The sequence below is a fragment of the Phoenix dactylifera genome, chromosome 8, assembly GCF_009389715.1.
Source record: "Phoenix dactylifera cultivar Barhee BC4 chromosome 8, palm_55x_up_171113_PBpolish2nd_filt_p, whole genome shotgun sequence".
Lineage (NCBI taxonomy): Eukaryota > Viridiplantae > Streptophyta > Magnoliopsida > Arecales > Arecaceae > Phoenix > Phoenix dactylifera.
Genome location: NC_052399.1, coordinates 1310853 through 1570335, shown reverse-complemented (window position 1 = coordinate 1570335; position 259483 = coordinate 1310853). Strand labels below are relative to the sequence as shown.

The 259483-nt window shown below is 42.6% G+C and overlaps 16 protein-coding genes across 61 annotated transcripts; 11 read left to right on the top strand and 5 right to left on the bottom strand.

Annotated features, from left to right (window-relative positions):
- The first annotated feature begins 2999 nt into the window (after positions 1-2999).
- Positions 3000-8230, top strand: LOC103722891 (probable BOI-related E3 ubiquitin-protein ligase 2). 6 transcript variants are annotated; one of them, XM_026799894.2, is made up of 4 exons: positions 3000-3149; positions 3283-3380; positions 3473-3774; positions 7428-8230. In XM_026799894.2, exons 1-4 carry the CDS (start codon positions 3091-3093, stop codon positions 7953-7955), a joined length of 987 nt encoding a protein of 328 aa, XP_026655695.1. In that variant the 5' UTR covers positions 3000-3090; the 3' UTR covers positions 7956-8230. The 6 variants fall into 6 exon arrangements, with proteins under 6 accessions (XP_026655695.1, XP_008811838.1, XP_008811836.1 ...); XM_008813616.4 differs by having other exon boundaries at positions 3001-3149; positions 3283-3368; XM_008813614.4 differs by having other exon boundaries at positions 3004-3149; positions 3277-3368.
- Positions 8231-14872: 6642 nt separating this feature from the next.
- Positions 14873-17892, bottom strand: LOC103722892 (uncharacterized TPR repeat-containing protein At1g05150-like). Its single transcript, XM_008813617.4, has one exon. It carries the CDS (start codon positions 17590-17592, stop codon positions 15148-15150), a length of 2445 nt encoding a protein of 814 aa, XP_008811839.1. The 5' UTR covers positions 17593-17892; the 3' UTR covers positions 14873-15147.
- A 15721-nt stretch (positions 17893-33613) lies between these two features.
- Positions 33614-34738, top strand: LOC103722897 (transcription factor HEC2-like). Its single transcript, XM_008813622.3, has one exon. It carries the CDS (start codon positions 33798-33800, stop codon positions 34494-34496), a length of 699 nt encoding a protein of 232 aa, XP_008811844.1. The 5' UTR covers positions 33614-33797; the 3' UTR covers positions 34497-34738.
- Positions 34739-47779: 13041 nt separating this feature from the next.
- On the top strand, positions 47780-50818 carry LOC103722893 (pentatricopeptide repeat-containing protein At4g33990). The gene has a single exon (XM_008813618.4). It carries the CDS (start codon positions 47884-47886, stop codon positions 50203-50205), a length of 2322 nt encoding a protein of 773 aa, XP_008811840.2. The 5' UTR covers positions 47780-47883; the 3' UTR covers positions 50206-50818.
- A 13065-nt stretch (positions 50819-63883) lies between these two features.
- On the bottom strand, positions 63884-65325 carry LOC103718303. The gene has a single exon (XM_008807057.4). It carries the CDS (start codon positions 65277-65279, stop codon positions 64071-64073), a length of 1209 nt encoding a protein of 402 aa, XP_008805279.2. The 5' UTR covers positions 65280-65325; the 3' UTR covers positions 63884-64070.
- Positions 65326-85202: 19877 nt separating this feature from the next.
- LOC103718301 (CLK4-associating serine/arginine rich protein) lies at positions 85203-108494 on the bottom strand. 6 transcript variants are annotated; one of them, XM_008807053.4, is made up of 13 exons: positions 108145-108494; positions 106335-106373; positions 106113-106261; positions 105849-105924; positions 91209-91503; positions 91006-91112; positions 90823-90870; positions 90517-90723; positions 90075-90176; positions 89560-89699; positions 89215-89353; positions 85563-85679; positions 85203-85460 (listed from the first exon to the last, which is right to left on the bottom strand). In XM_008807053.4, the coding sequence occupies exons 1-13, from the start codon at positions 108339-108341 to the stop codon at positions 85436-85438; spliced, it is 1641 nt and encodes a 546-aa protein (XP_008805275.1). In that variant the 5' UTR covers positions 108342-108494; the 3' UTR covers positions 85203-85435. The 6 variants fall into 6 exon arrangements, 5 of the variants coding, with proteins under 5 accessions (XP_008805275.1, XP_008805276.1, XP_008805277.1 ...); XM_008807054.4 differs by having other exon boundaries at positions 85563-85676; XM_008807055.4 differs by having other exon boundaries at positions 89560-89693.
- An 8783-nt stretch (positions 108495-117277) lies between these two features.
- On the top strand, positions 117278-118906 carry LOC103718311. The gene is made up of 2 exons (XM_008807064.3): positions 117278-117765; positions 118639-118906. The coding sequence occupies exons 1-2, from the start codon at positions 117378-117380 to the stop codon at positions 118716-118718; spliced, it is 468 nt and encodes a 155-aa protein (XP_008805286.2). The 5' UTR covers positions 117278-117377; the 3' UTR covers positions 118719-118906.
- A 4455-nt stretch (positions 118907-123361) lies between these two features.
- LOC103718300 (cold-regulated protein 27-like) lies at positions 123362-131490 on the top strand. Its single transcript, XM_008807052.4, has 5 exons — positions 123362-123571; positions 125692-125883; positions 125983-126277; positions 130561-130676; positions 130791-131490. Exons 1-5 carry the CDS (start codon positions 123506-123508, stop codon positions 130962-130964), a joined length of 843 nt encoding a protein of 280 aa, XP_008805274.2. The 5' UTR covers positions 123362-123505; the 3' UTR covers positions 130965-131490.
- A 2415-nt stretch (positions 131491-133905) lies between these two features.
- Positions 133906-144208, top strand: LOC103718299 (glycoprotein 3-alpha-L-fucosyltransferase A-like). Of its 2 annotated transcripts, none has more exons than XM_008807050.4 (7): positions 133906-134267; positions 137560-137720; positions 138862-139103; positions 140373-140477; positions 141945-142101; positions 143243-143470; positions 143661-144208. In XM_008807050.4, exons 1-7 carry the CDS (start codon positions 133965-133967, stop codon positions 143914-143916), a joined length of 1452 nt encoding a protein of 483 aa, XP_008805272.2. In that variant the 5' UTR covers positions 133906-133964; the 3' UTR covers positions 143917-144208. The 2 variants fall into 2 exon arrangements, with proteins under 2 accessions (XP_008805272.2, XP_008805273.2); XM_008807051.4 differs by having other exon boundaries at positions 133909-134267; positions 137560-137724.
- A 3296-nt stretch (positions 144209-147504) lies between these two features.
- On the top strand, positions 147505-160870 carry LOC103718298 (caltractin-like). Of its 4 annotated transcripts, XR_003387742.2 has the most exons (10): positions 147505-147654; positions 150955-151078; positions 151168-151204; positions 151316-151343; positions 154379-154531; positions 154695-154797; positions 154935-155021; positions 155094-159021; positions 159174-159244; positions 160545-160870. XR_003387742.2 is itself a non-coding variant. In XM_026808943.2 (8 exons), the coding sequence occupies exons 1-8, from the start codon at positions 147652-147654 to the stop codon at positions 160607-160609; spliced, it is 600 nt and encodes a 199-aa protein (XP_026664744.2). In that variant the 5' UTR covers positions 147505-147651; the 3' UTR covers positions 160610-160870. The 4 variants fall into 4 exon arrangements, 2 of the variants coding, with proteins under 2 accessions (XP_026664744.2, XP_008805271.2); XR_003387741.2 differs by having other exon boundaries at positions 155094-159244; XM_026808943.2 differs by lacking the exons at positions 155094-159021; positions 159174-159244.
- Positions 160871-161987: 1117 nt separating this feature from the next.
- Positions 161988-166127, top strand: LOC103718310 (pentatricopeptide repeat-containing protein At5g39350-like). Its single transcript, XM_008807063.4, has one exon. The coding sequence runs from the start codon at positions 162459-162461 to the stop codon at positions 165459-165461; it is 3003 nt and encodes a 1000-aa protein (XP_008805285.2). The 5' UTR covers positions 161988-162458; the 3' UTR covers positions 165462-166127.
- A 19495-nt stretch (positions 166128-185622) lies between these two features.
- On the bottom strand, positions 185623-202570 carry LOC103718296. 7 transcript variants are annotated; one of them, XM_039128603.1, is made up of 8 exons: positions 198521-202559; positions 197312-198391; positions 196957-197207; positions 196741-196885; positions 188763-188949; positions 188341-188673; positions 187547-188238; positions 185623-186776 (listed from the first exon to the last, which is right to left on the bottom strand). In XM_039128603.1, exons 1-8 carry the CDS (start codon positions 202346-202348, stop codon positions 186084-186086), a joined length of 7209 nt encoding a protein of 2402 aa, XP_038984531.1. In that variant the 5' UTR covers positions 202349-202559; the 3' UTR covers positions 185623-186083. The 7 variants fall into 7 exon arrangements, 6 of the variants coding, with proteins under 6 accessions (XP_038984531.1, XP_008805268.2, XP_008805266.2 ...); XM_008807046.4 differs by having other exon boundaries at positions 188341-188559; positions 197312-202560; XM_008807044.4 differs by having other exon boundaries at positions 196972-197207; positions 197312-202560.
- A 12464-nt stretch (positions 202571-215034) lies between these two features.
- LOC120111451 lies at positions 215035-215856 on the top strand. Its single transcript, XM_039128497.1, has one exon. The coding sequence runs from the start codon at positions 215035-215037 to the stop codon at positions 215854-215856; it is 822 nt and encodes a 273-aa protein (XP_038984425.1).
- Positions 215857-228705: 12849 nt separating this feature from the next.
- LOC103701812 (protein WEAK CHLOROPLAST MOVEMENT UNDER BLUE LIGHT 1) lies at positions 228706-241422 on the top strand. Of its 13 annotated transcripts, none has more exons than XM_039128595.1 (6): positions 228706-228920; positions 229546-229631; positions 230492-230581; positions 237135-237206; positions 237762-238757; positions 239312-241422. In XM_039128595.1, exons 5-6 carry the CDS (start codon positions 237795-237797, stop codon positions 241166-241168), a joined length of 2820 nt encoding a protein of 939 aa, XP_038984523.1. In that variant the 5' UTR covers positions 228706-228920; positions 229546-229631; positions 230492-230581; positions 237135-237206; positions 237762-237794; the 3' UTR covers positions 241169-241422. The 13 variants fall into 13 exon arrangements, with proteins under 13 accessions (XP_038984523.1, XP_038984521.1, XP_038984520.1 ...); XM_039128592.1 differs by having other exon boundaries at positions 228707-228920; positions 229543-229631; positions 237138-237206; XM_039128591.1 differs by having other exon boundaries at positions 228707-228920; positions 229543-229631.
- A 2170-nt stretch (positions 241423-243592) lies between these two features.
- On the top strand, positions 243593-253568 carry LOC103718295. 14 transcript variants are annotated; one of them, XR_005512645.1, is made up of 7 exons: positions 243595-243764; positions 243834-244039; positions 247906-248142; positions 248256-248406; positions 250130-250230; positions 252060-252099; positions 252184-253560. XR_005512645.1 is itself a non-coding variant. In XM_039128587.1 (7 exons), the coding sequence occupies exons 2-7, from the start codon at positions 243975-243977 to the stop codon at positions 252305-252307; spliced, it is 519 nt and encodes a 172-aa protein (XP_038984515.1). In that variant the 5' UTR covers positions 243601-243764; positions 243874-243974; the 3' UTR covers positions 252308-253560. The 14 variants fall into 14 exon arrangements, 5 of the variants coding, with proteins under 5 accessions (XP_038984513.1, XP_038984515.1, XP_038984517.1 ...); XR_005512646.1 differs by having other exon boundaries at positions 243596-243764; positions 248320-248406; XR_005512640.1 differs by lacking the exon at positions 243834-244039 and having other exon boundaries at positions 243600-243764; positions 247906-248007; positions 248320-248406; positions 252184-252494; positions 252998-253568.
- Positions 253569-254779: 1211 nt separating this feature from the next.
- Positions 254780-257199, bottom strand: LOC103718308 (protein DETOXIFICATION 49-like). Its single transcript, XM_039129657.1, has 2 exons — positions 256905-257199; positions 254780-256688 (listed from the first exon to the last, which is right to left on the bottom strand). Exons 1-2 carry the CDS (start codon positions 257031-257033, stop codon positions 255207-255209), a joined length of 1611 nt encoding a protein of 536 aa, XP_038985585.1. The 5' UTR covers positions 257034-257199; the 3' UTR covers positions 254780-255206.
- Between the last annotated feature and the right edge of the window lie 2284 nt (positions 257200-259483).

Genomic DNA, 259483 nt, shown 5'->3' with positions numbered 1-259483 from the left:
GGGCTCGGAGAGCTTGTTAAGGGCCTTCAACCGAGGGTGTCCCCACCTCGGATTAAACCTCCACGGCGCCTCAGACGCCAGAAAGAAAAATTTCCCCTTCCACTCGTGTATAGAGGAAGGGGCCCCGCGGAAGAGCGACATACCGCCTCGGAAGGCAAAGTATAGCCACTCCGCGTCCGCCGGGTTCTTCTTCAACAGAAAACACCGGCGGAAAATACTCACTGAAATCGGGACCCCATGCCCAAGGCACAGAGACAGAAACCCGATGATGGTTCTCCACGAGTTCGGAGCGAGCTGTGCTGGGACAAGTTGGTACTCGACTAGCAAGTCGTTCACAAACCTGTGGACAGGGAACCGCAGGCCGGCCCAGAGGGTCTTGCGGTGAATCACGATCCGACCTGGGGGCGGCCGCGTCACCCTGTCTTCCGGCCCCGCAGTTTCGAGACGAAACCCGGGCTGGAAGAAAAACCGGGAGCGGATTAACTCCAACTCCTCCCCTGACAGGCTGGACCCTACCTCCTCCGGACCAAGACCCATTTTACAGGAGCGAAGTGAAATCGAAAGCAGAGAATGAAAACTGGGGAAGGAAAAGGAAGGGGAACCCTAGCAGTTGCAGGGTAGGAACCTACTAGACATCGCCGGAAATCGCTCCGGGCACCGACGGCGAGGTTCGGTTGAGGAAGGAAGCGAGGGAGAAAGACAACAAAAATAAGAAGCAGCCAAGTAAAACCTTTAGGGCAAACTCGAGGGGACCCCCTTGACGGTCCAGATCGGCAGGGTCGGTTCCCATCCCCCGACCGGATTGCGCCACGTGTCGACCTCGGAGACCGAGGCACCGTATTCACTCCGGATCAATAAATCGGGTACGAAATCGAAGCCCTGTCCCATCGGATCTCGGGGCCTCATTATGGGTCCACAGAATCGAATCGCCTTGAAGAACGAACGGACGGCACCTCCGCTCCCCTCATTTAATAAGGCCCTGGGGCACGTGGAGCCCCGACGTAGCCTTCACCTCGCCGGATCCATGATCCAGTAATACGAGATCGGAAGCGTCCGATCCTAGGTCATGCCGCGTGTCCGTTTTGAACCCCGTAACGGCACACTCATTCATGAGCGGAGAGTCTCGATTACGGGATCGAGGCGTCGCCTCGTCGAGCCCAAGGACCCTCATCATGGGTCCGCCGCACGAAGCGATCTTGGCGATCCAAGAGACGCCACCCCCGTTACACCCGCTCCGAGAAACGTAAGGATACGGGCTCCACCATAAGTTCGCTGAATAAAGCAACCTCGAAACGCCCAAGGGCGCGGGTCTCGCCATAAACACTCCGAGAAACACAAGGGCGCGGACGAGATTCGCCCCCTAACTCTAACGACAGACTTTACTTCCCACGTCCGAGCCCGCAAGCCGCTCGAACTCGGAAGTCGGGGGGTAGTGTTGGGGGAATAAGATTTTTCCCCCAAGTGACACGAATGCCCCCAAGAAGCCGCACAATCGCCGACCCTGAACAGCCGAAGTCGGCGTCCGACCTCGGAACGCCCGACCTCAAGACATTCGACCTAGGAAAATCTTGATGCTCAAGATCTACCCTTGTCAGCCACCTACTACGGCCGTACTCCTCCGAGGTCCAACTGAGGACCATACCCTGCCACTGCTTCAGCATTTATTGCGCATAGCCGCTGTAACCCTCCGGTTCAATCTACAATTAATGTGGATCTCCGGCTTACTCCACCATTAATGCGGATCTCCAGCTTACTCGACAATTAATGCGGATCTCCGGCTTACTCCACAATTAATGCGCATGGCTCCTGACATCTACGGATCCTCGGCTCTCCACGGCAAGTTAGCCCAGCAGAGTCTAGTCAACCATGATAAGTCCCCGATTTCGGCCATACCTCCGACACCGATGCAATAATTCGCCTGGCAGCGCCCCAATTCAGGTCGTACGACGACCTCACCGCCGACATCGATGTAATAATTCGCCTGACCATGCGCCGACCTGGACAACATGCCAAGCCGTACTACGGCCTCGCCCCGTTACATCACAGGTACACCGACCCCCGTCTATAAAAGGGAACCTTGGCTTCTCAGGCGGGGGGGGGGGGGGGAATGACACGCTCTACAAGCACTTTATCTCCTCTTCAACACTATTTGCCCCCTCCCTGACTTGAGCGTCGGAGGGCCGGCGCCGGAAGACCCGGCCACCGGCTTGTTTGCAGGCACACCAAACGGAGGACACCGCTCGCCGACGGATCGCCGCCCCGCCGTGAGGACCCCCAGCTCCCTCTCTCCGGCCACCCCAAGCGGAGGACGCCGCCCGCCGACTGGTCGCCGCCCCGCCGTGGTGACCCGCTGCTCCCTCTCACTCGACCGAAGATTGCCCCCGGGTCCAATTTCCAGCAACAATGGGAAAAACGCGGTCCATCCATATCCCAAAAAGAACTCAGGACTAATTTCTTTAGAAAAAATGAGTTTGTTAAATTATATATATTCTTTCATGTGAATATAAGTATGGAAGAAACAAGAATAATGAAAATAAGTAAAAAAATAACACCCTTAAACGGCACAAAGCAACATTAGCTTGTACTACATAAAATGTTTCTTCAAATAGCTGGAACATTTTGAAAGGAAAGTTGTATTAGATTTTTTTGCTGACGAAAAGTTGTAATATCTTAATAGTAATTTTTTTAAATATTTGGACTATTCTTATTTAGTTTGTTTATAGGAAATTTTTTGAGAAACGTTTTTCCAAGAAAAGTGCGACAATAATCTATTTTTTTTTTGAGTAATGCGAACAATGTCATTGCTTTTATTAAAGTAAGTAAAAAGTTTTTTTAAAAGAAAAACAGTGACAGGAAGGCTAAAAAAAAAAAGAATGCATCATTTCAAGCTGAATATGTGGAAAGTTGGGCTTTATATGGTTGTTCTTCTGAAGGCTCCTTCTAAAAATGTGGGCCCCACCTATGCAGCCTTTTTCTCACCCATCACGACAAAATTAGTGCATAAACATCGCCGACAGCTCCCTTTCCGACCCTGCTGGTATTCCGACCCTCCCCACTCTCTATTTTCGCCTCTTTCCGTGTTCTTTTGCCATGGCTTTCTTTCCCCACCACCACCTCCAGCAGCCGCCGCCGCCGCCTAATACCTACAGGTATTAATCCAATTCCCCCATTTCCAAGACCCCAGCTTTTCTCCCATCTCGCTTTCTCCCCTCTTCTATCTCTCTCTGCTTCCATGCCCTCTCTTTCTCAAGTAATCTAACCCATCCGTGAAAAAAGAAGCAGGAATTTTGCGCCGGCCGATGGCCAGACCACCGCTCCGATCGCCTTCTTCAGCCCCACGAGTTTCCCCGACCAGGCCCAGCCTTCTTGTAATCTCTCCCGTAATCCCACCATTTCCCCCAATTTCTAGGGTTTATGTTCGTCCGTGCCTTCCTACTGACCTAATTCTTTCTTGAAAATCTTATCTTGGTAGTCGTTCATGTCATGGGACTCGCCCCGGGCTCCGTTCCCGCGGCCGATGGGGGATCGAATGGGTGGGAGCCGAGGAGTAAGAAGCTCAAGGAGCAGGACTTCCTGGAGAACTCGCAGATCTCGTCCATCGATTTCCTGCAGACGGGGTCGGTCTCGACCGGCTTGGGGTTGTCGTTGGATGATCGGAGGGTGGCGGCATCCTCTGGGGATTCGCCGCTGCCCCTTCTTCCTATGATTGACGAGGACATCGATCGAGAGGTTCAGAGGATGGACGCCGAGATGGACCGCTTCATCAAGATTGAGGTAGTGTGCTTCTAGAGTTCCCTGATATGGATATTTCCAGTTCATTCTGCTCACTTTCCATACTTATGAAGTTAAACTCAAACCGAAGGGATATTGGGCTGTGTTATGATGGTTTCCTCTCGTAAGTTAAGACTTATTTTTTGTTTGTGCTGGTTTGACGGAAAGTTTGCCTTTTTTTTCGTTTTTCTGAGGCCTAAGACGGGAAAAGTTTGCTTCTTTGTGAGAGAATCGGGAAAAACTTGATCGGATCGCCTGTATCCAGTTAATATTGAAGAAAACATATAATTGTATGATCTGTCCGCTTTGTGTTGTTGTTTCTCTGCTTACGGTGAATAAATACAAAACAGTACAGATGGTCTCGTAGGAGTGGTGACCCAAAGAAACAAGAGTGATATCTCAAGCAATAAATTAATGGGCCAAGTGGTATAGTTTGAAGAAATAAATAGCTTGAAATGGGACGAGCACCAATTGGTACATCGGAGTGCATGATGATTAAGAAAGAATATAGTTCTCTTGGTCTATTATGAAAAAAACGTTTACAAGATTTCTATCGTCCCCAGACAAGGGAATATATAGATGGATGATTACATGAAATAATTCCATGAGTTGAATATTTGGACTCATGCATCAGATTGATTCTTAGTTAACAACAAGATACAAAATATCATCTCATGCACGAGATATCAACATCATGTGTGTGGAATCTTGAAAAGGGCATACTATGGTTCATGGTTATTAAGGGTCAAGCTTTTTAGGCAAGTGAGTTTGCAAGTAGTTTGGTCCAAGGTTACACCACCACTATGATACTTGTAATTTGGTAAGGGTGTCACTTTTGTCTTAGTATCGTATCTTTCTAATTCTTTGGGCCATGTTTGGTTGTTAGGAATGGGAGTCAAGAATCATTTTCCTGTTCTTGGGAAATCTATCAGTAGGAAGTAGGAACCATTGGGAATGGCTAATCTAGTTCCTTTGTTTGGATAAGTATGAATAATGTTTAGAAAATAAAGCAAACCTAGTCGCATAGAACATAGATTATTATTAATTAATATTAATATTAATATAATAATGTCCATCCAATTTGCAGTGGTAGCTGGTACCACTGGACTGTGGGTTAGCCTTCCTAATTTGCTATATCTGATTTCCAGCCCTACTTGCTTTCAAATCGAAGGAGAAGAGAATAAGGGAAGAAAGAGAGGAAGAAAAGAGGAAGAAGAGGAGAAAAAGAAGGCATGGTTCCTTCAATTTGCCAACCTATGGTGACCTTAGATCTATTTCCCTCCTCCCTTAATCCACGATATCCCATAGCTGGCACTCATCAGTGTCCAGTGGACATATTCATATGAAACAGAAGGGTTATAGTCATGAGAGCATCATTGTCATGGGCATCAGGGACCTGGCTGCATTTTTAGATTAAATGGCAGGCAGTGCTAGCGGAGTATCACAAAACTAGGAGATGGCTCTACAACAAATGTGGAACAAATCAATAAGATGGAGTGTGGGCATAAATATGTGGGCTTAGCGCAAATTGTATTTTTCCCAGAGGTCATTTTATTTTTAAATTTTTCCTTAACCCATTGTAGGAGTTGAATTGAAACTATTTGACCAGTTTGAGCGGTCAAATTGTCTGAATCAACAATTTAGAATGGGTTTTTTTTGGATGACACTTGTTCTTCACTTTTCACTAGCACTTAAATTTTATTTATATGCATTTTTAAGTGTCAAAATCTTAAATAATTCTTATCCATAATTGGAAGTATGAATAAGTCAATTAGTGGGCAAATTAACTGCTCACTGGCCTTCTTGATCACCTGCATATAGATTAATTTTAAAGTCATGTAATCTTACATATCTTTGCCACATGGTTGTAATCTATGAAATTTGTCATTGCGTAATCCATTTGATGAATCATTTCTTTACTGTGTCATATGTGTTCTATGTGTTCACATTCCCCTTTACTTGCTGAGTTCAATGTTTCTCTAGTCTCTTGCACCATTTAAGAACCACGTCCTCACTTTTATTTTTACCAAACAACTATAACATCTTCAGACACTTGGAGGGAGTGAGAGCTACACCATCTAAGGGCCTGTTTGGAAATACACATCGGGATAGCTTGGGATTGCAGCATGGAAGGCACAGAGGGAGGGAGTGGGAGAGTGGGAGAGTTCAGGGGTCATGGGCCCCAATCCCCCCCCTGGGATTAATGAAAAGTCCTTGAGAGATGCTCAGCCGCCCTCCTCCTCCTACTTCCTCCCAACCTTCACCTGCAATCCAGTACCAGCCTATACCAGTGGATCTATCCAAATAGGCCCTACATGTAATTCCGCATGCAATTCTCCAATTCCAAAGATCTTATGGTATATCTTCCGTGATTTTTCCTTCCCCTTCGAGGAAATTTGAGTACTGTTGAAATCACCTTCTAATTTTGCATATAGTCTTCCATTTGAGTGTCACAGTATATATATTGCACTCCTACCATTGACTGCTTTATCTGCAGGCAGCCGAGCAGGTGCATGGGAGGGCAGGTGCAGAGAGGTTCATGGGTGTGTGGGTGTTTTAGGGGGGAGGGGGTAGGTGTTTACTGGTGGGGTGTAATCAGAAACAATGAGCAGGATATTAATTTTATTTGAAAATAACCCATTGACTAGTAGGGTAGGAGCATTGATGTTGAGAAGATTGGAGCTGATTGAATCTACAAAAAAGCAATTTCAGAATAGCAATATAAAAGGGAGGGACAGTGCACGATGCTCCCATCATTGCAGGGGCAGGGAGGGTTAGATGTATGTCCCTCATATGCAAAGGGGGCTATTCCCGTGTTTTGAACTCATGACCCTGAGTTATAATGAAGCAACCTTACTATTACGCCAAGGATAATAGCAGTAATAGCTGAAAATCTGCAAAATTTATATTTTTACTGACAATCAACAAGGGGAACAAGACTGCGCCCTGTAGGGTGACCAAATCCACAATCATCAACTCTCAGTTGTTGAGTGACCACCAGCATAGAAGAGAGGGATGGAGAAGCAAGAAACTAAAATCTCACTTCTATATCCAAGGGATGACCTTATTGCGATGTAAGCATGTTGTTTCCTTACATAAAGTAATTGCCTAAAGAAAAAACCAGTTGAGAGGAGCAATTATCTGCATTGAGTAAAATCTGCTTTCTGCATTAATGAACTATGGGCCTTTTCTTGTGCAGTGGTACACTGGCATTATTCTCATCCATTTTGATATGCTAAATTCATTTGTTAATCTTGTGTGACTAGGATCTAAATGAAAAGAGCTCATTGTTTTTGTTGTTCTTGTTTCTGCTTAAAATTGACACAGGATTTTCTATAACTTAACCCTTCTTTGAAAGGGCATTGAGTGAATTATTTTCCTTCTCTTGTATACCCGCATTATTCACATTCAGCTTCTTATGCTGAACTGATTTGTACTCTTGTTTGACCAGGATTTCGTGAAAAGGCCTTTTTCTTTATTGTTCTTATTTCTGCTCATGTTGGAGATAAAATTTTATATAATTTCAAAACCATTTTTTTGCTGCTGTGTATAAGTATTCACCACAACTCACACTTTGTCTTGCTTTTGGAAGTTTTTCTGCTGAGGTAGGTCTTAAACAGAAGAAAGCAGTACTTATTTTCTTATATGGAACATAGGTTGAGCGCCTTAGGCAATCAATACTGGAGAAGGTGCAGACAAAGCAATTTCAGACATTGGCTTCCGTCGAGGACAGCATCCTGAGAAAAATGCGAGAAAAAGAAGCGGAGGTCGAGGAGATCAATAAGAGGAACACGGAGCTTGAGGAGCAGATGAAACAGTTAGCCATGGAAGTTGGTACGTGGCAGCTTCGTGTCAAGTACAATGAAAATATGATCACTCACCTCAAGTATAGTCTCGATCAGGTGTATGCCCAGAGCAGGGATAACAAAGAAGGGTGTGGTGATAGTGAGGTAGACGACACGGCCTCTTACTGCAATGGAGGAGTCATCAATTTACAGCTAATGTGCAAGGAGAACAAGGAAATGAAGGATTCAATGGCTTGTAAGATATGCAAACACAATGAGGCATGTATGCTTTTGTTGCCCTGCCGACATCTTTGCCTCTGCAAAGAGTGTGAGAGCAAGCTGAGTTTCTGCCCGCTGTGTCAGTCCTCAAAGTTTATCGGCATGGAGATCTATATGTAATGAAATATTGTTGTATTGAAAATCCAGTTCATCCAGCAGGTTTGTCCTCAATTATTATTGACTGGCTGCTGTGAATATCTCTCGGACTTAAATTATAGGACGTCCAGTGAATATGTCATACATTTACCATTACTTGGACTTCTGAGTCATTCTGTAATGTGCTTTATATGTGCCCTTGTAATTGAACTCTCTCCTAAAATTTGTTGTTTCATTTGACTTTCTCAATGTTTTTCAAACAATTCGGATGTTCTGAACGGTCAATTGACGCGTACTCAGTGTTTGCTTTGTCTCCATGTTCGCTTGATTGTCTGTGGTGCTAATAAATGTTCTTTATCACTATAGTGTGCATCCGTCGCATTTACCCAAATTGTTGGCAATGGTAAAAGTTATGGGTATCGAATATCTAAATGACAGCTTGTGTTCTTTTCTCAACCATATTGCAAGTGCTGAAGCTGAAGTTGATGGCATGATATGTTCATATGACTTGGGGATGTGATTTCCATTTCACCCATGCACTTGGTGCTTAACATACTATTTTTCCATCTGTGAAGGGATCATGAACTCATGGAAACGTTCTTCACACTCAGAGTTGAGTGGATGGTTGCTTGATTGAGTTTTTTTTTCCGGTAATTCGTCATCATGCTAGGAGATGTTTTGGCTCAGATACGGTGAATCATCTCGTCACCATTTTCTCTCCGTGCAATTATTGGTTATTCACATGCTCACTTAAAAACTTAGAACAGGGTGGCAACAGGTTGCTTTAAGGTCACGGGTGATTCCGCCGGCAGAAGGGGCTCTTGTCTTGCATGCGGGGTGTGCCCTAGGTACGAGTTCTCCGCCGGCTGGTACGATTACGTTTTGGGCTGTTATAAACTTGGAGCCTTCGGGTTCCTTGATGAATTTTTATATGTTATTTAATTGCCCATGGAATGCGTAGATTAGGGAGGAGGAAAGGTATTCATTTATTTATTATATAAAAAACAAAGTTATGATTTCCTCCCCCATTACTTTCTGATGCCCACAATATTGTATTGCTGCAACCATGTTAGTGCCATATTAACATGAGAAATTGACGGTAATATCTAAAGGATGATAGCCTCGATGTCAACAACATTAAGGACCTCAACTATGTGTTGCTGTCCAAATTGTTGTGGATAGAGTATGGTGCAGGCTCGTAACATCTAACTATTATCATCGTAGCAGCAGCGCTTTTCTGGAGTGGAGTTCTGATGGTGGAATGACTCAGTTTTGCCGAGCATTAGATATGATGTAGGCTGGGGCCAATCGGTATACTACTAGACCGATATTTGAAGAGGTAAGTTTCAGCAGGTGTTCGTTCAAGGTAGTGGTAGACAAGAAGGCTAGAGTTGGAGGATTCTGTTCTCAGGATGCTCAGATTTCAGCTTGGGATGGTATGGTTCATGGCTCGTGTAATCGTGTTCTTTCACCCAGCATCTAGCTTGGCAGAGACTAAAAAGAGCCTCTCTACAAGAAGTTCGATTGATTGAGATACCGGATCGAGCTTGGTGGAGATGGTCTTTGAGTGGTATCTTCTCCACTCAAAAAACATTTATCGCCCCCTCCACCTTTTGCATCCTCGCTTTCCCCTCCGTTGGTTTGAAGCGCTGCCAGATCTACCAGCTCACCTGAACATGAACAGAAAGAAAAGATTTAGTCCATTAAAGTAAATATTTTAAACGACATTTAATTAAAAAATAAAAAATGAAGAACCCATACATCTGATGGTTTGTGTGGATATGCTGGAGTAATGTATCAGAGCGATGGCAGATACCCTGTAATCAGATAATGCGAATTTATTCTGCTACTCAGTGATTCTGGTTCTTTGATTTGTTCGCAGGAAAGTTTACAAAAATATTTTATCATAGATGTTTATTATAAATAATAAATTTCAAGTGTAATTATTATAAAATAATATCTAGCAACTAGTTATTATAAACATAGTCATCGACAGCTAAGTCATCAATAAAAGTAATTATCAATCTTCATGTGGTATTTTATTAATTTGTAAACGAACAAAAACACAAAAGAAATTACGATGCCAAACAAGCGTTAACATACAACCGTGCACAAAATTCCACTCTAATTTAAAATTCCTATGCTCCAAAGTAAACTATTTTTTTCTGCAGATAATCCCAATAACATAAATTTGGTGCACAAGACCCCCACCATTGCAGAGTTTTGGAGAAAAGAAGGAAAGTTACAGATGCCTTAAACTGCATATGGAGAAGCCATTCGTGTTTCGAATCTGACCTGCATGTCACAATGAAGCTAACTTACCATTACACCAAGATTCATGCTCTCCCAACACCATAACAACACATGAACAGAAAAAGAAAAAAAAAACTGCGGCCAGACTCCAGAGGCAAATGAAGCATCAATACTAATTCTGAGAACCGCCTACTCTGGTGGACACCATCGAATTAATAACATCTAGTATCTTCATTTGCCATGGCCAACAGGTAGGAGAACCCTTTTAAGATAACTTGTCTGTCAAATAATATGTGCTTTGAGGTTCCTACCAGGCTCTTGGGAAGAAAACAATGCCATTTACAATCATCTATCCAGCAAGTAATGGCAGTCTATTATGCATGAGCAAAATGGTAAATTAAATATTTCTAAAACTCATAACTAAGATGCTATCAATGCAAGTAGATATAGTGAAAATTCAATCTTTAAGCCAATTAAGAAATGTAGGGCTTGAGAAAAGCTAAAAGAATATGGTGCAAAAATCAAGGTCCTTGAACCAGTCTATGTTAGGCTTCAAATATAAAAGATCACTGGCATGAGCTTCCAACATATGGGTCATCTGTATTTTCTCATGGCAGAGACCATCTGCAATACCTATATGTCTCCAAGGACATCCAGATGACAATTCTAAAAAATTTTTTGACTGTTACAAACTTTCAGATTTTCAGATGCCTCTGAGCTCCTTCAGTACGGAAGAAACCAATTGATCAATATGCTCACTGCATATAAAAGAATTGCTGGTTATATTATTTATGAAACTAAGCATCAAAAAATATTTATGGCCTAGACACCATGTAAATCATCCTACCATCAATAATCTAACTATAACATTGGTAGCATAGAAGAAGACATTCTTGCATGAAACAAAATAAAATGAATTGATTATTCTTAGAGGTGCATAACATCTAAAGGAGGTATTATTATAGCAGTTTTTCCAAGGTGCCTCTGCAGTATATAATCAAATTCTCATAGGACCTCTTTTGAGACCACCATGAAGCCTTATAGCCTACTCCAAGCATTAAACTTCCAATAACGTGAGCGCTTGAGTTATCTAGGTTTTAATATATCATGACATGGCTCCAACCATTGTAATTTGAAACAAAATATTTCAGGCGCAGAAGACCAGTAAAGTTAGTACTGAGTCACTAACATTAAGTTAATATAAAACACCACTACATCTGCCTCATCTTAAATCCATCTAGATAATGATGAATACTCCTCTTGTCAGAACCAATATTCTTTTCTGCAGATGTAAGAGGGGGGTCGGAAGTAAACAAAATTATCATTCCAAAAGTAAGAGGAGATTGGAGACTTGTAGTAAACAGGCTTCATGTACAACAAACAAATGATGCTCGAGAACCAAATAAAAATACTATGTTTCTTAAGGCTTGAATATAATTGAGAAGTATGATCGCACTTCCTATACTGTTATCATAACAGAATATCTGAAACGTTCAGGCAGTTATGCCAGAATTTCAGTAACAAGAGAGAGTGAGATACTGAAATTTATACCACTTCCTAACCACCAAAATCACCATGTTACTGTTCTCTTGCTATCCACCGCTGCAATGTCAATTTTCTCTGGTCCTCCAGTTAGAAGTTTGAAATACCGAACAAAGAACAGAAAGATATGTCATCGTCAACACTAAGTAACCAACACAATAACGATTTCACCATGGATCTTTGATCAACAAAAAAACATACATACAAAACAAACCACAGTAACAAAAAAGTTATCCAATTTTTCCGAAGTCCTATCCATGAATTCTGGCATTTGGTCCAACAAAGAGCTACATCCACTTTCAGAAAAACACTGCACAAAGTTGTAATGACACTTCCATCACAGAAGACATAATGATCTAACATATTGTGTAAAATTGCAATCAAGCAGGAGAAACTTGATGATCAACCACCAGAAACAGTCCTAGAGAGGAGGAAAAACAAAAACTTGTGCAACTCTGGATATGTTGGTTTATCTGTTTTATCTTCACTATGAAAGCACACAGGCACCAAGATAATGAGTCTACCACACATCAAACAGATTCACAACTTCAGTGCATTGAAATAAATTTACTAAGATAGCGAGATGTTTCATGACAGAACACAGAACTACATATATATACTAATCCACAGATACAAATAGATTTATACATATGCAATACACAATAGATGTATATATCTTTAGCGCTTTGGAAAAACATATGAAGATAATAGAACTGCAGTTTAAGATTGAACTGTCAGGCAACATCAGCTTCCAACCAAGTGTTTTATATCCCTATCTCTGTTGAAGATTGTCAGTTTATCTGACATGATAGATGCTGATTGTATTCCTGCATACATGCCTGATCATGAAAAATCTTGTATTGCTATCGTAGTTACAATATAAACACATTAAACAGATTCACATTTTCCTGCTTATGTGGATAATTTTATTAAAAAATCTCAAGATTTTTAATGTATGATGCACAATAATATGTCAATAAAGTTACTTGTTTTACGATTTAAGCCTTCAGCCTCATGAAATGAATATTCTACAGATGATCATGTTTATGAAGCATGGAGTCTTACGGCTTATATCTGCCTTATTAGCAAAGTTACTTGCATTAAGATTTAGAAGTTTTGCATCATGAATTGAATATTCTATGTACAGTCATATTTGTGGAGATACTGTCATTAGTCTTATGGCCTATATCTAACTAAACAATAATGCAAAAACAGTTACATGTTACGATGCCCATATATTAGTAAGTGGCCAAATCTACCCTATATAATATGATGGTGACAAGCACCAAAATGGCAGCAAAAAAGGAGAGAGACAAGGGCTTGTATAAATTTTTGTGCTAATTTAATAATCAGAAAGTATTCAGTATCTAACTGTCTGATCTTGCGAGAAATTTAGCTATGATGCTAACTAATATGTAGACATGTAGTTGTATAAGGAACTTTCAAACTGAGCTCAATTGTTTATTGATTTGATCATGACATTGTTATGCCATAACTGTTATTAAATTTGTTTCATAGGATTATCAACACATCAGTAAGCCCAAATGACAGGTACTAAAAAAAAAGAAAAATAGAAAAAGTAGTCAGACAAAGCACTTTACATGTACACATTTTCATGCAACTAAATATTTGACCGCCGCATACATTCTCCAGTATATTGCCAAATATGTAAATATAGTTTCATGTCAAACACCTATTATTGCATATATCCATCCAAAAGACACAAAGTTCATGCAAGGAACTAGTTATAATAAAGGTAGAAACAAGGATGGTGAATACCAGTGCATATTGACTGTACCATGCAATAGCATTAACGTAACGATATTGACATGGTACGCACCTTGCTTTTATTGTTGTGCCACCAATAGGCTTATCAAGTGATGGTACAAGAATGTACTGGTAAGGTACCAATACCACTGCTGCTTATGATGCCAGTATCATATGCACCAAGTGCAGGTTTCTTGGGCAATATAGATTAGCATTGTTAGCAACACATGATACACGTGTCAAATTTAGAAGAATATGACATGGCAACCCTTGATAAACCAGACATGGTGGGATATTTGTACATAATTTTTCATGTGTTTGTAAGTAAATAATGTATATGACTATCTAAAAAGAACATAGTTTTATTTGAAATGAGGTTGGCGCACCAGATCTTGAAAATCATATTGGTTGCACTGCATGCCAATGCAGAAAAAATTCTTCGCAAGAACTATATTCAAATTTATTTAGCGAAGCTCCCAATTTATATCAATAATTATATTTTGACATGATGTCACCGTGTTAAATGCATGTAAATGATGCCATATGTGCCAGAAAATAAACAAGCTTACAAATGCTACTATTGGTATTGGGCATACTGCTTACCCTCTCGAGTGATCTTTACAATCATGTAAATTTCTTACATCCTACTTACTAGCTATTAACATTTTACTCAATCTAATTGCTTTCCCAAAGTAATTTATTGTTAAACTAAATTTCAAATAAACTTATTTAGCATCATTAGTAATAAAAGCCCCACACCTTCCCCTGCTATGCCAAAAAAAGGCATATAAGAAGCTTGATCACATATTAATATCATACATAAGCATTTAAATTCAAGCTGGTCTTACCATCTCCTTTCACCACTGTTGTTTTCTTCTTTGAATCTTGTTTTAATTGCTCTAGCAGCAGAGTTCCATAATTCAATAAAAAAAATATTAAAATTCTCAAAATCTAATGAAGTATTCCCTTCCATTGATCTCTCATATTCAAACATCATTTAAATTTCTTTGCTGCAATCAAATCCAGAAAACAGTAACTGATATCAAGTGTCAATATTTCCAATAATACTCAACACAGAAACTAACAAAGTGAAACCATCCATACTTCATAACAGTGTATATGTAGACAACGTGCAACCAGTTTGACTACATTAGCATAGCTAAAAAAACCATCGGAAAAAAAAGTATGAAATTGACACTTTGTGTTGGAAGCCCAAAGGCTTGGTATGCCACTAATAGTTGTTGGCAAAACATGTCCAACACACCAAGAGACCCAAAGTTTAATGCCTACATGCAACACCACCATCAAGGCATCCACAACCGATATTAGTTTAAGCATACAAAAACCAACCCGTGTGCACTAATCCAAAATTTATATCATATACAGCTACAACTATAGAAATATTTATAACCAAACATCATTAGAATTACAGAGTAACAGCAGTCACCTTGCATATATCCATCATTGTCAAGCACTAATTAACAAAGAATTAATACAACTGTCCCCTAGACAAGGAAAGAGAAAAACTAACCTACCTGAACAAACATTTAGTTTACAAAATATGGGTTGCTAATCAGACATACTCCCAGCTTACCACAAACATGTTTGCACAAGATCTGATCTGACAACTACATGATACAGATTCTTTATCTCATCAAAGATCACCTTGCGAGCTCTTAGAATGTAAATTAAAGCACATGCACTTATCTTTCATAGCTTCAGACTCGCTTCCATACTCTTTGAACCTGTACTCCTCCTGCTTGCAATCCGATGGCACCTTCCCTTCACTGTAACAACGATTGCACAAGCTGAAACGATACTTTGTCTCCTTGAACCTAGACCCTATAATTGGGTACCTACATATCGAGCAGGTGTGCCGGCCATGACGAATTCGGTCGCCAGCTTCAAGCTTCACCAAGGTGCCTAAAATTCCAAAACCCCAATCTGGATCATTAAACATCTCGAGAAACTCTGCATATGAAACCATAGACGGATCCGACTCTCCATGCAATTCGAACATGTCACTGACACCATGTGAAGGGATATAAACCGCACGCAGCAGCTTAATATATGTGATCACATCGCTTCTCCTAATCTGTGTCCCTCCATCACTGTTAGACCGCCATAGAAGCGCATCAAAGACAGCCCGCTTGCGCTTCTCGAGCAGCCCTGAGCAAATGGGAGCAAGAACAGCAAAGAACAGCCCCAGATCAACGCGGCCCGATCCAGTGGGATCCAAGACAGAAAGAACCTTCTCATTGATTGCTTTGACAGCCCCCTGAAATGTCTCGGGCTTGAGAAACCGAAGCAACCTTCGGAGAATTGCTTCCAGGGCAGCCTTGCGGATGGATTTCTCTGCAACTCCACTACCAGAGTAGGATATCGGAACATCAGTCTCATTCATTTCCTTCTCCAAGAGGTCCACATCACAGCGGCTCAACCTCGTGACCCTCTGGAATGCCCTTATGTCCAGGGCATTGGCCAAATCCTGCCTCAAAGTGGTCTTCCTTCCCACCCTCTTGAACTTGGATGGCTCCACGATGAGGAAAGCCACCTCTCCCTCGGCACCATTCCCTTTCGGCGGCTTCTTCTTCTGGAGCGTCTTTAGATGGGCAATGGCGTCGTAGACCTCCACTCTCTGGGTCATCTTGAAGGCCTCCTTGAGGGCCTTCCTGGCCTCCTCCGTCTCCCCAGCGCCCAACAAAGCCACAGCCTTGTTCAGCTGCGCCCGCCAATTGTTCGGCCGGACGGCCAAAACCCTGGTGTACATCTCCGACGCCCTTGCGAACCGGCCGGCGTCCATGAACAAGCCCCCGAGGTTATACAGAGCATCGACGTGGCCGGGCTTCAAATCTATCGCCTTCTGGAACTCCTGGATGGCCCTCTCGTCCTCCCCCATGGCATGGAGGGCCGAGCCGAGATCGCAGTGGGCGTCAGCATAGTCCGGCCGCAGGAAGACGGCCTCCTCCAAGGCCTTCTCGGCGGCGCGGTACTCGCCGACGCCGAAGAGGGCGCTGCCGAGGAGCTTGAGGGCGCGGAAGTGCGTGGAGCAGAGGATGGCGGCCTCGCGGTAGTGCTCGCAGGCGCCGAGGATCATGCCCTCGCCCTCCATGGCGATGCCGAGGTTGACGTGGATCTGGGGGAGGATGTCGGCGGACTGGGCGCCGCCGGCCTCGGCGGCCTCGAGGGCGAGGAGGAACTCCTCCTTGGCCTCGGCGTGGCGACCGAGGGCGTAGAGGGTATTGCCCGCACGGAAGTGAGCGCGGACGTCAGTGGGGCGGAGCTCGCAGGCGCGGCGGAAGCTGCGGAGGGCGTCGCGGAAGAGGTGGTGCTCGTAGAGGGCGCGGCCGAGGGCCATGTGGTTGTCGAAGGCCTCGTCGCGAGAGCGGGCCCCGTCGGCGCGGCCGCGGAGGGCGGCGACCTCCTTGACGAAGACGAGGTAGTCGCGGCCGGTCTCGTCCCAGATGACTACTCGCCGTTCGGAGTCCGGGCCCATCTCGCGCGACCACCCGGCCTCCGAGAAGGAGTCGAAGTTGTTGTTGTTGCCGCTACTGTTGTCGCCCGCGGTGGAAGCGGACTTCTGGAGGTGCTTGGAGCGAAGGCGCTTGACGAGGATCTCGAGGTCGTCTAGGAGAGTCCAGGAGGAATCGTAGACGATCCCATGGTTGGGGGAAGTGGCCCAAGGGGGCGCAGCGGCGCGGGGGACGGCAGCCTTGGGGACGGAGAGGAGGGGATCGTCGACGATGGAGGAGGATGCAGCAGTGGCGGCGACGGAGGTGGAGGCGGCGGCCTCGGTCTCGCCGGGGAGGTGGAGGTCAAGGGCGTCGAAGTCGCGATCGACGTCGCCGGCGCCGTCATCGTAGGTGCGGAGGAGGCCATCGAGGGTAAGGCCGCGGTCGGTGTGGATGAACTCGGCGTAAGTGCGGAAGACCTCGTCGAGGATGGCGCCGATCTGCTCGTCGCTGAATTTGACGCGGGGATTGACGGCGACCACCAGCGCCGTCATCTCCTCCCGGTTCAGACCCCCATCGCCGTTCCCGTCGAACCGCTCGAAGATCCGCCGGACCTTCTCGGCCCGCGTGCCCCGAGACGACGCCATCTCTCGCGTCTCTTCTCCCTTCTTTTCCTCTTCTTTCTCTTCAGTTTTATCACATGGGGAGCAGGAGCAGAGAAGGAGGTATAAAGGAACCGGCCTTAATTAAACCAACCATCACCCCTCTCTCCCTCATTCTCCTCTTCTTCTTCCTTTTTCCTCCTCTCTTTCCCTATTTATCTCTTATTTTATCTGAGTACAGACTTTCTTAAATATTTCTTTTCATCGGAACCGGAGAACGGAGGAGGGAAGCCGGGGGAGGAAGGACGGTTGGGAGGCGAAGATGTGATGGGAATGATGGAGATCGCAATTATCAACCGGTGCTATCGGGACGTCGAACCTAACGAGAAAGCGTTTCAGAGCCACAGAGTTGTGGGGTCCATGGTGACGCAGCGCGGTGGGTTTTTTTCTGGGTACGATGTTGCGAAAAATCAAGGGGAAAAAAGGAAAAGGGTAGAGAGAGAGAGAGAGAGAGAGAGAGGGGTAAAAAGAGAAGATTCGGGACGCGAGAGAGGCCAACTGTCGCTGCAGCGCCAACGAGGATGATGTTAGCTGCCGGGATGTATTTATTTTTTTCAAAAAAGAAAAAAAGGCAAGGAAAAGGGTTGGGGGGGGGGAGGGAGTCATCGGCTCTATTATCGGCTATCGCCAGGCTGGGGCGGCACGCGCGAGGCATGAAGGCAGAGCCATCCATCCGAACGTACCGCATAAAACTCTTGTGCGGAATATTTATCTGCCGTCGATTTCCAGCACTGTCGCAACGCGTCAGAGATTTTGGTATCCCGCATAGAGATTCAATAGGGACTTTGAAGGATTGGGATAAGGTAGAAACCTGGTCGGGCCGGCCAGCTATGCTTCCGTCCTTCGCGTGCAGGTCGTTTTGTTTCAGACGGAAGCAATATTTTTGGATTTTTTTTTTCCTATTTTTGGATCGAGGGTTTGACTCTCACAGATGTAGATGAGGAGGTAAACATTTTTGAGTTTTTGACTGGATCGGCCTGCAGTCATAAATATTTTTTTTTCCAGTTTTCTTGCTTTCTTTTTTGTTTGGCACATTAGAAGTCTAATGGGGATGGATTATATCTCCGCCATCTAAGCACGAACTATAAAAAATGTCATAAAAAAGTATTGGGAGAACTCTTTTTTTCAAAAAATATTAGATCTATTCTAACTTAGCCATTGGAGGGTCTTTGCCGAAATTTCCGGCCAAAACTTTGTGTAGGTATCCTGGAGCGTAGGAGATGATCCTCTTTCTCCGTCCAGTACTGCGTCTTCTCGGCTTCCTCCGGCATGGTCACCCTCAAGCCAGATTTCAACTCCAACAAAGTCCGCACGTGCCGGGTCCTAAGGCCAGGTTGGAGATTGCTGGTCTAGGCTGCGAGGAGAAGATGGTAACTTATTATTCAAGAATTTCATCCTATTCTAGCCACGTAGAATACTGGCAGGAGTGTCCTCAAGCCACATGAAGCATAGAGTGGAAAAATCAAGGTTCCGTTTGATCCAAGGAAAAAACTTCGAGACTTGCCGGTCACCTGAGTGTGACCCTCTGTGCCGTACCAATCCGTCGATTGACGCTGTAAAGGGCGAGGAAGCAAGTGGCGCTCGAAAGCAATACTTTTTGATCCATTCCTACGCGGCAGTCAGCTCAGCTATGGAGGGCAAGGCAACATAGAGATGCCATGCACCATCGTCCATCGTATTGCCAATTTGTGGAGTAGGGACTGTTGCCGCCCGATTCTGTGCTGAGGTGGGCTGCCACGAGCTGAGCTGCGTATTGAGATCGGTGAGTGCCGGGGAGAATAGGAGATAGCTGAGGCCAACCAGCAAAAAGTCCAGGGCAACAGTGTGGAGAGGAGAAAATCTATGGAGAGGAGTCTCTCTGCGAGCTTACATGAGGATCCTTGGGTTAACCCTAGAATAGAATATGCGTCTGTTATTTGATTTGGCGCTATGTATCTTAGCTGTGTGGTAACGATCGGCTGCACATTAATAATGTCGTAATCGTCTCGTGCAAACAGCATGCGGCAGTAATCATGCTGATCATGCGCTAACCGCTACTTTGGTTTAACTGTTAGTCTTTATCACTTCGAGCAAAGTGACACATTGGCCTGTGCCAAAATCATTCACCTTAGTTATGACCGAAGTTCAAGAGGTTGGTTTAGAGCTAGGTCAAAATGTCCAATATTTTCTGCATTGGAGACCATTTTAAGTTGAGTGGCAAGGAGAAAACCAGTGGTTGGACGATGTAAAACCGGACCCTCAGTGAATTGGGCCTTGTCCATTTGACCAACCCAATTGGAAAAGATTTGGCTAAGAAAAAATAAAAAAATAAATCGCACGTGCCAAGCACATGCAGAGAAGGAAGAAGACTCCTAATCCTTCCAATCTCATCGGATGGAACCAACCTAAGGGCAGATTGCAGCCTTCTCCGGCTCTATATAGGGCTCCTTCTCGTTGCCCTGATTTCCAAAATTTTTCTCCTCGAACACCGACCACTTTCGATGCCATTGCTGCTGCAAATCAACATCGGGAAGCGAGGTAAGCATCGAGAACCTTAATTGGCTTTTCTCTTCTTTTTCCATAGTCTTTGAAAGCCCTGATTTTGGCCGGTGATCGTTAGATTTTCTGTCAAAAATAGGTGCTCTATTTTCCCTTATTTTTTTTTGGATTTTCTCGATTTCATTCCTTCTTTTCGGCTAGTAACGCCGCCAGATCTCATATCCAAGGTCTTCCCCCAGTTCCTCATGATGCCTTGCAGCGGCGGCTGGGGCTCCGACTACTGAGAAGCCTCAGTTACACGATGTAAAGGGTAGAGACCACTATTTTTGGATAGGTTTCCGTTGTCGGCCGCCGGCCACTGACCATTAGTTGGCCAACTGTGGTTCCCCGGGCCTTCTGTCTTCCACTAGCAGCTACCTCTCCGCTTCACTAGTTAGAGAGGGAGCTCTGTTTACTCCTCTCTCTCTCATTCTCTCTCTTTTTCCCACTATTTCTCTCTTATTCTCCCTCATGTTTCTCTCTCTACAAAGTTTCTCTCTATCTGAACTTTCTCTCTCTAGGGTTGATTGGAACTGTAAGTATCACGCTCACTGATTTTTGGATCAACTTTGGTGAAGGGTTCTGAACTAAGATTGTCGAGCGGTGTGCCAGCTCCCACTCTGGCCCTCATCAAACACTATAAAATTTAATCATCCCTGATCTCTGTTGAACCATTTGTATCCTAGTTTGAGCCTGATTCGATGAAATATTGGACCACCGAAAAATACCGGGCACTCCTGCTTGGTCAATCCTATAAGAGTGCTAAAATTTTGAGTTTTTATTTTTAATAATTATAATAAAATTTTAATGAAAAATATAATTTCTGGATATTAAGCTCTAAAAAGGATTTTGGATTAATTGGATCTATCAATTGGATTGCATTCGCAAGATAAATAATGTGAACCTTTTTCTAGATTTATCAGAAATTTTAAATATTTTCTTAATTAAATTATTTTCGAATTATAAGCTTTATGCGCAGTATTTTATTATTATATGTGTCTTTTTTAAAAAAAAATTGTACAATTCTTAATTGAACGTATTGGATTGATTTAAATATCATATGATATTATGTATCTTATGGTTTCGAATACTGAATATGCTTTTAAAAAAAGAGTTTTGCTTTGAAACGGGTTTGGACTCGCAGTCAGACTATGTATTAATATCCCACCAGTGTAGGTTATGCGTTGGTATATCGACACCCTGGCAGTAGGGGTTATATGTTGGTATATCTATACCCTTCTAGTAGGAGTTATACGTTGGCATATCGACATCCTGCTCGTGAGAGTTATACGTTTGTATATCGATATCTTGCTAGTGGGAGTTATATGTTGGCATATCGACACCTTACCAGTGGGGATTATACGTTGGCACTTTGATTATTACTATTTTGATCCAGCCACAGTGTATAAATATGATCATAGTTCATGACTGCCTGGATGATCTTCATGCTTTGAAAGAAATTGATTTATAAACAAGATTTGAAATTTAAAATGACCGGATAGTGTATCGACTTTGTTTTAAATCGATATATTTTGCATTCTTAATTTCAGCATATTATTTTATTATTATTTTATGTTTAATTTATCTGGCTAAAGTGTATATTATTTACTAGGTTATTTAGATCATTATATGATTTTTTACTATTTTTATAAATTCGAAAAACTAGCTTGACTCGGAGATTTATCGTGAGAGAGTGACCCGAGACAAGATTTTGACATCGTTACTTAAACTAGATTTTTAGAGTTAATATAAGATTTTAAAATATTATTTAATTTTATAAATACTTAATTTTGTATTAGTTATTTAGAATAAAGTTTGAACGCTATCATTTAAATTTATTATGTTGTTTGTATATGATATCATGTTGAGATGTCTTACATGCTTATAGAGAAAGTTTTCTATGAGTATGCGGTGGTTGCAACGATTTCTGAATCGTGATATTAGGTCGGGGGCGCGATACGGAACCTCCAAAGGGTGGCGATGAATTTGGTTGAAAAGTCAGTCTGGTGAGCTCCCATCCAGTGTAGCATGCAATTGTCTCCGTTTTCTTCTGTTGAAACTGACAAGGTTTGGAGGTTGCTTGGTGAGACAAATGGTTGGCGAACCATGGCCAATGGAGGAGTATGCCCACCTAAGCATTATCTTGAGATGCAATCAATGGATTAAAGTACTAAGTAATCCCAATTATAATGTCAAGACACGATCTTGACATGACATGACAATTAAGTTTAGGACGGATGCAATTATCATGATGTGAGGACCGTGATGAATATTCTTGGGATATTATTTCAGTGTCAAGATTATGGTGGGATTCAGTGAATGGCTGAATGCTATGTGTGTGAACTGACATAATCTCTCTTCTCCTCTACAATTTATCCAATTTAGGTAGCATCTTCCAGTCTCCTATCCAGCCTGCCATTCAGTCCGAGAACTCGCTCAGCTTCTTCATCCAGTTGCTAAACTCCAGGCAGAGACCCACTTCGGATTCTACCCGAGACGAGACGAGACGAGAACCGCATGAACCCGGTGGGCCCGGACATTCATCGTCGAGAGAACCAAGCTACCACGAAAAGCTCCGACCAAAACTGGACCGTGCTGTCACTTTAACAACCAAAGAGAATTCCAGGATCAGCCATTCCCTTTTGTGGCCTCTCTGCTGATGTGAGTTATCTTTTCTTTTTCTTTTTTTTCTTTTTTTTCTTTTTTTTTGATACAAACGCTGCTTACACTAATTTTGCGTCGAAAAAGTAGAGTTCTCAATGCTGAAGAAATATCTGACTCCCGAGTCCAGAGGATATCCCACTAGTGTACTAGCCAGATATAATAGACCAAGTACGCAAAGGCAATACCCCGCCTAACAGTGCTCGACGACCGCACGGCTGCCCTCATGTGTCGTAGCAGGTCTCCAGCTGACTCAACTGACCTCGATTGTGGAATCAAGGCTCTTCTTCATATCTGTGTGGCTCGTGGGTAAACAAGCAGAACATGACTGACAGGCTCCACTGCATCAGGGCAATACACACACACCAAGAGGACCCTAACCCCCTCCTAGCCAATAAGCTCCTGGTTGGCAGACAATCCCGGGCCACTTTTTAAATAAACAAAGTCAATTGAGGGTGGACCCGCATCCTCCAAATCCATCCTGCGTCTATTCGTCTAATGGTCTCTCCTCTTACCACCTCCTGTAGATCTGTAGAGTGCACACTGGCCCTCCCTGTGGTCGCCTAAACCAGTCTATCCGTCAAGTCACCAAGAGGAATCAGAATGGCCAGGATCTGCTCCGCCAGCTACCCCCTGAACGCCTCCCTGATCTGCACCTCATCTCACTTGCCCTCACCAGGAATAAATAGGTCACATACTCTGGATTTGGCCAGCCATGTCGCATCAACCAACATCGGCAACCAAGTGAGGGGTTGCTCTATCAACCATCGATCCTCCAGAATGTTAATAGACTGCCCATTTCTGATAGCCCACCTGGTCGCCTCAAGCACGACTAGGGCTGATGTGACCTTCACCCATTAATGGGTCTCTTAATCCTTGCTCTCGAAGCTCGTCCCTATAAGTTCTATTTGTGCTATATTTCCATCAACTATACCAAAAAAAAAAAAAAATTACCTTGCGAGTCGAAAGCTTATTGGCTCAAACTAAATCGCAGTATATCTATGTATAATTGTGCTAGTCATATCTCATAAATTGTAGGGGAAAAAAAAAGACCATAATGTTTCTTCTAAATTTTTGCATATTTTGTTTTCTGATTTCTACGCATGTATTTACACTAGCTCGATATAATAAATTCGATTAACTAAAAAAAAACTATGATGGATTATGAGTCAATACATATTAATAATTTATCATAAATTGGTTTTTAATAAACTGATAGCTTTCTTAGGAAAAAAATTGCTTTAGGGCAACCGCGCGTGTCGCGCCAAACCTCATGCATCATATCAATATTCCCAAGCCATGAACATGCTAGGGTGAACTTTTCATGCGACTTAGCGGCTACCAAACGTTACTTGGCACGTAAATTTCCTATGATGCATTCATCTTCTTGCTCGAGCTCATGCCATGCTTGATATAGCCATTTCTGAGTCAATCGAAAGCCAGTGCATCACGCAAATCATATGCACCATAATATCATATCAATCCTATCACGCCATGCACAGGGCAGGAGGAACTTTTCATGCGACTTAGCAACCACTGCCTGCCATTACTTGGCATGCAAATTTCATGTAATATATTCTTCTTGAAAATTTTATCACTAAAAGTTAAAACTTATTGAAATTCTTAAATTCTGAAGCTGTATGGGAGTTGCAGTACAAGTGTTGGAAAAATGAAGTCATAGAGTGAACTGCTTCTTTGGTGATCCAATAAGTATTATGAAGATCGATTCTGTTATTATCTTTGTAGTGTTTAACCCCAACTTTCTACTAGTCTAAACAGATTTAGCTGGCGCTTTTTTCTTTGAACGAGCTGTTTTAATTAAAAAGATAGAGCTATTCCAACTTCAGAATATCCCATATTTGAAATTTTGTTCTATAATATGATCCTGATAAAGGATCTTTGCATTCAGATATATATGATTTGAACATTCGATCTTAACTTGGCGAGTTTGGTCGTCTCAGAGTTGTCTTGGCATTAGCCCGGTGCCCGGGCTAAATTTAGTCTCCAAAATTACTTCTATCATTGGATGCTTGATAGAGTTAGGCATAATCAGCCAAAACATCTCAAGCCAAGATGGTTTCATTCTATTATGCCCAACGAATCTGGGTATTTCAACTGGGCAAACTTAGCTAATTTTTATCTCTGAATGTTGGCCCACTATGGCATAGTTGGATCATGGGCCGGGCTTGAGCACAAAAATTGCTAAATTTGAAATAGACCCGGCCCGAATCCCGACTAATAACTAATACATTTTAGGCCTGAGGCCGGCCCATAATTGACTCTAATTGTGACATGAAGCCAAAATAAAAAGTACTTGGTTCAGAGCTTTACAACAAAATTATATTCTGGTCTTAGACTCCAAGGAAAACCTAAATTCACTCATTTCAGATCCTAAAGGTCCTTTAATAAGTTCATGAAAAATAAACAATTTATGGAATCCAAAATGCAGTACAAGGCCATATGCACCAATGGCATGCCCTAAACATGGAAAAAAAGCCCAAAAGAATGTTGTTGCACATGAATTAGAAATCACCTTGATCATATTTGATCTTCGATCCAAGTATCAGAATTGTCTTGCTAGATACCATGTAACACACACAACCTTTGCTTGGAAGTTGGAAATTGCTTTATATCCTACCTCACCCTCCCTTGATTCGGGTGATTAGTGCTCTGGATTCTCAACCTTTTTGTTGCACCCAACCAGCTTAAAAGTGAGCGTCAGAGCTGGCTTATACATTGACCACGGCAATTTCCAGCACCATTGCTTACCTACATTCAATGGATGATTTATTGTCACATCGGTAGGCAAGTAATTTCTCAAGCTATTGCTGGTAGGTTCAGCTGGAAAATAATGCAACTCAAATCAAATGATTTAGGCTAAATTACCAGGAACCGATATCTGGCTCGATTACAATAACTCTAATCCAATCCAATCCGACTAATATTCTGGTCAATCCATCTCAAACTGTATAGAGTCCATAACCCAACCTAAACATGACTCGGATCAATTTAGATTAGGAGGGATCATGTTGGTTCCGGTCAAGCTCGATTAGATCAGGTTGAGCTTCATCGGCTTGTCTTTAGAAGGATAGAAGCTGGAAAATAGTTGCTCAGACAGCAGGTAAGAAATAGGCCAAGTTTTAGCTGGTTGGGCTTAATCAACCCTTATCTTGAACAACCTAAATATTGTAGATGGACTTTCCAATCACTAACCCACATCAACACTTCGGATTGAACCGGCCCAAGGCATTTACCTGACTGTTGTTTAATTCCATATCTGCAAGCATGCAGATCGCCTGAACTAATTCAGAACTAACATTAGTATGAGATTGTGAGAGTTGAAACTTTGTTTAATTCAAATCAAAGAGAACATGCACCCAAACATTTAGATTTTTCCAGGAAGTTTGATCGGAAATTATGTCCATGACTACACCGGAATGTTGTTCATCACTCCATCAACTTGCATGAACATGGGGCTGTACATTAGGATTTAATAGAAAGGAGAATTTGAGTAAACGAAAGCCAATATTTAGACGAAGTTAGGTGGCATTAGCTCCTCTTTTCTGCAATCAAAATGTTATTTATCATGTATACATTTTTTTTTTTCGGCATTTATGATCTATGCGATCGATACAAGGAAGTATATTTGGTGGGCTATGATTGGGAATAATATGCCTTTCTAGTTACCTTTTTTCAAAAATATCATAGGCAATTTATTTTTTTTCTCATATGTATCGATCAGAGGCAATATAATATAGACTACCAAAGGATCTTTCAATTTCAAACATGGATAGTCTTTTTTTAGCTGCCTCTATCAACATGCAAGCTTAATTAAATCTAAGAATAAAACGTAGGGATTATAGGAAAAGGAACAATTTTTTATACCAGCCAGGTTGATGATTGATATGCCTTTTGGAATTGCTTTGGTAGGTTCATATATTTTGAAATATCAATTAGCAACAAAGGTCCAATCTTCTCAATTGAAGGTACTCTCTCTAGCACTCCAAAATTTGTTAATAAGCTTTTCCTTCATTTTCTTTTTCTTCTATGTAATTAATACCATGCAGGCTTGTCCCCGATTCGGGAGTGCACAGGTGAAGGCGATGAAGCCCTCCGGCATTACCTATATGCACCTAACTTTCATGTTTTTCTAGTATAAATTTTTGAAGTATAGTCTACAAACATTTTTCCGACAATCCGGCGCTCTTTTGTGCAAGCACAAATCCTCTGTGGTGTATGAGCTGCACCATAGAGTATTGTACAACTATGGATAGCTGCTATCAGGAGATGAACGGCTATTAAATTAATAAGGCAGTCGATAAGCGCATACTATGTATATCATACATAACACACATTGTTTGATAACCGTACATCTTTTGATGGCGGTCATCCAAGGATGCACAACACTCTGTGATGTGCAGGCCACACTGTAAAAGATCAATTCTTGTTGCTTCAGTATATGTGTGTGTTTCCACAGTTTTTGAGCAGTATTTTTTTTCTTTTTTGTACACAGTTTATGTGTTTGAGCTAGGCTTTCAGATTCAGCATGATATGTTTTATTTGTGCACATAGTAGAATTTGCTATTACTTCTTCTATATTTAACACCACTCTCTTGAATAAGAGGAGGTTATGCATTTGAATTTGGGTAGTTTTTGCAAGGTGATATTGATATACAGTAAAGATGGAAAAACAAATTTGCATATCTGGTGTTACATGGTGTTTCCGAGTGCTGACACTAGTATGCTTGGCCACAAGGCAAACTAGCAAATAATGTCTCGAACTTGATAAATAATAATTAAGAACCATTCAAGATAAATAATAAATATTTAAATATAATTTAGTGAAACTCGATGAGAAGTGATGGGGTTATTGGGAAGAAAGGAGGGATTAGTTTAAATACGTGTTTATTAGGAAGGACATTTAGGATGTAAAGAGGGTTTTATATGACTCGAGTTTTTAATTAATTTAGGCCAGATCAGATTCAGGTCCAGTTCACATGCATTGTTTGTTAACTCAAATTAGACTTAGATGATACATGGAAGGGATGGGACCGACTGAATGAAAATATAAAACCTAAACTCAACGCAATTTCCTAATAAGTCTGAATTTTGACCTCATCCTAACCCGTAGGTTCTCTCAAATACGAATCTGGCTGGATCTAATCAGATAAGACCTAATCAAATCACAGATGGACCAACCTATGTGCATCCATATGTAAAATATCTTGCATTTATATATTATCAATAATTTTATATTTTCAGTCATTTTGTAAGAATGTAGTATAATACGATAATTGATGTTATAATTATAATATATAATATAGTATAGAAAAAGCTAATATATTAGAAATATCTTAATATGTGATATTATATTTATTTAATAATAAATAAATCTCAATCTCTAATATCAATCTTCCTCTTTCTATCCCACACCGTCTCATCCTAATTAGTGTTTAAAAATGTTTGAATGCATCTCTGTAAAGATATATGCACGACTTTGTTTTTTATGTAAAATGAATTTATTATATCAATATAGAATAAATACATCTATAAACATCAGAAAATAAAATATATGAAACTTAGAAGGGATATCTATCCCAGTCAGCCACAATGTAGATCCCATGTAATTAGCAACAAGATATGCACAACTTGAACACGAAAGCAAGAGGCCAAAATGACAAAAAGAAGTTGTTATATTATATTTGCATATGGTGTAAAAATATTTGTTACACAAGTGTAAAGATTAAAACCAACATTTTTATTATTGTTAGGAATGACTATTAATGAAGTTTAAACCATGCTACAAATTTCATAAAACCAATACCAAATTATTTTATTATAAAGCAAAATTCGACAGAGGAGTAACAACTTATAGGAAAAACGAAGCAACCAGAAAAAAAGCAAACGGTGTGCTGGATGACACGAGCAGCACAATGGATTGAAGCGAGCATCACAAAAAAACCATGGCCTTTCGTATCACTGTCCCCTCAAGAAAAATGAAAGATAACAGGCTTTTGGTAACTCAATTTCAAGTAAAAATTGAGCTTGCATGTCATTATATATACTCATAATAACGATACATGATTCTGTATATCATGATGATTACAAAAATATTACATTCAAATCTCAAATAAGAAATAATAGAAAAAGTTTTGGAGAATCATTTCTAAGTTTATAAAGATCTGAAGAACCATTTTGATTCTCTATAATCATAGAAGATTTTGTCGACTTCTTATCAAGTTGATGGAGATCCGAAGGATCAAACTGCTTTGGAGAATCAGTTTGATCTTCTGTATCAATATTCCAAATCAGGGTGATCTTCTGTATAATGTTTTTATCATCCTCATGCCATTGGGTAGTATGAAAACGATACCTTGCAACCCAAAAATCAAAGATCATATTAAATTCAAAGAGATGATATAAATGAGAAGGGGGGGGGGGAGAGAGAGGGAGGTGCTGGGGGACTGACTTTATCTCTGACTACTCCAAGTCCCGATAAGGGGAGGGAAAGAAAAGGCCAGAGTATTTTTCTTCTGCTACTTGCTTCCAAGGGTTAGGGTTCTTTTATGGCTTTCTTTTATTTCCTTCAGAGGTGCTAATATTATATGGGGTGGAGGAGGAGAGGATAAGGTGTGAAAGTGATGGCGAGGGGTAAGGAAATGAATAAAGAATGGGTAAGGGTGAAGCTGGAATCCATGGATCCATCCAATCCACGGTTCTTGGTAGCAGAGAACATGTCGCTTTATGGACACCATTTTCCCATTTGATCAAGTCATGGGCAGGAGAAGAGACTCTTCAAGAGGGGAAAGAGACGTCTCTCCAAAGCCTGGGAGGATTAAGGGTTTCTCTTTTGGACTGCAGCGGGGAGAGAAGGGTGGCAACAGCACCAGCCTCCTACCTAACCTGCAACTATTACACATGCATTGGAGGCTGCACCAAGCTTACTACCCCACTCCTTGCTCTTTGTAATTTAGTACTACGTTATCACTTTATTATTTTTATTACTCCAGAAAGAGAAACACTTTATTACTCGCATGGAATGCGCTTGCATGGATGAAAGCATAAAGGGGTGATGGACAAACACTTGCATGGAAAAGATTATGATCAGAAAGTTTGTTTTTTGCTTTGCTAGGACCGTGTGATATTTGATTTTTCTCTGTCTTCTCCTTTAAACAAGTGAAATATTCTACTCATTTCTTGGTCTTAGAATTGAACTGATTCTTTTAATTTCCATGGTGAGTCTAATCCATCAAAATGTTAGATAATGTCCTTCCTTGGCTCTGCCTTGATTATTTCTGGCTATAGGAAAAATAATGCATCAGTAATTTGTGATAATTCATTTTACATGGTTGCATTGTGAATTTGGTTAAAGGAGTGGATGGGCAATATACAGCAGCAAAATTACAATAATAACCAGATACAGGTTGCTTCCGTTAAGTTGTGAAACTTAAGCTACAAGAAGAAATTCTCTATGATAAGCGACACGGCAATGGCCCCATGGTGGCACCCTCTTCGTCTCTGATCCCATGCATGTGTGAAACTAGGAGGTGTTCCCCAAGGTGTTTGGCATGAATTTCCGTGTGAAAGATTGATGGTGCTCCTTCGGTTATTCTAAAATAAAACAAAAGGAAAATTCTCTATGAGTTTCATTGATCCCCTAGATTATTCTTCTTTTTTATTCAGACTCAGCATTCCCAACGAAAAGAAAAAAAAAAGAAAAAAATCTTCTCATTTATCCAGACTCTGTATACCCCCAACACAAAAAAAAAAAAAGACACACACACACACACACACACACACACAGAGAGAGAGAGAGAGAGAGAGAGAGAGAGAGAGAGAGAGAGAGAGAGAGAGAGGAAAACAATCCTTAGCCACAAATCTTCATGAGTCAAGTTTCGTGGTTAACAAATCTAAACATGAATAGGATCTCTTTCTTCCATTCTTGTCTCTTACATCTCCAAAATATATTTGATACTTGCTTAAAGTGTATGCATTACGTAGCATATGGCCTATATTCAATGATTTATTTGCAAGGAATTAATAATACTTGTTTGGCAATAATAGTTCTACATCTGATAGATTAAGAACTCTTGTTGTACTTATTTACTCTTTGTCCTATTTAATCAGATTTTTACAAAGAATCTTAACATGATAGCGGAGTCAACCGATCCTTCTTTATTATAGTTTAATTTGTGCCTCGGGCTCTCTACACGCATGTCTGGGTGTATGTATCAGAGGCAGATAGAGAACAGTCTATTCTAGCTTGATCCTTGGTCCTCACCGGTAACAATATCAACAAGATGCAGAAACAGGAATGAGACATTACTTTGTAAGTTAGTTCTTAGCAATGATCTTTTACTTTAACTCCCCTCCCATTACTTGGTTTTATGGCATACCTCTGAATTTCATAGAATTATAAAGCATGAAAAAAAATAGATACATAAATGGTGAATCAAATATGGCAAAGATTACCCCCCACCCACCCACCCACCAAAAAAAAAAAAAAAAACAGCAAAGACGAGACAAATTTTATGCCCAAAATCAACTCCTATCTTGTTCAAGTTTCTAGTGTTAAAACTATAGCATACGGCATCTAATGTTAAAATAGCCATTGCCATTACTCTCTTTATAGCATTGCTTCAACTCGAAATCAAAATTAATCCAAATAATCAGTGTACCACATAATCTATAGCTCCAGGATGAGTTAACCACTACTAGAACATATCAAAAGTTGAATGCCAAACCTATTCTTCACTATCGCAAGATCCAATGCATATTCAAAAGTTCAACAATGTTGGACCACTAATCCATCTGAGATTTTGGCAGTTGGTCCATGGCACCAGATCAAACTTTTGCTCCACAGACATATATAAAATATTCACTAGTGTTGGAGTTTTAAACATATAAAACTCTTCAGAAGAGAATTGTTGATTTCTAAAAAGACATGGCATTTCTAAAGCATTATCTATCTTCAGAAATCATTGTGTCTCCTTGATTATCAGATAGAATCTATAAATAGGCTCTAGATCTGGCATCCGGGAGCAATCAAACACATCTTGATCCCTCTCTCTCATTCACTAGTACTCTGTTTCCTCTTGAGAGTTTCTTTCATGGATAAAGATTTTCTGCTCTTAAAATTTTTCTACTTTTTATCATTGTCTTTACTAGACATATGAAGAAGTCGGCCGGGTCAAGCCTCTCCAGCGATTGTGCTTGTTAGAGGAGAATCGGTACCTTAGGGACAAGAGCGCCGTAGACTCGCATGTAGGAGGCGAATCAAATTCTTAGGACAATGTTGAACACACATCTCAATCCAAACAAAGTCTTTTCAATCTTCTGAATTTATTATTTTATATCCCAAATAGCAATTTTTAGGGGCATCATTAATTTGATTTCCAATGACTAGTTCATGTTTTCTTCCAGAGAGGAGACACCATAATTTAGTTTTGTAATAGGCTTTGGTGGCCGATGAAGTGGTGCAAGTGTCGCATGAGGAGCTCACATTGCATCTTCTGCTACCGTTCCTTCTTGAGAAATTTTGACAGCAGCCAGCTTTTATTTGAATAAAAACGAACTAGGAAGAATTACTTTGAAAAATAAAAGAAGATCGGAAACAAGAGGTGCAGAATGACCCCGAGACCCTTCGCTCCGGCCATTTAATTAACCCCCAACTCCCTCTTTTCGCCTGGGTTGTATTTATTAGCTGAAGGTAGGAAAAATATAAATTATTTGAGATCTTTTTCCTTTATCCAACTAATGATTGTTTCAACTAATTTCGGTAAAGAAATTAGCTAAAAATATTTCTCTATTCACAGTTTATTCACAATTATTTTACAATTTACTCAAAAATTTTAATTCATAAAATTATGAACCACAAATTATGATGCTATATGTGGTTATTGGCCGGTTGTTTTTGGTATTGTTTGTTGTCTTTACCTGCTTCTTGTCATTTTCTATTATTAAATTTTTAAATCTTATCTCCAGCCTAAAACTATATCTCTCATTTAATCTGGAGTAAACTACTCCATCTTGTCTAGGATAGTAATTTATTCTGCAATATAAAGGGACAGGAGAAAATTAATCCATATGAGTGCTTGAGCATATATATATATATATATATATATATATATATATATATATAGTTGATTGAGAAGTGCATGATGAGATCCGACGCTCTTATGTATCCAACCTTTCCAACTCATGGTGGGAGAAAGAGTGCAACATGCGAGAGGTGTTGGATCCTGTGCTGCAACTCCTCATCCACCGTCCCTCATATGATGTGATTTCAATATATGGTGATGTAAAACCATTGACATGGTAGCTTTCGTTGCTTGTTTGCATGCTGAAGTGATGAGACCCAAGAACTTATAACAAGTTCTCTACTTCGCTTTAGATATCCCTGGACTAGTTTGAAAGTTGAAAACTTAAAGGCTGTGGCCATTCCCCTGCTTCCTACCGACGCTGTAAAATTTTAGGGTAGGGATCAAGTTATTTTTATGAGCAGGAGGAGGAAAACGAAGGACGTCGAATTAACGAAACCCAAAGCCCACCAACTAAGGAGTAAATATATTAACAGATAAATAAATAAGATTAAGAAACAAATCTTTCTAAAACTAGAAAGGGGAAATCTTATATCATTCTATATGTTTTACAAAATGATTCTATATATATTATTTTAAAATTAGTTTTCAGACATGAATTGTTATATAAGGCTCCCTGCTGGACTGGTGCTGGGCTGGCGAGATAGGTAGATAGATAGAAAGATAAGAAAGATATCCTCCATCTTTTGCAGTCTTGTGTTATTCTTCTCTTTTTCTTTTTCCTTTTCCCTTTTCTTTAGGTCCCCCCCTATCCCCTCTGCAAGCCTCAAAGTCCACCATCCAACCCCCCCTCTTCCCATCACTTCCCTCATCCCTCTGCCATCAGTCCCTCAGCTTTCTAAGTTTTCTCTCTCTCACTCTCTCTCATTCCATCAATTTTTCTATCTCTTTCAAAAGTTACAGGAGGAACCAATGGATGTGGACTTCACAATTTCTCCTCCAGAGGCCCAGATGGACCTGATGGCCATGATGATGGGGATGGAGAAGCTGACCGAATCCTCGAAACCTCCACAGCCGTCGGCCGAGTTTGGCGATGGTCCCCCGCCAGCTTTCCACAATGCGCCTAACGACACCACTCCGCCCTCGTCAGTACTCGTCGGCGTGCCGTCTTCTGTGCCCTTCAGTGTAACCACCCCCCGTGACCCCGTGATCACTGATCCCGTGCTCCGCGACCCCTCCCAGGGCGACAGGCGAGCGTCGGTGGAGGCGATGAGGGAGATGATATTCCGCATCGCGGCGATGCAGCCCATCCACATCGACCCTGAGTCTGTGAAGCCGCCCAAGCGGCGGAACGTCAGGATATCGAAGGACCCGCAGAGCGTGGCGGCGAGGCGCCGGCGGGAGAGGATCAGCGAGAGGATCAGAATACTGCAGCGGCTCGTGCCCGGGGGAACCAAGATGGACACCGCATCGATGCTGGATGAGGCCATCCACTACATGAAGTTCCTCAAGGCTCAGGTGCAGTCGCTGGAGCGGGCAGCAGCCACGAGCCGCCCCGCTGGTGTTGGGACTAGCCTGGGGCTCTCCCCAGTCCTCGCAGGCTTCTCCAGTGGGAGCTACCCTTGCTTCGACAAGAGGTACGAGAAACCAGATCAGGGGTTCTTATGTTGATCCTCTTGAAATGAAATGGACTAATAAATTGATATTTCTGTTAATGATCCCATGTGGAGCATGGATGTCTCAGGGAAGTTCTGCTGAAAAGAGTTATGTCGTTTGAACCAAGAATTTCTCTCTCTCTCTCTCTCCCTCTCTGCCTCCTCCTGTCCTTCTTGTTCAACCTAATTCCTGTTGCTTACGCATTTGTAATTCTCCCTTATAATAACAGTAACAAGAGACGCTCTAGTTCATTATGACTGTGATGATTAAGTTTTTTTTTTTTTGTTGTTGTTGTTGGTGCATGAGTGCAAACCCGCTGCAGATCTTGCTAGTTACAGACAATTCTTAAAATAAGTTGACATGTTTCTTCTGATCATAAAATATAGGTTGATAACATGTGCATGTCATATTCTGCTAGCAATAATTACTGTACTTTCCTCTCTTTCTCTGTATCATTGCTAATATTTTATGTTATCCTACTCCTGACTGATTGATCTGTTGGATTCTTAACCTTCTGGTCTGTTCATTTCATTTACACCATCTCTCCCGATCGATAACATTCTCTTCCGCGGATTAGAAATCTTAGCGTGGGGAAACGGGTAGCGGAACCGATCTTGGCCTCGTCCTCTATGGCTCCATTCCCTTCTCACCTACAAAAAAAAAAAATGGCACCGTGTGAGTCTCCCACACCAACAACAACCTCTCCTCCAATTCCAAGGTCACTGTAAAGCTCATCATTGACTGCGCACAAAGGATCCCGTGTGCAAGACGCACAGGGGACGTATTCGCAGTTTGTTCCCACGTCATAGGATAGGTGCATGGGGAATTCCACGTGAAAGACTGACGGAAACGACTCTGCGAACATGAGGGTGAAGGTGACGTCTGCGGTGGTCGCGGACGCCACGTGAAGACAATCCAAGGGGGGCAATGCATTGGATTCTTGCAGGGCCAAATGATGGCACCGGCCGGGGATGTCATGAAGACACTGTGACCGATGCTTTAACGGATTGCGGCCGGGCGCGAACCTTTGCTTGTTTATTATACTATTATCATTATAGGCTAGTGCTGGACAGGGTGGGATGCACTTCAAAAGGAAATAAGACTGGCTGAGATCATCAAAATATCGATTCATGATTTGATTTGATTCTTTATCTGGTAAACTTTGTGCTAAAACTTTTAAGTGCTGCTATTCTATCGTATCTCTTGCTTCCTTCGTTTAAGCAAAAACTAGAATATATATATTTTTTATTTATAATTCTTTATATTGAGCAGTTCAGTCAAAGGAGGGCTATATATCTTGAAAAGGAGGGCTATATATATGTTTAAGGCACTGCTAAGTCCCAAATCATTGATTTCCCAATTTTAGAAATTTTTCAGTCAAACTAGCTGACATATTTTTCAGTCAAACTGGCTGAGATTTGGAATGCAAATCTCTCCTACGGCTTAGAAGCATCTCATCCTAGCTATATATGGAGCCTGTCATGCATGATGAAGAGATGGAGTCAGTGGATCCATCACATCAATCTTCTAACTTTGCTAAATACACTTCCACATTTAGAATGCATAACTTATCTTGTAGAGAGAGAGAGAGAGAGAGATGTCTGATGTATTACTTCCCTACCTTTGTCTCAAATAACATTTTATATAATATGAAAAAAGTATATGATCCATTTCTTTCCTTTCAAATTGCATGTATGGTGACAACTACTTATAGATCTGACAGAAAAGCTACAAACATGCCTTGGATATTTCAGTATGGTTGATACTAGTTTGGTCTCTTACATGGAGTCAAATTTGGGATCAACAAATAAGTGGATCAATCCTCTCTTCCACCCATGTTTCACCTTCCAAGGAAATAATCTCTATTAATTTCAAAAAAGAATAATCACTAGTAAACTAAGACTTGCCCCAGTGTCATACACATACACCTATGTTAAAACTTTAAATCAGAAGTTGTAGATTAGATTTTTTGGTGTTATATCCCAAAAAATTAAATCGATGCAACTATAATATTGGTGCCTCCCATTCCCAGAGGAAAAAAAAGAAAAAAAGAAAGATCACTAGCAAACTAAGTACTCATTTGGTATTTGTTTTGCTTTTTGAAGAAGAAAAATATATAAATTATATGATAACTTGAAACCATTTTATTATTTAAAATTCTAAGTAAAATCTTTAGATTTTTTTATTATTCCTTTCTTTTTTTGGTAAGCAGAGATTTATTTCTTTTAAAAAAAGTGAAAGCAAGAACTAACCATATATAAGTTTGCACAAATGTTGTCTTCAACATCAATCTTCGTATTAGTATTTCACTAATTTGTATAGAAACAAGAACATAGAAACGACAATAATTATAGTCTCTAAATTCCTATCAACTATTTAGTAGTCGACATGCAGGCTGCTATAAAAAATAAAACTAAATAAGAAGGCTTTTCTTAGACCTTAAAGTATAAAAATATTCTTTTTTGCCTTTATTATAAGAAAAAAAAGAACCATCCTCAATTCCTAAAATGATCAAGTTACTTTGTCATGTGAGTAGTACATAGATGAGAGTCATTGTATAATATAACCATTGCAATAATGTTTTATACTTCTTTTCTATGAACAATGTTATGTACTATTTTCATTGTTAAAATCTTTTACCACTCATTTTTAACATTGTATAAATATTTTTATAAAAATTTAATTATATTTCATGCAATTGACTCTTTATAACTGCTACTGCTATTTTATTTCAGAATTTTTTACATGTATACCCTCCAAAATATGCAGAATTGTATAAATACCTTTATAAAATTGCTATTTGTATGCATACCCTCATAAAATACTTATTTTTTTTGTATGCCCTTTATATATATATCTGTACCATCTAACACCGTTAAAAAATAAATAATTTACAACTGAAATGACTGAAATATATTTATAGGTAGATACACAAAAAAAACTTTAAAAGGATATGTATGCAAATAACAACTTTACAAGGGTGTTCATGCAATCATGCATATTTAGGAGGGTATGCACTTAAAAAATCTAAAAAAATAATCAAAATTTAATAAAAATAATTCAGTTGTCCTTAATAGAAAAAGGTAACAAAAAAAATTAATATTATCATATCATATAATCTTATGTTAATATTAACTCTTATAGAATGAACAATACTACTTTTACGAAATTCTCGCATCAAAAACAAATAATAACTCAATATTTACAAATTACTAATTACTAATCTAAGCATTTATAATTAATTTAAATTTGATAACGCTTTAATCTTTTAAAATAGTGAAGAATATATAGATATCGTAGATTCAATAACGATAATTATATCAAAATCAAATGGAGAATAATATTGCCAAAATGATCACCTAATATTCCAATTTGACCGAATCATGATGTTAAAAAAAAAATTGATAATGTAGGTCAATTTTTTTGGCTTAACGATCCAACTAAATTATAAAAATCTTAGCAAGTTCCGACTGAGTTTTGATTTTTTTTAATAGATTTTTTGAATATATACCTTTCTAAATATGATAAACTGCATGAATATCCTCATAAAGTTACTATTTGTATGTATACCCTTCTAACTTTTTTTTTAGTCATTTTAGTTTTATGCCGTTATTTTCGGGTACATATGAAAAAAAAGACATGCAAATAATAATTTTACGAAGGCAGTCATGTAAGTTCATATATTTAAGAGGATAAATATACAAAAAAAAACTATTTATTTAAATATTTGATATTATCTTTTATAGTGAGAAATATATAATTAACTTGAAAGATAAAGAGAAAGATGAAACCTTTTTGAAAAAAAAAATCTTTAAAGTAATAACTCTGTCAAACAACTGGGAGGCGTGCAATAATGGGTTGTACCCCTGTTTTCAATACATAAAGAGCTGTCAGCAGCAAACACAAAAGCTACATCTCTGGACTGCGTTCATTTTCTCGTGATGTCGCTAAAGTTTTTTCCCCAACCCCCCCCCCCCAAAAAAAAAAAGAAAGAAAGGAAAAAAAAAAAGATATTGCATAGACTACTAATTTACTCTCTTTTTTTTTTGCTTTGGCTACTAATTTACTTCAAGCAATGGCTCCGGAACCAGAATGTAATATTGTACTTACGCTTACTACAATTTACAACGGTCGACTAAACCACGCCTTTCTCAACAACTTTAAAAAAGTGACGACGTTGTACCAAGACCAGAAAATAAAAGGCAACGGTGTTGTTGAGATCTTGTGCTTCTTTTGTTTCAAACCCTTTATTGTGCAAGAGCTAGCTACCTTTATTTGGACTTGAACAGTGATGACATGTCTGAATACATTATTCAGACTCCCTGTATAAATAATCCCGTGGAGTCCCGTGGCGAGCTACACATAGACTCGGTTTATCTCCTAGAAAGAGTGGGTCACGTTTCTAGTGTATAAATCGCTAATATAGGATTTTTGGGTACCTCCCTTATATCGTAAACTTATAGTTGTAAAAAGCTTTTGTTTTTATACTTGTTTATTGATGTAATGAAGCCATTAAGTTGAGCTTGTGACGCTAGAAATGCCTTTTATTAATTACGCTGCAACAACTGGGAAGTCATAATTTTCATGCAAATTCAAAGAAAAATAGGGATGGCAATGCAAAAAATCCTTTTGAATATGCATCTTCATATATGTTCTTAGAACAAGTAAATTTGGCTAATTTGTTTCTACCACCCCCCATGAAAAGGGATATGACTTACATGTGGCTAGAAATGAGCTGATCCAAGTTGCGTTTTGGAATGCTCAAGCATAAATTGAACAGATAATCATGTTCAAACAAATCAAATTTAAATACAAATGTTTAACTATAATGTTTTACTAGACAAGCTTAAATGGGCTCGTTTCTAAGTGGAAATTAAACCTCTTACTTTCACGAGCTTACAGTGTTCAAACTTAGCTAATTGATGCTTTAGTTTTGTTGCTTGGCTAAATAGGGGTTCAAATAAGTTTCTTATCAAACAAAGCTTTTGGCAATAGAGCTTTTGGAAATAGAACTGTTAGAAGTAGAGCTTTTATAAAAAACTATTTGCTGTTTGGCAACTATATTCTTAAATTGTTGTGGCACTTTAACATGTGTTTGGTAAACAAACTGAGAAAGTATTTTGATATGAAAAAATAACCATAAAGAACATTGCATTGCATTATACAACAAACTATAATAAAATATAATATGTATTAATACATAAATATATAATATATATAGTACAATATTACTGTAATGTAATATAATATTGTTATAATATGATACTATAACATTGTATACTATAGCATAATAATTTAATATAATATTAAATTATTTAACATAACATATCAATATATTATGATATAATGTAATATAATATTATATTTATAGTATAAAATATTATAATTATTAGTATAAATTAATTTTTCAGGATTATAAAGGAATATTTTGTATAATTGTTATATTTTATCACGGATATTTTGGTCAAAAAAATAGTTTCCTGATGGGGCCTAAAAGTACTTTTTCGGAAAGCTCCAAAATAGAGTTTCTCCCAAGAAGCTGTTTTTAGCTTTTTGAGAAAACTAAAACAATTTTTTGAAATTTTTACCAAATATCTTTTTTTATCGAAAAGTACTTTTGAAGGATTAGAACGTACATCACTAAATAAACAGCGAGCAGAGAGTGTCCCAGTTGGAAGATCTTACTGCATGCTCAAAAGCTTTGAGGTGAACCGTTCACTCGCATAGCCAAAATTCAGGCTCCCGTAAAAGCTGCCATAGGTTTGCACAGGGCCATACCCTCCAAAGGCTGCGGCAGCATCCATGCCACTTTCACTAGAACCAGCGTCATAAAGTGGTGTTGCTGAGTCGATAAAATCTCGGGATTTAAAGAATGTAATTATAGGTAACATTATGAATATCTCTGACATGGCAGATATTTCAGACAATCAGACCTAATTTAAACCGGCCCCCGCCCAGACCATCTCTAGACTTTGACACCTCCTAAGGCCCTGCACCAAATGTCAGCTCTCTACGTTTCTAGACTTCGTTATACATCAAAGACCAAACAAAATCTGCCAGTTCTAAATCATTTTCTCATTCACCTGAGGAACCTCCTTAATTTTGATCCTTTAAAGTTCACAAGTTCTTCATTAGCTTCCCTTAAAACTCATGAATCTATACCATTGTTTATCTAGCTTTAAGAGTTTTTAATAAATGTTAGCAAAATGTGACGACCATGCAATACAATGGAAGTATGTCTACAGCCAACCAATCTCAATTTTGATTCAAAACCTCCTCGTTAACCCACTCACTTCAAATGGATTGAACTGCAGTATATTTTTCCTGAATACTATTTGGTTATCTAAAATCAATAGCTATACTTAAGCATGTCTAAAGTGGATAACATGCATAGAGGTTTTAATAGTTTTATGCTCTACTTCATAATAGGAATAGGAACACCAATTAGTCAAGAAGATACTAAGAGATGAAACTTGGGTAGCATATTTCAGATCATCACATTCAGTAGCATTCTAGGTTCTAAAATATCTTCTGAAGGTATTATGCTCAATTTGTGAGTATGACTACTGGGTTATTAGTTACTAACACAGCACAAACAAGAAACATATTGAGATTTCCGACCAAATTCGGGTATATTACTATTTCGAAGTAAATCTGCTTAAAACAGTTTAATGAGCAAATTCAACGATACCTATTAGATCTGAATTTGTATCTTGTAAACCCAGCAATTGACTCTTTGAGGTCTATGGGCATTTCATTGGATGACATTGACAATGTTGAAGGCCATCATAGATGGTGATCATGCCCAAAATATTCAGAGCTAGTAGTTGGACTCACATCAGTAAGACGATCTTTATGTTATGGTTGATTTGTTCAAGATTCACTCTAAAGAAATTATTCCTACTGCCTTATATTAGCTGTCAAGACCTACAGAAATAGGCACACTCATCTAATTAAAGGTAAAACTGCAGCTAATTACTTAGAAAGATATACACGGAAGAATGAAGAGGTTAATCATGAGATTATTTTGAGTATGGAGTAGCTTGGACTAGTAATAAGTTTTCTTTTAAAATCTGTTATTAAAAGCCCATAGGAAGGAACATATGATTTAAAATTTATTTTCCTAGAAACACGTCGAATTTGGAGACCTTAACCTGTTAAATAGAGGCTGCTAAGTACTCATGAACTGTCTTAAACCCATACATCTTTTGTTGAGAAGCTTCAGAAGTAGGGTCATCTTCCTTGTTTCCAAACTTAAACAAGAGGCTTCTCACGTTTAGACAAAACCAGGAAGAAAAATTGTGACTAATTAGGTTAGCCTTTTAATCTGAATTGTTAAAATCATAAGATTGATTTGCAATTGATTGTGCCAAACTTAGTTGGCCTTACTAAATTTTATCTTGATTGATTTGTGATAGATTATGCCAAACTTAGTCGGCCTTACCAAACTTTGTCAGTCTCCTAGTAATATATAAAAGCTGCTCCAGTATATTGTAATAGATAGGCAAAAATATAATTATTATTTTTTATTCTTCTTTTTCAACATGAATAATAGAGCTACGGCTATCCTGCCGTGCACCAACTCTCTTTGGCATCTTTTCCAGCCAACTGTTTCCTCTTTTTCTATACCTTGCCTCAATATTTCGTGTTCTACAATCCTTAGTCTTCATTAACAAATTAACCTTTCAAAATTAGACAAATTGATCGAGAACAAATGTGAAAACAGAATAAATTTCTGTCATGAAACATGAACCTCAAATTATTTCACAGACTACCTTTCATCAATAAATGTGTTACCCTTCTCCTACGGACATCTTTATTGAGCAAAAATCTCAAAAACTATCAGTTTGTTCTTACTATTTTGAATAGAGCCAGTTTCTGTTGCTAGGGACACTTGAATATATGTCTTTCACCAGACCGATTGACTAGATTTGCCTGTCTATTATTTACATTTTCTATGATATATTTAATTTTTGCAATGGTGTTTTGCTGTTCTAGTTGGCTACTCAAGTCCCCTCATTAGAAATGATAGGCTTTATTTCTAGACTTTTTGCATATACCTCAAGCAAAAAAATGGGTAAATAATTTAACTACACAAGAACAAATCATGGGACAACTTATAACATGCTTTGGGTATTCAAAGTCATAGAGCATTTAAAAAAAAAAAATCATCACCATCCATTACCCTATCTCATACCTCATGTCCAAGAATTTCATGAGTTCTACAATATGCATGATCTGCAACACCATCCTCAGCAAAAGTAACACAACCAAAGCCCTTATGTCCAGTTCTTTTAGGATCCTAGTCAAAAGTGAGGCAAGCACAATCAACATCATGCATCTAGAATAAATTCAGCAGGCCTACTGAAAGCAAGCAATTCTACCTTTGGGACATAAACATCTAATTAAGATATGGCCAAATCTGCTGAAGTACTGCCACAGATAAGATCCAAAATACTCTCCTACACAATAAGCAGCAGAAGCAAATTAATTTTGTACTAATATTTTTAACTTGTACCAAGCATAAATACAGTCAAAACTGCAATGTGACATATGCTTACTTCCATAAGCTGAACCAGTGAAGTCATGTAGTGCAGGAGCACCTAGAGCAGCACAGTGAGTAGCTGCAGTAATATGAGCATTGCATATATGCACCACAGCCACCCTGTGCTACGCTGCTCGGGTATCTCATATCTTCATTCTAAATCCATAAGATCGTCAAATTAGTTGTGAGACTTACAGGCACAAAATATAAAAGTATGTGATACCTGTGTGACTGATCAACAGCAAAGAGAGATGAACAGTCCCAAACATCCCTTGTGCAGAGTTGTTCCTTGGCAACTGAAAGAATTGAATAAGATCTAATAAGATAAGAAGTATAGGCACAGAGAGTTACCCTTGGAGTTGCTTGGTGAACAACTATAGTAGAACCACCAAGTTCATGAGATTCTGCCGTTATGGCATCAACTGTTCAAATGAGAACGAAATATCAAATCAGTTTCAAAGCAAACTGAACGCACAATAGGATAGGTAACTGATGAAAAAAATGGATAACTCAGATGAGCCAGTGAGGATCATCATGAAAAATTCTGCAAATTGATGACATAAAAATAAGTGCGATGCAATTCATCTGATGATGCTGATGTTAGTTATGTTTGTGCATAGATGACCAATACTAATCCATAGTGTCCTGTATAATAGGGTCACCAGGTCACTGTAGCAGTGCAGCTTAGTGATAAGTGCATATGAGAGAGAGAGAGAGAGAGAGAGAGAGAGAGAGAGAGTGTGTGTGTGCTGATCCAATTAGTTGCTCAATAAGTTACCAGATTATCATCAAATTGTTTTCTTCCTGAATCTATTATACAAATTTATTAATGTCAGGGATTAGATAATTTTTATAACAAGCATAAAAGCATATATTCTACAGGTTCTTCCCTCGAAAATTTAAATCATAAACAAAAAACAAATTGAATATATATGTAAGAGAGAGAGAGGAAAAAGATTCTATCAACAAAATCATATCAAATGCTATGGATTGAGACTTAGGCCCTGTTTGGGGGAGCTATTAGTAGTAGAGCTTTTGGAAGTAGAGCTGTTAGAAGTAGAGCTGTTTGAAGCAGAGCGTTTATAAAAAGTTGTTTGTTGTTTGGTAACTACATTTCTAAAGTGCTGTAGCACTTTAACATGTGTTTGGTAAACAAACTGAGAAAGTACTTTTGTGTGACAAAATGACCATAAAAGACATTACCAGTATTATATAACAGAGTATAATAAAATATAATATGTATTAATACATAAAGATATGATATAGTATAATATTAATGTAATGTAATATAATATTATTATAATATAGTACTATAACATTATGTATTATAGAATAATAATTTAATATAATATTAAATTATTTAAATAACATATCAATGTATTATGATATAATATAATATTATATTATATTTATAGTATAATACAATAATAAATATATAAAATATTATAATTATTAGTGTAAATTAATTTTTCATCCTTCTAATGACCATTTATCTCTCTAATAAATAGAGAGAAAGGAAGAAGAAGATTGAGAGGGAAAGGGAGAAAGGAAGAGGCGGGATAAGAGTTTTAGGAGAAAAAAGTATGATTTAAATGGGGGTATTTTGGTCCAAAAAACAGCTTTCCGACAAAGCTGAAAACAGCATTTTCGGAAAGCTCCAAATTGGAGCTTATCCCCAAAAGCTGTTTTTAGCTTCCCGCAAAAGCTGAAACAGCTTTTCGAAAATTTTACCAAACATCATTTTTTATCTAAAAGTACTTTTGGAGGGCCAGAAAGTGCTTTTTGGCCCTCCAAAAACTCCCCCAAACAGAGCCTTAGCCTAATTTAGACCATTCATGTCGACCCTTTCCATAATGACTTACTGAAATGCAATCTATTAAGAAATCAAACCGAAAGAGCAGATGACTTAGTACAGTCTATTAAGCCAATAGACTTCAAGCACACCACAGTGATCAAGAAAGCAGAATTACAAAACAACTAAAAACAAAAGGAGCTGTCATCAATACGAACTCTAATGATGCCCTCCTTTCTGTAGATATATTTTTCCAGTGGCCAAAAAACTTTTGATGAAGGATGTATTCTATTATTCCTTCCTAGGAAAACCCTAATAATCAATAATGCGGATCCGTGGGAAGCCAGTACTGTGCCCACGCTATTCCCGGGAAGGCCCCCTTGGGTTATGATGCAAATGCCTATCTACAAAACATAAGTATTTACCAGTATCTTGTTTATGATAACTTTGCCTATGGTCAGTCATCTGTAAAACTTTTTTCACATTCCAGTTTGCCAGCAATGAAAGTTCAAATCAGATGGGTAAAACAAGTTGCAATGCTTATAACAAACCAAGGCCTTGCAAGTCGGGGACAAAAGAAAGTGACCACTATTTTTTTTTTTTGGTGGTAAAAAATGACCACTATTTCAAGCCTAATAGTATACACTCCAAATGACTCAAATGACCAAATACACCTACCAAAGTCCTTACCAACCATAACCATCAAGCCTTATCCCTACTATTTGGGGTTAATTCTCTCAAAATCCTCACTACAAACAAAAATACCAAGGCATCATTACAGTACGTAGTCTCTGCGACTGACAAACTTCCAATGAAATTGTATAGATTGTACAACTGATTTTGGAACCCTTTCAGTACAATCATTGAACTGACAATCCAACTGATATACTCAAACAAAATCAAACTTTGAATTCAGTTACCACCCAAGACTAGACACATATTGAGAGATGTTTGGCCCATCACATATATTTGTAAAAGGCAAAGACACCAAGCCTAAACATTTAGATGCATTCTTAGACTCCAAATTTTACCCACTGAAAACTAGCCACAACATGATACCCTCATTTATCGACCAGACTTGCCAAGCAATACCACACACCAAATGCCCTCAAATTCTCTACTCATGAAAAAAAATAAAACTTTTTTGGATTACATCACCCAACTAGCGTGAAATTTCCGACTAATCACCCCATCATCCACAAAAATCTTTTCTATGAGGTTACTTGATACCTATTTTTGTGGGGTGCCAATTGCAGACACATTCAAAGGGAACCGTCGAGGTCCACAAACTTGATCCTAGTACTGTACTGGTAAGTTACCAATTCGATACAGTACGATTAATATGGTATAGTAGACACCTCGTGGTGATACAACTCGTATACCATCTAAAACCAGGTAGTACATGTCAATACAGTACAGTGCTCATCCCAGTATGGGCAGTTCCACTAAGCTTCGATAGGTATGGATTGGCATAGACCGATATAACTCATATATCAAACCAAACCTCAATACTGTACTGATACCTTATTGATATAGTACGGTGCAGTTGGTATAGGTCAGTATAAGTTCAACAATAGAAGAGTTGCCTCATGCAACACTAATCTCCCAACAACTATCTACCAACCAAAAGATAAATAATGGTCCTCTCAAGGAAATTAAAAAAGAAATATTTTTTAAAAAAAAACATCATTCTACCTATTCAACCACAAGCTAATTCCCCACTCTTAAATATTCCCTGCTCTTAAATAAATCAATGTATCCATCCCACATCCGAGGTTCCATTCTAATAAGATGTGCATATGATTTTTTTTGGGCCAGGACATGCATATGCTTGAAATCTTAGACGAATTCTGCTGGCAGGAGCTAGTGATGGAGCAAATCTTCACCTAAAACTATTTTTGATTGCCTAGTGTTCTCTGCCACTAATAATCCTTATTAGTTATTATTAGATAACTTAGAACCACCACTTCGGATCTCCAAACAACTAGTACAAGCTAAACAAATCACTTGGACATAATAGCATGCACCGGCGCCTCATCTAAGAAACTAAATGAAATCAATTTAAGCTTATTGCAACCTCAGTTCAAGTTTGATTGAAATTCAATTCAAATTTGACCAAAGCACAAGTCAGCCTTGACGTAATGTTCAAGTCATTCAAAAAATCTAATTCCAAATAGCTTGTTCTCAAAAAAGCAATCTAAGTTTCTAAATAACCCATTACCATGACCTTAATATCAAAATATAAACTCAGAAAACAATTACTAAAAATATGATCACTCCATAAACATGATCTATTGACCAAGTAATGGAAAGAATGATTGCATATTAAGTTAAACATATCGTAATATCACAATCTAATTATATAAAATAAAGTCCAACCCTTATTGGGACATGCTTGATTGAACCAGATTTGTTTTTGGTTCTTCTTGAATAATCTATAAACCAGTTACAAGCTCAGGCTGAGCTCAAGCTATTCATAGCAATTGCCAGGTACAAGTCTGCTTTAATATTGGTGCATATGTATATGCTTAGATATATTTATAAAAGATTATAAAAATGCTGTAGGATTAGTTAAAAAAGCTGCCACGTATGCAGGCGAAAGAATGAGAGATCTTCTTTCGCGATATAGACAGTTGGATCATGTTCTCTTTCTTTCACCACCTGCACAGATCTTGAAGCGGATGTTATGAGATCTAATGGCCGTTAAAGAGTTGGTGCATGAGCTGTTTGCTATCCAGATAGTTCATGTGTACCAAAAGACGAATAAAGCAGCAGACTGGGTCGCTTCATATGTGGCACGGCATATTGGGAATGTCATTTGGACGAGTTTAGTAGGTGTTCTTTATCTACTGCATTGTTTATTTTATTTTATTTTTTTCTGTTTTGGCAGGATTTACTCAAAATCGAGATATTTAAAATAAAATTCCGTTTTGACCCCCAAAAAGAATAAAATAAAATTGGTGCTCGCTTCAATCCCGTTGGCGCCACGGGCCTCCGCTCTCCGTTCCCGCGCCGAAAGCCTCCACCATGCGAATGCGAAGCTTGGCGACCTCCTCCCGGAGCGCATGGATTTCAACCGCCTCTTTCTCACCTGCCCCTCCCTTCGCCTTGCCCGCCCCCTGCACTCCCTCTTCATCGTCGCCGGCCGCACCGGAGACAGCCTCCTCTCCACCAAGCTCCTCAACCTCTACTCCCGCCTCGGCGACCTCCCTTCCTCCATCCTCGTCTTCGAGCATTCGCCCGCGAAGAACGTTGTCTCATGGAACTCCATGATCTCCTGCTACGTCCGCCACGGCCTCTTCTCCCAGGCGGTCGGCTGCTTCCGCCGCCTCCTGGCCACCCCCGGCATCCGCCCCGATGCGTTTACCTTCCCCGTCACCTTGAAGGCTTGCCAGGATCTGGATGTAGCGAAAAATATGCATTCGTTGGTTTTCAAAATGGGCTTCGTTTGGAACGTTTTCGTGTCTGCCTCGCTGATTCATGTGTACTCGCGATTCGGGTCGCTGGGCAATGCGGAGAAGGCGTTCGGAGAAATGCCTTATAGAGATCTCGGTTCATGGAACGCGATGGTTTCCGGGTTTTGTCTGAATGGGAAGGCGGTGGAGGCACTCAGGGTGTTTGAGGAGATGATCAGGGAAGAAGTGGGTATGGATAAGGTCACTATTTCGAGCATTCTTCCAGTCTGTGCACAGTTGGAGAATCTTTTGATGGGAATGTCGATACACGTTCATGTGATTAAACGTGGGTTGAATTCTGATATATTTGTGGCAAACGCTCTGATTGATATGTATGCCAAATTGGATTGTTTGGATGAAGCAAGGCGAGTCTTTGATGGAATGGAAGAGAAAGATTTGATCACCTGGAATTCTATTATAGCTGGTTACGAGCAAGCTGGTAACCCGAGCATGGCTCTCAAGTTGTTTGATATGATGAAAGAATGTGGTATTGAGCCAGACATATTGACTCTTGTTAGCCTGGCTTCTGTGGTCGCTCAACTTGGTGACAATCGAAGGGGCCGGTCGGTGCATTGTTATGTCATGAGAAGGGGATGGGATGGGGATGACATTGTTGTTGGCAATGCCATGGTTGATATGTATGCAAAATTGACTAATATCAAGCCTGCTCAGGAAGTCTTCAATAGGATGCCTGCTAAAGATGTCATTTCTTGGAATACTTTGATTGCAGGTTATTCTCAGAATGGACTTGCCAATGAGGCTATTGAGACTTATGAGTATATGGAGAAGTATGAGGGTGTGGCACCCAGTCAAGGAACACTAGTTAGTGTGTTACCTGCATGCTCACATGTTGGAGCTTTGCAGCAAGGGATGAGAATCCATGGGCGATCCATCCATATTGGGTTGGAGGTGGATGTATTTGTGGCTACTTGTCTTGTAGACATGTATGCCAAGTGTGGGAGGTTGCAGGATGCGATGCTTTTATTTGAGCGCGTCCCCAAAAGGAGCACCGGTCCTTGGAATGCTATTATAGCTGGTCATGGAGTTCATGGTCATGGCGACAAGGCACTCGGGCTCTTTTCAGATATGCAACAAGAGGGGGTTAAACCAGACCAAGTCACCTTTGTTTCATTGTTATCTGCATGTAGCCATGCCGGATTAGTTGATCAAGGCCGGCAATGTTTTCAAATAATGCAGACTACTTATGGTATCAAACCTGCTACAAAGCATTATGCATGCATGGTAGATTTGCTTGGTCGAGCTGGCCAACTGGATGCTGCATACAAATTTATTAAAAGTATGTCACTTAGGCCTGATTCTGGTGTGTGGGGCGCTTTTCTTGGTGCTTGTAGGATTCATGGAAATGTTGAAATGGGTGCATTGGTTTCAAACTACCTATTTGAAGTTGATCCAGAGAATGTTGGGTACTACGTTTTGTTGTCGAATATGTATGCCAAGGTTGGGAAATGGGATGGAGTTGATGAAGTGAGAGCTTTGGTTAGGCGTAGACATTTACAGAAAACTCCTGGATGGAGCTCAATCGAAGTGAATAAGAAGGTGCATGTATTTTTTACAGGGAACCAAACTCATCCGCTATATGAAAAGATCCACAAAGAGATAGGAATTTTGTCAGCCAAAATGAAGAGCCTCGGTTATGTTCCTGACTACAGCTTTGTGCTTCAAGATGTGGAGGAGGATGAAAAAGAACATATTTTAACAAGTCATAGCGAAAGGCTGGCTATAGCATTTGGTATCATAAGCACATTGCCTAGAACTCCCATTCAAATCTATAAAAACTTGCGTGTTTGTGGTGATTGCCATAACGCCACTAAGTTCATTTCAAGGATTACCGAGAGAGAGATCATCGTGAGAGATTCTAATCGCTTCCATCATTTCAAAGATGGGAGTTGTTCTTGTGGAGATTACTGGTGACCCCTATATTATTCCTTTTGTATATGATTTCCATATGAGGTAAGATGTTAACAGCTTACCTCCATGAGTACTTGAAGCAAAGAAGTTGCACAATCTGTTACATGAATTAGTATTGTTTCAGCTTCCACCAAGGCATCAAAATCTCCCATCTGGTGGATTTTCTGTTTGCTTTCAGGCCTTTGACTTGGCCAGGAAAAAATAAAATCATGGAGAAGATGCCAACCAAGCAAGGTGAAGTTGAGGGTGAGGCAATAATGACAGCGACTAAAAGCACATTTGATGAAGTTTTCATCGACTCTCTAAATTCTTTATGGTCTGATTGGAGCATTGAGTGTTCCTTGATTATGAAATTCTAATGTAATTCTTTCTAGATGGTATTTATGTTGATTGTAATATCTTGATTTTTATAGTGTTACCAAATGCAAAATTCTTGCTGCATTCCATTCCCACATAATATTTTGTTCTGATCAGATGTTACATTAGTCAAACACTACAAGTGGGATTACTTTTGTCAGTTAAATTTTTTGTGACTCCAAATTCAACTCCTCAAAGATTCTGTGCCGGTAAACTGCAGAAGTTTTGCTGGCTCTTTTTTTCATAATTCAGTTCTCTTTTTTTTCCCTTTATTTTTGTTGCCAACCCATTAGAACTCCCACTCTTGCAACTTGCGAGACATGGAAGAGTGGAGGCAGGTCAATGGCATGGGAAAGTTTGGATAGAGCTACTCGGTTTTGTAAGTCTGGTTTATTTGCATGCCATGATGTGACTGTTCTACTGCACCATCTCAGACTTGAAACGTACTTCTTTGAACTTTGTGTTCCTGGAATGAGCATTAATTGTGTGGAAGCTTGAAGCTTTTATGGAGCTAGTCTTCTTGATCCTGCTGAGTTCGATTCTTTTAATGAGGAGAATCCACAGTAAAAATATGTCATTTACTGGGACAGAGCTTGCTTGTGAGAATATGGCATCTCTGTAGTGGCAGTAAGACATATCCTCACCAGGGAATCTTTTAAACCTCTATTTTTCATTCTATAATATGTCGAAAGTGTGGAATTTGGCAGAGCATCTAATGGTCTTGCTGCTATATGTTCTTTTTCTTTTTTCCAAGCACCATAGCTTAGGTCCTCTGCTCTTTCTAGGAATGCTTTTTTTTCACAAAAAAGAGGTAAAACGGAACCTGTCATTGAAGAAATTTTGTTTTGGAACACGAAAATACTTGACCTTAAGTAATGTCTGTCTCTCCTTGACCACATTAGCATTTTTTCCCCTATGCTGTCCTGTTTAGGAACTTTAAAATAATCAATAGTGCATTGATTCCAATGTTTCCAGGGCATAAAATATCTCTGCTTGATAAACTGCATTTCTTGCTTGACATACAATATCTAGCCTTGTTATCAAGTTCATGCATCATACTCTTCCTATACTGCACCTAAATATTCATGCAGTCTCTCAGAAATAACCCATGATATATGATTGAACTTTATAAAACAAATGAATAATTATTGCATGCGCTTGGTGATCGCTAGAATTTATTTTATTATGATTGAATTTAGACCGTTACAATGATCCTTCAAGAATCCTTACACTCGTATCTTTCTGTACAAAAAAAACTCTTTTCTTGCAAAACCAAGATTAAATAGGCATTTTAAACAAAACCCACAAATCTAAAAGCAATCATGCAAAAATAACCAAATAGATATATGAAATTGATCTATTATTATAAAAAGACAATAAAATGAATTTTGATTTTTTTAAAAAAAAATTTTACATTCTCACTGTTATTCCACTTTGCCATTCTAAGTTTCTGGTCAGTTTCTTGAAATTTCTGATAGGAAACGAGAACAACTCTGACAAGGTCCATTCCTTGAATTATGTATGCATGGAGGCACGGTCCCAGTAGTGAACAATATGGCACCCAGCAACAGCCCAAGCGAAGGTGTTATCCTATTCAACGACAATTTTGACATGAGGGCCCAAGTTCTCCCCTTCCGGCCTTCCCACAGCCACAATGTGCCAAACTCAAAGACAACTCTCGCGGAATTTTATCAAACAGCGTCTCATGAATAACTTGGATTTGGAAAGCATGTTAGTTGTTGGTAGAGGAGGAAGGGTGGCATGGGCTTGGTTTGAGTTATTATTGCTGCAGCCAAATCAAGCAAGAGTCCAACTTCATAAATCCATGTATTGTGGGTCCATGATCCGGAGATTTCCTTAGAGTCATTGGAAGGCTCGTATTTGAGGCAAATTACTTTAACATCGCTTTGTTTTTTTACTTTATCCTTTGGTTTTGACAGAGCGAGGGATGGGGGAGGGAGATGCACAATGTTGCCGCCAAAATCTAGGCTAAATTGCTGAGGTCAGGCAAAAGCCGAGATGAAGCAGTGAAATCGGCTTCGAGCTAACGAGTTTGGCCGGAGAAACTCTCTTGGTGATGTGTTCAACCTAAAAGAAAGTTCACTTGCCGAGATTCCACAAGAGATCCTTTGATGCGTAAGTCGGTTGGATTCTGATGAAATAGAAAGAAATTTGAGAGTCATAGAGTGTGGGAGATTATGAGAGCTTAGAAAAGACGTTACCTAAAGATCTCTTTATAACCCCTTGTTTAAAAAAAGGTTGGCATCCATTATCGGAAAAAGTGGAAGTAGGCCTTAATTGCTCGGTAACGGTGCCCCTCAATTGAAGGGATTATCATCATATTTTTAATGATGTTTAATTACCTTAATTATACTTCAATTGGATATTTGTGGCTTATTTTTGTTGGCGGCCATTATACTCTGATTGGCTTGATGGTTCAAGTAGGCACCTCGGTATCAATAATTCGATTGATTGGCTGGTAAGACTAAACTGTAGCTTGAATTATGCTTAAGTCAAATTGACAGATATACACCGCCATATCATACAACAATTAAAAAAATTCTAGCAACAAAGTTTTTACAAGAAAACATGGCCTCTTTTTTTTTTTTTTTTTTTGCTTGTTTGATTATTATTATTATTATTATTTATTTAAATATATTTTTAGTCCTTACATGCTGTCCTTTTCTTTAAAAAAGAATTGTCTCCAGGTCTAAAAAAATATTGTAGACCTAGACTTGTGCCCAATCATATGGCATTTGACTTTTCAGATAAGGCGAGAATTGAGAAAGCGTTTTGGATCATTGCGATACCATAAATTTGTCTCATGCGCATTCAGAGGTTAGTTTAATGTTTTGGGAGAAGCAAACCCTGCTCTATCTAGATTATTCAATATATGGAGAGGACAAAACTGAACCCTTTAAACACTGCTTTATACGTAGTATGATGATAATTTTGCCAGCTGCAGTAATTTCATACTAAGTATTCAGGCTTTTACCACAATCCCAGTTCAATAAGCTATCAGTCATCAGAGTATCAAATCAAGCGATCAATTTGAGATGCATGACAGCCCATGCTTAGCATGTTGCCACGTGGAGAAGCGGATGATTTGGCGAGCCACGGGGCTGCACGTGCGGGGGCAGCGATGATCTGTTCTTGTTTAATGTTTATGTCTTGTCGTAATTATTTTTCTGTTCGTAAGGTGGCAAGTGACCGTTGGTTGGACGTATCGAGTTGTCGTTGGCGCGCGCGTGGGGGAACGTGGCACGGACTGCCACGGCCTCGGATTTATCCTCTCGTCGCCCCTCCGGCGGGCCTAGTTCTACGGACTGATGATAGGCGATGGGATGGGAGAAAAGGTGAGGCTTTTGGCCACTTGGCATGGTGAGCATTTGATGCTTAGCCAGAGTGGGCGAAATACATTGGATTCCTCCGGTTTCCATGGAGGATTCCAACTTGAGATCTACGAGCTGCATCCATTAATGACTTTGGGGTTACTTATCCTTGTGCTGCAACAAAAGGGAATCTAAGTATTGCATTAGGAAATTAGGATAGGAAGTAATTTCGCAAACCCATGAACATAACCGATGTATCTATTGATAATTTGCTAGACTTGCTGTTTAATAAAATCTTGTCATCTCATTCTGTCTTTTGTTTCTATCATCATCAGAATAGCAACATTGCTAGTAGATTTAATTATGTTCAAGTGCGCACCATTTTCTTTCGTTCTTTTGCTAGTTAGCCGGGAACATTGCTTTAAAACCAAAATTATCAGATAGTATCTAATCATTTATCCAGCTCTAGAACAAAGGAGAGTGTAAGGACATACCATTATCGATTGTGTAATAGGCAAAACATGGTTAAGATGTTACTAGATTCAAGCAACCTGAATCACAAATTCTTCAGCTATGATGGTACTTGTTGGGGGAAAAACTCCAAGTCATACATCCATGGAGGCGCTCGGCCAAAGAGCGCCGACCGGAAAGCTGCTCGGCCAAGGAGTGCCGACCAGAGAGCTGCTCGGTCAGAGAGTGCCGACCAGAGAGAGCGCCAAGAAGAGGCGCCCAGCCAAAATAATCAAAGTAGGGATGCTTGGCCAAGGGATGCCGACCAGGGGGCAAAAAGCGCCGAATAGAGGCGCTCTGCTAGAAGGTGCTCGCCTAAAGAGCGCCGACCAGGAGTACTCAAAGCGGCCCCGCCACAGGGCGCCCCATTGGGCGACCAGCTCGGCTCGGCACCCCTGCCGAGCCGATGCCTTAATGCTTAACCTCCGCCTAAAGTCCAAGTGACTTGACAACTCTTACAGCTTGTAACCTGCCGTTATCTCCAAGTCATCAAGGCATAAGATCTTCGCAGGCATTCGCCACGACCTGCCATTAATGCACGAGACTCCCTCAAGTCTCCGATGCACTCAAGTCATTTAATGAACACGGCCCAAGACGATCTCCGGATCACTGAACCATCAGAGCGTATGGCTCTACCTGACCGCCGGTTCATTCGGTAATAAATGCACTTACCATCCACGGACCCCAGGCCCACCACAGCCGGCGGTTCAACAACTCCAACAGGTCCGATCGACCGTGACAACTCCCTGGTTCCGGTCTGATCCGGTCCCGTTCTCCACTACGCCATTAATGGGCTAAATCGTGCCCAATTATCACAGAACAGGACAAACCTCCTGTCACCTCCCAGGTAACCAAATCCTTTTATAAAAGGAAGCCTGGGGGGGAAGAGGAGACAGGTCTCTCCGAACGAACTCCGAGAAACTCCTAACAAAAACTCCCCGGACTGGACCCTCCGGGAGGGGGTGGGAGGAAGCACAGACACAATTGATGACATCATCCCTTTCATCTTTTTGATCTTATCCAGATATCCTCTGTGTCTTCTCCACATACTCTCCTCCCCGCTCTCTCCACATACTTGCCCCCTCTGACTTAGGCATCGGAGGGCCGGCGCCGGGGAGCCCGGCCACCGGCTTTTTTGCAGGACAGGGCAGGACTGGACGCACCACTCCCCTCCTCGGACGCTCCCACGCCCCACGGTGGAGGACGCAGCCGGCCGGCGCACCGCCGTCCGCCCCCTGTAGCAGCGGAGCTCCTCCTTCTCCGGCTTCGCGGCGGCCCCCGGGTCCAATTTCCAGCAACAGTTGGCGCTAGAGGAAGGGCCCGAGTTCGCTGCCATGAAGCTAAGAAGCAAAGGGGCTTCCAATGCCTCTCAACGACCTCCACCTAGTCCGGAGCGTTCCGTCCGGAACTCATCACCTCCGACCGAGTCAGTTCATCAAGTTCGGCCGGAGCAGTTCGATGCCCTGGTACAACAAGTGCAGGCCCTGGCTACCGCTGTCCAAAGCCTGCAACCCAGGGGCATCCCAACGACACCGCCTCCTCCAGCTCCGGTTCAGCCGGAGCCTCCTACAAGTGGACTTCCCCTTCAAGGTCAGGACTCCCAAGTCCAGGCCTCCCCCTGGAGAGAGCGCCCAGCCAGAGGCCACGGAGGTTGGCCACAGCCTTCAGAAGCTGAGTCGGTTCCAGGGCAACCTGCGCTCGAACGAACCGCTACAGCGATTCTCCAGAACGATGAACTCGACCGGAAGGTCGAGAGGCTGGAACGTCAAATCCAGGCACTCCACGGGAGGAAGTCAGGACGTAACGGCGACTTCGAGTTCAATACGAAGTCGCCCTTCTCCCAGAAAATCGAAGATGAACCGGTCCCGTCACGGTTCAAGATGCCCCAGGTAGAGCCCTACAACGGCAAGGCCGATCCCCTGGACCACCTGGAAAGCTACCGGGTCTTAATGGCCCTACAAGGAGCCTCGGAGGCCATCATCCCACTGGAAATTGGGCTTCCCTCTCCAAGAGTCGAGCATCATGATGCCGGCTCCAACCCTTCGCAGCTCAAAAGCAACCTCGACTTGATCGAGGAAACAAGGGAGGCCGCCCGAGTTCGTATGGCGAGGTACCAGCAAAAGACAGCTCAGTACTACAACGCCAGGGTCAAAATCAAATCTTTCAGACCAGGAGATCTTGTCCTCAGAAGAGCTGAAGCCTCCCGACCAACTGAGCAAGAGAAGCTGGCCCCAAACTGAGAAGGACCATACCGAGTCACGCGCATCCGCCGACCCGGGACTTATCAGCTAGAGTCCCTAGACGGGACTCTTATTCCGCGGAGCTGGAGCTCTGAAAATCTCCGCGTGTACCATCAGTAGAACCCTAAGGGGTTCCCCATTATTCAACTATTGAATTTCATTTTATGAATTCCATTCTATAATAAACTTATGGTCCGCATACTCATTTTGAGCTCACCGATTTTCCTGATTATCTCATGGTGTCAGGATTATTTCTCCTACCCTGACCACGGTCAGGATGCCCTGCCGCAACGGGAGGCCCCGGCTATAGGGATGCCCGAGACGCCGGGATATGAGTTAGCGGTCCTCTCTAACCGGACGAGCTCGGCTCGTGCTCCATCGGCTATGAGTTAGCGGTCCTCTCTGACCGGACGAGCTCGGCTCGTGCTCCTACCCTGAGACGTCAGGATGCCCCAATATATTGGGATGCCCTGCCGCAACGGGATGCCCCGATCCGTCGGGATGGCCCGAGACGTCGGGATATGAGTTAGCGGTCCTCTCTGACCGGACGAGCTCGGCTCGTGCTCCATCGGCTATGAGTTAGCGGTCCTCTCTGACCGGACGAGCTCGGCTCGTGCTCCATCGGCTATGAGTTAGCGGTCCTCTCTGACCGGACGAGCTCGGCTCGTGCTCCATCGGCTATGAGTTAGCGGTCCTCTCTGACCGGACGAGCTCGGCTCGTGCTCCTACCCTGACCACGGTCAGGATGCCCCGAGACGTCGGGATGCCCCAATCCGTCGGGATGCCCCGGCTATAGGGACGCCCGAGACGTCGGGATATGAGTTAGCGGTCCTCTCTGACCTGACGAGCTCGGCTCGTGCTCCATCGGCTATGAGTTAACGGTCCTCTCTGACCGGACGAGCTCGGCTCGTGCTCCATCGGCTATGAGTTAGCGGTCCTCTCTGACCGGACGAGCTCGGCTCGTGCTCCATCGGCTATGAGTTAGCGGTCCTCTCTGACCGGACGAGCTCGGCTCGTGCTCCTACCCTGACTACAGTCAGGATGCCCCGAGACGTCGGGATGCCCCGGCTATAGGGATGCTCGAGACATCGAGATGAGTTAGCGGTCCTCTCTGACCGGACGAGCTCGGCTCGTGCTCCATCGGCTATGAGTTAGCGGTCCTCTCTGACCGGACGAGCTCGGCTCGTGCTCCATCGGCTTCAGCCAACGAGTTCGGCCCGCTCTTCATCACCGGATCTCTGCCGGCGTCCCTAAAGAACGGAATCCGAGCAGAGAAGTGTCTTCAGTCGCCTCGGCGCAAGGACACGGTACAAGAAAAGCGTCTTCAGTCGCCTCGGCGCAAGGACGCACACGGTACAAGGTACCCATTTATGTAATGCTTTTACATTATTCTATCTATTTTCGGATTTTTCTCTGCCGACGTCCCCAAAGAACGGAGTCCGAGCAGAGTAGTGTCTTCAGTCGCCTCGGCGCAAGGACATGGTACAAGAGAAGTGTCTTCAGTCACCTCGGCGCAAGGACGCACACGGTACAAGGTACCCATTTATGTAATGCTTTTACATTATTCTATCTATTTTTGGATTTTTCTCTGCCGGCGTCCCCAAAGAGGAGAGTCCGAGCAGAGAAGTGTCTTCAGTCGCCTCGGCGCAAGGACACATGGTACAAGAGAAGCGTCTTCAGTCGCCTCGGCGCAAGGACGCACACGGTACAAGGTACCCATTTATGTAATGCTTTTACATTATTTTATCTATTTTCGGATTTTTCTCTGCCGACGTCCCCAAAGAACGGAGTCCGAGCAGAGAAGTGTCTTCATTCGCCTCGGCGCGAGGACACATGTTAAAGGTACCCATTTATGTTTCTACATTAATGTTTACGTTACCTATTCTGTTCTCGGATTTTCTCTGCCGATGTCCTCAAGGAACGGACACCGAGCAGAGGAGCGTCTTCGATCGCCTCGGCGAAGGAGTGCTCGTGACACTAGCACATTATCATACAAAGTCCGGCGAATCCCCGTCACAAGCTGACGGGCATTCGACTTGTTCGTTAGAAACGAACGTGGTCCGCCCCGGCAACGCGAGGATTGAAAATAGATAACTTCGCTGGAGTTCGAGTACTGGTGACCGCCTTAGGGCTCGGTCAAGTCCTGGACTAGGCACCGAAAAGCTCTCCGAGCCCGAATCCTTGGTATAAGCTCAAGCGTTGCTATACCATTGGTTGAAGGACCGAGCAATGGGGCTCGGCAAGCCAAACTTAAACTCAAACCCTGTGGCGGGAAAAGCTGAGGCCCTAGAGCCTATATCTTCGGAACCTAAAACGGATCCGAGCAGAAGAACTTTGGACTACGACAGGCGAGTTTCCAAAAAGAAATGTATATTCATTTCAAAAAGGCCCGTAGGCTAAGTACAAAATTCGGGTTTGGCCCTTACAAGTATGGGAGGCCATCCCGACTTTACAAGAAATAACCAAAATTACATCGAAGGCTCGAGCTCGACCACCTCGGCCTCGGCAGTACCGGGACTGATTGGCTCAGCACCCGGGACCTCTTCGGTGGCCTCGGCAGCAATGGGGGTAGCCTCGGAGGCGACCTCGGCAACTTCGGGGACGGCTTCGGCCGCCTCGGCCAGACCTCTCTGGTCGACTTCCGGAGTTTCTGCCTTCGCCTCCGCCCCCGGCCTTTCGACCCCTGCTCCCGGCTTGAGCAGGTTTACATCGAAGTCCGGGAGAAGCCGCTGCAACTGGTTGCGGAAATCCCGGAAGCCTTGGATCAGCCCGTTCACGCCCTCCTCTGCCATGAGTTCGCAAAACTCCTCCGACTTGCGGAAGAGCTTCACTGCGTTTTGGGCGTTCTCCCGGGCCTCTATCTCCCGGGCCTCGTGGTACGCGGCTTTCCGCTCGAGGCCCCTCAGCTCCTGCTCGAGCTCCGAATGTCGGAGGCGGGCGTCCCCCACCTCCTGCTCGCGGGAGGCCAACGCCTGCTCGGCTTTGGCCAATCGATCCTCTGCGGCGCGCAGCTCGGACCTCGCCAATGCGTGCGCGCCCTTCTCTTCATCGAGCTCAGCGGTCAGAGCTCGAATCTTTTCATCAGATGCTCCGACTTTCCCTTGGAGCACCTGCTGTTCGGCCTCAGAGGCCTGGTATTTCTCCTCGGAGGCCAGGTACTTCGCCTCGGCGGCCATGTACCTCTTCTGGGCCTCCTCGTAGCTGCGCTGGCACCTCCGGACTTTCTCCCGGTACTCTTGAACCAGGTGCATCAGCATCTCCGTCTCGTGCAAGTGCTGTAAAAAAGAGACGTAAGGCACCACGAGTAAAAAATCTCTACAAATCACGTAAGAGGAAAATTTTACTCACCCGGACGGTATTGCAGCGGGTAAAGTCCATGAAAGTGTTGTAGCTCATGGACTGCATCATGGCCCGGTCAGCCGGGAGCAGCGCGAGCCGAAATACCTCGCGCGCCACTTGTGGGTTTTCGAGGGCTGAGTCACCCTCGAACACTGACCAGGTGGGTGCATAGGGCACCCGTTCCTCCGAGCCTGATAGGCCCGGAAGGCCAGCATCGACTGGCCTAGGCAGAGCCGACCTCGGGGCTCCCTGACTACTCCCCGCCGCGGAACTAGGGGGCTGGGGTCGGATGAGCGGCCGATCTGACCGCCGCACAACTATAGCGGGGCGTGCAAGCACGGGACCCGCTGAACTCCTCCCCTGGTCGGCAACTGGAGCGTCCTGCCGACCAGGGACCTGCGCCAAGGGCGTCGGGCATAGGGGCGCCATCGGGGCTCTGGAGCCCGAGCCCCCGGAGCCCGCGCCCTCTCTCCGATCAGCCTCAGGGCGCGCGGGCTGAGAAGGACCCGCCTCGGAGTCAGCGGGGCGAGAAGGCCCCGCCTCGGGATGCGCAGGGCGAGAAGGCCCCGCCTCGTGATGCGCGGGGCGAGAAGGACCCGCCTCGGCCACCGCCGCCGCCGAGGGAGTCGAGGTTGCCGAGACCTTCTGCTTCTTTCTCGACTCGGCGGGTTCTCCTGAGAGCTCGGCCGCTCTCTTCTGGAAGCGAGCATAAAGAACTTCGCTCTTCGTCACCATCTTTGCGATGTCTGCAAAGACGAACAAAATTAGAACATTAGAACAATTAAGGAAATAAAAGGTTGCTGTAATTATCCTTACTCTGAGGACGTGCCGAGCTCAGGCCCACGTTCACCAGAGCGTCCTCGCTAATGAGGCCGTTCAGCAAAATCCCGTCCCCAAGGCTGCGGATGGTGTCGAGGATCTCCTGCTCACGCGGAGAAAGCTGGGGGAGCCTGTTGATGGACTTAAGCTGGGCCGGCCTCCACCTGGGGTCAAACCCCCAGGACCGTTCAGAACCCAGGAAGAAGAATTTCTCCTTCCAACCATGAATGGATGAGGGGGCACCATGGAAGAGTGGCCGACCCGCCCGAAGGGCAATGTAGAGCCACTCCCCGTCCCCCGGATTCGACTTAAAAATAAAAAGTCGCCGAAAGACGTTGACAGAGGTAGGAATCCCCTGCAGTAAACACAGTGACAGGAAGCCCATCACTGTCCTCCAAGCGTTCGGAGTAAGTTGCGCCGGAACCAACTGGCATACCGCCAGCAACTCATTCACGAAGCTGTGAAGAGGAAACCGGAGGCCGGCCCAGAGTGACTCTGAGTGCACTCCGATCCGGCCCACCGGAGGATCGGTTATCCGATCCCTTCGCCTGGCGGGTTCCAAACGGAACCCGTGAAGAGGGAAAAATCACTCTTCGGTCATCTCGACCTCCAGGACACTCATGGTGGACACTACTTCACTAGGCAAAGAACCCATTGCAAGAGAGAGAAGTCAAAAAGAAGGGGGACCTAGGGAAGATGCCGGAGAAAAGGGACTTCGGTCTGAGGAAGACTGGAAGAATAGGAAGCTGGAAGCAGAAAGCAATAGAAAGAGGACAGGGGGCCGGGGGAGAGTTTATATAGACCTCCCCAACGGCCCGGATCAGCGAAGAAAATGCTGCGTCCCGGTTAGATGATAACACGTGTCGGTCTAAAAGACAGAACGACGCATTTAATTAGGGCTAACGCTTTGAACATTGAAGCGCCCCATCGGATCGTGCGGAAAGGCGTCCGCAATCGAAGATCGTGCGGCCCCATCATGAGCCCACGACGCAAGGACGCTTCGCAAAAAGTGTCCCAATAATGAGGCTTTTCGGGAAGGAAGAGACGCCGCCTATTAAAGGCACCTCGAAGCTTCCGATAATTCAAAACGCGCAGTAAATCGAAATTTTCGGAATTCGTAATGACCCAACTAAAGCTACTTCCCGCGCTCCAGCTGGTAGCCAACTGGAACTCGGAAGTCGGGGGATAGTGTTGGGGGAAAAACCCCAAGTCATACATCCACGGAGGCGCTCGGCCAAAGAGCGCCGACCGGAAAGCTGCTCGGCCAAGGAGTGCCGACCAGAGAGCTGCTCGGTCAGAGAGTGCCGACCAGAGAGAGCGCCAAGAAGAGGCGCCCAGCCAAAATAATCAAAGTAGGGATGCTCGGCCAAGGGATGCCGACCAGGGGGCAAAAAGCGCCGAATAGAGGCGCTCTGCTAGAAGGTGCTCGCCTAAAGAGCGCCGACCAGGAGTACTCAAAGCGGCCCCGCCACAGGGCGCCCCATTGGGCGACCAGCTCGGCTCGGCACCCCTGTCGAGCCGATGCCTTAATGCTTAACCTCCGCCTAAAGTCCAAGTGACTTGACAACTCTTACAGCTTGTAACCTGCCGTTATCTCCAAGCCATCAAGGCATAAGATCTTCGTAGGCATTCGCCACGACCTGCCATTAATGCACGAGACTCCCTCAAGTCTCCGATGCACTCAAGTCATTTAATGAACACGGCCCAAGACGATCTCCGGATCACTGAACCATCAGAGCGTATGGCTCTACCTGACCGCCGGTTCATTCGGTAATAAATGCACTTACCATCCACGGACCCCAGGCCCACCACGGCCGGCGGTTCAACAACTCCAACAGGTCCGATCGACCGTGACAACTCCCTGGTTCCGGTCTGATCCGGTCTCGTTCTCCACTACGCCATTAATGGGCTAAATCGTGCCCAATTATCACAGAACAGGACAAACCTCCTGTCACCTCCCAGGTAACCAAATCCTTTTATAAAAGGAAGCCTGGGGGGGAAGAGGAGACAGGTCTCTCCGGACGAACTCCGAGAAACCCCTAACAAAAACTCCCCGGACTGGACCCTCCGGGAGGGGGTGGGAGGAAGCACAGACACAATTGATGACATCATCCCTTTCATCTTCTTGATCTTATCCAGATATCCTCTGTGTCTTCTCCACATACTCTCCTCCCCGCTCTCTCCACATACTTGCCCCCTCTGACTTAGGCATCGGAGGGCCGGCGCCGGGGAGCCCGGCCACCGGCTTTTTTGTAGGACAGGGCAGGACTGGACGCACCACTCCCCTCCTCGGACGCTCCCACGCCCCACGGTGGAGGACGCAGCCGGCCGGCGCACCGCCGTCCGCCCCCTGTAGCAGCGGAGCTCCTCCTTCTCCGGCTTCGCGGCGGCCCCGGGTCCAATTTCCAGCAACAGTACTATTTTGTTCCATCAATTGACATGTACTTTTGCGTAGGTCTGAAGGCTGACGCGATCGCTGCTTTTAAAATCGTTACATAAATAGGGAAGATAGATCCGTCCACGTTTTTGTTTCTCGTGTCGATAAGACACCTCCCCACCATCATCCACAAGATGGACATGAGACGAAAATATAAAGCTGCATGATGCATGCATCCATGATCCACTTCAACTAAATTTAACCAAAAATAAATATATAAATGTCAAAGAGAACCTTTATGCGCAAAAATCTTATATAAAATTATTCGTTGTTAGCTTCTAAATCTGATTGTATTATTGGATTATAAACTTCCAATAAAGCTGTTTCTCCTGAAAAAACCCAATAAAGTTAACTTCATTTCTCCTTTCCACGTCCCTCGTTGTATATTTGCAGACATTTTTTCGTAAAAGCTCCCTGCTGGATCGAACAAGCAGCCAGGGGAACAGAGGAATCCATATCAAAAGGAAAACATTGACAGTGGCTTCACGATTTCACCACAAAAGAAGCGTGGAAGCCGCTGTCGCGAAACCCTCTCTTTTCAAACCATCGCCCTCGCGGGTGCTTCCAAACCCATCCCCGCACCCATCCAAGCCCCCGTCTCGCATCCATTTCAAACCAAACCAAACCAGAACAGAACAGAACAGAAGAAAACAAACGTAAAAAGCTTTGCCTTGTACCCACATTAAAGTGAGCATACTCATACTCTTTTTCTAGCCTCCTTTTCTGTATTTATATTTATATTTATACGCTTCTAAGTACGACTACAACCAAGGATTTCATTTTCGAAATAAGAGAGAGAAAGGAGAAAAAGAAATGGATCCGGAAACCGCCGTGCTAGGATCGGGAAACCGCCTCGGCGAGCTTGCCGAACTTGACGGCGATCTCGGGCGGGAGCTTTAAACGCGGGCGCTGCCGCCGTCTATCCGGGCGGAAGTCGAGGCCGAGCGCGTCGGTGATCTCCTCCGAGGTCCACCCGGCCAGGCGGAGCGAGTCGGAGCAGCGGTCCGCCTTGAGGAGGAGGGCGTCGAGAGCCGCCTGGCTGTCGAGGACGACAGGGGTGGCGCCGTCGAGGAAGCCGGACGCCGTCACCTCGACCATCTCCGCCGCCTCTGACTCACCCCATCCGCCGTTGATCAGGACCGATTTGATCATGTCCAGGTACGTACCGACCCAGGCCGGAAGCCTCCTCGCGGGGGCCCGGATCTCCAAGAAACGCTCCGGATCGGAGGTGGAGGAGGCGGAGGAGCTCCGGCGGCGGCGGTCGGAGGCGGCGGCGTCGCTCCAGAACTCGATCCAGCGGGGGGCCTTGCCGGCGATGGAGTCGAGGCTGCGGCGGGAGGCGGAGGGGGGAAGGTGAAGGGGAGGGGGCTTTTCAGCGGCTACGGAGGCGGAGCGCTGGCGGCGGAGGAAGAGATCGGGAGCGGGGCAAGGGGAGTGGAAGGCGGACTCTCGGCGGAAGAAGTCGGCAAGGTCGAAGCCGCAGCAGGAGATGCGGGCCTCGTCGACGAGGAAGACGGGGTTGCCGGCGAGATCTGGGTGGCAGGGGATGTAGCAGCGGCCGAAGAGGGGGACGAGGAGGGGGGCACGGCGTAGGGCTGAGCGGGCGAGGCGCAGGGCGCGCTCGGGGTCGGCAGGGCGGGGGCCCCAGGACCGGGGCCAGAAGGCGTGGCGAGCGATCTGGGTGGAGATGGCGGCTACGGGGAGATCGAGGGTGGCGCGGAGTCGACGGCGGGAGCGCCAGTCCGGGAAGCCAGGGCCAGCGGGAAGGCCGAGCGAGAGAACAGCGCGGAGGTCTGGGGGGAAGGCGAAGCCGAACTCAGCCTCGGCGCGGGCGAACTCAGCGTCGGAGAGTCCAGGGTGGACGGGGACGCCGGAGGAGCGGAGGTGGGAGATGAGGGCCTCGGCGAGGGGGGAAAAGGAGAGGAGGCCGTTGCGGGCGGAGGAGGAGGGGGCGGAGGCTGTAGCGGCGCGGGTGCAGAGGCGGCGGAGGCCGGCGGTGTGGGCCGGGTTCAGTCCCGCAATCCGCCAGTCCACGTCGACCATGGCGGCGGCAGGAAACCGGGAGGAGAGAGACGGTCTCGATTAATCGCAGGGGAGAGCGGGTCGGGGACTGTGCTTCCACATACATATATAGTAGGCCGAGAGGGGGAAGCACGTAGAAGATTGTGGGGCCCAATTGTGATCTTCGTTATCAGTTTTTTTTTGACAGTAATACCCTTAAACTTTGGATGAATGGTACTGAGATGGTGGTGGTATTCCGTTCGTTTATTAGAAGATGTAGGGGTACGTTTGGATTGTTGACCCTTCTTTTTGAGAGCGTTACCGTTGCAACGGTGCGTGAAGTGGGTCCCACGTCATTGGACGGTGGAGTGGAGAGGGGTGAGAAGACTGAACTCGGCACGGGATGAATCGCCGCATTATTTTTAATGGGAAAGTAAGTTACAACTTTAATGGTTCCAAACCAATATTTAATAATGTTTAAATCGCCTCTCTTTTTTTTGGGTCGTCATGCTACACCATCACTGGCCGTCTACGGATTTCGTCGCCATCACCTTCACTTTTTCCGCCGGGCACCATTTTTGCTTGCCACCATCTCACTATGACCGCTTTCCTACTCCATGATCTTGAATCACCCATCACAATAGACGTCCCTTGAATACTGTTGCTGGAAATTGGACCCGGGGGCAGTCTTCGGTCGAGGAGAGGGACGATGAGTTCTCATGGCGGGGCGGCGGTCCGTCGGCGAGCGGCGTCCTCCGTCTGGGGCGGTCGGAGAGAAGGGGCGGCAGGTCCTCGTGGCGAAGCGGCGATCCGTCAGTTGGCGGCGTCCTCCGTCCGGGTGCCTGCACACGAACCGGTGGCCGGGTTTTCCGGCGCCGGCCCTCCGACGCTCAAGTCAGGGAGGGGGCAAATAGTGTAGAAAGGGAGATAAATAATGTCTGTAGAGTGTATCAATCTTCCAACCCCCTCCTGAGAGGCCAAGGCTCCCTTTTATAGGCGGGGGTCGGTTTACCTGCGATGTAACAGGGCGAGGCCGTAGTACGACTCGGCATGTTGTTCAGGTCGGCGCATGGTCAGGCGAATCATTGCTCTGATGTCGGCGGTGAGGGCGTCGTATAACCCGAACTAGCACGCTGTCAGACGAATTATTGCATTGGTGTCGGAGGTATGGCCGAGATCGGAGACTTATCATAGTTGACTAGACTCTGCTGGGCTGATTTGCCGTGGAGAGCTGAGAGTCCGTAGATGACAGGAGCTATGCGCATTTATGGTGGAGTAAGCCGGAGATCCGCATTTATTGTGGAGTAAGCTGGAGATCCGCATTTATTGTGGAGTAAGCCGGAGATCCGCATTTATTGTGGAGTAAGCCGGAGATCCGCATTTATTGTGGAGTAAGCCGGAGGGTTACAGCGACCATGCGCAATAAATGCCAGAGTGGCGTCAAGGTATGGTCCTCGGCCAGACCTCTGAGGCGCACGGCCGTAGTAGGTGGCTGACAAGAGTAGACCTCGAACATCGGGGTTTTTCTTAGGTCGGAGGTCTCGAGGTCGGGCGTTCCGAAGTCGGACGCCGACTCCGGCCGTCCGGGGTCGGAAGTTGTACGGCTTCTTAGGGGCATTTATGTCATTTGGGAAAAAATCTTATTCCCCCCAACACTACCCTCCGACTTCCGAGTTCGAGCGACTTGTGGGCTCGGACGTGGGAAGTAAAGTCTGTCACTGAGGTTGGGGGGCGAGTCTCGTCCGCCCCCTTGCGCTTCTCGGAGCTTTCATGGTGAAACCTGCGCCCTTTGGCGTCTCGAGGCTGCTTTATTCAGTGAGCTTATGATGAAGCTCGTATCATTACGCTTCTTGAAGCGGAGGTGGCGTCTCTTGAATCGCCAGGATCGCCTTACGGCGGATTAATGATGGGGGTCCTCGAGCTCGTCGAGGCGGTGCCTCAATCCCGTAATCGAGGCTTCTCGCTCATTAATGAGTGTGCCGTTACGGGGTTTAAAACGGACACGCGGCGTGACCCAAGGTCGGACGCTTCCGATTTCGTGTTACTGGATCACAATTCCGGAGAGGTGGAGGCCACATCGAGGCTCCACGTGTCCCAGATCTTATTAAATGAGGGGAGCGGGGCGGCGTCCGTTCGTTCCTCAAGACGATTTGATTTTGCAGACCCATGATGAGGCCCCGAGATCCGACGGGACAACGCTTCGATTTCGTACCCGATTTATTAATCCGGAGTGAATACTGCGCCTCGGCTTCCGAGGTCGACACGTGGCGTAACCCGATCGGGGGATGGGAACCGACCCCATCGATCTGGGCCGTCAGGGGGTCTATATAAACCCCTCGAGGTTGCCCTAAAGGTCTTGTTTGGCTGCTTCTTATTTTCGTTGCCTTTCTCCCTTGCTTCCTTTCTCAACCGAACCTTGCCGTCGGTGCCCGGAGCGATTTCCGGCGATGTCCAGTAGGTTTTCACCCTGTTTTCACTAGGGTTTCCTCTTTTCTTCTCCTCCCCAGCTTCCATTTTCCGCTTTTTTTAACTTTTATTTCGTTCTTCTGTGGGAATGGGTTTGGGTCCTGAGGAAGTAGGATCGAGCCTGTCGGGGGAGGAGTTGGAGCTGATCCGCTCCCGGTTCTTCTTCCAGCCCGGGTTTCGTCTTGAAACTGCGGGGCCGGAGGACAGGGTGACGCAGCCGCCCCCAGGTCGGATCGCGGTCTACCGCGAGACACTTTGGGCTGGCCTGCATTTTCCCGCCCACGAGTTCGTGAGCCAGCTGCTGGCCGAGTACCAGCTCGTCCCGGCGCAGTTGGCTCCGAACTCGTGGAGGACCATAATCGGGTTCTTCTCCCTGTGCCTCGGGCACGGGATCCCGATCTCGGTAGGCCTCTTCCGCCGGTGTTTTCTGTTAAAGAAGAACCCGGCGGATGCAGGGTGGCTATACTTCGCCTTTCGGGGCGGTATGTCACTCTTCCAGGGTGCCCCTTCCTCGATTCATGAGTGGAAGGGGAAGTTTTTCTTCCTGGCGTCCGAGGCGCCTTGGGGGTTCGACCCGAGGTGGGGGAACCCTCGGTTGAAGACCCTCAATAAGCTCTCCGAGCCCTCGAGGAGGGAGCTGAGGACCCTGGACTCCGTGCGAGCCCTCGGGAGGGGCAACGACCTGACCGAGCTCCTGCGGGAGGATGCCCTGGCGAGCGTAGGGCTGAGCTCGGCGCGCCCCGAGGGTAAGGGTGGTTACATTATTTTATTTTTTCTTCGTTCTTTGCTTTTACTGTCACTGGTCTGACACTTAACGAAATTTGATTTCAGATATTCTCCGCCTGCCGATCAGCAACACATCACTTTTCTCTCGCCTGAGGAGGCGAGAGGCCGAGGCCGGGGGAGCTAGGCCCCAGCCCCGGAAGAGGGCGAGGTCGGACGGCGCCTCCAGTTCAGCCGGCACGAGTGGCCCCGAGGCGGGGGCCCCTGCAGCCGACCCGAGGCGGGAGCGGGTCGTTAGTGATGCGGGCCCGTCGGCCCCTCCTTGCCCTGCCCCCCTTGCCCAGCGGGGGGAGTCGTCCATGGCCCCGCAGCAGCCAGAACCCGGGCTTGCTCGAGGCTCCGAAGCGAGCGGCTCCGGGACCTCGGGCCCGGTCGTGCCGAGCTCTTCCCGGGCTTTCCGAGAAGAGTCGGTCGAGCCGGACTCCCCTATTCCCGAGGGGAGCTCGGCCTTTCAGGATGCCGAGGTCGCGCGCTCCATGTTGCGGCGTGCGGTACTTCCAGCGGACCGGGCCGTGTTCCGGAATGTTTCGCTGGAGGAGGTCGTTGGCAGCGCTTACTGCAACACCGCCCGGGTAAGCTTCCTTCTTAATTTCCTTGAGTTACTAGCGTACTTGTGTGCTTTTCAACTCACAATACCCTCGTTTCTTTCTTTTCAGCATATTCTCGAGCTCGACACCTTGGCGTTCATCGCCCACGGGTGTCGGGAACAAGTCCGACAGCTCGGCCGACAGCTGGAGCCGGCCAAGAAAAGAGTCGCCGAGCTGGAGGCGGCGTTGGCCGCGGCCGAGGCTCGGTGGGCGGCCACCGAGGCTGAGCGCCTCGCTATGGCGGAGGGGCTCAGGGAGGAGAAGGCCGCCCACGCCCTAACCAGGTCGGCCTTGCGCGGCACGGAGGCGCGCTTAGGGGAGGTCCAGGCCGAGGTCGCGGCCCTCAGGTATGAGGACGGGGTCTCCCGCCTCCGAATCGAGCAACTTGAGGCCCGGGAGAGGAGGGCACTCGAGCGAGCCGAACATGCCGTGGAGCTCTTCAAGGAGTCGCAAGAGTTCCGTGACATGTTGGAGGAGGAGACAGTGGACAGGTTCCTCCAAGGTTTCGAGAACTTCCGGGCTCAGATGCGCCGGTATTGCCCTCAGTACGACCTCTCGACGGTCCGTCCAAGGGAGGACCTGGGCCTGGGGTCCGACGTGGAAGCCCTCCCCGCCATTTTGACATCCGAGGCGGGGATATATGAAGAAGACCCCGCCGAGCCTTCGACGGGGGCGGCCGAGGCGGTTGGCACCATAGAGGCGGCTCCGGCGGCCGAGACGGACGCCGTCCCGGAGGCGGTACCCGAGGCCCCTACCTCCGACCCCGAGCCTGTGCCGGCTGAAAATCTCGAGATCATCAATGTGCCGGACGACCCCCCGGACGTTGCTCCCGCCGCTTAGGACTTAGCGTATTTTTCCTTTCTTTTTCATTGTATCCGAGGTCGGCTCTAAATGGTCGACCTCCAATTTTGTAATCGGCCTTCGGCCTTCTGTTAATGAAAAACACTTTCATCATTATGTGTTTGCCTTTCTTTTTTGTTGCGAACGAGGCTAGAGCCTTAGCTAACTGCCTCGACGACCTCTAACTTCACATCTTAGTTTTCGGTTTGCTTAACGAAGTTGTCCCCTTTTCCCGGGCTATGTCTTACCCTTCTCGGGTTCCAGTCATTTCGACCAAAAGGAGCTCCGAGTCTTAGGTTTTTTAGAAAATTCCTCTAAGTCCCATAGCTCGGATCTAAGAATCGTGGAAGTCATCACGTTTAGCCTTTAGGAAAATCCCAAGGCATCGAGGTCGGGCCTTAGCCCTTCAAGTAAGACCGGACTAGGTCTATGCCTGCTGCTATTCGGAGATTTTAGTCGGGTTTCCGAACTTAACTCCGAACCCCTCGTAGGGAGCGCGGGCTAATAAGTAAGTTATCGTCGGAGGTTTTCGTAGTTATCGTTCTCGGACTCTGCCGAGATCTCGGTGAGCAAGGCTGGGATTTCCAAAAATTGCCTTGGTATCCATGTTTGGCTGATACACTCGTGGTCGGGACCACTTTCTCAGCTAGATGTCGGAGTTTACGTAGAAGAGCCGAGTTGGGCCCTAATTTATGAAGCCTTCGTACAGATTGCGGAGACTTGACGAATGGAGCCTGCATAATGTAGTTAGGGGGTCGATCTTAAGCCGACCCATTGGAGAGGCCCGACTTTGGGGCGAGATAAGACTCCAACGTTGGGATTCCGCTCAGCAATATGTAGATAAAATTTAACAAGGAGGGCGTCTAGCTGGATGTACCTCTTGCATTCTCCGAGTCACGCTTCGCATGGTGGAGTAGGTTGCCTCCTTTCCTCGTTGACCTCCGGAGTCATTTTGACTTAAAGGGGGGCTCGGGTTTCTCACGGACCCAACAGCGCCCACCGAGGTTGAGAGGATTTGGCGAGGCTTTATTGAATTGTAGCTCTCTGCGAGGTCGAGGGAGTTTCAGACCCCATGGTAGGACCTCGGGCGCCTCAACCTTGGTCGAGGGATCTTGCGTCAGGTCGGCGAGTCCGTGGACGCTTTGCTGACCTGTGGTGCCTCCCGTGGTCGAGGGAGTTTGGGACTCTACGGTCGACCCTCGGGGCATCCCGACCTTAGTCGAGGGATCGTTCGTCAGGTCGGCGGGTCTGGGCACGCTCTACCGACCTGCGACGCTTCCCGAGGTCGAGGGAGTCTGGTTCTCTACGGTCGACCCTCGGGGCATCCCGACCTTAGTCGGGGAATAGCTCGCTTCGGGGATCGGAGATCGTCGACCGCTCCCGGGGGTCCACTTCGTGGCGCCCCGGGTGGAGCCACCCTTTCCACCCCTTACGGCTTCTTCCCGAGGTCGAGGGAGTCTGGTTCTCTACGGTCGACCCTCGGGGCATCCCGACCTTAGTCGAGGGATCGTTCGTCAAGTCGGCGGGTCTGGGCACGCTCTACCGACCTGCGACGCTTCCCGAGGTCGAGGGAGTCTGGTTCTCTACGGTCGACCCTCGGGGCATCCCGACCTTAGTCGGGGAATAGCTCGCTTCGGGGATCGGGGATCGTCGACCGCTCCCGGGGGTCCACTTCGTGGCGCCCCGGGTGGAGCCACCCTTTCCACCCCTTACGGCTCCTTCCCGAGGTCGAGGGAGTCTGGTTCTCTACGGTCGACCCTCGGGGCATCCCGACCTTAGTCGAGGTAGGAGAACGAGCCGAGCTCGTCTGGTCAGAGAGGACCGTGCTCATAGGGGGAAGTTGATGGAGAACGAGCCGAGCTCGTCTGGTCAGAGAGGACCGTGCTCATAGATGAAAGTTGATGGAGAACGAGCCGAGCTCGTCTGGTCAGAGAGGACCGTGCTCATAGATGGAAGTTGATGGAGAACGAGCCGAGCTCGTCTGGTCAGAGAGGACCGTACTCATATCTTGACGTCTCGAGCATCCCTAAAGCCGGGGCATCCCGACGAACCGGGGCATTCTGACCTTAGTCGAGGGAATTTCGCGCCAAGTCGATATTTCGTCGTCCTGCGATTCTTCCCGAGGTCGAGGGAGTTTGGGACTCTACGGTCGAGCCTCGAGGCATCCCGATTTTGGCCGGGGAATCTGAGGATCACAGACGACCCAATATTAGAAGAGAATTACAGCCATCAAGATAAGAGAATTGTTTGCGAAAAGGAAGCTGAGTCCATTGTCCTAATTGTCTTGAACCCCTAGGGGTTTTACTGGTAGTACATTCGTAGATTCTCGGAGTTCCAGCTTCGCGGGATCAGGGTCCCCTCTAGGGACTTTAATTTATACGCCCCTGGTCGTTGTACCCGGGCGATCTGATACGGCCCCTCCCAATTTGGGGCGAGCTTTCCTTGCTCAGTCGGTTGAGAAGCCTCGGCTCTCCTGAGGACGAGGTCCCCCACTTTGAAGAGCTTGGGCTTGACTCTAGAGTTGTAGTATTGGGCCGTTCGCTGTTGGTATCTCGCCATGCGGACCCGGGCAACCTCTCTTGTCTCTTCGACGAGGTCCAAGTTGCTCCTGAGCTGGGAAGAATTGGTGTCGGGGTCGTAATGCTCCACCCTTGGAGAAGGCAGGCCGATCTCTAACGGGATGACGGCCTCAGTGCCGTATGCTAGGTTGAAGGGGGTCTCTCCCGTGGGCAGTCGGAACGTGGTCCGGTACGCCCAAAGGACATTGTACAAGTCCTCGACCCACTGTCCTTTGGACCGATCAAGCCTAGCCTTGAGCCCCTGCAAAATAGTGCGGTTAGTTACCTCAGTTTTCCCGTTTGTCTGGGGGTGAGCGACTGAGGTGAAACGGTGATCAATGCCGAGCTCAGAGCAAAATTCCCTGAAACGAACATTGTCAAATTGTCGACCATTGTCAGATATAAGGATACGGGGTAGTCCGAATCTGCAGATTATGGACTTCCACACGAAGTCTCGCATCTTTTGCTCGGTGATCCGGGCGACGGGTTCGGCCTCGACCCATTTGGTGAAGTAGTCGATGGAGACGACCAGAAACTTTCTCTGTCCGGTGGCCAGGGGAAAGGGCCCCAGGATGTCGATCCCCCATTGGGCAAACGGCCAGGGGGCGATGATGGAGGTCAGCAGAGCTGAAGGTCGGCGCTGGACATTGGCGTTTCGCTGGCACCGATCGCACTTCTGGACGAAATCCGTTGCATCCTTCTGGAGTGTGGGCCAATAATATCCTTGTCGCAGGACCTTATGGGCTAATGCCCGACCCCCAGGTGATTTCCGCAGATCCCTTCATGGACCTCTCGGAGGGCATAGTCCGCCTCGGAGGGGCGGAGGCATCTGAGAAGGGGAGAAGTAAATGATCGCCGGTAGAGTCTATTCTCGTATAAGACATACCGGGGGGCCTGGCGCTTGATTCGGCGAGCTTCCGTCTCGTCGTGAGGTAGGGTTCCGTCCTGAAGGTAGCAGACGAGCCCATCGATCCAGCTTGGCTCGGAGTCGATGCACATGGTGGGCTCGGGTTCCTCCGTGCTGGGGATCCGAAGATACTCGAGCGCTGTTCCCTTGGGAAGCTCGCTTATGCGGGAGGTTGCCAATTTGGATAGTTGGTCTGCCCTGAGGTTTTCCGCTCTGGGGATGTATTGAATATTGAAAGAATTCAGGGCAGATATGAGTTCCCGCACCTTTTGGAGATACTTTTGCATGGATGGCTCTTTAGCTCCAAAATCTCCTTGGACCTGGTTCACCACCAGCTGGGAGTCACTGAAGGCCGTCAGGTCTTCCACTCTTAGTTCTTTCGCCAGCTTGAGCCCGGCGATGAGAGCCTCATACTCGGCCTCATTGTTCGAGGCCGGGAATTCGAGGCGCAAAGCTTGCTCGGCCACCACTCCGTCTGGACTGGTGAGGATAAGTCCGGCCCCGCTACCCCCCGAGGTCGAAGACCCGTCCGAGTGCAGGACCCATGGCTGCCTCGGGGCCTCCTCTACGGATTCGGGTGGCCCTCGGGGTTGTCCGGAAGGGTGCACTCCACGATGAAGTCGGCGAGTATCTGAGCTTTGATAGCCGGCCTGGGCCGATATTCGAGGTCGAATTCCCCGAGCTCGACCGCCCATTTGGCGATCCTCCCCGCACGATCCGACCTTTGCAATATCTGCTTCATAGGCTGGTCGGTCAATACAGCTATCGTGTGGGCTTGGAAGTAAGGCCTGAGTCTCCGAGCCGAGATGATGAGAGCGAAGATGGTCTTCTCAAGTTTAGAATACCGGGTCTCAGCATCCCTGAGAACCCGACTGGTGTAATAGACCGGCTTTTGGAGCTTGTCCTCTTTCCGGACGAGAACTGAGCTCACTGCAGCTGGGGAGACGGCCAAGTATAAGTAAAGAATCTCGCCTTTCTAGGGCTTGGTGAGCAGCGGGGGAGAGGCCAGAAGGCTCCGAAGCTCCTCAAAGGCCTGCTGGCATTCTTCCGTCCACCGGAAGTCTTTCGGCCGTTTGAGGCTCTCGAAGAAGGGGAGGCATCGCTCGGCTGACCGAGAGACGAACCTTCCCAGGGCGGCAACCCGCCCCGCGAGCCGTTGCACCTCCTTAACAGTCTTTGGAGGCGACATCTCTTGCAGTGCCCGGATTTTCTCCGGGTTGGCTTCAATTCCGCGCTGGGTCACTATGAAACCCAGGAACTTGCCCGAGGTGACCCCGAACGCGCACTTCGCCGGGTTGAGTTTCATTTGATATCTTCTGAGCTTGGCGAATGTCTCGTTGAGATCGGCTATGTGGTGTTCCGCCGCTCGGCTCTTTACCAACATGTCATCCACATAGACCTCCATGTTCCGGCCGATCTGGTCTTTAAAAATTTGGCTGACCAGTCTCTGATAGGTGGCCCCAGCGTTCTTCAGGCCAAAGGGCATCACCTTGTAGCAGTAGGTGCCCTTGTCGGTGATGAAGGCCGTCTTCTCCTCGTCTTCTGGCGCCATTCGGATTTGATTGTACCCTGAAAAGGCGTCCATAAAAGTTAGCAGCTGGTGTCCTGAAGTGGAGTCGACGAGCTGGTCGATGCTCGGGAGGGGGAAGCTGTCTTTCGGGCAGGCCTTGTTCAGGTCGGTATAGTCCACGCACATACGCCACTTCCCGTTGGCCTTCTTTACGAGGACTACGTTGGCGAGCCAGTCCGGGTAGGAGACCTCCCGGATGAAGCCGGCCCCGAGGAGTTTGTCCACCTCCTCAGCCGCAGCTCGTTGTCGTTCCGGGGCGGAGCCTCTTTTCTTCTGCTTTACAGGCCTGCTGGTCGGTCTCACCTGGAGTCGGTGGACCATGACCTCAGGGTCAATTCCTGGCACGTCCGCGGGCGACCAGGCGAAGACGTCAGCGTTGTCCCGCAGGAAGCTGACGAGGCAATCCCTCTCGCGGGCGCCGAGGCCGGAGCCGACCTGCATAGTTAGCTCGGAAAAATTTTCTTGTAGTGGGATTTGAATAAGGAGCTCACCGGGCTCTACTTGCTTCTTCCAGAGGGTGTCCCTCGCATCGAGGGTTTCTATGGGCAGCGAAGGGCCCATCGGGTGGTCCGGCGCCTCGGCTGGTTGCTTTACTGTGTGGGCCGCCATGTAGCATTGCTTGGCGACCAGCTGGTCTCCGCGGACCTCGCATACTCCTTGGTCGGTGGGGAACCGCATGAGCAAATGGCGAGTTGAAACCACGGCTCGAAGGGCATTTAGCCCTGGGCGCCCAAGGATGGCGTTGTAGACCGAGGGCAGACGGACCACCAGGAGGTCCATCCTCACTGTGCTCTCCCGGGGGGCGAGGCCGACTGTGACAAGGAAGCTAGCCTCACCTTCAACCGGGACTGCATCTCCGGTAAACCCAACCAACGGGGCATTGACTCTCCGGAGATGCCCTTCTGTCAATCCCATTTTTTGGTAGGCATGATAATACAAAATGTTGGCTGAGCTTCCATTGTCAACTAGGACACGCTTTACATCAAACCTATTTACAATCATAGAGATGACCACAGCGTCATCATGGGGGGTTTCGACCCCTTCTAAGTCCTCATCCGAGAACGAGATGACTTCACCAGTACGTGGGCGCTTCGGGGGTGCTCCCAGGGCGGCCGTTCCTGCCGAGGCCCGCCCGATCATGTTGATGGTGCCGGCGATGGGCCTGTTGTCGCCCGGATTTTCGGTTGGTGCGACATTCTCCGCTGGCCTCCTTTCCTCAGGTCGGTTCCTCACGAACCGGTTGAGTACTCCCCGTCGGATGAGCGCTTCTATCTCATCCCGGAGTTGGTAGCAGTCCTCCGTGTCGTGCCCACGATCTCGGTGGAAGCGGCAATACTTCCTGGGATTCCGGGGGAATCCCGTGTCTCGCATAGGAGGCGGGGGTCGGAAGAAGTCCCGACCCTCGATTTCCATCAGGATTTCGGCCCGGGGAGCGTTGACGGGTGTGTAGTTCTCGTACTTTCCCGGGTACGTCCGGGGCCGTGGTGGGGACCTCGGCCGAGGAGGGGTCCTTTGCTGAGATCGCCTCTGCTGTCGGGGCGGACTTCTCAGTCTGGGGAGGTTCTTCTCTCGGCGGGGGGATCGGCTCCTTTGTCGGCCGCGCTCCTCGCGGCGTTTCTTCTGCTTCTTGGAGGCGGGCTCAATTGCCCCCCGCCTGGATGCAACTGCCTCCTCGGCCTTGGCATACTTCCGGGCTCGGGCCAACATTTCAGTGAAGTCGGCCGGGAGCTCTTCTCGATGGAGAAGAGGAATCGGTAGGAGCGAACCCCAGTCTTCAGAGCCGACATAGCCATCGACTGGTCTAGCTCGCGAACCTCCCATGTGGCGGCGGTGAAGCGGTCCAGGTACTCCTTGAGGGGCTCCCCCTCTTTCTGTTTGATGTCGAGGAGGGAGTCTGACGTCCGTCGCTGGCGCCGGCTGGCAGCGAAGTTGGTGGCGAACTGCCTGCCGAGCTGCTCAAAAGAGGACACCGTATTCGGCTTCAGTCCAGAAAACCAAAGCCGAGCGGTCCCTCGGAGGGTCGCTGGGAAGGTCTTGCAGAGCATGGCCTCCGAGGACCCTTGTAAGGCCATGAGGGCCCGATAGCTCTCCAGGTGGTCGAGAGGTTCGGTCGTCCCGTTGTAGGGTTCCACCTGAGGCATTTTGAACCTCGCGGGAACCGGCCCATCCTCGATCTGGCGGGAGAAGGGGGACTTGGTGGTGAACTCAAAGTCTCCCTCTTGTCTTGCCTTCTTGCTGTGGAGCGCCGCAATCTGACGCTCCAGATGCTCAACTTTCCGGTCGAGCTCCCCCACCCGTGGGATTGTCGCTGTGGTTTGTGCCGGCTCACGGTGATCTGGGGCTGACTCTGCCTCAGAAAGTTGGGGTCTCCGATCGAAACCTTCTCCCGGTAATTCCCTCCGGGGAGAAGCTCGTTCTCCGTTGTTGGCTCTAGAAGAGCCATGCAAGTTTTGGCTTGGGAAAACCGGGCCGTTGGGGAGATACTCCGGCGAGGCCTGAGCCCGTGGGGGGAGCGTAGGTAAGGCTTCCTCGCGCCGCAAACTCTGAACGGCGGCGGCCAGGGCCTGGACTTGCTGTACCAAGGCGTCGAACTGTTCCGGCTGGACCAGAGGAACTGGGTCAGCCGGAGTTGGAGAATTCTGGACAGAGTGTCCAGGGCTTTGCGGGGGACGCCGGGAGATGTTAGAGGCTCCCTTACTTCTCAACTTCATGACTGCTACTCGGGCCCTTCCTCTAGCGCCAACTGTTGCTGGAAATTGGACCCGGGGGCAGTCTTCGGTCGAGGAGAGGGAGCGGCGATGAGTTCTCACGGCGGGGCGGCGGTCCGTCGGCGAGCGGCGTCCTCCGTCTGGGGCGGTCGGAGAGAAGGGGCGGCAGGTCCTCGTGGCGAAGCGGCGATCCGTCAGTTGGCGGCGTCCTCCATCCGGGTGCCTGCACACGAACCGGTGGCCGGGTTTTCCAGCGCCGGCCCTCCGACGCTCAAGTCAGGGAGGGGGCAAATAGTGTAGAAAGAGAGATAAATAATGTCTGTAGAGTGTATCAATCTTCCAACCCCCTCCTGAGAGGCCAAGGCTCCCTTTTATAGGCGGGGGTCGGTTTACCTGCGATGTAACAGGGCGAGGCCGTAGTACGGCTCGGCATGTTGTTCAGGTCGGCGCATGGTCAGGTGAATCATTGCTCTGATGTCGGCGGTGAGGGCGTCGTATAACCCGAACTAGCACGCTGTCAGACGAATTATTGCATTGGTGTCGGAGGTATGGCCGAGATCGGAGACTTATCATAGTTGACTAGACTCTGCTGGGCTGATTTGCCGTGGAGAGCTGAGAGTCCGTAGATGACAGGAGCCATGCGCATTTATGGTGGAGTAAGCCGGAGATCCGCATTTATTGTGGAGTAAGCCGGAGATCCGCATTTATTGTGGAGTAAGCCGGAGATCCGCATTTATTGTGGAGTAAGCCGGAGGGTTACAGCGACCATGCGCAATAAATGCCAGAGTGGCGTCAGGGTATGGTCCTCGGCCAGACCTCTGAGGCGCACGGCCGTAGTAGGTGGCTGACAAGAGTAGACCTCGAACATCGGAGTTTTTCTTAGGTCGGAGGTCTCGAGGTCGGGCGTTCCGAAGTCGGACGCCGACTCCGGCCGTCCGGGGTCGGAAGTTGTACGGCTTCTTAGGGGCATTTATGTCATTTGGGAAAAAATCTTATTCCCCCCAACAAATATAATCAGATTTCATTATAGAACAGATATAAATAGATATAGGGAACATCAACTACACAAATATAAGGGCAGTGCCATGCTGGAAAAAAAAAATATTGTCCATATAAGGTGTCCTCTGAAGGATTGATAGCTTGATGCAATTGTCTGTTGAGGATAGAGGTTTATGCAATCCTTATTGGCATAAGTGTTAAAATATCTTAAAAAAAGAAAAAAGTAATTTTTATTTATTTGTTCCAACATAATTTATACATTTTATGAATTATATATATTCGTGTGTACAGACTCTATACAAGAAAAATAATATAAAATGATATAGAATCATACTAATAAAAAAAATAATACTCGATGATAATAAAGTTGTTATGCGTTCCTAAAAATCACTCTAATAAAATTATTTTAATAAAAAAATACTGACCGATATATAATTATATTAATAAAATATTCATCCATACAGATTATTATTTAATTTCTAATATTATGATTAAGTAGGATTTTACATTGGCATCCGTCCTATCCTGTAAAACGTTTTTTGAACACTCAGTACTTGATGGGACAAGAAAAAGACACGACAACATAATAGTCGCTCCTAACGGCCTACTGAATTGTCTATTTTTGTTGGTACTGTTGCCGCGAAAACTCGAGCCAAAAAAGGTCGGTCGAGCTCGATGACCGGCTTGTGGTCGGCTGTGCCCGGATGGCTATGCTTAGATGGAGAAGTTTGCTTGATACCAGTTATCCGATCTTGAAAACAAGAAAAAGGAAACATCAAAGATTGCCGCAGTTTGTCCAACGGAGATCCTTCAATATTTAAGTTGGACAAAAAAATTTAAAAAAAAAATAGCAAAAAATTAAAAAGTTAAGAGTGACAGAATGCCGATAAGAATAAGCATACCTGAATATTCTCTAAATATTATTTATATATGATGAGGGTTGGTGTCCGTTATCGAGAAAGACAGATATGTTTAATTAGCTGCTTGACAACAGTCCGCACGTTACATGCATTGCAGATCTTAATCGTGCGTATCCTACATGATGATCGAGCTATAACGGTCACCTCTTGGAGGGGTTTTATGGCGCCTTTAGTAGAGGTCACATAGCAAGCTCCCATTGGTTGGCTTGGTTGGTTAGGAATGGTCAGAACTGGGGCGCATCGGATACAAAAATAACATTTCCATTGTGTGATGTTGTATAGATATTGATGGGAGGCAAAATGGATCGTCCTGCTCTGGCGTGGAACCACCCAATTCCTGTCGAACAGACTCCCGAGTCGAACAACCCCCGAGCAAGTAATGACGCCTCGGCCCAAGCCGAAGCGCCCTGCAAAGTCGATCGAGAGCCGAAGAGGCCCGTCAACCACAAGTACCTACAATGACGCTCCTCGAGCCAGGCTCAAGGCGCCCTGCAGAGTCGATCGAGAGCTGAAGAGGCCCCGTCGACCGCAAGTACCTACAATGAGGCCTCTCGATCCGAGCTCGGGGCGCCCTGTAAAGTCGATTGAGAACGGAAGAGGTCCCGTTGATTGCAGGTACCTACAATGACGCCTCTTGAGCCTGACTCGAGGCGCTCTGCAGAGTCGATCGAGAGCCGAAGAGGCTCCATTGACCGCAGGTACCTAGGCGCCCTACAAAGTCGACCAAGAGCCCAAGAGGCTCCCGCGACCATAGGTATCTATAATGACGTCAGCCATCTCGACCAGAGACTAAGCCGACCTCAGACCTCGCCAAAGGACGAGCTGACCTCTTCAGGAGAAGGCCGAGCCGACCTTAACGCTTACTGAGCTGACCTCATCAAGCGTATGCTGTGGCCTCGGAGCCTCCCCGACCTTGCCCGCGGCCGCACCCACGTGCATGCCCATACTCGTGCAGGTGGCCATACATCATAACCTCACCGCACCATGCCTTGCTTGCTGACCACGCTATGACGTGTCTACCAGGGGCCATGCTTACTGCCCCAGCCATACTTTGCCACACCTGTTAACGTCATGCTATCCATAAGGACTGTCCAAATCGTGTGCCTCAAGCAAACCTTGGCTACATATCACCTGGCCAAAGCCATCTCCTTCCATGATGAGAACGGGCCATACCTCCGCCACCTAAGCACATTTACAGAAACTATAAATAGCCCACATCAGGTAACGCTTGGAGACTTTTTGGACTCACTCAAGATCCACTTTAACTTAAGCATCGGAGAGCCCTCACCAAAATCCCCGGTGAGGCTTTGTGCAGGATCCCCGGAGCACAGGAGGCGCCATCCCTTCTCCATCCCGACCAGTGGCTCCCCAACTCTTCCGGCATGGTCACCTTCAAGCCAAATTTCAACCACAACAGATATATTGCATGATCCCATGAAATAATAAAATTACGAAACAAATGGAACTCTAAAGCTTAGTAATTGTCCTAGGCTAGGAAATTGACTTACAATTCAAAATTATTGTTGTTGATACGTCCATTTTACTGGTAGATTGAATTTATAAACACCTTGGATCCATGAGGCTCCGGATGGTTTGTCCAATTTCACACGCATAACACTTGCCAAAATCTAGTAGCTGGCCTATAAGCTATACTATCTCATTCTAATGCTTGTATAATCCCAGGTTCCGCTTCGAAGCCTTCCCCCAGGACATGGTGTTTCAGCAAAATCACCGGACTTCCTGCTACGAGGGCAAGCAAAAACTAGGCATCTCCGAGATGTCAGTTTCGCTGGGATAAGAGCAAGGCTGAGCTAGGTGGTTTGAACTTTGAAATTCACGCTAGGAGTAACTTTGGCATTAATCTCAAGAACTATGGATCGCGGTCACACCCGTGCATCAGTGCATGGGTTGGAGGGACCACTGAAGTCCTGCCTGCGGCATTTGGTGACCCAGATGGGATCATCAAGATGATTTTAGATCACTGATGATCTTTTTCTTAAGATAATCTGATTCTTAATCATCTGTGATCACTACGTTTGATATGCTATATTCCATCAATTAAGAATTCTCAAGTATCCATAATTAACATGTTTGGTATTTCATAAGAATTCAAAATAACTGGCCATATAATACCAAAACTACTCGTGATATATTCCAAAATATATTTATTAATCATATAAATTATATAATAGTAATATATTGCACAAAATTATATGTCTTAGTTCTATAAATTAATAACGTTATAAAAATATATTAATTGTTACTACAGAATTAATATTTTTATTTAATATAGTTAAATATTAAACATATTAACGGTATATTGATATACCAATTTCTTCCGCTAGATTGAAGGGTATTTTTCTCCTCAAATTTCAGCTCAAGATTATTGCCTTGGGGTAATTTTGGTTTTCCAAATCTCGAGGACGGGCATTCCATCACTAGGTTGTGCGGTGATTTGAGAAGTGGAGGTAATTTTGGATCATTGCGACATAAGATCGCTGTTGTGCAACCAAATATGGTGATGTCATGATCTACGCCCACATCATTCTTGATCTTGGGATAATCATCCTACACCAAATGCCCCCAATATGTACATACTACACCTTTATAAATAGCTCATGCATCAATAAAGCCGGATGGTCAAGCCTCCCGTTTTCATTAAAAAAAAAGGAGAAGAAGAAGTTGCATCTAGGTCTGGGCAAATTACCAGTAGAAATCAACCGTTAAAATAAATTCAATAGATACGTTTGGTCAAAATAGAAAACTTTTGGTCTGAAACTCTACTAAGCTTCTCTAACCTAAGATTAAAATGTGCAATTGGCACAAAAGAAACATCATTATGCTTGAAGCAAAAAATGATGGTGGGTAAAATTCCTAAACCAACAAATAGATAATATTTATCAAAACATGAAAGAAACTTGTGCATGAACCAAGACAAATGGGGATAAATCCAATTGTCAAGTGATTTTGTAGCCATTTCTCTAATATTTTTGTAGGCATTTTACGAAAATTACATCAGCATTAACCCCTTCTTGTAATCACATTTCACAAACATTTTACTGCATTCGATAAAACAAATCAAAATTCATTCCTAAATAATTGTTTTCCATAGTTTGCTGTTAAGTATTAAAAAAAAAAAAGAGGAAGAAAATTTGCAACTAACTACATTGAAGAGTAAAATATTTTTTCATGTTTTAAATTTATCAACAATGATACTAGTAGTTTTGAAGGCAGGAGGTGGAGTCTATTCTTGAATTTAGTTTACAGGATTGGATGCTTCAAATAGCAAATTCAGCATCTTGCATGTAACATCTTCGTCCTGATGTAAGCTTTGTTTTATTATAAAATTAGAGCATGATGAGTTACACCATGCAGACATATAGATAGGTATGAAGAGAGAAGCAGCTTTCATCCTGAGCTTTAATCATCTGAATATGAGAGTTGGAGCCTTGGAGGGTGTAACAGCACTCATTGCAAATTCATTGCACGAGAGTAACGATATCACGCTGACAATATAAAAGTAGCGCCAGGGCTATAGGCCTATTTGCTGAAATTAAGGAAGCACATACGCCATGGGCTAGTAATTAAGATTGGATTCTTCATAGCATAAAAGCCTTGATCAAGCTAAAAGTTGAGTGCTAGACCCTCTATCATTACTTAACTCTCCTACTAAGTGCGCTTATGCGTTAAGCCAAGAACATTGGCGAGCTCCTCAACCCATGGTCCCAACAACATGTAATCTAAAAGCCCCCAAAGGGGAGGTCTCCACCTCCCCATAGTTGCCTATACTTTATACTAGCTAGATTAATCACCTAGTACAAGTTGGAGGGGCTATAAAGCATTAAAGCCTAGAAAAGGTTGGATAGAGACATCATTATTACTTGATCATTATAGATTTACCAAGGCACTAAAGTATGGATATGAATGGATTAGTGAGGAAAGCAAGTGTGTTGATGTTGAAACTTGAATGGAAGCTTAGGTAAGTGGGGGCTATAAAGATGGAGCATTGAAGCGAACCACCAAAGAGTGTGAGATAAAAGAGAGTCAAAAGAGGACGCCAGGTTGCTTTCTCGGTGGTTGATTAATTGCAGAGTGGCTTGTGCCCGTGCGCAGGCGAGCTTTTAGGGAAGGAATAAATGAAGGGTAGCTGTGCCTTATGGTGGAAAACCTTTTTCTGATTGAGGATGTCTCAGGCTCTGAACTGCGGCATGATTCATAGTTCACCTTCCACCAAAGAGTGGCAGGCCAACCATCCATTTGGTCCCACCAGTAGGATGGTGCCATTGTTTCAAAAAATTTAATGGTTCCAAGGGGTTAATCCTCCCATCCACCAAAATATGCTCATTTTTTTTCTGCATCCCCCGCTCGCATTGCAGTATCAGATGATATATCACCTCGGTATAAAACTCCGTTGTATTGAGCCTTTAGATACGATAATCCATCATTTTATTAGACGCTTTTAAACGCAAAGAACTTCCAGAGAAGATAAAACACTCTGTTTGGTTCCCTCCGTTACTTTTTACGCTTTCTCTGAGTTTGATTTCTTTTTAGCCTCCTCATATTCGAAAGCAAGCTTGCTAAAGCTGGGAGATAGCAGCCACCTCTACGGGTGATTGATATCATGATGAAATAAGATTTCAGTTCATCACAGTTGAACGGCAAAAGGCCTACGACAAAAGAACTGTGATATTCTCAAATACGGAGTGCGAGAAATATTAAACATATTTTCGGGTACTGACTTTAATCTGTATCAAAAGTTACTTGTAGTAAAAGAATACACATAGATGCATGCATGCATCAGCTCTACACCAGACAAATATCCAGGGGAATATCGGTTTATATTCTATAAGAAAGCAAGGATCTCAGTCATTACACATACATCATTCGATGCCATGGCCGTGACGAAAACCCCTCATCAAACTAGGGAAAAAGAATCAACCAGCCCTGGCTTATCAAAGGTTAGGTGGTTTTGATTAGGTCGCTAAAACGTCAGCTCCAAAGGAGGTGTGATGGCGGATGTCAGGATGATTAGTTGGGCCTCATACCACATTGTCATGACTGTAATCACACCCATAAACATCCACCATCTATAGTGTTTATTTGTATAGCCTGAAAAAAAAAAAATTAAGTGTTTACTGAATATGAGAATTTCATAAATGTAGCAATACATCTAGCAAAGAGAATGGTTGCTTCAACCATTCCTTTTGTGAGTCCACCCAAGGAACAGTATACTTAGAAAATTGGGCCTGGCAGTTTCCAGATTCATCCATGCAATTTCAGGCACATACATTCATGCAGGTTTGGATCAAGACTTTCACTTGTACAACATCAAGCATTGAAATGAAGCCGGTAGCACGAAGCATCTCTTACCGCTGCAGCACCTACTGCAACAACAACATCTCCACTTACGTACCACAGGAATTGGCATTTTTTAAGATATTTTCCAGGATACCAGGAGATTAGATTTCCTTCACAAGCTTTTTATGATTTGAGAACTTATATTAGGACATATGCCCCATTTCCTGAACGGAAAAGGTTCATCTGGTAAAGCATCTATCATTTGCTGTGTTTATCTGCATTCTACTGGAAAGATTTTGACGATGGCATAAAAAAAGGTCCTAAAAATATAGGTGTTTAGAGAGAGAGAGTTCCCTCAAATGGAGTTACCAAGAAAGATGCAGAGTTTCATGCAGAGAACCTCTTGCTGACATGTTCTTTACACAAAACATGATCAATACTAACACCGAAGAACAAGGGCAGTGAATGTTAATCAGGCAGAATTGAATTCACATACAGCCCAGAATCCTATAAAGATAGCTTACAAAACTATCAGAATCCACTTTAGCTTAATCACAATGCTTCAGTGTCTGGACCGACTTCGTAACCTGCGACAGCAGAATCTCCTCAAGAACCCAAGTTCATAAAAATCTGACATGGGTATAACACAATCAACTCGAGATATCAGAGTACCTGAGAGATGTGATTACCTTGGGGAACGTGATCGGGAGAAAGAACGGGAACGCGATCTGGAGTAGTATCGACGAGGGCTCCTGCTCCTGCTCCTGCTCCTGCTCCTGCTGCAGCTTCTACCATGTTGTCGTCTTCTGTCAACAAACACATGAATTATGTCATCACCAGCCTATAACAGGAAACTTCGATATAGAGAAACTCAAAAAACATATTGGGCATCTTAGAGCCGGCGCTAGAAAAATGAAATGCAGAATCAAAATAGCTCCAAACTTACAGAAAAATTAGCTTAAAATATTATGGAGTTCAATTCAATATCACTGATGTTCCTATTCAAACTGCTGGCAATGGGCCACAAGGATCAGATGCAGTCAGTAACCTAACATATATTGATACGAGACTGCTTTTGGACTTTGTCGGTGGAACCTGATTTTGATATATTTGGAATGCCTTTCAACCTATGATAGAAGAAATTTGTTCTCTTCATCTGGTTTGTAGATTGAAAAGTCTCACTGATGCATCAGGATTCAAGATGGAAATTTAGAGGCAGAAAGGTTGGTGAATGGTGAATGCTGTCAGGGGACAGAATTTGTCTTTGGAAGGCTTATTTTTGAGCTTTGCATCTGGATACTTAAATGGGTAAGGATGATCTCATGCACGCACATGCACGCAGATCAGACAACCCCCGCACATAATGGAAAGATACAGCTCAATTACTTCATTATCAAGGCTGCCAAGTTAACGGATATGATCAGTCTCCCCCACCACCTAAACACATCATGCACAACATGGATAAAGCCACCTTGCAATCAGAATTGGTTGATTATCTAGTAAAATGAACTGACCTAATTGTTTATCCAAGTAATAACACCAAAATTGAAGCAACTCCCAATTATTTCTACATGAAGATCACTTAAATTAGCACAAGAGGAGTGAAGGTTATTGAAGAATTATGTAAAAGAATGTGATAAGGAGCTTATCACAAGTAGCAGCTATCAAACTAATTAAATATTGAAAACTAATCTCCACACACAACTCACCATCGAACAGTTCATGATTTTTCCCATACTATAACCGACTAGAAATCCAGTTATACTTGGTTTAATGGAGTTCTACTTTGGAATGAGATGCCGTACATCAAATAAAAACACCTCATTGACGAACTTCATAATAAAGAGAATGAAGAACCTATTTTAAAATCTTGCACATGTGACAGAAGCTCAGACCACTGATCAATGAAAACCTACTTCCTATTGCAACCTATAGGAAAGTATACTGAAAGCATTCAGGTTGAACAAGAAGTTTGAGCAAAACCTGACCTAACATATTTGTCCCATGCCATGCTTATAGATCTCCCAGAAGAGCTATGCTATTATAATTAAATCACGTATAATTTTGCCATTTGACCGTCATGGCTTTGACAGCTAACACTGATCAGTTGATATCAGGACATTCGACGACAAATTCCGAAATCATTCTGCTCTTTCATGCATCGACTGCTAAAGTAACAAATTCCCACAGATCAATTAAAACTGGACATGCATGTCTGCCTTGGCTTCTAAAACATTGCAGCTCTAGTGCTTGTCTGCCATTGATCTGAAAGTCAATGTAGAAAAATTGGCGCGAGCCCCCTTAGGTATATAATTGCTCCCCCCATAATCCATAAAAGAAGTTACCAAGGCTAAAGGCTGAGAATTCCAATACACACATAATGTCTAGCATGGTATAAGATAATGCATAACGGGCTCATAATAGTGTTCCTCAGTTAAGCCGATTAACTGGTGGCCAAGTATTTGCCCTAATATTTGCAATTGCTCTAGTATAGCAGGCTTCTCTAAGAAACTAGACTGACTTGATCTCTGCTTACTGTGGAGTGACTGTCAGCACAAAAATAAACAAAAAAAGAAAAAAAAACTCATAGTATTGACAAAAGAACACCACCAAATTTCATAACATTCTTCATGTTGAGGTTCAAGTATGAAACACCTTACATCCAACAATATGTAGCCACTCGTGGTAACTGAGCTATGAAATGGCAATTTAACCATATCATATAGTACATTGCAGCATTTTCCAAGCCTGCTGTATACATGGAAATAATAGGTTTGCCAATCAAGGACAATCACCTCATGCCATATATTGCTGATCGATGTGGATTTCTTTTCAAAATCACCATAAAGAAAAACTACAGCAATATTTATTTAATGAATAATCAGCTCAAGGATGACATCAGAAACCATGATAACACTATCACCACAAAGGTCTAGGGAACCTTGAAAAGGAATCAACACAATGAAACGTAGTACAATGTGCAACTTAATGTACAAATGTGCAGCTTAACATATGACTGGTGTGCTAACATTACTAAGAAATTTCTCAACATGCAAGAAAGGTTTCAAAGCCACAAAATATTTTTGACCAAAACACAACCAACTCTTGCAATCCAGGCACATAAGAACCTCATTGTTCGCTAACAGTTGGATAACGGTGCTTGTGTAGGCTAACTGAGATTTCAGTCCTGGTGGACCAACTGCTTAAGTTTGACTATATGCTGCAAACTCCTCAATAACATATTCAAGTTGGATGGATAGCTGATATATTAGGCAGCTTAACGGACACGTTATCCAGAAAGCTTTTCAAATAATCAATAACACTATTAATAAACTTAAATCTTGGTATGTTACATTAGAAAGAATTATTACATTCAGACCAACCAAACCCAAAACATAGTTTATAAAAAAGATTTTTGTGGAAATGCAACAAAAACTAGGCCGCAAGCAAAGAGTCATCATTACCTAGTAACCTTGTGAAATATTTACACAAATGTACAGGAAGATAAAGGGAGAGCCTGGCATAACAGTAAGGTTGCTCCACTATGACCTAAAGCTCATTGATTTGAAACATGGAAATAGTTTCTCCGCACACAGGGTAAGGCTGTGTAACATCTAACCACCCTAGATGCCGCAATAGCGGGAGCCTCATGGACCACCTTTACATAATAAGATGAATATTGTTCCTTTAAGAATTTGCATGGATATCACCTACAAGTCATATTCTGACAAAACTAACATTATTGAATACTAAGTCAAGAAGGTGTTAATCCATGCAATGAGCACAAAGCATGCTAAGGTGCATAAGTGATAAAAGTATAGAACCATTAAGAACAGCTTGGATTTCAATTGGGATGGAAACTTGATGTTGCACCAATGGTGGGCAAAATGATAGATAACTGATTAAGATGACAGGTTTATGTATAGCTTGAACTCGTTTTAAAAATATTGAAAAAGATGAGACCTGCAACAAATTCAGATGGCAGTCAAGAGATGGGACTCGAAGAATATTCATTTTAACCAATTAAATTTAACTATATTGGCTGAGATAAAAATTTGTTATCATTGATAAGAGCATGTCAAAAATAAGCTTAAAAGCAAAAAAGGATACCTTTAAGCTGCTACCAAACAGGTAATATTATGGTCACATGGTTAAGAACCCACTTTATTAGTAGAAATAATTTTTGCAACATACTGACAGAAAGTAACACTAACCCTCTATGATATCTAATGATCTTTAGTTGACTGCTAGATTCATCAGTCTCACAATGAAATTTCCATATAACAAGCTCACTGAAAAGTAGAACAGAAAGAAGTAATCCAGTTTTACTGGGAAATGTACCTTGGTGGAGAACAGCTCCGGCTTCTGCTACGGCTACGATACCTGTAGCGACTTATTCTACTTGTTTCTGCAAGCTTTTCCTGCCTCTGGCGTTCCTGCTCCCGCTTCTTCGCCATCTCGGCAGCAGTATCTTTTCGAACTGCAGGGCATAATCATCAATAGCCACATGCCAGAATCAATTGCACAGCTAAGACTGTCGAGGATTTTATAATTAATCATAACCCATAAAATATGTTTTCATTTTAACAGAGCATGACTTTATAAATACATATAGCCCACAACATATGCTTGCATTGTTAACAGAATCATTTGTTGCTGCTGGCTCAGACAAGTCAGAAACCTTACTTTGTTTATTCAGTTGTTTACTCATTATCCTTTTCAGACGTTCCTGTGGAGTTTCTTTCTTTTCACCTAGTTGGGTTTTTAAAGGACCCCCAGTAGCAGTCTTGCTTAGTTTCGCTATTGCTGATGATGATGTGCTGGCACTCAAAAATCAGAACTTGCAAAGTCAGAAATTCAGAGAGCACTCATGCTATCAATATAAATCCTAACTTAACAAAATGGTAAAACATCTTACTATTAGAATAATGATCCTGTATATATTAAAAACCATTAGAAATATAACTTGTAGCTCAAATCCAACCAGTCGTTGCTCCCATCTGACCCAAAGCTGGGCCAAGTGCCCTAGTTGAATGGGGGGCCCAAAATTGAGACATCAGTCTAGGATGCAAGGATTCTACAAGGACGTATTTAAGGTTTCATCGGTAGTTCAGGTAAAGGCAGACTTCAACTTACACCCACCATAATCTGCACCCACCACAACAACACAGCTAGAAAGGTACAGGTAGTTGATGATCTACCTGACTGATGGTTTCGACATTCTGGTACTCTTTTCCCGTTCGAGGGATAGAGCAGATGCAGGATCAACATGAAGTGCCTCAAGAATTTGACTACCAGATGACCTGCAAACATGCAAGAAACATTAGAGATACCCACGGTAACATTTTGAAACCTTCTAACGAGGCTTGGGAAGTGGTTGAATAGATATATTTTACAAAAGAACTGCAATTGTGCGTTGAAGAAGGCAAATAGATGATCCCAAAGAGCTCATACAGCTCCCAATCTAACCTAGCCAACCCTATCCTAATCCCCCTCCCCCAGACCATGCTGTCAAACCTGGGCTTCACCTACCCCCAGACCCCATATATTCAGCTTTAGGAAACCAGAAAGAGCACCAGAATAAGCTGCAGCAGAGAAAACATTGCCCTATCTTTGCAAGAATTAAAGGTCGAGTGCCCCGACCGGTTCAGTAGATCAGCTTGCAATGGAGATGATGGTGGGGAGATTCCTTCCACTTTTTGGTCATCCATGTCAGTTGAACCTCCAAATTCTGTAATATACTCAATTTTGGGCGGCTTTGGCTTGCTCCGATGTCCATTATCAGCATGAGAACTGCGATCATGTCGTCTTGAATGTGAAGGTGAATATGATTGTGACCTGGATCTGGACCTGTCAAAAAGAAAAGGTATAGCTGAAAATAAAATGTAGCACTCGAAAAGTATACCTCAAAAATGATAAACAATAGCATCTTAAATAATTGTTGCATACATTCTGGAGCGAGGATAAGCTTCATATGTGGGACTTCGCCGTGGCTCCCTGAATCATGGATGTTCCCATCGGCATAATTAGCAATGACATTGCACAACAATCAATACACGAAACATAGCTATTGAAAAATATGACCTTAGCATTCAATTACCAGGAAAATTTAAAATTCTGTCTGCCTTTTACCTGTAGGGATCATGATGGGGTGCTCTTCCAATTGAACGTGCTGCTTCCCTCTCTCTTTCCCTTTCCATCTGAGAAGCTTTCCTTCTTTCCTTGCGACTCAATTTTCTCTGCCAATTTTAGAAATGTAAGTCCCACAACAGTGGTGGTAAGCACATCTGCAACCAACCAACTCAAAAGATCTTTACATCTGCTAGCAAACTTACAATTGCCGGATCCCCTTTAATTACTTCTTTCTGTCGTTTCTCTTCCTCCTTGGCTTTTTTATCCATGTAAACTAGCCAGTTATATCTCTTGACACCAAATTCTTTTGCAATCTTTTCCATTCCTTCGTCATTACTATCATCACTACTGAAGTCTTTCTCATCATCATCATCTTCATCATCTTCATCCTCATCATCGCTGTCCAGATGATGGGATTCTTCATTACCATCGCCTTTGTAGGAGAACCCCACCTGCGAGTATGAACCTTTGCTCGCTGGAGCTTGTAATGAATGTGGTCTGTGTGGAATAAATTAAATTATTATAACATACAAAAAAAGAGTTGCGGCAATGTGCATAGCACAGCAAATTAACTAGATACAAAGAACACACTCATATTTTTAGAATACATGAAATTACATCTTTTGAAGATAATGATAAAAGCTATACTCCCTACCAATTTGTTTGAATGCTAATAAGAAAGGCAGTAGTCTCAAAAAAAAAAAGGTATACACCGAACATGTATGGTACTCCAACTGAAGTGTGTTGCCATATGCGCCGCAAAGATGAAGATTTAGGCACAAAATTAAATTGGATTGCATGTTGCTACCCCTACAAATCGTGTTGATACATTCAAATTTACGTGATCATATAGGAAAGAGACCACATGGTACCGGCAGTAAATCAGTTGCAGGAACCAATGTATCAGAAATCATGACTCTTATGCAAAGTAGCGCACATCCTTTGGGACACATCCTATGAGTTGTGTGTGCACCTATTATAAAAGAAAGCCATTCTCACCTACACCATGAATGCTTAAGTGTAACTTAAGGAATCTTTAGTCCACTGCAATCAGTGGAGGTAAGTACAAGAAACATATCTAAACCATTGCCAAAATGAATTATGTTCCGAGTGTAGCCATTCGAACATTGCTGGTTACAGCAAGTTGTAAGGTATAAAGAGGCATACCGCAAGACAGTGGAAAAATACTACACATTAAATACTTATTTTAGTTAGAGAATTCTGCTTGAATTAGCAACATGACCAACAAGCTCAAGAATATTATCCATAGGTTTTATTAGGGGTGCAATCGAGCTGAGTCAAGTCGAGTAGAGGCTCGAGCTCAACTTGATTCAAAATATTTAGGCTCAAAACTCAATTCAAGATCGATCGAGCCTCAATATCCAAGCTCAAACTTGATTCGACAAAAAAAAAAGGGCAACACTCGAGATCGACTCAACTCGAAAATCAACTGAGCCATACTCGAGCTCAAATTCGAGCCTTGGTCATAATTTAAAAATATAGTTAAAACAAAATGTAACATTACATTATATTTTTAAAATATTAAACTAATAATATATTATAAATAAAAAACAATACTGTTGCTGGTGGTCCAAACCGTGAACGATTGGCACTGCGGTGTGAACGGGGTTCCGTCTGAGTTGTCTTGGTTGGTGTTGGCTGCGCTCCACCTTCCGCCAAGAAACCTGCAAACAAGCCTTGCACCACCACCAGGGTGGTGATGGCCCTCCGACGGTCAAGTCAGAGGAGATTGGAGGAGGAGGAGAGGTGATAATCGCAAGTAAGAGAGTGCTCTGGGAGATATTGCTCACCTCCCCCCTTTCTCCCCCCAGCCGCATATATACCTGGCTGGGGGGTCTCTCAGGGGGGTTCGTTATCGTGGGGCACGATGGTGTGGCCACTGACATGGCCGTCACAGGGCGTCGTGGAGCAGCACCGGGTACGGCCACGTCAGGGCATAGTGGGGCTCCGCTTTGTACGGCTGATGCAGGAGATCGTGGAGCAGCATCAGATACAGCCGTTGCAGGGAGTAGTGGAGCAGGAGGCCGCGGCGTGCCTCTGGGGAATAGCCTGTCGTTATCAAGAGATCTCCGACTCGGGGTCGGAGCGCTGGATCAAGGGGCAGCCGACTCGGGGTCGGGCTGCGGAGCCGAGGATATCCGACTCGGGGTCGGATTGCTGGATCAAAGGGCAGCCGACTCGGGGTCGGGCTGCGGAGCCGAGGATATCCGACTCGGGGTCGGATTGCTGGATCAAAGGGCAGCCATAGTCTTCCTGGGCGCGCGTGCCGGTCACGTGGGGCATGGCGGCTTATTTCCCCCGTAACAGTAGCCCCCCACTTCCGAGCCTGGAACCAGAAGGGGAACAGGTGAAGGGAGTGATGTTTCGGGATTGCCGCCGTTCCTCGGAGAGGCGCGCGCGCTTCGAGCTCCCCGCCCTTTTTATGGCGTATGGCGGTTATTGCTGACCCGGCAGTCTGAGGATTTCGGCGGACATCCTTCCTTAATGGTGTCGATTCGCCTTTGGGGCGCGAGCGACCCTTCGGCAGCCAGGCGTCCTCTGGCGTCATTGAGGCGTCACTTGCCTTTCCGCCTATTTAATCGGGGGCCTTTCCCCGTCCGTCTTCTTCTTTACAGATATTTTCAAGTTTCCCCTTTGCGCCGCTGTTGCTGCCGTCGGACTGTTCGCTCGTTTCTCCTTTGGCGCTCTCGGAGCCGCTCTTACCTCTTTTCCGGTGAGTTTTCCCCATTCTTCAGCTTAGGGCTCTCCATACTTTCCCCTCTTATACTAGTGTACTCCAGTCGCTCCGGTCTTTCCCCCCTTCCTGTCCCCGTCCTGACCGTAGGTTTATTGGCCATTAGGAATGGGCGAAGTGAGGGCAGACCAAATTAAGTTGGAGCTGGTCGCCACAGACTTAGACAGACTCGTGGCTCGGTACCACCTTCCCGAGGCCTGCAACGCCACGCTCCCGGGGCCTGAGGAGAGGATGTCCCATCCTCCTCCAGGGAAGATCGCCATCAATGAGGGCATTCTCCAGGCCGGGTTCCGCTTTCCCTCTTCGGACTTGGTCATGCAGGTGCTACGGGGTTTAAGAGTGGCACCGACGCAACTGGTGCCGAACTCGTGGCGGGCCCTGACGGTCTTCCAGGTTCTCTGCCGTATGCACGAGATCCCCGCCACCCTGAATGTTTTTTGGGAGTTCTACAGCCTGAGCGGCCACCCCCAGGACAAAGGGTGGTGGTGCTTCGCAGCGCGGCGAGGATGCGGCCTTGTCAAGGAGGCTCCTACCTCCATTCACAAATGGAAGGAGCGCTTCTTTTTTGTTGATGCAGATCCCTCTTGGGAAATCAGGGCGACCTGGGAGACCCCGATGAAGTCTCCGATCGGCCTATCGAGACTGTCAAGGGAGGAGTCCGATGGCTTGGCCGCCTTGAAGGGGTTGGTTGCCGAGGGCCAGCTCCCCCCGGTGGCCCGCCTTATTTCCGAGGATACTTTGGTGAATGTCGGTCTGAGCTCGGTCCCCACCGACCGTGAGTCCGCCACCGATTCTTTCTTGACTTTTTTCCTTCTTTCGTCCCGTTCTTTCCTTTGGTTTCTCCATCTCCGACTATCCCGTCCTTTTTGCAGAGATCGACGACGTCATGCGGTCGGTGAAGACAAAGGCTGTTGGTAGGGCGTCCCTGCTGGAAGCAGCCCAGAGGAGGAAACGAGCTCTTCCGAGCGGGGCCCCACCGGCGAAGAAGTCCCGTAAGGAGGTGCCTCCGACGCCGACCGACGAGTCCGGGCCCACCGATCAGGGAGACGTCGTGGGCACGGACCGGCAGCTGACGCTGTATCAGCCCTCCGGTGGTAAGATTGCCGCTACTCCGGAGGTATCATCCGAGCCTGCCCGAGACGGACGGGTCAGACGTGATCGGTCCCCGACCCGGCCTTCGACTCGGTCGGCTCCTGATGACTCGAGGAGGGACGCGCCGAGGCCCCGACCGAGCGGGACCCTATCAATTCCTGGGGTGACCCCCGCCCCGAGCGCGATCGGCCGGACTCTTCCCCAGGCGATGGATAGGGGTAAGGCTGCAGAACCACCGTCCGGCTCTGGGGAGAAATCGGGGTCTGCCTTCACTACCGATGGCGCCCGAAATCTCATCGAAACAGTGCTGCTGGAGAAGGACCGTCGGCGGGTCCGGGAGTTGGAGGTCTCTGACGTTGGGGCTGCCAGCTGTGTCTGTCTTATGTCGGTGAGTGTTCTTCTGGCCGCTTTTCACCATTTATTGGCTCTGTTGTTCTCCGCCTGACTCCCTTATTTTTCCTATTTCTTAGCTCGCCCAGTACATGATCCGTCTGGAGGAGTGCTACAAGGAACAGGCGGGGCTTCTGGCGAAGGCCGAGGACCGGCTGAAAGCAGTGAAAAAGGGAGGCCAGGCTGTGGCAGGCAGGACAACCGGGGACTTCGAGGCGAGGCTCCGGGAGGCCGAAGAGCGGGCACTCGGCTTTGCTGCCCTCGAGAGGCAGCTGTTGGAGGCTCAGGAGCTTGCCTCGGGTCTCGAGGGCGAGGTCAAGAAGGCGGATGAGCGGGCCGAGAAGCAGTCCCGGAAGGCTGCCGACTACCGGGAGAGGTGGGAGAAGGCCCAGCGGTCAGCCGACAACGCCCGCGACCGAATTCGGTCTCTTGAAGCTAAGCTGGGCGAATTGGAGTCGGCCTTGGAGAAGTCCCGTGCGAGCGATCAGGAGCTTCATTCGCGCCTGACGGAGGCTGAGGCTGCTCGCATTGCTGCCGAAGCGAAGCACAAGGAGGCTCGGGCTGAGCTGCTGAGGGTCTCCACCGAGGCGGAAGGCCGGATTGTGGCGAAGGTCTTGGAGGCGAAAGCCCAGATTATGGAGCGGGCAGAGGCGGCACTGGCCGAGAGGAGTGCGGAAATCGGGCGTCAGGCGGTAGAGGCTTATCGCCAGTCCGCCGAGTTCGCTCATGATATGTCGGAGGCAGTACAGACCTATCGTCAGTCCGACGAGTTTGTCCGTGACGCGTCGGACGCGGGGGCCGAAGCCTTTATCTTAGGCTTCGAGGAGGGCCTGGCAAGGGTGTCGGCTAAGTACCCCGAAGTTGACCTGAGCGAGATTTCCCTTCTCGACTCCTCTCCGGTGCCATTGCCTGCTGGTTCTCCTGCTGCTTCCCTACCTCCTGCGGACGAGCCCGACGTTCCCGACCCGGGAGTTCCTCCAAGCTGACCTCTTGTACCTTTCGTTGTCTTCTCTTTTTTTTGTATACCGGGGTTTTGCCAAATTGTATGGGCCTCGGCCTTGAAACAATGAAAATTAATGCAAGTTGAATGTTTCTTCATCTCGCCTTCGTCCTTCTTTTTCTTTTAACTCTCGGTAGCGTCTTGCTGACTCCTGGCTCCCGAAATTCTTCCGGCGCTAGGCCAGGCATCCGAGGGTTAGGCCTCAGGAAACTCTTCCGGCGCTAAGCCAGGCATCCGAGGGTTGGGCCTCGGGAAATTCTTCCGGCGCTAAGCCAGGCATCCGAGGGTTAGGCCTCGAGAAATTCTTCCGGCGCTAAGCCAGGCATCCGAGGGTTAGGCCTCAGGAAACTCTTCCGACGCTAAGCCAGGCATCCGAGGGTTAGGCCTCGGGAAATTCTTCCGGCGCTAAGCCAGGCATCCGAGGGTTAGGCCTCGGGAAATTCTTCCGGCGCTAAGCCAGGCATCCGAGGGTTAGGCCTCAGGAAACTCTTCCGGCGCTAAGCCAGGCATCCGAGGGTTAGGCCTCAGGAAATTCTTCCGGCGCTAAGCCAGGCATCCGAGGGTTAGGCCTCAGGAAACTCTTCCGGCGCTAAGCCAGGCATCCGAGGGTTAGGCCTCAGGAAATTCTTCCGGCGCTAAGCCAGGCATCCGAGGGTTAGGCCTCAGGAAATCCTTCCGGCGCCAAGCCAGGCATCCGAGGGTTAGGCCTCAGGAAATTCCACTCGTTGGTCGACCAAGGCTGACGCATGCCGAGGCAACTGGTCGGGGCTTCAGGCTAGTCTGCTCCCGGGATGGTCATCGGGTTAGCCTGGCATCCGAGGGCCGAGCCTCGGGACCTTCCACTCGTTGGTCGGCCAAGGCTGGCGCAAGCCGAGGCGACCGGTCGGGGCTTCAGGCTAGTCTGCTCCCGGGATGATCGTCGGGTTAGCCTGGCATCCGAGGGTTGTCAAGCCTCAGGAAATTCCGCTCGTTGGTCGGCCAAGGCTGGCGCAAGCCGAGGCGACCGGTCGGGGCTTCAGGCTAGTCTGCTCCCGGGATGATCGTCGGGTTAGCCTGGCATCCGAGGGTTGTCAATCCTCAGGAAATTCCGCTCGTTGGTCGGCCAAGGCTGGCGCAAGCCGAGGCGACCGGTCGGGGCTTCAGGCTAGTCTGCTCCCGGGATGATCGTCGGGTTAGCCTGGCATCCGAGGGTTGTCAATCCTCAGAAAATTCCGCTCGTTGGTCGGCCAAGGCTGGCGCAAGCCGAGGCGACCGGTCGGGGCTTCAGGCTAGTCTGCTCCCGGGATGATCATCGGGTTAGCCTGGCATCCGAGGGCCGAGCCTCGGGGCATTCCGCTCGTTGGTCGGCCAAGGCTGGCGCAAGCCGAGGCGACCGGTCGGGGCTTCAGGCTAGTCTGCTCCCGGGATGATCGTCGGGTTAGCCTGGCATCCGAGGGTTGTCAATCCTCAGGAAATTCCGCTCGTTGGTCGGCCAAGGCTGGCGCAAGCCGAGGCGACCGGTCGGGGCTTCAGGCTAGTCTGCTCCCGGGATGATCATCGGGTTAGCCTGGCATCCGAGGGCCGAGCCTCGGGGCATTCCGCTCGTTGGTCGGCCAAGGCTGGCGCAAGCCGAGGCGACCGGTCGGGGCTTCAGGCTAGTCTGCTCCCGGGATGATCATCGGGTTAGCCTGGCATCCGAGGGCCGAGCCTCGGGGCATTCCACTCGTTGGTCGGCCAAGGCTGGCGCAAGCCGAGGCGACCGGTCGGAGCTTCCGGCTAGTCTGCTCCCGGGATGATCATCGGGCTAGCCAGGCATCCGAGGGCCGAGCCTCGGGGCATTCCACTCGTTGGTCGGCCAAGGCTGGCGCAAGCCGAGGCGACCGGTCGGGGCTTCCGGCTAGTCTGCTCCCGGGATGATCATCGGGCTAGCCAGGCATCCGAGGGCCGTGCCTCGGGAAATTCCGCTCGCTGGTCGTGCGCTTGTCGCTCACTGCCCGACGGGGTTTCTCCGTGGCCAGCCGCGATCATGTTTCTCCTTTTCTCTAAGCGTTGCCTGGGGGAACACGAGAAGGGCATTAAACGCTAATTAATGCGTTACCTGGGAAATCGGATCACCAGCTGCTGCTTGCGAGGAGTGTTAGTTGAGCGGCCGCGATACGCGGGTTCTTCGAGGAGGATACGGCCTGGGCGCGAGCGGAGATATGTGGACCTAGGGGTACATGACACCCGGATTGTCCTGCACAAAGAATGCGGTTTAAGGAGAATGACGCTTAGGAAATCGCGGGGAGATACGCCTCGGGAGTCGGAACGGCTCCGGTTTCAATGCGCCTGCATTTATTGGAGCCACCCGCATCGGAACGACCAGGGGGCCGCAGTTTCGGCTATAAATACAGGTGCAGGTACGATGGAGTTTGCCAAGCCGGAGCTGTTCAGGTTGCCATGGATCGCGGACCTCCTCCTTGGCATATGACTGAGAGACTCCTGTTGAAGGAAAGGGGAGACGCTCCCCTTGCGACTTCAGCCAACTAGCCGTTTCATCTGGGATCAACGAGGGTCTTCCCGGCGGAGCTCCGCTCTAGGCGTTTCATCCGGGATCAGATCTCCCCTCCTTGAAGTTCAGCCTCCCGATTGAGCTCTGCACCAGACGCTCAGTCCGGGACCGCGCCTCCATATGCTCTTCCCCCTCGTATTCCTTCTCTTTCCTACCACTGGGGAGGATGGGAATATCCTTTGGAGGCGGCGTTCCCCTGGGGGCAGCGGGAGCTTCTTCTGCGGCGGCTCCTCGTCTTTTTGGTGAGGTGCTGGATGGCGCCTCCGGTTAGAAGCACCCACTTCCGGTGGGATTGCAGCTGCTTTGGGTTGAGGGTTTGGGATCCTCGGTCCTCAGCTCCACAGATTCTCCACCTCTTCTTTGCTTTCTTTACTCCCTAATTCCCCTCTGGGAATTCCTTGTAATCACACGAGCACGCCATTGTAACCAGAAATTATTGAAATGAAAAGTGTTGCACCTTTTCAAATTGTCTTTCTGGCCTTGTTGTTCTATTGGTAATACATCCGCAGGTTAGCGGAATTCCAGCCCCTTGGAATTTCTCGGCCGTCTAGGGCTTCCAACTGGTAGGAGCCAGGTCGGTTTACCCAACGAACTTTATACGGGCCTTCCCAATTCGGCGCTAGCTTCCCACCTTCCGTAGGTTGAGATGCCTTAGCTCGCCTCAGCACCAGATCTCCAATTCTGAAAAGCTTCGGTCGGACTTTGGAGTTGTAATATCGGGCCACCCTCCGCTGATACATTGCCATCCGAACCTGCGCCATTTCCCTTGCTTCTTCCAAGAGATCCAGGTTCCCTCGGAGTTGCTCCGAGTTGGCCTCGGGTCGGTGTGCGGCTACCCGAGGTGAGGGAAGTCCGAGCTCTACGGGGACAACGGCTTCCGTGCCATAGGTTAGGCTGAAAGGCGTCTCCCCGGTAGGAGTCCGATGCGTGGTCCGATACGCCCAAAGGACATTCTCGAGTTCCTCGACCCAAGCTTGCCCCGTCCGTCCGATCCGCGCTTTGATACCTTGGAGGATTGTCCGATTTGTGACCTCGGCCTCGCCGTTGGTTTGGGGATGCGACACGGACGTGAACCGATGTTCGATCCCGAACTCCTCGCAGAAGTCTCGGAAATGCTTGTTATCAAACTGTCGACCGTTATCCGAGATGAGGACCCGAGGTACCCCAAATCGGACGATGATGTTCTTCTTTACGAACTTCCGGACTTGCGCCTCCGTGATGGTGGCCAGTGGCTCTGCCTCCACCCACTTGGTGAAGTAGTCGATGGCGACAATCAAAAATTTCCGCTGGGCCGAAGCGATGGGGAATGGTCCGAGGATATCCATTCCCCACTGTGCAAAGGGCCAGGGGGCGGTGATTGGCGCCAAGGGAACAGAGGGGACTCTCTGGATGTTGGCGTGGCGCTGGCAGGCGTCGCATTTCCGTACGTGATCCTTTGAGTCTTCCAATAAGGTCGGCCAATAGTAGCCTTGCCTCATGATCTTATGTGCCAGGGACCTAGCCCCCAGGTGCGATCCGCAGATGCCTTCGTGGACTTCGCTGAGGGCGTAAGCCGCTTCCGAAGGGCGGAGGCACCTTAAGAGGGGGGCGGTGAACGAGGTCCGATACAGCCTCCCTTCGTAGAGTACGTAGTGGGCGGACTTCATAACAAGTCGCCGAGCTTGATCTTCATCTTCGGGGAGGATCCCTTCGGCGAGGTAAGCTACAAGCGGGTCCATCCAAGATGGTTCCGGATCAATTGCCATTACCGCTTCAGCCTCGCCGATGCTCGGGGCATCTAGGGTCTTCAGGTATATCGCCCTTGACAAGTTGTGTGCCTCAGCGCCCACCAAGCGGGACAACCTGTCGGCCCTAGCATTTTCGCTCCTTGGGACCTGCTGAATGTCAATACTGCCGAGGTCGGGAATGAGTGCTTGCACCTTCCGGACGTAGCTCTGCATGGTCGGGCTCCGTGCCTCGAACTCCCCTCGAACCTGCCCGACCACCAGCTGGGAGTCGGTGAAGACCTTCAGACGCCGGATGCCGAGCTCCTTGGCGAGTTTGAGTCCCGTGACTAGGGCCTCGTACTCCGCCTCATTGTTGGTCACTGGAAATCCGAACCTCAAGGCATACTCGGCTATCACTCCATCGGGATTGGTAAGGACCAGCCCAGCCCCTCCACCTTCAGGGTTCGACGACCCGTCAATGTGGAGCGTCCAGATCGGGAGATCGAGGCTGGGTGTTTCCGGCGGCCTAGGTTCCGTCTCCTGCACAGTGCACTCAGCGAGAAAGTCCGCGAGCACCTGGGCCTTGATGGCGGGCCGGGGCTGGTAGCGGATGTCGAACTCACCAAGTTCTACTGCCCACTTCACCAGCCGTCCCGCATTCTCAGGATTGCTGAGGATCTGCCGCAATGGTTGATCGGTCAAAAGGGTGACAGAATGAGCCTGGAAATAGGGGCGAAGCCTCCTGGTCGCAGTCAGCAGCGCGAAGGCGATCTTTTCAGCCTTCGTGTACCGCGTCTCGGCATCCCGGAGGACTCGGCTGGTGTAGTACACGGGCTTCTGAAGTTTTGCCTCTTCCCGAACCAGTACTGCGCTGACTGCGGTTGGGGAGACCGCCAAGTAAAGGTAGAGCATCTCCCCCTCTTGCGGCTTGGACAGCAGGGGAGGAGACGCCATGTACTCCTTGAGCTGGTCGAACGCCACTTGACATTCAGCCGTCCAGAGGAAGTCTTTCGGGCGCTTCAACACCTTGAAGAACGGTTGGCAGCGTTCGGCCGATTTTGCCACAAATCGTCCGAGCGCGGCGACCCTCCCAGCGAGCTCCTGAACCTCCTTCACTTTGGTCGGAGGGGACATATCTTGGATGGCCTTGATTTTGTCCGGGTTGGCCTCGATCCCCCGCTGGTTGACAATGAAGCCGAGGAACCTCCCGGCCGAAGCACCAAAGGCGCACTTCGCTGGGTTTAGCTTCATACGAAACTTCCGCAAGGTGGCGAAGGTCTCCTCCAGATCCGCAATGTGCTGATCCGCATGGCGGCTCTTTACCAGCATATCGTCCACGTACACCTCCATGTTCCGGCCGATCTGCTCCTTGAAGATTTTATTGACGAGGCGCAGGTAAGTAGCGCCAGCGTTCTTCAGACCGAAGGGCATTACCTTGTAACAGTACAGCCCCCTGTCTGTTATGAAGGCCGTTTTCTCCTCGTCCTGTGGAGCCATCATTATTTGGTTGTAGCCGGAGAAGGCGTCCATGAAAGACAGCAGCTGATATCCGGAAGTCGCGTCGACCAGTTGGTCTATTCGCGGGAGCGGAAAGCTATCCTTGGGGCACGCCTTGTTCAGGTCGGTGTAGTCGACGCACATCCTCCACTTCCCGCTCGCCTTCCGGACAAGTACGACGTTTGCCAGCCACTCGGGGTAGCTCACTTCCCTTATGAAACCTGCCTCCAAGAGTTTGTCTACCTCCTGGTCGACCACCCGGATCCGATCCGGGGCACAGTGTCTCTTCTTTTGCTTTACTGGTCGATGGGTCGGGTCGACGTTGAGGGCGTGAGAAATGACCTCCGGGTCGATCCCAGATACATCGGCCGCCGACCAGGCAAACACATCAGCATTGGCTCGGAGGAATTCCACTAACCGGAGCCGAGCTTCCAAGTCGAGGTTGGCACCGACCCGGACCGTGCGGTCCGGGCGGCCTTCTTCGAGGGGAACTTCGATTACGCCCTCGGCCGGCTCCCCGTGCCGCAAGGCCACTTCGTCTCTGGCGTCAAGGGACTCGACGCTTAGGGCCTCCATGGGCTTCTTCCCTTTGAGAGTTGCTAGGAAACACTGCCGTGCGGTTGGTTGGTCACCTCGGACCTCTCCAATCCCGGCCGCCGTGGGGAACCGCATGAGCAAATGGTAGGTAGAAACCACCGCGCGAAGGGCGTTCAGTCCGGGTCGTCCGAGGATAGCGTTGTAGGCCGAGGGGACACGGACGACCAAGAACCCGAGTCGCACCGTGGCTTCTGCGGGTGCAACGCCCGCAGTCACAGGCAGCTCAATGACACCTTCGGCCGAGATAGCGTCTCCAGTGAATCCTATGAGGGGGGTGGATGTTTTGTGCAACAATTGTCGGGACAAGCTCATCTTTTGGAAGGCCTCGTAATACAAAATATCAGCTGAGCTTCCACTATCCACAAGAACACGCCTTACATCATAGTTCGCCATAGTGAGAGAGATCACCATGGCGTCATCGTGGGGAGTCTGAACCCCCTTTACATCTTCATCGCAAAAAGTGATTACATTTCCGACCCGCTGCCTCTTCGCGACGGCCACTCCTGATGCTTCCGCCGAGCCCCCTGCGTTCCTCACGGGCCGAGAGCAGCCCCCAGTGATGGTGTGGATCACTCCCGCAACGGGTCGATTCTGCTCCCGAGGCTCCTGAGGGGCCGGGTCGACCGGACGCGGGCCTGCCGGGGGACGTCGGTCGTTTACATATCGACCGAGACGCCCTCGGCGAATGAGAGCCTCGATCTCGTCCCGAAGCTGGAAGCAGTCTTCGGTATCGTGGCCGTGGTCTCGGTGGTACTCACAGTACGCCCGAGAAGGCCTCCTCCCAGGGATCTTCTTCATCTGCCTCGGGACCGGGAGGTCCTCCCGCCCCTTGACCTCCATGAGGATCTGGGCCCGGGGGGCCAGGAGTGGGGTGTACCGGTTGAAGCGTCGGTGCGGAGAACGAGGGCGTGTGGCGCCGTGGTTCCTTGCTGGTGACGGGCTTCTGCGCCGGCGTTGAGGCGTCGGGCTCCTCCTCTGGGGTGCCTCTTTTCGCCTTTTCTTCCCGGGCTTTAGAGGGGCCTCGGCGGCCTCCTTGTTCCGGTGGGATGCTGCCTCCTCGGCGTCTGCATACTGGTTTGCCCGAGATAACAGCTCCGGGAAGCTCCGCGGCAGGCGTTTGTCCAGGGAGAAGGTGAGTCTGCCCTTCCGGAAGCCACGCTTCAGGGCTGAGAGAGCCACTTCCTGGCTCAGGTTCCGGACCTCCAGTGTAGCCTTGTTGAAGCGGGTGAGATAATCCCGCAGGCTTTCTCCCTCGTTTTGCCGGACATCAAAGAGGGAGTCGGAGACCAGTCGCCACCTGCTACTAACGGCGAAATGGCTGATGAAGAAGCGGGTGAACTGGTCGAAGGACTGGATGGAGTTAGCCTCCAGGCCGGCGAACCATGCCCTTGCCGGGCCACGGAGGGTCGCCGGGAAGGCCTTGCAGAGGAGCGGATCCGATGCTCCATGGAGGAGCATAAGAGTCCTGAAACTCTCCACGTGGTCCCGCGGGTCCGCCGCCCCGTCGTAGGGTTCGATCGCCGGCATTTTGAACCCCGGCGGGTTCGGGGTCCGCAGGATCCTCGAGGCAAGCGCCGGCTGGGAGGAGATCTCCAAGTCAGCGAAGGGATCTTTGGAGTGGCCCTTCAGGACCTGGAGTTGTCTGTGGAGATCGTCCACCCGCCGGTCCAGAGAGCGCGACCGGTGGGTGGGGGACAAGGAGCGGCGCGAGGGGGACCGACTGGAGTGCGGGCCCCTCGAGGACTGGGGTGTCTGAGAACGCGCCCGGGTCCGCCTCTCGTACCCCGCACAGCTCCGATGAGAAGGTCCTGGCAGAATGGACCGTACTCGAGAATCCTCCTCGCGCCGGCGCTCCTCTCCATGGGAGAGGAAGGAGCGCGGGTTGTGAGGAAGAGGCGAGTGCTCGGGGGGCAGCGGCTCCTGAGCCCGTTGCGGCACCCGAGAGATCACACCCTGCAGATTCTGCACTGCCTCCGCGAGGGTGCGAACCTGCTGGGCTAGCTGGTTGAACTGAGCAGCTTCGACCGTCTGAATGGGAGAAGGGGCGGTGGAGTGCTGCTGAGAGTGCGTTGGGGACGCAGCAGCCTCTCGGCCGGAGGCGCGAGAGGCTCCGCGACCGGAAGCATTGGAAGCTCCACGACCACCTCGCCGTGCCATTACGATCGTTCTAAGATTCGGTGCCCTCCTTCTAGCGCCAACTGTTGCTGGTGGTCCAAACCGTGAACGATTGGCACTGCGGTGTGAACGGGGTTCCGTCTGAGTTGTCTTGGTTGGTGTTGGCTGCGCTCCACCTTCCGCCAAGAAACCTGCAAACAAGCCTTGCACCACCACCAGGGTGGTGATGGCCCTCCGACGGTCAAGTCAGAGGAGATTGGAGGAGGAGGAGAGGTGATAATCGCAAGTAAGAGAGTGCTCTGGGAGATATTGCTCACCTCCCCCCTTTCTCCCCCCAGCCGCATATATACCTGGCTGGGGGGTCTCTCAGGGGGGTTCGTTATCGTGGGGCACGATGGTGTGGCCACTGACATGGCCGTCACAGGGCGTCGTGGAGCAGCACCGGGTACGGCCACGTCAGGGCATAGTGGGGCTCCGCTTTGTACGGCTGATGCAGGAGATCGTGGAGCAGCATCAGATACAGCCGTTGCAGGGAGTAGTGGAGCAGGAGGCCGCGGCGTGCCTCTGGGGAATAGCCTGTCGTTATCAAGAGATCTCCGACTCGGGGTCGGAGCGCTGGATCAAGGGGCAGCCGACTCGGGGTCGAGCTGCGGAGCCGAGGATATCCGACTCGGGGTCGGATTGCTGGATCAAAGGGCAGCCGACTCGGGGTCGGGCTGCGGAGCCGAGGATATCCGACTCGGGGTCGGATTGCTGGATCAAAGGGCAGCCATAGTCTTCCTGGGCGCGCGTGCCGGTCACGTGGGGCATGGCGGCTTATTTCCCCCGTAACAAATACTATTAAAAAAATATATACTCGACTAGGCTCACGAGACTTTGAGTTGAGTATTTTGCTACTCGAGCCCAACTCGGCAAACTATTCAAGCTACTCGAGCCCGGTAACAGAGTTGAGTTGAATCGAGCTTGGACCTGAGTTGAGCTCGAGCAGCTCGCAAGCAGCTCGCCTCATTTGCACCCCTAGGTTTTATGCACATAGAACCCCAACTTTGAAAAATATTTAATTTTTGAATTGGGAATTCAAGAATTCTCACTCATAAGAGACAGAAGATATAAAAGTGCTCTATCATATCAAAATCTTCAAGAAAAAGAAGTCATCCATACCTCTCCAAAGCAAAGGGAACAGCAGTCTTTGCCTCCAATTCTTGGTGAACATGTTGCAAACCCTCCTCATCAGTAACTGTGGATAGATATTATTTTGCACATAAACAGAGTTCAGATAATTTAGTATTGTTGTCATTAGACAAAAAAGTCAGTATTGACAATGAGAAAATTTAAACATCACCCACAGAAATTGGAATTAGATGGGAAAATTGAAATTCTTAAAGCACTAATATGGAATTTTTAAAAAAATCAAGAACTACCGACATCCTCTACGCCGATGCTTAATTAAATCCCGATAACGCTCAAAATTAACAAACTCTTCTAACTCTTCTTCTTCCTCAGTCTTCTCTTGAACTCGAAAAGGCCTAGAACTAGAGTCTCGAATGAAATCAAGCAAAGCACGACCATCAAATCTGTCCACCAATGTAGCGAATTAGGTCAGAGCTGTCATGATCTATGAAAAGGTTAAAAGGTTAAAAGATATACCTGTCAATCAAAATATCCTGTTTTCCATTCCATGGTATCCTGCAATAGAAACAAAAATACACTTTTAACACAATTCATTCATGTGAAAAATAATGGCAATCAGACATCATGAGAGAATGAGGTACTGCTCATGTTAAAGCTACTTGTTTTACAACTTCTAAGCCAAGGGTAAATTACTCAAACTCATTATATTTCAGTTAATATTTGATAATGTAACAACAATTCTTCCCCCATTTATTACATAAAACTACCCAAGCAATCCTTTCTAGGTTTTCTAAATTCTAACAAAATTAAGATATCTAAGAAACTTTCCTATAATGAATGTTTTGGGCAGTCATCTAAGCAAAGAAAGCACCATATTAATCAATTCAATGTCTTCATTTAGTCAGATTTCATATTCTTTTTTTCTCCTTGCCATTCTTCTTTCTCTGAATTTTATTATTCTTATTCTTCTGCTACTGCCTCTGAATGACCACCACCCTTTCCTCTATTACGTCCCTTTACATTTATCTTTTTTTCTGCAGCCGCCACCTCCTCTTGACTACTATGGTGGCAGCAGTGCTGCTGCTGCCGCCTTCTTCTTTCTGTTATGCTGCATTCTTCTTATTCTTATTCTTATAGAGCAGCATAGAAATGCATATTTCATGACTTGGAGATTTAACTCCTTAAGCATCTGCTTAGGTATTGACCTGGGCCATACAGGGTCCAACCAACTGGTCCTCTTTGGTGTTTTCACTCCCTCATAGGTGAGCGTCTTATACATGTGTTCGCAAGCTGGATGCTATCAATTAAGAAAATGATAAGTTAGAAATCACTTGGGATAGAGACACTTGGCAAAACAGGATTTGTTTTTTTTCTCGGTATGAGAACGCAAAAGGTATAAACAAAATGCCAAAATTGGCATTCAGAGCTTAGATTGAATTCAAGAAGTGAATGAATTTTTCTTTCTCTAAAGTTACAGAAAAATTGTGGTGAATGATAAAATTCTATATTTTCACAAGAACCTTGAAAGGATTTGATAAATGGATCCTGATCAATAAATGCCTCTCAAATCAACCTTGATGTGGTATGTCATGAATCAAAGCTTGATGGCAAGCAAAACCCTATTGCTAAATATGTTGTTGAGGCATGGTGGAATACCAGCGTCGCCAATGAGACTAAAATGATGTGTTGATTTATAAATCAACAAATTCTTTATCTCAGTGAGCCATGCAGAAATAATTAACAGCTCTGCACAGGTTCCTGCCTGTATTATCAAAACTTAATCACACATTAAGATTGAATGATCATCATCTCTTGAAAGTGGTCTTCAATTTTATTTTTCTTTGTTGTCTGGAATAGGATAGCAATGTTATTTGCTTTTCTGTTTCAGATTACTGAGAAAAGCAAAACAAATTTAAGCATAAGTATTTTTTCTCTTTCTTTGCCCATTAATTCAACATGAAATAACTTAACAGAGTGGTACAATGTAGAAAGTCAATTCATAGTAGTAGCAAAAGATTTCCAAATTCAAACACAATCGAACCTATGCCCATGAACACCTTTTTCAAATTTCTGTTTTTGGCTTAAGAGTAATATCAATCGATTGTATACGATAAAATCATTTGTACATCGCCTAGATGAAACTTTTCATTAACGGATAGGATATGAAATCAAAAGAAGAAGAAAAAAATCACCATGAGACCAAGAGCTTCAAACCTTCAGATATACACCCAGGCATCAAACAAAAAATCAAACACCCCATAACGAAACAACGGGGAAAAACACTTCAGAATTTTTTTCTAGGGGAGGGGGGAGAGGGAGGACGTACAGGCCCTGCTGGTCCTGGGCGGCCTGGTAGAGGCCATCGTCGCGGTAGACGCGGCATCGAGATCCGACGATCTGGAGCGACTGCTGGGGGTCGCCCCGCCGCTTGGCGAGGAAGAGCGCGCGCCGCTGCGCCCGCTTCCGGGCCGCGTCCATCAGGTCGTGGACCTTCCTCTCCGACCTCCGCGCCTCGTGCCACATCTTTCTTCACTCCTTTCTCAATTCGGAGGTCGCGGGAGAGATTCCAAAACCCTAACCCTAGAAGTTTTGATGGAGGTCGAAGAGAGAGGCTATCGAATTACAGCCCGCGACCTCGTGAAGCTGATCGAAGAAATTAATCAACTCCACAGAATCTCCCGGAAATGTCTATTTTCCAATCCCTTACTGGGCTGGGCTTTTTTCTTTTTTAAGTCAAGACTTCGGCTAGTTGACCGGACAATTAGACCTAACCCAGCCCAAGCAAGGCATTCTTTTCTTTTCTTTTTTCCTCTTACTTTTTTATTCTCTTTTCTTTTTCTATCATATTATTTATTGTATTATAAAAAATAAATTTGTAGTACTATGCTCAAAAGTAAAGATGATCATGAACTGGATTTGAAATCTAGTGGATTGTCTTGGCGTCCCACCACAACACCATAGAGAGAAGATTCCAGCTTATCTTCCAGAGAAAATTCTGAACTTGAGAACGTTAATGCAACTTCTAAATCCATTGATCAATGCAGGGACTGGAATTATTTGCAACAGTGACACCTTTTAATCACCGTTTTCTAGTCCAGGGAAAGTGAAATAAGGGGCACCATTTTGTGAGCTCTAGATTAAGTGGATGTATGTTTTTTTTTTTGGTGAAAATGTGGATGTATGTTCAAAATCAACCATAATGTATTGTTGTCTCGCCTAAAGGATAGGTACTCCAAATTTGTCTAGTCCATGAGACATAAGGCATTATTTTTGGCAGTGAGAATTTCAAAACATGGTAATCAATTCTAGCTTACCTTCTAGAGAATAATCTGAACATGGGGATGTTCATGCAATTTGCAATAGTGTCATCTTGTAACCACCATGCATTATACTTCATTAACTTCTTATCAATATATATTTTGTGAAATGCTTGAAGATACGAATTAGAAAAGAAAAAAAATGGCGACAAGCTTTTTTTCTTTTAAAATAATATGGTGGTTATTCCCACTAGGAGAGTTGGAAATTAAACAATTGAGCAGACAGCCATCAGCGTACAAGTAATTGCCTAGCTATATTAATATAGAAGACTAGTATAGGCGCATGCCCATTGCCTGTATAATATTTAAGTTAGAAAGTTGTAAAATATATTATTTTATGTACCTAAAATGTGTGGTCATAAGCTTGATACTCAGAAACAATTTGCTTTTAAACACTTGCAATTCATAAAAGAAAAGAAATATTCACTAAAAATGGAAAGAATTTAAATAATAAAGAATAGAAATGTATGCAAGATTATTGAAAAATTCACAAAATAAAATCAAACTTAGGAGATACAATAATAACAAATAATAGCAAGCTAACCCAACCAAGAAGGTAACATAGTATCACTAATCCATCATTCATCAAAGTTAATTGAATTAGTCATGGTTAGTTTGAGAATAGTTGAATAACTCCTAAATGGTTTCTTTGTAGTTTATAATTTCAAGAATCATTCGGCCAAGTAGAAACATAAGAATGATCATTAATTTTAATATTTTTAAAAAAATATACATTAGAATAAAATTATATGCAAAAGAAATATTCCTCCTAAGACGTGTGCAATATTTTAAGAAGTCTTTCTCTATCATCAAAATACTAGGGGGAAATAGAACAAGCAATTGCATGATGCTTCAGTTGCTTCAGTTGCTTTGTTGTTGTTCTTTATATTAGATTATATAAATTAATATTTGTATATTTGTTCAAATTTTGTTTGATTTCAACTAATAATATCTCAAATTTATTTTTTCTTTCTATTCCCTATTATTTAATAATTGAAATGCCTATATTAATTGAAATCAAATATTTTATTTTAGTGTCACAAACATATGCCAGTGTTATATTCTTGTTTATATTGCTTTCTATTATGATCATAATGTTTTCTATATTAATAACTAGCAAAAATGATTACAAATATATCCCAAAGAAATTGACACCATATCCAATGTGGCACTGCTTTTGGATGGTCATTAATTGTCCATTATTCTCAATAGTAAGCAATAAAGTTATATTCTTGAGACACAATGATCTCACAAATTTGCAAGAAAAAATGAAGTAAATTTAAAATATTGTGTATGTTGCCCCATCGATCCAGAGTAAATATGCTAATCTTATTTAACTTGTGCACTAAAATTTTATTAAAATAACAAAATAAAAGAAATAGGAAAAAAAAAGGATGTATTCAATAATGACATATGAATGTGATGTATTTTGCCATATGAATCTGCTGTATTTTTTTCTCTCTATGTTGGATAGGGCTGGAAGTGGGCCGGGCCGGGTCGGGCCAAACCCCTACCCAAGCCCGGCCCTAATTTTTTTTCCGGGCTTCGGGCCGGGCCGGGGCCCGAAAAATTTTTAAGGAACAAGGCCCGAGCCCGGCCTGAGCCCGGCCCGAGCCCGGCCCGAGCCCATTTGGGCCGGCCCAGTTGGGCCCTAACCTGGGCTGGCCCGTTTGAGTAACATAGGGAAGCCAGGACCTCAAACAACGCATGAGACTATCAACCTAGAAGATAAGGCTCTTTACCAAACTCCAACAAATTGAATGGACCTATTGCCAGTTGCTGTGTCTTAAATTCTTGTCCACCAACCTGCAATAAATTCGGAAACCTGACACACTAGGTGGCTAAAAGTAATTGCATCTTGTGCTTAACAGCTATGAATAATCTCACTTCGCACATGAATTTGAAGCATCAGAGCACAGGGATGATGCCACCAACAGAATCTTGGTACTTTTGATACAGTTCTGTAAATTTGAAATATACAATACAACAAAGGTGTCCCCTTCATTCCAAAAGCTAAATACACTTGATTCGTATTATCAATCCAGAAACTGCAAAACTTATCAGGGAATGGGGTGAAATAAAAAAAAACATATTTCGATTACCCAAGGAGATGAATCTGCGAGAACTATATACAAGTCAAGCTTCGGAGTTTCTGGTTTTTTGCGCACTCCTCCTGCAATGTATTAGAATAAAAAAAACTTAAGATGTGAACCATCTGCCAGCAGGGACATGGAATGCTGACAGGGAAGCAACCAGCAAACGAAAGAACTGGTGTTAGAGTATTCACTCCTGGTAACATCCCAAGTAAAAAATGAAGACAATCTGCAAACATTTTTTAGAGTGGTTTTAAACGAAATGCAAACGCGTTCGGGCTGAGTATGGGCCGCGTTCGGGCTGAGTATGGGCGCGGGCTTGGGTCGGGCCCGGGCCGGGCCAATGAGATACCCGAGCCCGGCCCGAAATAGAAATGGGCTTAATTATTCAGCCCGAGCCCGGCCCGAAATGCATTGGCCCTAGCCCATAGCCCGGCCCGCGGGCGGCCCGACCCGATGGGCTTCGGGCCGGCCCGAGCACACTTCCAGCCCTAATGTTGGATTACTTACTACGATACCATGACAATGGCCTAAATCTATTGTGGAGATAAAATAATATTTTATTCAATTTTCTAGTTTTCTCCAATATTTTGAATATCACATCCTTCGATATATACAACATATTTCACCTATGCACATACCCGCACATACATACTATATGAATTGAAATTATATGAAGTGAAAATTTTAAAGCTATGTACTTGGAGTCATTTTCTATCATTGATTTTAATGATAGTTTTATATTTGTTCACCCTATAAAAAATAATGAATCTACACCTCAATGTAATTATATATATGGTTCTTGGCCTCGTGCAAATAGCTTGTATAGTTTTCTAATTTCATGCATCAAATGTGTACAATTTGAGTCCAATAGACATAACATGTGTGGCTTATGCATAAGATTTTTTATGGAGAGATAGCCATATTGAAGAGGCAACTACTCATATAAACTATAGTAATCCCAAGTAAATAGGACATTTTTTTTTTCATATCCAACTATGCATGTTTATATCAAACTCACAAAGCCATGCTCACCTTCACGCATAGCAAAGCTCGTCCATTAAATTTATGAATCATGAGTTATAAATGTGGCTGATATTATAGAGAGGAAAGCATCATGACATTTTTTTCTTTCTTTTAGTTTTGATTATTTTATTAAAATTCAACTGAAAAATGATTGACGGAAAAATGGTTGTAGCATAAAATTAGAGTACATATCACACACCAAGATGCATGGGATATATCGCATAACACTACCTAAAGCTCGTGCCATATCATGCAATCATGCATCTCATATTTTATTATGTAATATTTGTCTATTATCACAATATAGTTCATTAAGCACCAAAAATAATTGGGGAAATTAATCACCGGTACATTTATTGACCGGTCTTTAACGTTTAATCCCTGTTGACTGGTTGTTTAACGATCAGTCCAGCCATATTTCAATACTTTATTATGAGACGAAAACGCCCCCTAAGAATATTAAAATGCCCCTGCCCCTTTTGATCTCCCATTCCCAAAAGAAGAAGAAGAAACAGGGACAGCCGCCACCGACCACGGCCCGTCCCCGCCCGAGCTCCCTCCCGCGGTCGCCACCGGCGCCGTCTCGCTCCCTACCGAGCCCCATCCCGCGGCCCCGCCACCTCCCGTGCCCCTTCCCTTCCTAATCTCCCGTTCTCAGAAGAAAAAGAAGAAGAAGAAGGCCCGGCCGCCGCCGACCACAGCTCGCCTCTGCCCGAGCTCCCTCCTGCGGCCGTCGCCGGCCCCTGCTCGCCCCCTCTCGCGGCCTCTTCCCTCCCGAGCCCCCTCCCATGGCCCGCCCCCGTCCGAGCTCCCTCCCACGGCCCCCGCCCGAGCTCCCTCCCGCGGCCGCCGTCGGCCCCGGCTCGCCGTCGACGGCGGCCCCGCCCCCTCCAACGGCCGCCACGGCCCGGCCCCCTCCGGCGCCGCCAGCTCGCAGGAGGAGAAGAAAGAAGAAAGAAGAAGAAGGGAAGAAGAGAAGAAAAAGAAAAGAAAAAAAGGAAAAGGAAAGAAAAAGAAGGAAAAAAAAGAAAAAAAATAAATAATTAAATAAATGCATAAATAAATAAATCAATAAATATAAATGAACAAATAAAATAAATAAAATAAATAAATAAATAAATAAATAATATATTCTATAATAAAATAAAATAATTATAAATAAATAAATAAAGCCGCCACGGCCGGGCCCTCTCCTGCGGCCCCCTTCTGCGGCCGCCATGGCCGGGCCCTCTCCCCCGGCCTCCGGTGGCGCCGGCCTGCGGGAGGAGAAGAAAGAAGAAGAAAGGAAGAAGAGAAAAAAAAAGAAAAAGAAGGGAAAAAAGGAAAGAGAAAGAAGAGAGGGAAAGAAAAAGAAAAAAGGAAAGAAAAAGAAGAAAAGGAAAGAAGAAGAAAAAAAGGAAAGAAAAAGAAGAAAAGGAAAAAAAGAAAAAAAGAAAAGAAAAAGGAAGAAAAGGAAAGAAAAAGAAGAAAAGGAAAGAAAGGAAAGAAAAAGAAGAAAAAGAAAAGAAAAAGAAGAAAAGGAAAAAAAGAAAAAAAGAAAAGAAAAAAAGAAGAAGAAAAAGGAAAGAAAAAGAAGAGAAGGAAAGAAAAAGAAAAAGAAAAAAGAAAAAAAGAAAAAAGGAAAGAAAAGAAAAGAAAAAAATAGAAGAAAAGGAAAGAAAAAGAAGATTCATGTATGTGCAGAGAATACTTAATTGTGTACAGAGAACATTTAACTGTGTGCATCACACAGTTAAGTGTTCTCTGTACACAATTAAGTCTTCTCTGCACACACTTAACTGTGTGATGCGTAGAACACTTAACTGTGTGCAGAGAAAATTTAAATGTGTGCATATAAGACTTAATTGTGTATAGAGAATATTTAACTTAACTGTGTGATGTATAGAATACTTAACTGTGTTGAGAGAAGATTTAAGTGTGCACAGAAGACTTAATTGTGTGTAGAGAAGGAAAGAAAAAGAAAAATAAAAGAAAAAAAGAAGGAAAGAAAAGAAAAAAAGAAGAAAAAGGAAAGAAAAAGAGGAAAAAGGAAAGAAAAAGAAAAAAAGAAAAGAAAAAGAAGAAAAGGAAAAAAGAAAAAAAGAAAAGAAAAGAAAAAAAATTGTCGATTAACTGTGTGCAAAAAGCAGAAAACTGTGTGCAAAAAGCACAAAACTGTATTCGGGGGTAAATTTAGTGTGTGCCAACGTTAATTAAGTATGTTTCCAGGTTACATGCTCTAGGCTTACAACAATAAGTGTGTGCAAATGACACATATCTGTGTGCAGTAAACAATAAATTGTGTGTACAGAGCAGAATGCTGAACTTAACTGTGTGCACATGGCACATATCTGTGTGCAGTAATCGATAAACTGTGTGCAAAAAGCAGAAAACTGTGTGCAAAAAGCATAACACTGTGTTCGGAAAATTGTGTGCATGGAGCAGAATGCTTAACTTAACTGTGTGCACATGGCACATATCTGTGTGCAGTAGTCGATTAACTGTGTGCAAAAAGCAGAAAACTGTGTGCAAAAAGCACAAAACTGTGTTCGAGGGTAAATTTAGTGTGTGCCAACGTTAATTAAGTATGTTTCCAGGTTAATTGAGTTTGTACCATGCTCTAGGCTTACAACAATAAGTGTGTGCAAATGACACATATCTGTGTGCAGTAAACAATAAATTGTGTGCACAGAGCAGAATGCTGAACTTAACTGTGTGCACATGGCACATATCTGTGTGCAGTAATCGATAAACTGTGTGCAAAAAGCATAAAACTGTGTTCGGGTAATTGTGTGCACAGAGCAGAATGCTTAACTTAACTGTGTGCACATGGCACATATCTGTGTGCAGTAGTCGATTAACTGTGTGCAAAAAGCAGAAAACTGTGTGCAAAAAGCACAAAACTGTGTTCGGGGGTAAATTTAGTGTGTGCCAACGTTAATTAAGTATGTTTCCAGGTTAATTGAGTTTGTGCCATGCTCTAGGCTTACAACAATAAGTGTGTGCAAATGACACATATCTGTGTGCAGTAAACAATAAATTGTGTGCACAGAGCAGAATGCTTAACTTAACTGTGTGCACATGGCACATATCTCTGTGCAGTAATCGATAAACTGTGTGCAAAAAGCAGAAAACTGTGCAAAAAGCATAAAACTGTGTTCGGGTAATTGTGCGCACAGAGCAGAATGCTTAACTTAACTGTGTGCACATGGCACATATCTGTGTGCAGTAGTCGATTAACTGTGTGCAAAAAGCAGAAAACTGTGTGCAAAAAGCACAAAACTGTGTTCGGGGGTAAATTTAGTGTGTGCCAACGTTAATTAAGTATGTTCGGGGGTAAATTTAGTGTGTGCCAACGTTAATTAAGTATGTTTCCAGGTTAACTGAGTTTGTGCCATGCTCTAGGCTTACAACAATAAGTGTGTGCAAATGACACATATCTGTGTGCAGTAAACAATAAATTGTGTGCACAGAGCAGAATGCTGAACTTAACTGAGTTTTCTGCTTTTTGTAGAAATAATCCTTTTCTTCTTTTTCTTTTCTTTTTCTTCTTTCTTTCCTTTTTCTTCTTTTTCTTTCATTTTCTTCCTTTTTCTTTTCTTTTTTTTCTTTTCTTTCTTTTTCTTCTTTTTCTTTCTTTTTTTTCTTCTTCTTTCCTTTTCTTCTTTTTCTTTCCTTTTTTTCTTTTTCTTTCCCTCTCTTCTTTTTCTTTCCTTTTCTTCTGTTTTTTTTTCTTTTCTTTTCTTTTCTTTTCTTCTTTTCTTTTTTCTTTTCCTTTCCTTTTCTTCTTTTTTCTTTTTCTTTCCTTTTCTTCCTTTTTCTTTATTTATTTATTTATTTATAATTATTTTATTTTATTAGAATATATTATTTATTTATTTATTTTATTTATTTGTTTATTTATATTTATTGATTTATTTATTTATGCATTTATTTAATTATTTATTTTTTTTTCTTTCTTTTTCTTTCCTTTTCTTTTTTTTTTCTTTTTCTTCTCTTCTTCCCTTCTTCTTCTTTCTTCTTTCTTCTCCTCCTGCGAGCCGGCGGCGCCGGAGGGGGCCGGGCCGTGGCGGCCGTTGGAGGGGGCGGGGCCGCCGTCGACGGCGAGCCGGGGCCGACGGCGGCCGCGGGAGGGAGCTCGGGCGGGGGCCGTGGGAGGGGGCGAGGCCGCAGGAGGGGGCTAGGGAGGGGGCGAGCAGGGGCCGGCCGCGGCCGCAGGAGAGAGCTCGGGCGGAGGCGCGCCATGGTCGGCGGCGGCCGGGCCTTCTTCTTCTTCTTTTTCTGCTGAGATCGAAAGATTAGGAGGGGAAGGGGCACGGGAGGTGGCGGAGCCGCGGGATGGGGCTCGGTAGGAAGCGAGACGGCGCCGGTGGCAGCCACGGGAGGGAGCTCGGGCGGGGATGGGCCGTGGTAGGTGGCGGCTGCCCCTGTTTCTTCTTCTTCTGGGAATGGGAGATCAAAAGGGATAGGGGCATTTTCGGTATTTTTTGAAAAAACAAAAGGGGCTGAAGGACCGGGAATTAAACTTAATAGAGATAATGGACGAAAAATTTTAAGACCGGTCAACGGGGACTTTTTGTTATAGCGTGGTCTAAAAGAGGGTGGGTGATTAATTTCCCCAAAATAATTTGCAAAGTCCAAGCATATGTTCTATGTGTCGACACTGAATATGGTCATATTTCTGGAAATTAGAGAGCGAGTTGTTAACATTTCACCCGAATTATAAGAGAAACATGTTAATGATCAAGGCCTTGGTCTCATAAATCTAGATTTTTCCATTAATCTATAAAACCTACTAATGTATCCTTAATTAGGTGGAAGAGAGAAAGGGAGGGAGTGCAAACAGGTGGACAACTATAAATATCCAATAACTATTATTTAGTTAATTTCTAAAAAAAGAAAAAGAGAGGAGACAGGATATCATAGCTAAGACCAACCAAGATCTACGCGAAACTGCCAACCTAGCCCCTTTTTTCTTTTCCCTCCATCTATTGCCCTTTAAAAACACTCCCCCGACCTCCCTTATCCCTCTCCCTCCCTGTCCCTTCTTCCATCCCTCAAGAAAGAAAGAAATAGGATCCAAGCCCCGTGCCCACCTCTCAGGCTCCCGCCTCCCACGAGGCCAAGAAGGAGGGGGATCCCCCATGGCTGACCCCGAATCCAGGTTCCCGTTCGTCGAGAAGAGATGCCGGTCACGAGACTCGGCGCGTGACGAGGCCTGGCGTCGCAGGAAGAGCCTCCGGCATGGCCGCTTGAGGGGAGCTCCGGTTGGCCGGAGCGTCATGGACGAGGACCTTGACGAGCTTCGCGGGTGCATCGATCTCGGATTCGGGTTTGCCTTCGACTCCGGCGATGATGGCACCACCACCGTCGCCAGGCTCGCTCGGACCTTCCCCGCCCTCGATCTCTATCATGCGGTTCACAAGCAGTATCATGTTTCAGTTGTCGGATCCGGATCCGGATCCGGGCCAGGATCTGACTCCTCGATTGACGGGTCCCCGCCTGATTCCCCTGCCTCCATAATCTCCCCGGGTATGCGTATCCGACAACCGAAAATACTTAAGAAAATAATGATTTTTATCATTAGGAATGCTATTATTCTAGGAGAGAGATTTCTTTTAAATTGTTTGTTCTAGACTGATTTAATGATTCTGGTTTAACCAAAACAAAAAAAAGCTACAAAATAATAACAAATGTTAAAGTTCAAAGTATCTTCTAGGGATGATCAAAATATGGATTTTGTTAATATATTTTGTTAGAATTTATACATGTATTTTGTATGCGAGAGGATTGTGGAATGCTGGTATACCAATTGCCACATGAGATTGCAACCATCTAATTGAGATACGAGTACAGTGTTCATTCATTTTTAGAACAGGATAGGAGAGCAGCATCTTTTAGGCCTTTGGGACTCTTGAATATGTATGTCTCTTGTAAAATTTTACTAGAAAATTCTGCAAAGCCCAACTCCATGACCAAAACTTTTCCATCAACAACTAGTATCTCATGTGGCAGAGAGTCTTGCTGTGAATATTACACTATCTTGTGAGCTGCACTGATACTTTCATGCCATATGGCATGCTATCTGTTTGGAGAAAAATTCTGATACCAAAGTTGGGCATTGTAGCATTATTTTTCTGGTATTGCCAACTAATTCCTAATGAATTATGATGCATACGTATGCTCTCTTTATTTAGATATCCCAGTTCTTTATTTACATAATTTTGATTTCAGATGTGGTGAATTCTTTCGGAGGATATCACCTCATTTTCGATGTGCCACAATGAATCAAGCATTTGCTATAAACTGTAATTTTATCGACATCAAGTGATCCTTATGCATACATAGTATGTCGAGCATGTCAAGATTATAATCTGATGTGGCATTTTTTTGGGGGGTTTGAAGGTGCAAGCCCGGAACGAGTGAAGAAAAGGTTGAGGCAATGGGCCCGAGTTGTTGCATGCTCAGTGCGTCAACATTGCTGAACTTTGGCTGGCAAAATAAAATGAAAGGAATAGAAGAGAACAAAGACCTTCCTCCTCTGTATACTAGCTCAACAAACATGACAAATTTGTTTTTCTTGGTTGTAATGTGTTTTTCCTCCATATGTGTGACAAAGCAAGCAATGATAAATGCACATACATGATGCTTCAAGTTGGTGTATATCACATAGCTACTTGTTAGGTACAAATTATTATTTTTTTTCTAGGAGTTATTAACCTAGGGGAATTTTGCTAGTCCTTTTTTTTTCCAGGACTCTGTCTTTGTTACTTGATTATGAGAAACAAAAGCATCATCTGTGTGTCTTCCAGCTGATGCATCTGTCGATTCCTAGTGTGGTGTCATATTTTCATGTAGGGTTGCAAAGAAAGCCTTACAACATAACATTAATAAAGATTCATATGGCTTTAAGGATAAAAACCCTCTTGTGATGTATCCTCCATGCTTAAGTAAAACTTGCTACTCCAAATCCGATCATTTAAACAGTTTTTTTTTTAAAAAAAAGAACTATACATGGTCCGTTTATTCGAAATAATATGCTCGATACATCTAACTTGTTCAATAATCAGGTAGAGTTTGGTTGGTCTATAATGATTTGATTACTCGATCTGACATGAGTTTTAGTTCAGTAACAAAAAAAAAGCATTTAGATTAAGTCTTAAACAAGTTTACAAGTTAAATAGGTCTTGCATGTCGGGTTTGTGGATTACCACATCTGTTTTTTTTTTTTTTGGTAATTGATTACCCCATCTGTTTATTACTGTTTAAGAAATTATGTATCCTAAATTTGGGAACCTATGTATTGCATATTCTTTTAAATGAAACTCGTAGATTTAATATGATGCAATTACAAATTTTGCACCAATGAATTCAAATTTATAGTGAAAATATAATATTTTATAATTACACATGCTTTTTAAAATATAAAAATAATCTAGTTAGAAGGTTCAAGTGATAGATTGAAGAGTTTTGTGGACATGTGACAACGGATTATGGTGGCAATTGTCTAGTATTTTCTCCAAGTTAACAAGGTGCATAATAGGCTAAAAGCTTGATCTCATATGTGAACTTTGAAATAAAAGTCAAAAATTCATGCCAACTAGTGGAAATCTTTAGGAAGTTGGCTTTTACAAATTATAATGTCAACGGGTGCACCTGCCCTTTTTCAAATGACAACTAATGTAACAAATGTGATAAGAATTGAGATTTATGTTGATTGAGGTAATAATATTGTTATTTATAAAAGGTGAACAAATTTCTGTATCAATACTTTCTTTAGAGGAGGTATATTCTTTTCTTTTAATGTTCTTGCAATTCTTATTAAAAAAACAAAAAAACAAAAGCTCTAGCAACCACACTTCATAAAAAGTTAAAATTAGCAAATGGATACCCAATGTTTGGAACCAAAGTTTAGATAACTATTTTGGGGGGATCACATAGATTTATAGGACTTGCATCAGTTTTGCTTGTGTTTGAAACGGTTATCCCTTTTCATGGATCACTCTCGGATACCTATGATGTTCTTAATCAAACTCCTAGAGTTTATCCTACTGCTTCTTTAAAAACCTGGCAATCCAACAAAGCATCACTTGATTTTGATCAAATTGGCAGAATTCCTGGTTGGGCTGGTTATCAGATCACTTAAGTACATGTAAGTGATTCAATCAAGAACTCGAACAATTCAACTCAATAGCCAGACCGAGTTTTTGAATAATTGTGTGATCTAACTCAATCAAATTTTCAGAATTATCCTTATTTTTTAAAATTTTCAAGGTTTCAACTTAAATTTATATAATTATTATTTAATTTTTTATATTTATATTTTTGTATTACTTTATGTAATTTGATATCATATTTTACATTTTTATTCCATACATAAAATTCATATATATTTGTATTTTAGACTAACTTGCAATTTAACTTGCCCGAGTTGTCAAGTTACTTGGATCATCAAAAATCCAAGCGAACTGAGATTTCTTATTTTTAAAGACTGATTTCTTCCCCTTTCCCTTATCTAAGGATGGTGCTAAAATACGCTATACTATGCATGGAAGGGAAACCAAAATTAGCAGTAAAGAGAAAAATATGCATGGAAGGGAAACCAAAATTAGCAGTAAAGAGAAAAAAATACTATCACAAGTTAGATAAAAAGATTGAAAAAAAAGGGGCCTTCAACAATTTACAAAATTGAAGTACCTTGTTTCTACTGGTTATACCCACGCCAAAATAGCGTGAGCAACTGTTATACCGAAAAAAGAAAAAAAAAAAAAGAAGAAGAATAAGCAGCACCTTGTTGAGTGTATGGATTAAATCCATTCCTAGCTGAAACTCTGATCTTTAGTCAAATAATAATAATCTTGGCAGGTTCGACTCGGAATATCTCTAACATCACGTTTTTTTTTTCTTTATATTTTGGCTACATAAGTTATGTGTTAAAAGTTAACGCTCAAAGCATGGTCTATTACGGTGGTAAGTCAAAATTGAGATAGCTTGGAGTAAAAACTAGGACTGAAAGCTAAAAAGCCATGGAACCAAAAGACCCGGGGCCCTGGACATCTACCATGTTAATAAAGTGTTAAAATTATGGTCAAAAAGATAACGCTCGATGATGTGTTTAGAGATAATAACGCCTTTTTTTTTCTCAAGCTCCGTTACTAATTTGTTAAAAGATAACACTCAAGGACAAGGTAAATAATTAAATTATGGTCGTAAATCAAAATTCAGACTGGTTAGCGTAAAAGCTGAGCCTCAGCCTCAAAACCGAAAAAAAATCGCGGAACCGGAAGTCAGCGGAGCCTGACAGTTGCCACGTCATCATTACAGTAGCTGAGATCTTTTGGCACCTCAAAAATATCTGCCGCAAGATCTTTAGGGGAGGTATATTCTTTCCTTCTAATGTCTTATCAAAAAAAAAAAAACAAAACAAAACAAAAGCTCTAGCAACCCCACTTCATAAAAAGCTAAAATTAGCAAGTGGATACCCAATGTTTGGAACCAAAGTCTAGATAACTGTTTTTTGAGGGATCACATAGATTTATAGGACTCGCATCAGTTTTGCTTGTTTTGAAATGGTTATCCCTTTTCCTGGATCATTCTCGGATACCTAACTATGATGTTCTTGATCAAACTTCTAGAGTTTATTATTCTGCTTCTTTAAAAATCTAGCAGTCCAACAGAGCATCACTTGATTTTGATTAAATTGGCAGAATTTCTGGTTGGGTTGCTTATTAGATCACTTAAGTATATGTAAGTGATCAATCAAGAACTCAAACAATCCGACTCAATGACTAGGCCAAATTTTTGAATAATTGGGTTATCTAGCTCAATCAAATTTTTAGAATTATTCTTATTTTTCTAATTTTTCAGATTTTTCAGCATTTCAACTTAAATTTATATAATTATTATTTAATACTTTATATTTATATTTTTTTCTTACTTTATGTTAATTTGAAATCATATTTTATATTTTTATTTTATGCATATGATTCATATATATTTGTATTTTGTACTAACTTAAAATATAACCTGCCCGAGTTGTCAATTCACGTGGATCATTAAAAATCCAAGTGAACCGAGTTTTCGTATTTTTAAATACTGATTTCTTCTCCTTTTTCCTAGATGATGGTGCTAAAATATACTATATTATACATAGAAAGAAAACAAAAATTAGCAGTAAAGAGAAAAAAAAATACTAACACAAGTTTGATAAAAAGAGAAAAAACTTTCTAAATTGAAGCACCTTGTTGAGTGTATGGATTAAATCCATTCCTAGCTGTAACCCTGATTTTTATTCTTATATATATATATATATTGGCTACATAAGTTATGTGTTAAAAGATAACGCCCAAGCATGGTATATTATGGTGGTAAGTCAAAATTGAGACAGATTAGAGTAAGATCCGGAGGTTTGGACATCTGGCATGTCAATAAAGTGTTAAAATTATGGTAAAAAAAATAACGCTTGATAATGTGTTTAGAGATAATAACACTTTTTTCAGGCTACGTTACTACTTTGTTAAAAGATAACATTCAACCATCAAGATAGTAGCACGGTTGAAACGGGGCTAAAATTCCACCGGAGTGGCTCAGATTCGAAACGCGCAGACGTCGATTAGATACGGGGACCAGATGCTCCTGCTTAGTTTGTCCAGTGGAGTCGTCATCGTCATCTGGTCTGTTGGTACTTAGGTAGTGCTGATGTGACGTACTCACACGTGAAAAAAGCTCCCATGTTGGTGAGACTCCTCCGTAGGTAGAAAGGGCAAAGTAAAACTTGTTTGTCCGTATCGAACATTTTCCAGCAGGAAATATGCCTCCTCACCTCCTCTTTCTTTCTTTTTTTTTTTTTTTTTAGCCAAAAAAAATACTCAAGGATAAGGTAAATAATTAAATTATGGTCGTACATCCAAATTCAGACTGGTTAGCGTAAAAGCTAAGCCTCAAAACCGGAAAAAAATCGCGGAACCGGAAGTCCGCGGAGCCTGACAGCTGCCACGTCATCATTACAGTAGCCAAGATCTTTCGGCACCTCAAAAATATCTGCCGCAAGATATTATGTCTGCCGCCAGGTGTCACGCTTGGGTCGTCGTCGCCACGTGTAAAAGCGGTGCCACGCCGGATAAAGGTCTCGGCTCCAAGACCTCTTGCCCTTCATTCGTGATCTGAGGCGATTCGGAGCGCTAGAAATCGAGGAGTTTTGGGTTCGTTTCTTTCTCTTGCTCTTGTGGGTTTTCCCAAGGTTGAGGCGTAGATTGGTAGGTTGCGAGGAGATATGGATGATAACCGGTCTAATCGGCCGATTAAGGCCGAGGTTTCCGGGATCGAGAGCCCGAGGAAGGTAATTGATGCGGTCTTCCTTTCTCTCCTTTTTTGATTTCGTGAGGATGTGTACTTGCTTTAGATAATTGTTTTGATTTTGATTTGGTTTGTTCTGAGGATTTTGAAGAGGAAAATTTGGTTGACAGTGGTTTCTTTTGTAACCTACCGTGTAATTAACTTCTTTATATTTTAATGAATCATGGGGGAAGTGTCTCATTTCCTCCATATCTTATCATAAAAAAAAAGATAATGGTTTCTTTTGTTGTTTTGTAATTGGTTGCTTCATTATGGGAAAGATTTGTTCCTCTAGTATTAATTGATGGATTATTCGAAAGGCAGTGCCGCAGTGAGCGGCGGAGGGGGTTGGTTTTAGGGTCTTGCTATGGATTGAAGTATTTTTAGAATAAAATTGAGCTTAATTCATTAGTATGAGTTAGAAGATTGCGCCTTGTTTTTGGTTTCATCATGGTAAGCCTTGTAAAACAACAAGAATCATTTTTAACTGGTACCCTTCCATGACCCTGAGAAACTTGTTAAGGCTGTTTGAGAATAGTTTCCTCATAGATTAGATATTTATGATCCTAATTGGATCTCATGATGCAGGTAAATCTCACAATCAGATTCTATTCGCTTTCAGACCTGACTTTTTTTTTCTTCATATCTCAAGTTTTGGAAGTTTATCTGAGATAACTTTGAAAATCTGCAGGAAGTTGCGTGAGATCAAGTCTGCAATCTGTAGGGGCAATTCTTTTGTCCATTCCTAAAGGCAAGATCAGGAGAAAGTGTAGCAAGAAGAAGAAAAATGAAAAGGACTGTATTCAATATAATAGATAGAAAAATACAAGCAGGTTAATTCTACATGGGATAGAAGTTTCTTGGGGCTTTCTTTTAATAAAAATTAGAAAAAAAAAAGATTCTCAATATCAGCTGAACTAGAGTTAAAAGTTAGAATAGTAAGATTCAGCTGCTTAAACTGGTCCACAGATGGGGCCGAACAATTACCGATACTGGCACACCACTTTCCCCCCCTATTCTCTAGGACTAAGTATTTTGTTTGTTGACTTAGATATTTTGCTTGTGGTGTCTTTCTCCTGGTCATGAGGCTCTGCTGTACTTCTCATCTCCTATACCGAAACTAGATGTTAGTTTTCCTCGTCCTTTGTCTGTGAAAAGGGAGGAAAGATTTAATTTCTTTCTGGAAGCATATTTTATTCCATCTATCATCGTGACTTTTTCTTCCTATTGTTATTGCTATTGTTTGGAATTTCTCTTTGCCCTTGTTGATTAGAGAACTTCTTCGGTGAACCGCACTATTTTGATAGGTTATACACCTTTATGTCGCCGAAGTTCTGTATTGCTTTTTCCATTTGCAGATAATGCACTTTCCATGGAGAGAAATCACTCGCTAATATTGGCTTATATTTTTTTTGTGGAGGCTTTTATTTTCCATTTATCATATTGGACTTTTTGTTCTCTTCTTTTTTTTCCTTTTTCTTGTTTTGAAATTAGTTTTTGCTTTTGTCCATTAAATATTTACTCTTTCTATTGTCTGCTGATATCATGAAACTCTATATTATCACTTTCATGAGCACTTCTTTCTTCACGCACCATAACATAAATAAGAAAAGAAACTTGCTTGGTTGGAAGAATAATTTAGAGCATATGCTTTAAATGGCGATGGATAAGCTTTAATGCCTAAGTCTACCATTTGACATAGATTTCAGAATTATATGGAGTTCATTTGCTTACTTGTATTCACTCCATCTTATGAAACCATTGTATTCATTTTGCTCCGCTAGATTTTTTTGTTACTCCTAAGAAACTTTGTTTTGATTGCAGAGCAACTTTTTTAAGTAACAAAAACATAATATGATATGAAGTGAAGATTATAAAGACTTTATAGATTTCTAAACTTGTTTTCCTTTTCTATTTACCTTAGATTGTACATGTCATCGTCTCCATATACAGTGAGGAAGAATTTATTTATTTTTTTTTTTGATTTTATTTGACAGTCAATGTTACATATATTTTTACTAGAATTTCTAAGAATATTCAAAATAGGTTTATTTAGAGTAGCTACCTTGTTACGATCATTTTTAATAATGCACTTCACAAGCTTTCTTTTGTTACGGGCCTCAGGTGGTAGATTCTTGGCCAACTGGTTGGACAGATGAGAAGCACAATCTTTATCTTAGTTCTATAGAAGCGTCATTTGTTAGTCAGTTATACAGCAGCAAGTACAATTCAAAGGATTTGCTTGGATCTTTGTCAAGGACACAAATACGCAGAAATTCATCTGGGTCAAATGCCAGTAGCTTGACATCTGGTCAGGTATTGATGAGTACTTTTTCCTCCTGTTTCTATTATCTGGTAGCAATTCCTAAGACCTCTAATTTTTTTTTTCCTTGATCTAAACATATAAATTTGCAGTATAAGGTCCTGCAGGGAGGCTGTTGGGAGAATCTAAAATTTGAGAGAGCTAAAAGATGCAAAGACATTGAGAATGAACCTCGCTCTTTGTCTTCAAATCCATGGATTCGGCATTTCAGATCACCTTCCACTGGCAAAGGGACGCGTCTTACATCAAACCAGGTGAATGACAGGGTCTTAGCCACACAAGAAATTGAAGTAGCAACTCAGAGCCATGGAAGAGAAGCAATAAACACAAAGCAGCTTCTATCCTGCCCTCACATATGTCTTCAAGATTCCGTGGGAAGCACTACAGGTGCCCCTTTTAACTTTTTTCTGTGGCTGATCTCTTTCTTCCTTCTACAGTCATACACAAATATCTTTGATGTTCAATTTTAGCCTTAATTTCTTCAAAATTTTCTCCTATTCTTTTCTAGACAGATTTATTTTATCTTTGTTATTTTGTAATATCTTTTAATGTATTTGTTGTGCAATATCAAACATTACTGAATGTACCAAACTTTAATGACACCAATAAAATAATAACTATTAAATTCTCAAAAAGTGCCTTTGATTATAAAAGAAGAGAGAAACTGCATATAATCATAAGCTTGTTTGTTTTCTTAAAGAATAAAGCATCATAATCAAGAGCAATTGTATTTCCAAACAATGTTATTTGTCCTTCAATCTCTTGTAAATTTTCCTTACAAGTATAACCGTTAATAACCATAAGTAGCAAATCTAATTCCTGTTGTATTTGCTACTCTCCTTTGCCATATATCCCATCAAAGCTCAGTCTCTAGTGAGTTCAAGCATGAGAAAATACTTACCTGCCATTTCTGTCTACTTTTCTTCTCTATAAATTGCTGCTCCTCTCCTACATTGTATGCCTTTTTTCTCAAGCTTGGTTAGATGTCATGAAAGCCTGCAGGTCCCATATATCTGTGTACTATACTATTCCTGCTTCTAGGATGATAGCATTTCTTATGGTGAGGGCAGGTATTTTCCTTGCCGGGAACATTTGCAGCTCTTCATGTAAGGCTGCATACTAGTTCTCAGAGGGCAGGGTCTACCAGAGTTTGTTTCCTGGTAGTGGAGGGTATTCTAAAGTAAGGATGGTGGTGGTGGCAACCATAATTGAGGCAAGACTTTGCCGCCTCCTGCCCTCATATTCCCCTTTATAATGGGTTCTCCTTTTGCTTGCCTGTTTACCTCTCTGTTTGACTTTGCCCACCTCTTTCACTTCTGCTATTGTGGATATGGTTCTTTGAAGATAGGAGGTTTTTTGATATTTCCTCAGTCTTGGTATAAGTTTTGGGCCTCCCAACGATATGGCAGCCAATTCTGGGTTGCTGTTCAACCAGATATTTCTTCAGTCTTGTTATAAGTGGTTGGTGTAGTAACTAGGCATATAGATAGTCTGTTTAAGTGTTTGTTTTGATTTAATGGAAGAAAATTCTGGATGTGGATTAAAGCAAGTATAGGATCAGCTAATGAACAGGAGTTGATTGCGGCAATTAAAAGGAAAAAAAAAAAGGATTGAGGCTGAGGATTTGAATTTCTTTGGACGAGAAGCAAGGATGAGGGGTGTAGGAGAACATTGAAATTAGACGAATGAGTAATAGTATGCAGTGGCTCTTCAAGTTCATCTTGGTATAGTTCGAACCTTTGTTCGAAGAGAGTAGGTAGGCCATGTCAGAGAAGGGGAAGATACAATATAAGTTTATTCTGATGTGTGAGTGTGAATTGGAGTATTATATGCTGGTCTCTTCAAAAAGAAGTATCATGTGCTGGTGGCATGCTGTCCTGGCAACCTTTATTCTGATGCTGTAAGCAATTAAGTAGATCTTCAGATCTGCCAACTTGTCATATGAGTTTCATGCAAGCTCTTCTCATGCTTAGATTTGCCTTAGCTGCGAATCTGGCACCAAATTCTCAATGGTTGCTTTCAGGTCAACAACTGGTTGTATAATCTGTTATCGATTTAGGGTCTTTTAAGTTGATTCATGCTTTTTATCCAACCACATATTTGATGAGAAAAGGCTCGGGTGATAATGTCTGAAGCAAGCAATGATTTTGATAGGGCAGTTATCCTGCTCATGACAAATAATGATGAATATCCACAAATAGTAGCTCAAGTGCAAGGGCAACAAGTTGGGCATGCAAAATGAGGAAATATGGCATTAGGTAGACAGAACAATTTTGCATCAGCACCTAGTTGAAGCCTCCTTGTGCAATGGTCTTGGATGTTCACTTTTACGAATGTATGGATTTTAAGTACACCAAGCACTGAGAAATATTATTTTGGTTTATGTAGAAGCTTGTGTGATGCAGCATAAAGGCTATCAAGTAGTTTAAAGAACCAAGGAATTTGGATAGATTTCAGGTCATATTTTTTTTAATTTTCTATCAAGAAAACAATCATCTTGTTCCTTTCATAATTTGTGTATAAGAAGCACATAATGAGGTTCTCATCGCAGAAATTATTAGGTTGGGAGATTTATGAGATGTACTATTTTCCAATCTAGTTCTCTTTACCTTTTTCCAAGAATGGCAGAGGCACCACCAATCATTTCAAAGAAAAGATGGAATAATTCCCCAGGCCAAACTCTTAGGGAAACACCTTTCAGACTTGGGCTATTGCCCAAGTTGCTTATGCTTCTTTCAGCAAAACTTGGATTTGCCTTTTGATCTTCTTGATCTGCTTTATTTTTCAGCGATGGATCTTTTGGTCATTTTCCCCATCTCTTCATCCCATATGACTGAATTCCAAGTATTTCTCTTCATTTGGACCTCGTCCCTTTCTCTATTCTTGGCATTGGTATTAACGTTCTTATCAGTTCTTGGTCACTTGTCCTCAACTGCTGCTATGCTTAAGCATCTTCTAACATATTTCAAGTTATCCAACTTGTTTTGTTATTACCCATAAATTGTCAATGCCAACCATAATGTTGTCTTATTTGATTTTCCATGAGTCAGCCACATATATCTGTGGTAGAACAGAGAAGCTTCACATTGTCAGAGTCTTCTTCATCTACCTTATCGAATCATATGAGACATTCTACCATGTATTTATCCATTTTCTGCTAAAATATTCAAGATAACAAGTTTAATACAAAGTGAATATCCTCCGGTCATTAGTTCTAAATTTCTAATAAAACATCATTCTACATATGTCCTCCTTCAAAAAGAAAAGGTCAGGTATTGCTGCAAGGGTTAAGGTATAAGCCTCGAAGAAATTTAATCTCTAATAGAATTACTTAGAAATCTACCAAAAGTGATATTTGAAATGCTGTCATTAGCTAGTTTTGACTGCAAATATGCTCGGATATAAAATCATGTAAAATTAAATATAAGAAATTTATTTCCTTATGATTGTTTTGAAGATTGTCATAGTTTGATTTGTATGTGTCCCATTAGATCACCAAAATGTCATAGTTTGATTTGTATGCCTCCCATTAGATCATAATATAAGGCTAATGTGTGCATTTTACTTGAGCTTGTTCACATGATCCATATGCCTCTCTTACATGGTCTCACTGGTGAGCCTCAAGGCAAACCATATGAGCCTTGATATGATGCTAAAGAGAACATGAGCCTCTAGGCAGTGGTTACTTTAGTTTCATCTCAAATAATCATTTTAGACAGTGGTTACTTTAATTGCATTTTTTACATATTCTATTTTAATCCTCCCCCTTCTCCTTTTCTTCTTCTTCCTCCTCTTGCTCCCCCTCCTCTTCTTCTTCGTCTTCTTTTTTTTGAGAGAGAATTTGATCATACTGTTCTTGGATCCATATTTCCTAGCAAAGTTCCAAATTCATGTTTGATCATCTGCCATGCTCATTACTCAGTATTAGATGATCAATAAGAGTTCCACCTGAATATCAGCTGCTGGAATAAATATGGGAATTTTAAAAAAAAATCAGCTAGACTATTAGGTTTTGGGTCATGTCTCCATGTAGGAATGGTCTTAAGCACTTTTTGTAGTGATATTTGTAAGGACAAGGATAATGAAATTTTACTTAAAAAAGAAATTCATCCCATAGATATCAACTCATCCCAATAGATCAAACAAGGGTTCACCGTTTCGGTACTGGACTTTGTACTGGTGCCACACTAGCACGGTGCTGGTATGGTATGGTACGGGATCCTTTTGGCGTACCGAGAGTCGGTATGCCATCCGTACCAGATATTGTACTAGTACGCCTCCCGTACCGAATACTGGTATGGTACGGTACGCTCTGTACCACCCAATTCGGGCTAGTACGGTGAACCATCGATCAAATTCTTATATTTGCAACCTTATTAAGTTGATGTTTGAAATGCCTAGATGATGCTCTAAACAACTGTATTAACTCCAGATCTGTGTCCTCCTGCCATTCTATTGTCTGCATCATCATACCTCTAAAAGATAAATGCCTCCAATAATTTATCAAATTTAACCAGATGATCTGCTACATGAGTGTTGCTTCCAACTTAGATAATGCAATATCTACTTACCATGTAAAATAAAAAAAATGGTGAGGTAACAATGCTCCAATTCATTTTTATTTTACTTGACACATGTTCAGAAAGGGTAAAATTTGTGAATTTCTACAGAGGTATCAGATCAGAACTTTGTTGATGATGAGTTTGAACAAATGAAGCAATCAAGTAGAACATACAGGAAAAAAAGACCAAGGACAGCAGTTGCAGATCGGCTGGTTAATGATCAAGTAATTGGTCAATTTTGTCAGTTTTATTTCTTGTCATAGATCATGAAAGTCGATGTAAAATGATTTCTCTTAGCGGAAGTTCTCACATGTATCTGCTCCTTGGATACTTTTCAGGTCGTTCCATCTCGGAAATCATATGCAACACCAAGTTCTGGTGAGAATCATGTGTGTCTGAATGAAGGAAATGCAGAATGTAGCAGTAAAACATCAGAGATAACAAGTAGTTTTCTCCCTGTGGAGCCTGAGCCTCCAATTAAAGACCAGGATTTGAAGTGTCAGCTAATGTGAAGCGGAAGCCATGATACACGAGCAGTGCAGATAATTGAACAGGTTAAGCACTGCATCAAAATCTAAAGATAGTCTCTTTGAGGAGATGAAGATGTCAAATCAGGCACCAAGAATAGTTATAAGTTCTGCAGAAATTATAACTGTAGATTTTACGTTGCTGTCATCCAACCGTTCTAAGTTCTCGAAAAAAAAAGAAAAACAGAAAAAAATGTTGATGCTGCTACGTAGGCTCGAATAATATATACATAGTTTGTTAAGGAATAATAGCTAATGCTGGCAGTACGCCCAACCCTTTCTGTTTCTTTTTTAGATGTCCATAGGATGTGTGGATATGTGGATAAGATCGGAGATCTTGAGCAATGGAATCATGATGGTTTGTAGCTTTACTGTATGTTGTTTGCTGGTGAAATATTCCTCAGTATTATATTACAGCCTGCAGCTGATGCTTGTCATGAATAGTTATTTGCAAAATATGTAGACGACTAGATGTTCTTTTATAATTGAAATGAAAATTTAGTTCAGACCATTTGAATGATTTGATTCTTGGATGTCTATGCTTCTTACATTTATTTGTGCTGAATTTAAAATCACGGTGCATTCTGTTTCTGTTTATCTTTACTACAATATCTCTGATCGGGAAGAAGATTTTATGCTTTATCATGGTATCTTTGATATAATGACTAAGAGAAGCCAAATGCATGTTAAGAATGTCCAGCTGTGTCATGAGATGTTCCAGGAATTCAGCTATGATGGGACTGCAGAACTTCTGGGGTGCTCCAAAATCTTGTTCTTGGTCTCTGAATAATCTCCTGTGCTATAATAATTAGGAGCACTGGACTTTGTTCTTCTTCTGGCATGTTAACTTTATTCATGACTCAAGGTATATTTTGGAGGGGAAATGCTGGAAGGTCTGGCTTTACGTTGAGAAGTTTATAGTTACAATTGAGTTCAGATTAACTGGATGCTTGAATTCAATTTCAGCTAGATTCAGGAGGTAGCTAATGACAGGAGGAATAAGAAGAAATTTAGAGACAAGTTCTGGATTACATGCGCAGTTGAATTATTAAGCTTGAATGCAATTAAAATTAGTTATACCAGTTCGAATCGTGGACACAAGGAAGAGAGGAAAGTTGGTGATTTTGGAGGTCACAGTTCTGAAAAATTTTAGAACTTTGAGGTCTAGCTAACAAAGATTGCCGTTTTATACGAATTTTGGCATCTAAAATATTGGGACTCTGGGATCAGTGGCCTCCTCCTGGGCTACTCGCAATCAAAAAACCATGAAAACATAATGAAATAGCAGTATCCCTGAAAGACATAATGAAGAATCATGTCATCATCAACACTTATGATCTTGTTCCCCAGCCTCTGTGCTATTTATCTCCCGTATTGACAGGCATCAGGAGAACATGATTGAATGTTACTTCCCAATAAATGCACAAGCTGCTGGTAAACTCTCTTTAGTTGTCCACTAGACTTTGCACTGGATACTTATTTGCAAAGTAAGACTCATAATAATTTATCCTCCGAGGTATCCGGCAATTTATTCACTGCTTAAGATATTAATTTACCTACTAAAATATTACTTGTTTCTATCCAAGATCCCATCATAACAAGTGCATTTTTGTTCAAGATTTTGTACATACGAGCCTTTAGGTACATATTTCCTTGGTAATTCTTTCCTATCCTCGGCATGTATCGAACTCTATCGCAAAATGCTATCACCATCATGTAGCTCCAAGGCTACAATTGTTAATTTTGTTTTTCCAATATCTTTTTCAACGTAAAACAATTTAGATATGTTAACTCAATAACTTGATTGTTTGTACTTTTCTCTTTTTTTTTTATTTCTTATTTCTCATTCATTATCTTATCCATCTAGACTAGAGTTCTGGCCTTCGAGCAAACTATGACATTTCTTGAAGAACTGGGGCCTTAATATAAAGGGGTCGAACTAAGGGCCAACACCCTATTGAATCGAATCTCGATCCATTGCCTAACATGGCTAGGGTCGTACTCTCTGAACCAAGATTTTGTGATAATGAGCTTTACCAAGAACCAATAACTGTCTGCATAAATTTTTGGTTGTGTTTGCAAAATAAAATGAAGAGTTTTTTTTGCATGGATACCCTTCTAAATATCGGATTTTGTATGAATATCTTTCCAAAATTGATATTTGCATGTATACCCTCGTAAAACTCTATTATTGTACGAATGCCCGTAATATAACGGTTGTTCTAACGGTATTAAAAAAATCATATTTATATTAATTTAAAAATAAAATAAAATTTTATAATTACGCTATTGTTCTTGTTTTCTTCTTTTGCTATCGGAATCGCGATCTATTTGCATGTCTACCTATTAAGGGTATTTTAGTCATGTTAATTTGAAACCGTTAATTTTTTAACGTCGTTAAATAGCATAAATACATATGCAAAAACAAAAATAAAAAAGGGTAGAATAGCAAAACAAGTGTTTTACGAGGATATACATGTAAATATCAATTTTGGAAGGATATCCATGCAAAATCTGATATTTAGGAGGATATTCATGTAAAAAAACTCTAAAATAAAATATACATACCCATATCTAAAATTTCTGTTATTACATGTAATTTATCACCATATCTTCCTCTCCTCGCATGCAAATTGTGAAATACTACAGTAGTTTGCTAATATTTTGCTGGCTGATTTTTGTGGTGCAACTAATAACGGGTTTTAGTAACTTAGCCCTCTCTTGTACCAGAGGAAAAAAAATTGCAAAATGCTGTCAGATATTTTCCCAACCCATCAGGCTATATATGATATATCCAGACCCAACTCTATAAGCTTAGATCCAAAACCCACTCTAAAAGTCGGGTCGGATTTTATCGGATCTCCGAGTTACCAAACCCGCAAGCTGTCAAGCCCCACGAGACCTAACAGAACGTGGGCGGTGAGAGGTGGGTCTTCTTCCCCTCTCTCTCTCCGTGGCGAAACGAACGAGGGAGCGAGATCATCGATGCGAGAGCCATCTTGGGCCCAGCAGCAGCGGAGGAGATGGACGGGCCTCCTGCCCCTGTTCGTGGGCCTCGTCGTGGTCGCCGAGCTCGCCTTCCTCGGCCGCCTCGACATGGCCAAGAACGCCGCCGTGGTCCGCCACTGGACCTCTTCCTTCCACTTCCCCTCCGACTCCGAACCCGTCGACGACGGCGGGGATGACGACGGCCGTCGATGCGAGGATTGGCTGGAGCAGGAGGACGCCGTCGTTTACTCTCGGGATTTCCGAACCAACCCCATCGTGGTCGCCGGCGCCGAGAAAAAGGTCGCTCCTTTCCCTTCAAATCTTTCTCCTCTATGTTTGATTCAAAGTATATGGTTTGGTTATTGATATGTCCTGAGACAGCATAGCTTTTTGAGAATCTCGTGGTTATTGATGATTATAGTTCCGTTTGGAGCACCATGCTATTAAGATTTTTGAAGCCTTTTCAATCAAGCATTTCTATGGTGCCATGATCGGACAATATGACGATTGGACTTTTGGGAATGAGGCTATGTTTGGGATCAACATAAAATGGTTATGGGTGTATGCGAGTTTGCAGTTGCAAAAGAAGGTCTCCGTTTTTTTGTTGGCTAACTAACATGTTACTTGTGCATGTTGATTTTTCATTTAATGATAACTAATTTTATATTTTTAGCTCGACAAATCTGCGAGTGATCTTGTGAATGAAAGCAATTTCTCATTCTTTTTCTTGTTTCTAACAACATGATGCTTATTATTTTCCACAGAGATAGTTTCATTTGCAAGGGTACTGATTTGCGAAGTCTTATATATGCTGTTGTGATATTGACCAGCAACAATTTTTGCCTATTTATATAGGCATTACATGATACATGCTGATGCATCATGCTGGTTCCTTTGTAAATAATACTTCATCTGATATGTTTCATGGATTGGAAATTACTAAGCTAGTTGATATTTTGTAATACTTTAAATCAAAATATGCGAATCATGATCAATGATGTGAACTTTTCATGTAAATGACCCAGGATGCATTTTGATACTCAAGCATAACTAAGTTGTGTTACATGGACCCATCAATTGGACCCCTGATGCCTACTTTTGACCTGAAATGAGTATGGGTATTGGGAAATGACATGAGTAATACTAGGATACTCTACTTAATTCTCTGTATCCAAAGTATATTAGGTATTAGAAAATCTTCAGGTGTTGAGATAATGTAGACTTAGGCATGGAAGGTCATTTTTTTAGTGACCAAAGGACAAACATGTGGAGCCTATGGGAATTTCTGGAACCAATTCTATGTGCTTTGTCTGAATTTTTCCCTATCTTCCATGTCAACCGACTTTTTTTTGTTTCGAATGTGATTTCAGTAGTCACTTCTAATTGAATATAGCATATATATATAAGTCTCTCTACAATGCTGGATACTTTATTTGGTGTCTTTCCACTGAACTTGTTACAAACGTCAGAGACCATACTCACATCTTCAATCCAAGAACTTATCCATTAAGGGGTTTTAAGAAAGCAGATGCTTATTTAAGTGAAAGCCTGCAATTCAACAAGGAAATCTCTTTCAGGCAGGATGTAATTTCTTATAAATGTCATCCTTCCCTAATATTACCATTATCTTCTTGTAATAGGATTTACAAACTAGAAAAAGGTCTCTATGTTTGGCGTAAAGGATCAAATATTTAGAATTTTATTATTCTCAGTGCATTAGAACATATATGTTGCTATTTGTTTTCATTTGAGCTACCTTACTATCAAGGAAATGAAATGAGTGTGCCGGTTTTCATTTGTGCAATACCAATAAAAGAGTACTCTCCTTAGAAATAATAGAACATTTGCAACTAGAACTCCAGCTAGGGGGGAGAGCATTGATGCACATAAGTGGAGTTGAAAATTGATGTTTCCTTTTTCCGTCTGCTAGCTTTGGCGAAAGTTCCAGGGTCTTGGACACGACAGTATCAAACATGTTTCTTGGTTTATTTGAATTTCTGTTCTGCTAATGTCAGAGTGCCTAACCAGTTTTCTCTTGAATTTCCATGCTTCATAATCTGCCAATGTAAGCTCAAGGAGTTTGCAAGGGAAGTGCCTTTGAATCCTTGAATCCAACCATGCACTTGAGAGCAGAGCTAGATGAATCCTTTAGCCATTTACTACCTGTCCTAACTACATTTTGCAACTAAGATTACACCTAGATTAAATATGGTCATAGTGAGTCATCTGGCCTTTCTTCACTATATTTCCTTTCAAGTTGACCTCCAGTAGATGGACTTGAAAGTATGAATATTGAAAGAAAAAGATTGAGATTGGTTAAATGATGGTGCTCCATTTTTTGATAGAAACTCTTGAATCTTATCAAAGTTTCTTCAACTAAGAAATAATCCTAAAAGTCTTAATTTTGTCAAGCTTACCATACACCACTAGCTTAGCTGTAATCAGTCCTTATAAAAATAAAAACTTAAAAGAGAAAAAATATGGACATGCCATTCATGCAAGCTGTATGGCCAATCTTTTGATGATTATAATTTTTTTTTGTGATTTCTTTCTTTTATTTGATCCAATAAGCTTTGATCCTTCTTTCATGAATATTATTTTCAAGATTTCAACCCAGTATGCCTTTTGCTTTACTGTTGACTGTTGACCTTCTAATGACTGGTCTTCCAAAGGTGGATAGACTTTTGTGGCTTTTTCATTTATGACAATCATCCATTTACTAGCATCTAGTGAATGTTGCAATTTATTTTTATATTTTATTACTACAGTTTTATTTCTTTAAGCTCCATAGACCAGGTCTGCGAGTTTCTAGAATGATTGGATTGAGTATTTAGGTGACATTTTACTATATTTAAACTATAGATATCATGGTACGCCGTACCAGCCCGAATCAGGCGGTACAAGGCATACCGTACTGGTTCGGTACCGGTCTCCGGTATGGATGGCATACCAAGTGCCGACATTGTGCTAGTGTGGCACCGGTATAGGGTTCGGTACCGAGACGGTGAACCTTGATAGACATTATACAAGTTATTTTGAAGCTATTGATTTCTGCTTTTGTCAAATTTTTTTTTGTTTATCAATGTAGTGGGAGCTGGATACGGAAGAACATAATCAATCTGTTCTTTGGCTGCAAACAATTACCTTTTGTTGAATTTTTGGTACTGATTTTTGCTGTTAAGTACAATTTTTCTGCTACTGGTTTGTAGTGTATAATAGTTCACTTTATTTCGCCAGAACCACTAAATGCAAATACAGACTTCTTTCATTTGTTAGGGATGTTATTTGGTGACTGATGATGATCAAATTTTCCTTTATAGTGGGAGACTAGTACATAGAAAACTGTGCTTTGACACTTTATTTCCACTTTTTAAGCATATGCACCTTTTATTGTAAGCAGTAAATTGGTAATAAAAACTCATCTACAACTCTTTGATCATTTTGTGCTTTTATGAAAGCCTTGTCATTCTTAGACATAATGTCCAAGTTTACCAAAAAAGATAAAAAAAGAAAAAAATCAAACTCCTCAATTACTTTCTGCATGTCTGCATTCACTTTTCTTGTAATAAATTTCGTTATTTCTTTTTTCCAGGATTGGGCTTCATGCTCTGTTGGCTGTAAATTTGGATCTGGAGCAAACAAAGAACCTGATGCTACATTTAAACGTCCTCGACATCCAGCGACAGCAAGTGTTCTCCGCTCAATGGAATCGTCACATTACTATAGAGAAAACAATATCAATGTGGCAAGACGGTGGGTAAGCACTTATCGGAGTCAAATATCCTTTTGTGCTCTAGGTGGAAAAATATATAGATAAACTCATTTATTCACCATTCTTCCCAATAAGGTCATATTAAGTTTAAATTCTGCTTTATAAAGTTTGTGTTCATTTATCTGAGCCGTATAAACTTGGTGCTTGCCATCTCAACATTGCTTGTGTTGCTGGTCCTTTCGTTATGAGACTTACTACAATTGCTGCAGGAATGCCTTTTGGATAAGAGGCACGAGGTTTTACTATGGCAACTACAATTTTCTTCAGTTCTTCCATTATTGATTAATTTGATTTGCTTCTGATGGTTGGGTGCTTGGGATAACTATACAGAAGGTTGAGAATGTTTCAACTCAATATGTGCCTACCTGCTCATTTTGATGATCTCTAACATCTGATCAATCATCCATGTTTGAGGTTTTATTTATCTGGGAAGCTATCATCATTTAATTTGTATACTTTCTGTCGGAGCCATCAAAGCAAGAAGCCCAACAAATTTATGCTTTCCATTATTCCAAATGTCGGTCTGGTGTAAAACCTTCATCTTTCGTTCCTTAAAGTATATATACCTAAAATCATGGCATGCAAATTGAGAAGAGAGAGAGATCCGAAGTATTTAACGGAATAAAATGTCAAGCACCTCATTTTGGTTGGTGGTCGTTTGCTGAGTTTCATGGTACAGATAGCTTTCATCTTTATACCTACACCATATTATGTCGGTGTTAGAGGCTGTTCAAATTGTCACATCCTAGTCTTAGTTTTCCTAATAAAGATATGAATAATGAGGTTTGTCTCCTAGACCTGAACTTTTAGTCAGGAGATTGTTCAAACCCATCTTCTTGATCAGAACTACATTCTGCTATCCTGATAGTTTCTCAAGTTTTTTAACCAACACTGAGGTCCTATAAAAATAGGTTCAAATGCACTTGATTTGCTAGAGACTGCAGATGTTTTTCCCTTTTTTTGGTTTAAATGTTTGCAGTTGCATATGTGCTTTTGTCTCTATTGAATATAGACTTAATTTTTGTTTTCAGAGATGATTGAAAGTGGGTCTGTAGTCATCTTTGAATTGCTTTTAGATTTGGAATGTTTGATCAGAAACTGATTTTCTATCTTGTTTGATAGGAGAGGGTACAACATTATAATGACTACTAGTCTTTCATCAGATGTACCTGTTGGTTATTTCTCATGGGCGGAATATGACATCATGGCACCCATGCACCTGAAGACTGAAGATGCCCTTGCAGCTGCCTTCATTTCAAATTGTGGGGCAAGGAATTTCCGTCTACAGGCCCTTGAAAGGCTTGAAAAACTGGATATCAAGATAGATTCTTATGGTAGTTGTCATCGAAATCGGGATGGAGAAGGTGTGTGCTGTATGCTTTTTCACTCTTGCAGTGCTTCTTGTGTATCTGTGTCAAAAATTAATGTTATAATATGCAAGTTTTTGGCATGTATTCTTTTCCCCTTTTTTCCCCTTTTTGTTGGGTGGTGGGGGGTTTGCTTGCAGTTACAGAATCCTGGCACTATCGAACTGAAGTATCTGAAATGGTGAAAACAATAATTAATTACTTTGATTTAGTTTTTGATCAGCATTAGACAGGAAGCTGAGGGTTCTCAGATATTCCCTGCCCTCCTGGAACATATTTGTTAAGAGACTTGTACATCTGGAAGTGATTATCTCTAGTAAGAATTTTTCTGGTCTGTAACAAGTACATCGTTCAAATTTATCTCACTTTCCATGGGGGCTTAAAGGGGTTTGCTTCATTCTGGCAATTTAGTGGGTCATTACATCTGGCAATTGTAATATTTGCCTTTGTTCTTCTCTTGCTTGTGTTTTCTGTATGTCTTCTAGAAATCTTAACATTGGTTTATGGTTCATGCCATTCTATTCCATATTTGGAATGAAGGAATATTGGAATACATCACTTGTAGGATTGTCATGGTCAAACATTGTCAAACACAAGATTTCTTTTTTGGTGATTAGTATCTTCATAAAAAGCCTTTAGGTGATGCTAATAGCCAAAGATGTCCAATCAGTGATTTTATTTTTTCTGGTTATGTTGTAACTCCACCTCGAATGAGTCAGAAGTTCTTTTTATGGAAATAATTTGTTGAGGCAGTAAGTGAATTGAAAAAGAAAAAAAAATGATCATTCATTGGGATGGAATGCACAGTTGGTAGCCTCTCAGATCTTCATGAGATAGGGACATGACTTTCTGGAAATAAGTTAAAACATCAAGCGATGCTGTGTAGTGCTAATGAAATGCCATATTCCTTATCAAAAGAGGGGTTTGGAACAGTGGAATCCTTTTAGGTATATCAGTAACTTGGTACCTGGACCATTTTGCCCACTCTTCAGTAGATAAATGCTCTGTCATGATCTTTTTTTTATAAAAAAAAGTAGCTAACTAATCATCGCTTCACCCATCAAGCAGAAATATAATCGAGATGGAGGGAAGAAATTTAATGTACCGATGGTTAATTATCATGAAACTCAAGCATGCATACATTTATATATTATACAAGAATCATCCATTTGCAAGCACTTCATATTTTTTTAATTGAAGTTTTATATTATTTAAACAGTTAAATTTCTTTCTAACAAGGACTTTTATTTGGTGTGTGTGCAATAGTGGATAAAATAAAAGCTTTGAAGCACTACAAGTTCAGCTTGGCTTTTGAGAATTCAAATGAAGAGGATTATGTTACAGAAAAATTCTTTCAATCCCTTGTTGCAGGTATGCTCCTTACGTTGCATTACCAATGTATATCTTTGTGACTTCTGGAAATTTAGACTTCTGAGTTTTGAACTATTACAGCTCCTTCTTAACAAGTACTAGTTTTTTTTTCCCTTTCCATTTTGTCAAGTTGTCATCCTTGATTTTTTGAAAAGCACTTCATTTTTTTCTTCAGTGTGTTGTGAACTGTGTTAGCTGAACACTATTTCCCTCTTTGCCCCTTCCCTGTTCAGTTTTATTATGTATCATTAATATGTTTTTTCGTGTTTTTCCTATTTTTTATTTATTTATTTTTGTTTCATTTTCTTAGATTTTATTAACCTCTTGTTAAAAGGGATAACTTCCAGGAAAAGAGAGATTGACCTTGAACAATTTACGTTGGACTTCCTTGGATCCTTAATAGCTAAAAAAACCATTTCCTACTGCATGATAAACAAGAGAAAGAACAAGTGTAAATTTCTTTTCTCTTTGGATGAAAGATGACTATGGTAAAAGGAATAAAGAGAGGCATGGCACCCATGCTCTCAAACACAAATGAAGCATTCGACTAGTTTTTCAGCAAAGACTTGTGCCACTCTACTGATATGACTGGATTGTTTGGAAAAACTAGTTTCAATTATATGCATAGATTTTGCTTTTGTAGTGTTTTAACCAAGGTACATTGTACCGGCCCGAACCGGATGGTATGAGGCGTATCATAGCGTACCAATTCGTTACCGGTATCCGGTATTGGTGGCGTATCGACACTAGGTATATTAAAAAAAATTCCATACTGCACCGTACCGATACTGTGCTAATATGGCACCGGTACGGGGTTTGGTACCAAGATGACGAACTTTGGTTTTAATCAAACTTGGCTATCAAAAACAACTAAACAAATAGGAAAAGGTAGCATGCATCAAAATACTGTGTAAGACTACTTTGTAGAGGCAAACATTTCTGGTAAGTTTATCATTTCCTGGCCCATCATAGAAACATGTATAAGAAGATGAACACAATCTCTTGGCTTACAGCTCCATGAAGCTTAGGCTATAGTTTGATCTAAAAATAAACATGTTTGTTTAAACTTATTTTCTGATCCTACTAAAATTCCTTAATGAAAGAAACCGACTGCAGGTGTAATCATAAGCCTGAACTCAAGTAATATGGATGGGACCCTAATAACCAAAGGAAATTTTCTAGTACCCAGCAAGTTTATTTTTTCCCACCTGCAGTCATTTGTAAAAGAAACACTTTCAAGTTTTAAAAATTTCGGTTGCTTGATACCAATATCAAGAAAACAATGTCTTTTCAGTATATGCCTTATTCTTCTGATTTACAATTTCTTTTTAGTGTATGCCTTATTCTTCTGATATACAAATTTTATTTTCATTTAGTTCAAATTAAAACATTAGCATGGCTTCTTCTTGTAAATCAAATGCTGGTTTTACTCAGTTTTTTTTCTTCCAATATTAATATTTTTTGCAGGAGCTGTCCCTGTTGTAGTTGGTGCTCCTAATATCCAAGATTTTGCACCTTCTTCTGGCTCAGTTTTGCATATCAAAAAACTTGATGATGTTGCCTCAGTTGCTAAGACGATCAAATACCTTGCATCACACCCTGATGCTTACAATAAGTCAGTAAGGTAATATTTCTTATAACTTGCAAATTGTTGCTATAGCATTTTAGTCTATATATTTTTTGACATATTAGTGGATATCTTGTTACATGGATAAAAGTTACCAGTAGTAAAGTAATTTTACATTTTCCTTTGTCTTCTTTTGTCTTCTTGTCAATTACTGGTTGTATTATTTGGAATTGAAACTAGAGTGTTCTTGGAGTGATTATTTGCAAGATCTAGTATCTCATTGCTCATAATTTTTGGCTCTATTTGAAATGTACTAGTATATATTTCTTCTAGTATTAAAACAATGCCGAGGTAAAATTGAGGGAAATAGGAAAGAGATGGAAATTTTGGTGAAAGTATTAGAAGATCAGCAATACAACATGTGAAATACCTTGAGTAAAATGTCATAATATATTGATTTTTTTTTTGAATATGTACATTGGATTATTAAGTAGTTTATGAGTAATTCATCTAAAATATGTAAAAAGGAACAATGATATATGTTGAGTTGGTTTACTAATGTGCCATGGAGGGATCTCAAAAATAATCTCCAAAATCTTTAGCGCAAATTGTTTTCAATTGTCGTTTTGATCCTTGATAACATGCCTGTGCTATGTTTATCTTAACTAGTAACGTTTATTGTTTTGTCATTTTGGAGTAGATTGCCAAACCCAACTTTTCTCTAATATTGTTGGTTGCTAAACCAAAATATCAGGCTACCACTTCATGTAATAATAGTGTATGCTGTTAGAATTTCGATTTGCATTTCCTATTGCAGACGTTCACTTAAGGCTGTTTGTACGACTTCATGGTATTTTGAAATCCACCCGAGCAAGTGAGGCACCATTCAGAAATCATTGTCATGTTTATTGTAATTAGATATTCCAAAGTTGAAGCATGGTCTTTACTTGACTTTCTAGCAAGTGGGTGTTGCACTTTTGCTGGGGAATAGGCATGATCTACTATCTTCTTTCTTTCTTTCATATCTTCCCTCTACTTGCAAGTTATTTTTACCAGCCTGAATACGTGAACTTTACAAGAATAACATGTATACTTGGAAATATTTAACTTGTAGAGAAATTTTGAGGTCTCTTGTACTTAAATTTACTTTCTCTGTAACTTAAAATAGGTACCTAACTGATTTTTACTTGTTCTTCAGTTGGAAGTATGATGGTCCATCTGATTCTTTCAAGGCACTCATGGATATGGCAGCAGTTCATTCATCTTGCCGTCTTTGCATTCATCTTGCAACAAAGATCCGAGAAAAAGAAGAAATGACCACCAAGTTTCAGACACGCCCTTGTAAATGCATCAGCAGTAAAGGAACTGTGTACCATGTGTATGTGAGAGAGAGAGGACGATTCGAGATGGAATCACTTTACCTCAGGTACTTTTATCGTCCTTGAACTCATAGCCTCTTACATTTATTAATCATAGTTTCCATCTTTATTAGCTTCACTGGCTTTACTCAGAGAATCATGCCTACAGTGTTTACCACTGTCAGTCTGATGTCATTTTTGCAACCTTGTAGCAATTTCTTCAATTACTTTGTGTCTTCATTTTGATGATTATTGTAGGTCTGGAAGTTTGACCTTAAAAGCATTGGAATCAGCAGTCCTCACCAAGTTCAAGTCACTAAACCATTCGCCTATTTGGAAGAATGAAAGACCAGAAGTCATTAGAGGAGATGATAACCTTAAAATATATAAGATATACCCAGTTGGTCTCGCACAAAGACAAGCATTATACAGCTTTAATTTTGACAGTGATGCTGATCTTAGGAAACACGTCGAGAGCCATCCCTGTGCTAAATTTGAAGTCATTTTTGTGTAACCACATGCCAAGTTGTTAATTATCTGGTAAAGAACCACGGGGTGTTCATCCGAGTTCAATGGGCTGGTCTTGTACCATAGCTTCAGCTTTGTAGCTTGTATTTACTCAAAAAATGTGACTCATAGGGGGTGTATGATGCATAAAAGGAAAAAAAAATTATAAAAAGAGGTCGACTTTTTCCACATTTGATGTTGGAAAAATCATTGAAGTTTCTTTTTTTTTTCTTTTTTAACATTTTCATATTTGCTAATATGGAGGCAAAGGAAAAGATGGTCTCAAAATCATTAATTCATTTTATGCCAAATGCAGTGCAATCTACTCAGTTTCACTTTCCATGCAGTCTATTTTGTCAAATATCAGCAGCAACAGAACCCCTTCTAGATCAGCGAGTGGGGAGGGCATCTAGATCTCAATTGTTACCACCTGCGCTTCTGCTATGCCCCCTGGTTTGCTTGAGTATTTGCAGGAAAATACCAAAATAACTGCTGGCAAATCATTTAGTATTGTTACTATTTGTTATTAGTAATCAGTTTGCTTGATGTAACTTTCTAAGTTCTTGGATTGTTTCTAAAAGGTTATGCCAATTTGTATATCAAGGTGTCAGTGATTCGTTTGTCACGACAGACTGCCACAAGATCAAGGAACCAGCTTGTTGAGGTGGTACAGTCTTATCATTTGATGCTGAAAGATCTAAGTTCGTATGCAAGTTCAATGGACTTTGCCTGAAGTTTTTTCCCCCTTTTTCTTTTTGGAATGGATAGTTATTGCATCGTGGAGGCTACATTTCATTGTCTAAAATTCTAGTAATTTAGGACTTATTTGATTCACTGAAAGATATTTCTTTTATTAGAATATTTTTCTTAGGAAGCTGATATATCTGGGTACATGATGCCTAAAAAAATGGTGTTTGCATTTTATATTGACCAAGAAAAAATTGCTCATTACAAAGTAGGTTATATTTAGTTGAGCATGTATTTTTCTAAAAAAGTTATGTAAAATATTTATTATGCTTTTAATAAAAAAAAATCTTGCCTCATTTTACTTAAAAGCGCTTTTAAGAGTACATTTTGAAAAAATAAATTATTTCAATTTTTAGCTATTGGGAATTGGATTGTTTCATGTCCCATATGAATTTTTTTTTCCAGTGAAATGTAGGAATCATATTTTTATAGGAGTCTTTTTTCTATTTTTCTCCTAACCATATTTTCCTCCTTTCCTTCTTGCAAACCAAACGAGTCTTTAATTAACCATAGTAGGTAGGAAATCAAAGTGCACATAATGGGACCTCAATAAGGTTGGTGGATGAGCTTGCAAAAAAGGTCATCCGACTGTAAGCCTCAGGGGCCATGAGCATGAGAGGCCTTTGGGGCCCTTCACTGAGTACGCGTTTGTTGGTTCCTCAACGATTTGTGCCTATACCAGAATGAAGAAGATGCAATGTTGGGTCTGCCTTTCACATGGTTTTAGACAAATATTGATGGTATCCATCTAAATGTCTTGACTAAATCCTAATCTTAAAATCCTAAAACCTATATTAGTATGGCAATGTACACAACATAGAACTTCCGATTCCCAAGAACTCTTCCTCTCTGTTCCCAAAATGCTCCTCCTTGAGAATGCCCTTATTAGTATTTTAAAAAGTTAAATTTTCTCAAACTACTTTTTTTGTTGTTGGTATATCGGCAACTCACACTAATCTCGTGTGAGCGTAGCAAGCGCTGTCAAGAGAAACTAGACTGCTTAATGGTGAAGGAATATCTGACTCCCTAGTCTAGAGGATCTCTTCGGAGTGCCGAGCAGCGTAGAAGGTGACCCAGTTAACCGCCTACTTTCACTTTCAAAATGCACTAGACATGGATATCAGAAGCCGCACCATGGTCAGCACTGTCATTAAAAGATTCCATTTGTAAAGTATACATAATTAACATATCTCCTATATATTTTGGTGGAAAGAAGAACTGGATCGCATGCTTTACATTAACTCCATAAAAAAGAGCTAATAGTTCAAAATCATAAAAGATTATCTAAAGTTGAGATCAAAACCATTAAACATGATCTATAGTATAAAAATACCTAGAAATTAAAGTCTATATATTTTGATTATTTCTAACCTAATCATTGAATAGGTGTCAAAAGAGATAGTTCAGTCCTGACACCTTATATCATGATTTAATGATGGTCATTACCACTAATTGTTCTTCGTCCCTTGTAACATTTCTAAAGCATATATTAAAATATACCTATTGAAAGTAAAAATTATCAAAAATTCAAAATATCTATCATGAATCAACAAAACATTGAAAAGATAATTTAGCCAAAATAGCATCAGACTGTAGAGGCTTTTATGGTTTTTAAATAAGGGTGCTACATAACCACAATAGGATTTCCCCCCACTTGAAGAACCACAATGGAGTTATTAAGACCATGATCCAATGTTCAATAGCGCAATTACCGGCCTCCTTTTATGCTTGTTGATATCTTTTTATTATGACAATCAAGTCAGTTACTTCCCCAGTCTTTCTTGCAAATAGATTTATGAAACTAACAATCATTTTTAGCTATCAAGTAATGCTACACACAACTTTGCTAAAAAGAAAGAACCTCCCGCAACTAGCATATAACGTGGTAGGAGTGTAAGAAAATATAAAATATATAAATATATCTACCTTATCCTATAAATTTAAGTTTTTTGGATAAGCGGTGATTTTAACATGGTATTAGAGCAGATTTCACATATTCTATTAGCTTAAGCTTTTGGGACAAGTGGGGTTATTAAAAATTTCACATATTGCGCTCATCCATTAAAAAAAAATCCGGCTGGCCCACAAGTGAGGGAGAGTGTAAGAAAATATAAAATATGTAAATAAATCTACCTCATCTTATAAACTTAAGTTTTTGGGACAAGTATAGATTTTAACATGGTATTAGAGCAGAGGTCTTGAGTTTGAATCCTGTCTCCACACTCTTTAACTTAATTATTAAAAATTTTGCATATCCTATTAGCTTAAGCTTGAGGATGGGTACATAAAAGATTTGGGCAATGCAGAGTACCAATATAACAACATTTCATAACCACGTCTAAAACTGAACAATTAAAAAGTCAAATATTGATCATTATTCTCTCTCTCTCTCTCTGTCTCTCTTTTATACACATTATCATTCACATCCCTAACTTATATTACCCGTACCATACTTCTATAACATAACCAGGGGCCTTCAAATATGTTGCAAGGGTTGTTTAGGATGTTGAGGTCCGTAATTCGAAGCAAAATTTTTGATTTTTTTGTTTTTAGTTATTAAAAAAGAAATAAGAAGAAGAAGAGAAGGAGGAGGAGCAGAGAGATTTTTTTTTTTTTTTTTTTTTGAGCTTTTCTAATACCATCAATACTCAAAAAAGCATCTTTTTTGCCCGTGCGTGTCTCCGTGCGCTGTGTGATGATGTTATAAAATTGGGGTGTCTTTTAAAAAAATTAGTAAGTTCCGGTCCAATCCAGTCTAGTCAATGTCCAGGGGTTGACCGGGTACACGATGTGAATACGGGCACAAGCTTTCCTGACCCGACCCGCTTTCCTTTCCCGCATTGGTTGGCAAGTCGGAGAGGAAAAAGCCGGCAGCTTTCAAAACTGCCCAATTTCGATAAAGCCTGAGAAGAAGCACCGACTCTCGGGGCGTGCGCGCGAACCTCAATCGACGACGATTCCCTAGAGGAAGCCTCCACAAATCCAGCCCAATTCAATGGTATCTTCCGATAATTTCTCCACCAATTCAATTGTTGTTTCCTTTCGTTTCTCCTTGCCTTGATTTCTTTGATTCGTTCTTTCTTTTAAAACTCGCCTTTTCTTCATGTTTTATTTTTCCTTTCTTTTTACACGGCAATTGTTATTGGGAACTGGACCGATCTCCAAATCTATAGTATTATCTACTAGATGGAAGTGTATAATTTTTGGATTAGGGTTTGCGTTAGTTGAATAGGAATTTGACTTTGTTCAAAAGGTGTGATTTTGTTTAGCCAATTCTTTTTCTTTCTATCCATTAACTATGCTCTACAAATTTTCATGATCTGTCCGGGCTAGGGTTTATAAATACCATTAGTGCTAATTCTTCGGGTAGTGCTGATTAACGTGCTAATTGGGTTCTGGGTCTAAGAAGATTTGCATGATCTTCGTACCGATTGGAACAAATTGATTAAACTTCCTATTTATGGGTGCAGATCTTTTCATTTGTTGCAATTTATGCACTTGATATTGACATTTCTAACAAATTTTAGCAAACAAATACAGAGAAGCAGGAGAAACATTAATAAACCATGGAAACAAAGGTGAAAATTCACGTTGTCTACTAAACAGACGAGCCAATCGAATTGAACCTGTAGAATTTAGATGATTATAGTGAAAATAAATGCTTCCTAACTGTCAATTATTATGACAAAAGATCATAAACCCAATATTTTTTCGCTGCAAATAGATAATTTCTTTGCCTATGTCTAACAATTACAAGTTCAGTAAATTCCTTTGATGGCAAATGTTTGTGTTGTCTATGTTTCTATTCTATGCTTCATGACAAATAATGCAAGTGAGGCGTACATATCTTGTTATAATGCTTTATCTACAGCAACAGTTGAAGAAGCTTGGGTTATAGATAAACCAAGTGCTTGCTGGGTGCTTGTTTAGATTTCACTATATTATAACTTTCCATGCATGGGGAGGTTCAGTTAAATTTCTTAATATTGGTTAGCGTTATCCAGCAAGGTGGATGGTCTCTTCGATCATTGAGTTTTGTGGACCTATCCCAGTGAAGGAAGTTTGAGTAGTGATTGCTTTTTTTTTACAATAGTATATGCATCACAGAATAGTTCAACTTTTTTTTCCAATTAATGTGTCATCTACTGAGCTTTGTGATTTTTTTTCTGAAGCATAACTCATGAATTTACCATGGTAGCCCCCAATAACGATTTGATGGATTATTTCAACCATGTTAAAAGTCTATTGCAGTCATTCATTCGGTATTTTTGTGCCAGAATAGGATAGGGCATGAATAACAATCTAAATGTGCTCTTTATCAAAAACTGATTAACAATTTTTCTATTCATTGATTCAGGTCAATTAAAAAATCTTTTTGGAGAAGACTTGTTCTTGTGAAGTATCAATGTTTGCGGCATACCCTTTGAGTAGTAATTTTGAAACTTATATTAACTAGATCTTCTTCATGTGTAATGCACATGAGAGGAAGCTTATCTATTAAATTATCTATAAATGGGTAGTTGAAGAATCCATAATTTTCCCCTTTTATCAATTTTCTTTACCTTTTACCATGAGGGCAAGATGTTTGAAGAATTTCTAGTATCTTCTTTCCCCATTTTTTCCTTGTAATCTTGTGAGATTTCATGTGATGGTACAATTGAACATCAAAGTGGATGCATTGTGAAGAATGAGCCTGGATTAAACTTCGAAGATCAACACAGATATTGAAGTCAAATTGAATTGAATAACCCTTTGTTTTGTGAAAGAAGTTCTCTCCAAGAATTTTTATTAATATATAAAAAAACGAGGATGAACCTTGGCGCAATGGTAAGGTTGCTCAATTGTGACGTGGGTGTCACGAGCTCGAAACACGGGTTTGAAACATAAAAACATTCTTTCCGCATGCTGGGGTAAGGTTGCATGCATCTGACCTTCCCTAAACCTCACAGTAGCAGGAGCCTAGTGCGGTGGGTCGCTCTTTTATGCCAAAATCCCACCATTCATACAGTGTATCAGAAGCATATTTAGGACATGACCTCAAACTTAGGCATTAAATTTACAATACAATCATAGTAGAAATATGACCCAATAATAAGGAAACATGCTGGAATTGTTTAGTTACAAAGATAGAACGTTGCCAAAATTTGATATTGTCTTCAATGAAAAAAAAAATATGGCAAAAACCTCTAAATCCGTGAATCCACCTAGCTCTTCTGTAGTCTTCGCCCGTGAATCCACTAGCTCTTTCAAAGCTTAGCATAGTTCATCGGGTTATAGTACATGTTGGCTGCATTTAGTGCTGCATTACAAGTAAAGCATCTAATAGAAACAATTAAAAGTGCCCCTTTTTTATTTTTCAAAGTGTTAAGTGAAGCCGGCTGGGGTAGTTTGTTGCCGACTTCACTTAACGCTTTGAAAAATAAAAAAGGGGCCTGCGGCTGCTGTTTTATTCGAGAAAAGGGAGCCGAAGGGCTCCCTCTGCCTCCCTTCGCCTATATATCTCTCCCGCTCCCTCCCTTTCTCTTTCTCTCTTTCCTTCTCCCTCCCCCTCCACCGGTTTCTTGAACCAAGAGGCGGAATTGTGCCGGTCTGTCCCCGATATGGCTTGGTACTGGGCAATTCGGGGCGGTACAACATACCATAGTTATTCTGTTATCTAAAAACTTCAGTTCTTAAGTTTTCTAAAGTGCCCAAAGACATATTTCAAGATTTTTGAAGTGGCAACACTTTTGGGCACTCAGACATAATGCGGCATATCAAGACACTCCTTGGCATCTTAAAATTGGAGTGCCCTAATTACATCAGTTGCACGCTATAAGTGTCGCCACTTGACACAATTTTTTGGAAGGTTCCAATAAAAGACAACTTAATATAGTTCTATAATTGTTAACAATTTTAGATGCTAAACAACATTAACTTATTGTTTCAGACATTCCTATTGAAGGGTCATCTATTTTTCTTCCTTTTGTTAGTGTGATCTGGTGTGAAATGCAGATTTATTGATAAGAAGTACCAGTAACTTAGACTCATATTCAGCATATTTAGAAATATTGGTAAAATATATTTTTTTGAATATTCATATCATATGGAGGGTGGGTGGTTTTGGAGTTTGAAGTGTCATGCACTTTAGAACACTGGGAAGATTGGCTCCCATGCCAACTTCTAGGTAACAATTGTACTTAGATTAAAATATTTGATTCATATAATGCTTCTGAAGCTTTGTTATTAGAACATCCACTGATGCTCTTTACCTTGTCTTATTTGAGTAAATGTAAATTTATGATTGTTTGTTATGTAGGCAAGTTTTCAGCCTAGGTTAGGGTCTAGAAGAGAAACCCCAAGAGGACGTCATCATGGTTTAAGTCAACAAAAGAGGCAAGAGATAAAAGAAGCATTTGAACTCTTTGATACAGATGGTTCTGGTATGGACCTTTGTTTAAATTATTGTTAATTTGTTTTTCTTCATTTTTCTCTCTTCCACTGTGGTATAACCTACTAATCTTGTTTACAGGGACTATTGATGCCAAAGAGCTGAATGTTGCCATGAGGTAATAATTCCTTATTCTATTCAGTAGGCCTCATTCTTTTGAACTAATATGCATCCTATCTCATTGTAGAGGGTGATGCAACAATACTCATATGTAATATTTTATTTGCAGGGCCTTGGGTTTTGAAATGACAGAAGAGGTGACAAGTCTTCTCTCTTTCTCCCCATTTCAAGTCATTAAATCTCTTTTCCTTTTTGCCTTTTAAATTATACTTAAAGTTCGAAGTCATTTTACAAAGTTATATAAGTTTATTTGTCTATTTATATAGCAATTCATGGTGGAGAATCTCAGTTAAATACAAAGGAAAGCTGTAAATTGGTGTGAGGGAAGAGTGATTTGTAGGCCAATACAACATATTCATGGCAAACACCATGGGATAAACTAATTTTTGTGGAAAACTTTACAGATGATGTAAGAGTCAGGGAAGAGGAAGCAATTTTCTAGATTTTCTTGAAGTTCCATTATTTGGCCATTTATTTTTCCACTAGCCTCCATTCTGTATCTTGCATAGGAACTGCCTTTCTACAAACCTGTATTTCATTTTCAAATGGATGTGTGTAGTGGGAATGTCAAGCCTTTCCATGATCCATTTGATCATGCTCTTCGGATCACCTCCAACGATAAGTTGTTTGGTAGTTCTTTGCTTGAAGCAGAGATGACCCTAGTCTGCAGTCCATGCAAGGTTATTAGATTGGAAAGATAGCCACCTTGTCTTAAAATTCTTGAGAAGTCAACCAATCTGCATGTTGCATAGTTCACAATATCTAAGCAGAAACCTATGAAATGCAGTATATGATCAATCATCATCTCCTTAATCTGGGCATGTCTTCCCACTTGATGCACCCTTAGTATTCAGGAGAAATGCATAGGAAACAGAATAAATGATATAAATTCTTTATAAACCTAGGTTAGCATTCCATGAGGAAAGACTGATACTTTGCCTCCAGTACATCGAAACATCAGAGAAGGAAATAAAAGCACTAAAAGAGTAAAAGCCATCAAGTTGAGGTGGAAAAAAGCCAGATCCAGAGGACCTACATACTACGAGCATTGCACAAAATTAGCAAATACAACTAACAAGTGTCCTCAGCTACTATCTTACCGCAATAGGAAAAAAATATCTTTATACTTGTGCTATTACTAGTATTTCGGAAGATGACCTTGAGAATTATAACTAAAGTTTCTCTGCACGAGAAATAATACTACCAGCATATAAGCTTCCTATAATATTTGCAATATATATATAACATCTAGATTGTGAACATGATAGCCAAGGGTTCCTAGAACTTCATAGCATTCAATATGGACTAAGGATTTTGATGTATTTATAACTAAAGTTTCTCTTCACAGGAAATAATACTACCAGCATATAAGCTTCTTATAATATTTGCAATATTTATATAACATCTAGATTGTGAACATGATAGCCAAGGGTTCCTAGAACTTCATAGCATTCAATATGGACTAAGGACTTTGATGTATGATATCTTTATACAAAAAAAAAGTCTTGTGATATATTACTTGTTCCTTTGGTAAGTGGAATATGGTTATCCACTACTTAGTCTTGATGTGTGTTTAGTATTTTCAGTATGTTACTGACATGTCCTCTATACATCATGCATTTCTATTCTGTAGTACATAGATGAGGCCATTTGCAAGAGGATGTGGACTGCAATATTCTTGATCATTATGATGAGTTGCCATATTGAAGCCATCACTAAGTTGTTAAGCAACATTGGAATAATAGATATAGTTAGAAACTTATGAACTTCTACATGTTGCAAACTCTGGAATATCCAGGAAGATTCATAGGTAACAGTGGATCGTATGTTGGATCTTCCATCAATTGCATCTTGATAGATCATTTTGTTGCTGCTTTTTCCTGATTTACCTATATTAGTTGAAGCCAAAAAAAAAAAAAGCCATTGGTATCATCTTGTTAGACTGGATTCTGGATAAAATTTACTTTGAATTCCTAATTCGAATATTCAAATAGAATCTTACTGCTTGGTGCACTTAAATCATAAAATGTATAAATTTGCTTATAGATGCCTGGCTGGGCTTTAAAGGCTTATCCTTGTCAAAAGAAGAAAATGAACTGAAATTAAGTTAAATGAGCTTAAATCATGCTAAGTTCTACTATATAATCAGTTGAAGGGGCTCACTAGTCACTATATAACTCTTTTGATGTTTTATCGGTATTATGTATAAGATTCTAGACACATTTTAGATCATGCTTAATACACTTTTGTAAGTGGCAAAAGATAATCTTCGTTTTCTCGCACAGTTTTGTACAATCCAAATTATACAAACCCATGCTTCTCCTTATCAAGCATTTGAAAGTACAACCATGCTTCGAGTTAGTATTTGAAAAGTGTTTGCTTTATTATTGGTCAAATGGTTAAGCTTGGTTAAGCTGCAACTGCTCCAAAAATTCTTGGATGTTCTTAACCATTTTTGTCAACTATTGCTGTCCCAATATAACACTCCTGGTAATAACAGACTGAACGTTTTGGGCACCCTTGATTCATGTGTGGTTTGATACGTTGATTGTATTTCAGTTATTAGCATAACATGAAAAATGAGAATCATCAAATCTGCAGGAATTTCTTCTGGCTAAATAAGAACTAGTTTTCAAATTACTTATCGAGAATTTTAAAACAAGTTTTTCCGACATGTTTGTGTATATATGTACTTAACACAAAAGAATACCTAAAAAGTTTGAAATAGAAAAATAATGTATATGAATAAATCAATTCGTCAAGACCTGTAAGGTGTTGATTGCATAATTTTTTTTCTTGTTTGATTATTCCTTTTAAATCATAGAACAGTGCTATAATTTCTTTTAGGACAGTGGCAGCCCCAAAATGTATAGTGGGCCATACAAATTAATAATCGAAGTCATCCATCATGATTATATGTAATATTTTTTGTTTTGATTTTTTTTTTAAAAAGGTAGCATGTCCTTGTTGAACTTACTTCGTGCATGAATCAACTGGTGCTTATTGCTATATATTTTCCTTTCAATTTTTTTTGACAGAATAGCGATTGAGTGCCATCAATCATTCCAAAATGAATGATGTACAAAGTTCCTGTATCACTGAACTTTGATTTGGTTTTGCATTATGGAAATCTGACTTGAAGCTAAAACACAGCACCCTTTTGTTATTGCAGCAAGTGAATCAGATGATTGCTGAAGTAGACAAAGATGGCAGTGGTGCGATTGATTTTGATGAATTTGTATACATGATGACAGCCAAGATGGGAGAAAGGGATTTCAGGGAAGAACTAATGAAAGCTTTTCGCATTATTGACCAAGATAACAATGTAAAATTCTATTTCACGTTCTCACTTTTATCTATATATCAATATCTATGCCCCTCTCTCTTCCATCTATCTATCTATCTATCTATCTTTCTATTATAACTTCGATGGTGCTTTATATGTGACTTTTACAAGGTTGTCATAACTCTTTTGGGGCTTATTCCAGGGAAAGATATCTGATGTTGATATCCATCATGTTGCTAGAGAGTTGGGGGAAAACTTTACTCTTCAAGAGATCAGAGAGATGATAGCAGAAGCAGACCAAAATCGTGAGAACTTTTTCCTTTTGAATCTTCAGTGGAACCCTTGGATAGTCTCTAGGGTTAATAATGTGCTTTCATGCATCTTATTTTGTGAATCATGCTAAACCTACTTAATTTGATCGAGTAATTTCTCTCTTATGCAGGCAACAAACATATTCACCTAAAATGTTTTTCTGAAACTTTTAGGAAGCACAACCAAGATATAGTGTCAGTAATTTGTAGAAATACTGGTAATACTTGCAACACTTATTTAGCAATAATTAGAAGAATCTTGCCTTTCTTAACTAATTAGAAATCAGCAGCTCACCTATTATGGCTTCGGTAGAGCTTCAACAACAATGAGGATGGAATTCGAGCTGGAGAGGAGAAAAATATTTCTACTTTTAGTTTCTATTTCTGTCTGTGTAATTAAGAGGAACTGCAATAGTTATTTCGGAACATTTATATCCCACACTGGTTGACTTTAGAATGAGGACTCTTCATAATGCGTATACAGTATCTATATGGACTCCTGGTAGAAAGAACATGGCTCAATGTGTACAATAAAATTGTGAAAAATGGAGAAAATCAAAACCCTTTCCTTATCAAAGTGTCAAGGAAAAATATTGGAAATGATCTAGCTTTTTGTAAAATAAGCATTACACCTTAAATGTGTTCCCCTTTATATTGCAGAATACACAAGGAGGTTATGTACATAAATCATTGCCTTATCAAATTCGCATTTTTTGTATTTTGGAAACCATACAGTAGATATGCTTGAATATGGTTTTACCTTAGGGTAAGTCAGAATTTGAAGCTGTGTTTTATCTTCGTCCTCTTTTTTATTGGCATATTCCTTCATGAAACCATTCACTAATAGTAATTAAATATAAATGTTAAATTATTATGTCCTACATTGCTTATTAATTTGGCAAGAAAATAAACTACAATATATGAATAATTTTTAAGTTTTGAATTAGAAAAAAGGACAGGTAAGTTTTTTTTCGAATTCGGTGGTGTATTAGTGTACGGGGCATAACATACAGATTCCTTTAGTGTAAGGATTATGTAATTGTTAGATAGGTTTGGGAACTTCAGAGAAAGATAAGGTGCATCAAGCTCAATACACATCCTTGGTGCCATTAGCTGAGGAGCCGATTGACACGTGCCGACAAGGATTGACAGTCCTGGCAGTGGGCAGTCGTGACAGCGACTGGCTGTTGCGACAACTCTGCATTCGGCGCGCAGTCAGTACCATATGCCTCCATGCGGACTAGTTGCTACGTCACGGCCGTACAACCGATCGTTGCCTGGCCATTATTATATGCCACGTCAGCTTAGGTAAATGACAAAATAGGCTCCCATAGATAAAGGGACAGCTCGAGGGACCTTAGGTACGCATGATATTTTCATCCACTCATAGAGGCCACCCTTTGCTGAAGCTTTTTTCTTTTCATATTGTTGCCTCTCTATCCTAACTTAGGCATCGGAGGATTCTCCACTGGAAAATCTCCGGCAAGCAAACTTTTTGTAGGCCATCCCCTAGGGAGATCAATCTCCCACTCCTTCCTTGTCCACCTCGGTTCTTACTGACCTCAAGACCATCCAAGCCGTGCTTCGATCTTAGTCTGGGACTCAACGGCAACATAGGCGGTTATAGCTTTTTACTGCCACGCCTATATAAAGAGGGCCGAAGGACCCCAAAAGAGGGGCTCTCGTAGCCAGGAGCTCCCATTAGCTTGGGGCTCTCATAGCTCAAAGCTTTTATGGTAAAAGGCTCTCAACCCCTTGTCCATCATCCTACCCTCTTTCTTTTGGCAGGTTAGTAGGTCTATGAGCTGCCAGAGGCCGGGGTGAAGCCCAAAGCCAAGGTGAAACTCAAGGCCGAGGTGAAACCCAAGGCGAAGGTGAAGGTCGAGGCCGAGGTGAAGGATGAGGCCGAGGTGAGAAGGCCGACCAGAGGAGGCCGACTAGAAGAAGACAATGCTCTACGCTAATCTTTTCCTTCGTATTTTTTTATTCTCTATTGCTATTCCAAAGCCCTCTCTGACTTAGGCATTGGAGGGTCTGGCCGGAGCCAATTCGGCGAGCCTCTCTTTTCTTCCTTTGTGTACAGATCGACATCTCTTTGCGGATAGATTGGCACCCTCCAAACCTTCATAGTCGGATCGAATTTTGCGGCAACAGATTAGCGCCAGAAGGAGGGCTCCTAGCCTCCAGCTACATCAACATCAATTGACGGGAGGAACAACCAGCATGAGGTCGCGAGGAGCCCATGGCATGTTGCATGCCTTGCAACGCCATGCTCCAGCCTCGGCTGATCTCTGCAAAGCACCTCGACGGCACCCGATCTCACGGACTTGGAACTTCGACTATCTTCGCATCTACTATCAGTAAGGTTCATTGTATTCCGGCTATCTTTAATTAAAAAAAATCTTCTTGTCATGTCTTTGCCTTCAGATCGGACAATTATGATAAGCGGACTCGACTTGAGACATCCTGAAAATGCCTGGGCCCCAATAAGGGAGACACCCTGAGGATGTCTGGGGCCTCCTTAAACCGAGCCCACTTGGATTTTGACCAGTAGGCAACTCTAGAGATGCCTCCGAGAGCATACTCTGAAGATAAACGGAGGCGACGACCTATTGAAGATCGAGCCCACTCGAATTTCTTCTGATAGGCAACCCCAGAGATGCCTTCGAGAGCATACTCTAGAGATGAACGAGGCGCCGACCTCCTGAAGACCGAGCCCACTCGGATTTTTTCTGGTAGGCAACCCCAGATATGCCTCTGGAGAGCATACTCTGGAGATGAACGAAGGCGCAGGCCTTCTGAAGACTGAGCCCACTTGGATATTCTCTGGTAGGTAATCTCAAAGATACCTCCGAGAGCATACTTCAGAGATGAACGGAGGCGCCAACCTCCTGAAGAGCAAGCCCACTTGGACATCTTCTGGTAAGCAACCCCCGAGATGCCTTCAGGAGCATACTCCGGAGACGAACGGAGGCGCCGACCTTCTGAGAACCGAGCCCACTCGAAACTTTCTCCGAATCTCAATTCATGGATGCCTCTAGGACCATGGTCCAAAGATGAAAGGAGACCCCCGAGCTGATCTGGGATCTCCTCACTCAAAACTCCTTAAGGGCCAAACTCTGGAAAGATCAATCGAGGAGCCCGAGGCGAGCTAAAGCTCCATAAGGAGAAGAGCGCGGCATGATGACCGAAAAGTGGTCGAACACAAGTAAAGACCGAAGTCGGGTACTTTGGAAATTTCTTTACTTTTATTATCTTTCAGTATATATATTGAGCTCGACAGTGCCCAAACGAAAGAAACTACACAAAAGGTCAAAGCTTGGAGTGACGACCTGAACTCGAGCAAAAATAAATAAGGATGAAAACTAATGTCAGGTACTTCAAATTTTTTTTTTATTATTTTCATTGTTTTTCTGCATATATATTGACCTTGACAAAAATCAAGCAAAAAGAGCTACAACAAAAGGTCAAAGCTTGGGGCAACGATCTGAACTCAAGCAAAAGTAAACAAGAAGGATGAAAACCGAAGTCAGGTACTTCGAAATTTTTTTTATTTTTATTGTCTTGCTGCATATATATTGACCTTGGCAGAAACCGAGCAGAAAGAGCTCTAACAAAATGTCAAAGCTTGGGGCGACGACTTGGACTCAAACAAAAAACAAACAAGGGCAAAAGTTGAAGCCAGAGACCAGGCAAAACAAAAAGTACATTGAGCTCGGTTTACCCGAGCGAAAAGAAAAAGGACTTCATCCTTCACCACCTTCGTCACCGACGCATTTAAGGCTCCCTGACAAAAGCTCCATCCTCGATCGAGATGACGACATGACTTTCGCCGTCCGAACTGGAATGCAGTTCGGTCTCAGAAGTGGGAGGCAAGTGATGGAGAAAATATTGGACGCCTCGACCTCGAATCGGACTGACCTCGGTATAAATTGAGGTGAACTTTGGCCCCAGCCGAGGAGTTATTAGCCGAGGAGCCGATTGACACATGCCGACAAGGACTGATAGTCCCAATAATGGGCCGTCGTGACAGTGACTGGCCATTGCGACAGCTTTGCATTCGGTGCGCGGTCAGTACCATATACCACCCACGTTGATTGGCTCCTATACCGTGGCCGTACTGCCGGCTGTTGGCTGGCCATCATTATACGCCACGTCAGCCCAAGTAAACGACAAAATGGGCTCCTCTATATCAAGAGGCAGCCTGGGAGACCTCAGGTACGCATGACATTTTCATCCACTCACAGAGGCTACCCTCTGATGAAGCTTTTTTTCTTTTATACTGTTGCCTCTCTATCCTAACTTAGGCATCAGAGGATCCCCCACTGAAGCCAATCTAGCAAGCCTTTCTTTTCTTCCTTTGTGTATAGATCGGCATCTCTTTGCGGATCAACTCACACCCTCCAAACCTCCATAGTCTGACCAGATTCTGCGACAAAAGGTCTGATGTATAATTTTCCCAAGCTTGGTCCATGTAATATATATGTATGTATTTATGTACGTATGGATCTATATGTGTTTTACCTTTTTGCTGATATAGAAAGCAGCTTCTCTCTTAGAGGTATCCATGCAGACTGAAGTTATATTTTCTTGCATCTGCATCTCAGGCTCCCTTCTTTTTCTTGCATTTTTGAATAGTTGCCTTAACCAAAAAAGCTAACATTTGGTCCCAGACCACTACAACAATACAAGGGAAAACACAAAAGTCTTATCTCAAACTTTCACTATACAAAACCTATGAGCATAAGCATTCAGGTGCTGCCCAAATTGAAACTATTGAAGGTAGACTGCATGACAAAACTAATTGACTGAAAATACTTCAGATCTTCATCTCATTTTTTAAGGAATTAAATTCATCAACATAGAATGAGCACATGCATTGACCCACTTCCTATGTTAGCATCCATGAAGGCCTCCATCAAGTTCAAATAATTCCAATGTAAAGACGATTGTTAATCTTGTATCTCTAAGTATTTGTTTTATCTTAGTTCATACACCATCTTTACCGCAAGAGAAACTTTTTCTACTTTTATGTCATTACTCAAACTAAAGAAATTAAAAGAAAAGAAAATCTGGTGTGTGCCTCATCGTCTCATCTTCAAAATACAAGGTGTTGTAGAAAGAGAAACTTGTGTCTATGTGATACTTCCCCGCGATCCAAATTAGATTTTTTATAGCCTTTTTACCTGTTAAAACTTTTCCTTATTGCCTGCAAAGCAGAAACAGTTTGTCCTCTCTACCTTTATTGCAATTAGCTAAATTTGAGTGTTTCAACTTATTCTTTCTCTTTTCTAATTATCATTCCAAAATTCTCTTCAAGTTTCTTGCACCTCTCTGTAAATGCCTCCACTCTGTTGCCTTCTTAAGAATCACAAATGGTTGTAAGCTCTTTGGAGAAGGTCTCCATTCTACAGTTATATTCAGAGTTTCATCTTGATGTCTGTACCATTGTACTGAGTTTAAATGTTTTGGGCATAAGATGCATTTCCTGTAGCTAATGTAATTATATTTTACTCTTCTACGTTGCCATGGGGTGGTCCCTGTGGACTGTTATATCTTCCTCTACTAGTTTGAAGAATTTGCTAAGTAAGTTTTCCTTTGACTCCATTGCGATATGTTGCTTATCCCTAACAAATGCCCCTCTGCAAGTAACACATAGAATTTCACTCGTGTACAGTTGCTTGACTATTTTATCTACTTAGGTTATAGGAAATAACTGAGATATTCATCCGTTATTGCAGGCGATGGAGAAGTTGATCTTGATGAGTTTATCAGGATGATGAGAAGGACAGGTTACGGTCATTAAATGTTCGATGTTATCTTGCTGCAAAAGGCTGTGAATTCTGTTATGATGCAAGTGACTAAAAGAGCTTCGAATTCTAGATTGTGATGTAAATTAAATTAACCTGCGTGCCAAACGATACTGTAGTTTTATGCACTGTATCTTGCTTTATTTTATTTCTATCGTTTCTAATGTATGGTTGTGCTGTTTGATAGTTGTAATACTCATTAAGAATGGCTATTTTCTTGATGTTGAATCGATAATGCGACCACCAGATTATTTTCACCTATGACCAATGATTCGCTGATCAAAGAACCAATTACATCAAATTTGTACCTGTCCAGGGCTTGAGCTGTTGTATTCTCTGCAGAATTGCTTTTCTTCGATGGTAAATACAGTCCAGGAATTAGCATTCCTTGTGGACACATGGAGGAGAATTCCCCCACACAGTGGTGACATCTTCATGGATTTAAATAATGTTGGCCGTGTGAGACTTGCAAGTTGCAACGTGAACTTTTTCGTTGGTACATTTCCTTCATGCTGGATACAAAATCTTCTCCTCCCTCCGGATGGTGCATGGAAGAAATAAATCTCACAGTACAGTGGTGTATTTATACCTTTTTTTTTTTTTTCTGTTTACGTTTTATTTTTATTTTTACATCCCCACCGATCGGTAGTGCATTTATCAGTTCTCTATGTCACACTCAATGAAGTGGATCCAAGTAATCTACGTGCTCGCTTATTGAATGGTCTAATTTCAACATGAAAAATAGTTATCTTGGTTTTCTATATTGGCCGGTATTCTGATGGTCCGGTTCTCATATTTCGCTCCGCTCATCATTATTGAGGAGATGGTGATCAAATTCAATATTTCATATTGTACCCAAAAAAGAAAAGAAACAATATCTCATAGGGAGGCCAAGATATTAATAATGCCCTTGCTACTAGCTTATTGTTATTAAAATCAAAGCATAAATTGATAGTCTCAATTTTATTATATCAGCTACTCTTTCGATGTATTAGTTTTTCTTCTAGGAAATAAATAAATCTCATTTATTCAGTAAACTATATGATGGTGTCATAAAGATACCAAGCTGGATGAGCAACATGCAGATCTTCTTGTGGTATTTGGTAGAACAACTTTAAACACTCAAACAAATTTCTCAATACATGATTGGCTCAATAATCATTGGAAGAGCTAGGTATTTTAAAAATGTTCCAAATAATTGGCGAACATCATAAAACAATTCTTATCTCTCTCTGTCTCTTTATTAATCCACTTCATATTTATTCTTGAACCGAATTCAATCCGTAATTTGATATGTAGTTGGAAAGAAGGTTATATATTTGCCTAAGCCATCCAGAGAGATTCAAATATTGAAGTTCTCCAACATTTTTTTTTTAAAGCACAAAAAGCTCTTCAACCTCTTTTATCAACCTATGAAAAGCCATATCCAACAAAAAAGCCATATCCAACATGACTCCCACCAAAATGACGACATATCTAATAATAGAGCAGCAAGATCTTGACCAAAGTCTTAGATTTAAAATATAAAAACAGTAGAGTTTTAGGAATTAATCTAGCTTGGTAATGGTAAAAGGACTTTTCTGGTGAAGGTAAAAGATAAAAAGAAAATATTTCATAGTTCCAAGGTAACTGACAGACATGTAGAATATTGCACTTAAAATCTCGAATATTGCCACGTGTAACGCATGGATTACCTATACGAGGCAGAGGATTGTTCAGCTACTAGGAGCAAATCCAAATCCAAATCCAATTGAGAGGCTTCCCTCCATAGATACTTTGAACCGCCCATGGAAGCAAAACCTTGCGCAGCCCAGCCATGGGCTTCTCCTCTTCCTCCCTAGAGAAATGGCCGCTTATCGTAGCCTCTTCAGATCTCTCCTCCCTTCTCTCCTCCATTCCAAACCTAACTATTCTCTCCTCTCTCCCAAATCATTCTTCTCCACGCTCCCACAAAACCCAGCCTTAAACCCCGCACCCCACCACCCCACCACCCAAACCCACACCAAATTTCTTCGCCTCTTGCGCCGCTGCGACTCGATAGAATTCCTCAGTAAACTTCACGCACTTCTCGTCATTAGTGGGTTTATAGAAGACTACCTTTTTGTTGGTGAAATCATCGATAAATACCTCGTCTTCAATAGTCCCAAATTCGCGATCTCTCTTTTCGATACCACACGCAAGCCAAACTTATCCCTGCAAAATCACACAATTAGATGCTTTTCAAATCATGGATTCTACGCCGAACTGTTGTGTTTGTACGCTCGGTTGCAGAATTCATGCTACCGCTGCTCCGATAATTATACATTTCCCTTTGTGATCAAGGCCTGCGCCACTGTTTCCAGTCTTCGATCAGGGAAGGAGGTTCACTGCGTGGTTCTTAGAACTGGATATGGCGGCAATTTAGTGGTGAAGACCGCTCTTCTTGATTTGTATGCTAAGATGGGGCATATGGAATTGTCGAAAAGGGTTTTTGATGATATGTCTGAGAGAGATGTGGTTTCTTGGAACGCTTTGATTTCAGGATATTGTTCGAATGGGTCTGGCCAAGATGCTTTTGAGGCTCTCCGGCTGATGCAGGCGAACGGTTTCATGCCTAATTCAAGCACCTTTGTTAGTGTCATCCCCGCGTGCACAAGTTTAGGAGCGTTGATGTGGGGAAAGTTGCTGCACGGCTTTGCACTGAAATGCGGGGCTTTCGGTGATGAGGCTCTCGTGCCTACTCTAATCTCGATGTATGCTGGATTTGATGATCTATATGCTGCTAGAATGCTGTTTGAAACGTCATCTATCAAGGATTTAGTTGTTTGGAATGCTATGGTTTCAGCATATGGACAGAATGGGAAATGGGATGAAGCCTTTCAAGTTTTTCAGCTCATGCACCGCACGGATGCAAGCCCTAATCTAGTCACGCTGGTGTCTGTTCTTCCCTCTTGCAGTAATCTCTTTAGCATTCATCATGGTGAGTCTATTCATGCTGTTGGAATCAAACTCGGACTTGCAGATCAGATCTCTGTTGTGGCTGCTCTTGTGTCGATGTACTCTAGGCTTGGAGATTTAGATTCAGCTAGATATATTTTTAATGCAGCACCTGAGAACAGCCTTCTCCTGTGGAATTCTATGATCTCTGGCTATCTTCAGAATGGGGAATGGAGCATGGCTCTCGATACATTTCGTGATATGCAACTTAGAGGTATTGCTCCAGATGCAATTTCTGTGGTTAGTGTCATTTCTGGATGCACTTTAGCTAGAGAATTGCACTCTGGTAGGTCTGCCCATGCATACAGTATTAGAAATGGATTTGGCTTGAACACAAATGTGACAAATGCACTCTTGGCTCTGTACGCTGATTGTGGTCAGTTCTCTGTTAATCTCAAGTTGTTCGACAAGATGCAAGTGCGAAATGTGGTTTCTTGGAATACTTTAATATCTGGGTGGGCTAAGCTCAGAAATATAGAAGCTTCAATATCCTCCTTTTGCAAGATGCGCCAAGAAGGTGTACAATTCGATGTGGTTACGTTAATCAGCATTCTTACTTGCCTTTATCTGGTTGAAGACCTTGCACGCGGAAAGTCCATCCATGTTTTGGTGATCAAAACTGGGTGTGATGAAGATATAACTCTTACAAATGCTCTTATAAGTATGTATACAAGCTGTGGTGATATTGATGCTGGTCACCAACTTTTCAACAGGTTGTCCTTCAAAAGCATCGTCTCTTGGAATGCTTTGATGACAGGATATCGTAAGCAAAGCTTATTCTGGGAGGTCATGGTCCTTTTTGATGAAATGAAGATAAATGGTCAGAAGCCAAATTCTGTTACCTTGCTCAATATATTACCCTCTTGCGAGAGCAAGTTACAGGGCAAGTCTCTGCATGCATATGCCCTTAGAAATTTTTCTGTGTTGGAGCCAGCTCTTCTTACATCAACAATGTGCATGTATGCTCGATTTGATAATGTAAACTATTGTAAGATACTATTTGAGATGGTAGACAAAGGAAATGTGGTTGCATGGAATGCTCTGATGTCTGTCTACATTCAAAGCAAACACGTAGAAGAAGCAGTAAATTCTTTCCAGGAAATGCTTCGAACAGAAATAGAGCCTGACTCCGTGACAATGCTAACATTGATCTCAGCTTGCGCGCAGTTAGAAAGTCTCGATTTAGCACAATGTGTGATGGGTCTCACTATTCACAAGGGCTTTGAGAAGAACACATCTGTGAGCAACTCTCTTATAGACATGTTTGGCAGGTGTGGGAGCATATCAACAGCAAGAGAGCTGTTTGATGGATTGAAAGAAAAGGATCCGATCACTTGGAGTGTGATGATAAATGGATATGGAATGCATGGGGATGGTGCAGCCGCCCTTGGTCTCTTCTCAGAGATGAAAGAAGCTGGGGTGGAGCCAGATGATATAACTTTTATTAGTATTTTGTCAGCTTGCAGTCATGCTGGTTTAGTCGAGCAAGGCCGGATGTTGTTCAAATCGATGTCGGAGGAGCATGGTGTAGCACCGAGGATGGAGCATTATGGCTGCATGGTGGATCTTTTTGGCCGCACAGGACACTTGGTTGAGGCATATGATCTTGTTAAAAATCTGCCTTTTAAGCCTTCTGCTAGCTTGCTGGAGTCTATGCTGGGAGCCTGTCGATGTCATGGCAATGCTGAAATTGGAGAAGCTATTGGGAAGTTGCTCATTGAGTTCAGCCCCCATAGTCCAAGTTCATATGTTATGCTGTCCAACATCTATGCAGCAGCTGGAAGATGGGCTGATTATGGTAGATTAAGGTGGGAAATGGAAATGAGGGGATTGAGAAAAGATCCTGGAATTAGCCTAATTGAGGTAAAATAGCAGCCTAATTATTCTCCCTACTTCAAATGATCAAGCTACTCTTGTCTCTCCATACCTCCTTTTTTTTTTTTTTTTTTTTTTTTTTTTTTTTTTTTTTTTTTTTTTTTTTTTTTTTTTTTTTTTTTTGTTGTACATTGACTGCTCACACTAATCTCACGTGAGCACTGCCATTTGAGTCGAGAAAAAGGATACGACAAGAGGTGGAGGAACAGATATAAAACGGGTTCAGAGGATCTCTTCGGAATGGTGAGCAACAAAGGAGGTGATCCAATTGGCAGTTCTATTCGCTTCCCGGTATACATGCACCATGTGAAAGTCACTACACTCCCTCACCACACTCTCCGTCCTTCATGGTAGCAAATGTAAGCCGGAAAGAAATATTAGTTATTTATTGATTCTTTGACACCTTAGAGATTTGGAATTTCAATAAGAAATCTGTTAGTTAAAGATTATGTTGTACCATGCTCTTGCTGCATTCTTTATGAGTCCTGTGTAAATTCTTATTAAATGGAAGTTTTTGTTAAGCTTTAACTACAATTTGTGAACTTTTCTGCTAGTGAAATATTTGTTTACTTTAAAAGCTAAACATTAATCCTGTGCATGTGAAGTTTTTACTCAGTCGGAGATTCTATTATTAAAATGGGAAAATGTATATTTCTCCCCTTTTTGTTTTGTGAGGTGGATGATTCATACAATCCTGTGGAGACATAATCCTTGGCATCAGAATACAAGAGCTTGTGAAGTTGCTTAGGAGAAAGTACAATGAACGAGCACACATCATTAAAGATTCATATTATTGCAGAGCATCAAGAAAATATAACAAGATGGTTATGCGACTTGATTCTTTTCCCCAATCCAGACACAAATAAACCCCTTCTCTTCCAGCGTCCATTTTATATTGTCAAGAAAATATCAAAAACTCCATGTGGCTTCATTCCATCAAGTCTAAAGAAATAGTATGGAAATAGGGAGCATATTCCAAATCATGGTGGAGCAGCCCGAAGACCCAAGCCATGGAGCTTGGCCTCACATTTTCAGACGTAAAACCATTTGGAATCAGATGCTACAAATTTCTAAAAAATAAAACATGGGGTCATATTATTTTTCATTTTTGCATCATATTAGAGGCTACAAAAATACATGATTTTCAGTTTGTAAGTGTTGCTGGAAATTGGACCCGGGGGCGGTCGTCGGTTGAGGAGGGGGAGCTGTCGGTGGACACAGGTGGGTGACGATCCGTCGGCGAGCGGCGTCCTCCATCGGGGTGCCTGCAAAAAAGCCGGTGGCCGGATCTTCCGGCGCTGGCCCTCCGATGCTTAAGTCAGAGGGGGAAAACTTCGTTTAAAGGAGAAAGGAGGGAGGTAAGTTTTTCTCCGTTTTGTGTGTCCAACCCCTCTCGGGAAGCAAGGGTCCCCTTTTTATAGGGGGGCCGGATTACCTGTGATGTGATAGGGCGAGACCGTCGTACGACTCAGCACGTTGCTTGGACTGGCACACGATCAGGTGAATCATTGCATTGATGTCGGAGGTGAGGCCGTCGTACGACTTGAGCTGGCGCGCGATCGGGTGAATCATTGCATTGATGTCGGAGGTGAGGCCGGGGTCAGAGAATTGTCACGGCCGACAGGACCCTGCTAAGCTGATTTGCCGTGGAGAGCTGAGGATCCGTAGATAATAGGAGCCATGCGCATTAATTGTTGAGTGAGTCGGAGATGTGCATTAATTGTTGAGTAAGCCGGAGATGTGCATTAATTGTTGAGTGAACTGTGGGTTTGCAGAGATCATGCGTAATAAATGCTGGGGCGGTGGCAGGGTATGGCCCTCGGCCAGACTTCGGAAGGGTACAGCCATGGTAGGTGGGCGACGAGGGCGGACCTCCGGGGTCGGGAGCTCTCCGGGTCGGACGTTCCGAGGTCGGGCGCCAACCTCGGTCGTCTAAGGTCGGCAGTCGTGCGGTCTTCTGGTGACGAGGTTACTATGTTCTGGGGGGGAAAACCACATTCCCCCAGCACTACCCCCTGACTTCCGAGTTCGAGCTGCTTGCGAGCTCGGATGCGGGAAGTAGATGTCGTTATTATGGTTACTGACGCCAAAGGGGATTGGATCATGTCTGCTTCCTTACGCGTCCTGAAGCTTTTATAACAGAGGCTGCGCCCTTTGGCCCTTCGAGGTCGTTTTATATGGCGAACTTATGATGGGGTCTGCGTCCTTACGCATCCCGAAGCACTTACAACAGAGATTGCGCCCTTTGGATCTCTGAGATCACTTCATACGGCAAACTCATGATGGGGTCCCTGGGCCCGATGGGGCGGCGCCTCGATCTCGTGGTCGAGGCGCCCTTCTTAAATAGGTACGCCGTTTCGCTCTTCAAAGTGGACACGTAATATGATCCGGGGTCGGACGCTTTTGATCTCGTATTGGCCGAAATAGCGATTTGGGGAGGCTGAGGTTACATCAGTGCTCCACGCGTCCCTGGGGCCTATTAAATGAAGGGAGCGGGGGTGGCGTTCGCTCGTTTTTTGAGGCGGTCCGGTTTTGCGGACCCATGATGAGGCCGTGAAATCCGATGGGACGGCGCCTCGATTTTGTACCCGACACATTGGTCTAGAATGAATGCGGTGCTTCAGCTTCCGAGGCCGACACATGGCGTAATCTAGACGGGGGGTGGAAACCGAACTCGCCGATCTGGGCCGTCGGGGGGGTCTATATAAACCCCCCAGCCCTAAGAGGAGCCTTGTCTGGTTGCCGCCTCTTTTTTTCCGTCTCCATCTTTGTTGTCTTTCTCACCAAAAACCTCACCGGCGGCGCTCAAAGCGATTTCCGGCGACTCCCCCCGTAGGTTCCTTCCCTTTGTTAGTTAGGGGGTTTTTCCCTCTTTTTCCCTTTTCCTCTTCCTCTCTTTTGTCTCTGTACTTTTTCTTGGAAATGGGTTTCAGTCCGGAGGAAGTCGGATCTAGTCTGTCGGGGGAGGAGCTGGAGTTGATCCGCTCCCGGTTCTTCTTCCAGCCCGGGTTTCGCCTTGAAACTGCAGGGCCGGAGGACAGGGTGATACGGCCGCCCTCAGGTCGGATCGCGGTTCACCGCGAGACGCTCTGGGCCGGTCTGCGGTTCCCCCTGCATGAGTTCGTGAACAACTTGCTGGTGGAGTATCAGCTCGTCCCAGCACAGCTTGCTCCGAACTCGTGGAGGACCATAGTCGGGTTCTTGTCCCTCTGTCTCGCACATGGGATCCCGACTTTGGTGAGTATTTTCCGCCGGTGTTTTTTGTTAAAGAAAAATCCGGCGGATGGGGAGTGGCTATACTTCGCCTTTCGGGGCGGTATGTCACTCTTCCAGGGTGCCCCTTCCTCTATTCATGAGTGGAAGGAAAAATTTTTCTTTCTTGCGTCCGAGGTGCCGTGGGGGTTTAACCCGAGGTGGGGGCACCCTTGGCTGAAAGCTCTCAACAGACTCTCCGAGCCCTCGGGGAGGGAGCTGAGGGTCTTGGACGCCCTGCGGGGCCTCGGGAAGGGGTTCAACCTGACCGAGCTCCTGAAGGAGGACGCCCTGGTGAGCATTGGCCTGAGTTCGGCGCGTCTCGAGGGTAAGAGTGGTTGTATGGTCTTTACTTTATCTGTTTCTTCTTCCTTTTTTAACGTTGGTCTGACACTTAGAAAATTTTTCTTGTTTCAGATATTCCTCACATGCCGACCAGCAACACATCCCTCTTCTCCCGATTGAAGAGGCGGGAGGCCGAGGCCGGTGGGGCTCTTCCCCAGCCTCGGAAAAAATCGAGGTCGGCCGGCGCTTCTACCTCGGCCGGAGCGAGTGGCCCGGAGGCGGGGGCCTCCACAGCTGCTCAAGGGCGGGAGCCGGCTACCGGGGGTGCAGCCCCGATCACTACGAGGGTGTCGGATTTGGCGGCCCCTCTTTGCCCCGCTCCTGTTTCCGAGCGGAGGGGGCGAGCGACCGTCGAGTCGCAACGCTCGGAGCCCGAGCAAAGCAGGGGCTCCGAGGTTCCAAGCTCGGGCAGGCTGAGCTCTTCACGGGGCTCGGGGAGAGAATCGGCCGAGCCGGGGTCCCCGCTCCTCGAGGGGACTTGGCTCTTCACGACGCCGATGTCGCGCGGGCGGTATTTCGGCGCGCAATGCTTCCGGCGGACCGGGCCGAGTTCCGCACCTTGTCCCTGGAAGCAATCGTCGACAGTGCCTATTGCAACACTGTCCGAGTAAGTTATCCCCTTGGCTCTCCTTCAGCTATTAGTGTGTACGAATAATTTGCTTACCGCCTTCTTCCTTTTCTTTCTTGCAGCGTGTTCATGAAGTCGACACCTTGGTGTTCATTGCCCAAGGATGTCAAGAAGAAACTCGGTGCCTCGGCCGGCAACTGGAGCCGGCCAAGAAGAGGATCGCCGAGCTGGAGGCTGCGCTGGCCGAGGCCGAGGCGCGGAGGGAGGCGACAGAGGCCGGGCGACTGGCCATGGTCGAGGTGCTCGAGGAAGAAAGGGCTGCCCATTCTCTGGCCAAGTCAGCCCTGCGCGCTTCGGAGGCGCGTCTGGGGGAGGCTCAGTCCGAGGTCGCGGGCCTCAAGTACGAGGGCGGGGTCTTGCGCCTGAAGATAGAGCAGCTTGAGGCCCGGGAAAGGAGGGCGCTCGAGCGAGCCGAGCATGATGCAACCGAGCCGGCGGTGGCGGAGGCCCTCCCTCGTGAAATCAACGAGGACGTTTCCGTGGCGCCCGCCGAGGCCCCTGCCGCAGACCCCGAGCCCGCGTCCGCCGAAGACCCTCAGGTCATCGCCATAGATGACCCCGAGGGTAACGCCGACGCGACCGCCGCCCCTTAGGACTTAGATTTATATCTTCTTTTATTGTAAACGAGGTCGGCCTTCAAATTTTTGAACGGTCGACCTCCAACTTTGTACTTAGCCTCTTGGCACTTCATTAATGAAAAGATTTTTTTTTTCGCCATTCCGTGTCTAGTTTTTCCTTTCTCTTTCCGATTGTAAGCAGGGCTGGTGCTTTGGCCTCAGACTTGTATCCCAATCTTTAGGCTGCTTTTCAATAAAGACTTGTTTCTCAGCTGTGTTTTGTTTTTCTTTCGCCCGACTTATTGGAATGTCTAAGTCCCAATCACACTGGTTGGGGGGCTCTGAACCCGGATTCTAAAAAAGTTTCGCCAAGTCTTGGAGCTCGGATTTGGAGCTCGCAGAGGTTACTCAGTTCAATTTTTGGATTTTTGAGGTACTGGGCTCGGACCTCGGGCCCCAAGGGCGGCGGTATCGGATTCGCATAGGTCGCTATTAAGGTATTTGACCGAGCCTTTGAGTTTGGCGTTTCAGAGCGTAGGTCCATTGGAATGTTAGGGCTGTTCCCTGAAGGAGAACGTGAGCCAGTGGTCAAACCATCGCCAGGGCTTTCATGATTATTGCCCTCGGGCTTCACCGAGGTTTCGGTGAGCGGGGTCGGAACCAGTAAAGGATACCTCAGCCCTTTCAAGCTTAATCGGCACGTCCGGGGTCGGGGCTATCTTTACGGGTCGAGATTGACGTCTCGACATATGGGGGCCGAATCGGGCCCTTATGCACGAGGGTTTACATGAGTTGTCATGGAGGTTGTCGGTAGATGGAGCATGCATGAGGTCAATGGGAGATTAGTCTTAAACCGACTTGTAGGAGCAACCCGGCTTCGGCCGGGATAAGGTCCCAATTTCAATCGGGATTTCGCTGGCAATACGTAGATAAATATAACAAGGCGAGCATCAAGCGGGATGTACCTTTTGCATCTCCGAAATTGCGCACCTTGTAGCGGAGTGGGTTGCCTTGTTTCCTCGCCGACTTTCGAAGTCACTTTTTGACTTTCGGAGAGCTTGGGCTTCTTATGAACCCGATGGCGCCCCGAGGTTGAGGGGGTTTGGGAATGCTCCATCAATCTGCGACGCTTCCCAAGGTCGAGGGAGTTTGGGACTCTACGGTCGACCCTCGGGGCATCCCGACCTTAGTCGAGGAATCGTGTGCCAGGTCGACGGGTCTGGGGACGCTCTATCGACCTGCGACGCTTCCCGAGGTCGAGGGAGTTTGGGACTCTACGGTCGACCCTCGGGGCATCCCGACCTTAGTCGAGGAATTGTGCGTCAGGTCGATGGATCTGGGAACGCTCTATCGACCTGCGACGCTTCCCGAGGTCGAGGGAGTTTGGAACTCTACGGTCGACCCTCGGGGCATTCCGACCTTAGTCGAGGAATCGTGCGTCAGGTCGATGAGTCTGGGAACGCTCTATCGACCTGCGACGCTTCCCGAGGTCGAGGGAGTTTGGGACTCTACGGTCGACCCTCCGGGCATCCCGACCTTAGTCGAGGAATTATGCGTCAGGTCGATGGGTCTGGGAACGCTCTATCGACCTGCGACGCTTTCCGAGGTCGAGGGAGTTTGGGACTCTACTGTAATGTCCAGGCCCACAACCTACTAGGCCCAATAAGAAATGGGCCCAGTTAAGGGTTTGGGCCCAAATTTCACTGTGGGTAGTGCTGTTATAATGTTTAAAAAAAAAAAAAAAGAAGGGATAAGACCGACAGGGAAGGGTGACCCTCACCCCTGCTGGCAGCCGATGCCGGCGCACCGGAGACAGGGGGCGGCGGCGGCCAGTCCCGGAGAGGGGAGGAATGGAGCGGATGGGACCTCTCAGAGGGGGGTCTCATCCTCTAAACAATTATTAAGCCTCTGCCGGCAACCCCAAGTCACAGACCCCCAAGAACACTGAACGAGAGAGAGAGCCGAAGCCCTGGAGCCGAAGGCGAAGGAGCCCTGAAGCTCCAAGAGGAAGGAGGGACTACCAGGGGGAAGAACTGCCCAACGGTAACTAGCAAAAGAGGTGTTGGAGAGGAGGCACCGCAGGTCATCCCCGGAAATGGTAAGCTCCTGTTTCCAAAATAAAATAGAGGAGGGACTCCGTACACGGTTCTCGACTGCAGCCTCTGCCGGCTCTCGGCCGGGGGGGGGGGGTTGCAGTCGGCCGGAGCCCCATTCCCTTCTTCTTCTTCAGTGGGATAGGGAGTCTCGGTGAAGAAAAGAAGGGAGGAAAGAAAAGAAGAAGAAAGATGAGAGAGGGAAGAGGGGACTCCCGTGTGCGGCCGCGAGCGTCGCCGACGCCTTGGAAGCTAGGTAAGCCCCTTCCTCCCTATCTTCTAATTTATTCAAGATAACAAAGAAAGAAACAAAGAGAGAAAGGAAGGGGAAGAAACAGGGCTCACCGCGTGCGGCCGCGAGCATCGCCGGCGTCGCTGGCCTCGGCCGCGAGCACCGCGGCGTTGCAGCCGGCCGAGAGCACCACGACCATCGCGCGGTGCGGCCGTGGGCTCAGTCGCGGGCATCCCGTGACACCGCTAGCTCTCCCGGCGCGTCTCTCCTCCGTGGGAGAAGGGAGGGCCGCCGTAGGCGCCGCCGGCCTCGGCTAGCCTCTCGAGAACTCCGTCACCCTCATCCCGAGCTCGCCTTCCTCTCTTCGCAGGAGAAGAAAGGGGGGAAGGAAAAGAGGGATCGGGAGAAGAAAAGAAAGGGAGGAGAACAGAAGAAAGAAAGGAAAAGAGAGAAGGAAAGGAAGGTTCGGGAAGAAACAGGGAAGAAATGAAAAAGGGAAAGAAAAAGAAAAAGAAAGAAAGAAAAAAAAAATATATAAAAAGGGGGGTTTAGCCAAATCTAACTAACCTAAGCCCAATTAGACTGGGCAAGTCTAAATCCGAGCTCAATCAGATTGTGCTAAGTCTGGACGAGCCCAAACTGCAAATTGGGTCAAATCCGAACCAAATTAGGCCCAAATTGATTTGGGTCCGAACCCAGTTGAGTGGAGTTAATCCCAGCAGGCCCAATTAATACTAAATTAGGCCCAGTAAATTGACAGAGGACCCAATTGGCTAGAAAAGGTTGGACCCAATTATAAACGAGGCCCAATCTGGTGTTAAATCGAACTCCAAAGGCTTTAAATTGGACTTGGCTAGATCCTTGGATGGGATCCAAGCAAGTAAGTTCATAGTATGAAGAACTAAGAGATTTTATAATAAATAAATGGGGAATAATGTAAACCCTATGATGTTGTTTTAGGTGATTAAGGATTTGTCACCTGGACTTGAGCAATTTGGAAAGCGAATTGAGGTAAGTAATCTACCTTAATCTTATCGTAGATCTTGTATTACGTTTTATAAGATGAACCAGTGTTTTTCATACAATTTGAATTGTATACATGATTTGTGAAGAAAGTAAGTAACTTGTTTTAATCTTGTTGTGAATCATGTATGTAAGTAGCCTGCCCTAATTTTTATGGATCATACATGAAATTTAACATGTTATGCATGTACTGTAGGCTAAGAATGATATATGTTTTATATTCCGTTATGCCTACAAAATACTGGGATTACGTTACATGCTAAGATATGAGTTATGAAATATGAACATGAGTGGTACATGTCAGTCACATAATTCATAGTTGTGCACATATTATGTTTTCATAGCTCTTGTGATACATGCAAAATGAATGGAGTTCCATGTTATGATTTTTCTTAGCATGAGTGTAAAGAATGATGATGATTTGCTCTAGCTGCATATTGCTTGTAAGGGGGTACCTAAGAACTACTAATGCTACGGGCCGAATGCAACTGAGCCGGCCTTGCCAGTGGCCGATAATGACTGAGCCAGCCCCGCCAGTGGCCGACTAATAACTGAGCAGGCCCTGCCAGTGACCATTTATGAATTCGCCGTAGCATTTATGAGGTACTACCTATACGGAGCATTATTTATGAACTCCTAAGAGCTACTGACCCAATGTAACTGAGCCGGCCTTGCCAGTGGCCGAGAATGACTGAGCCAGCCCCGCCAGTGGCCGCCTAATAACTGAGCCGGTCCCGCCAGTGGCCAAGAATGACTTCGCAGTAGCATTTGAGAGCACGACCACGGCATGCCGGGGGCACGGTTTCATATGCATACTTTATGAAAATGATATTTGAAGCATGATCATGAGGCTCATTTCAGAGCCTGGATATATGAGGCGGGTGCTTCCAAATCCTGCAGATGTGTTTTTGGGGAGAAGCATAATCGGTGAGGGGTGAAGGACGCTTGCGTGAAGCCCCGGAACCGGCCAACATCTGGCAGGGGAGCCCCGTGTTTCCCCCTCATGTGGGCCCGATAGTCACGTGCCCTGCGCAGGCGGGCCGTGACATCTATGAACGTGCATGGCCAAAGCATACATTGTTTTACAACGGGTTTTTTGAATATATCCTTATGCAATGTTGTATTTTGCTATAACAGCTATCTCCTTTAAATTGCATACATATTATGCCATGATGATGATTAGATAAATATGCATGTCAGCTTCTCAAACCCTGCATAAATATGGTTACCGTTATGTTCGATCCGGTAAGATTATGTATGATTACTTACTGAGCCGTGTAGCTCATATCCGTTCGTTTACTTTTTCTTTCAGATCCTTACCACTGATAGCTGCCAGAGACACGTTAGTTTGGTATCAGGGCTTCTTTCTTTTGGGGTAAAGCAAGAATACTTTTGTGTACATAAACTACATAGAAGCTCTGTATTTGGGTACTGACCAGCATGATGTACTAAGAATGCTTTCATATGAAAAGATTCGGTTGGTTTGACTATCCTGTTACCCAGGTATGAGGCTTCGTGCTATTGTGGGCGATAGTCGGCAATAGCACGGCCGTGTCACGGATCCGGGTCCGGGGCGTGACATTTCGTGATATCAGAGCAATAGGTTAATCATGAGTAAAAATTTCAAATTTTAATAAGGGAATGGGTAGTTAAGTCTCATTCGGGAGGATTCTGCATACTTGGAGAGAGAGAAAAAAAAAAAAATTTGGTGTTTTCAAACAGAATGGTAGCGAGCCATGCCAAAATAAGAATAAGCTAGTTTGGAGATTTCTCGATGGAGTAATTTGTATTTTGGATTATGATTAAAGTATATTTTGACTGATATTAAGTGGAGTACTAGCTATGGAATATTAAAGTACATGGTGATTATTTGTGTATTAGTATATAGGTGATTTTGGAAGTTTAACTTGATACCGGGTACTGTGGATAATACTTCTAGTTTGAAGTTAATTATTTTGATGGCAAGATAGGGTTCATTCATAAGTTGTTTAAGGCTTGGACAAGGAAAGCTTTTATATTCTTTGAGGTTAAAATCTGTATGACAATTATGCATGAAACTATTGTATAGAAAGAAAATATATCTGAGAATGACATTTAAGAGTTTCTCCTTTGTTTACTTGGAATGTGACATATTAGATCTTTTCAAATTACAATGCAAGATTGGTATTTTGATTGGAAGTCATTTAGTAAATTCTGGGATAATTTCCAATCTTGAAGAATATTTTTGGCTCATTTTATATGAATGGAGTTGCTGAAAATGTAAAATTTATTTAAAGCATTGTTACTTATTTAAGGGGATCTTATGTTGGGATACCCTTTCTTTACTCGTTCATGAAAAGGTAAAAGGAAGTTCTAGCTAAGTAACATACGATCTAGATGGAGGAAAGATTTGAAATACAAATACAGATGAGGAATTAAATAGTTCTGTTTGTAGGCAAATAGTATGTTGATCAAAAGTTATTTGTGAATTCAAAGGAATTTGATCAGAATGCGCAGCGAAAACATAGTGATCTGAATTATTTATCTAAGTTGGCCAGAAGTATTATTCTTTTGATTCGGAAAGTTTTAATAACAAAAGATTTGATCTGTTTTCTTGTGTAGTAAGATTTTTCTGGATAAATAAAAGGAGAATGTTCTGATTTCTGGATAGCACTGTGCTATCCTAGATTCTCCAGTTTTATGTCATGCTAAGAAACTTCTTAGCATCTTTTGACATGAATTAATAGATCATCGATTTTGATCTTGGATCTAGAATATGTTGGTATGTACCTTCTCCCTCTTAAATTTGAAGCTTGAAATTTTTAATTAATATCCATCCTTTATTCGATTGAAAGAAATTGAGGTTGTCAATTGACTTTGATGAATATCTATCAAGGGTGGATTGAAGTTGTTTATGATCTAATCTTGTGATAGATCGGGTAATCGAGAGCAGTTGATACTTTGACAAAGAAACTCGAAGTTCTTATTCAGAATTGAGATGTAGATTTTTGTGTATAAGAGAAAAGTTTGATTTAGATCACCTACCAAAAGAATCAAATCTGAAAATGTTAGACCTTATTCTTTTGATAAGATCTAATGATGAAACTGTATTGATGAATAGAATTATTGAAAAATTTGAATTAGAATTCTAATGGAGAAAAGTGTTGTTGATTCTCTGAATAATCTGGAGACAGCTATATAATTTCACCAGTGAGTTTTTCTATTGTGGCAATTCCTGGAAGATTTTGAGCATCTTAAATTTAGTATTAACGGATTGATGGTTCCTTAGGGCTTAGACCTGGAATGGCCCCTACACCTAGCTATAACATTTTCAATCTTTCTCTTCGAAAGGGGTTTGAGGTTTTGCTAGGATAAAGGTTGATCATTAAATTGTAAGCAAAGTTAAGAGAAGAAAGAGGATTATAGATTATGAAAAGTATTTGATGCTAATGCTCTCACCTATTTCTATTAACCCGATTACGACCGTTGTGTAGACTTAATCGAGAGCAATTAATTTCTTGGGCCAAGAATCATAGCATTTAAAATCTAAGGTTGGAAGATTAGTCTTCTTTTGGGAGAGATCAAAAGAACTCCTATATCATAAATAGAAGGGATCAAGTTTTGAGATGCCATGATTTTGCCAAAATCTTATCAGCAAGCATTTTAAGAGGGAGACTAACCGAGAACTAGAGGGTGACTCGATGGTTGAATACTTTTAAAGCTTGAACCTTAAGGTATGACTAATTTCGAGGACGAAATTTATTTTAAGGGGGGTAGGATGTAATGTCCGGGCCCACAACCTACTAGGCCCAATAAGAAATGGGCCCAGTTAAGGGTTTGGGCCCAAATTTCACTGTGGGCAGTGCTGTTATAATGTTTTAAAAAAAAAAAACGAAGGGATAAGACCGACAGGGAAGGGTGACCCTCACCCCTGCTGGCAGCCGATGCCGGCGCACCGGAGACAGGGGGGCGGCGGCGGCCAGTCCCGGAGAGGGGAGGAATGGAGCGGATGGGACCTCTCAGAGGGGGGTCTCATCCTCTAAACAATTATTAAGCCTCTGCCGGCAACCCCAAGTCACAGACCCCCAAGAACACTGAACGAGAGAGAGAGCCGAAGCCCTGGAGCCGAAGGCGAAGGAGCCCTGAAGCTCCAAGAGGAAGGAGGGACTACCAGGGGGAAGAACTGCCCAACGGTAACTAGCAAAAGAGGTGTTGGAGAGGAGGCACCGCAGGTCATCCCCGGAAATGGTAAGCTCCTGTTTCCAAAATAAAATAGAGGAGGGACTCCGTACACGGTTCTCGACTGCAGCCTCTGCCGGCTCTCGGCCGGGGGGGGGGGTTGCAGTCGGCCGGAGCCCCATTCCCTTCTTCTTCTTCAGTGGGATAGGGAGTCTCGGTGAAGAAAAGAAGGGAGGAAAGAAAAGAAGAAGAAAGATGAGAGAGGGAAGAGGGGACTCCCGTGTGCGGCCGCGAGCGTCGCCGGCGCCCTGGAAGCTAGGTAAGCCCCTTCCTCCCTATCTTCTAATTTATTCAAGATAACAAAGAAAGAAACAAAGAGAGAAAGGAAGGGGAAGAAACAGGGCTCACCGCGTGCGGCCGCGAGCATCGCCGGCGTCGCTGGCCTCGGCCGCGAGCACCGCGGCGTTGCAGCCAGCCGTGAGCACCACGACCATCGCGCGGTGCAGCCGTGGGCTCAGTCGCGGGCATCCCGTGACACCGCTAGCTCTCCCGGCGCGTCTCTCCTTCGTGGGAGAAGGGAGGGCCGCCGTAGGCGCCGCCGGCCTCGGCTAGCCTCTCGAGAACTCCGTCACCCTCATCCCGAGCTCGCCTTCCTCCCTTCGCAGGAGAAGAAAGGGGGGAAGGAAAAGAGGGATCGGGAGAAGAAAAGAAAGGGAGGAGAACAGAAGAAAGAAAGGAAAAGAGAGAAGGAAAGGAAGGTTCGAGAAGAAACAGGGAAGAAATGAAAAAGGGAAAGAAAAAGAAAAAGAAAGAAAGAAAAAAAAATATATATAAAAAGGGGGGTTTAGCCAAATCTAACTAACCTAAGCCCAATTAGACTGGGCAAGTCTAAATCCGAGCTCAATCAGATTGTGCTAAGTCTGGACGAGCCCAAACTGCAAATTGGGTCAAATCCGAACCAAATTAGGCCCAAATTGATTTGGGTCCGAACCCAGTTGAGTGGAGTTAATCCCAGCAGGCCCAATTAATACTAAATTAGGCCCAGTAAATTGACAGAGGACCCAATTGGCTAGAAAAGGTTGGACCCAATTATAAACGAGGCCCAATCTGGTGTTAAATCGAACTCCAAAGGCTTTAAATTGGACTTGGCTAGATCCTTGGATGGGATCCAAGCAAGTAAGTTCATAGTATGATGAACTAAGAGATTTTATAATAAATAAATGGGGAATAATGTAAACCCTATGATGTTGTTTTAGGTGATTAAGGATTTGTCACCTGGACTTGAGCAATTTGGAAAGCGAATTGAGGTAAGTAATCTACCTTAATCTTATCGTAGATCTTGTATTACGTTTTATAAGATGAACCAGTGTTTTTCATACAATTTGAATTGTATACATGATTTGTGAAGAAAGTAAGTAACTTGTTTTAATCTTGTTGTGAATCATGTATGTAAGTAGCCTGCCCTAATTTTTATGGATCATACATGAAATTTAACATGTTATGCATGTACTGTAGGCTAAGAATGATATATGTTTTATATTCCGTTATGCCTACAAAATACTGGGATTACGTTACATGCTAAGATATGAGTTATGAAATATGAACATGAGTGGTACATGTCAGTCACATAATTCATAGTTGTGCACATATTATGTTTTCATAGCTCTTGTGATACATGCAAAATGAATGGAGTTCCATGTTATGATTTTTCTTAGCATGAGTGTAAAGAATGATGATGATTTGCTCTAGCTGCATATTGCTTGTAAGGGGGTACCTAAGAACTACTAATGCTACGGGCCGAATGCAACTGAGCCGGCCTTGCCAGTGGCCGATAATGACTGAGCCAGCCCCGCCAGTGGCCGACTAATAACTGAGCAGGCCCCGCCAGTGACCATTTATGAATTCGCCGTAACATCTATGAGGTACTACCTATACGGAGCATTATTTATGAACTCTTAAGAGCTACTGACCCAATGTAACTGAGCCGGCCTTGCCAGTGGCCGAGAATGACTGAGCCAGCCCCGCCAGTGGCCGCCTAATAACTGAGCCGGTCCCGCCAGTGGCCAAGAATGACTTCGCAGTAGCATTTGAGAGCACGACCACGGCATGCCGGGGGCACGGTTTCATATGCATACTTTATGAAAATGATATTTGAAGCATGATCATGAGGCTCATTTCAGAGCCTGGGTATATGAGGCGGGTGCTTCCAAATCCTGCAGATGTGTTTTTGGGGAGAAGCATAATCGGTGAGGGGTGAAGGACGCTTGCGTGAAGCCCCGGAACCGGCCAACATCTGGCAGGGGAGCCCCGTGTTTCCCCCTCATGTGGGCCCGATAGTCACGTGCCCTGCGCAGGCGGGCCGTGACATCTATGAACGTGCATGGCCAAAGCATACATTGTTTTACAACGGGTTTTTTGAATATATCCTTATGCAATGTTGTATTTTGCTATAACAGTTATCTCCTTTAAATTGCATACATATTATGCCATGATGATGATTAGATAAATATGCATGTCAGCTTCTCAAACCCTGCATAAATATGGTTACCGTTATGTTCGATCCGGTAAGATTATGTATGATTACTTACTGAGCCGTGTAGCTCATATCCGTTCGTTTACTTTTTCTTTCAGATCCTTACCACTGATAGCTGCCAGAGACACGTTAGTTTGGTATCAGGGCTTCTTTCTTTTGGGGTAAAGCAAGAATACTTTTGTGTACATAAACTACATAGAAGCTCTGTATTTGGGTACTGACCAGCATGATGTACTAAGAATGCTTTCATATGAAAAGATTCGGTTGGTTTGACTACCCTGTTACCCAGGTATGAGGCTTCGTGCTATTGTGGGCGATAGTCGGCAATAGCACGGCCGTGTCACGGATCCGGGTCCGGGGCGTGACATCTACGGTCGACCCTCGGGGCATCCCGACCTTAGTCGAGGAATTGTGCGTCAGGTCGATGGGTCTGGGAACGCTCTATCGACCTGCGACGCTTCCCGAGGTCGAGGGAGTTTGGGACTCTACGGTCGACCCTCGGGGCATCCCGACCTTAGTCGAGGAATCTGAGGATCACAAACGACCCGATATTAGAAAAGATAATGATAATCATTGAAAAGAGACGAATCATTATAAAGAGGAGACTGAGTCCATGTTCATGATTGCCTAGAACCCCTTGGGGTTTCATTGGTAATACATCCGTAGATTCTCGGAGTTCCAGCTTCGCGGAATAGGAGTCCCTTCGAGAGATTTCAACTTGTATGCTCCGGGTCGTTGTACTCGGGCGATTTGATATGGCCCTTCCCAGTTTGGGGCGAGCTTTCCCTGCTCAGTTGGATGAGAAGCCTCGGCTCTCCTGAGGACGAGGTCCCCCACCTTGAAGAGCTTGGGCTTAACTCTGGAGTTGTAGTACTGGGCCGTTTTCTGCTGGTACCTTGCCATGCGGACCCGGGCGACCTCTCGTGTCTCTTCGACGAGATCCAGATTATTTCTGAGTCGGGAAGAGTTGGAGTCGGGGTCGTAGTGCTCCACCCTCGAAGAGGGGAGGCCGATTTCCAGCGGGATGACAGCCTCCGTGCCATATGCCAGGTTGAAGGGGGTCTCTCCAGTGGGTAACCGGAACGTAGTCCGGTATGCCCAGAGGACGTTGTACAAGTCCTCGACCCACTGTCCTTTGGATCGATCAAGCCTAGCCTTGAGTCCCTACAAAATGGTACGATTAGTTACCTCAGTTTTCCCGTTTGTCTGGGGATGGGCGACCGAAGTGAAGCGGTGATCGATGCCGAGCTCGGAGCAAAATTCTCTGAAGTGGACGTTGTCGAACTGCCGGCCATTGTCAGATATAAGGATACGGGGGAGTCCGAATCTGCAGATTATGGACTTCTATACAAAGTCCCGCATCTTCTGCTCGGTAATCCGGGCCACAGGTTCAGCTTCAACCCATTTGGTGAAGTAGTCGATGGAGACGACCAAAAATTTTCTTTGCCCGGTGGCCAGAGGAAAGGGCCCCAGAATATCGATCCTCCACTGGGCAAATGGCCAGGGGGCGATAATTGAAGTTAGCGGGGCCGAAGGTCGGCGTTGGATGCTGGCGTTCCGTTGACACCGGTCACACTTCCGAACAAAGTCCGTTGCATCTTTCTGGAGCGTGGGCCAGAAATATCCTTGCTGCAGGATCTTATGGGCTAGCGCCCGACCTCCCAGGTGATTTCCGCAAATCCCTTCATGGACCTCTCGAAGGGCATAGTCCGCCTCCGAGGGGCGGAGACATCTAAGGAGAGGAGAGGTGAATGACCGACGGTAGAGCCTGTTTTCATATAGGACATACCGGGAAGCTTGAAACCTGATCCGGCGGGCCTCTATCTCATCATGAGGGAGGGTTCCGTCCTGGAGATAGCGGGCGAACCCGTCGATCCAGCTTGGCTCGAAGTCGATGCACATGGTTGGTTCAGTCGCACCCCGCCTGGAGGCAATAGCCTCCTCGGCCTTAGCATACTTCCGAGCTCGGGCCAGCATCTCGGTGAAGTCGGCCGGGAAGCTTTTCTCGATAGAGAAGAGGAATCGATAAGAACGAGCCCCAGTTTTTAGGGCCGACATGGCTATTGACTGGTCCAGCTCACGGACTTCCCACGTGGCGGCGGTAAAGCGGTCCAGATACTCCTTGAGGGATTTCCCCTCCTTCTGCTTGATATCCAGGAGGGAGTCCGACGTCCGCCGCTGGCGTCGGCTGGCAGCAAAGTTGGTAGCGAACTGCCTGCCGAGTTGCTCGAAAGAGGATACCGTGCTCGGCTTTAGCCCAGAAAACCAAAGCCGAGCTGTCCCTCGAAGAGTCGCCGGGAAGGCCTTACAAAGCATGGCCTCCGAGGATCCTTGCAGTGCCATGAGAGCTCGGTAGCTCTCCAAATGGTCGAGGGGATCGGTAACGCCGCTGTAGGGCTCCACTTGAGGCATCTTGAACCTCGTGTGGACCGGCTCATCCTCGATTTGGCGAGAGAAGGGGGACTTGGTGGTAAATTCAAAATCCCCCTCCTGTCTTGCCTTCTTGCTGTGGAGCGCTTCGATCTGGCGCTCCAAGTGCTCGACTTTCCTGTCGAGCTCCCCAACCTGAGGAATCGTCACCGTGGTTTGCTCCGGCTCACGGTGGTCCGGGGCCGACTCGGCTTCAGAGGGTTGGGGTCTTCTGTTGAGACCTTCCCCCGGCAGCTCTCTCTGGGGGGAGGCCCGCCCTTCGTTATTGGCCCTGGAAGAGCCATGAAGATTCTGCCCTTGGAGAATCGGGCCGTTGGGAGGAAACTCCGGCAGGATCTGGGCCTGTGGGGGGAGCGTAGGTAAGGCCTCCTCGCGCCGCAGACCTTGGACGGCAGCGGCCAGGGCCTGGACTTGCTGCACCAGGGCATTGAATTGCTCCGGCTGGACCTGAGGAACCGGGTCAGCCGGAGTAGGCGAATTCTTGACGGAGTGTCCAGGACTCTGTGGGGGACGCCGGAAAATGTTGGAGGCTCCCTTACTTCTCAACTTCATGATCGCGACTCGGTCCCTTCCTCTAGCGCCAACTGTTGCTGGAAATTGGACCCGGGGGCGGTCGTCGGTTGAGGAGGGGGAGCTGTCGGTGGACACAGGTGGGTGACGATCCGTCGGCGAGCGGCGTCCTCCGTCGGGGTGCCTGCAAAAAAGCCGGTGGCCAGATCTTCCGGCGCCGGCCCTCCGATGCTTAAGTCAGAGGAGGAAAACTTCGTTTAAAGGAGAAAGGAGGGAGGTAAGTTTTTCTCCGTTTTGTGTGTCCAACCCCCCTCGGGAAGCAAGGGTCCCCTTTTTATAGGGGGCCGGATTACCTGTGATGTGATAGGGCGAGACCGTCGTACGACTCAGCACGTTGCTTGGACTGGCACACGATCAGGTGAATCATTGCATTGATGTCGGAGGTGAGGCCGTCGTACGACTTGAGCTGGCGCGCGATCGGGTGAATCATTGCATTGATGTCGGAGGTAAGGCCGGGGTCAGAGAATTGTCACGGCCGACAGGACCCTGCTAAGCTGATTTGCCGTGGAGAGCTGAGGATCCGTAGATAATAGGAGCCATGCGCATTAATTGTTGAGTGAGTCGGAGATGTGCATTAATTGTTGAGTAAGTCGGAGATGTGCATTAATTGTTGAGTAAGCCGGAGATGTGCATTAATTGTTGAGTGAACTGTGGGTTTGCAGAGATCATGCATAATAAATGCTGGGGCGGTGGCAGGGTATGGCCCTCGGCCAGACTTCGGAAGGGTACAGCCATGGTAGGTGGGCGACGAGGGCGGACCTCCGGGGTCGGGAGCTCTCCGGGTCGGACGTTCCGAGGTCGGGCGCCGACCTCGGTCGTCTAAGGTCGGCAGTCGTGCGGTCTTCTGGTGACGAGGTTACTATGTTCTGGGGGGGAAAACCGCATTCCCCTTCCTCTAGCGCCAACTGTTGCTGGAAATTGGACCCGGGGGCGGTCGTCGGTTGAGGAGGGGGAGCTGTCGGTGGACACAGGTGGGTGACGATCTGTCGGCGAGCGGCGTCCTCCGTCGGGGTGCCTGCAAAAAAGCCGGTGGCCGGATCTTCCGGCGCCGGCCCTCCGATGCTTAAGTCAGAGGGGGGAAACTTCGTTTAAAGGAGAAAGGAGGGAGGTAAGTTTTTCTCCGTTTTGTGTGTCCAACCCCCCTCGGGAAGCAAGGGTCCCCTTTTTATAGGGGGGCCGGATTACCTGTGATGTGATAGGGCGAGACTGTCGTACGACTCAGCACGTTTCTTGGACCGGCACACGATCAGGTGAATCATTACATTGATGTCGGAGGTGAGGCCGTCGTACGACTTGAGCTGGCGCGCGATCGGGTGAATCATTGCATTGATGTCGGAGGTGAGGCCGGGGTCAGAGAATTGTCACGGCCGACAGGACCCTGCTAAGCTGATTTGCCGTGGAGAGCTGAGGATCCGTAGATAATAGGAGCCATGCGCATTAATTATTGAGTGAGTCGGAGATGTGCATTAATTGTTGAGTAAGTCGGAGATGTGCATTAATTGTTGAGTGAGCCGGAGATGTGCATTAATTGTTGAGTGAACTGTGGGTTTGCAGAGATCATGCGTAATAAATGCTGGGGCGGTGGCAGGGTATGGCCCTCGGCCAGACTTCGGAAGGGTACAGCCATGGTAGGTGGGCGACGAGGGCGGACCTCCGGGATCGGGAGCTCTCCGGGTCGGACGTTCCGAGGTCGGGCGCCGACCGAGGTCGTCTAAGGTCGGCAGTCGTGCGGTCTTCTGGTGACGAGGTTACTATGTTCTGGGGGGGGGGGAAAACCGCATTCCCCCAACAGTAAGTACTTTTAACCGCGTGGATCATGACCAACAGTACATATCTTTAATTTAGATACTTATTTATTAATTTTAGGCTCAAGAGTGGATACCCTCTTTTGTCGAAAAAAGTAGATTTTATTGTATATTTATTAATAATGAAAGTGGAGAGGGACTCGGGGGAGAGGCTTTAGATCTGATCGATACAAATCCCAGGAATCTACCAACAGACATTTTTATACAAACATCAAAAGACTCGCTGGCATCCCATATGAAAGGCTTGCCTCCGGTAAATATTTTCTGGAGTACGATTTCTTGTCTATATTTTCTTTTTCTCGAGGTATTTACCCCCCATTGTACCAAAAAAAAAAAAAAAAAACCCTCATGCAAAACCTCCCATCTGTTGTTTCAAATCACGAGTTGAAATGGAATGCCTGCATACAAGTCTCTTGGAAATTAACAAGAATCCTTTTCTAAAATTTCTGGCACGACAGAGGCAGAGTATATATATAATAGGCTGCACGAGGCTGTCTTGCATCATGCAAGGGGATGGGAAAGAAAATTGAAATGATTCAAACAGGCCGCTATTCTGACGAATAACGTCAAATAAAATTATGAAACTTCTTACTCAATTTTTTACAGCTGTCCACAGCTCTACACCTTCCTTCTTGTAACCCCAAAAATAATAGCTACTGTAGGAAGACAGCCAAACAGCTCTTATACAACAATATCAAAGCCAAAGCCAGGGTTCGGAGATTGAAAAGCCCAAGCTCAACCCACATATTTATGCTTCGATACAGCGGCAAATGACGCTTACAATTATATATTGAGACATGCCCTTCTCACCTATCACTCTGCAGTTCTCAAAAAGGTCCAGAAAAGACATGAAGATACCACTAATAAGCACATCAGCAAATAACAGAAGCAGCTATCAGAGCAGGACCCAAAGGTGGATAAAGTAATCTTCCCTGGTAGCTCACAGAAACATTAGCTCTACCAGAGCAGACTGTGATCCTCAGGAGGAGGAAATCACACATCATTCACCCTGGGGTTGCCAGATCCGCTCGACGGCTTAGCCACGTATATTTGCTTCATCTTGGCGGAGGAAAAATTCTTGTCTGCACCTGAACCCTGGTTTCTTCCCTGGTATCCTGTCCTACGGTGCCACTCACCTCCAGAACCCATCTTCTTAGAAGCCCCACTTCGCTGATCAGCATATACAATTGGATGAAGGTAATGCTGACCTGATGATGTTGGCTGTTGTGGCTTAGATGAAGATCCTGAAGTCCGGCTGGCAGTGTTATTGCTAGTTTCCCCAACACAGCTGCTCTCACTGCCACTGGTAACGGTAGTTCTTGCTGAGGTCTTGTTTGTGTTGGACACCTTGTCATTGTTCCCACTTGCAGGGCAGTATGAAGGCCTAACGGTTTGGGCATTGGACATACTGGAAGCTGGTTGTTCCAACAGACCCAACTCACCTGAGAATTCTGAGGTGGTAGATCTTTGAACTGGGATGTTTCTACTGCCATCATCTGGTTCTGATGAGCGAGGCTCATGGAACTGGTTATTTCCTGTAGATGCATCTACTGGCAAACTACGGCTATGCTGTGGAGGCATCCCACCCTCTATATGATGCTGTTGGAGTGGCATGGATAGCGGAACAGAGTGGAGCGGTGGAGCAGGTACATGAGACCAGCGAGCTTGCATTGGTACGTCGGATGACTGGAAGGACAACATGTTTAAATCAAAGTCAAATTCATTCAAGATAAAAGAATAATTAACGGAGAATACAGCACATTGGCAAATGAGGAAAAATTAACATTCAAGTCATCGGCATTAACAAACTTGCAATATTCAGATACCAAAGAAACAGCAGCATGACAATTTGACTTCTGACAGCACTAGCATAAATAATGTGTTTCCTTCCTAAACCTGCATACTGCGTAAGGAATAGCATATAGTCGTGAAAGATGCAGCACATCCCCTCTAGACTGTTTATTTTGTGTGTTCATGTGTGCAAACGTTTGTGTGTGCCAGGGGAGTCGCTGCAATTTGAAGACAAACGTACATATACGAAACACATACAAGTCTCATCAGTCTCTTAACTCTTAACCTACATACTGACCCTCATATCACAGGTCTTAATTCCATCCATCTTGAGTTGGCTTTGTAATACTGCTTTGGATACACTCAATAGAGATTCATATTCTCCGTCAATCCAAGCATTTCTCAAATCCCTTCTCAGCACCTCCACCCAAGACTTCCCAATCGAGATATTAAACCCCCATAAGTGCCTCAATGACAATGATCTCACCACACTCCACCGCCGACCAATTAACCTTAAAAATTCATGATATGTAATGTGACACTCCATCCAAATCCCACTCCATCTTTCTATGATAAACTTCATAGCACATACCTAGCTAAAAATGTTTCACATCCCTTTCACATTTATAATAGCTAATTTTTGCTTTTTCTTTAGAGAAACATACCTGAAATGGCATGATGTCGAACATGGTCAAAGGAGAAGCCATTGGCATAAGAGGTGATCCTGGGCCCAGATGCTGAATAGGAGTAGGCATGCTGTGCGAGGTGCACTGACCAGAAACAACATTTAGATTATCAAGGTTACCCTCGGTATCACCCACTGTGGAAGATGCTGGGTTATGCTTCCAGTCAGGTTGTTTTCCAGTAGGAATATAAGTAGTACCCATAAAACTTAGGCCTACTTGCCCAAACTGTCCAACTGGAGAAAAATGGTTGTAGACAACCATATGAGGGCCTTGAACACCAGGGATTCCTCCAGGACTGATGAAAGGTCCAGTGAACCCTGCTGGAGGGCCATAGAACGAATCCACACCAGAAGGGCATTGTGGCCAAGCCCCAATTGGACCAGAGCCCAAAGTGGTACTTCTTTGTGATTGTCCCTGGGTGCCACCTGACTCATCATGGGGCCCAAAGGCAAAAATACGCCCCCCTAACATTGGGTTCATCTCAAAGCAGGGGAAATGAGAAGGTGGTGCTCCAGGGAAATGTGAAAGCATTGGTCCAGAACTTTGGGGGCTGGGTAAAGGAGGCCATAATGAAAGTGATGGAGTATCAACAGAAAGATCAGCTGGCAGAGCAACAGTCAAGGACTCTTCACCGGCTGATTGACCAGTTACTTCTCGACTGGTTGTCACACCTGTTGCAAAGTTTAGCACCATCATTATTGTGCAAAAGCATTAACACTTCAAAGCATATAACGTACGATTTTGGTCATGAAATAGAATGACTCATTTCTCACCTCCTGCAGCTAACCCAGTGACATCTGCACTACTGAAGCTTTTGGCATCTGAAGCAGAAGTTGGGTGCATGTCAGATCCAACTACCTCATCATTAGTAATAGCCGCTACAGCAACAGCAGATGCAGCTGCTTCAGCTTCAGCCTCTGGATCTTCTAAATTTGGACAAGGTTCATCAGGATGCTTCTCTTTATCGAAGAACATGTTGCAATCATTGTTAGCTGCAAGCAAGTTACGATCAATTTTGACATCCAACCGACATGAACCTGGGGGCCCAAGTCCATTAGAGATAGTTCTGCTAAAAGGAGGTAGAATGCTTGGTGATGTAACAGCTCCTGAACTTGGTGAAAATATGTTTTGAAAGTCAAACAGTATGACCACAAAATTACATAGAAGTGATAATTTCAAGCAGAAAATTGCTTACCAAATTGAATTTTCTCCCCAGCAAGGAGGGAGTTAATGGGACTTGGAGACGAACAGAAAGGTTTTTCTTGAGCCATGATAGATGCCATGGGTTTATGGGGCTCTGGAACCATGCCAGAAGTTACATGTGAATCAAATTGTGCTGGCTTCATAGCTTCATCAAGCTGAGTCTGTGTCAAGGCCATCACCTGAAAAAGTTGATACCGATAGGTTAAAAGGTGCACAACCACAGAAATCATAAGACAACAAACATCAGCTGAAATGACGTCAAAATTTAGTATGCTGGCGTCTGAAAGTAAAATCAACTTCAATATGGAAGATGTGCAAATCGGCCAAGCCCAAACAACTACCTAGGCCTAATTTTGTATTGTTTGGGATGGGTTTTCAAGATTGGCCTGCTGAAAATTTTGTATCTGCTTTGGCATTCGTAAATATAGACAGAAAATCAATGCTCCTCTTCTATAATAGTTACCTCTTAAAGCTTGTCTCATGACAGATAAATTCCGTCCAACCAGATCAATAGGCTATCATTTTTAAACAAGACTATTGTTAATAATGGCTAAAGACAACAAAAAAGGTAGAAATGTAGGTGATGCATCGGTTAGCAGAATAACGAATGCTCTCCAAGCAGCCAGCTGAGCTGCAATTATCATTTCTACCCTAGGAAAACTCATTTTGACCAAATCCAGATGGTGATTCCGTTAAATATGTGCTATATTTATGTGTGATATTTAACATACGGGCAAACATTTATTTGTGCATATACTCATTAAGGCAGACAGATACCAAAAAAAGATGCCTGGGGGCCTCCCACAGATAGTACAGAGAAATCATTCAAATCATGCGAGTTGCCAAGCAACAAAATGCAGAGACAATATCCTTTTACATACCGAGCTATCTATTGAAGAACTTCCATCCATCATCTTTGAGAAAAAAAGACTAAACATGCCTCAGGTGATCAACTGAGACCAAATCCATAAAAATTCTGATGTTTGACATGCGTACATAGGCTGAGCAACTAAAAAAAACTCTGATGGCAATTTTGGTGATGATGTCCTCCATAGAATCATCTCCAGTAGTCAAGAATCGTGCATGGCCTCATAGTCAACTTTGTGCATGATCTAATTCAATGGGAGCTCTTTGCTATGTATAAACAATTTCAAGGACTGAGACTGATGGGTCAATGAAGCGGGAGGACAAGAAAAAAAGCATGAAGAAGTCCCTCAAAACCCCAGCTAGACCATTTACACGCCACTCACCATACCAAAAACAGTGATACAGGCCAGCCTAAGAATATAAGCAAGAATCGTCTCACCTCTCAGATCTTTTATAAGCAGTATTATTCACATACTTTGCAACCAAGTTATCAAAGGCAATTATATTATTTAAGTCAAGGAACTCATTATCCATCAGCATATACATGCGCTTAGGTTGATAATATGTCTTCTAAGCTAGATGACTAGTACCTTGACACTCATATGAATGGAAATAACAAGGGGAGAGGGATCTCTTCCTTTATTTATTTTTTCAAAGAAGAAAAGGCAAAATAAGCCAGCATTGCTTTTCAAATGGGTTTGGAGGTTTGGGACACACTAGAGCCTGTTCTAGTGATGAAGAAAGCAGAGCAAGACCGGCAGTATAATGAAGGCTTAAGGCTTGTTCATCAAGAATAATATGAAGCATGAATTGAGGCAATTTCAAATTTGCCCACATACTAGCTATGCCTTAATTGATTGAGGGCAAAATAGTAATCACCCTAACAGAATCCCTACCACTGCAATGTTTCAAATAGTATGAGTGCTTTCGTTATTGTCAAATGCGGTGTATAAGGCTGCATACGCAGCCACATATGCAGATGCAATTCCATGACTATTACATTTCCTATATGCAGCTAATATATGTGGTTGGGGTGCATATGGCATGGAGATCCATTTAGTACTAACTAGGCACATATGTAGTCCGCTTATCACTGCGCAACCACACATGCATCTCTTCGGTATTGTACAATGACATATGTAGCCTCACTCTTACGCAGGCCCTGTGGAAGGGACAAGCTAAGGCTGATGATTGAGTTGGATAGGATCTGATTCACCAGATTCATAAATAATAATTATATTAATATTATAATTATATAACTATTTGCTATCAGGAATAAAGTATCAAGTACTAAGCACTAATCATGAAATCTTATTGTTATTAATATTGCTATTATTATGGTTGTATGTAATATATTTTATATATTTTAAAATATAGAAAAATACTAACAGCATATGTGCCCAAATACCACACATAGGCTATGCAGTCCCTTGACCACCTGCATACAGCAGTCGCCTTTTAAGAATTTTTTATTTTTAAATTCTCGGAGATTCCAAACATGGGGATAATTTTTATGCAAATACATTTTCTGCACATCATATGAAATCAAGTTCTGTAAACTCCATTTTCATTTTGATTTTTCAGCAAGGCTAAATAATTTTGTTTTTGGAATTTTAAATGACTTCGGTAGTTTTGAATTTAGTTTTAGCCAAATAATTTTTAAAAAATAATAAAATGACAAAAAAGGAAATGTAAAAACATGCCAAGAAAATATATTGCGCATCATCTAGGCATATCATGTTGTTTGGGTATGATGACATATTGTTTTGGTAATTTTATAAACACGTCAAAAACATGTTTGACATCATTTATGGCACTGGGTCATGTTTAGCAATGTTTAGCATTGCTTAAACATCAAAGACCTTTCATAATTCTTAAATTTAAAAGGCACTTTTCTTTGGAGAGGAAAAATGTGTCAAGTAATAACCAATAATAAGTGTTTAAAAAATAACCACACGCCATGAAACAGTCTCCAAGAGTCTAGAAGCAGTAGATTTTGGCTTACACTTTTGTAGCCTCTATGCCAATTCTAAAACAAGACAAGCTTGATGTGATTAAAAGCGCATGAATTAGGCAAATCCAAATCCAATCCAACTCATCATGAACTCAATTAAAAAGAAAAGAAAACAACATGAACATCTAAGTTGGTTTGAATCTTAAGATAGACCTTAAAACTCAACCATATTGGATTTGATTCTACCAGAATTATATCCAACACTGATATTAAAATCCTATGGCTGACATAATTTTGTTTCATGTTCCATAAAAATCCTAGATCTATATTCAAATTATGATGGATTTGATTCATGTCAGACCCTAACTCAATCAGACCAATTTCCAGTGATACTTTTACCTATGCTTTTCTCTTGCTGTCTTCCCTCTTCTAGAAATAAGTGCCCTTGCGCATTTAATAATCACCAAAAAATGAAAAAGTACTCCAGGAAGCATTTTTTAGGTGATTATAAAAGAACATTTTTTAAAAATAAGCAAAAGCTATACCAAACATGCCCAATAAATCATTTTGAAAAAATGAGTTGAACAAATTAAGAAATGATTCAAAAAACTCAAGGAAATTAAGAGAACACAAATTAGCTGAACAAATTGCACATGTATATAATGATTTGGCACACAAGTCAGTTTTGGCCAAAAATTTGAAAGGATGCCAAATTTAGATTTGTTATAGTCAAAAGAAAATCATATTCCCATTCCATTTTGAAGTTTTATTTGAAACTTCAAACATGCATGAAGCATTAATAGCATGCATGTTACATACAATAGATTGCCCAAAGTGCCGGATCGATCTAAAAGCAAGTTTGCAGTGTGTTGGGCTGTATTTAGACAATCAAATTGTTGTCCTTGGACACAGATAATTGGCTGAAGCTCCCCCCAAAAAAGCTAGAGATAATAATCATTGTTGGCATTTTAAAGTTCAACAGAAATCATTACTTACATCCAATGTGATATGAGGCTAGTAAATATACATGCTGGGTTAACATGTCACTGTTAACATGCAAAGGAAACATGTCTTACAGGCAAAATTCATTCATCAGAATGTACATCCACAGCACTGCAAGATCATTCATCCCATAACTACACTCAAAATGTTCTCAGATGTTCCTCTATGTTTCTGAACTATTTTCAGTATTCTAGTTGACTAGAAAGAGCAAGACAATGGAATGGAACATATAGATGTGATTATTCATATTCTCCATCTAGAAAACTCCGAGAGAAAACAACTACCAGTATTGGTATGGATATACCTAAGTGTCAATTCTCATACTGGTGGCACATTCATGTAAGAATATGCACATAACATAGACAACCATAACATGAGCTGGAATACTATCAGACCAAAAAAACATTGATGCAGACTAGATGAGACATAGGCAAACAATTCCCAATAACATTCATGTCCTTGATCTATTTGCCTAATACTGCTATGGGTGATGGGGATGACCTCTCTTACGATTAATGTATAAGATACTAATTGTACTTGTGCTAGCTGTTTCATGCGCAGCATTGTTATACCATATCATGTATCAGATAGATCATCTTGCATAACAATGCATAATATGCAAGTCCCAAACTAGGAAGCAAGGATACTTCAAACTACATGCTGTGTTCATATCTGATACCGATACTCGTCAGATACTTCTCGCTCTCAGATGCATGTCCAATACTTGACTAAAGTTTCTCATTTTTCAAAACAAAAAAAGGTTTCTAGATACTTCCCAGATACACCCGAGATCCTTCCCTGATACCTCCAAATATGAGATGTACGGCTTTCTTTCTTTCTTTATTGAACCTTTTCCTGATGAATGGTCAATTTTGTAGTTTATGTGATTAATATTAAAATACGAGGCATGGATTGAGGTCTAACAATTTAAATAATGATTAAATGATAGGCTTATAAAAGTTGATACTTGAAGCTACCAAATATGGATTATATTTTTGGATGCTTTTTTACATATATTCTTATGTATATATATTTATCTACGTATATATGCATGTATCTATGTACAAAATACTAATATTATTAATATTATAATAACATTATTACTAATTATTATAGCATACTAAGATATATTAAGGTATTATATATTATAATAGAAGCATATCCATGAGAGAGCTAAAGTGCTCTTGGAACAGCTAAGACCATTTTAGTGTGACATATTGTCTTTGAAATAGCATAGATCGCCAATGATGGTTGTTCCACCACCAACACTTTAGTTTTGCACCCCAACACCATATTCATATCTTTCAATCCCTCTCAACTCTCCATATCTAAAGCAAGCACAAATATCAAGTCCAAGCATTGGCTGCAATCAGATGCAGCACCTTAAAGGTGATTTAACTAAGCTGTATTTCAGTTGTTTGACAGCACAAGAATATCTGCAGCCACGAGGTCACAATATCAAATCCAACCATCCATTAAAGAACAAATGGCAATCAGAATGCCACATTCCACATCAATCAGAAAACAGTACAGCAAAAGACTCTAACATGGCATAAAATCTTATGTTATTGTACAGTGTCAGCCATCTCGAATACTACAAATGCCATTGCTGCTATACCTATTCCACAAGTTCATACCTAAGTGGTTGCAATTGGCAGCACACCTTCAGAAAGAAACAAATCAAACTGAGTATGCCGTAGGATTTGGTTGCACCACATTTTCCGTTGTTACTGATAACATACAAAACTTATCCCGAATATTTGGATAAGCTTGCAAACCATTCAGATGAAAGCTTTTTCTTCGATATTTTTCGTCCAAGTTCCATACAAGTTATACAAGATCCTGGCTCCTGTTTTCTAAGTTCTAACCCTTCCTACAAGACCAAACCTGTGTTTTAACTATCAAAGATGAGTATATTAAACAATATGCAGAAACTGTGTATCGGGAGGATAAACTAGTAGAAATCGACTGACGCAATGTGGACATGCTCGTCAAATATTTGAGGGTAATCATCGCTTCTATGTCATCAAATCAGATCAGTTGCCAAGAAAATTTACAATTAATTCCGTTCCAAATGAATGCCAAATGATCTAACAAAGGAAATCACTCGAGCATGACAAAAACTTTGATCATAGGAACAGTTTCTGCATCTGCCCATGCACAAATCCAGCTATTGTTGCATACTCAAGCACTGTTGCTACCACGCCTACTCCAGAAATGTGCACTAAGGTGCTAAATAAACTGTTGTAACTGATAGTGCACATGTAGAGAAGTCACTCAAACTGAATATGGAATATTTATGTTAGAATTATCTGACAGCATTAGCAATGATAGAGAAGGTCACAAGTCTCAACCCACATATTAGGGTCAGTTCTATAAACCTTCTTTGACATTTCTCCTACTGTCAATACTACAAAGGCAGGTCTTCTCAATTTCCTTCTCACAACCTTCATCCAAGTTATCTTGAGCCTTTGCTCCTCCTTCCTAATTCCTAAACCTTCACAACAGAGTCAAACCTTCATATTGACTGAGTTTCAAGAAATGTACAAGAATTGCATCTAATGAGGAAATGGTGATGAGACCATCGCAGACAGTAGACATGTTCGACAAAGTTTTCGACGAATAACTTCTATTTCCAATTTCCAGTCATGAAATCAAAACTAGGCAGAAGTGGAAATTATTATACCTAATCATTAACAATGTAAAATACTGCATCCTAATGTTACATGCACAGAATATTTGACAATAACCAGTTCGAACCATCTTTGAAGTTGCAAATAAACCTTATTCCGATATTAGCACTGACTATTATGCCACAGAAATAGCTGCAATAAACATCACAGTTAAAACGAATCAGCTCAATTGAATAATAGTGTAATCATATTTGCAGAAGTGTCACTAATAGCAACAACAACCAAGTCTTATCCAAAAATATATGGGTTCAAATTTAGAGACATTCTTCTCTAACTATTCCTATGAAGAGCAACCACCGCAGATAAAAGTTCATCTCCAGTTCTTTTGCACAAATTCCATCCAAACAAGTCACCCATATTTTAACTATCATGATGAGTATATTAAGAATATGCAGGACTAGCATTTAATGACGACCAATAGTGGAGACAAAATGAGATCGTATGGTTAGGTGTACATCTAAAATTTAAAGGAGATCGATCAGAAAGATGAAATGATGAAGAAAGTCGAGTTCAAAGGCCAAGGAGCAATAAGAGGTCTAAGAAGAGACAGATAAAAGAAGATTAGTTTTGTGAAAAAGAGTCAAAATCTGTAGGATTTGCTCCAAGTAAGGTAAGATGTGCAGAATATACTGGGATTGCATAGTCAAGTACAACAATAACCTCTAAGCGTTAGTAAATGACTGGATAAAGCAAGATATAGAAACATTTAGGTGCAAAAGCAACGAGGCAAAGCCAAACAAAAAGTAATAGAAGTAAAAGTGCCTCAAACACAATGTATACTTGAGAGCCAAAAAAAAAAATATTGGTCTTTTAAGCAGGACTTCAAATAACTAAAATGAAAAGGTATGACAGAAGTACCTATATGACTTTAGATACTTAATGGAATGGCTTGTCATAAAAGCATTAGATAGATGAAAGACAACTGGAAATTACCAATATGCAAGTTACTAGAAAATAACAAGCACATATTATTTTTAAGAAATAGAAGCAGTCATTGTTTAATAATCATCGAATAACTGTTTCTTCTTTTTTTTGGGAAAAAAAGTATCCGACTGAAGATGGTCATCAAAAAGAAAAAGTTTTTGTTTCTGTCCCTGAATAAATGCACTGTTAGAAATTTGCAAGATAAGTGGCTTTAATTGCAAAAAATTTAGCTTTTTCCTGAACTTAATAGCAGCATGCTTACAAGCAGCTATATAAACAGATTTCAAACAAGACCATATCTAATATTTACAACATCATGGTAGGCATGCTCATAGGTTAGATGCCAAACAGAATCTCACAATGAACACCGACATCACATATCAACAATACACACACATGCATGCACAAAGAAACATAAATATCTGACAAATACACACACACACACATATACATATAAGAGAAATGGGAGACACTGAATAACAAAAGCAGCAAGTACGAATTAAGCCAAAACATAAACCTTATAAAGTTACCTGCTGATTTAAGTTTGCACTGTCCCAGGAAGCCAAAGGCATTGAGGCATTGTCTGGAGCTACATTCATGCTGTCAAAGACCAAGCCTGGAACAAGCTTTGCCCCACCACTAGTTATGACAGGGACAGGGACTGTCTGATTGGACCTGTGAAAGACTGTGAATTAAGGCCCTAACAAGCATAAATGAAAACATAAATTATTTAAGTAGCAACATACTTCAAATTGTTGGACCTTGTCTCAGAATCAACATTCACTGAAGGAGTGCCAATTGGTGGTAGAGTCTGAGATGTCGTGCTAGCTGGGAATACAAGCGATGGCTCAACACTGGTAAATCCCCTTCCTTCTGTGACAATAGGGTCAGACAGGACACTGTTTGCAGCATCTCCGCCCAAAGAAGTCGCCGCTTTATTTAAGTTGGATGTAGCAGAACTACTTTGAGGAACGGCACATTGTTTGCGAGGCACCTGCTATTAATCATGCAAAAGAAACAAACATGAAGCATAAGCAGCATGTAAAGGATAACAGTGCAATGAAAGCATGAATATAAGCAAACATTGGTATTGAACTTTACCTTCTGCACCCTGGACTTGGACTTGATTTCTTTTTCCCTCTGTTCGCGCCGGTCATTCAAAATCTGCCTCTTGGATCTTACCTCAATAAAGTCATCTTCATCGCTCGGAGCTTCAATGCCTGGCTGCTTGAAAACACGGACAACTCCACTCTGCAGAGGTGCATCAACATCCTCCTCAGACCTCCCATTTGCTTTTAAAGTCCATTTTCCACCATAAGGCTTGTCAGCAGAAGCTATACTCTTTGATGAAGCTTCTTTTCCAGTGGCTGTATCTGTCTTGCTCTCAGAACTAACAACTTGCGAACTGGAAGCACCTGAATTTAAGTTATCTTGTTCAGTCATCATCCTAGTCGACCTGAAGGACATGACATCTTTCTTGCCTGCATTCCTTACAGAAATCCCTGAGGCCCTCCCCTTAAGATGTGGCCTCTTGTCCTGCCTGCCATGGTAAAAGGGCTCTGTGCCTTCTGTCTGCTTCCTGTCAAAATTCTCTCTGACTCTGAACTCAGTTCTCCTGTTGTTCCTCCGGCCCCTCCTCTGAAAGCCACCTGAATCTGTGATTGAGGGTTCTGCTCCTGAATATGATAATTTTGAACCAGCATTCTTCACATAGGCAAATCTCCTCCCTCTGACACCTGACACCATTCCAGGAGCCTGTGACACAGTCGCAGCCTTCCCTCCTGAAGGGAATCGGGAAGATTGGGATTCAGAAGTTAGCTGATTTTGAGACTCTCTATTAGCAATCAGTCTACAGTTCTTCTTTGAAGTGCCATCTTGATTACTATGATGGTCAATTTGGGAAGCTGATTGACCTGTAGATTTCTTGCCACCATTGCAAGATCTGTCTGTCTGATTCAGAGATGCTAGAACTCTTTTCTTTGGAGAGTCTGACAATGCATTCGGCTGCTCAGAATTCAAGGTTCCTGGACAAGGATCAAGAATCTTCCGTGGGAGACCAGGCTCTTTACCTGTAGAAGGTATTCCATCTCCTAAGTTGCTTTGAGAAGAGTCTTGAGGCGCTTGTTTGAGTAGACAGCCTGAAGGATTCTGGTTCAAAGAATAGGAAGCTGGAACAGGAGGCTGCACAAAGGGCATGGTCTGAGGACCTTGTGGTAAAACACTCTGAGAAATGGGTGGTGTATACCTCAACTGGCCAAACTGAAACATTGGAGAATGTGAAGGGTGCACCTGAGTTAGAGAAGGGCCAACCTGAGTATGTAGATGGATTGGCATCTGAATGGAACCTATTTGAATGGCCGGAACAGGAGATGGTATTAAAGATGGACCAGAAAACAGACCAAATGGAAGTTTAACAGGTACTTCACCCTGTGTAGCAACAGTAGATGCAGAGGGCAAGACCGGTGGGAATATGGATGATGGCATCGGCAAGCTTAAAGTAGGCGCAATTGGATTTTGAGCTGGCATTCCGGTGTTACTAGATGCTTCAACACTCCCAATAGGATAACTGGTGGATACTACTGGATCGAGAAGCAAATCTTGTAGGGCCTTCTCAGTTTCATTTATGATTATTGATGAATTGTTTGCAGTCTCCTCCAGAGGAGCATCATCTGTTCTCAAACTATCTACACCATTACAAACCATTTCTTCCATAGGACCAGGGGAATTCACCCGAGCAGTTGCCTTTTCGCTGTTCCTAGCAGTCATTTCAAACTCATCATTGCTCGGAATCTGAACTTCCACACCTTCATTGAAACCTAGAATAACCTGGTCCATCTCTCCATCTTTACTCTGCACATCTGATTGCAAGTGTTTAAACTCCTGGCCCAAGTCAAGATTTTCATCATCACCTTCAGGGACTTCGTCTATTTCCTGGTAGTTATTGTCTTCCTCATCATACTCTTCTTGCTGCTGCATTTCTTCATTATTTTCAATAGCCCATTCGTCATCTTCACCATGAGATGCTGAACTTGAAGTTGTCATTGTATTAAGATTACCTGCCTCCAAAGCCGAGGGATTGTGCTCATTGTCAGATGACACAGTCCGTTCCCCATCAGCAGAAGGTGGTAATGCTGGAGAATCTCCAGAAACATCCATCTCATCATGTGAAGGATGCATGGGTGAACCAGGAGGACTTGAAACAGAAAGAGAGGATTGTGAGTCACATCTTGGGCTATTGTTCTCCTCATTATGATCTGAATGGATAACATCGCCTTCAACTAATACTGTTGTTCCAGATTCTCTAAGATTTTCATGATACGCTCTGTCATATCCTGTCTGCCTAATTAGTTGCTCATTTCTTCTTGCATGATGATACCGTGTTTCACTGTCCATAAATGATGACGAGCTAGGGTGTTCTGCAGGAGGTCTGTAGGCACTTCTATGCATTGAGGTCATAGATGGAGGCGGAGGCACACGGGGCTGTCTCAAAGAATGACGAAACCTTGTAAAGGAGGACAACCCTTCCACCTCAGAGTTCTGAAACACTCGTTCTGCATATGGAGCATGGGGACTTCCATGAGAATTACCAGGACCCCATCCAACATCACCAAACTTATCATTATCAAGAAAGTCGGCATCAACGTCTGAGTTTCTATTGAAATTATCACCATCTCTGCTACTACTCCATCGTTGCCCACTTGCATGGCGGAAATCATCTTGCATCTGTGAGTGTTCAACATTCCCTCCTTTAGAAAATGGCCTAGCAGACATTATCCCACCACCACCACTATGAAGCTCTGTCTTAGGGAAGCCCCTCCTAGATCCAAATGAATCTCGTCTGGTACTTCTGTAAATATTCTCTTGATCATGAAAAGGAAGTGATGAGCCATTTCCACTGCTGCAATGATATGCATGTTTTCCTCTATCTGTAAATGAAGGATTTCCATTTCTTGAAGAGTAAGGCCTAGAACCTGGATTAAAATATCTGTTCATATTTGAGGAATCAGATGATGCAGAGCTAGTAATGCGTTCAACCATTCTCTCGCCTTCCTCCCAGTCCCCAACATCTGCAACAATTGGAGCATCTCTCTCCTTCACGGGGCCAGGCACCTGTTCATCAGCAGCAGCAGAGGGAAGTCGATCATCCTTTGCATTAGCTACAGTCTGCCTTTTTGCAATCCTTGCCTCCAATTCGAAGAGCTTCTGTCTTGCAGCATCTTTCCTTCTTTCCTCCTCCATAAGAATTCTCTTCTTTTCCTCTTCTCTTGCAATTCTTTGCTCCTCAGCTCTTTTCACACCCTCCAGCTTCTCCTGCTCTGCCCTCCAACGAGCCTCCCTTGCCTCTTCTTCAAGCAACCGCCTCCTTTCTTCCTCCTCCCTGGCCATCCTTTCTCTCTCCTCTTCTTCCTTCCGAGCAAGCTCAAGAGCTCTAGCTTGTTCTTCCATTACACGCTGCCGTTCCTGCTCTTGCATCCTCAGAATCCTCTCCAGCTCTGCTTCAAAAGATTCTCTGACAGGGTCATGGAAATCAGCCTGACTTGGTGCATCTTTCTTCCTCTTGAATACTTTAACATTTACATCTCCAATGCCCCCGGAAAATGGATCCCTGATGTCAAAGCCAGCATCATCAATGTATGGCCTCCCACTGTTCGCACCCAGCCGCTTTTCTCTACCGAAATTCAGTATCGGATCATTCAAAGAAAGCCCTTTACTGCCAGAAGGGAATGGACTCTTATGAATCAAGTTATTCGGAAATGAATTTCCTCTATTCCAGTTGCTGGGAAAATCATGCTGTCGGGCACGAGTATTCTGCTCTGCGCCCTTTCCACTGAAAGCTTCTGCTACACTTCTCCCATTTTGAGCACTTATACCAAAGCCCAGATCCTTCCTGGTATACAGAGAATCCTGAGTCCCACCATCTCGAGCACTGTCTCCGAACGGCAATTGAACATTATTGGTCTCTCTGCCCATTTCTCTGCTCCCACCAAAAGGCCTGACATCAGCTCTATCTCTATCAATTCCCAATTCTTGGGCACCTAACCGATCTCTTGGCTGCAATGGCGTCCTCCAAGAGCCAACATCTCGGCCTTCTTTATTAGACGCCATTACATCCCTCCCAAAAGAATCCCCTCTGAAAAACTCCCTTGATGAAGCACCACCAGCTTCAGTATCACGCAGCCCCCTGCCATCATATAGGTCAGGGACTGGACGCGACTCAAACCTTGAGTTCCTGCGATCCCTGTCTCTTTCAGGGATACTGAGGCCTGTGTCGCGCTCATCGTCAGCCCAGTCCGATGTGTGCTGCAGCCGCACAAGCGGAAGCGGCCCAGGCATGTACCCGTTCTGCTTCCGAGACTGTTCCGGAGCACCAGACTGCCGAGTCGAGCCTCGATCACCATCCGACACGGTACTGGTACTGGCACGAGAGGATCTTATCTGGGGGCGCATTTCGAGAGGTATCTGTGACTCAAATCTCTCCGCCCGCTCCTCTGGGTGCTCCTCGCCCAGTTGCCTCTGCCTCTGCCTCTGCTTCTGATTCGAGGCTTCCTTCTGTTTTGGAACTGACATGGCAGTGGCTCGCAAAGAAGGGAAGTCCTCGCCCCTCAAGATCACAGCTTTCTCCGAAAAACCTTGAGCCGGAGAGGCTGGCACCAGTTGCCCGGCAGGCCGGGCGCCTGGAGGCATGTAGGGGCTGCCGGGCCGCTGATCCCCAGTCATCACCGATCTGCCAGACTGAGCCCGATCTACGGCGCCGACTTCGTTGTCTTGGAAAGATGGCGGGAGGGCCGGCTTGCTCCACCCCATCGTCGAAGGACCCGACCCAGATCTGAGGCCGGAGATCCCACGGCCGGCAGAGGTCCCAGAGGAGGAAGGCTCGAAGCGCTCGTGCTCCTTCCTAAGCGAGGGAAGGTTCAAGGGGGGCGGAACGGCGAGCCTGGTCTTCTGCCCCGCGGAAGGCGAGCTCCGGGACCGGGAGAGAACCACCATCCCGCCGCCACCGGATCGGGGCCGTCCATGGCCGGCGGTGGCATAGGAGGAAGGCTGACCGTACGACTTATTAAGGTTAACAGATACAAATTTGCTCGGATGGGCCATCACAGGAAGAGCTTCCGGCCGGCGCCGAGCTCCCGACCGCATGAACAAATCCTAACCCCAGGATCGATCGATCGCCCGAGCTCTCTCTCTCTCGCTAGGGTTAGGGTTTTCAACGGGGATGGGGAGGGGGGAGGGGAGAGGTGGCGGTGAGAGAGGGGAGGGGGAGTAAGAATAAGGCGCCTACCAATCGGAGGGGACGGGCTTTGCTGTGACGGTGGGCCGGGTTTACGTGGGCGTAACGGAGAAGTGGAAACGGGAAACCCTAACCCCAAGTGAGAGTGCTTCCCCGAAAGAAAGAGGAGATGATGCCAAGCTGAACACTAATTTTTTTCATTAATTTTTTTATAAAAATTAATTTTTAAAAATATAATGTCAAAAAAATAATTTTCACATATTTGATTAATTATAAAAAATAAAAAAAAATTTATAGTAGCTTATGTTTGGTTAAGCATCTACTCTTTTGAAAAATATTATATAAATACCTATTATACCTTTGATAAAGGAAAAGATCTCATCCATAGTTTTTGATGACTTAAGAGTACTTTTGAAACTCGTCTGATTTGTTCGGAGCAGAAGACTTTTGTCGGAGGCCACGGTATTACCGACAATACCATGATAGCTCAGGAGATGATGTGAGATTTGCAGCGAGCTTCGCGGTGGCGGTATATGGTCGTGAAGCTCGATATGGAGCGAGCGTACGGCAAGATCTAATAGTGTTTCTTATGAAGGACATTGATGAGTTTCGGCTTCTATGAGACATGAATTTTCTGAATTATGGGGCGTGTGCAGGGGGCATCCTTCTCCATCTTGGTCAACGGTGTAATTATTGGGTCCAAATGGGCCGACTTGGATTGTAGTCGGTGGCCCATCTGGAAATCCAAGGGATAGTAGCTTCTGAAAGGAAGCTGTTGAGATGGTTATAACCGCCCAACAGTGGCCATTCTCCCTTCCCCTTCCTTTCGATGAGGCTATAAATGCCATGGACTCCTCAGTGAGTCACTGCCTCCCACCATCTCACTGCCTCTTATTCCCTTCTCCATATGTGCAAAGGAGCTGGATCGGAAGCAATGGAGGAGGAGACACCCTCAACTCATCCCCACACTGCGTCGCCAGAGTAGACGCAGCAGCTTGCCGGAAAAGCCCCACAGCTCCTTCCTGGAGCTAGGTGAGTCTCCTGATCACTCCATCCTTTCCATTTCATATTCCTATCTATCCAAATAAATGATCAAAACAAAAGAAAAATAAAGAAATGAAAAGAAAAATAGAAGAAGAAGGGTAGGAAGAGGATGAAGAGGGAGGAGAAAGATCTAACCAATGATCGGCTGTGATCTGACATTGCCCAAGGATCTTTCTCCTTCACCCGATCAAGGCTTCCCCTTCCATTAAAACCTTAGATCTAGAAATCCAAAAATGCAGACCTACCTCCCGATTCATGGAAAGAGTCCTCGGTTCATGCAAATCCGGTTCCCATGGGTGGAACCAGTTTGATTTCAGCCGAAGATGATCAGAGAAGAAGAGCCAAAGGGGCAATCTCCCTGTTTTGGCCGTGGACGCCGTCGGCTCGGGGCACTGTGGACGCCATCGGGCCGACCGTGGGCATCGGCCGCTCGCCACGCGGGCACCACCGGTTTCGGCCGGTTCCTCTGCTCCTCGGGAGGTGCCCATGCCCCATCTCCTACACCGGAGGTGGAGGAGGAGAGCGGCCAGTCGAGCCGCGGCTGCTGCAGGCCGGACCATAGCCACCGCGGGCGCTGTTGGTTGGCCGCAGCGTCGCCAGCTTCAGGCCAGCCTTCTCCCGAGCGCCCTTCCGAGCTCGCCTCCTAGCTTCATGGGGGAAGAGGAGAAGAGGAAGAGGAGATCGGGAAGAGAAGTAGAAGGAAAAGAGAAAAAAAGAAGTATCATCTTAATCTATCTTAATCTTATTATGGATCATGTATCATGATTTATAAGATGAATAAGTATTATTTATGCAATTTGAATTGTGTATATTGTTCGTCTGATTTCCGTCTACCTAAAAATATGCTAGACAGATCGTTGTTAGAACCGACGAACAAAGTTTAAATTTAATTTTACTCTTACCTTTCCTACTCGAAGAATAGTGGTCGTAAGAGGTCGATCCACAGGGAGGCGATTGGAGTTGCTTAAAAATTAGAACGTTCACTCGGATTCAAAATCGATTTTTGAATAACTAAAAAAAAACATGATGTCGGGGATGATGATAGATTCTCTAATTTACCAGAGAATTTTCTTTGTTTAAAAATAATAAAAAGATAAGTACTTAGAAATCAAAGAGTATTTATGAATTCATGAAATGTTTAACTATTCAAAGGAGAATTTTTTTTTTTTGCATAAATTAAAATGGATGAAAATAGTGCTTAGGGAGATTGAAGCCTACTCAAATTGCATAAAGGAGGATTTAATGTATTGCATCAAAGAAGAATTAAAAGATTGCATTAAAAAAAATAGAAATTAACTTGAACCTAGAACAAGGATTGCATAAAAAAGAAAAATGATAGATTTAGAAAACTAAATTGATTACAATGCTAGAAATGAATATTGGTAGCTTGATGCTACCTTTCTTCTGCAATTAAAATAAAGGAAGAAAATAACAAAAATAAAAGAAAGAAAACATCTCCCTTTTTCTCCCACGGTGGAACAACATAAAATACTTTTTTTTCTTTCTTTCTTCTCCAAACGAACAGAGCAATGCTCTGTTTCTTCTGTTTTTTTTTTTTCTCCGCCGAAGCAGCCGAGCTCCTTCTTCTTCCTTGGATCAACCGAAGCAGCCGAGCACACCTCTCCTTCCCTGGTTCTTGGCCTCAACCCCAAAACCGAGCACTCCCCCTTCCTCTTCCTCCTTCTCCTTTTATAGCCGCGGACGGACGCCTGAAATCGGAAGGTGGGGACGTGGGGAGGAGTTGATCACGGATGAGATCCGGGCGCTGGGAGCATGTGGATTACGGGATGCCGTGGATCCATGGGTGCATAGGCGGGATGAGCTGGGATTCGGATCGTGGAAGGAGTGGATCACGGCGGATGCTACGCGGTGGAGACGCGCTGAAATGGAAGAAAATTTGGGCAACGCGGATCCTTTCTTCTCCGGGCGCGGGATCGACGGGAGGAAGGAGAGATGCTGGGGTGTTCTTCCCTTCTTTGGGTGTCGGCTGGGATATTCATGGCAGCGCGTGAAGAACGCGGGCGGCTTGGATCACGGAGGAGACGCTGATCCGGAAACTAGGAACGCGCTGAAATGGAAGAAGCGATCATCCGAGATCGATGGGAGGACGCCGTGGACGCTGGGATGTGCAGACGGTGTGGCTGGCTGGCAGGCTGAGGCGTTGATGGCGTGATCCGTGGACGATGATTCGGGAAGGAAACCAGGATCATTTGGAGGTTGCCGCGGGATCATGGTGTTGAAGACAGGAGGCGGGCGGCTTGGATTTTCCTTTCCCTCGTAAGATGGGAGCTGGGAGACACCAAGTTCTATCCAATTAGTCTATAGATAAAAAAATAGTATGATATGAAATTTGGCTTGTAGACGGGTCATCTATTCTGGCTGGAGGTCAAGTGCAATTCTTTCAGGTCATGGGTCACCCAGCACCTTATAGTTATGATATAGCCAATTTAGATTTACTCAAAATTATTTTCCAAAAGCACAAAAGAAATGGACCCGATTCGGACCCAAATACGACTCGGATCCGAACCCGACTCGGACCCGACCCGATCTTCAACCGGGTCGGATCTGGGAAGGGATTCTTCTTTAGTCAAATTTGTACTCAATGTGCATTTTATCTCTAATTTATGAAAATCTGTGCCAAACCCAAATATAATATTAATCCAGTGAATTTATCATTATCGGTTAGCAATAATACTAATTTAGGTGACATGTAGGTCGCACTTTTGTGCTCTCATCACACCCCCCAACTAGCTTATTGCTAGTCTCTAGCAATTTAGTGCGAAAATGATAAAATAAGAGTGCAAAAGTGTTATTTATTATATAAATATACTAAGATAAATACTCACTTTCGTAGAGCATTACGATTGCACTTAGCACGTGCAACAAGCCTTTAAACCCCTAGGTTACCCTAGTGGACGAGTGTTGTCTCGTGAGGGTTTGCAGTGAAGTTACCCACAAACTTCAATACCAAAATAAAATTTGATTTGTGAAATGAAAGTCTTATTTCAAGTACATAACTGATAAGAATTTCAAAAGCACACAAGGTTTTAATTACTAAGTAGCCCAATTTCTAGGTTAGTATGCAATTTAAGTTGAAGTCATTAAGTTTTCCATTAGGAAGTTGTAAGACTTATTTATACTTGAGTGCTCAGTGAAGTTTGGACCATGCACAAGCTAAAGTTTTGGATCTCCAAGATATCGCTAATATTAGTAGTTTCCAAGAATTGGTCGGACAAGACCTATTTGCTGATTCAAAATCATCTTTTCTGCAGGATTTCGAGAGCTGTGGATGTTTACTTTAATACCTCATGGGCTTTATCTGTAATATTCCAGTTTACTCGAATTTTTGCAACGACGGCTTTCACACTATTGTCTTTCTTAAGGTCAAAATACAATTTTTTTTTTAACTTTTTTTTCTTTTTTTTTATTCTTTTTTTTTGAGAATGTTTATATTGTGCACTTTTACTCCTGTGATGATTCCTCCATGTAGCGAGCAATTAGTCGACAATTCTCACACCAGTTGGCATGAGGTGTCGGGCATCAAGACTCCCCTACGGACCTATGCTCGGGTTCCTCATCACAAGCCCGCTGACCTTTGACAATAGGTAGCCCTTTTCGATGTACCTGACTAAATCCACCATTTTTTTTTTTTGATCAGAAAAAGATGGTTCATCAGGATTCGAGGTTGCTACCATATTCTCAACACAATGTCGAACCTATACCTTAGAAAATGCAGGCCAGATGTGTTGTGAAATTCAAAGCACTAATTAGCTTACAACTCACTAAAAGGAACTTAATAAAAAGAACTCACTTTGCACTACTTCCAACTAGTCATTGGGCTCTTAGATTTTATATACCTTGTGTGTTGTAGTTTTTTTTTTATATAAATTAAAATTTTTTTTATAAAATTTCAAATGCTTAAAAATACCCCCAAACCTAAATCTAACATTGTCCTCAATGTTAAAGAAAATTTAAAGCAGTAAGAGGACAGAGGAGAAGTTACCTGATATGGGTGGGTAAATTGAAAGTTGGGGCAAAATCCCCCAAATCTGCATGTTAGTAATTTTTTGAACTTTTTTTTTTAAAAAATAAAAGATATTTACATGTTGGGTTGCCTCCCAAGAGCGCTAAGTTTTATGTCTTCAGCCAGACAAAATGTAAATCTCCTTTTTTTTCAACCATTATCTAAGAATGGTTTTGGAAAAGTCCGATGAAGAACAGTCGGCTGATGACGATCTATGCTCATAAGGGGAACAGAACTAAGAGGCGCATGCTTGATCCCTTCCTCGGAATGGGCAAGGTAAGCTTTTAAAGGGTCCTTATTATAAGTTTGTAAGAAAGTCTCCTGAACCAGACTTTCAATCATGTCAACTTCATTGATTTCTTTGTCGTCTGGTGGTTGTTTACTTATGTTGAAGACATTAAGCTCGACTTTCATGTTGCCAAAAGATAACTTCAGCATCCCATTTCGACAGTTGATCACAGCATTTGCTGTGGCTAAGAAAGGTCTACCTAAAATTATAGGTGTGTGACTGTCTGGATGTATTGCAGGTTCAGTCTCAAGGATAACGAAGTCCACAGGATAGTAAAACTCATTTACTTTTACTATTACATCCTCTACAATCCCCTTGGGGTACTTCACTGTCCTATCTGCTAAGGAAAGGGTAATATTTGTAGGCTTTAATTCCCCCAAACCTAATTTTTGGTACACATAGTAGGGAAGTAGGTTTACACTGGCTCCTAAATCTAATAGAGCTCTTTGGATGATCGTCTCTCCTATTTTTATTTCAATAGTTGGGCAACCAGGGTCTTTGAATTTCGGGGCAATCTGTTGTTGAATGAGAGATGAGGCTTGTGCAGCCATAACAGCTTGCCTAGGAATACTGGTTTTTCTTTTGACCGTGGTGAGGTCTTTCAAGAATTTTGTATATGAGGGAATTTGTCTTATGGCATCGAGAAAAGGTATATTTATTTGAACAGTTTTAAAGACTTCCATAATTTCATCAAAGTTAGATTGTTTCTTGGAGTCCCGAAGTCTACTGGGAAAGGGAACCTTGGGTTTGTATGTTTTTATGGGTTCTTCCCTTTTTTCCGGTTTGTCCTGTTCTTGACCCCTCTTCTGAATAGGGTTCTTATCGGATTCAGTTTTATTTTCCTTTTCGTGTTCAGGAAGTTGGACTTTATTGTCCACTTGTTTGCCAGACCTTAAAGTGGTAATTGCCTGGACTTTATAGGTCGGATTTCCATTAGAATTGATTTGATGCTGACCTATCTGACCTTGATTTTGTTGTCTACTAGGGTTAGGCACTGGTTGATTAGGTAGTTCACCTTTCTTCCTATCCCCTAGAGAGTTAGCTATTTGGCTCAGACTAACCTCAAGTTTTGCAATTGCTTGTGCATGGAATTGGTTAGTCTGGGCTTGGGCTGTATTGGTCTGTTGTTGTTGCTTGATAAAATCTTGTTGTTGTTTCATCATATTAGCCATCATGGTTTCTAATTGTGAAGGTTGCTGTGGGATAGGGGCATTATAAGGAGGAACAGATGGAACCAAAGGTTGGTTCATTTGTGGTGGACCTATCCTGGGGAAGTTGTTTTGAAAACCTGGTGGACCACTTTGATGCTGAATAGGTTCATTTTGCTTGTATGAGAAATTTGGGTGGAACCTATTATCAGGGTGGTAAACTGGGCTGAACGAGTTGGGAGTGGGCTTCTTAAAGGCACTGTATGAATTTAGAGCATTTGTTTGCTCGGCCTTTATGATGGGCAGATTAGGGCAGCACTCCACTAGATGCTCCAGACTGTTACACAAGACACACAAACTATATGACTCGTGTTCCACTTTCATGATGGGATTTGACTCTTTGTATGAACTCGAACTAGTGGAAACAGTAAAAGCATCAAACTTTTTACTTAAATTGTTCATCCCATTCACTAGGTTGGACATAACATTTTTGAGTTCTGGGTCTGTTTTCATTTCATAATTACCTGGTTTTCTAGACCCGAACTCATCTCTATTTACTTCCTCACCATAGCTACTCCAATTTTGGGCGTTCTCAGCTAAGTCAACAAGAAATTCATAGGCTTGATCCGGAGTTTGGTCCATGAACCTACCTTTGTGCATGGACTCGATCATGTTTCTATGTGCCGGAGGTAGTCCTTTGTAAAAGAAATGTACTAGATCAGCCTTGTCAAGCCCATGGTGGGGGCACTTGACCAAAAGATCATGGAATCTTTCCCATAGTTGGGAAAATTCCTCCTCAGATTTTCCTCTAAAAGTTCTGATTGCATCCTTAATTTTTTCAGTTTTTACCATGGGATAGAACTTAGCCATGAACTTCCTAGATAGTTGTTCCCATGATGTGATGGAATTTGAAGCTAGGGAATACAGCCATGCAGCAGCACGATCCTCTAAAGTCATGGAAAATAACCTTAATTTAATACCCTCTTCATCTAAATTTTGATTTCTAAACGTTTGACAGATTGTCAAAAATTTGTTTAGATGAATGTAGGGTTGTTCACTCTCGAACCCATGGAACTTGGGTAACATGTTTATTGTTGCAGCCCGAATCTCGAATTGGGCTGCGTTATTAATTGGTAATACTATGCACGTAGGGGGACTAGCGGATGCGGGTGCAAACAATTCATTCAGGGTTCTAATATGTTCGCCCATTGTAGAGATCGACGGTTGGTTTATAGTTCGCAGGTTGTGATGAAAAGTTCTATCAATCTCAGGATCAAATGGGGTTAACTTATCCCTTAATGACCTTCTACCATGCATACATTATCACAACTTAATTAGATTTGACTCCTACAATAAACGAAATCCTAAAAGAAGAGAAGGACTAGACACAGATGACCACAACCAACAGCACACAACAATTTGACCCTATTAGTCTTAGAACTAAGTGAGGTTTAGTAGCTTCTTAAATCTAGTTGCACAGAGATGTATCAGGTTAAAAAGTTCCTGAAATTCTCTCCTAGATTAGACAGCTCCTAATCTCCCTTTCAGATTAAGCTTGAGCTTACCAGTTAAGCAATCCAGTAATCAGTGACCAGGAAAGTCCCGGGGTGTGTGGTGGTGCCAGAAGGGATACACCGATACCACAATACCCGTAACAGTTCTCACTGTTGTAAAACTTTCCTAGACATCACCAATTACTAAATTCTCACTGGAGTGGCTTTCAGCCACTTCTTTCCAAGAGTCTAATTGAGCTCGAAAACCCTAAGGCCAACGTTTAATTTGATTTTAATTTAATTTGGCTTAGGATAAGTATGCAAGGTGGTGATTTTTGGGCTAAGGACAGGTAATGACTTTCCGACCTTATCTTTTTAGTGGGTTTTGCCCTTAATTACTTTATGCAAATGCTTGATACTAAATGCAGCAAATAATCAATATATTTTTTAAAGTTTATGCAATGTCATTAGGTTGTATTGATTAAATGAGCAAGCAAATTTTTTTTTTATTTTTAATTTTTTTTTATATATAGCAATAACTTGAATGTAAACTAAACACAATCCTTATGTGTCAGTCAATCTCCGAATGCCCGTTGAATAAGCTCTGGAGATTACTCCGTGAGGAGCCCCAATAAAGGTATGATAACCTCGGGGGATTGCACCTTATCAATTACTAGCAAAAATAATATTTTTTTGAATTTTTTAATTTAATTAATTTTTTTTTAACTTTTTTTTTTGAATTTCAAATTTCGAATCACAGAATTCAAATTTTGAATTTAAATTTTTGAATTTTTGAATTTTTTTTTTCAAATTTTTTTTTTACTTTTTTTTAGAAAACTTTAATTTCGAATTTCAAATTTCAGAATTTAATAACTACGAAATTACTAACTGAAAATAATCAAAATAAGGAAAATTAATAAAAATAAAAACTTACTACTGGAGTGCGTTCAGTCCGGGCATCCAAAATTCGATTTGATCTTCGTGATCGTTCTTGCTTCTCGATTTGCCTCTCTGACAACGGCGCCAAAATTCTGTTCGTCTGATTTCCGTCTACCTAAAAATATGCTAGACAGATCGTTGTTAGAACCGACGAACAAAGTTTAAATTTAATTTTACTCTTACCTTTCCTACTCGAAGAATAGTGGTCGTAAGAGGTCGATCCACAGGGAGGCGATTGGAGTTGCTTAAAAATTAGAACGTTCACTCGGATTCAAAATCGATTTTTGAATAACTAAAAAAAACATGATGTCGGGGATGATGATAGATTCTCTAATTTACCAGAGAATTTTCTTTGTTTAAAAATAATAAAAAGATAAGTACTTAGAAATCAAAGAGTATTTATGAATTCATGAAATGTTTAACTATTCAAAGGAGAATTTTTTTTTTTGCATAAATTAAAATGGATGAAAATAGTGCTTAGGGAGATTGAAGCCTACTCAAATTGCATAAAAGAGGATTTAATGTATTGCATCAAAGAAGAATTAAAAGATTGCATTAAAAAAAATAGAAATTAACTTGAACCTAGAACAAGGATTGCATAAAAAAGAAAAATGATAGATTTAGAAAACTAAATTGATTACAATGCTAGAAATGAATATTGGTAGCTTGATGCTACCTTTCTTCTGCAATTAAAATAAAGGAAGAAAATAACAAAAATAAAAGAAAGAAAACATGTCCCTTTCTCTCCCACGGTGGAACAACATAAAATACTTTTTTTTCTTTCTTTCTTCTCCAAACGAACAGAGCAATGCTCTGTTTCTTCTGTTTTTTTTTTCTCCGCCGAAGCAGCCGAGCTCCTTCTTCTTCCTTGGATCAACCGAAGCAGCCGAGCACACCTCTCCTTCCCTGGTTCTTGGCCTCAACCCCAAAACCGAGCACTCCCCCTTCCTCTTCCTCCTTCTCCTTTTATAGCTGCGGACGGACGCCTGAAATCGGAAGGTGGGGACGTGGGGAGGAGTTGATCACGGATGAGATCCGGGCGCTGGGAGCATGTGGATTACGGGATGCCGTGGATCCATGGGTGCAGAGGTGGGATGAGCTGGGATTCGGATCGTGGAAGGAGTGGATCACGGCGGATGCTATGCGGTGGAGACGCGCTGAAATGGAAGAAAATTTGGGCAACGCGGATCCTTTCTTCTCCGGGCGCGGGATCGACGGGAGGAAGGAGAGATGCTGGGGTGTTCTTCCCTTCTTTGGGTGTCGGCTGGGATATTCATGGCAGCGCGTGAAGAACGCGGGCGGCTTGGATCACGGAGGAGACGCTGATCCGGAAACTAGGAACGCGCTGAAATGGAAGAAGCGATCATCCGAGATCGATGGGAGGACGCCGTGGACGCTGGGATGTGCAGACGGTGTGGCTGGCTGGCGGGCTGAGGCGTTGATGGCGTGATCCGTGGACGATGATTCGGGAAGAAAACCAGGATCATTTGGAGGTTGCCGTGGGATCATGGTGTTGAAGACAGGAGGCGGGCGGCTTGGATTTTCCTTTCCCTCGTAAGATGGGAGCTGGGAGACACCAAGTTCTATCCAATTAGTCTATAGATAAAAAAATAGTATGATATGAAATTTGGCTTGTAGACGGGTCATCTATTCTGGCTGGAGGTCAAGTGCAATTCTTTCAGGTCATGGGTCACCCAGCACCTTATAGTTATGATATAGCCAATTTAGATTTACCCAAAATTATTTTCCAAAAGCACAAAAGAAATGGACCCGATTCGGACCCAAATACGACTCGGATCCGAACCCGACTCGGACCCGACCCGATCTTCAACCGGGTCGGATCTGGGAAGGGATTCTTCTTTAGTCAAATTTGTACTCAATGTGCATTTTATCTCTAATTTATGAAAATCTGTGCCAAACCCAAATATAATATTAATCCAGTGAATTTATCATTATCGGTTAGCAATAATACTAATTTAGGTGACATGTAGGTCGCACTTTTGTGCTCTCATCATATATGAATTATGGAAAAAGTAAGTAATCCTGATATAATCTTATGTTTTATCAAATACATGTGACTATTTGATTATAAAATGGTATATGATTATTTATGTTTTTACAAAATGAGGATCAAACATGTGTTAGTAAGTGTTGCATGATTTTAAATAGATGACATTTATCATGATTATCATGCTATGTATATAAATTTGTGATGATTTAGAAGTTGCATGAAAATTAGAGTTTTCAGCATGATCATGAGTTTTATTCATCATGATGTTATCATTCACTTTCCAATGTATCTATGAGATAAGATTCATGAAAAGCATGATATGGTTTATGAACTCTCAGATTACTATGTACGGCCCTCGCCAGCGGGTTATAGTAGCTCGGTATATGGCCCTCGCCAGCGGGTTATAATAGCTTGGTTTAGACCATACTAATTTAGAAATAATAGTTGGCAAAGATTATGGCCCTCACCAGCGGGTTATAGTAGCTTGGCAGATGGCCCTCACCAGCAAATTATAATAGCTTGGTTTGGACCCTGCCAACGGAAAATAATAGTTCGCAAAGATTATGGCCCTCGCCAGCGGGTTATAGTAGCTCAGCATACGGCCCTCGCCAGCGGGTTATAATAGCTTGGCTTAGATCCTTCTAATGGGGAATAATAGTAGGTAAAGATTATGGCCCTGTCACAGATAATAATAGTGACCATAGCTGCACTATCACCTGAGAGCACGAATTTCCAAGCATGAATAATGACAAGTATGGATTTCAAAGCATGAATAATGATGAGTATGGATTTCAAAGTATGGGATAACGGCAAAAGTTTTATGACGCATAACCATGTTTATGAAGTTGCATAAATGGACATGTATAGTTTTATGACTGGTTTGTTTATATGAAATGCTTACTTTGTTACAACTGTTAGTTTCTTAAAATAATGCACTAGCATGCAAAACATTATAATTGATCTGATAAGATTATGCATGGTTACTTACTGAGCTTTTATAGCTCACACCTATTCATTTATATTCTCACAGATAAATAGGATTGCTAGGAGCAAGGAGCGTGACATGCTTCAGGAGTATGGAAAAAAATGGAATATTAAATGCTGATATTTTTAGAAGCTCTGTATCAATCCTTAATGATGAAACATTTGATTACATTCATGAATGAAACTGTTCATAATTGCTTTGAAGTTTTGAAGTGGCTGCGTGTTATTGCGAGCAAAGGTTTGCAATAGCACGGCCGTGTCATGAACCGAATTCGGGGCGTGACATTTAGTGGTATCAGAACAAAAAGTTTAACCATGATTTAAAACTTTAAAATTAATCATGGGAATGGGTAGCTAAGTTAGCTTTCACATAATTGGAATCACAGTAAGAACAATAATAATATTTTAATAATAAATATATATACATATAAATATATATATATAGTGATGAAATGAATAATAATTAATACAATATTTTGATAGGTAACGATGAGTGATAGCAAGAATGAAGTACTGGCTAACTATAAAGGAAAAGGAGTAAAAACATCATCCCAAGAAGCTACCAACATGCCAGTTAGGCCAGCTCCAAACATCGTAGCCACTCAGGCAGATCTTGCTGGTGTATGCCAAGTGGTGGCACAGCTTCTTCAGTAGCAGCAGCAAATGCAGCTCACCTTCCGTGTATCGTCCACAGATACCTATTATGAGAAGTTTCAAAGGCTGCAACCTCCAATATTTGAGGGAGAGGCTGATTACTTGGCTGCTAAGATCTGGATTCGAGAGATAGAGGAGATGTTTGATGCCTTACAATTTTTCGAGGAGGTCAAGATCAAATTGGCGGTTCCTATGCTTAGAGAAAACGCCAAGTTCTGGTGGATAGCTATGAAGGCTGCTGTTCAAAAAAATGGTGAACAACTGACATGGGAGGAATTCAAAAGTAAATTCTACAATCAGTACTTCCCCCATTCGGTGAGATTGATAAAGCAGAATGAATTTTTGGCCCTGAAGCAGACAAAGAGTATGACAGTATTGGAATATGCTAGCAAGTTCAATGAATTGGGCAGGTTTTGTCCCCAGTTTATAGAGGAAGAGGTAAGTAAAGCTAATAGGTTTGAACAAGATCTGAGATATGGGATTAGATCCAGATTGGCCGTTCTGATTTTCACAAGTTATCAGGATGTATTGGAAAGGGCTCTAAAATTGGAAGCCGAATTGAAGAGATCAGAAAAAGAAAGGGGCGACAAAAAGAGACCCAAGATGACAGAAAGTCTGAGTGACAGGCCAGAGAACCCTGAAGGTAATACAAATAAGAAGAAGAGATTTGAGGCTTGTACCTATTGTGGCAAGACTCATGGGGGGCCTTGTTTTAAGAAGATGGGAGTCTGCTTCATTTGTGGTCAACATGGACATTTGGCACGGGACTGTCCAAATAAAAAGAAGAACGACTCGGAACCTACTGAATCGGGAGCTCAGCTTTTGCATTGAATTAGTAGAATGCTGGTATGAGTGACCAAATAGTGACAAGTGTCATTTTAGATTATTCCATGAAGGCCATGTGTCAATTGATTGTAAATCTTTCGACCCCTTTGTATCATCTGGGTTTCTAATTCTCTATAATGCACACCATAAGAATTGAACCAGTCTTTATGTGATGTCGTCTCCCTTAAGAAAGCTATTCTTATAGATGTTATGTTTAAGAATTTTATCACTTCAACGAGAAAGTTAGAGTTAATACAAATTAAGATTAAGTTGTTAAGCCTTTGAAATGTCGGGCTCGATCAAATTTGCGCAGTGGAAGCTTGGTGGAATGTTAGATAAAAGATTAAATACCTTCATTTGTTAGGAATTAAGATATGTAAAATTTTGAGAATGAAATTTCTTTTAAGGAGGGAAGAATGTAATTATTGAGTCCAGATGGGCCAACCTGGATCGTAGTCGGTGGCCCATCTGGAAATCCAAGGGATAGTAGCTTCGGGAAGGAAGCTGTTGAGGCGGTTATAACCGCCGAACAGTGGCCGTTCTCCCTCCCCCTTCCTCCCGATGAGGCTATAAATGCCATGGACTCCTCAGTGAGTCACTGCCTCTCACCCTCTCACTGCCTCTCATTCCCTTCTCTGTCTGTGCAAAGGAGCTGGATCGGGAGCAATGGAGGAGGAGACACCCTCAACTCATCCCCACACTGCGTGGCCGGAGCAGACGCAGCAGCTCGCCGGAAAAGCCCCACAGCTCCTTCCCGGAGCTAGGTAAGTCTCTTGATCACTCCATCCTTTCCATTTCATATTCCTATCTATCCAAATAAATGATCAAAACAAAAGAAAAATAAAGAAATGAAAAGAAAAATAGAAGAAGAAGAAGGGTAGGAAGAAGATGAAGAGGGAGGAGAAAGGTCTAACCAATGATCGGCTGTGATCTGACATTGGCCGAGGATCTTTCTCCTTCACCCGATCAAGGCTTCCCCTTCCATTAAAACCTTAGATCTAGAAATCCAAAAATGCAGACCTACCTCCCGATTCATGGAAAGAGCTCTCGGTTCATGCAAATCCGGTTCCCATGGGCGGAACCAGTTTGATTTCAGCCAGAGATGATTGGAGAAGAAGAGCCAAAGGGGGAATCTCCCTGTTTTAGCCATGGACACCGCTGGCTCGGGGCACTGTGGACGCCATCGGGCCGACTGTGGGCGTCGGCCGCGCACCATGCGGGCACCACCGATTTCGGCTGGTTCCTTTGCTCCTCGAGAGGTGCCTATGCCCCATCTCCTACACCGGAGGTGGAGAAGGAGAGCGGCCAGTCGGGCCGTGGCTGCTGCAGGTTGGACCGCAGCCACCGTGGGCGCCGCTGGTTGGCCGCAGCGCCGTCAGTTTCGGGCCAGCCTCCTCCCCAGCGCCCTTCCGAGCTCATCTCCTAGCTTCATGGGGGAAAAGGAGAAGAGGAAGAGGAGATCGGGAAGAGAAGAAGAAGGAAAAGAGGAGAAGAAAAGAAAAAAAAAAGAAGGAGAAGAAGGTTCGGGAAGGGAGGAAAGGAAAGAAAAGAAAAAGAAGAAAAGAAAAGAAAAAAAAAAGAAGAAAAGAAAAAGAAGAAAAGAAGAAAAACAAAAGAAGAAAGAAAAATAAAATAAAATATGTTGTGGGTTGAAATGGGCCTAATTCTGGAGTGGGCTTCAAATAAACTTGGCTTTAGAAGCCTGAGGTCGGGCCGGGCCCTGATTCAAGCCCAGTGGTCTTAAAACCAAAACTAACTAGGCCCGAAGAGCTCAAATTTTAATATAGGGACTAAATTGAATATGGATTGAGGCTAGATTTCCTTTAAATTAATTAAAACTTATAAGGTTTAATTATAAATTAACTAATTATGTTTCTGAGCCTGAATACAAATGGGCCCAGTGACTGAACCAGGCTAAGGGCCTGATCCAGAACCTAATTAAACTTTGGACCTGAATGCAATGACCCAAACGTGAACCAGAAATTGGGTCAGATCTGAACCTGAACTAAAAATTGGATCAGACCTGAACCAGAAAATTGGTTAGACCGAACTCAAACATTAGGTCAGACCCAAATTGAGGATTTGAATAGACCCAAATCGGAAATTGAACCAGGTTAGAGACCTAAGAATGAAATTGAGTCCTGTAGATGGGTTGTAAACTGCTTAATTAAGAAAGATATAAATAAATGAAGTTGAACGTGCAAGTAACAAATAATTTGATGATGTTGATAAGTAATTGCAGAATTGGCATTTGGTGAGCAATGTAACGTAAGTAACCTGTCTTAATCTTATTATAGATCATGTATCATGATTTATAAAATGAATAAGTATTATTTATGCAATTTGAATTGTGTATATGAATTGCGGAAAAAGTAAGTGACCCTGATATAATCTTATGTTTTATCAAATACATGTGACTATTTGATTATAAAATAGTATATGATTATTTATGTTTTCGCAAAATGAGGATCAAGCATGTGTTAGTAAGTGTTGCATGGTTTTAAATAGATGACATTTATCATGATTATCATGCTATGTATATAAATTCGTGACGATTTAGAAGTTGCACGAAAATTAGAGTTTTCAGCATGGTCATGAGTTTTATTCATCATGATGTTATCATTTACTTTCCAATGTATCTATGCGATAAGATTCATGAAAAGCATGATATGGTTTATGAACTCTCAGATTGCTATGTACGGCCCTCGCCAGCAGGTTATAGTAGCTCGGCATATGGCCCTCGCCAGCGGGTTATAGTAGCTTGGCAGATGCCCCTCACCAGCGGGTTATAATAGCTTGGTTTAGACCCTGCCAACGGAGAATAATAGTTGGAAAAGATTATGGCCCTCGCCAATAGGTTATAGTGGTTCGGTATAAGGCCCTCGCCAGCGGGTTATAATAGCTTGGCTTAGACCCTGCCAATGGAGAATAATAGTTGGTAAAGATTATGGCCCTGTCACGGATAATAATAGTGATCATAGCTGCACTATCATCTAAGAGCACGAATTTCCAAGCATGAATAATGACAAGTACGGATTTCAAAGCATGAATAATGATAAGTATGGATTTCAAAGTATGGGATAATGGCAAAAGTTTTATGATGTATAACCATGTTTATGAAGTTGCATAAATGGACATACATAGTTTTATAACTGGTTTGTTTATATGAAATGTTTACTTTGTTACAACTGTTAGTTTCTTAAAATAATGCACTAGCATGCAAAACATTGTACTTGATCTGATAAGATTACTCATGGTTACTTACTGAGCTTTTATAGCTCACACCCATTCATTTATGTTCTCACAGATAAATAGGATTGCTAGGAGCAAGGAGCGTGACATGCTTTAGGAGTATGGAAAAAAATGAAATATTAAATGCTGATATTTTTAGAAGCTCTGTATTAATCCTTAATGATGAAACATTTGATTACATTCATAAATGAAATTGTTCATAATTGATTTGAAGTTTTGAAGTTTTGAAGTGGTTGCGTGTTATTGCGAGCAAAGGTTTGCAATAGCACGGTCGTGTTATGAATCGAATTCAGGGCGTGACAAACGGCACACCTTCGCCTTTTTTTCGGTCATCCGTCGGACTGCCCCAAGGTTGTCTCTTCTCCCCATACCTATTTATCATTTGTGCTGACTCATTGTCTCGTGCTCTGCGACATGCTTGTGGGGATCAAGTGCTGGAGGCCTATGTTTCGGCCTCTGGTGCCCAGCCGATCTCTCCTCTTCTCTTTACAGATGACTGTCTTCTACTGGCCAGAGCTCGGCCTAGGGATGCTATTGTTCTTCAGAGGATTTTGAAGGATTACTGTTGGGCATCGGGTCAGAGGGTGAACCTTCAAAGATCGACAGTTGCTTTCAACCCGGGGACTGCGGTGCGGGTGCGACAGGAGATCAGGGGGCTACTAGGTATGAGAGAGCAGGATGGGTCATGGACCTATTTGGGAGTTCCGATCATTGGGAGGAGATTGCGTATCTCGGACTGTTAAGACATGGTGCACCGGGTGCAGCAGAGGTTGGAGGGTTGGAGGGCGGCATCGCTCTCCATGATGAGTAGGATGACCTTGGTCAGGTATGTACTCTGCTCCATGCCTGTCTACTTGATGTCGAACACCGTTGTCCTCAGGACGGTGTTGATGAGGATTGAGAGGCTTGCTCGGAGCTTCATTTGGGGTCGCAGGGTAGTGGCCGGGGGGTTCATCTGGTGGACTGGGAGTCGGTATGCCAACCGACTAGGGCAGGAAGGTTGGGTATTCAGTCTCTACTGGTCAGAAGAGAGACACTGATCACTCGGCACACTGCCAGAGTTATCTTAGAGCCACAGTTTGTTTGGAGCCAGATGATGGTCGTCGGGTATGGACCTGTTCGGAGCAGTGGGACCCCACTTGGGGTTCGGAGGGCGACACCAGTTTGGTGCGAGATCTGTAGGTACATACCTTTGGTCCTATCGAGATGCAGGTGGCTGATCGGTGATGGTCAGAGCATGGATGTGGTGGGGGACGCTTGGGTGGAGGAGCTCTCGTTGAGGCGTTGGCCGACCCTAGTCAGTGTTGACCTTCTTCTTCCGAGGAGGGACTCCGGGTGTGCGACCTTCTTCTTCCGAGTGGTGCGGCTGGGATACCCATCGGATCGATCAGCTGTTTAGGGAGCCACTTGCGGAGCTTCCAGGGCACCCTTGCCCCAATGTCAGGGTGTGGAGCTCGTCTTGCAGGGCTAGAGTCAGGGTGGCTGACGTTTGCTGTGTTGTCCAGGGCAAAGGGCATTTGGGGGTGGATCTCGGCTGGATCTGGCGGTTTGGGCTACACCCCAGAGTGGCCTTATTTCTCTGGAAGGTCGTTTGGGGTAGGCTATCGACGAGATTGCTGCTATGCAGGAGGGGGATGGGTATCCACCCTCAGTGCCCGAAGTGTTAGACTAATGAGTCGCTGGACCATGCTATCTTCCAATGCCACCGGGCCATAAGGGTCTGGAGGCGAGCAGGTTTCCCCATGGACTTATGGCGTCACGCGACATCCTTTCTCCAGGTACTTCGATGCTTGGTCACGGCCTCGTAGTCTAGACCTGAGGCAGTGCGGGCGACCTATACTGTCTATTAGATCTGGCTAGCGAGGAATGCATGGACTTTTGGCAAGATGAGCCCCCCGCCCGAGGTGGCGGTTGGAGGGTGCGGATGCTAGCAGTAGAGGCCTCTCAGGCGATCTACTTGAATAGATCTTTGACAGCTCAGAATATCTACATATGCTCATGGAGCGCCCCGTATGGTGTTTTTCACCTGGGAGCCCCCACCCTTAAGTTTCTTCAAGGTCAACTTCGATGGATGCGTTTTGCACGACGGCGGTATGGAGGTGTGGGCTTCGTCGTCATGGCTCCGGATTCTAGGGTGATCGCGGCCGGAGGCTGCCACTTGTTCGACACCTCGGTGCCAGCGGCAGAGTTAAGAGCGACTTGGTCGGGATTGAGCTATATTCGACGTGCTTTGCTGGAGCGAGAGGTTCTCTTGGAGGGGGACTCTGCGATGATCATTGGGTGGATCTTACAGGCATCGGGTGGGGTTGGCAATTACCACCCACTGCTGAGAGACATCTAGGCCATGGTTTGTGACGTGATGGTGATCCAAGCGAGGCATGTGTTCAGAGAGGCCAATGGTGCCGCGAATTGCGTGGCTTCTTTTGTTGCTGACCATTCAGGGGACCACCTATAGGTGGGCGAGGCGGAGTTGTCTAGTGCTCTTTGTGATGTACTACTTTTTGACTTTTTTGGGTGTATCTGTACACGTTATGTATGATACTTCCATTTTAGCCAAAAAAAACTCCAATTCCGAACTAGTGAAAACGTAGTTTTTCCATGCTCTTCATAGATATTTCTCTCTCATGAAATATAGGAATCTTATTCTCATTTACTTTTTTATCTTTTTTTTTTTGAAAACTCTAATTAAAAAGAGGCATTTTTATATTTTTCTATTGATCATACTTTTTCTTTTTTTTCTCGCGAACCAAACAGGTCCTAACAATAATATGTTCGGTTGTATGTTTGCTGTTGAGCCAACCCTAGAGGATTTGATCAGGCGCGGGAGCAGCCATGCTACTTTCACATGGGATTGTAGCTAGAAGCATAAATAGGTTGAATGCAGGTTGGATTCTTACAATATCGATATCCAAATTTGATATAATAATTAAAAAAAAATGGATTCAAGTTTAGTTCCATTAAAATGGATAAGTTCCGGGCTCACATTATTAACAATTAGATTCGAGTTTGGATTTAAGTTTTCTTGAGGATTAGTTTAATGAATAAGTTTTCTCGAGGTTTAATTAATAATGTCCAAAGCTAAGAGTATTCTTATCATAATAGTATATCATTACAACAGTAGGACATGAAAAGTGAAAGAAGTAGGATATGAGAAATGAATGGTTGTTTTTTTTAAAAAAATCCAAACACCTTTAAAATAGATGAAGTTTCTATATATATTTAGTTTGATTGAAACAAAATCAAAATCTTAGTATTGATTGGGATTTTGGAATTAAAATAGCAACTGATAAGAGTTCAGGAGAGCATGCATGAGAAAACAAAACTAGAGTTTAGAAGAGCATACACGAGAAAACAAAGTAAATCCAAATATGAATAAAAGGAATCAACACAAACTATGCAGCCAATTTTTCTTGTATTCCTATATTTACATGTATTATATATAATTAATTTTCCAATATTCGAGTTATCAGGTTTTCGGTTTCCAACATAGCTACATTTGAGTTTAATTTAATAAAAATTTGCATCCTATATATACATAATCCGAATTCAATCCAGTAAGATTATCAAAAACTTAATTTGAATTTATACCTGATTATTACAAAATAATTGGGTGAAGTTATCAAGTATTCGTTTGTCATTTTAACTATTTTTCTCTTTGCTTAGCTGGTCGCGGCTTTGCCATTCAAGATGATGGCGTTTGAATTCCAGTGGCAAATAAATATCAAATCTTATTAATTTTAAACAGGGACATAAAAACTTTTAGCTCATTATCAAATAAATATTATGTCATCAATACTTCATCGCCTTTAGACTTTGTTAACATTACCAAAGCCATCTAGTACTCGAGTGGTCTAGTTCCCATTCATAATCTGCACTCAGAACTTGTAGATGGAAAGGCAACTCTCCACATACACAACTTTCCTCCTAGATATGTACACATTGATTTCTCTACAAGTATTTCTATAAATCTTGCATGAATATCTAATATCTAAAACCATTTGAATAACATCTTCTAAAAAGTTGCTCACCTTGGGGTATGCCCTCAAATTTTCTTCCATTTCAACTTCCTCCACAGCTTCTTCCATATCTAAAGGTGAAATCATATTAATGTCATGTTAAAATGGACCAAATCTCTGAGCTAAATATAGTTTGGAAGAATATAACTTCTATATAGGCAAGCAAGGAACCAAGATTTTGCAACTGTGATTTCATTCCACCAATTATAGAAATTTTATTTTATTTTTGAAGGAATAGTGATAGAATTGTTGCAATCTCATGGAACTTCTTTCAAGAACAATCATGTTATCTTTGTTGCATAAGGATTATGTAAACTGAACTATTGGCCTAATCATCTATTAAAAGAAAAATCTTGCAGACTGTGTATGTTAATTAGTTAAAAGGTTTTTACAAAAAAATTGTATAAAAAATAGACTAATTTGCATCTCAATGATACATTCTATATCGATGAAGTACTCAAACTCGAGCACTTTCGCTTGGCATCTAAAGTGAAAAATCAAAAATATCATGCGTAATATAAAGCCATAACAATGACTACAATACATCTAATAAATTGTTACCCATGCTAAAGATTTCCTGGCTAGCTTTTAGTCTAGATAATCATAGTTTGGACAACCTCCTCCAGTTGTAACTTAGATGGATTGATTAGATTGACTGTTGTTTTGATTTGATGCCATCACATGTTGCTCATAATTCCCTGTATGGTCATATGGATTGTTCTGTCAGAGATTTGAGTTAAATTAATTATCTTTTCATCAAACCATGAACCATGAACTCAGGAATGTTGTCACTTGCTTGTTGCGTGAGCACATCAATTTCAAATAGATGAGTCCATGTCATGATTTTTTTAGAGCAAAAAGTTCACACATCTTTTCTTGAGCTATGAATAGTCTATTTGGTCTTTTATTAGTCATCTAAGCTTAATCAGAGACTCTTGGTATTTACAAAATTTTCTCAAACTGCCGATGCATACATGCAAACGACAGGCATAGATTTTCCTTCAAGTTATGTACAGATCCAAAATATTTTCTTGTGTAAAGTGTATGAAATAATATTACTTTTCATTTTTGATGTCATTATATGTTGTAATAACAATTGACATAAACTATTGAAGTAAAATTATATGATTGAGCAAAATTTCTAAATTTTCTTCAATAAATAATGTATTATTATAAATTGGCTAAAGAATGGGGCATAATTATTATGGAGAACCCGCATGGCCCAATGATCTTTACCATTCATTGTATACATTTATGGTTAATGAAAAGGCATGATGATGTTGGACGGTGGCCCCAAAACATTGCTAAAACTAATCAACCTTGTAAGATATTGAAATTTTCGTATATAAGATGGAACAAGATGATCTCTTGGTGCAAATTCAGAGCCTTTAGTCCTAACACATATAAATACTTTATTTAAAATACATAGATTCGTATTTCCTTTTTACTTCAATTACTTGAGCGCGAGATATTGATTAAACACTCAATTATGCGTGGCTCTATATATGCAATAAAATAATCATATGATAATTACCTTTTTTTTGGTAAAAGCGACATTTCATATAGCTCTAACGTGAGTACATCCAGCCATATCAGAAGAAAGAAAAGAGTACAGAGTAGGGGGTATCCCTCCTACCGATGTCCAAAGGATCTCTCCGGAGTGTCGGGCCACATAGGAGGCAACCCAATCAGCTGCACTGTTTGTCTTCCGAAAAACGTGTAAAGCCTGAAAATCGCTCAACTCCTGAGCCAACCTACGAGTATCGCGGATAAGAGGATGACCATCACCATATCTGTCCAATTCTCGAACCCAGTCAATCACCACAGAGGAGTCCCCCTCAAGGCATAGCCGCTCAGCACCCAGTATCTGCCTGGCAAAGGATATCCCTTCCCAAGCTGCCCGCAGCTCCGTCCCAACAGCAGTAAGTCCCGGCGTACGACGGCCGTCAGCTGCTATCATCCTCCCGAGATGATCTCTGATCACAAAACCAACGCCTCCGGACACTCCGTCCACCGACATACTACCATCGAAGTTCACTATGAGATAACCAGGGGGTGGGGGTACCCAAGAAACAAGGACGAACCTGGGCGCTGTGACAGCAGAAGAAGTACCCCAGATGTCCCCGGCCATCCCAGAAGAGAACCTCACGGTAGCTATGGTGATCTCCCTCGCATGACGTATCGCTCTGTCCACCACCATCCTCGGTGGTAATCTCCTACCCTCAAACAAGCCAGCATTCCTGTCCAACCAAATATAATAAGCCAAATATGCCCAGCGAATCCCTGCATCAGCAATACTAGGCCTCCGCATGGAAACCCTCAACCAATGAATCAAATCCTATACCGACTCGACTGAGTGGGGCAGTAGGTCCGGTGCTCTCCTCCAAATCTTCCTGGCTCTGGGACACTGCAGTAAAACATGATCAATAGTCTCCTTAGTATCTATACACACCTCGCAACCCTGAGTGATCCTCATCCCACGCCGTGTTAACAAGCTCCTGGTCGGTAAGCAGCCCCATGCCACCTTCCAGATGAAGAGCGCCACACGCGGGTGAATCCGCATCCTCCAAATCCATCCCCCCTCTATCTGCCGGCCTGGCTCACAGCTCATCAACTGATGAATATCCCTGGCGCGCACCTGCGACCTCCCTGTCGGCACTCAGACTAGTCTGTCTGGCCTCTCCCGAGCAGGAACTGGTAGAGCCAGGACCATCTCTGCCAGCTGCGTCCCAAACACCTCCTGAATCAGCTCCTCTCTCCATCGTCCTCCCCCTGGCTCCATCAGATCTCTGACCCTGAGGCCAGCTATCCTCGCCGTGTCCACCATCACCGGCAACCTACTAATCGGCTGCTCTGTCACCCAGCTGTCACCCAGATAATTACCTTCACTTTCAAAATTGTAGTCATAACATGAATGTCTCAATATTATACTAGCACTGCTTTGATAAGTTTTATCATTGGACGATGATCGGTTATAATTTTTTTATTGTATTTCTTCTTCTATACGTGCATTTGCTCATACATTTTCACCAGTAAAGTATGAGAATTAACTAGAATTTTAAACAACTGACAAGTATTCATTTTTCTAAAAGTAAATAATTAATGTATATCATAAAGTAAAATATCGAAGATGCGGGGGAATGAATGATGCACAAAAATAATGTGAAAAATACATATCACCTAATGAATTTTCATCGCAACAACTGCTAGAGAACAATTTTAGTTTAATGCTTGCAACAAAACATTTATGAGCAATACTCTATTTTTTTAATCAATTCAAATGGTACTTTAAATATGGAAAATCCTTAATTGTGATAGGGTTCAAAAGGATAAATCACAAACATTTCATAATAGCGCTATGTTATAGTTATGTTTTATGGATTAGTTATATTTTTTACTGCTAACTTGAGTCAACTTGATAAGCTACAATTGAAATATAACAAGTAAGAACCCTCTTAGATTGAAAGAATATCATATTGATAGTGTAAAAAAATTCTTAAAAGTTATAGATCTTTTGTTGAGCAAAAAAAACTCAATTTTATGTTTATATAAGGACATCATATCTAGCCTTTTTGTATGAGCAGCAATTAATATCCATTAGTTTAATTTTTAATAACAAAGTTAAGATAAAAAAGCAAACAAGATAAACATTACTTCAAACAATAAAAACAACTCCCTTGTCTTTTAGATATTAGCCCTTAGGGCTAGACATGCCCATATCTTCGCTATTTATGTCTCACATGAAGCCAACCACAAGGGTTCACTAAATGTGTGCGCGCGCACGATATATATATATATATATATATATATATATATATATATATATATATATATATATATATATATATATATATATATATATATATATATATATATATATATGATTTTTTTATGCACACAAGCAAAAGAAAACTTAAATTTATTTTGAAGGACTTTTTAATCGAAAATAATTTATAGTTTTGTTCATGGGTTGAATACTTATTGCGAATAAGAATTCACATTAAATTTAAGATTTTAGCAATATTCAGGCCATATATATCATTCATTTTAAAAGCAAAGTTTAAATCATTTAGCTCTATTCGAGTATTTGATACTCGTTTTAGGAAAGAATTCAAGTTTGTAACTTTACGTTCTAAATTTTAACTAATTTATTAGTTTCAAAGGCCAAAATCTGCTTAAACTTTTATCATAAGAGTACAGTTGAATTTGGATCAAGTTAGTAAGGCTCTTTATGGTATTAAGTCGATTTAATAAGAATTTATATTACAAGATTTAGTTGGGAAGTCTTCTTTGAAAGCTTATTTTAGTAAATATATGGATAAGAAAGCCATGGAAAAATAGAAGAAAAGATGCCCAACTAAAAAACTTAAAAGAAAAAAATTATATTGGTGGTTATAATTGAGCCCGGATCCTGGGTCCAGACTCCGCAGAACAACAGTACTTATCATGGGCGTGATGCATCAATGACCATTGCACGGTATATGGACGGCGGGGCGGCGCCATCAAGTTTAGATGCGGCTTGCATTCAAGTCCTCCGATCTTGCATTGATTGGTACTAATTTTTGATAGCTTTAGTAATTTTCCAGGTTACTTTAGGTTGCTGAGGGACCCTAAAAGGCGCCGCCCCTAATTCCACTTTTAACGTTTCCTACGTGTAAAGCTGAACCTGGCCCAAAAAGCTGTTCCCTGTTGAGATTCATCCCTTGCCATCTTTGCGTATCAAATCAACGGACAACAAAATAGAGGCACAGACTGGGCCTCTTTTTATGCTGGACAACGCTCTGAAGAGATATTTTAGCCATATTAGAAGGGTTCTTTCTTGTACTATATCAAATTGTAGCTCTTGATTCTGGCTGCTTTTATAGAGTAGAATGAGCAGTAGTTTATCAAAAAGAAGCCTGAAAAAAAAAAAATCATTCCTGGACCCATCTCATTAGGCTACCGACATCCACTCGCTGTTCGCACGCGGACATGAAACGTCTGGCCCTCCCTTTATCACCACCCCTCCTCCCATTATTATTACACTTTACAAACTAAACAATAATTTCTCACTACCAAATCCCTATTTATTTATTTATGAGTCCATTGTTCTTTTCTCCCTTGCTTACAGCTAAGAAATTTTTAAAGCAAGGTTATTTCTTTTCTTTGTCCTTTCCCATCCTATGCTCCTCGTACAAGTTCCTATACTGATAGCTAGAGCCACCGTCCAACTCACAGGAAATCCAAACTTTTAACGGCAGTTTTTTCTTCACGCATAAGAACATTATGCGGACTTTAAAGATGGAGATGGAACTCGTTTTGTTAAAGTAGTAGGTGGTGAGGTGGCGGCCTGTCGTCAACTCGCTTGGAGCCTGGAGGGGCCTCCGCCGTTGCTTCGCACGTTGGTCAACATGACAACGGCTCTTTTCATTTCTTTTATTATTTTTTTCCTCTAAACATTTCTCACACAAAAAAAATCGAGAAAATATTGATATATATATATATATATATATATATATATATTCTAAAGTAAGAAAAAGAGTGGTATAATAATTATTATGTTGTCAAAATATAAATAAAAAAATTCTAATGATGAGAAGATGGGAGACATAAAGAGAGAGAGAGAGAGAGAGGCGGAGGTGAGAGCTGAGTGAAGAGATCCATGGGGCTCATCTGTGAATGGGTCCGCTTCTCCTGCACGTGGCTTGCCGTTCCTCTTCAATCAATCCGCTCTCTGTCTCGGCCCCAAAAAACCCTTGCGATCCTTCGTTTTCTCGGTGGAATTGAGCTCGTCTGGATGCTTTGGCTCTGAAAGAAATACGAGTAAGCCTTTTCTTTTCCTTTCTACCTTTTTTTTTCCTAAAAAAATACTTTGATTTATATTGCTTGCTTTCATTTAATCTGCATGGATTTAGTCAAGAATTCTTGATGAATATTAGGGAATTGAACTTGAAAGATGGGACCTTCTATTTATTTTTTTGTTTTTTCTTTCGTGAATTGACTGGTTGTCTGAAGCTTAGATGTTTAGATTAGATGCGAATCTGCGGATTAGAATTTGGACTTTTTGAGCTTGTGCTGAAAGATTTCGAGGAAAACCCATTTTGTATCGCTGTTTCTTCTTTCCTTTCCTCCTTTTATTTTTTGGGTTAGGATTTCCTCTCAAGAAGCTGGCATGAAGAGTTGAGGTAATTTGAATTTGCTATAGTAGTTTTTTTATTCAGAGTGCTTTCTGATTTTGAATTTGCTAGTATTTCTTCCGGAACTTGAACTTAGTTCGTTCCTATATATAGGCTTCTTTTGCTGATTTGCTTCCCCTAATCCGAGGCTAATTTTCCCCTCTCCTTCTAATGGACAGTGGATTTGGGTTGGCATCGTCCATCTTTAGATGTGCACTATTGACTCCAAAGATTCAATTTTTTTTTTTTTTTTTGAATTTGTCTTGCAGCAGACTGGCAAGATCAGAGGTTCAATTTCCATTTGTAGTAGGCCACTGATGTAAGTTGATTCCCATCTGCAGAAGAAGCTATACATCTGGTATCGCTCTCTTTTTCCTTCTTTGTTTATGTGATTCATCTTAGTCCGAATGAAGACAGTATGCTGTTTTATTCTCATACTAGCTGAGCAAGATCTCTCCATATTAAGGACAATTTTTTACTAGATATACAAATTTTTAGGATACTTCACAAACCATACTTCTATGTTGTTCTCTTCTTTTAAATGTAAATTTAGCAAATGAGGCATATGAAAGCCCAATTGCAAGGAAAATATGGGTTGATGCTATCAGCACATACATCATTTTTTTTAAAGTTAGTTTTCATGCTCACTGAAAAAATCATGATGAGTTTTGACATGGCGAATAATGAAGTACTCCATAACATGTTATTCTAGGTTGTGTATGTAAACATAAATAACACAGTTCCTTTTCATAGGACTTAGCTAAGATTTTACTGGTATTGTAGCTTATGAAAGTTATCAATAGTATGTTCATAAAAAAGTCATATTGCATTTAAAGTTTTAAGAATTTTTAGTGCTTGATCTTGTGTTATTGCAGTATAATGTGTTCATTTGATAGGTGAGGTGACAGTGTTTTGGCAGGCTATGCATGAGATATTTTTCAAATATTCCTCATACTACCTTCCAGATTGATCATGCCCAAGATCCATACTTTTTGAAATCAACCATAGAAATTTGAGTGTTAGCTGATTCTGTAATTTTAGGAGGATATAGGGAGAAAATGACAGAGAAAAGCAATAGAAATATATGCACCTTGCTGGAGTTCTTCTTGACTTAATTAACTTTTCAGATCTTTCAAACAAGAAAAATTAAAACAATTATTTGGTCAAGTTCATATGGCTAAGGAGCTAAAGAACTTTAATTGTATGCATCATTTGCAGTGTTAGCTGAACATTTGTAAGAGTGCCAAATTTTAAGTACCTGACAGAGCCCAAGTTTCCTGAATATTTTGGCTCTCCACAGAATTTTAAGTAAGTCACATTTCTAAAGTCTAATTTACTTTTGATTGATAGAATCTCTAATTTAATCTGCATGGATTCTGTTAAAATTCTGGTTATGTAGTAGGTTTTAAGTTCAGATACTCTCTTTTAAGTTGTATTATGATAAGTTTTGTGTTTCTTTTTCTTTAAGTTGATCGGTGAAGATTAGATGCTTAAATAAGGATATAAGAAATCTTGTGTTTTTTGTCATGGTTATGGAATCGAGGGGCAATCAAGTTGGCCTCTTCTTTTTACTGAAGAATCTACGGAAAGTCTGATATAATAATCTAGATGGATCTCCAAATCATGTTGCATGTGAAAATGTCACAGATTGGCTGCATCCGACATTTCTTTTATATTCTTGTCCGGAACAAGTAGACAAAATAGACATTATCTGTTCTTCCAACACCTTTGATTCGTCTATAGGTCAAAATATCATTATATGATTTTGGTTTATTTTGAGTCTTACGTTTCCTTTTTCTCATGCCAACCTTTTGGTACTCTTTATGCATTGATTTTCACTGTACTTCTTTTCAACTGCTGCATCAATTCGTGCTCACATCAGCTTTTCCTGTATATGTGAGAGAATGCAAATGTAAACACTCTCGTAGATTAGCATAGTGGCCAAAATAGATAGTTTTTCATAGTTTCCAACCATAATGTTTTCAATTATGACCCACTTGAAAGTGGATTTATGAAAATGCGGCTGACATGACAGTCTCACAGGCCGTAAACAGAAATGTTGTTATAGGATAAAAGTGCGCAAAAGTAAAGATCCACTAGAATGGGAACATTGAAATATTTAATATGAATACTTTTACATTTTTATGACATGCATGCATGTTGTGTTTATATATGTAGGATTTGTTGTAAGGTTGACTAGATTTGATACCAGATCTAATCAGGACACATGTAGAAATGGGGTTTTACAAGTAGATATTATCTACCAACCAAGGATTTAAATGCCATGGACATGTGGCATTCTGGTCAGTAAGTTGTACAGCACGTGTTCTGCTATGCTGAAACTAAAACAAAGATTTAGGATCCCCATTGGCTGTATCAACTTGTGCTGAATTGGCATTGGTCAATATGGGCTGAAACCTCTCAATACCGAATGGTTCACCTAATTGGTACAACACGTGTTCTGCTGAGCTGAAACAAAAACAAGGACTTAGGTGCCCTGTTGGCTGTGTCAACTTGTTTGGCCAGCCGGTAGGGGCTGACACCTCTGAATACCAAGTGGTTCGATTTGTTCCCAATATCGACCAAATGTGGAAAGCTAGTACTGGTCCAGCGTAGCCAGAAAATTGAAAACACTGTCTGAATTGCTGGAAAAAAAAACAAAGATTGATTTTCGAGACCTCTTTTCTCTATGTCAAGTCATCTAAAAATGGACGGTTCAAATAGCACTGGTGTGCTATATAGGCAGAGTATGATAAGGCCAATCAGCTTTGGCGACATCAAGTCAAATTCAAGGATGGAAATTTCAAAGACATCCGGGTATGATATACTATATCTAAAATGCCTATAAATAGAAAATTATTTATTTTGGAGGCCACTTGCATATGCATAAAGTCGTCAGAAATGAATGATTTAAATAGCACACACAAACAATGTCTCATTTGATGTATGGGTAGAAGGCATCAGAAACAGTTGAAATTTGGTATCCGTGTGCTTTAACTTTTAAGACCTCTAGATCAAATCAAAATAGGGTGGAAGAGAGGGGTTCAAACACTGTTGAGTGAGCTAAAGCTCAACAGCCTTTATCTCTAACAGTGTTGTTGTAATCTAATCAGTGATTAAAATTAAATATGTCATCATTTGCCATGTACTTGACTTTTTTGGGCGGATTTAATGCCCAGTTGAATAGCAAGAAATCTTATCCTTTCTCAAGTGCTTGAAAATAAAAGGAGGATCTTTATCTCATTTGGCAGTGTGTGTTGGACTCTTTCTTCCCACCCTGTTTGTGTGGGAAAACTAAAAAAGGTGCATGTTGTGTATACATGTGCATCTTTGTATACACATGTATAGCTTTAATTGTACCACGTCATAACTAATTTGGTAGTGCCCCATGCTCAAACGTATGGCGCCTCATCCAAGGCAATTATTCACACAATTTAATGAACTCTACATACTTTAAGACACATGTGGACTAAAATTTAAGTAGTTCGTGTGTTTCCCACTTATAGATGAAACAAGTCTTTTATTCAGTATTTGATAAACTGTGCATTTAAGTAGATACCTGATAATAGGTAAAATCAAGTACTTTGAATGCTTAAGTTCATGATGTAATGTGATTTGTTGATTTGAATGTCTCACCTCATAGTTTACAGTGTTTTAGATGTTGTGTATCATGTTTAATGATATTGATTTATCATCTAGATGTTCCATTATTTGCCCTCATAAAATTAAACCTTCAATCTTCATGATAAAATTTTGGCTCAACTCTATCTATCTACATGCATACACATATATCGTAAGTATACATAACATACCATAACCATAACTACTAGGCCTTGTTTCAGTTTTTAAGTGTTGGCTTTATGAATATTCACTTGCCAAGAATTCCTGTGGTGTTATTCAAAGCTTTTTCAAAACCTTTGTTATAACTATCAGCCCTATTGTCTTAGGTCCTTCCATCCTTTCTAATATCCTTTGATGCATTCTAGTATCTCACCTTACTAGGCCACACAATCTTCTTTTGACATGCCTGTATCATCACAATGAGTTATCCATCACTTTGTCTGTGACTAATGTGAGTCCTGAATCACATATACAAATGCATATAATTGCAAGCATAGATACAAAAATAAAAGGTCCAGACCTGGAGTGTAGGTTAAAGTCTAAACTAAAATTTTCAGATTTTCAAGTAAAAGAATTGACTTTGAAATTCGCATTTTGACTGTTTTGTCGTAGTCTTAGGCATTTCATGCGGATACATTGGGTTTTCTCTCAAACGTGCTATTTTGCCTTAAGTGTCACTGATGTGCAAAATAGGATATGAAATGAATAGTTAGGTTTCATCCAATTTTGCTATGTGGGTTTTGAATTGAAGCTAACCAAAATACCTTGGTTCATCTCTAACCAAAGTGTACACTGTAAAAGTGACGTGTCAATTTTCTGAGTTGGATGATCTGAATGAGTGTTTGATTTTGGCCAGTTTCAGCCAGTTTTCGTATTGGCCAAATCTGAAGCTTTTGGTTACAGCCTACTAAAGCATAACCAAGGCTGAACCTTGCTTGCAGAGGAACTAAAGGTGATATAGGATCCAACTGGCATACTCTAAGGGATAAGGTTTATATATATCTTTATTTGTAAATTTTCACGTGCTTCTTTTTTCTGAAATTTAATTTCCTTTTGGGCAATATTATCAATAAGATGCTTATCTTTATCAAAATTTGTTCAGTTCTGTAAATGTTTTCAGTGTATTAATGTATCGCTTGAGGGATCATCTTCTTTTCTTGTTTCTGTAGATCTTATAGTTTCATTTACTACCTCTAATTCTAAAAAGGAAAAGAAATAAATGAATCACTTAGATTGAACTGAATATTCATGTTTGCAACTGCTTCTCTCCCTTTTTTCCTTGTGAATTATTGGGACAAATTAGAAATGTTCGATAGAATTGTCTGTTAAGTGCATTATAGTCAGAACTTATGCAGAGCATTCTAAATCATTGCTATAAACAAAGCTAAATTGGTTTCTTTTGTGTATTTTTTTTTGTCAATTTGCATGCTTGTTTGGCAAGGATTTAAATCTTGGTACCAGGCCCCATCTCAGTTGGTACTTGGGATGGTATGGTATTGGGGGAAGGTGGTCCAGTCAAGATGGAATGAAACACTCAGTAACAACAAAATAAAAAGGAAGCAAAATTGTGTCCTTATCCGTCCCAATCCTTCTCGATTACCCTGATGCATTGCCAGTGTCGGGACTCAACCGGGGCATTTGGATGGACCGAGATGACTAGGACATCCCAATTCAAGGGAGAACCAATGTCCCACACCCGTCCCACCCTTGTTTTTCTATTGGAGTGGTAGGGGACCTAAATCCTTAATATATATTGTTACTAATATTGTTTTTATCTTACTAGTTCTTTGTGACTTTGTAAAAGATGTATGATGTCAATAGGATTGTCAACACCTAAGACCCCAAGAAAAATCCCTGTTCATCTGCCCTTTCATTGGAAATGTTACATGTATACCTCGTACATCCTCAACAGCCATACCTTGCAAAAATATATGTATCATTTAAATAACTTTGCTTATTAGTATTCTTTTCTCTACCACATTTTTTTGTCTTTCTTTCTTCTTGCTAGAGTTACTGGAATTAACCATCATGCAGAGGCTGCTTTTTCTTTTTATTGCCAAATGGCTTTAACTTCTGTTTTGTTTGTTTTTGCCCGTCGTATCCCTTTTTTTATTATGTTTTGCTGAAGCACTGAAGTCAGCGATGTTGGTTAATGGATCTCGTATGCTTCGATGTCGAGTGTTGATTGTTGCTTGTTATAATTGATTCTATACTCAAATTAGAATCTAGAATTTGTTTTAGTTGTATTAAAAGTTTAACATCACTCTGTTTTTTTGTTAAACCAATCAAACATTGGATTCAAATTTGAATTATTAAGTGACATCAGGAAGCAACTTGACCATGCAATTGGAGGGAACATTGTGAGCTTAAAATTTTAAACCTGATGGAAATGTAGTTATTTTGAACCTAAATTTGAATTCTGCTTCCTAATAGGTTAATTAAGGCGACTCTAAATTTTTGATTAACTAATTTTAGATCAATTTTTCTCACTCGTTGATGCATATCTTATCTTAGATGAAATGAGTGGAGGTTGGATGATAAAAAAATGGTTATACAAAAGAGAAGTCTAACTCTAGAATAAATCATAGGTTGCATTTTTTTTTTTTAATAATTTAGATGTTGAAGTTTTAGGTACATATTTGGTTAAAAAGAAAAAAGTTACCAAAAGGAATAATTTAAGATGAAAGAGATTGAAGACTATGTTTTCTGAAAATTTATTGAAAGTGGAAATGTTCAAGGTCATGATTGTGGGATTTTTTTGAATTCATACAATATATTTGTATAAAAAATAAAACATGTAACTCCAGAGAATTCATATAATCATAAAATATCATGATTTTGTAATATATTCACAAACTTCCTTAAACAAGTTCCAATACTGGTGTTTTTCGTTAAAGATAGGGGGTTTTCACTTGCTAGGTGGGTTAGAAGTTTGCAATAAAAACTTTAAGGGCAAAAACTTTTCTGGTTGATGTGCATGCAAGAACTATTTGGTGTTGGTCCATTGTGTAATTTGTTAATGAATGGTGATAGTCATTATAAAGGTGCTGAGAAAGGTTGGGTGGGTGGCTTTGATTGTCATGGCATAGAAATGATGTTGCATGGATGACATTAACTACCATATCATGCTATGTCATATTCAGGGTGCGGGTTAGGTGTCTGGTGATCATGGATGACAGTGATCACCAAAGAGCAAAAATGATTTTGAGGTGGCTGTTAGTGGGAAATTGCAAATATTAGTTGAGAGCAAGAAGAGTGTGAGTATGTGATATCTTATCAAACAATCAGCACTTGGGCATCTCCCTTGCCTATGATGAAAAATGGGCAGTTGTCATTTACACACTTGTAGAAGAGATAAAAGAGAGATAGAGAGATAAGTGCAGGGAATTCTTTTGGACTGGAGAAACACCAATACCTGTAATGATGTGAACTGAGGCATTTGAAGGTCGAGCCCTATGGATGGTTCTTTGGTGCATTTTCATTCACCAGTCTTGGTTTAATCATAGCTTGAAAGGAGGAAAAAAATGTTTGGCAGTATACCACTCAACAAAAGAGAAAATTGATTCAAAGAAGATTATAATTATCCTCTTTGCAAGGACAGAGTACCCTATATTGATGAAATAATGCTGGGTGATTATGGTTACAAGATGAAAGTGGGTAGAGAGATATCTTGTGCAAGCCCTACATGAAACTAAATGAATGGATGCTCAGTTTTCGTATTACAGCCACTGAAGAACGAGCAGGATGTGGGCTTGTGTCTGTGATTATCACATGATAAGGGAATTTGTGTCCTTCAAGATAGGCGGGTTAGTAGGTGGACAGCTGTAACTATAGTATGAGATAAGAAAAAGATATTTGTGATCTTTCTAGAAAGTGAGGGCGCATGGATGGTTACGTTCGTGTAAGTGGTTATGTTCACATAAAACAGAGGCTGTGAAGTGGAAGAATATCCTCGGGAATGGTGATCTAAATAATTGGAAAAGAAAAGCAATCATATTAATTAAGGTCATTCTCGAAATGAGGTGAAATTATTAGCAGGAATTTGAGGCACTTCCCGACACCCTTACTATTTGTGTAAGAGACTGGTATAATGGGCTTAGAGAGCTCAGGGGTGTTCTGTTTCTGACTTAAAGCAAGACTGTTAAAGTGCCTACATATAATTTGATTTACCTTTCATCCTTCTCTTTTATGTGTACTCTAAATTTCTCATTCTTTTATCTTTTTATTTTGCGCTACCCAGTAGTCAGAGGGAGAGGTATCTGTCTCCTACATTATGCGCTCAAGCAGACTAGCCTACCTGTGTCAAACTGAGGTATGGAGGTATTATATTCGCAGAGTTGGAACTAAGATAGACATGCTTATCTAAATGTTCTTCTACATAGATGTTCTTTTATCTAAAAGTTCTTCTATTCTCTGTTGGATGCACGAGATGTTCGTTTGACAATCTGAACCATTAATAGGTATGAAAAAGACCATGCGGGTTTGAAGTAATCTTGATAATTGAATTTCGTGCTAACATGTATCATCTGATGGATAGCAATTTATCATTTAAAAATGAATGTTAAATGGCCTTTACAATCCAAGAATAATATACGTGAAAAAAAAAAAGATGGATAAAGCAAATATATTGAAACATTAAGTGACAACTAATTGTAAATGCTGTAATTGATTTTGTATGACCTTAATATCAGAACACAATGTTTGTCTAGGTATATGTATGGGTGAATTTTATTTTATTTTTTTAATAAACATCTTTACCTTTTTATGGAAGTAGACTATAATCTGAGGGTTGTATAATCCACTGCTTACTCTGTGAACTTTTGTGGTGTCTTTTTTCCTTTTTGTTTTTTGTTTTTTCAATATATAGAGAGTATTGAAGTCAAGAACCTACTAGTTTTGGATGGAAGAAACAAGAGGCAGCGACGAAAATCCCTGTGGAGAATCCTCTCTGACCACATCATTGCCTTCACCAGTATGTTTGCCAACTTCCCTGCAATCCCTGACTTCCCCAGTTATTGATGAAAAAGCTGACACTGATCACCAGCAGAGAATTATGGTAAAAAATCCTGAGACATCAGTTCAGCAAGATGTTCCCAATTGCTTATCATTGGATCATAATACATCAAATTCATTGGAGAAGTCAAATGCATCAGGGGTTACCAGCAGCAATGCTGTAGCTCTGTCATCAGAAGTCCTTAGTGATCCAGTGCCTCATTCATTGGATACATTGGGAGAACTGAAAGATATGCCACATCATCTTGAAGATAGGACTTCTGATAGAGTAACTGATGTTCAGATCAGTCATGACTCTAGTTCCACTGTTGAAATAAGAAAGACAGAAGAGATGCTCCATGATGTTCAGATCAGCTATGATTGTACTGCCACTGTTGAAATAAAAAATACACAAGAGATGCCTCATAATGTTCAGATCGGTTGTGATACTAAGACTCCCCATGATGTTCAGATCAGCGATGATTCTACTGTTACTGTTGAAATAAAAAAGAAGGAAGAGGTGCCCCATGATATTCAGATCAGTCATGATTCTACTGCCAGTGTTGAAATAAAAAGCACAGAAGAGACAGCCCATGATGGTCAGGTCAACAATGATTCTACTCCCTCTGTTGAAATGAAAAAGACAAATGATAGGCCTCATTTGCTGCATGATAAGCTTGATCATCATGTGGAGGTTGGAAATACACACAACAAGATGCAAGAATCAGCTTATTCTTCTCAACATGTAAAACATGAATATGCAAACAGAGGCCTTGTCGACACTGCAGCACCTTTTGAATCTGTTAAGGAAGCTGTCACCAAGTTTGGAGGAATTGTTGATTGGAAAGCTCACAAAGCACAGACTTTAGAGGTAATATATATTTCCTTTTGAGAAGTGTGATATGCTTTGCATCCTGCATGCCCTCTGTGGTCATATGTTTCTTCACATTTGCTTCCATTTTATTCCCTCAAGGTTACTGTTGCCTTTTAAAGCAAAGTACCTTTCAATTACCATTATGCTTTTCGTGCAGGTGGAAGCTAGACAATTTATTCATTTAAATTTAAATGAAAAAAAAATAATATTATCTAATACCTTTTTCGAAAATAGTATTATCCTTATTTATTTCTAAGTACTCCCATTATGGAACTCATGAAAGCTTTCTAGAACTATTTATCTTTCGATACAAAGTTCATACTCCACAATGAACTCCACAATTACTTCCTTTTGATCTCTTTATTCCTTGCTCGACTTACAATTTTCAAAACAAGAGTCTTCTTCCTACAACCTAGACTGTGAACTTGTAATATTGATTCAAAAGATTCTGTATTCATAATTTCAGATGGTTGCCACAATCCTTATAAGATCTCATGACATCTCAATTTTTGATAGGGAGGTTTCTGAATTTATCAATTTGGTTAATGCAGAGACACAAACTTGTCCAACTGGAACTTGAGAAGGTACAAGAAGAAATTCCAGAATACAAAAAGCAATCAGAAGCTGCAGAGGAGGCTAAAGCACAAGTACTGAAGGAGCTAGACAGCACCAAGAGACTTGTAGAAGAACTAAAGCTGAACCTCGAGAAGGCACAAACTGAAGAGGCCCAGGCGAGACAGGACTCGGAACTTGCCCAACTCAGGGTCAAAGAAATGGAGCAAGGAATTGCTGACGAAGCTAGTGTTGCAGCCAAGGCACAATTAGAGGTTGCCAAAGCAAGGCATGAAGCAGCAGTTGCAGAATTGAAGTCTGTGAAAGAGGAGTTGAAAACAGTGCAAGAAGAACATGTCATATTAATTACTGAAAGGGACATAGCAATCAATGAGGCTGAAGAGGCTGTATCTGCATCCAAGGAGATTGAGAAGACTGTTGAGGAACTGACTCTAGAACTTATAGCAACAAAGGAATCATTAGAATTGTCTCACACTGCACATCTTGAAGCAGAAGAACATAGAATTGGTGCGGCCCTGGCTAGAGAACAAGATTGTCTTACTTGGGAGAAAGAATTGAAACAAGCTGAAGATGAGGTGCAACAGCTAAATGAACAGCTTTTGTTGACAAAGGACCTCAAGTCAAAACTAGATACAGCATTGACTCTCTTGTTGAATCTCAAAGCTGAGCTAGCCGCTTATATGCAGGCAAAGCTGAACCAAGAGTCCGAGGGAATTGAGGAAGAGAAACAAACAGATGATACAGAAGAAGCAAATAACATTGGGAGATCCATTCAAGAAGCATTAGCTTCAACACGAAAGGAGTTTGAGGAAGTGAAAGCTAATATTGAGAAAGCCAAGGATGAAGTTAATTGTTTGAGAGTTGCGTCTTCATCCCTTAAATTGGAGCTTGACAAAGAAAAAGCAGCCCTCACCAACTTGCAACAGAGGGAGGGGATGGCATCTATAGCAGTGTCTTCTCTTGAAGCTGAGCTTGATAGAACAAAACAAGAAATAGAAACGATTCGCACAAAGGAGAAAGAAGCTAGAGAGAAGATGGTGGAGCTACCCAAGTTTTTGCAGCAAGCAGCTCAGGAAGCAGATCATGCTAAGTTGGTTGCTCAGTTGGCACGAGAAGAGCTAAGAAAGGTCAAGGAAGAAGCAGAACAAGCTAAAGCTGGTGCAAGCACCACAGAGATCAGATTAAATGCAGCTTTGAAGGAAATAGAGGCAGCCAAAGCATCAGAGAGGCTGGCACTTGCAGCAGTCAAAGCATTGCAAGAGAGCGAGCAGGCTGCAGGTGTTAGGGGTGATGACTCCCCCAGTGGAGTGACTGTTTCATTGGATGAGTACTTCAGTCTTAGTAAGAGAGCTCATGAAGCCGAGGAGCTTGCCCATGAGAGGGTGACAGCTGCCATTGCACAAATTGAGGTGGCTAAGGAGTCCGAGTCAAAGAATTTAGCAAAACTGGAGGAAGCATATGGGGAGATGGGCGAAAGGAAGGAAGCACTGAGAGTTGCAATAGAGAAGGCTGAGAAGGCCAAGGAAGGGAAACTGGGAGTGGAGCAGGAATTAAGGAAATGGAGAGCTGAACATGAACAGCGAAGAAGAGCTAGTGATGCTGCTAAAGGTGCTGTGAATCCTTCGAAGAGCCCACCCAGAGGTTTTGAGCATAGTGAACCAAAAAGCTTTAGTAAGGAAGAAGTTGATGTTCTTGTCCATCCCATCTCCAATCCGAAGTTATACATGGCAGATGAAAGTCCAGAGAATGCTGTACCGGGGTTGAAGGCAAGGAGGAAGAAAAAATCTCTCCTTCCTCGAATTGTCATGTTCCTAGCCAGAAAAAGGGCTCAATAGCTCAAGTAATGGAATGCTATGTTTAGTGTGTTGAGTCATCTTTGTTGTACTTGTAAAATAAGTTAAATTTGTTGTTGATATGCTGACATGATGCAAATTTGTAATTTGTTGGTATAGGCTTTTGGAGAACAAGTCAAAAGAGGATGTTTGCGTGAATTTTGTAACGATTAAAGTCTAAAATTGTAAGTTATTTGAGCACTTCATGGTAAGTTATGTGATAATTTTGATTTATAGTTTGTAATATCCCTAGTACATTAAGATGAGCTGTGCCATTGTTGTATCATTTCATTAGTATGCTGTTTGTTCTCTAATCTTCTCAAAGAACCGTGCGAAGACAATGCACAACACCTAAAATTCCCATGGCTTGAACTCCATCATGGCCTTGATTCTGGCAACCAACTCGCACTCAAATTTTGGTTGAACCGAGATTGTACTTATGATCTGTGTATTGCTTTTAGTAGCAGCATAATATTTGTGGTTTGAATGTGATCAATGTTGTGAACGGACATTTTCTCAATCTTTGTTATAGCTGTTGCGGCAGCTGAAGCAGCTATTGGGTTGGTTATTTTTTTTTATCAATCCATCGTAACAGAAAATCAACTCGTATCAATCAATCCCAAAAACAATAAAGCTTTAGAATAGGCATGAGTGATCAAATGGAATAAAGCCGCTCGATAAGAACCTATACTTAGAGCTAACATAATATAACCTAATTGAGACATTGTAGAACAGGCTAAACTTCTTTTAATGTCTCTTTGAGCAAGAGAAAAAGTAGCTCCTAATAGTACTATTATTACATCCAGTAAAGAAATGAAATTCATTATATAAGGTATGTCTGGATAACACATTTTTTTTTAAGCTACTTGGGGCAAATGGTGGACTCACAAATAATGCAAAGAAAATAGGTGCGGCGAAGGCCCGCGACTTTGTGCTGAAGATGATTGCCAGACGTCTGGAGACGGGCAGCATTTGGGGGCTGAAATGGGGGCAAGTAGTGTGCTAATATGACTTGAACCTAATGCGATATGTCAAGCCTGATATAGAAGACCTGTTCAATTAGATATTGGGTTAGGATCAAGTTCCAGAATTGAATGTGATAGCTATTTGATTTCTGACCATCACTGAATTCACCATTGGACATGGATGTTGCCTTGCAACATCAGGCCAATCCTACTGGTAGACGTTTCTGCCATACAGATCTGTACTGGTAAATGTCATTGCCACATCTGCGGATTTGAGAAGTTCTCATGATTCAAATTACAGAGCTAGCTGAAAGGATGTAGATTTAGAATTGACCTCACACCATACTCCTGGATGAATTATCAAGGATAGTTTCAGGCATTTAGTTGATCATGGACCATATAGTCCCAACTTAAGTTAACAACAAACAGCAAAAAGGTAAAAAAATAACATGAATTTATCACAATGGTCATATTTGAAAGAAGGATATATTTTTCTATATCAAATTTAAGGAATGAATAGAAGGGTGTGTACGTTGAGTCCATAAGCGACGCTAATGGTGATTTTTCAAGCTAAAAGATCAATTCGAGCAAAAATTCCATTACGCACAAGGAAAAGAATAATAACAACTAGAAAAAAAAAAAATAAGAATTTCATATAGAGGATTTTTACTGTTTGAGTTGGTAAAAATCACTAGGTTTTGAAAGTAGTAACCTAAACGAAGTCGTATCTTCGTACGAATTTTGGCCAGCTTTCTCTTTACAAAAACTAAAATTTTAGAATCCAAGGATGCATTACTTTTGCACAGTAACGCCATAATGACTTGAACACCAAAAAAATTAGATTTAATTTAAGATATTTATTTAATAATAGCAATTTCAGCCCTTGGCCTAAAAATTTGATAGATGAATAGAAAATATAATTACCTCAAAACACTTTGGGCCATCATACTTTGCCTAAAGCTGCTTGGTCAGTGCAAACAAAAGATTCAACTAGCAAGTTAAACATACTTTAGCCATAAAATGGCTAGTTCTTAATTTAGAGCTCTTAAATAATTATATTTGTAAATAGGAAATATCAAAATTATATTTCAAACGCACAAGTGCCTTAATTCTAAGCTATTAATTGACTCTTCTTGGAAGCATAGGATTATCTTGCAAGCATCTAAACAAATGATTTTTGTTTGGATCATCAATGATGGTCAAGACCATAATCATCTTCTGAAAATTTTTCAATCTTGACTTTTAAAGCCGCTTTACATGATGTATAAAACAATGAGGCACTGGCTACCTGCCGATAAAATCTTTTGGTGATTTTATCTTGCCTTTTTCACCATTAGGTAGTTTAATTAGCAGTAATAGTAAGGAATATTTGTTTTTGTGTTAGCTCACATTTGTCTTTGATCCTTATTACTGCAGGGGGGAAATAATTAAAGAAACAAAAAGAACAGGTCTTGGTCAAACCAGGTAAAATGGAGATGGGCTTGCTCTGGGTTCCAAGAAATGTAATCCCAATCCCTTCCAGAGCCGCGCCAGCGTCCCTTTGTGCGAGGGCGGGGGAGGGGAGCCATGAGGGCAACGGCGATCGACCTCCCGGAAGCGCTCCGCTCTCCATCTCCTCCTTCCTCCCATTTCAGGTCTCTCTCTCTCTCTCTCTCTCTCTCTCTCTCTCTCTCTATTTTACTGATTGTGTATAAAATTAACAGCCCTGGGCGCCATTACCACGTCGCCGTCGATCGGCTCCAGTTCAAGATGGTGGCTCTCTTGAGATTCTTGTTCTGGGTTATGGTATTGACCAACTTGAGTGAAAGGGGTGGGGCGGTGGCGTCCGTCGCTGCCAGTGTGATATGCTGCAGAGCTGGACGCCGTCTGCGCGGTCTCCAACCTTACCTTTATCTAGCTTTCGTCCCTGGTGGGTGGCCTTGATCACTCTCTCTTTCTATATGCTCAATTGTGGAGTTGTTTTAACGATAAAAATCAGATTTTGGGGGCTGTTTTATAGGTTGAGGACAGGCTTGTTAACTCTTTGTGCGGGGGTGACTCAAACACTTGCTAGCCTTTCCAAAGTTTGGTTCCTTTTTATGTCCTTCACTTTCAGGAAAATGAAAGTGCAACATTAATCAACTTAAAATTAGGAGTCTTTTTTTTCTTCTTTTGGTAAACCGGCTTCTCACTACATACGACGATGAGAGAGCCCATAACTATCGCAAAGTAAAACACGATCTAATGCCTGCGGCATATGATCGGAGGGACCCCAAAATACAAAATCAGAATGGTGGGCTACATAGAAGGCAACCTAGTTCGCAGCCATGTTCGTCTTCCGAAACACATGCGAAACCTGAAGTAATTCTAACTCCTCCCCCATGCTCCGGAAGTCTCGGAGTAATGGGTGCAAGTTCAACCTGGCCTGTCGGTAGTGAATCCAGTCCACCACTGTAGTCGAGTCACCCTCTAGAAGAATCCGTCGGGCACCCAAGTGTACTCTAGCATATATAAGACCCTCCCATGCCGCGTGCAACTCCGCCACATGGATGGATCTATCAAATATGCGCCGGCCTCCGGCCACAATCAGTATGGAGTCATGGTCTCTGATCACAAAGCCCACGTCATATCTGCTACCGCCCTCCGCTACGCTACCATCGAAATTCACCTTGAGAGAACTAGGGGATGGGGGCTCTCAGGATACCGGTGGTATCATCGCATACCTATGCGGGAAGAAGAGGAGCCCCAGGTATTCCTGTCATCTCCAGATGAAGAGTCAGCTGCAGTGCTCACCAGCTCGACTGCATGTGCAAAAGCTCTAGTAACCACCGATCTCGGATAAAAACCTCTGCCCTCAAATATCCTCGCATTTCTGTCCAACCAGATGTGATATGCCACATAAGCCTATACTACTCCCCTGTCTGCCGTGTCGAATCTCCGAACTGAGTCCCTCAACTGACTTAAAAAGACCTCAGTAGAGATGAAAGACTGCCGGCGGGTCGCTACGAGGCCCCCACACCTGATGCGCCCGCGGGCATGTAAACAGAACGTGACCGGTGGTCTCCTCCTCCCCCGAGCATCCCTCGCAGTCAGCTGGTATCGGGACGAGTCTTTTTATCCTTGATTTATGTCATTGTTTTTGTTGTTTCTGGTGAGATTGCCGGTCACCGTGTTTATGAAAGCTGTGGCTGGTAGATAATTTTGTAAGTAGCCCAGAGTACAAAGTTTTTGAGCGCCTTCCGAGAGAAATAAACAATGTTTAAGATTGGTGGATATACAAAGAAAGGTGGCAAAACAAGTTTGTAGTGCTAAATCTGACGCTTAGCATGATTTTGTATGATTTGTTGGGCAGCTGGGCACGATATGGATGACCGAGCTTGGGTGCATGTTATTTTCAGAACAAATATAGATTCAAGTGGTTCAGACTGGATACTATCACTAATATTAGTCATTGAGTGAGAATTACTGAGAATAATTAATGTCAAAAAACCATAGCGTATGCAGAGTTGTGTTTGGACAATTTTGTTCAAATTAGCTGGATTAGTGAGCTTTGTAAAAGATGCAAAAGAGGGAAGCACTAGGACCTAATTAATACCAATATTTCAGTTGGCCTTTTTTTTTTTTTCCGATTGTTCATAACCAAATTTCCAAACCCTATTCTCACTATTCTTGTTACGAAAGCTAAGGACAAGGGATCAAATTTTTGTTTTGTGGTGCCCCAAGTTTAGTAATGTGTTGTTCTTTCTGAGGATGAAAAGGGCTTTTCAACCAATGGCTGGCTGGATTTGAGCAGGCTAATTGCAACTAGGTTAGCTTAGAAATTGGTGGATAGGTTGCTTGAACATGGTTTGTAGAACAGAGCTTGCATTATATTCGCCAGCATCAGTTTGGCCTTATCTTCGAACATCACAGATAGAGTGGACAGAGATGATCTTTTCATTCTTTGTCTCCTTGTTTTCATAGATTGATTACCTTGGGAAGTTGACAAATAATTTAGAACTTGCAGGTGTGTGTTACTAATGTTATCCTATCACTCTATGGTAATATAAGTCAGTTTTTTCCCAGTCAATTCCTTCATGCATATAGAAAAGGGCACACGTAATTAATTTGTGTAAATGTCCTACATATTTGTGGCTGGGAAGGAAGTGCAAGTTGAGAGATGCTTTTTCTTTTTCTTCCTTTGTGGGTGCACGTGTGTACATTGATGTGTTGAAGACTTGATGCAAGAAAGAACCTGGTAACCACTCAAACTAGGGCAATAAAAGCTTTAGGTTTGCTTATCACAGAATCAGTTGATGCAATCAAGCTAATCTCTTGCTTTAGAGTCGCTCAACTCATTAACCTGCTGATATGTTGATGAGAATTTCATAATGCTGATTTTAAATATACAGAGCATCCTCCTTTTATTTCTCATGTAAATTATAAAATGCTTTTCTGCGGGCTCCCGAAGGATTTATTTAGCAAATTATTACATGATTGACCTTCAGGCTTCCCAAAAGATTCAGATTTTTTAATATTAACTAATATGGAGGAGCATAAAGTTCAAAAAGACTATAAAACACCCTTAGAATTTAGCAGGCAAGTGAGAAGCCAAAGTATATGCAACTATAGGAGGCATATCTATCTGTTGGACTAGGAAGGTTGGGTATATAAGGATGCAATTCTCGTATCTCTTTCTTGAACTGACGATAAATACCAAAAATATTTTAAGTAGATGGGAAAAGGATTCTTGGTTTAGTCAAGTGTTTGACTCTGTTCTTTCTGGGAAACAGATGGCTGGTAAAGGTGAAGATTTATTCCAAAGCAAAAGAAAAAAGGTGAATATTTGTTTCCTTGCTAATGAAGTATAGTTTGACTCAACATCATGGATTGCCTGCTGATGCAGTGGATTTTCAGTCTACATCACGGATTTAAATACTGGCTAGTAGTGGTCCGTGCCGGAGGGTCCAATGTTTCCCAGTGATCCTGTACCTGGCAGGTACTCTGGGAGAGCTGAATAAGCCTCTGATCTGGTATTCCTTGTGAATTGTTATTTGGAGTATTGGCCTGCAGAACCAGCCTTCACTTGCAGAACCAGCCTGTGAACCAATGTATGGGCTGATATAGACTGATACAAACAAGTACAAACTGGTTTCAACGAATTAGCATTGTGCTTTTACTATTATTTTTTTTGCTCTTTACAACAAACAGCCAAATTAGGTGAGAAGGATAGAAAAGAGTTGCAGGAGAAGAAGAAAAGTTAGAAGAAAGAAGTTCATTTAGAAAATGTATGTGCATCATCTAGAAAGTGTATGTGCTTCTTCTAGAATCCAGAATGATTCTACAGACATAACAGTTCCAAAAAAGCCATATGATTTTTCAATTAATGATGTTAGACTTGCTATGATCTGGTACAAAAAGTTTTCTAGTTTTCAGACAAGTTTATTTAACTTTTCACAACTTCTTTCTAATGTTCTTTATTCTTGTCCCTTGAGTATTCTCTTTTTTAATTGTCAATATGCTCAGAACCTGTGCATGGCATACCAATCAATAAGATTGGCTGCTACCATCACCTCAGTGTACTAGCTAATAGCTATGGCTGTTGGATAACTGGCTAATGGCATTTAGACCATGGGCCTGCATTAATTTCTCAACCAATTAATCTCGTAGGTCACTAAGAATTACTGCTTCATTTCTCCATGAATCCCCTGTGAATTTGAGGGGTCTCTTATATTCACTTTACTACTTATATGTATTAAACTTTTCTATGAATTGGAAGGGTGGGATTTTACTTACATTAACTATTAACTTCTCCAGGCTTGAGCTTAAACAGGACATGATATTATTAGCTGCATTTCCTGGCTATTGGATGTTGGAGTGTATCATTTTTGGTGTCATCAAATATTCAGCAATCACAAGGTTAGTGTAAATGACTAATCTCAACAATGTAGTCATTGTAACGCCTGAACCAGAAGAACATGGTGCCATTTTTGGACTTGTAACAATCACCCAAAGGATATAGACCTGCTGATGTCAAAGTACTTCTCCTATAAGGTAACCTGCATATCGAGTTGTCATCTTAACAAGTAACCTCCAAATATTCTCTTGTATTTATCTCTCCTCCTACAATAATATCATTTGAGTCTAATTTTTTATGTTTTGGTCAGTTAATCTTCAAATCATTATCTGAAGATCATTGAAACCTGGATTTATTTCCTTGTTCCATTCCAGAACCGTAACTATCAATCCTTATCCTGACTATTCAGGGCTGGCTTTATGTGTTTCTTTGTCCCAAGATTTCCTTTACAACTGGAAGAGGTAGAAATTACTTGGTTTCCATACTTTGTTGAATCAAATTCAAATTTTGGTAACCAGCTTTAATTAAATAATATTGTATGCCTTCTATAATTTTGTTATTGATGGCCTTATCCTTCAGCTTGAAGCTGGAATTTTGGTTTTTATATATGTTGAATCAAAGTCAAACTCTGGTAACCTGCTTTAATTAAATAATATTGTATATCTTCTATAATTTTGTTATCCTGCTTTAATTAAATAATTATGTTACTGATAGCCTTATCTTTCAGCTTGAAGCTGGAATTTTGCAAGTAAACTACCTTCGTTCATCATATGTTATATACATCTGAATTTGCTCTAAATTTTCCTATTCTTTACTATTTCTATGTTTAACTATTCTTTTAGCATATTGTTTACAATTTTTCCATTTTTGTTCAGTGCAATGACCTAGCTGAATCAGAATAGGCACTGGTACTAGAGAAGTTCCATCAGTTAACTGCAGAATGGAGTCAAAGCAATGATGCTTGTTCAGGGGATGATCTTGAATGGTGGAAATGTAGTTGATAAGTCATGCACGATAGTTGTAACCAGGGTATGCCATACCAGCCCATACCGGCCGGTACGAACCGGTCCAGGCTGGGACCGGTACCGGATCAGCGTGGGATCCGTTACCTAGAGCTTTTCATTGGAAAACTGGCTGGTATGACTACCGTACTGGTACGGACCAGTACGGAATCGGTACGTACCTGTCCGATTCGCCACTGGTATGCCGACCGGTACCGGTACGGCCGACCTCGGTTGTAACACATGCTTGCCTGCCACTTGTTGCTTCAGGAGAGACACCTTTTTTACCTCATATTTTAATATACTATGAATTACCAACAAAGAAGATGCATCCAGATACCCTGTTCTAACCGTAGTTTGAAATTTCTCATGGTTTAATGTTAAATCAAATTCCAATTGATTAAGCCTATTCTGATGTAATTGTGGATACATATTTTGGCAAAAAATTAATTTTGTTTTGTGTTTTATTTTCATTTGCTTTGATAAATTATTAGTTGTAATTTTGTGACTTTATGTGGCAGTTCTAAGTAAGGGATACTATAAACAGAGTATTTTAGCAGTAGGTTCAAGGGAAGAATAGGTTGGAATATTAAGTGTATCTGAAGATTGCTAAGAAATCTCCAAGAAATATGGTATAAATAAGGTTGGCTGAAGCCAAGGTCAGGCACAACCTAGTGTTATTAGTTTGGACGAAGCACTAAGATCTGATTCATTCAATCTGGTGGTACATGAAATAATTGTTTTGTCACTATAGATGATTTGAATGGAGACACTCTCTACTTTTGTAAACCTGTATGCATTCGAATATTATTTCCTTTTTCATCACTCATCTCCAATAAAGAGTTGACAGAGATTTAGGACTTCAAGCTCATATATGTAGTTTTGGCTATCTAGAAAATTGTGATTGTTAGTATCAATGTAAGTATATATGAGGTGACCTGCTCATGTAGAATATATGTATGATGTATCTATACAATCTATATCTGGTCGACCTCTAGTGAGGTAACATGCTCATCTGGATGTCTATCTTCTAATCTTATGAACTAGCTTTATGCTAGCGAAAATAACATTTACTTTGATGTTTCTTTTCAAAATTTTATGACAACAGAACCTCGATTGTTGGTGCCTTCATAAAACCTCAGAGGTGATGTAGTAATCTTTTACTCTTTTTTTTTTTGGCTAGAGTGGGCGATTCATACCTGACGAGTACGAATGCACCCAATAAAATTAGAAAACAAAATATCTTGGTGTGCCCGAGGCAGCTCCCCATTTCTAGCCCACAAGGTACTATCCGCATGGCTGGCCAAGCGGCCACCCTTTACATGCCTTAAGTAATCTTTTACTTAAGTTACCATGCTTTTACATGCATTGCAACTACTTTTCTATTTTAGTTTTAACCCTTTCCAGAATTTGACATTGTGGTCTTAGTTGATTTAGAAAAGCTTGTCATATTGCAGTGATCCTAAAGAGTGCAGGGTGGTTTGTAGTTATTATCTAAACCTAAACTAAACCTTGGATTAGATGCAATAATTAGGTTTGACACTTATGAAAACTAAAATGTCTCTAATAATGCCCCTTATGTGCCATTAGAGAATATCAAGATCATATTTGAGGACCTTGAGAGATCAAGATAAGTGTTGTGACAAGAATCTAGATCTAGGATTAGCAAAGCAAATAGAGAATAGAAAGAGACAGCAATTAAGGTGGTTTGGTCTATGGTTATGTCCACAGGCAGAGGTGATCAGCGTATGCTTCATGATAGCGGACAAACACAAAGATGAGAAATGCTAGTCCAAATTCCTTAGTCTCACCAAGCAGGCCCAAATTCCCGCAGGTTTAACCCAAGCAGGCCCTTAGTAGGAGATCAAAACTAGGAAACTTGTTTTGCTTCTGGATATGTGAGCATGCCTTCACTTATGTTGATTTCATGTTACTTGCACTCTGCTGATGAAACAAAAATATCTTCTACATGGAACTATCACAGTCTTTGGTGTCATATCTTCTACATGAAACTATATGTGGTCTTTGGGGTCGTACTCTTCATATGTCACTTCAAACTTTTTTGGACCTAGATATGGATCCAAGATGCTTGATCTGCGAGCACTTTCTTCAGCTTTTCAGGTTCAAATAGTGTTAGTGTAATAATTGTGGTCATTATTCACAAATATGAACTTCTTCCTTTTTTGTGTTGCACATCTGCTTTCTTGTAAAGCTGAAGAATCTTCCTCCTTTTATGGGTGTAAGGGCCACGTTGCGTAGCATATTCACAACTTCATGCTTTCAAACGAAGATAAAGGCATTGATGTTAACAAGAGGATTTCCAGCTATTAATAGATTTCTTAATTTTCAATTTCGAAATTGGACTTCTTAATATGCTATTTAGAGAATTATCCCTCCCTTGCCAATCGACTATCATGTTTAGAACTTACCTGTGTCATTTAAATGTGTGTGACAATAATAGGATGACGGGGTTTTCCTTTATCAACATATGTTGTCTTGACCAAAAGTTGGATCCTCATTTTTTTTGTGAGACCGCTGTCGTCAGCAATAATAGACCTATTTGAGAGGAGGATGCATTATATTCAACCTTATTACAAAATCTTGGGTTCTGAAATGGCTCTCTTTTGGATGGACTCCTTTGTGGTATAGACATAATACACCACCATCTTAGGATTGATGGAAAATTCCTTCGAACTTGCCTATTGCCTGTTGGTAACATCTGTAACTCCAACATCTGTTTAACTTTTCAAGGGAAAGTTTCCCATGATACATTGCTTGGTCAATTCCTTGGTGAAGTTGACAGTGTTCATTAAAAAGAGTTTAGCTTGATCAAGAACTGGATTCAGAATTTGAGCTTCTGCTTTTGAAAATGCCATTCGATAGACATCAAGAGATTGCCTCAACAATTTTATCTTAAAGTTTTTGCTGAATATAGTCATAGTGAAGAAATGGGTTTTACCAAAAAAAAAAAAAGAAATAGGTTCAAGCAGGATAGCCGGAGGTTCTGAGATGCACCTGTCCTCAATTAATATTTTCATTGTAATTACATAATTTCTCAATGTAATTTCTCCAAGTAAAAGGGGCTTCCTGTTGATGTTATAATTTGCTTTCAGGAAACATACTTCAGGCTTATGTCAACTTGTTCAGTAGCAGGTTCCCTTTTCCCATCCACTTTTACTTTTTAGATATGCCACCCAGGTTCATATTAATGATTGCATGACGATGTCCTGCATACAGGATCATGATCGGCATGGTTGTTGGAGGTGAAGTGGTGGCCCTGAAAGAACTTGAGGAGAGTAGTTGTGTTGTCATTGCAGAGATGCCCATAAATGAGTGTTTAACATTATATCTATACTGTTGATCATCTATTGGTACATGCAGCGGTTCATGATGCAGATCTCCAAAATCTTGTGAAGATATTATTGTCCTCTGCATCTAAAGAAGGATACATCGGTAGAGTACACTAGAACTGGACCTGTTGGCTGCAGCATGGAAAGCCCCCAAGTTTAAACATATTTAGACAATGATAGTTTGAATCATTACGACTGGTATTGTTGTTAGCTCTTGGGAAGATAAATTTTTTTTCTATCTGAATTTGAGTATATATTTCAACGCCAACAAAAATATGTGGTTTCTCCTAGATATCCTGACAATAATTTTGCTTACTCAAATGATATGTAATATAATGATTAAGAGTGATTGGATAATTTTCACCTGAATTTATCATATATTTTACAAGAATAATAATAGTTTCTATTTATGTCATTCCTAATTTAGATTATGCTTCCTGGTGGAGAAAAATATTGATATTCCTGTCAATCTCTTGCCAGAAGGCTGTGTTTTTAAGTTTTGAAAAAAAAACATAAACTTATCCAGATTTATGCTTCTTTTTCGGCTGCCTTACCTAATATTTCCTATGGAATCTATGCATGTCTGGAGAATCAAGGTTTAAATTTTGTGTGTCCGGTTGCTTTTGTATGGTTCCTGCTGCTCTTTGAGGTGCAGAGGGACCCTTAGCTTGTATCTCTAATCAATTTTTTTTCTGCTCTAGATGTGCTTCATATCCATCGAAACAGCAGAGGGCCAGAGAGGTTCACTGCACATTGAAGATGCCAATGTCAGGATTAGCTGGAAAGTGATTGTGCCCTGTAGTAAATGTGTTTCCATTAAAACATGGGCCCCTAGCTGAATGGCTGCTTCCTCACCACCATTTGCAATCCTGGGACCATACTGTTGTTGGTGGCCATTAGCAGGTTCATCCAAAGGTGATTCATGCAGAATTGTTGCTTGTCGTCTTCCTTCTGATTAGAAATCTCTTCTGGATTGGATGATATATAGGACGTTTGGGAGTTTGTAACCTAATCATTGGGGTGTTCTTAAATTATCTTTTTACCAGGTGGTTGGTTTGTATAGGCAAGTGGTGGGATCTTCTTCATTTTTTCATGAAGAATTGGCTAAATAAGGTGTTTTTTTTTTGTTTTTTTGTTCTTATGTCTGGTTTGTTTTTAACACAAATCATAGTGGATAAGGTGCTATGGATTCAAGAGGAACATTGATTGTTAAATATGTCTACTGTAAGATGATAAGAGATGATTGGAATTTGAATATGGAATGGACACTGATGAGTGGAATCTGAAAAGCATCATGCTGATATATATGAGGATCCTAAGTGCAAACAGATCCTAAATTCATCCTTCTTTGGCTGCATTTGCATCACCCAACACATAAATGACATTGTTTTCTTCTGATATTCTAGCCATTGTTGCTGTTGTTGTTTTCATTTATTTTTAGACCGATGAGTTGGGTGTAGCTGCTGTACCATGGCTGCTTGGATCTGACGAGACTTTGTGCGGCCGCGCAATGACCGGCCCCCGTACCCGGGTTTACGTGAGTGCGCACGGTTGAGGCCAGAGAAGGTCTGCACCTGTGCCTCGATGGTAGGAGACCGTACGGCTTATCCTACTCTTCGTCCCTCACCTTTTAACTTGTTTCCTTGCCTCATCATCAATAAGCTTTCCATTCAAACCATGGAAAGGTCTAGCTTACAGACTTTCTATTTACCATGGCATAGTTGGTGTAACGGCATGTCTTCCTTTACACAAGCTGACTGTGATGACCATAATCAAAACCGGCGACCATGATCACGCTTAAGTCCAATCATCTTCCTCTTTACATGAACAGCTTCGAAATTAGAACAAGACATTCTTGGCCATTAATGTGGGAAATGATCTGACGAAGTTGTGTCGCACCTTACAAAATTCTAACTTTTCCTTCATGTTTATATAACAAATCCACTTGTTAGAGAAAAAAAAGCTTTTGTTCATATTCCATGTAAGGCGTGCAACATCTTGCATTAGTACTGTGCTAAAAAGAAAAACTTGTTGATATTCCATGTCAAGCATGGAATTTTGCATGCATAATCCTCTCTTAATTGAAGGGGAAAATAGCAGCAGCAGTAGCAATTAAAGTAGATCCTGTAAATCTAATCATAATCATAATTATTTTTATTTTTTTTTCCAGTTATTTTGGGTCGGCTCTTTGGATCCTTATGCGTGAGTGTTTTTAAATAGCACCATTTATGATGTTATTTCAAGTTTCTTCGTATCCTCTCTCACAATCTCCATCCATGTTAATGTAGCCTTTTCTCTTGCCTTCTTACGATCTTAGGAAAAAAAAGAAGAAAAGAAATAAGTGTTCTATCAAAAAATTGAAATGCATCAACATGGCAATTAGCTGAACTAAATAATTAATCAACTCGGAAGAAATTTGAATGCGTGAGCTTTGATAATCTGAACTCTGATATCATGTTGAATAATAACCTTACTCGAAAAAATTAAACTAACAAGAAATGAATCAATAATATATAAGAAGACATACATACAGACATCCATATATCCCACTAAACAAGCATCCCACACCCCTTAAAAACCTCGAGGTTTTGTAACAAAGTTGAGTTAGCATCCACTTCTGTTTATCCTTTCCTGTTCCCTTAGCGAGACTGGAGATTAATTTGCCCAAATTGCTAAGCATCAAATCCAAATATCATAAGAACGTTGATTAATGTACAAAGAAGCCGGTTCCTACGAGTGCTCTTGTCATCATCATGAAGCCAGAGTCGGCCTGCTTCTAGACTGTTTACATCTAAAGTCCAATGGCTCGCTATCTATTTTCTCGCGAATTTACACCCATTGCACTCAGTCCAATATCTTCACAGTAACATCAAACTGTGAAAAAGGATGCTCTAAAATAACAATACCATCTTAGCAGCCTAAAACCACCTTCATAGGCATGCATGAAGCAAGGGACTCAGTCTCTTCGCCACCCCCCTTGGGAGAACAAACAGTAGAAGAAAACACGAACCCCTCCTCTTCATCCACTCTCACTCCCATCCCACCACCACCACAGCTCCTGTCCTTGGCCCTCCTCGCCTCCGCCCCCCAGTCCATCCTCACCACCACCCACACCACCGCCGCCGCGCACGCCGCCTGCGCCGCCACCATCCCCATCCACAGCCCCACCAGCCCCATGCCCATCCTCAGCCCGATCGCTACTGCCACCGGCATCCCCACCCCGTAGAACGCCCCCATGTTGATCCCCGCCCCGAGCCCAGGCCGCGCGCTCCCCCGCAGCGCCCCGCACCCCGCGGTCTGCGGGCAGTTCCCCAGCTCGCACAGCCCCACCACTGGCATCGCCGCCGCCGCAAGCCTTGCCACCGCTGCATCCCCGGTGAACGCCCACCCCCACTTTCCCCTCCCCACCACTGCAGCCCCCGCCGCCGCCGCCCCGGCTGCTGCTGCGCACCCCAACGCCACCTTCGCGGCCTGCTGTGCCCGCTCCGGCCGCCCTGCCCCTAGCTCGTGGCCTACCCTCGTTGACACTGCAAGGCCCAGCGCCGACGGAACCACGTATACGAGGGACGTCACCTGCATGAGGATCCCCATCGCTGCCACAGCGTCGGCTGCATTGTCTAATAGCCCTGAGAGGATGATCATGAGCTCGTACCACCACCACTCAAGGCACACCGTGACGCAGCTCGGCGCAGCGAGGCTGAGGAGCGGCTGCCACTGCTTGAAGCACTCAGACAATGACCACCCGGGCCACGACTTGCAGTGCGAGCTGGTGATGTGAAGGTAGGCCACCATGGTGCTCGCGAAGCTGAGGTCCGACACGATGGCCGCCATTGCGATCCCTCGTGTGCCGAGGCCGAGCAAGCACACAAACAAGTAGCTGATCGGCACGTGGAGGACTAATGCTAGGCATGCGGCGGAGGTGAGTGGCAGCAGGAGGTTCTGCGACCGGAGGTAGATCTTGAGAGGGTGGATGAAGGATTGGAGGAAGAGGGTAGGTGCGCAGGAGACGAGGTACGTGGAGGCAATGGCGGTGATGGCAGGGTCTTGGCCGCAGAGGAGGAGGATGCGTTCGGAGTGGAGCCAAAGGAAGGAGATGATGACGGAACTGGCGAGAAGGATGGTGGTGGTGCGCTGGAGGGCGTGGCCCACGAGGTGGAAGCGCTTGGCTCCGAAGGCTTGGGAAGCGATGGGCTCCATGCCGGAGGCAAGGCCCGAGAGAATGGAGTAGCCGGTGATGTTGGCAAAGGCGATGGCCAGGGAGCCGCCTGCGAGAGCCTCTGTCCCTAGCCGGCCCATGAAAAGCATGGAGATGGCAGACTTGCCATAGAGTAGGAGGCCGGTGAGGATCATGGGGAAGGCTATGCTCAAGAGGCGCTTCATCTCCACCCATACCTACAGCATAATTACCACCATGAAACTTCATTAGTTTCTTCATCATATGAGCGAAATTTAGCACGTAAGGAGAAACATGCCATGTCTTTGAACAACATATGTTGTTGTACTCAAGTTAGAGCTATATATATTGCCGCATTTACCAAAAAAAAAAGAAGAAAAAACAACATATGTTGCAGAGACAAACAGATGTGTCAACGAAGTGAGAAGGATGACCTCTTCTAAAGGGTTCTGATGGTTACGGGAGGAAGAACGTTGGTGGTTTTGTTCCGAGGCTTGTAGTTTGATGGTGTTGGTGGAGAGGGTCAACAGAGGAGAAGTTGGCGGCGAACCATCATCCTCCATGCTAGATATCTCTATCTCTTTCTCCTCACTTTCTTTTTTTTCTTTATATGTTAGTTTACCTGCTTGATACGTGAGATAGGCTTGCCTCTTCCCATGACTATATAGTGTCCGTGGGTGTTAGTTAATTTACCTGCTTGATACGTGATTTTGAGCCTCTCTTTGTTTAATTTCCATGGTGTTCATGAAGGACGACAGTTTTCTTACAGACTGGAGTCTCCCCACTACTCCTTGCCTCGTGTGAAAAGAACAGTGCTCTACCCAAATTGCCAAATGTGGGTAGGTTCAGATCCCTCTTTATTTGGCACATTTATTTTATTTTGTTTTCCGGCATTCTCCCAGTGGGGAACATTTTGACTTGTCTACTTTACCCCGTCAGACTCTTCATTCCCGACAGCACAAGCCACTCATTCATTCATTCATTCACTCTCTCTCTCTCTCTCTCTCTCTCTCTCTCTCGCTCGCTCTCGTTCCTTCATTCGTATTCTCTCTCTCTCTCATTCATCCATTCTCTCCCTCCCTCTCTCTCTCCCTCCCAGTGGCCAAGTGCCCACTGGAGGCCAGCAGGCGTGCAGGAAAGGAGAAGGTCCAAAAGATGAAAGCTGTCACTGGAGTTACCCACGGGCCACATACATGGGAAAGAGTACAGTACAGGCTCTTCTTATCCCAAGCAGAACCGAAGCGAGCCTAGCGGACTTTCGTGCCCTTGCCGTCCAGTCTTGTTCGCGGTCAACAAAAGACTATACGTAAAAGCAGTACCAGCGCAACTGCATTACCTTTTGGGAGTTCGATTTCTGTTACTAAATCGTTGCTCTATTTGTGATCTCTCCTAGAGTAAATATTATAGATAAAGAAAAATTGGACAACTATATTTTCGACTTTTGCATGTTCAAGTACGGGAAATGGTTAAAGCATTTCGTTTCATACAAGTCCAGCTTGCTTCGTGGGATCAGAAACATGAAACTGTTGTCTGTTTTCTCATTTAAGCATTTAGAATCCTTGTTTCTGAATCAAACTTTAAATCTATGTGGTTGCAGTACCTTTCTTTCTTTCTTTTGTCAGGTTATGATGAAGGGCTTTTGGATTTGACTGGCATCTCTGTCATCCTTGTTCCCTTAAAATTACGATCTTTATTTACTGCGGCGCCTGGTAGTTACCGTAAGCTTAGGCCCACAAGAAGCGACTCTTCATTTTGAAAGGGATTTGGTTTTTCTTTCTCCCTTCTTTCTTGGATCTTTAACCCTTCCATGTTAATCCTTGATGACTGTTTAGTCTGCAACTAATTCTAAGTTGGTGTCCAAATAGCTTTTTTCTCCAAAAATCTTCCAAATAGATTTATTCTCAAAAAATCTTAGTCGCGCCCTATATAGATCTTGTACGCTACAATTCGACATGTATTGCCAACGGCTAATAGATTAACTGGTTAATTGATATCAAACTTTTCATTGCTAAAGGAAAAGACAATTCCACACATAGCGGAATCAATGGTATCAATTGGATCTAACAATGCAATTTAGCTTGCAAGTTCATGCAGATAGTTCGTACATGCAGACCTAGTTGTGCCCATGAACCACATGGTGGGGCATCCAATAACCGTCACGAATTGTAACCATCTCGACTTATATGTGGATGCAAATTATCAGAAAACGATACAATTCAAAGGAGTTATTGGATTTCATCCATAACCTTATTACATGGTTTGTAAAACTTTTATACATGCAATTAGCCTGAACTTACGAACTAAACCATATCTATAAACTTTGAGATTTGGTTTAGTACCATTAAGTAGTGGACTTCCATGCATTAAGTACTCTCTAGCTGCTCAACCTAGTTGAAACTTGAATGGTGAAAATTATTTCTGAATGACCTATCTATCATGAAGAGATCAAGTTGAGGGGTATTTTAATACTAATTTTTGATTGAAAAAAATAAAAAAATATAGGCAACGGCACCCTGCTTTTTTCTTATCAAATATGTTTTTCTTTTTTTATTGTAATAAAAAATAACAGTGACAGCCAAACAGGTTTTTGCTATCAAAATTTAGGAAAAAAATGACAGTGATGCCAAACATAGTCTAAATCTTTTTTAAATTTTTTTTTTGCAAATTTCTTTTTTAAAGAATGTAACCCGCCCGCAATAGAAATTAATGGTGAACGACTAATAATTAGCTTGCAGTGCATGCAACTTCACCTGATCAACCACATAAAAAGAGGTCTAACAGGAAGGCAGATGGCAATGTTCCATGCACAGAAAAATATCAACCCCTACAGTTTGCAAATTATCAATCAAAGAATAAAATTATTGGGAACACAATCCACCGCTTCTGCAGTCCCAGACGATGCAGGGTCGAATAGTAGGAGAGAGAGAGAGAGCAATATGGGAGTTAACAATCCATACCGCTCGCCATGCAGGTGAAGAAGAAACATTTACTTCATGGCAGGTGTCTGCTTCAA

Bases quoted from the DNA above. Each gene is read 5' to 3' on its own strand.
- LOC103722893 (XM_008813618.4), top strand. From the start codon at position 47,884: ATGGATTTCAACCGCCTCTTTCTCACCTGCCCCTCCCTTCGCCTTGCC.
- LOC103718308 (XM_039129657.1), bottom strand. From the start codon at position 257,033: ATGGAGGATGATGGTTCGCCGCCAACTTCTCCTCTGTTGACCCTCTCC. The intron at 256,689-256,904 runs GTCATCCTTCTC...ATTATGCTGTAG, and splicing joins ATCAGAACCCTTTAGAAGAG to GTATGGGTGGAGATGAAGCG.
- LOC120111451 (XM_039128497.1), top strand. From the start codon at position 215,035: ATGCAGCTCACCTTCCGTGTATCGTCCACAGATACCTATTATGAGAAG.
- LOC103718310 (XM_008807063.4), top strand. From the start codon at position 162,459: ATGGCCGCTTATCGTAGCCTCTTCAGATCTCTCCTCCCTTCTCTCCTC.
- LOC103722892 (XM_008813617.4), bottom strand. From the start codon at position 17,592: ATGGCGTCGTCTCGGGGCACGCGGGCCGAGAAGGTCCGGCGGATCTTC.
- LOC103718311 (XM_008807064.3), top strand. From the start codon at position 117,378: ATGGCTGACCCCGAATCCAGGTTCCCGTTCGTCGAGAAGAGATGCCGG. The intron at 117,766-118,638 runs GTATGCGTATCC...GGGGGTTTGAAG, and splicing joins TGCCTCCATAATCTCCCCGG to GTGCAAGCCCGGAACGAGTG.
- LOC103718296 (XM_008807042.4), bottom strand. From the start codon at position 202,348: ATGCGGTCGGGAGCTCGGCGCCGGCCGGAAGCTCTTCCTGTGATGGCC. The intron at 188,950-196,740 runs GTAACTTTATAA...CAACTTTTTCAG, and splicing joins GTGCAAACTTAAATCAGCAG to GTGATGGCCTTGACACAGAC. The intron at 188,239-188,340 runs GTGAGAAATGAG...ACTTTGCAACAG, and splicing joins CACTGGGTTAGCTGCAGGAG to GTGTGACAACCAGTCGAGAA.
- LOC103701812 (XM_039128593.1), top strand. From the start codon at position 237,795: ATGGAAGAAACAAGAGGCAGCGACGAAAATCCCTGTGGAGAATCCTCT. The intron at 238,758-239,311 runs GTAATATATATT...TGGTTAATGCAG, and splicing joins ACAAAGCACAGACTTTAGAG to AGACACAAACTTGTCCAACT.
- LOC103722891 (XM_026799892.2), top strand. From the start codon at position 3,091: ATGGCTTTCTTTCCCCACCACCACCTCCAGCAGCCGCCGCCGCCGCCT. The intron at 3,150-3,276 runs GTATTAATCCAA...CCGTGAAAAAAG, and splicing joins CCGCCGCCTAATACCTACAG to AAGCAGGAATTTTGCGCCGG. The intron at 3,381-3,472 runs GTAATCCCACCA...TTATCTTGGTAG, and splicing joins GCCTTCTTGTAATCTCTCCC to TCGTTCATGTCATGGGACTC.
- LOC103722897 (XM_008813622.3), top strand. From the start codon at position 33,798: ATGGATGTGGACTTCACAATTTCTCCTCCAGAGGCCCAGATGGACCTG.
- LOC103718300 (XM_008807052.4), top strand. From the start codon at position 123,506: ATGGATGATAACCGGTCTAATCGGCCGATTAAGGCCGAGGTTTCCGGG. The intron at 125,884-125,982 runs GTATTGATGAGT...ATAAATTTGCAG, and splicing joins GTAGCTTGACATCTGGTCAG to TATAAGGTCCTGCAGGGAGG. The intron at 126,278-130,560 runs GTGCCCCTTTTA...GAATTTCTACAG, and splicing joins TTCCGTGGGAAGCACTACAG to AGGTATCAGATCAGAACTTT.
- LOC103718303 (XM_008807057.4), bottom strand. From the start codon at position 65,279: ATGGTCGACGTGGACTGGCGGATTGCGGGACTGAACCCGGCCCACACC.
- LOC103718298 (XM_026808943.2), top strand. The intron at 154,798-154,934 runs GTGAGAACTTTT...TCTCTTATGCAG, and splicing joins AGCAGAAGCAGACCAAAATC to GCAACAAACATATTCACCTA. The intron at 155,022-160,544 runs GTAATACTTGCA...CCGTTATTGCAG, and splicing joins AGTAATTTGTAGAAATACTG to GCGATGGAGAAGTTGATCTT.
- LOC103718295 (XM_039128585.1), top strand. From the start codon at position 243,697: ATGAGGGCAACGGCGATCGACCTCCCGGAAGCGCTCCGCTCTCCATCT. The intron at 250,231-252,059 runs GTACTATCCGCA...ATTTGCTTTCAG, and splicing joins CCCCATTTCTAGCCCACAAG to GAAACATACTTCAGGCTTAT. The intron at 252,100-252,183 runs GTTCCCTTTTCC...TCCTGCATACAG, and splicing joins GTCAACTTGTTCAGTAGCAG to GATCATGATCGGCATGGTTG.
- LOC103718299 (XM_008807050.4), top strand. From the start codon at position 133,965: ATGCGAGAGCCATCTTGGGCCCAGCAGCAGCGGAGGAGATGGACGGGC. The intron at 137,721-138,861 runs GTGGGTAAGCAC...CTTGTTTGATAG, and splicing joins AATATCAATGTGGCAAGACG to GAGAGGGTACAACATTATAA. The intron at 140,478-141,944 runs GTATGCTCCTTA...TATTTTTTGCAG, and splicing joins CTTTCAATCCCTTGTTGCAG to GAGCTGTCCCTGTTGTAGTT.
- LOC103718301 (XM_008807053.4), bottom strand. From the start codon at position 108,341: ATGTGGCACGAGGCGCGGAGGTCGGAGAGGAAGGTCCACGACCTGATG. The intron at 106,262-106,334 runs GTATATCTTTTA...ATTGGTGGACAG, and splicing joins CAGGATATTTTGATTGACAG to ATTTGATGGTCGTGCTTTGC. The intron at 91,504-105,848 runs GTATGGATGACT...TATTCCACACAG, and splicing joins GTTCCCTTTGCTTTGGAGAG to ACCACATTCATTACAAGCTC.